The following is a 288,358-nucleotide window of genomic DNA, read 5'->3' on the forward strand; positions in this document are numbered from 1 at the left end:
ATAGAACGTTCCCTGTAGGTTAGAGGAACGTTCCCCTACCTTTGTACAAACGTTAGGGGAACGTTCTGTGTTTGCTGGGATTCTTTATTCTGGTTTAAAAACCGCAATAACCACCACGGAACGTTACTTTCTGGTTGCAAAAAAATGTGTGTTTGCTGAGTTGGCATGTTAGCCTATAAAACCGCAGGTGAGTTCACGTTTTTCTTTTCTTTCAGTTATGCGCTTTTTTTAGAGGTTACGCATGCATATTATTATTAATTTTATTCGTGAAAGTATCTTATGTTTGAGTGTAAAGTCGTCCACACTGCATTTCGATAAAAAACTCATGTAGCTTATTAGAAGTGTATCAAGTAGGCTACTGAAAATGCCAAGCCTTAATATCCAGTGCTTTTTGCATTCGTTAGCGGCACAAATAGCCTAGCCTTTACATTTTATTTATTCATTTAAAGTCCCCATGAACCGGAAGTTGCGATCGTTAATACTTCCGTATTTTTACGCATTTCCGAGTGAAATTGAATTTCTAATGAGACAAATAGTGGGCGTGTCTTTCATCTTTCTCTGCGATTTGATATATAAAAACAGCAGTTGCATTTTGAAATGGGCAGCAGACTGCAGCTGAAGGGGAGGAGTTAACGTATGCTCCGCCTGTCTAACACATGTCATTTACTATAGTCATGCCAGGACCGAAGTGATGTTCAGATTTGAACTAAAGATTATGAGGCCACACATTTAAAAAAAGTGATTAACCTCATTGATCATCTTACAATAAACCCTGCAATGTCATTATTTAATTTCACTGGAACTTTGAACTCCGCTGTGATACGTTGTAATTTGAATTAAGGCTGCTTATATTGGCAGCAAACAACTAGCATTTATTTTCGTTTGACAATTATGTTCATTTTACAATGGCTATATGTATCCGTAAAAAAAACTTGATCACTGCTTGTTCAGCATTTATCAATAAAAAGTCTACATTAATACAAAACATTCATATCTTAATAACGGAATACTAGCGTAGTCAGTCATTCGTATTTTTGTAAGCACTTACACATACATTTTCCTTCCATATGTGGTTGTCTAGTCAGTTATTTAACCTGGTGTGTGGCAGCTCAGCCACGACCAAACATGTAGTTTTAGTACCATCCACTACTGTCCTGCTGTGCCGAGTGTGGTCATTATGCTAAAGCTGTTCTTAGCACTTACAATATACAGGCTTATGCTCTTGATTCAACTGTGGAATAAGCGGGTGAAGTTTTCGATTTTAGATGCATTTTAGGCTCGGCCCCCTGATTTTCTATGGGCCCTACTACATTGTGATTCCTGGCTCCCCCACCTGTTTAAACAGCCTTTGCTAACGTTACACTTCATGCAAACATACCAAGTACTACCATGAAATTGCAACCAGGCTCTTATCAAAGACAGAATCAGCAAGGTATGCCCATTAGTGCAAAAACAAGATGTCCAACCAAACATGAAAGTTAACTTAACCAGAATTGCATCCCAGCTAATGAATCAAACCACAAAGACACAAGATTATTTTTAATAATTTTATTTGAGGACCATGCAATAGCCTTAAACGGCCCTTGACATTTTACAGGTATGGATCCCTCGTGGTTAACTCCACATAGTACAAAATAATTAACTTACTGAAAAAACACAACTAAAGGGAAAATGAAAAAAAATCCTGCACAGCAGACTCTGGGACTCTATATTGTGATGCGCGTACATTTTGAACCCTGCTTGGTAAAAATAAAGTTACACATATGATAATAAACAGAACGATTAAAGATTAAGAGAAACAATTGCAACTGCGTTTACTGTGGGAATGCAGGAGGGGGCATGGGAAAGGGCATAGACTGTGGCATCTGTTGGGGGTTAAAGGGGGGGAACTGTGGGGGGTGACTCATGCCATTCTGAACACCCCCTTGGTTGGCACCAAACTGTTGGTTCTGATAACCTTGGTTTCCATAGCCGCCAGGCTGACCGCCACCACTGAAGTTAGACTGTCCATTACTGCCGTAACCCCCGTTAAAATTTGCGCCGCTGTTGTAACTGCTAGACCCGTTTTGAGGCTTACTGTTAAACGTTTTCTTCTGTCCGTAAGAGTCATTGCGGCCGTCTTGGCTGTAGCTGTTGAAATCCCGTCTGCCGCCAGTGTGGCGATCACGACGGTCATCTCTAAACCCTCCACCTCGACCTCCCCTGGAACGACCTGCAAAAGAATATCAAAATTAACACACTGCTAGACCAAAGCAGGGAATGGAACAAATAGAAGACAAAACCAGAGAGAGTGTGAAATGAGAAAACTGCCTGCAGATTAAACCACAGTTCTTGTATCTCACCAATTGGATTTACCTCCTCTGTCTTCGGCCATCTGGATGAGTTTGGGGTTAATAGCTTGATTGGCCTCGCGGAGGACAGAGACGAGGTCCTGTGCCTGTTTCATGTTGTTTGGTGTAAAGAATGTGTAGGCCGTCCCAGTTTTCTGGCTGCGAGCCGTACGGCCAATGCGGTGAATGTAGTCCTCAGAATTGTTGGGGTAGTCATAGTTAATGACAAATTTGACATCTTCAACATCTGTTTAAAACAAACGGATGCGCCATGGCAGGAACAGAGGCGTGCGGAAAGGCACGCCGCCACAGCGGCCAGGAAAGACACATGTTAGCAAGGGAAGCAATGAATTGTGGGACATCTACTTACCACGCTGAGGAAAGGATTGTTAATATCAGGGTCATTTGAAAGGCAGGAGCTCCAAATGACAAAAAAAGTCCCGTTTAAAGTCTATTCTTGCTACAAATGTGTACGGAACTCCTCAACTTTCCTCAAAAGACAAACTGCTGCATCTTGCCAAGACTCAACTTGCTCTCAAAAACGAGGCAGATTAAAGGCTTAAATTTGATTCTACAGTAGAGGCAAGCTTTCCAACCAACCGGTGCTCACTTGAAAAAAATGATTCTCTTTGGCAGGACTCGACATGACTGAAGCCAGCGAGGAGGGAACGCATCAACCAGCCGGGTAATCGCATTCGGTGCGGAGGCATGAAGATTAAAGCAACTGCTCTCGTTGTGAAAAAAATGGAAAAATAACAAGCATGCCAAATTTTTGTTCCTGTTACTTCCTGTTAAGAATCCTCAGACAACAGTCCTACCAATGACGGACTTCTATAGCATCATAGACGTAAAAAAACTGGGCTGGGAAAATGTAAATACAACAGTTCAATCTGTTGTGCGAGAGCAGTTGCTAGCTGGACGCAGTGCGACCACCCAGCGGTGCCGCACTTCTCCGTTGTATGCCGTCACCCTGTGGGCCACTTGCACTACGCCCAAAACACAGAGCTCCAATCACCCCTGAATGCAATTTGATTGGCTGGCAGACAGGCAGAACTCCACAGAGGAGCTCCTTACCCCTCCGGTGAACCTGGATGTGTCATGCCAAGGTCCTGCCTCCAAGACTCCACCTTCAGGTGAGAGGGGCTCAGAAAGGCACAGCAGTTAAAGATAACAGCAATACTTAAAGTAAATGGTAATAGTAAAAGACAAGTTACCACTTATAAGATATAACTAGATAAAATTGTAAAAACAAACCTAGGCCTCTGGAGGCAACGTCTGTGGCGATGAGGATGGGGGCTTTGCCGAATTTAAACTCTAAAAAGGGAGACACTGTTAAATCAAGCAAATTAAAGTACATTTTTTAAGATTCTGGTGGTAAACGCATACCATTAAGGACCCAGTCCCTTTCCTGCTGGCTCTTGTCTCCATGTATACCCATTGCAGGCCACCTACAAAACAGGTAATGCTAATTAAATCCTTGCTGCAATTGAAACATGGTCTCAGACAGGGCGGAGCAGTTTCTTACCCATCCCTGCGCATTCTCCTGGTGAGATCGTCACACCTCCTTTTGGTCTCGACAAAAATTATAGTCTTGTTCTCCTTTTCACTCATGATTTCCTCCAAAAGGCGCAGCAGCCTGCAAAGATTAATCATAGCACAATTACACTAAATGTGTTGGAAGTCAACCACCAGTGGAAACCCATCTTGTAGAGCAGTATAACTAGTCAGGGAATGCATGAGACCGCGTTAACAATCAGTTTACAGCGATGGCCAAACAATAAACCAAAATCAGTGGAGAGCTTGAAAATAGTTAATTAAATATGAGATGCACCAAGATCTTAAACTAAACTCACTTGTCCTCTTTTTCTCCATCGTTGCAAACATCAACAATCTGTAGGATGTTGTGATTGGCGCTGAGCTGCAGGGCACCAACGTTGATCTGCACATACTCCTTAAGAAAGTCTTCGGCCAGCTGCCGCACCTCTTTTGGCCATGTGGCACTCCACATCAGAGTCTGTCGGTCTGGCTGCAGGGGAACAGGACGATAATAACTGAATCACGAGCAACGACATAAAAACAAAAAAAATAATATCTGATTTGACATACTCTAATTTGGTCCACAATTTTTCGAATCTGGGGTTCAAAACCCATGTCCAGCATCCTGTCAGCCTCATCTAGAACAAGATAGGTACATCTTCGCAGATTTGTCTTGCCAACCTCCAGGAAATCGATTAGGCGACCAGGCGTGGCAATGCAAATTTCAACACCTATGGAAAGTCGAAAGTGTTAGCACATGCACAATTGAAAGATCATTGGGATTTTTTTTAGTTAAGAGATGTAACGCTCCATACATACCCCTCTCCAGATCCCGGATTTGAGGTCCCTTTGGAGCTCCTCCATAGATGCAGGTGGATTTAAGACGAGAAGCTTTGCCGTAGTCTGCCGCCACCTGCTGGACCTGCTGTGCCAGTTCACGAGTGGGAGCCAACACCAAACACTACCAGAAGAGAGACGTCATTATCAGTTGTCTAACACGCAGTTACCGTTGTGCTCAAACGAAAGTGTTAACTTACAATCGGGCCATCTCCGTGTTCCAGGAATGGTTGGTGGTTTATATGCACAATAGCAGGGAGCAAATACTGCAAAAACAAAGCTCATTAAAACCCATTCAACCACAAGCATTGAGGAACAAATTTAAAATGCATCGTACCGAAAGTGTTTTCCCCGATCCAGTCTGTGCAATGCCAACCATGTCTTTCCCACTTAGTGCTACTGGCCAGCCCTGACCTTGGATGGGGGTTGGATCAGTCCAGTTCTGTTTGCGGATCACATCCATCACGTAGTCTGTTTAAAAATAAAAGCAAATCAGTAAAATTGCAAAAGTTAATTCACCATTTGGGAACCCAACGTCTCATCAACTTACTTGGGAAACTCGCTTCATGGAACTTCATAATGGGTTTGGGAACCTCTCTTCCCTTCACTGTGATTTCTTTGATTCTTCTGTAGTTGTCAACATCTTGCTAAAATACAAAAAACAAAACCTTAAAACTCTTTCAAATACAGGACAAAAAACCCAGAAAGTGTTAAAAATGCTTACAGGTGTCCGCCGAGAAACTTCATGGTGCTCTTGGTAAAAGTTCTTCTCAAATTTGGGAAGCTCGTCCAGGTTCCAGTGTTTCTTCCTGAGCCGGTCACCTGGATTCCCAAACTTCTTTCCTTGAGGAGGTCCATTTCGGCTGCCTCCAAAACGTGGGGGACCACTGTTGTATCTGGAAGAACAACATTTTAATTACATTACAAGATACAAGTTACTTCGCAGAACCAAAACGCAGTAACGAAAGTTGATAATTCGGCACGTGCACGCTAACCGATGTTAGACAAATAACGTTACCAAGATCGCCTTGGGAATACTAAATGCGTTCAGAAATATCACCCTTCTCGCACAAAATATACAAAGTCAAGGTTAGCAAAGGAAAATGTATGAATAATAGATGACTGTCGCTTTGGTTTCAGATAGCATCGTGCCATTTTTCTCTGCGCCACGTTTTAAAGCCGCTGCCATTTTATTGCTCAGAGGCAGAAGACAAAGAGGGAAAAACCGGCCGGCATTTTACAATACCAGAGACGCATGGCAAAATAACAACGTTCTTTAACAATAAACAAGAAAGAGATTAACAAAACAAAAACACACCACGCGCGTTACCGTTTTAATGTGCGTCTTAAATAATTAAACGCTAAAGACGTTCTTTTGAGCCGCCATTTTAGTATCCAAAAACGAGACTACCGCCTTATCTCTCGATTTACCATGAAAACACTAAACTATCTTCATCCATCCCAAAACAATTTGACCAAATAATGACTGAATGATAATTCGCATCAACAAAACGTCGAGTTTTGTCGGTAAACCTTAGAAATTCCCCTCGGATTAAACCGGAGAACGCACGCACATTTTACACGACGATAACTCAAAATACTCACCCTCTGTCGCGGCCACCGCGGTCTCTGTCTGAATATCCGGGCATATTTTAAGTAGAAAGTATAAAATTAAAATATAATAGTCGGCCGTTATTGAGTAGAGCTGCGGGATCGTGTTTGTAACCGCCGCACACAGCACGAGATCGCCGGACTTTATAGGAAGAGGAATGGACTTCCGGGAAGATCGCTGACGTCAATCGGATGCTGCGCATGCGTGCACGTGGGACTTCAGACCGAACTACTGAAAACAAAACTACTGCGATGAGACTTTGATAAATCTCATGTCGCGTGATATTACGTACATAAAACATAGATTTGGTGAACAGGAGCCTATTGGTAAAAAATGATTTCTGTGCATTTGGCCCAGTTGTGTCTACTATTAAACATTTATTTTAAAAAATGTGTTAAAATGGGTGTTCTGTGATAAACGTTTTTAAATAAATGTTTTACAGGTATGTAGTATATTTTATCAGGTACACTTTTAAAGTCACCGTGAAACGGAAGTTGCAATTGACTTTATTTTCCGTATTGTGACGTATATCCGAGTGAAACGACTTCTGAAATTAGAAAAACTGTAGTAGCTTTTATGCCCTTCCGTTTTCGATTGGTTTGTTGTAAGTTGGGCCTGGAGGGAAGTGCTAAAAATGCCTCTTTTACTGATGTCATGTGGGGAAGAGTTTTTTTTATTGAAATTATCAAGATTTACAAACAAACATGGCTGCATAACATCCGTTTCTTCAAAATACAGAAAAGACATACAAACAGGAATTATATATGCCCGTTGGGGAGAGGAGCTTAATGTTTTTGATTAAAGATTACAAGTGCAAATTGTTGTTTTAAAACTAAAGGTGTGCACGGATGAACCATTTAATAATCACTGTAACACTTTGTAAAACAACTTGAATTTTCCTTTTTGATTTCATGGTGACTTTAAATGTACTTTTTTATAAATACATTGTTGCCCCAACCACGTTTGTTGTATTCCATGTTGCCCTTAAAGAAAAAAGACAATTTATTTGGACTACTGCTTCCAACTGAAGAACAACTCTACATTATGTGTCCATTCTTCAAAAATACCTAGCATGGCTTAAAATCTTAAACATTTTAAGTTTGGTTCCAAAATGTGATAACTCAGCTTTTAAGTCATGATTTTTTATTGTGCATTCCAATGAATATAAACCAAACTGCAGTTGGTTTGAATTTATTTAAGCCACAATAACAAAGAAATACAGCTAACTAACACAATAAAAACATGATTGTATCTCTAACTATTTAGAAAAGTAACCCTAAAAATGGTAATGATACTCGGACTTGTATATCTATCGTTGTCAAATAGTCGGACACCTATACTTGCTAAAAGGGTGACAGTAACACCCTAGGCGCCTTTCAGAATAAAGCACAGTTTCTTTCTTATTTTAATAGGGGATCCTTCCCCCTTTGTTCCAAAACCATGCTTTTAACTACCCGCCTTGAATCACAATGGAACTGTGAAGCTTGGACACAATGTTCAGGAGATAATTCTCATCTCTTCAACCCAATAACTGCAACAACAGGTAAACAATTTAAAGTGATAGTTCACCTTTAATGTTATCTGCATGTCACGAAACCTGTATACGGCACATTCTTCCATGGAGCGCAAAATATATTTTGAAAAATGTCTTTTTTGTTTCTCACAGGTTTGGAAAGACACAAGGGTGAGTAGACGATTCAAGAACTTTCTTTCATTAAAGTAAATAAATATCAAACATAGTATATGCCCTTTTCACCACAATGGTGCAGTAATACAGAAGCAGGCGACCACTGTTATCCCATCAAAAAAGCAAGTTTAATCAGATCAAATTACACACAAAAATAAAACACTCTTACAAAAAATGATAGTGTGTTACATGTAGCAAATTGCACCGGTCAGCTGTGAAAGTTAGAAGTGTTGCCAGTAAATCATGCTATAAAGGAAAAAACGTCTTAAAATCTAACATGTCAACTGGCCGCCAGTCCACATGGAGGTCTATTGACCTATACAAGTAGAAAAATAATAATAATATTAAAAGAAGAGAAGACAAAGAGATTCTTACGTGTGCACCAGAGTTAAATGAAATATATAATCATTCAGTCCATAAAGAGTTTGGTAAATAGATTTCGCCTATTATATACAGCCATTATAGTGTGTGTGTGTGTGTGTGCAAAATGTATTTTTTCCTTTCAAATATTATTAAATTAAAGATAAGTGACAGTCAGTGATCCACATATATGACCAATATTCTATAACTATACAAAGCACCATCTCAAAATATTTTACTGATCCATCCATAAGCTTCTTTATTTTTTTTCTCTTTTTTTTAACTCAGTTTATAAAAAAGTAACAAAAGGTGTATAGCTCATATTCAGCGTATGCAAACTCTTAACAACAGTCCATGGTCATAGAGGATTGCTATAGACAGGCAGCATCTCAGAAACATTCAACAATATATATATAATATATATATATATTTAGAAAACTGCATTCGTTTATTGATGCAGTTCATTTTGAATAATCCTAAAGGAACAGTTCATGTTCCAAGCCGTGTATTTTTGAGGATTACAAAGAGCACATTAGACATGCTTCTGTTGTATTCTGCTAAGATTTACAGCTAATGCCAATTACTGTGTTTCTATAAATGTATTCTTCTTTAGTACAGCTGTCCACCTCGCGGTTCATTTGTAACGCTCACTGAAGGCCAGTGACAGTTTTGTATGGTAGAAAAAAGTTGTTACTACATTGGATTAATAATAAATTACAAAAATAACAAGTGATACAAACAACACTCTCCCTTGATTTCCACGAGGCGGGGTAAACAATTGCATGTCGTCTTCAATGGCAGGTCTTCTTGAAAACAGGCCAGAAAATTTATAAAATAAAATGGTAACATCGTAATGAGACGGTATGAAATGGAAGACATTTCACATCTCAATGCCATGGACATACTTTTGCATCGTACTTTTAAATTTTAAAGGGTTTTGTTGACATCTGAGACTTTTCAATTTGTAAAAATAGGACGACATCATAAAATGATTTTCTGCACAATGATTTCTTTTCTTAAAAAAATGATAATTGGACATTCAAAGCAAGCCAATGTCAACCTTTAGGGACTACACATCGGATCTGTGTTTTAGTTTGCTTCTCGGACAGTCTCTGCGACGATGTCAATATATTAGATCTGTTTACTTTTATTATTTTAACCTCATCCCCTTACGCCAAATAAAAATAAAGCTAGACTACCTACCTGCATAAGAATTTGGTGATTCGTTCACTTTTGAACAAACTCTGTTGTCTAATGTAGGGGAGCCCAAAACAGTGGGGGGCTTAAAATTGACCCTGATTGTAAGAAAATACATCTTGCAGATTCCTACAGTCGCTTAGCGCACCAGCATGCCGAGCATCAACACCCTGTACAACAAGAACGGTTTTGCGGGTACTACGAAAAGCTTCAAGTCCGAAACGGCAGAATTTGCAGTCCTTTGTTGACACCGGCGTCTTCCTTCCGTCTGGCATGAAGACAGTAGTGCTTCTACATCAGCTTATGCAGAAAAGCTGTCTGCGTCCTTCTCGCCTCTTTTAAAGTCAGTTGGTACAAATGCTACATGAAATACTGTTAATATCTTTTGTCTTAATGAAAAAAAATCAACTTATGAACTTAAACAAAAAACAGGAAGAGGGGGATCCGTAAAATAGTAAGGAAATTGTTAAAGAGTTACTAGCAGCTGAAAAGATAAGTCGTTTCTTCTCTTCTTTTCAAAGACTTTTTATAGCAGCATCAGGCCGAGAGTGCTACGCTATAATCCACCCTTCCTGAGGCCTTCCTGTTTGGACTTCCTCTTCCGCGGGGGGAAACGCGAGACCCGCGCTTCCGACGGCTGCTTGACAGGTGCACCCCGCCGGGAGAAAGCTTGCTTTGTGGGCATTACGGAGCAACTATCATTCCACAGCGAAGCCGCAGGTCTCCTCGATGGCCGTCAACAGCTTGTCATAGAGTTTGTCGTAGCTCTCGTATGGAGGAATGTCAACACGGTTGAAGCTAGGATGAAAAGAGAGATAAGACAAACAGCGGTTGTGAAATGCTGTCTCTAATGCAGAAAATGATTTTTTGGCGATCTTCGGATCACAAATCTACTAACAATTAAATAGTGCCACCAGCATTTAAAAACCTATGTTGGTGGTGAGGTACATCTTCATATTAAAGTGCTTACCAAGTGTGTGCTTTGGGCAAGTTGTTGGTGCTGGCATCAATCTGGTGGATGGTGAAGAGACGTGGCCCGGCCGCACCTGCAGTGCAGAATACATCAACACATTAAAATCTCCATCCTCAAATCGTCATATTTAAAATAACCTCAAGTCCAGTTTGAAAGCGTTACTACATAACATTTTTTTTGTGAATTCGAGCACCTGTAAAGCCATGGTTGTACACAAAATTAAAGTTATGCAAAGTGCTTCAGGAAGTGACATCACATACCCTGCAGGGCTTTGAATCCTTGCAGTGGCACCCTGGAGGAACCGGTGACGAACTGAAGCAGTCGGGCTCTCCGTTCCTCATCGTACGACTCCACCGCCCGCCAAAACCACTTCACGCTGTTGCTTTCAGGCGTGCAATGCTTCAGTCGCGTGTTGGACTTCCAGTCGTTAATGTCGATCTTACCGAGGCCACACACGATGAGCTGAGAGGAACATTGAGTTAGCAAAGCAAAGCACACCACACTATCATTCATTTGAGTTTTTTCCTCTTTGTATCCCATAGGAAACAGAAATACGGTAAAATGGCTCTGTTAAAGACAGCACACTGGCAATGACCAGGCCATCAAAATGTAAATGGAGAAACCAGTTTTAAGACCAATCAATCAAAACTGATTTCTCACTGAGATGCTTGACGCGTTTATACCTCCAGCTCTTTCTCATCAAACGCCTTGAGAAGGTGTTGAGGGATGACCTCATGAAATCCTTTCTGCAGGGCCAAAAACTGAGCTTCAATGCCCCTCAGGAATCGCCAGTTCACGTACAACCTACACAACGACAGAGAACACACTTGATGACGTTTGGAAGCAACACACGCGTGCACACACCTGAATGTAAGTGAAAGCATGAATCAGTTAGATTTTGATGGCATGCTCACCTGACATATTCCTTTTTGGTGTCCTGGGTAACCGGGATGCTCTTGCCGTTGGGTTTCAGCTCGTGCTGAATGATCTCTCCATAAGCATTGTGCTCCACACAAAACGTGTGATCCAACACCCCAGTGATGTCATTGTCTCTAAATACACACGTATACCAAAAAAATTATTAAAACATGCAAACAGTTTCAAACAACATTTGACTAATAGTTATATAATTATGAATATTTTATTTATAGAATTTCCATAATTATTTTAATATTATTTGTTATTTTATATATTCAATTATTTTAACATTATATTATATCTTATATATAATAACACATTTATAAACTGTATATGTTTAATAAAATGTATAGAATTAAATTGACACATATAGCAAAAATATTAAAAACTGCATATTTGATCCATGCAAACCATTTAATGTTTTTTTCTAATTATAATATAATTATGAAATTGTATTCCTATATTTATATTCATGCAATTTTGTATGAATATAAATACACATTAAAGCACGATTAGAAACATGCAAACTATTTCAAACAAAATATCTCACTATATAATTATACAGTATAAAAACGATACAAATAAAAATACATTATAATTATATATATAATTTATTATTTTGATAATTTATTTATTCATTATGATTTATAACAATATATGCTGTCTATATTAACATTATATATATATATATATATATATATATATATTATAATTGTTTTTTATAATGTTTATTTATTATTTGTAATTTTAATTTATATTGTTTTATATTTAATCTTTTCTTTTCTATTTATTTTCATATTCATATTAAATGAATAGAATACATTACAAATCTTAATCTAAAATATGAAGTTTGGTTCCAAAATGAATAAAAAAAAATGTAATCATGTTTTTACTGTGCCTTCCAATAAAATCAATCAAACTGCATTTTGCATGATTTTTGAAACTCTCCTCAATATATATAGAAATCTGATCTGAAATCTCTAAATATAAATTAATATTACTTGTCAACTAACCAGGAGTTGAGATATATTGTGTATATATATATATATATTGTATGTGTACATGACACAATTTTATATAACACTAGTCGTGACATGTATAGTATTTTATACAAGCAAAGACTATGTGACAGGAATATAAAGCACACTGACAGGATCCACACGAGGCTGTTATGGAGGTCCGGGTCCACTGATTCCATGTCATCAAGAGTGATGGGTTTCCCTAGCAACTGCTTGTAAAAGGGCAGAGTGAAGCCCCCATCGATGTAATGACCATGAAAAACAGCCATTCCCATAATCCGACCCACAAAGTGGAAATACGACAAGTGTTCCTGGAAAAGACAAAGATATTTTCAGTAAAACTTATGTAAAATTTGGCTCACGAGACTAAGCATGGCAGGGTCAAAACACGGCCATCGGTCGACTAACCGGATTGACGGCTGAGTCAGGGTTGATCTGTAGTGTGTAGATGTCATCTCTTGAATACTGGAACAGTCCATAGTACGGATTCAACATCTCGTGCGACAGCAAGTACAGCCACTCCCTAAAACACACACATCCTATCAATATAAAGTAATGGGGGGAACCATTTAAAAGGGTAACACTGGTTGTTGTGCAAGACAGGTCGAACAGCAGCAAACTTTTAATACTCTCTTTTACCACTAGATGGACACACAATCTTTAAAAGTAGACATGAAATGGCATTTGCAATCCAATTTACGGACACATTTTCAGTACATATTTTGAGACTTGAGATGAATCGATCACGTAAACGATTCTGGAAAGTTATAATGTAATGTGCATGGTGTAGAAGTCGTACCTCGCGACTCCTCCGTAGTCAAGACCTTCCTCTCCTCTGAACTTGACCATCAACCTCTTCCACAAGTCCTTCGGCCTCATCTTCATCACCTGCCGGTACGATTCCTGACGACACGGTTAAAATGGCAAATGGTCAAAAACAAGTCACTGAAAAGACCAAATCAGTGTGAAAACCATAAAAACTATAAAAACTGTGTTGAGGTTCTTTGTAATGTTTGATGTTGTTTCCTTTTCTTTGTTGATGTGTTTCTTACACGCTTTCATTTTAATCACAGCAATGAAAAAACTTTACTGACTGGTCTGTGCTATAGACCCCTTCAGAAAATGTAAGCAATTCATGTTCAACGCTGGTCCAGAATAACTTCCCATTTCAGTTTATTAAACACTACACAAACATTTGGATAAAATACGACCAACAGAAAATGTATAATCGGATGTTAAACAAAAATATTTTTTAAGATTAAGTTTTGTAAGAGTTAAAAATAAATTAATATGATACAGGAAGTGCTTCGGGACCACCGTTAACTTTTTAAAAAGAGGTCTATCTATATACAGTATGTGCGCATTTAGGTTGAAGGTTATTTTGCGAATACTCTAGCATAATGAACAGCCTCACAGATGATACACTACAAGCCACAGAAATGTACATTTCATGGGGTTAAGCGACCAGGCTCGTCCACCGGGAGAGAACGCAGCATGTCGGAATGCGGCATCCAGAAATGTCTATGTGCGTCCAGCTCAACGCCCACAAACACCCCAAAACAGATGACCAAACAGACCCACACACGCCAAAAATTGCTTCAAGTCGAGCGAAGGAAACTGGGGAGGCGTAATTGTTGTTTTAACCAACTCAGAAACATGAAGTATGTCACACAAACATTTCTTCTTTAAAGAAGGTGATCCCAGCACGCTTTTGCAGTTTATCTTTTGCATGCAGGAAATATCCAAACAGACTTCCAAATGTTTTTTTGTTAATTAATTATAATCATAATAAGTGAGATCTTTTAGGAATAAAAAGAATAAATAAGAGTAGTTTTCAGGTAGTTCATTTAATGCATTTCAGAAATAGTTCTTATGGATTTATGCGGTCTCAGTTTTGTGCTGTTTTCATTTAATCCCAGACTGACTCGTGGATTAGAGCTCTGTGTGGGCCAAACCGTCTGCTGGGGGACTCTTTCTTCATACAAAAATATTAATTATTGCTGTAAATGTTGAATGTTTTGAAATCTATTGTGATATTTATACTGGCACACATCTTAAAATGATAGTTCACCCAAAAATAATCATTTACTCTTGGCATTTTAAACCTGTATGACTTTCTTTGGCAGAACACAAAAGATGATATTTCGAAAAAAGTTGGTAAAGGAACATCGTCGGCACCCATTCACTTCTATTGTATGGCCACAAAACCAATGCAACTCAATGAGGGCCAGTTAACAACAATCTTCAAAATATCTCCTTTTGTGTTCTGCGGAAGAAAGAAAGTCAAACAGGTTAAATTAAGACAAGAGGGCGAGTAAATTAAATTCACATTTCTGGGTGAACTATCCCTTTAAAATACGTTTTTGGTAAATATCTAATGTGCCAAAAACCTTTTCACAGTACTGAATATGTAGGTAAATACCGTTCTGTGTAGTACAATAGACGCCTTTGCTGTTAGTAAACATTGTGATGTGTTTTGTGGGCGGAGCTTAGGTGGAGGCAGAAAGATCACGACTGCATTACTAATGCTATGTAGCACGTTTTGTTAGCTTGATTTTTGACAATGACTAGAAAAAAAAATCAGATTCAATTTGAACATGTAAGTCACTCCCTGTCCAGGACCGCGATTATTTTTGAAAAAGTTGACTTTAACGTCAGGAACCTGGCCGACCTGTACGCGCTATTCAATGGTTCCAGGGACGAACTGTTAGGATTACCTCCAGAAAGAGAAACCAAGCGTGTATTGCAAAGATAATCTGAGAGCGTATACATCTATAGATGCCTGCGACAGTTTCCTGACGACGAAGGTTAACCACTGAGCAAGAGGAAAGTATACCCTATGTGCTATTTCGGCATGCGTGAGATATTTTTAGACACAAATCACAATCCACATCAACAAAAGACAATCGTTTTTTCGTCTTAAATGTTAGTGAAACCTAATTTTTGATGATCGTTTCTGTTCAGTCCGCACATTTTATTGTGTTTAACTACAGCTGACGTTGGCAATGGCAGCAGATATGTGTTAAAATATAAAATTGGAGACTGTAGCTGAATCTGTGCTGGTTTGTATTGGCCGCCTCCAGTTTCCCTTTGATTTGCCTCCAGCTAATGTCGTGACGCAAGCGTGACACCGGCGCAAAAGCGATCGATACTATAAAATGTTAAATTAATGCAAATAAATAAAACCAAAAATAAAAAGATGCCTGTGCTTTGTGCTCATTTAGTGAAAAAAAACACACACTTTTTTATAATAAACTGTACTGCTTTGTGTATGTAGTTACACTGCATATTGGCGATGGTGTTTTCCTGAAAGTAAAAAGACGGTCTCACCTCAAAGATCTCCTCTCGTGAGACCTCGATACGGCAGTGTCCCGCCTGAGGCTGCTGCTGGGACAGCTCCTGTCTCAAGATCTTCAGTTTATGCACCAGGTCTCGTTTATACTTGGGCACCGTGAGACATTCGGGGTCCTCGGGGAGGTTGCTGGGAGACACGACTGACTGTGCCTGTTCCTTCAGCGGCCCAGGACGGCTGCGTAGAAAGAGAGTTTTGGCATATTTATTTATTTTATTAACCGTCTTTGCTAGACATTACATGTCAACGTCTAGTAAGAAAGAAAAAATTAACACAATTAGTTTAAAATGAACTAAAAAGCATCTAATTCAGATTGAGCACGATGTCCAGAAGCCATGTGTGTATACGTTTAGTGTGGGCGGCATTCCTGGCAGTCTGTGGTCTCTGCAGAGCCTCACCCAGATGTGCAAAACTAAGCACATCCTGCACAGGACTGACATGTGCCTGCGTCGCATGCGTGCATGCAATTACTTCATGAGTAATCTACACAAATATAAGTCAAGGTTAAAAAACCTCTAACATCTGTATCACGATTCATACTCCACGAGCAGACTCTCATTTATCCGTGTCACACGGACCCTTAGAGTCATTCTAACTTTACACGTGACTTGCATTCCTTAAATATTCCCTGTCTCCCTTTATTTTCTCTCGACACTCAGGAACTCACTTCATTTCGCCCGCATTTAGCACACTCTGCAGAATCTGAATCAATGCAAACTTGCTATTTTTTTACTAAACAAGCAACCAAGAAGGTTATTCTAGTTTACTAAAACTACAACTATTAAAATATTTCTGTTAATTTAAATGTAATAAATTGCAGACCTAAATATTACTTGGAAAAAGTCTGTATAAATGTCTTTGTTCTGATGAACACAAGATATTTAGAAGAATGCTGGTAACCAAACAGTTCTTGGCCACAATTGACCACCATAGATGGACGTCAAAAGTGCTCCAGAACTGTTTGCTGTCCTACATTATTCAAAATATTTTCTTTTGTGTTCAACAGAACAAACACATATAAAAAGCCATTTTCCTACTGTTGAACACAGAAGAAGATATTTTGAATAATGTAGGACAGCAAACCGTCCTGGAGCACTTTTGACGTCCATCTATGGTGGTCAAGAACTGTTTGGTTACCAGTAAAAAATAAATGAATAGAGATTTGGAGGGGGAGTCAATGAAAATGAAATATAAAGGAGAAATGTTGCATTAGCAATAAACCGAAAGTCGTTTTTTAGCAGTAAAATAAGTAACAGAAATAAGCAACTGAAACTAAATGAAAATGAAAACTAAAAAATAGAAATGATATAGCGATATAAAAAAGTAATAAATTCTTAAAATAAATTCTTATAAAAAGCACAAAACAACTAAAATTAACATGAAAAGTAAAAATATGAAAATAAAGTCTCTTTTATAACTAAGCAAAAATATTTATAACTAAGCAAAACACCCATGATACACTTTAAACAAACTATTGCTTTCACGAACATTGAGAAATCTAAGTGTACGTGCAAAAACCCTTAAAATCCTTGATCCGGAACGACAGGGAGGATCCATCGAAAGACAACAGTAACTCATGCATTCACACACGCACAACCGTACAAACACACACATGCATGCCAACCACACACCCGGCGTTCCAATCACGCACTTAAAACCGTTAACCGATTATGAGATCATAAAACCAAAAGAAAACAACACGGACTGTAGAGGATTTTTGCGGGATGACACAGGGGTGGGGTACCAGAGGTGAGGTGTTCGCAGTGATAAAAGGCAGATGTTCGGAGCGATATCCACATCTATCCCAATGCCTTTCTCCAAAGACTAGAGAGTCAGCAGGCACATTTAAATCGACTCTGACAGTCGGTTTGTTTGAGGGATGAGACTAAAAATTATCCGCCCTGACTGATGTCTGCTACTATTAAACGTAAATAAAAATCCATTACATAAAACGTATTGTGAAAGCGGTCTCCCTACCTTATCATGGCAAGTTTTTAATATTATTTACAAATTAAGCTGTTGGGTACGATATCACAGAAGATGCCAGTTCGACAACCTGCAATTTTACATTTCAAACAGAGATGGCGACATACAGAGATAAGTTACGAATTGCATGTGTAAAAAGCGACTGTTTTGTGCGCAACACAACCGAGTCGTATCTGAATTAAATGTTAATGCCCGTCTTCTACTACTGCAAAATATTGCAGTCAAAACATCCAAGCTGACATATGGTTAATGTCGTAGGCAAATTTTCAGTTTGCTTGTGTTTGTCCAAACATCCCATGCAGGTGGAACGAAATACTAGAGATCCCATCCACGCATGTCGTACCCTTCTGAACTTTCCTGTTACTGCAAGAAACACACGACGGCGCAAGACGGAATGCGGGACATGTGCTTTGATCTGTTAGAACAGGAAAAGGGAAACTCGATCTCTTCCCATTATTGCATTCCAACTGCTCACACCAGGAAGAAAAATAGACAAAACCCAAAGATTTTCCGATGCATTCGCTTTTTTTGATCCCGACTTACCTGCTCTGAGCTTCGACGACATTGCGGGAACCGTTCGGACTGGGGCTGTTGAAACAAACGCGAGACAAAACAATGAGATATAAAACGACCCAACAGCTTGCTTTAACAGGTTATGGGTTAAATTCACACAAGCCGACTTACTTAAGCACTAGGTGCAGGTTGGCAGACAGACGGGGGTCGGTGAACTGAGTGGTCCGGTTGTTGTGGTCCACAAAGTAGACGCGTCCGGTGGCCGTGTTTCTGATCTCCCAGCCTGGAGGCAATGGACCCAACTCCTCACAGTTCACGTTACTTAGATCCCTGAAAGCAAAGAGACAGATGAAGGGGAATTATCCTCTCTTCTTTAACTCACAATGAGCAGTTATTGTAGGCCAAGTCTCCATAGTTGGGTAAACGTCTATAGTGGTGAATGGGAGACTACCACAAATATATTTTTTGGCATTCACATTGCTCGGATAGCAAAACAAAAACTCAACGATAGTGTTTTCACGACTTTTAACAAAATGAAAAAAAATAGAGAGAGTCTGATAATGGTAGACCCCCGCGGTGTATGTAGATTAAAATAGCTCATTCTAAAGTAATAAAAACATAACGCTTTATACACCTCTGAAGATGTTTATATTATATTGCATTTCTATCAATAGATCCTCCACAGAATTACACACTGGACCTTTAAGAACATGTTATGATAACAAATGGATGGGACTACAGAACCAGGAATAAAGCTAAATATATATATAAAGAGAGAGAAAATTTGATGCTTTCAGGCTCCTGCCAAACAACATCAAACTAACAGACCAAAGAATGTGCAGAGCTGCACAAACTGCTTAATGTCAACGCTGAAAAAACAAGACAAATAACCAACAGCCCACCCTTATTTCTGCAATCACATTCAGCTTGCCGAAAAATGTACACTCGTGTAGTGGCTTCAAGTAGACGTCTTTTCTTCCCTAACCAGCTACAAATGCAAAATAAAATGCTTTTATACTGTTTGGCTTCCACTAACTGTGAAATCCCACTGAACTACAAATCATCCTCTACATGCACGTATACAAACAGTAAAATAATAAAATAATAAAAAGAAAGCAGTTTGTGCGTTTGAACAAAAGTCACTAAAGCGAAATGTCTAGCGTGACCGCCTCTCTCTTCTAGAGATGTTTTTAACACACACACACACACACATATATATGAAATGAAAGAAGATACCTGGGCACTCTGGGGTCATGCCACGTGCTGACACCCGTCTGCGTGTGCAGGAAATAGACTTGGCCCTGCTGCGTGGTCCGTTGCTCTGTGGAAACACCAGGGGGCGTCACTGGTCATTAACAGAATAATTGAAAAAATGACAAGAGGATTAAATTCAATCATAGTAAGTATGTCCGTCTGTTTTACTTTCACATTTACACTGTTCTTCTTTTACTTTCAGTTCGATTTACGCACGCTTGCCGAATTCCTGACTGGAAATCGTGAGCAGGTTTCTAAACAAGACTATAAATCACCAAAACAAAGCTAACCATTATGTGTGGAGACATACACTTGTGCGTTTTTATTCTTTTGATGTGATTTGTGTGTTTTATTTTTTTAACGTGATATCAGATCACATTTATCTCAAAGTGAAGTATTTTATTCTACTCAAGTACATGTACTTTGTGGAAATATTTTACATCGCTACACTAAAAAAGCATATCATACTTAATGTTCGACCATATTTCATTTATACATTTTCATTCCTTTTTTAAACATTGATACTTAAGTAGATTAAAAACTTATTTTTCAGTACAAATATTTGAGTACCAGGACAAAATCACTATATGTTTTGTATTCATAAAGATTAAAGGAAAAAACATGTACCAGAAATCAAAATGTAACAGAATAGTCACTATAATGAAAACAATTCAGAGGAACATTGAACAAAAAAACAAAACAATTCTTTAGTCAATTACAATAAAACTGTCAGAAGAAGTACTGTTACCTAAGACTAATTTGGCGGTTATGCAACTATGATCTAGTTTAATGATGAAGAAAATAGTTTTAAAGAATTGTATAAGATAAAAATGTGTCACAAACCAACCATGCAATCTGATAAATGAGCTTAAAATCAAAGCTCTTGAAAAAATAACTATTTATAAACCCAATTCCACACTTGTATCTCATGTCTACATATCCACTGTGATGTGCTGCCTCAACTGAAAAAGCACACACAGCTCTATTTAACCTGTGTCTATAACCTCTGACCTCTGACCTCTCAACGGGCTCTCTCTCTCTTTCTATCACACAGAAACCTACACAGCCAGAGAGACTGAGGGATTTCCAGGTCACTCGTCTGACCCTGCAGCTGGTGGTGACGGCACGTCTGCGATATTTCTGACCTCTCTTCTTTACTACAGAGCTCAAATCAAATCTGTTGCTCACAAATGTCTATTTTCCAGATCAGTGTGTGTGCATGTGTGAAACGTCAGTGTATTTTTGGCTTTGCAATCTGGCCCATATGTGTGGATAAGGTGTGCGTACGAACCGTATCCCTCTGGGAGGTCGGGCGGTGTGTGAAGGTGAGTTCTGCTCATGTAGTTTCTGTGTCTCTGTGATCGGACCTTCCTCTCTTGCACCCGCGGGTCATCCGTAGGTACAACCGCCGCCCCGTTGGGCGTCATGATGGGAGTGTTCTCATCAACCAGACAGCTGAGCGGCCGGCCGGGGCTGGAATACTCGGACGCAGGCCTGCGTGTGTGAAAGACAATGTTTCCCATTGGTCACATCTTGGTTCGCTTCAGTTTTCACGACAGTAGGTTTAGATTTAAATCCCTCTAATGTGCTCGAGCAAACACTCCCCTGACAGAAACTCATTGCTATTGTTTTGTTTTCGTTAAAGCATTACGCAATGATGTCATGCAATCTCTGCAGCCGACGCCGGTGGCAAAGCTTCAAGCATTACATCTTTACGCAATTTAACATCTCAGACAAGGCTGTGAAATGTCTGGCCAATTCCAGCTGCCTTGCTCAACTATAAACGCTGTTATTGGGACGCGGAAACATTTAAAAGCTGAATCGCGCTAACACTATCTGCATCATCTGTCCTCTGTGTCAACATTTACTTGCCTCTACACGGTTTTAATAATATCAGGAGTTACATTTCAAAAGCTTTATGGTCTCAGTGGCCGTGCCGTGGCACATGCAATATGCCCGGCGTCGGCTGGAGCGGCACAAAGTTCCTAATCGCTGAACTATGCAGACGTGGAAATGTGTTTTCTTGAGCGAGGAATCACGCTTCACCATACGGGACAGATGAACACGTGGGCTGTGGAGGAATTTTGACGAGACACCGCAGTGTGCACAATATATACCACACATGGAAATATTATACAAAAGAAACGTGAGCCCACCTGGTCGGTCTCTCCCATTGGGTACTGCGTGTGATATGATTCAGATACTGGATCCGGCCAGATGCAGTTCTCCTCTCCTCCCAGCTGCCGACGAAACACAAAGAGACATTCATGCAGAGGAACAAACAGACCGACAGACATGCATGCAGGGACAAACACAGGGGTCCTAAACTCTGGTTGTCAGTACCGAGTGCATACTTTAAATCAAGCATTGCTTTACATTTCATCACGGCACTGAAAAAAAACTTAATCTGTATTTTTGTTTGATAAATATGTGACCCAAACTGTGAAAAGCCCAGCTAAAGTGATGTACTGTATTCTACTTAAATTCAAAACCATTCCTTGAAAATATAACCATGATGTCATTAATATTGACATGTCAAATATTAGCTGATAAAATATTAGCTTATGATGCTCATTATCTCAGAATTTAATAACTTCAGCCTGGTTTTCCATGTCAGGGTCACATATCCGTACATCCTTAAAACAACATCACTTTATAAAAAGTTATTAAGATCCAGATCAAGACAAGGCTTAGCTTAAGTCGCGACTCTGCCTTAGTTAAATTAGAATAGTCGCTTTTATTAAATTGCTTAAAAGATAAAACATTACTTGTGTGCATTTGGAGATGACATATTTTAAGATGTCAGGTCAATTTATTAACAGTTAAGAAAACTCAAACTTGCATTTTAGTCTGGTACTAGTCTTAAGCCTGGTCTGTGAAACCGGGTATAACTGTAAATACGTTTGTTTAATTTGACTTGTTTGATTTGGAAAAAACGATATTGTATAATAAATGATCTTCTTATAAGAATTTGAAATTTGAACAGTTTATTTCCGAAATAAGATAAAACTTTTTCAGTTTTGTTTATTGTGCATTCAAATGAACATCAATCCATCTGCAGTTGGTTTGTTTTGATTTAAGCCATAATAACACAAAAAACATCCAGCTAACTAACACAATAAAAAACATGATTTTTAAAATCTCATAATTTGTACTTATTATTTTATAACTATTTTCTAAGCAAGATATACAGTATATCGCTGCTGTCCTTCTGAAACCTTGTATCTCCATATCTTATCGTTTAAAATTTTTGCCATAAATCATTATTACAAATAACCCTTTATGTTTGTAACTGGCAATAAAAAAGTGCCTGGCAACTCTGACAACACAGTATGCAATCATTTAACAAGTACACAGTTTTTTCCATTTCATTACACATCCAGGTTTTGGAAGGACAGCGCCAAAATATATCCGATGTTTGCATAAAGAATGTGAAGATTTATTTCACCCACCCATCTGGCAAGTCATTGTCAAACAGACGACTACAGTCTACGACTGGCCCTCCGCTGCCTATCCTATCTCTGGACTGAAGACTCACTGTGGACAAAAAATAAATCAATAAAACAAGTAAACATGTAATGCAAGCTACTTTGTTGTAGTAAAATAGCACCAAGTAAACCAGTCTGTATACATAGGGGTTGTTGTGAATGGCTGGGTGTGTAAATCCCGTCACAAACACACGTAGGGGTGTCCGGTCCTTGTTAGTCTACATTTATTTAATTCTATGTGAACAGAAAAATAATAGCACACATTTCTTGAACAAACTGTGTAGATGTTTAACACATCTCTTAATTTGCAAGATATGAAAAATGTACCATGTGCGATGACATCATCACACCTCACCAAGATCTCATAGTGATGGAGGCGCGATGAAGCTTTTTTACAGCTCTCATGTGCAAGGAGGTAAATTGCTGTGGACTGTAAAAGCGAAATGGATAAAGCGAGAAGAAGTTTTCTCCATGGCTCCCACGTGAGGAAGGTTTTTAGGTAAACGTGTGGGTTTAACCATCAATAATGAAAAGCTTTGAGGCTCCGGTGATGATGTGACTCACAGCACAGAGGAGTGAAGAGGACGGAGCGACTGAACGGGAGAGCTCACAGATGCAAGCAGCGACCGAAATGAATGCCACACCTGTTAATGGTGGGTGATCTGGGAACATATTTCTTACTTGCCACAAAACTGTATTTTGCACACGGCACCGCAAAGTCTCAATCTTGTGGTGAAAATTCTCTCTTCGTGGCTGAATGTGAGAATATACGCAGCGTCATGTCTCGTCTTAATAAAAAAATTCATTTCATGAACGAAATGGCCAAAAAACTATTTCCAATGAAGTAACGGTTCCTAGAAGAATTGCAATATCAGATGTTTTCGATCTTTGGCAGACCGTTTACATCACTCTGATTTGTATCTAAATGCAAAGATACTTCTTAATCCCCACATGAATTAGTTTCACCAAACCCAAAACTGGGGACTCACCAACTATCTGTCCCCTCACGGTGTCGCTGTCATTGGGCCCCAGCTTGTTCAGATCCAAACGCTGATCTGTAATTGAGCAAAAGAGGAGAAGAAAGAAAGCCAGAGGAAATGTGTCATTATTTCATATGCGAAACCACCGACCCTAGGTGACCAGTCATAGACTGCCCCGCTCTGCGAGCCATCATAGATTTAAAATACAGCCTGCATCACTCCACATTCACATCTGAGGTCACACACACTGCACTCTTGTATCTATGTGTGTGTTTGTGTGCGAGCGCACAGAGGCAGCTTTCTTCCTCCCAGACTGTAGATGTGCCGATAGGACTGAGGCTCTTCCAGAAACACGCTGAGGCTCTCGGTCATTGCCGGAAAGAGAGACAGGAATAACAAGTACCCTGCAGACATTAGAGGCCACTATCTGTTCTCACACACACACACACACACACACACACACGCAAGCCAGGATGCACAGCTAGACTAAACAGAACTGAGAGCGCGTTCAACCACCAAAAGTGGTCATAGTCAAATCCACAACGATGACACAGATGCACGGATATAGATATTTTGCCCAATATCGCGAATATAAAATAATAAGCCTATTTTTCAATGTAAACACCATTGGTAACCATATATACCAAATGTCAAATAAGAGTATTGTTTTAATAAAAAAGCAACAGGTGAAAATAACAGAAAATATGCCTTTTATGACAGATATACCATGCTTTATTTAAAAATACACCGCGATTAAAAAAATGGCAAAACAGTTACCAATACATCATGCATCTCTACTAAAGACAGCCTAATTGTTAGTGTCGAAATGAGAGAGAGCGAGACATAGAGAAGGATGGCAGAGAGACAGGAGGGGTGCAACCGGAAATGGTGAACTGAATCACTTCCAGCTGTGGGAGCGACTGCTGGTTTCCTGTGGACAGCGGTCAGGCTGGAGGCTTTCTAGGGAAAACCTGCGTTTAAAATCATCTCAAACACAAGAGAGGGGCTGGAACGCAGCCACAGAGACGTGACGGGACCCTGGTACCCTGAACACACTCGCTGGCGGAAACCATCGGCTCATGTGTAGCCCTCCGACACTGCTGTTGCTATAAAGGACGTTTTAAAATTCTCGGTTCTTGTCTGCGAGCTATAGACCGTCACTGAGCACAGATCATTCAGAGACAGACAATGATCTCCAGCCGCACCTTGCAGTCAGATACGATCACGTTTTAAAACATGGCAGTTGTGTGATTTATAAAGGTCGCCCACCCGACACAAAAGCGTTCATGCACACGAACGACCTTTCAAAAATAATTATATAGAAAAGAACGGAGCCCAGTGTGTCCTAAGTTCATCATGAAAACAGTTTCTAAGCCAGACACACACACACACTCACAGCCTGTGTCTTTCAGTCTGTTAATGGAGTTGGAGAGGAGTCGCACGCAGCCGAGAAATCCCGCCCCCTGCTTCTTATGGATCTTCTTATGGTTCCACACGCTGATGGTGATGGAGTCTGACTTCCCAATATACCTGCAGAAAGAAAACGAAATAGATACTATAAATCTACGAAATAAAAATACAATAAATACAAATTTGCTGCTTATTCAATGAGTACCATGTCAAAAAAAACAGTATATATAACAGTAAATATAAATTAATTATACATAAAAAAATAACAAATGTATTTCTGTTTAGTTGATCAGCACAAGTACCTAAATATAAAGATACATTTACTTCCAACTAAATGACTAAAATATTAAGGTCTTGTTTTTTAAAGGATCAAAATTGAATTTCTAGAACAAATCAAAACAAACAAACACGTCCGGGGTTTAATTCACTAGGAAAACTGCAAAAAATATTTTCTTATTTTTTGCCTCATTTACCTTCTTAAATATCTGATAATCAAACGATAATTAAGATATTAAATCTTGTATTCTAAAACAATTATCAAAATTAAATGAGTCTTTGCTTAAAACAAGAAAGATTGCATGATACAACTTGAATAAACGTGTTTACCTTATTCATACTTGGCACACATTTTTTGTTGTTTTAAGTATTAATTCCCTTAATTTATTTGATCTAAGTGATTTTGTAAATAAATGTATTTTGATTTTGTATTTTTGACCATATTGACTTTCAATTTCTGTACTGAAAATGAAGATAAAAACAACTAGAAAATCTTTTTTTTCTGTGAAAACAATTATTGTGTTTGTTTTATTTCTTTTTTTTAAAGCTGGATCACCTTAATGATAAAAATAATGGTTACGTATAGAATGAATGCGAACTGGATTCTTACTCATTTAGCAGTTTCACACAAAAAGGTTGGAGTTTGCTTTTTGTAAGACTAAAACGGCCAGTTCTTTATAAAACGAATCAAGATGCAGAAAGCTTCAAACCGCTGCACCGTCCCCTCAGCATCATATGCATTTCATCATGTTCTCCCCAAAATGCTCAGCTGGTTTGACTGAATATTTTGGCACAGTGTTAGACAAAACAAATTATTCTTTTAAAACCGAGGAACAGAAATGCCTCCAAAACTGGAAAACAAAAAGTGCAGGCTGACAAAAAACGTGCAACCTAAAGTATGAGACGCCTGTGAACCTGCCAATGGGAAAGAATTCCTGGGCAAAGTATCTTGTTTGGACTGAAAAAGAAATTGGAGGGTTGGAGGAGAAGGAGAACAATAAAAGGAACGAAAAGACAAAACTTCAATAAAACACAAGATGTCCTGACCAGAAGAGGTCCAACCAAACCCAAACAATCTAAAGTTCTCCTCTCCGATCTGGAGAGCGATTAGCAAAAGTCCAGAGTGCAACACTAAGCTATACATGAGGGAATCTTCACACATAGTTATTTATTAACAGGACCAGACACGATCGTGTAGAAAAACAGCAACAAGAAGTAACCCAACCTGACCAGGGAGAGAAAGAGAACAAGAGCCAAATCCTCTTCTGTGACCAGTTAACCATAGATAATGATGGTGTAGTCCATTTTAAGCTTTTGTGATGACTTCTCATAGCGCAAATGAATATCTTAACCCAACAACACATGAAAAGACACCAATCTGGTCACAATGTTTATAAAGTGTCCTATAAATAACTATTTAAAATCATCTCACAGGATTCGTTTTCCATTCAATTGGATATCAAACTATAACTTTAATTTTGAGGTTTTAACTTCAATGGTTCGCTTATAACCAAGATGTGTCATGTACAGCTGCTTTGTAACAATGAAAATTGTAAAAAGCGCTATATAAATAAAGTTGTCTTGACTTTGCTTGATAATAAAAAAGAAACCCTGTTTTAAGAGAGGACGGAGACACAGTATCAACAGTCCAATTCAACTTTGTATTTCGAAGAAGTATTTGTGTCGGTCACGTTTCCTATTATCTCTACGTTTTTTCCAAACCCGACAAGCAGGTTTGAGTTTCAGTAGTTTTGTTTATTTTGTGTATTGACTATAGGTTTTCTTTGCCACGTGAAGGCCCCTCAAGGGCCTCTTGGCATTTTGGGTTGTAATCCTCGCATACAAATGATCCAGAAAGTCTGTAATGTATGTGAAGCTGCTATGTGACATTGAACATTGTGAAAAGCGCACATTTATTATGTAATTACAATTTGAATGGGGAAAAGTGCAATGCTCGGTACCTTTGAGTTAATAAGCCAGGCAACAAATGATTAGGTTAAAACAAAGTATAAGACGTCAGGTTTAATAGTTTAGATGATGATTTATTGTAGTCTTTGCAAAACGTTTGAAATATCTTAAATCGGTCTTCTTATCTCTCTTCCTCCGTTCAAGTAGATAGGACTTGGTCTCGTGCCAGGAGGCGTTGCTAATATGACCGCTGTGGAAACTTTCCATAAAGGGACTTTGTAAGTCATGCATAATGTTATGCATTATAAATAAAATGATTATTCACAAAGGATAAAGGTACTTTGAACAAAGGTACTCTGAACATATATCACAGTAAACCCAGTAAATATTTTCCCCACCCGGTATTCCGGGTTACAGGCGGGCTATGGAAATGAAGACCTATTTTCCACAGACGTGGGACAGTATGCTGATTTTTGTTGTTCGTCGACCCTCCTCGCATCTCGCTCGCTCGCGTTTTCCTTCTGTTTTTCGGCCTGTGGGAAAAGTGGCAGGCCTGCGCACTGAGGGAAATTTTCTATTTTACTAGGCGCTGTGAAACGGGTGATAAACGCAGTTGCAGACAGAATCTCTTAAAAACATGTAAACAGATCTGGGAGTTTTTTACTCTATGAAAATCCTCTCTGTGATCTTTACAGATAGAGCAGGCGACTTCGGTGGTGGTGACCTTAATCCTCAAAGCCTGAAGGATGCTGGGAGATTTACTGATGGCCTGCGACGATCAGGAAATCTTACACCGCTTCCTGGAGAAAATCCTCTGCGGTTTCTCAAGAGTGCTTGAAATCAAATTAAGGACGTTTCAACGCCTTCCAAATACGCATGTTCACCTTGATGAATGCGTATAAAAGGAAATAAAATATGAAATAAAAGGGCACCTTGCGTGCAAAACTAATTGCGTTTCTTCATGACGATTCGCACAGAACAATGACACTTTGAAAGATCATCTAAATTGATGAGAAAGGAAGAGTACACAGCACAACTATATCTAGAGAAACAATACGATTGGCATCACTGCCCTGATAAACCATAAAAAAATGATCAGCCAAACTTAAAAATCTCTCCCGTTAAAATCTTCAACATGCAAGTTTGGAATAAACAATGTTGGTGAATCATCTGTTGATGTGGGCACTGATGTATTTGTTTTTTATAATTATTAAACGGCCTCAAATCTACAGTACATGGCCGTATCTCAGGGGTCAAACCTACACCTCAGAGACCTCTTTGTCTGCATCGTCACCTCCTGAATTTCTAAACACAAAAGTGCCGTTTCTCTTGATCTGGGATCAAGTGTAAACTAAATTGTGAGAATGTGCGGGACTGAGAAAGAAAAACATTAAACACAAACAGACGGAAATAAACACTCACAGGTCATAGTGCTGGTTCCATTTGGGGTCCAGAGTATTCCTCACTGTGTCTGTGGAGTGACACTGGCCCGAACCATCCACCACCACCTTAGCAAAGGGGTCTGGCAGCCCTGTTGTATGACACACAAATATAACATTAATATGATGCAAATTCAAACCCGTATATTTCGCCAATTGAGGGCATTTTTAAGAGTATCAAAGGTCCAGTGTGTCATCTCTTTTAGGCAAAGAAGCGAAAACGTGACGACATCTTAGTGCCGTGTCAGCCACCGTAGTGTTCGAAAGGGAGAACCTTATTTTGATTCTTACGTCAAAATTGACCCGTTTTAAAGTCTTTTTAATATGGAGGTTAATAAAAAGGGAACACATACACACTTTGCAGACGTTTTTATCCATTGGATTCGCATAGACGTTTACATCAGATTCACTGAGCTTCAAAATGAAAATGTCATACTCTTCACAAATTCCCCCTTAACTTGAATCTTTGTTCTCGAACCCCAGTCACACTGACCATCTCTCTCTCTTTGAGCTGACATCCGATCGGCCTTTCAGATGTAAGTTTGGAGAGCTTTCAAAGAGAGAAAAAACGTGCAGTGTAAACCAGCAGCTGGTTTGTCTGCTCGAGCTGACCCACATTTCTGGCGTCTCGTGAGGGAAGAGCACTTATCTCTCGCTGCACACTTTTAACAGATGAGCCCCGGCTAAAACACGCCACAGAAATAGAGCACGCTCTCAGATGCACGCTCTCTCTGTGTTAGTGAAAATCGGATACTTACGGAAGAAGTCTTTCTTCACCAGGTTTTTGGCGCACAGGACTGCGGAAAGAAGAGAGAAACAAGGATTGGTTATTGCTTGTGACACTTTCACCTCATGTTTTGTGGTTTAAATAAACACTTTGATTTTCATTGTATTACAAATAAACATTACAAATGGGGGATTTACATTTTTTTTACCAATAAACATTGCAAAATAGAAGATTAAGGCAACTTTCCTGGCATGGATTTTTGTTCAGAAAGTTTTGTTTACAGCTTTTTAAATCTCTTTATTTTTAGGATCTCAGCGTGGTTATATGGCAGGGAACCTTTAAATCCAGACTGAGGCTCTTATAGCGCACCCACTTCCAGATCAAGCTCACAATGTATTAAAGATGCAAAAGAAAAAGACTACACGTCACGCTGCTGGCCTACATTCAGCCTAATAACTCGGAGACGGTAAAAACCAAACAGTCAAACTTCAAACTGACCCGAGCTGTCACCTACACCAAGGGTGTTTATACAAAGCCGGAGAGCGCTCACGGTCAGAAATGACAAAGCTTGAGGTCAATAGTAATACTATGCAGAACGCAGAAAATACATGTAAATATATATTTCATAGCCACCGATATAATATATATTAATTATTGGGTTGTAAAGGAGTCCGACATATATAAATACACAATCTTAAATACAAGTTATGTAAAACAGCGATTAAAGAAGTAATTCAATGAATGCATAGCAAATTTTATAGGCCTATATAAATGACATATTTTTGAAAATATTAAAAAGTTGAATCAAAAAATGTAACCGCGGACTTGGAGTCACATTTTGGCCAATTAAATCACGCGGTCCCTTAATAAAAACTAAAAGAGTAATGAATTAAACCAGCGAGCACAGACAGACATTTCAGGGAGCGATGACAAAGGGAAGACAGCCCGAGGGAAAAAGCGAGGACGGGAATGAAGGACGACCAGAGAGCCGGCCGAGCACATCGGAGGTATTCAAAGAAAACCAAAACAGTTCAACTCAGCAGATGGAGGAAAGCCGAGACTATAAAGAACAACTGGAATGTGAGGAGGAGGTTAAAGGGCTGAGAAACCTTCACGTGCAGGTGAGTCTCAGACTTTACTTAGCAAACCCAAACACACACAGAAACACCTGCAGAGAGACTGCTATTGATTCTGTCTGCGGACCGCAGTGCGTCTGCGGCTGTTCTGCACCTCACACGCACACGCATGCATGGAAACATCTGTGCAATGTGGGAACTTTCCATTGACAGCAAATTTTATACTTTTTTTATAGTCTATCGCCTCTCACTTTTGCAGTTTTACAAAAGCATAATTTGCTGGTCACACATACCACACGCATGCACATGCAAACATGCACAAACCTCGCACACACGCACGCACACAATATTGTTGTACGATTTAAAAAACTATTTAAGCTAATTCATTAAACCCATGCATACAGGAAGGAGTTTAAAGAGTCACTGTGTCTAAAAAAATGGAAGAGCCTTGTAGGTGTAGGTGATGATAAAGACGGGATATCTCAGACGAGACTGGATCCCATTTCTCCGGAGACGACAGGCGAGAGGGAGGGATCGGATAAAAAGGAAACATGCTCGCTGCGCAGTCGAGGAAGAATTTCTCTCTGCAAACCTCCCTGGGAATGTTTCACGTTCCAGCGAAACCCACCTCATCATTCCACCATCTGGAATGTATCTTTCTCTCTCTCTCCCTGTACAGACATCTCTCTCACACACACACACACACCCTTCAACACCTCATCTACGCTCGGCTCCCTCCATGAATTATTGACAGGTGATAGTGTTAGCATCTCTGTATAAGAGAAGAACCGGTGAAGAGAAACTCAAATTTGAGGATAAACAATCCGCTTTGTGTAACGAAGAATGCCCAAACGCACTTTTGCTTTTCTGGAAAATACGTCTACTGAACAAAATCAGAATTGACGACGAATTCCACACGTGGACTGAAACGAGCAGACTCAAGTAAACCAAACACGATCAATCTCACGACTGACAAATTAACTGTAGGCTACCGCTGAACTAGATCATAAATAAAACACGACCCGCGGGGAAAAATCTATACGTCTGCGAGATGTACGGCGACCTTCCAGCGCGCATTGCAACTCATCTTCATTCCAATGTATGCGTTTCAGCTGATGGTATCAAAGCGTGGTTGTGAATCACTCGTAAAATACAATTCCGATACATCTGTCGGCAGATCAACAGCATGTGCCCATCCGCAGATGTGAACTCATGAATGAAGTGATTCACGGTCATTGACACACACGGGAACATCAATGTGTGAGCTCATATAAATAGACTCGACACTGTCAAACAATGTATTGGCCACAAACCTCGAACGCAGATGAAACCTGGATTACATTCTGCCCGGGGTTATTTCCCTTTCCATCACAATGATTAAAACAAGACTGCACTACTTTCTGCGACAAAACTTGTAGATCAGGTACTCGAAACCAAAAATTTCATTATGGACATTAAAGTGGGAGCAAAAATGATATTTGTTTTAGCAAGCACCAGTAATTTATAAAAAAAACTTAAAAGGTTAGTTTATACATGGAAAATCCCACAATGCTTGGTGTCACAATATCATGTTACAGTCCATGCTTTCCCACACTTCTTAAAACGATGATTCAAGCACTCATTGTATCTACTTCACTGACTAAGACAAAAAGCCATTTTCAGATTAATTTTCAACTTGGCAGGAGTCAGACTGCTCGGTTTGCTCTGTTCTTTTTCCGAGGGGCAAACCGGTAGCTAATTTAGGCAAAAGGGTCTGTGAGCGATGCGATGCCAGGAAAGGACGTGACACGGTCAGGACAAGCATCCGTCGCTCGGCACCCTCCACGCATCTTATCAGGCGGGGCGGAAGAGTCGGAGAGCGCTCGCAACTCATGTTTGTCAAAAACGGCCCATGCCAGGAACTGAATAAGATGACAAAGACACGACCCAGAGGTGATACACAGAGTTCGATAGAGTAAGAAGAAGAGAAAATAAAGGCGAGTAGAAAATAAATGTGCACCTTAGTCAGACATTGAGAAACAAAGCTGAAAGCTATTAAGATCTGCCAGTCAATCTCTAAGGGCTTTTGGGGAAAGTAACAAGTTTCTAAAGAGATTGGTTCCCACAGAAGACGAGCTCACAGCTCTACAGGATGCATGCATTATTATTTCCAACTTTCCCATAACAAGCCTGCATCTATTTACTGTGAAACACATGGAGTCGAGCCGTTTGATCGTACGTGTTAGAGAAACAGTTCACACACAAAACGATGAAGAAAACGTGTGCTCACACCTGCAGGGACAGAAAGATGTTGTTGATGCGAGGACTGCTCCGCGATGCCTTTTGTGAACCGGAAAAAGTGAGTGATTTGAGTTGGGGTGAAGAGGACATGTCTGGTTTACCGAAAGCAAATATTAACTACACCGAGTTTGACCTTCAACCATTATAAACACCTCCGTCACGTGTGAATCACACAGACTTTGACACAATGGTCATTGTTCTGTACCAAATCGAATCGTCTTTACAAAACAGAAAAAATTTGACCTATCTATCCTGTAAGAAAGAAAACCGGCAGATGAGATCTCTTTATTATCTCAATTATTTCAAATAGACGTTAATAAGAATAAATAGAGGGCAAATGCAAACGTTCGCTTTAGTCTCCTGCGTCTCAGACATTTCTCCTGAGAAATTAGATCTCAACAATACCACAAACTGAGCTAAGATTTGTCAAGTCTGCAATCAAAAGTCAATATTCCTGAAGATCTCAATATGAACTCAAACATTTCTCACCCAAATCCCGATTATTTTACCTCTACAATCTACATTCACTTTACACCTCCATATTCTTAATGTGCTTTAACAACGATCTCCTTTCTTTCCTAAGCAATTTTTAAGAGAAACATCTGAGACTAAGTTTAAACTTAAATCAAATACAACTGAGAACTATGAAATCGATGAGAGAGCAACTTCAGCGCAATAAAATTGTTTCTCTGTGTCCAAGTTGCCCCATTTTTTATTCAGGACGTCATTGTATGTAGATCTTTCAAGGCCTGTCAACACTGTTCTTGGGAATGTTACCTAAATGAGAAACAGAAAGAGCAATGATGTCATGAGGGACGTACCAAAGCTTTCGTGGAAAGCCACGGACCGCCAGACGTCAACATTTAAACAAAGAGGGACCGAATCTGCGGTACGGTCATAAAGGAATTGTTTGTAAATGTTCAGCATGTTCTTTCTTTGTTCTTCCGTATTTCCTCTCAGAAGGTTCCTCGAAGGTATCCAGACTTCTGACTGCAGTTGTGAGTGGATTCTTTAATGGGTTTACCGAGAGAAGTAATGTAAACCTCACGGCTACTTTACAGAACAAGCTGTACTACCAACAAATATCTTAACGTGACAGTTCAGCCAAAAATTTTAATTCTGTCATCATTTACTCCCCCTCAAGTTGTTCCAAATATTTATAAATGTCTTTGTTCTGATGAACACAGAGTAAGATACTTGGAAGAATGCTTGTAACCAAACAGTTCATGGCCACCATTGACTGATTTTAGCCGGTCCCAAAGCCTGGTCCTTTTAAAACAGGTCAGGTATGGAGACAAGCTCCACCAGCTTAAGTCCGGAAGACCAGTTAAAAGCAGCCAGACTACATGTCAACTGCAGTTTAAGGGATACTTCACCAAAAAAAGGAAAGCTCTGTCATTTACTCACCTTAGAGTTGTTCCAAATTTGTATGCATTTCTTTGTTCAGATAAACAGAGAAAGATATTTGGAAGAATGCTTATAACCAAACAGATTTTGCCCCCCATTGACTACCATAGTAAGAAAAAATACAATGGTAGTCAAAAGTGCCCCAAAACGGTTTGCTTTCCTATATTCTTCTAAATGTCTTGGGGGCCAAATCTGTTTGGTCATCAGAACAAAGAAATTTATACAGATTTGGAACAACTCGAATGTGAGTAAATGATGACAGAGTTTTCATTTGTGGGTGAAGTATCACCCAAAAGCCAGAAGAGTCTCATCTATGGAGCTTACAAATATGAATCAAAATGTATAGTGTTAATGAAAAAGGCAACCACCAATGTAGAGATGTCTTGTGGGAATGGAAACACAGAATTGTGGGAAAGTTAAATAAAATGGAGTAAGTGGTGAAATAATATTGAATCTGCTTCACGGTCCTTAACACTTGTAAGGAAGTGGTGGTGTGGGAGAACAGTCTTGCAAAAGCAAGTGTTTCTCAGATAATTAATGCTCTGGGAAACGACGGCATCCTTACATTTCCCCAAACTACACAGACCTTCGCTAACAATTTTATACCGAAACAAGCTTAACCAGGTAATTGCTTGCTAATGACAACATTTCAGTCATTACAATTGGGTGACATAGCCCTGTGATTAAATACCTTGGCTGGAACCACAAGGTTGTAGGTCTAATCCCCATACGAAGCCATTCACCAACTATTAGCATTCTACCCTTGAGCAAGGCACTTAACCTCAGGTTACTCCAGCGGGATTGTCTGAGTGAGTCGCTAATTGTAAGTCGCCCTGGATAAAAGCCTGATTCTAAGTGAATAGTAGCAGCAAAACTACAAAATGGCTTCAGCTGTAAAAACTAGAAACAGATTTTTAGAGGCTAGGGAAATGTGAACAAAAGACTAAAATTATTTAAAGGCCCCATGACATGGATTGATGGGTCTGGGTTGATGTGTTTCTAACTGAAACAAAGTTAAGACGGGACATGTATGAAGTGCCAACCTGATCTCAAAAGAAAATAAACAATTTTACAGTTGCGATTTTGAATGAATGTGTATTAAAACTGTGAATTAGAAATTAGATCTATTCTTATTAGATAAAATTCGAGAAAGCAGACCATACTTAAATGTACGACTGAGATTGTACAAATTCAAACTAATTATGAATTGCAACAAGATTGTGTTGAAAGAGTACCACCTCCCTTTATTTTGTACATTAATGCTACATGCTAATGCTAGCAATATTGTTACTTTGATTGGACAAAAGTTGCAAGATGAGTCATCAACCGGTCTGTCTCTTTTAGTTTAAAATGCATTTAACTGCTAAAATTTAGTTTGACCAACTTTTCATAAATAGATTAGCAGATTAGTCTTAAAGGAACAGTTCAACCCAAAAAAAGAAAATGTTGTGTTCACTTCCTCACCTTCGAGTTGTTCCAAATCTACAAAAGTGTCTTTGTTCGGATGAACACAAATAAATATATTTGGAAGATTGATTGTAACCAAACAGAAATCTTTGAAATCTTTGTTGAACACAGAATAAGATATTTTGAAGAATGTAGGAAAGCAAACAGTTCTGGGGCACTTTTGACTACCCATTGTAATTTTTCCTACTATGGTAGTCAAGAACTGTTTTGTCACAAGCATTCTTCCTAATATAGTTCTTTGTTTTCATTGGAACAAACTGAGGGTGAGTAAACAAAGACAGAATTTTAATTTTGGGTGAACTGTCCCTTTAAATCTAACACTAAAAGCAACAAAACCCAATTTTAGTGCAAATTCTTCAATTAATCTGTGGTGAAACAAAATGATGGAGAATATAGAAAAAAAGTTAGACTGTTGGCTTGCCTGGCTGAAAGTTATCACACTTATCGGTCTGAGTTCACCCATGACTTTCTGAATGTATAATCCAGTCACTCCAAACAGGCTGAGGCATCTCACTGGAATGCAGGCCTCTTTCCTCCCTGTCGCTCTCTCTCTTGCACTCTCTCTCACACTATAAGCCGACTGGCCAAGCCTTGCCTGTCTGCGGCCATGTTTTGACTCCAGCTAAAGAGCCGCACGCTCATGTTGGTAGCATTGTTCGTCCGTAAACAAAAGGCTTCCTTTCTCTCCGCCACTCCTTCCTACTTCACTTAAAACGGTGAGAGAAAGACGACGGGGTAATGAGAGTAGGGCGGAGGTTGATTCTGTGTTAGCCGAGAGGTAGGTGTAATCTTGAATTCGCTTCCTGACACCACACTCTCCGGTTTCCCCTCTTACGTGACTTCTGGTGAATAAGGAAAGGATTTAGGACTTTCTCACTCACTCGCTTGGTATCTCATTCATTAGGCCTGTTCTCGGCATCCTGTTTGGCCGAGCTCAAGTCTGAGTCAAGACGCAAGCTTATCTGGAACAAGGCCTGGCGCGCCAACATAGAACCCAACCATCGGCTGACCTGAGAGATTCTCTTACGTTCCAGTGAGATGAAGTGTTACAGGAGGTGCAAAGACATTATCAGCTTAAATTGCTTGCTTTAGAAGGTCAAAGGTCAGTGTCTTCATTCCTTTGGCCTGAGATGACTCACAAACTGTGGTCAGCATTAATCATAAATGCTTGAAAGAATATCTGTGATTTTTGTAATGGCCATCACTGGCTATCCCAGAGTTTCCATGTGGTTGCCATAAGACAATGAATCATGTGTTTTTTGGCCATTTATCACTGGGATAGGACTAGACCGTTACTAAAAGTCATAAAAAATCGTATGAGATTCACAAAACAACCATTTGATTTTATTGCAAATACATAAAGTTTAAGATGTAGTTCCCCTAGAATACAATAATACATCAAGAACAATATTTGCATGCATTTTATGATTTATGTAGACGGGAATTTGTAAAATGAACAATCTGAAAAAGCAAAAAATATCAATATAACCCACAATGTAATTGATTCAATACAATTCAGTAACCACCAAAACTACTTTAATCTTGACCAAAAAATCGGATAAAACAAAAGACCGTTGAGAAACATTAACTGTGTGCGTTTGCCTGCACAAAATAAAAGGATATCTATCAAAAATCTGCTTAAAAAGAAACCTGTTTTGACGTGTTTACAACCATAGTAATAAACCGGCTACGCAGAAAACCGTGTTTACATGGAGGTTTGAGACGTGCAGGGTTTCTTGCGTGCAGTGACGTCATTGTTGATGGTCCGCAGGACCTGCATATGCAAAAATAGTTCTTCTTTTTGACATTTCTACATTAACTGCATGAATCGAGAGTGGACTTTTAAGTGTTATTTTAATATTACTTCCGCTTGGGAGTGCTGTCAGACATGGGTACATAAACAAAACAGAGAGAAAACCGGTCAAGGCTTTTACATGCAGCGCGGAATCGGAGTAATTGGCAAAAAACGACCTCTGCCGAGCGCTTTTTGCTTAAGCCGTTTATGAACTTTCACTGATCATAGAAAACAGTTTTACGAGTTTACATGATTTGCATGTTATCATCTTAAGTATAATCGGACTAAGACTGTGCATGTTAACGCACTCACTGTCTCTGATCTCTGCCCTTAATCTCAACAAAAAACCTTTTTAACATTAACGGTGAAGGGAAAACCCCAGGAAAATGACATCACCAAACCACTTTGGGAGGAGTACACATCATGTCTGTGATTGCTTATGCTCTGGTTGACTGAAAGTTTAAGCGCAATTAAGGTTCGATTAACTTAAATTAATGAAGGTTCACTTCATCAAAGATATGTCATGTAATTACACCGGAAAGGATTTTATTAACGGGCGCATTAAATCCACCCATCCCTAAATATCTATTGACTGCCACTATGGAACAAAAAACTGCTTTGGAAAATTCACACTAGTGCAGGTTCCTGCTTTTTTAAATATATAACCCAAACGATACGATTTTATGAAAATGATCAGATCACCGAAATAAAGGAAAACGATCTCATATTGTCATCCTTATGCTGTGCTTTTTGTGAATATAGTAACTTCTGTACGTTCACAAAATGGCTCAAAACAATTTACAAAACAACTAGCGCTGTGTTCATTTCAATGTTATTTTGTTCTTTCATTAAATGACATCATTCTGTAAGAAGATACATATTCTGACATACAAAGTTACAAAACGTTGCTAAGCAACAAAACAACAACCGCCCCAAGGTGCTTTATGGTGAACAAACCACCAACCAGCATCAAGAATCCCAACTATCCATTACGAAACGAAAGTGTATCTCTCGAGCAACGTGGTTCCAACAAGCAGCTGGGAAACCCAAAGCTGTGGGCCATATAATCCAGATTTTTAACACTTCAAGAAAAAGGAAAACCCACTACAAGCAGGACGTTCTGCACTGGTTGAAGAAGGTCTGGTGCAGTGGGCTCAGACTAAACAATGCAGACCACAGGAAGTCTGGAAGACGGCCTAGGTGCACTTGGAGCTGCTGCAGGTAAACATTGGGATCGTTCCCGAGCGAGACCACCGCTGTGTGTGGCTCCTGCAGACGGACCCAAGTTTTCCTGAGAATGTGAAGTTGACGTCTGATCTGATCTGGCCAGCAAAAGTGAGACGTTTAGAAAGCTGAGAAGTTGCAGAGAAACCGTAAACAACCAGCGGACACAACAAAACTTTTAGTAATTTTAGTATAAGCTATTTAAAGTATGAACGCCTTATTTGTTAATGTACTGCTATCTTAAATCAGCATTAGAACAGCCTATTCTGCTTTCTAGATATGGGCATCAGCCATTAATAACACACACGGGTAAAGCTCAATGTGTCAAAGCTTTAAATGCAAGTTGCAACCATGACAAAGTAGAGAGGAAATTTTCCATTGACATGAGAATGCTACAATCAGCATCGCCATTCAGATTATATTCAAGATTGAGAGGGGAAAGCCAATCTGTTTGAGCGAATCAGGTCAATATAACAGGACATATCACTAATGTGCTCTTAAACAACGCAGTGGGTCCACAGAGGAGATGAGAAACAGATGCACAAACTGAGGTGAGCAAGTTACACGACCTCCACCCTGCTGTCAAACAAAGACAATTCGTTTAAGTGTGTTTATACCAGTTGGCATGATGCTTCATGATGTCACGCTTTACATTCTGTTGTAAAGTCTATTCTGGCTGCCATGGAGATGAGTAAAAAATACCAAAAAGAATTCAACCAAATTAAACTGAGACGAGAAAATAAGAATGAATAACTAGAACCATTTTGACAAAAGCTTAATCTGATATCACAAAATAATATAACTCTATATAACACTATTAGTACATTTCACAATGTGGTTGTTTTAGTTGGAAAGAAAAAGGTCATTTTAATCTTCAATACTGCATGTGCAATTTGGCATATTCACTCTTTTCTCAAATAGATTAGGAAAGATGCATTCAAGCTTTTGTATGCATGTTACAAAGTTGTCTTATAAACTGAAGCTGAATGACTATAAAATATAGTTTTTTATATACATTTTTTGTACATTATAATAAAACCCATATTTCCGGTTATGCTTCCTATCGTTTTCCTTCTTGCTAAATAATTTTGTCTGATAAATATCGACAAGGTTTAGTGTTTTTTTTTTGCTGGCTTTATCTAACCGGAGCGGGCATTAAAAGCATATACTGTACAAACACGACACTCGGATATTCCCTGACCACTACTGTATAAATATATGTATATTTTGGCAGGATATTTAAATATGGGTCCTATACCTAACCACAATACAGTTTACCAGAATCTTAACCATAAATACACGTTTACTACTAAATATATTCACATCTGGCCACCAAAAAACAAACCCTGAAATATTGTGCAAACTCTCCTCGAACCCGAGAATTAAGGGGCGCTAATGAGGAACGTCTAGCCGAATGTTTTCATTTGCTGCCAGACGTGGTACGCAAGTCATACTCAGACTTGTCTCAGCTGGCATCGGACCACAAGCCAGTTCCTTATCCAAGATCATGTTTCCCCGCCGTCCAACCTGGTCCATCAATGTTTGAAAAAACAGCAAACAGACCGCATCGGTGCTCTCAGACGTGAATAACAAACATAAACACCTCCATCCTCACACCTGGTCCAAAATATTGCACAGCACAGCGGCTGCGGACTTTTACTTAAAAGCTCTCCGTCTGCATTTCCACGCCGGCTGTAGCGCTTATCTGGCCCCTGCAGTTCAGATGCAGCGGTTTGTAAGCAGAACCATCTCTGCCTTCCAGCGGAGCAGCTGAACCAACAGGAAATCCAGTCTCAGTCTATTAATTGGTGGAACGATTTCAATCACTCGAAAGCTCACAGTCAGAGAAGAAAAACGTTTGCAAATGGCGTGCAATTACCGCACTTTCTTTTCGCCTGCTTTCGATTTGCCTTTCCCCCCTGCCCTTTAAACTCTCTGCTAGAATGCGATTCAGAAATTTGGCAGGGCTGATGGCAGCCATATGCAGCTAAACATGGTGTTTTTATCAGGCCCTCCGTCTGGAGACCCACACGGCTGGAATGACGTCCAAATTCTCGCGACATTCCATCACCTATTACATCACAAATTAGACAAGGACAATTTTCTCAAATAAACTTGTCTGGAAAATAATCACTTTCATCCAAACTCCCTTTATTTCAAAAATAAGGTTTTTATGATGTTATGATGTTTTTATTGTGCTAGTTGTGCTAGCTATTTCAGTTATTATGGCTTTAATCTAAAGAAAACAATCACAGTTTGACTGATATTAGTTGGAATGCACAATAAAAAACATGATTTTTGAAAAATCCTAAAAATGGAGTTCTCTCATTTTGGAAACAAACTCTTCAATTCAAGATCCACAGTCAATAAACAAAACTTTCCGTCAGATGACCAGGACCATATTTACAGTAAAGCATGCAAGAGTGGATAAAAGAATAAAGAAAAACAAAGGATAGAAACGTGGAGAGACGCCAAACCACATGCAAATTCCCACAGAAAGATTTTAGAAAATGACGGTGAAGCGAGTCACACTGTATGCCAGACACATCTGATGCAAAACTCTAGGGAATTTCACATGGAATCTTAAGCTTTGTCGATGTGATACCTCTTCATCCTTGTTTTCTTGCATAGTGTGTCTATATCTGTCTGCTCATAAAAATGGTTGTTCAAAATAGCCTCAAAAACTGTGGCCTGAAAATGTGCAGTGTAGTGTAGTATACAGATGAATTATAAAAAAAACGAGAAACTCGATTTTACATGCAGGATCATTATGTTCATGACAACAGAGCACATATCCTAAATTCTGCCAAGTTACTTTAGTCTAAATTTGGTCATTCCCATTATTCTAAACAGCATTGTGAAAACGGTCGGTGGCTTCTTTGCCAAATGACAGCTAGCTATGCAAATACAAGTTCAGTTCACAGGTAACCAAAAGAGAGGCCCTAGAAGCACGTAACAAGACGCCCAAGCTTACTTCTGAGGGTAGCAAAGCCAAGCTGGAATCAGCTTGTAAATCATCAACTCCATTCACAGGTTTTGGTATGAAACTGGACACATCCGAGAAGGCTTCTCTAAAGTGTAAGAAACAGGAGGATGGGGGACTTCTCTTGATTTCCACAGTGAGTTTGCATTCCACGGATGCCACTCAGCGCCTCAAGACTGTAAAGCCCTGCTCCCCCGTAAACGCACGAGATCCACAGTTCTTGCCTATTCACTCAATAATTAAGAGCCAGTGATATAAAGCTATTAACATAAAAAATAGACATTGAACAGTAGCCAGCTGCTATTAACATAAGACTACAGCCCTAATCGTCCACCCATCTGGACTTCATTCCATCAGACACAATGCAAGCCGGCTGCGCTCTAAGAGTGAAAAGAATTGGAATTTGCTGGAGAGCTGATGCTGTAGGTACATCAAACACGGATGCGGTCATCTCGCACTCTCTCATTCAAAACAGGTTCCACTCCTGTTTGTATAACTATATGAACGGAAACATTTCAAACTAAATAAATGTGACCCAAGAAGATTACAGTAATCTATCCGAAATAACAAGACCAAGATCAGAGATTTTAACATGAGGTAATCCATGTCATTGGTTATAGAGAAATGACCATCCTCTATGCAACTAGGTTAACCTTTATACAGTATAGCACTCCTGGGCAGCTACGAGACGACAGAAGATCAGTCATTGTAAAAGTTCTATCCTCATTCCAACCCACTGTTACAGTGAAAAAATAGCTCATTTAACCAGGGAGGGAAATGATCTCTTTCTACGAGCCAGAGACAGACATCCCAGAGTGCCACAGCCTAATCTTCCAGTCTCAGAGACAGCCACTTCCTCCCACATCAACACTGCTGGGTCACGATGAATGGACCACAACATCAAGATCCTTATGCATCCTAACACTGGACATCATGCACATGAGAAATCTGAACTTTGGTTTTTGTACAAAACTACCAAGATCATTAAATACATTCTAAAAATGAACAAACATCTCAGAATATTTTCAACAATGCACAACTGATATAACTGTGCACAGTACGGTCGCACTCCCCATCTTCCGCACGCGATTACGTTTTATCATCACCGCTAAATATAACTAGCAAGCGTTTTAAATCCAACGACCTGCTTTGAATCGGGCTCTCGAGTGTGATCACGCGATTTCCAACACATCCATTCGCATTTTTTTTAAATACACAACACAAAACAAGGTTTGCAAGTTACTTCAACTAAACCGGTTCCAAAACCAGGCGATTGTAAAGATCGCGCAGTCACGCCTCTGTTTAAAGTCGACATGCGGCGTTTATGTATCCTACAACTGTATTTCATTCTTTAAATGAGCTCATTTACAAAACTCCCAATTGAACTCAATGTAAACAATGAAAGCAACAAACAAGTTAATGTTGCGTTCGCGCTTGTATGTGGCTCCATTATGACGTTGCTAAAGAACGGAACATTGCTACAATGTTGCAACGCGCCGCCAGTTTCGTTCCACGCGTCATAATACAAAACCGGGAGCAAAACCGTAATCCCTTCAACCACGAATAAATAACCGTAAGGCGTTGTGTGAATACGTGAACCCACAATATGTAGATTTAAAGCCACAATGGCTTACCCTGGTTAGCCAGCCAGCCAGCTAGCCACAGTTTCGGACGAAACCGTGCGACGTTGCGCATTTCTTACCTGTTAAACGTAACTTAACGGGTCCGTTTCTTCTAACTCCTTGGTTAGACATGTCCTCTTCTCTTCTCCAGGCTGACGAATACAGAAAACGACGAGTCGAGCGCTATAAAGATGCTTTTTGTTTTCCCTTGACGCCAGTTTCACAGTGAACAGAAAATAATGGAGTCACGGTGCTGTGGCCCGGATGTGCACAGCCCTGCCATGTCTACATGCATACAAACACTGCTCGTGTTACTACCGTCTGCGAGAGTCTAAATCCAAGCACGATGTTCCCTCAGTAGACGTTAGAAAGACCGCCTGAAGTTCTCTGCGTGCCTCACACAGGAGAAAAGCTCGGTTGATGTTACCCTTCCAAGGAGACCTTGGCGGAAAGTTGTATGGCTACAGGCGACTGAATTGAGGAAATGTGGTTTGTAAGGTGTCATCTGCTGAGCTCCCAAACCGCCCCGACTGTGACATCATAGGCTTTATTATTGGACAAGCTTCATAAGAGCTTGCAATAGGATTACACGTGGGACGTTTTATTTGGCAACGTTATTCATTTTAAATTGTAATAAATGTATGCAATTTTTTTTCGTTCTCTTTTTATTTACAACAAATAAAATGGAAACAGTTCAGTATGTACAAATTAGAGCAGGAAGTCTTAAAGACGAACACACGAACAGGACAAGTGGTTTACAGAACAAGTGCACAAACATATGACAGATCAGATATTTAGAAGTTGAAAGTGCTTTGGTTTTCATTAATCTGGAACGCATAGCCGTCGCTTGTAGCTTCAGGGGCGACGCACTCATCCTCTTCCTCCTGAAAATCACAGATAAAACAGTGCAATTAATTATGCACATACAGCATTTTCATGTAGAACATTGATCAAATCCACAAGATTGTGTACACAATTTAACGTTCAACGCACCTCCCCAGAGAAGTACTTTTCTATAAGGTTAAGGGAAGCCTTGTAGACCATTTCATTTTCATGGGTCTGCAGAGCTTCAATTTTGTCCAGGCCGCCACATTCCTCAATCATCAAAGACAGCTTGTCGACTTCGCCGATCTTCTCGCCAGCCTAAAAATCAACCACAAGCAAAAAGTTAGACAAACTTGGCAGATTATCATAAACACGAGAATGTGTTCAAAGCCAGACTGAAAATCACTAATACCAAGAAGATATTGGTGATTGCGTCCAAGATGACCAGAATCGTTTTGCTGTCCTTGGTGCAGAGCAGATTCAACAAGGGCTCCAGAACATTGGCCTGAACAAGGTAAATCACTTGCTCAATTGTGCCTCCGCTGGTGTAGTTGGTCACTGCCCATACAGCCTCTTTCTGGGTCTTGTAATCGCCCTGCATAAGAGTAGGAGAGAGAATTAGTCAAATACACGATTAAGTGTGACAACTACAAACTAAGATGCCCTTTCACAAGGTTTACTTGAGGCAACATACCCGTCTGAGAACTTCAACCAAGTAAGGCACAATGCCAGCATTGATGACCTCCTGAATCTGATGGTCTCTGCCAGCAGTGATGTTGGACAGAGTCCAGGACGCCTCTTTCTGAATGTTGTTCTTCTGGTGGCGCAGCAGAGCAGGAAACATGGAGAGGGCACCGGCATTCAGCACAGCTTGAGTCTGTTCGTCTGTACCCGTTACAATGTTACCGATGGAACGTAGCGATGGAGTCTGTACGGAGAACAAACATGTTTTTTTTCTTGTAGCTCAACTGGTAGTGCACTAAACAAACAATGCCCATATCAGGTGTTCGATTCCCAGGGATTGCTCAAATAGCGAAAACATGGATCATATGATAAAATAACCAAATCTTACCACAACGGAGAGTTCCCCTAAACCAAGTAGCTGCACTAGTCGAGGGACCACACCGGTCTGCACCACCACATCAATTCTTTCATTGGGCCCGTCGGTCAGGTACGAGATGGCCCAGCAGGTGTCTGCCAGGACCTCCTTATCATCATGGTGCATAAGACGGAGAAGGGTCGGCAGAATCTGTCTTACTGCATCCAGGGGAGGTGCAGGGTTCTTATTACGACACAGGTTAGACAGGGTCCAGGTGACGTTCCTCAGGTAACCAGACTGCAGACAAAGAATGGACAAGGCCAAATTGTTAAAGCTGCGATGCCACCTACTGGTGAATCATGACCACTACAGGTAATACTGAAGTTAAATGGAAAGTGCACACAAAGACATATATATATATATATATATATATATTAGTTCAAACAACACTGGGCCCTATTGAACTTCATTGCATGTACGACATCAAAATAACTTCTTGATATACCGGTTTTGTACAAAAAAGGGTGACTAAATGAAAACTTTCATTTTTGGGAAGACTGAATTCATTGGTTCTGGTTTTGCTTCAGAACAGTCCCACAACAAACAAGAACAAATCTAGAACAGTTAGTTACTATCAGTTATTCTAACCAACTTACAGCAAACACGGAGAAGTCAGGAACAGCCAGTAGAGATAAAAGAGGAGCAATAGCACCATGCTTAATGACTTTGTCCCTGTATCCAGAGCCATCACCTAAAAACAAAACAGAATGTTCAAAAATCATAAGCAAGCTACATCACCGCATGTCATACAGACGCTTTTTTGGTCCATTCCTCATACCAGCAATATTTCCCAGGGCCCAGACTGCCTGCTCACTGATATGAGCGTGCGGGGATGAGATCAGGCTGATAAATGCTGGAACAGCTCCTCCATTGACCACAGCGCTGGTCTGGTCAGATGTTCCAGACGCAATGTTGGTTAGAGCCCAGGCTGCCTCGAACTGTATGGGCGGAGTGTCCACCAAACCCAAGAAGCCCACAAACTTCGGGATCAGACCGGCGCTGATGATACGGTCAATCGGTGGATGTCTCTCTCGTGACAGCAACTTCCTGTTTTTGAAACATTATGCATTTCATAAGGCTCACACACACACACACACACACACAAGAGTACTTATGTGGACGTGTGACACACGCATGTTTTACCTGGCAGCTTGGGTGGCTTGAAGCTGGGTGTCCAAACTGTTGCTGTTAACACCGCTTACAATTTCTTCCACCGTCCAATGCGGAGCCTGACCGGACAGAGGGCGTTTTCATGACCTCATTCATGGAAAAGTAACGAATAGTCGAATCGAATAATAAAATGCATGCGTTTCATACCTGACAATTCTGACCCTTCTCCTGCAGGGGAGAAGTCGCCTCATCCGGCAAACAGCTCACATTTCTCCTCTTCAGCATCTGATCGTCCTTCTTTGCTTTGCGAAGCTCCACGTTGACTTCGATCCTTCGACGCCTCAGTTCCTAAAAATGGCGTCGATACAAGCAGGCGTTTAAATGAAGCATCAACACCAACCGCGAGCTAAATTTATCAAACGGCCGACTTACAGTCGCATCTTTTCCTTTGTTTTTGAACTGGGTGAGACGAGCAGTGTTCTCGTTTGCAGAAGACATTTTAATATCGTTTGCTTTGTCACACTGTTGTGAAATGTATAACCTGAAATACAAAAAAAGCACATTTGTGAAAAGACCAACGTAAACAGGAAATACAGATCTATTTACTCACAAGACTAACATAATGCTAACATCACTAATACATATATTATTAATATTAATAATAATAAAACTGCGGAATATAGTAAACTAAATGAACGCAACTACTCACCGCTTCTAAGCAAAGCACATATGGCGAGTAAGAAGAAGGGAACGGACCTTTAAAATGCCGCCGAGAACAATCCCATTGGTCCGTTCGAGCAAAAGCATCTCGCCATTGGACCATTTTGAAAAATCACACCGCGTGACTGGCTAACGTGTTCTCGCGAGATTCCACCACGAAGCCGTTAAGCGTCCTCGGCGTTGCGCATTCCGATTGCTGTGTGATACTGAAGTACCGCGAGAGCTATCGGAAAGCAGCGCTCTCTCGAATCGTTCTCGCGGTACTACGGTATCATCGTTCTGCGCAGCTCTCCCTTTTGGAAGTTGGAAATGAACTTGAAATAAGCGCATTTTACACACGCAAAGTTTATTTACGATACTTATTATTTTAAGTTATGCACGTATATTTAAGGGTATTGGTTATAATTGTATAACCCCGGTTCACTAAACTATTATTTCAACCAGGGTGAAGTAAAACCCGTAACGGCTAATTTTCCAAAGAGCTTAACAACCGAAATGAAACGTAGTCGAAATGCACAATTGTTGTTATTTATGTTATTATTTTGTTGATCGTTCTGACAAATATCCTCTTTTATGACAGTTTTCCTAACTTATTTTTCCAAATGTTAATTATAATTTTTTATATTATTGATTATACAATCTTATTACAAATGTAAACCGTATTCTTGAACTTATTTGGTAGAAAGGAATGTCGCTTTGGGACTTTAAAGTGCAGGCTGTGAAACGTGCTCAAGGACGGAAGTCGAATCTTACAACACATGTCAGCATGCATCTAGTTCATATCAAAAACATTACTAGCAGCCGGGCAGATCAATCTTTGTATAAAACAAACGTGTTAAAACTTATTTAAAACTTTTCATAAGTTAATTTTCCAATTTATGGACACTCGAAAGTGTTCTTTAATTCCTAATTCATGGTTGTATTATGCCATGCAATAAAACAACAAACACACCCAAAATGTCTCATGTAGATAGTGGAAAGTGTTTTGTCTGAAAGTTGGAGTCACACACAGCTTACTTGTAAGACACAACTTCTGCAGTTGCTCAAGAAGAATTTAATTCAGTAATCTCAGAAGCCCCAACTACATAAAAATTAAAAAAATAAGATTTGAAGAGAAGGTTTTAGGTGCTGGTAGGCTTAAAACAAACAGTCCAAGGTGTACAAACAAATCTGAGAGCTAGATCACATACAGACTGTGTCCAAGTATGGTAATTCTATGAGAAAACTCATTCGATTTGAACAAAACATGGTTATTGCCATGCAAACCCTGTACCAAGACTGAAAAAGTGCACTTCAAAATATTACACAAAGTCGACCTTACAGAGAAAATGATCGTAGCTTATAGTTTATAACGACGTATTGGTACAATCATAAATATAAACATGGGAAACATATTATTCGTGGTTTATTGTGTGCTTTTTAACACAATTAGCCAGACAAAATGTTAATCATTTTCATAATCTCTATCCATAAGTACATCATTTTAAAAAGTAATCCAATCTGTCAGGCTTTATCGTACAAATGCCAAACACCCATTCAGGGTTCTACATTAAAGGTTTTAGCTTTCAAATGAAGAGAATATAGAGACATCTTAATGTAGAGGAGAGAATCCTGTCCCCTCCATTTATTTGTTTCATATACATCAATAGTCTTCAGTTGTAATACAAAAGAAAAGTTATACAAACATGATACCTTCTGACCATTTCATCAGTCCTTAGTGCCATCTTAAAGCAACATTCCTTATTTTAGGTATTTTTTCACCCCATTTCTTAAAAACCAGTTCCCAGATTGTACCCACATTCCCCTTTAGAAGTGTCGAATCGTATTACCAAGAAGATCAATGGGTGCACCCCTAACTCCTGTCGTCCTGATAAAGCCAACATGATTTGGGAGGGTTTAAAAACTCACAAAAAACATTTTTGAAAGCAATTATTCCAAAAAGAAAATAATGGAGGACATCCCAGTCAAGACCCAATGAACAGTCAAAAATGTAAACTGTCCATCCTTGATCCAAACCACAGCTCTTTCTGTCCATTATTCCATGAAATGCTGTAACTATGTGCAGATGCTGGCTGGCTGACTTTGGACAGAGTTCCGTCTTGAATTAAATGTTCAAAGTTTATTAGTACAGCATGTGGTTGTATTCTATGAGGCTGATGACTGAAGTTTGTTGTTATGAGACCTACAAAGTACAAAGAGAATGAAATTAAGAGCCCTTTGGGTTTATTGAACATTCGCACATAACACAAGTGAAAAAGAAATCAGTAGAAAAGGAACACAGGGAAATAGCCACAGGGGTTATAGGAATGGCAGCCATGTTTGCGTTGTGCAGCGGGAATGCCTTTTAGTCATTTAAACTGTAATGCCATAATGCCAGTTTGGATTTAGAAGAAAAAAAAATACACAAACAAACATGCAATTTTACTTTATTTGAAGCATGGTCCTTTATTTTCAACAACGAAATCCTAATAAAAGAATTAAAAACTTTGATAGTTGACAAAAGCTTTTTTTAAATACCTGTTCTTTAAGCGAACTGATACTGCACAGATTTTGCGCAAAATGCGTGCCGCAAAAGCTACGCCCGACAAATGTGTCAGTCCCCATCCTTAAAAACCTGGACCAGTTCACACAAACCGTTCATAAGCACACTGCTATAAAACTAAACATGCGGTCTTAAAAATGTCAACGCCAGCCAATCCAACAAAACCTTTTGTGACATGATATTTACTTTCACGTAAAAAGTATAAAAAGTATCACGTGACCAGCAAACAGATTTACACAGGAGCATGTGTGCAAGGTATCTTTATGTTCAGTGCTTCAACATGGCTGCCGTTCTCTGACCGTCAATCAATCAAGGCATCGCTGGAGTTTTGTTTTTTATTGACAGCTTTTTCCATTCTCCAAAACATCACTAATAATATTTAAATATACATCAGCTTCCACTGTTAATAAAACAACAAGTTCCATGATTCTATAATAAAGAATGACTCCGCCCCTTCAGCCATTATGACTTATGACATCACAATCTGCAAGAAAGGATAATGGGTTGTATGAATGACATGCACATATGCACAAACACAAATGGTTGTCATTACAACACAGCGGTTGATATGAAAAAATATGAATGTGACAGGATGATATCAGAGAGTGAGATCAGAGGTCAGTCGACAGCTATACAGACTCTGATTTTAACATAGATTGTGTGGATGTATAAATATTTTTAAAGCTGCAATCTGTAACTTGGATTTTGTAGATTTTTTAGCCCAAAAATATTTTTTATTCGGCAAGAACATAAAATTTAGATATTTAAAACTCTCCTTACCCTACCTCAATTCAAAACGGTTATCTTATAATGATAGTTTTAAGTAAAGCTGTCAATTTAGATTTAGCTAGAAATGTTTCATGTCATTTGACTGCAACACTGTGACCTGCAATGTTATGTTTTTAACAGAGGTGGCGACAGAAAAGCAAAATGTACGCATTGCAGCTTTAAAAACAACTAGGCATGAAAGAAAACGCACGTCACATGATTTACGCAGAACATACGTTACCTGCTTGCTTTAAAAGCTTTGAGTTTCTGTACAAAGAAGGACTCCAGAAACTCGGCACACTGGTAAAAGGGCGAGTCGCTGGAATTGTAGTAGCGGCAGTTGTCGAAGATTTTGGTCATGTCCGCTACGAACTCTGTGAGCTTGCTGTAAAAACGCTTCTGTATCCTCTCCTCCATCGTTGCCAGGTCTGTTAACAGAAAATAACAAGGATTTAAAACAAACGCAAAAAGAGCAGATTGTGAAATGTTAGGAAATAAGCGAAGAGGGAAAATGAGACGGATCACAGGAGAAAATTCCTACCCATTGGTTCCTTGATGATCCCATAATAATCCGGAGCGTCATTGGGATCTACTGGTTCCAGGAATGGCCACGCCATTTTATGGGCCTAACACACAGAAAAACATTTACACTATTTTTAACGTTTATACTTGAATCGACACATTTAAACTTCAGTTTAACATTAATATTGTTAAGAGTGAACGAAGAAAAACTGAGAAATGGCACTCACCTGTAAGGAACGCAGGATTCGCTTCAAACCCTCGTAGTCTTTATCTGTGAGCGGCGTCAGTACTGTCATGGCGTCCTCTGTAGACTGGCACTGCGGGCACACGTACTCGTCGATGTGTGTAGCTTCGCTCTGCAGGATGCCCACGCAGCGACCATGGTACCAGTTCTGACAGCGATCGCATCCAATGTAAAACCTGAAAACACATGCATCTCAATTATGTTTGAAAACCACAAAGCAATGCAGCTATTGGTATTAAAAGTGATACAAGTGATGGCTTACACCAACTTTAACCCGGTTTATTAAAATGTGTCTTACTGTGACTCGTCGTATGGAGTTCTGCAGATGCAGAAGAGCTCTTCCGTGCTGCCCTCCTGTGCACGTTTACAGTCTGCGCATATGTAGTCATCCATCTTCTTGGCTTCTTTCTCTGTGATACCCACACACTCCCCATGGTACCAGTTAGAGCAGAGGTCACAACCAATGTAGAATCTGCATCAATAAACACACATGAATATGTTGTCACTTGTCACAATTATCATGTCTTCAAACAAAGTTTGTTGCAAAACTGAAAATGCACTTTCAAAATACAAATCCAGCATTAAACTTGGTGTGCTTGCAAAAAAAGAAAATGTGAAGCTCATACTTGGATTCATCGTAGGGCGTTTTGCAGACGCAGTATAACTTGATGTCCCTCTTGCTATCCTTTGAGGTAGTGGAGATCATTTTCTTCCGTTTGGACTTGGACGCCGCATCCCTCTCCTCGTCCCGCTTGCGTTTGTGTGCTGATGAGGGGGAGGTGACAGTCGGCGTGTACGTAGAGAGGCCGGCGTGCGTGTGGGCAGAGGTTGCGGCGGCTGCAACCGCTTGTGCGGCCGCGGCCTGAGCTTTCTCTTTCTCCCTCCTCAGTTTGATGAGATCTCTCCTCAACTCCTCCTTAAACGACACAGAAAAATTGTAGCCCAACTAGAAGAGCAGTGCAAAGGTCGCAAACACAAAATTAAGTTAAAAGTTTTTTTGTGTTAAAAAGTGTTATTGACACATAATATTACTTTCGCTTACATTATATTTTGCTTTAGAATTAATTTCTAAACTTAGCATCTTTGCGCAAACTATTCCTTTAAAATATTTACTTTTAAATAATATTTACTTGCCGTTTTTTGCCACGCTTATGTTCAATACGTAAATTAACGTTTCCCTTATTTTAATACGGTTTATGAAACTGCAAATCAGCAAATTACATTTATCCACATTTTGCATTCTAAACAACGTTTATTACTTTCAAATGCCAATGTCATACAGCGTTCACTATGAAGCACACATGGCAGGAAACATTTATCACGAGCATCGGTGCATTTCTCCGTGGGTAAAGCTGCTTTCCTCTCACCTGCACCTGCACCTGGAGTTCTTTATCTAACAGAGCTCTCTTCTTTAGGATGTCGGCCTTCAGCTGCTCCTTGTGTTTGAAGAGCAGTGCTGAAAGCTTGCTGGCGTTTTGCTTGGTGCGCTTCTGCTCCACGGACTCCTCACGTTTCCTCTTTTTGGCCGCCTGCCTCTCGTCCTTATCGATTTTATCCAGGATGAACTTCATCACCTGGTTACAGACGATCATTCTGCACAGAGAGATCAAAGGAGGTGTTACGGATCTCCCAAGAGACAATATATGAAGATTAAGACCTGTCTATATATGCATGAACAATGTATTTGGCAGATGTTTCTATTTATTTATTTTATTTTGGCCCTCAGGAACCCAAGAGTAATTATTGTATTAATTGAATATTTAAAATGCATACACATAAATATATATGATTCATCGATAGAACTCAAAAGCTTGCCCAAAAAAACCCAATGAGATTTAAATGTTATCGACGCGCAGCCATATTAATTATTTTATAAATATTTTCTTTAAAAAGGCTTTTTTTTCCAAAAGCAAGCAATCACCCCAATGGTCTGACTTACAACCTTAGGGCAACTATTGCTTTTGTTTACTCTTATTGTGTACTATTATGCCTTTTTGATAAGTTAACTTTCCGCAGTTGGTACAGCAAATGTATTAGTAGTTTTATAGAAATTAAAGGATAGAAAATATTCTATTCTATAGACTTTTTTTGTCTATATTTACTGTAAAGCTGCTTTGACACAGTGCAATACTGCAAAAGTCTGAACGTTTACCTCTGGTTTTCCTCTCTTTCAGCAGGAGTCATGGTTTTCTTCTGTTTCAGCTGCTCAATGGCTACATTCTGCTTTTGAGCCACCTGAGACAACAACACATGAAAGAACCTTCATCAACATTGACTTTAAACTTCTTTCCAACCGCAAAGGTCTTTGATTGAATGGAGTGTAGTTTCTGGTTATGCAAGTCTAACAGTGGAACATCTTAAGTCATGTATTTGAGTCCAGACCTGTTTCTGCAGCAGGTCACTCTGATTAGAGTTCTGCTGGCAGTGCTCCCGCTTGGCCTCCTGCTGTTTCTTCTTCTGCTGCTGCTTCTCGCAGAGCTGCTGGATGCGCTGGAGCTGTTCCTGCACGCTGGCCGTCTGTATCGTCACCAGGTTCTGGATCTGGTGCGTCTGGACCTGGCCTGCGCCCTGCTGCTGGATCTGAATAGGCAGCTGCAGTTTGATCTGCTGTGGAATTCCAGCCACGGTCCCGACCTGCTGGACCTGAGCCTGAATCTGGGCCGCTACCTGACTTTGGATGTGAGAGATGACCTGCTGCTGAAGCCCAGGGACACTGAGGAGCTGCGCGGGGAGCTGGATCTGTGGTTGGACTTTGGTAACTGTGGTCTGAGTCACTTGAGCTAAGGGTAGGGCGGTGACCTGCGGCAGAGGGGCGGCAACCGTCACCTGCGGCAGAGGGGCGGCGACCGTCACCTGCGGCAGTGGGGCGGCGACAGTCACCTGCGGCATCTGCACGGCAGGTATCAGTGCGGGGGCTGGTACTGCGAGTTGGGGCGGGGTTTGTGGTTGAGGGCGGAGCTGTGCCGGGGAGCGGGGCTGCAGGGATGAGATCGGTTGGGGAATGGCGGTGGTCGGAGCGGTGGGGGCTATTTGTGATGGCATGATGGGAAGTGAGGTCGGAGGTGGGGGCTGTGGAGCAGGCTGAACTGCTAAACGGAGAAAAGGTAATAAAATCAATGCATTTCAACGGTATATTGAAACTGACAAATAAAAGTGCACAAGTCTCACCTGGTAGCGTTGGTGCTGCAGGGGTGGCGGGGCCAACCGGGGACGGGGTGACCATCGAGGTTGTCGTACAGGGTGTGGCGGGGGCGGACACCGCTACAGGAGCCATGGGTGTGAATAAGAAACGCTGGACTTGGCCATTGGGCATGGCCGCCTGCATTAGCTGTTGACCTGGACCTGGAATGACCGTCACGCCCTGTGGGATAACCTGCAGCTGACCTGTGGTTTGACCTTGTCCTTGAATCACAACGGTCAACCCTTGGCTCCCACCGTGCTGGGTGAAACACACAGGATATTCAGTACAGTCTTTAGCACTGTGCGGTAAACCATCAAAGGTAAGACCAGTACTAACCTGAGCCCCTTGGGTGAGCTGCGTGAGCTGAGCCAGGGTGAGTTTCACCTGACCCTGCTGTGGTCGGGGTGCAGACGGTGTTTGCGGGGTCTGCTGTTGGTTTGGTGTAGAGAGCCGGGGAGGAGTGCCTACTGCCAGACTCCCTGAAACTGTCTGCACGGTCTGTTGCCCCTGACCTGTGAGATACAAAGAGAAAATCATGTTGACACTACGAAAGAGCGGAAAACTTCAGCACAAGCAAAACTGTTATTTTAGGATCTGTAGGTCTGCTTGATACTGAAAAATGATATATGCAACTTCCTTAGGTGTTACATGTTACAATAATAGGATCATTCTTTAAATTTGTACATTTATTTTGTACAATACATTTAAATGATATTACACTATTAAACTATTTCAAAATTAAAAATAAATAATCAACATACATCTTTCATTTTCTTTCCAGATGCTTTAGTTTGAGGGAATTCCCTTTTCAGCATCAGTTAATCACAAATACGAATAGAACTGGGTGTGAAAAAAATATTTTAAGAATACCTTGTTGGACCATCAGCGGTGTGCGAATGATGGTCTTCCCAAGAGTGGTGGCCTGTTGCAGGGGAGAACGAGTCACTGTCATTCCCGGTCTGATAGGCGTCCCAGTTGTTATGACCTGAACATAAACAGTTATAGAACAGCCGTTATTGAGATTACAGGTACATGCTGATTTAAATACATACTTTCTAAAAGGGTCAGTGATAAGAGAACAATAATTCTTTACCAAGGCCTGGTTTACAGAACGGACTGTGACTTAGTTAAAGCTTTATACCTGCTGCGTGGTTGTCGTGTTGGGCCTGATGTTAATGGTGGTAGTACGAGGCTGGAATGAAGGGAAGGATTGAGCATTGCCCGCCGTGCTGGATGGAATGATGCCCACCACCTTCTGTTGAACCTGCACCAAACCTGTAGAGATGAATGACAACACTTAGATGGCTCCATTTCTGCTCCTATTTTATGAATACAAAACATATCTGAAATGCAGAATGTAAGAAGTTCGAATTTGTCAAAGGTAGAGGCATGGCTGAAGCCAAAACAAAAAAAACAAGTTGTGATAAAAGTGAATTAGGGCTGTCAAACGATGATAAATCATGTCCAGAATAAAAGTTTGTGTTTACATAATATTTGATGTATTCTGTGCATATTAATTTACTATTAAACACATGCACTTATTTATGAAAAATGTATCAACTTTCATATATAATTTCAATTATTGGTAATTATAAATAAACACTAATACTAATATTTCCTTAATATATAAACATGTGTGTGTATGTTTTTACATGTGTTTATAATTCAAAATTAATATGAACAGTACGCACACATATTATGTAAACACAAACCTTTATTCTGGATGCCATTGATAGTTTGACAGCCCTAAACTGAGTTGTAGCTTTTAAATACACCGGATTCAATTGAATCATTCCTTAACATCAAAGTCGTAGAAGTGATCTCAAATGTATTATATTGAGCTTTAAAACAGGGGTCTTCAACATTTTTTCAGGGCAAGGATCCCTTAGATGAGAGATACATGGAGCATGGACCCCCTTAATACTAAATACTTTAACAGCTATTTAAACCCGAATTGTCACAGCAATATTATGCATGATATTGTTTCACATTCATACTTTTCTGTGTATTCTTTTTAATGTTAATATAGATTATTTGATCCGATTTGCAGCCTCATATATTTTCATTTTAGTGTGAGATGGACAGTTAGTCCAGTTGGGGGCAAACGCAGACGCTCCAGTAGTTTCCAGTAGACCTGGTTTAAGAGTGCTGAGATCTCGCCATTCTGGAGAGCATAACTTGGGGATATTCTGCAAAGGCATGATGCCCCAAGAGCACAATAAGTGCGTTGGAAAAGAAAACATTGGTTTTCTGTACCCATGCTTTACATTTTGAACAAAAAATTGCCTGCGAGTAAACCGTAATTGGTGGATCCCTTGCAGTTCCACCGTTGAAGACCCATGCTTTAAAGTATTCACACTGACAGCGATGAAAGTTGGCTGGATGACGTTTCAAGTGATAACTAAATACAATATCACAGGTGGTCAATGATGACTGAAACATTCGAAGACCATTTCACTTTAAAAATCCTAAAACGGTTTTTAGGATGCGGTTTTCTGTGTGCAAGCAGACCTATCGTATAAGAATCGCATGCCGATAGTGTCGGAGGCCTGCTGTACCTCCTTGCGTGGTTGGCACGTTCACAGTGACTATCTTGCTGTTGGCTGGAACAGGCAGTTTAGCCGCGATGACACTGCCGCCCATGGACCCCGCAGCAGCCGTGATGTGGAACGTTTGCCCGGATGTGGTGGCGCTACTCGCCGCCACGGTCACAACCGAACTGGTGGAGACTGCAAGACACAGGTCTAGTCACCACCCTAACATACATATCAATCTGGAGATACAGCAGTGGTGCCCAGAAACATCCATGCTCACTATGGACACCCAGACGATGTATAAAGAGTTCGATTCAAGGTGGGTAACTTCTGAAAACCAGCAAAACGTCCTCAAAGTTGCACACTCCAAATAGCTGAAAAACATACTCTAGAGATGGGAATGCACGAGCAACGCAGTGCAAATGTGCAGTCTTGCATGTTCTTGCAGGCAATACAGAGGTTGCTGATCTTGATTTCTAATGTAAAACATTAAACTGGATTGTGTTAAATTATCTCAAGCATTTCATGAAATCATATTTTTATGATTTAAAGTTAAACTACTTGTTGCACTTTAAAGTGTGAACAAATGACCTGTGTCATAAAAATATCAAATGTAATATTTGACATTTTCTGTGTTTACTGCTTTAAAAACTTCTCTCTTAAGAGTTCTAGGTCTCCCTATAGAGCCCCCCTGCAATACCCACATACACTTGCAATGCATTCTGATATGCATTGTGACGCAAATTCAGAACACAACCATTGTGCAACATTGAGCTTACGTTCACATTACTGCATAAAGTATGTTTAAGACCAACAAAGTCTCGTAATATTTAGATTTTCGGTATCACAGTAGCCTCATTTCAGATCTAGATTTGGTTTGAAATCTGATCTAGTCCCATTGAACCTTCCTCAGGGTATAAGCTAGGCACCACTGACTTTAATATGTCAATGCAATCCATCACTATTTGAATCAACGTACGGCATTCAGACAACAAAACGACATCGAGCACAAAAAGCAGGCCACAAAACATCACCATAAAAGTCTACTCTTCAATCATGAACACTGAAATGCACAAAAAAACATCTGAAATAAACCTCACGTGACGTTAAAAACCATGCAGCCATTTAACCCATGTAAAAACAGACCTGCATTGCCTTGTTGTCCCTGCTTGACCCAGGAAGCGAAGGACTGCTGGAAGTTCTTGTTTTGCTGGAATGTCACCGGAGAGCCCAGCTTGGTGGCCATTACCACTTTTGGCACAGGCGTTACCTGACCACCAACGGCCCCCACCACCACCTTCTGAGGAGTGGATCCGGGTGTATTAGTTGTGCTGGTTGAGGTGGTTGTGTTGCTGGTGCCACCAGGTTTCTGCTGCTCCAACCGCTTCTAGAATATTGTTTTACATTACATAACAATATAATCATGGGGTGATGGGATGAGTTTAAAAATACATAAAAGCAATATTTTTGATTTTGCAACAAAAAATATCTATGAAAGTTTGGAAAAGGCCCAGTGGAAAGAACACCCATGCTTTCAATATTGCGCCCCGGGTGAGTAAAGGGGGCGCCCAGGGTGGGCACATGTCTATATCCCACCTGCTGGGCTGCCAATCTCTGCTGCCTAAGCTGAGCTTCCAATTGGGCCTTGATCTCTTCTGCTTTCTTCTGGACACTAACCTTAGTTGGGTCAGATGCTTGGGCTTTTTCCCTCTCAACCCTGTCAAAAAAACCTCAGTTGAATAAAGTAATGTGGGAAAAGAGAACATATTAAACCGGCAAACTCAATACAAAACAGTTTACCTTTCAGTAAAGGCTCTTATCTCCCAAAGTTCTAGATCTTCTTCAGCCACCCAGGTTTCAATTACAACTGGCCCTGTCTGCTTAGCTGGTTCAGGCTTTTTTGGTCTCAGCGCACTGGAACGTAGACCTTTCCTTTGTGGTGTTGGAGTTTCTGTTCATAGAATGATGGGACAGTTTTATCAAGCCTGGCTAGAGGGGAGCATATTATTTTGCTTTCAGTCAAAACTCTTTATTCCAGCATTACCTTTTGGAGTATCAGGCACTCCAAGAGGACAGATAATCTTCCTGATGCAATACTCTGAGCGGATGCCGTAAGGCCCAACATCTCGCCGTTTGATGATCTCAGTGGTGGTGATATCTGTGTCAGATGTTTCTGAAAAGTAAGTGTCAAAATGTTACTGAAGGTTCCAATGTCAACCCTCAAAACCTACAAATGTTAAAGCGAATGAGCCCAACCTGTCCGTGTTGTCCCTACGGCGGGCGAGGGCTTCACGCCCATATCATCCCATCTGAGGCATGCCCAGAGCAGTCGTAGCATCAGGCTCACTCCAGCCAAAGACCTTACAGTCTGGAGTCGATATCTATACGAGAAAACCTCCATTATTTAGCCTCCAGTGTTAATACAAGAATTTTCAAAAGACCAAGATGAGAAACGCAAATATACCAACCTCCATGTGATTCCAAACGTTGGTCGTGGAGATGGGTAGGGCCAGATGTCTAAAGCCGGCTTGGCATTGTAGTTAAAAATGGGAACTTCACGAATGCCACCGCGCCTCGCGAGTTTCTTCAGCTCGTCGTTGGGAAGCACGAAGATGCTTTTCTTGCTGCTCTTGGTCACAAATTTGCGGTACGAGGGGAGGGCCGTCCCGGACCGTGCTTTCTTGGTGCGGGAGAACTTTAACAGTTGTACTCTGTCCCTGGTGGAATATTCGTGACTCACAGTCATTGAGGTCATAGAGGACCCGCAAGGACCTGTCGTCGTACCCGTTCGAGTTTGTGTGACGACAGTCTTGCACTCTTTTGTTACCAGGGCTTCCTGGGCTGAGTTTGTAACCTTGGTGACGGTCATTGTGGTTTGAGCGGAGAGCGTTGAGACTGTGCTACTAGACTGCGTCTTACAATCTGATGACACAGATAAACCATTATTGGAAGGGAGGCTGGCACTCGAGGTCAACACCTTACAGGACTCTGTAGATACTGTGGTTGTAGTCGTGGTGACTTGAGTAACGACTGTTGTTATCTCACCAACGCTGTTGCTGTTTTCAGTGATGTCACTGCTTAAGCTGGATTCTTCTGCCGATTGGACGGGGGAAGAAACGAGAGGTTTAACTTCGTCAACTTGCATGGGCTCCATCTTTGAGTTACAACTAGGCACCTCAGGTCTTGAGTTTGGTTCTGAAGCTACCGAAGAAGTTTCAGGTACAGTGGAGCAAACAGAAGTGTTTACAGATCCCTGGCCGGTATTTTCCAACTTCAACATTTTCTGAGGTGGTAGATAGTCAGGTTCAGAGTTAGTAACCCCTTTCTCTCCGTCAGATTTCACCTGAGGATTCGAGCTATTCGTCCATTCTTTAAGACACTCTTGAGTAGCGTCACCATTTGTTAACGACTTCACCGGTTCCTTTGGTGATATTGCTTTGATTTCCTCGCCAAGGCTACTGGTTAGCTCCTTGGTGTTTACGTTTACAGTCAAATCCTCGCATGGCGAGTCTACAAGGCCATCTTTGCCATTGACTTGTAGGGGAATATTTTTTATTACGTTTAGGTTATTCTCATTGTTTTCAATGATAGTCCCAGTGCCTTCCGGTGCAGGAGACACACCTTCTAAAACCGTTTTATCTGTTTTAGCATTCAAGTTGACACTCGAATCAAGACTTTGGGAATTACCGTTGAGCTCCGACATTGCTACTCGACTGACAGATTTGGATTCTGGTTCTGGCGATTTCTGATGTTCTTTACTTACACCCGAGTCACTTAACCTGACATCCAGGTTATTATTCTGTCCCGAAGAGTTTGTTCCTGACTGTTCTTCTTCCTGGTTAAAATAAAGCTTTTTGACCACATGATCTTTTTCCTGTATAGTTAGGCCTGCCACCCCATCTGTCCTACTGGATTTTGTAGTTTCAGGGATGCTTTCTTCAATCTTTACCTTTTGTTCATCAGCAGCGGATGTTGACTCCTTGGTTTCTGATGTGGGTTTAGAAACAGCTGTCTTTTTGAGTTTCTCTAACCTCTGCTTCTCCTCCAGGGTGAACTGTTTGACACGCCTCTCCAAAAGGCCATCTAGTTTTGAGGCGTTGACTTTCTTTTTGTATGCCGTTCGTTGCAGGAAGCCCTCGCTGACATTGACAACATCATACCAGAAGGATTTCTGGGGATCACTTGGAACGCAATCCTTCGTTACTTCGCCTTCGAAAGACTCTCCTTTGACAAGCGAGTCGTTTGATGACGTATTTGTAACATCAGCTGCAAATGTAAAGAAATACATAAAGTTACAAAATGAGGGGTTTTTATTCACAAGTCCCACAATTGAACTTAAGCTACTGTCCTTTAAGCAGTGAAACTAAAATTTTTTTCATGCAAAAAATACCTTTATCATCATTATCAGCAGAGTCTGGAGCACTAGTGTCCATTTTTTCTACAGATCCATTTTTCTCATCATGATTCTCTTCCACTTCTTCATTCTTTTTTTCTTCCTCATTTATATTGTCCTTTTCAACAATGTTTTCAGTCTCCTTACTTTCAACTTTTTCATCTTTTAACACATCATCTTTCTCCACAGACGACTGTGCTTCTGAAAAATCCAGAGATGCGTTTTGGATGTTGACCTTTTCGGCCTCATTTTGAGACGAATTTCCATCCGTTTTAGCTGAAGTTTTTGGTGTTTCTGAGAGAGCAACCTGATTGTCAGTTCCCTTTTTAGCTGCTACAAAAAAAAAAAATGTTTATCAGGTAAACACTACCAAAAGAGCCTCTCACTATAATTTTGGTATGCAGTACAATAAACAACGTACCCTCGAGGGCTTTACGGTAGTTGACGTTGGTGTTTCCAGGAAGCTTCGAGAGGAAACGATGGACGTGCGTTTTACTCACCCAGCTCCAGCCACCATACCCGGTCACCCTGTACTCCTCACCCTTCTGCTTCCATACCTGCAGAAGATTAAAGAAAAGTTAAAATTTGTACTAAAATTTGCAATGGTTTCGATTTACAGAAATTATCAAAATATCTGCCTCAAAATTCTCTGGAACTGCAATTATATTAAATGTTTACCGTGAACAATGTGTTTCATGTGTCAACTGGAAGTACCTGGTGTTTGATGGGAAACGTGTACTTCACCCACGTGGCCTGCTGCATGGTCTCTTCATCCTCCAGTTTTTTTTCTCTCTTTTTCACCTTCTCCTTCTCTTCCCGTTCCACAGAGGTCATACGATGAAGCCTGCGGAATGATGCGGCAGGGAAAAAAAGATTACCAAAACTAGGACGTTAAGGTGACTCACAGTACATTTATGGAACGCTTCCAGCGAGGTCATCTGCCATTTTACACATGGTTGTTTTTCGCTAAGCAGCAACAATGTGCAGTATGATATTCATATCAAAGTTGCAAGTTGTGAACTTCTCTCTAAAATTGCAGGTTTACTTATTTTTACATGGGTTGAAGTCAAATGACAGATCGAATCTTTATAACTATTAGATTACTGTTGACAATTAATTTACCATTGAGAAAATATACAATAAATAGAGAGTAACACTTTAAAATATATAGGAAATTTCACATAAAAACAAAATTTCTGACCTCGTGTGACCCAGAGAATCCTTCCACATCGGGAGCATGACCACGGGTTTGATTGCACATTCAAGAATGGCCAACGCTAAAGCAAACTCTCTCGCCTTGCTGCACATCTGAACAGCTTTTATCCAGTTTGACCTACAGCCACAAAAAAAGTTAAGGTTACAACAAAAAATTAATTAGGTTTCATCAAAGTAACTTTAGCAAACCGCTCTGGAACCGCTTGTGAGACTTACCTGTGTGAGGCCCAATTCGGATGCAGGAATGGCGCAGGGACGTTGTTCTCGAGCTGGATGATGGTCAACCTCAGCGTGGAGACGATCAGTGCCTTTGAGCCGTAGAGCGAACCGTTCCACTTGAATTCACCAGCAGGAGTCATGCAGAATTTGTGGGAGAGATGTCTGCGTTTGTCGTGGTCCTCGCGGTGCTGGTGCTTGTTCAGCGCAAGCGTGTTAGTGCTGTACTGGTTGTGGTAGACGCGAAATTTTCCCTCGTGGCCCAGTTTGAAAAAGCTGCTGCTTAAGCCCTGCTTCGATGAATCTCTCTTAATCATGCCGAAGGACAGCGGTGAAGACTGAAACATTTTTGCACAGTTTACCGTCAGTATTCAAGGAGTAAAGGGGACAAAGATGAACAACATTTGGTTCACATAAAAATGTGGACAGGGCTGTTACTCAATTGGCTTAGACCAACAGTCTCACCTCTTTAAGTGCTTTGCTTCCATCCTGAGAGTTGCCGTCTTTGTCCTGCATGACCCGGCGTTGGCTTAGCTTGCTATCAGGGTTGCGGAGTCGCGTAACCATGCGTGAGGCTGCCGTCTTTACGCCATCTCCATTAGCTTTATTATCACCTAAAACAAGTAAAAATACAGTTACGGAATTCTTTTGAAACAGATTTTCAAAGCTCATTTTACAGGCGTGAAGGCTAGCGCACCTGCGTCTTCCTGGCTGTTTAAAGAAGACTGCGAAGACCGGTCCGCCAGATCGGGTTCTTCCGGGGCACGCAGGCATTCAGTGATGGAGAAATTACTGCTGCAGCTGTTGTCGTCTGCTGTGGATGGAGGTTCAGCCATCAATACAGAAGACCCTTCACCGTGACCATCAGACTCTGAGCTTTTACCTACAGGAAGTGACATTGAAAGGAAGTGATAACAATGCCATGGCGTATTCAAAATAACATGGCATTATTCTACTCGTTGTATGCAAGTAGTCAATCATGGCCCACATAAATTACAATGACACTGTCGTACATTATTATAGACTTGACATGAGGTGAATCAAATTCAAAACGTTAACATCTACGCATTCGACAGATGCTTTTGCGACTTCCCATATCATTTTATTGTATTGTGTGTTTGCTGGAAATCGTACCCATGACTTTTGGGCTGCTACTGCAATGCTCTAGCATGGGATCTACAGGGAAAAAACACAGACCTGCTCTATACTAGGAGTAAACACGAGATGCCAAGGACACCAAGATGGCTAAGATCCAGTTCTGTTGGCAGTAGTGTTAAACAAAGGCTACTGGGAAGTGTAAACTGCCACTTGTGCCAACAGGAGCTTTGTTTCATTAAAGTGAAAGATTTGTTCTTTCGCTAAGAAACAGAGCAGCTAACTGGTCGGGACAGCGTAAAAGTAGCACTTATGTGACTTGAACACAAAGTTAAAGCTTCATTCCTGAATCCTTTACCGTACCTGTCAACTCTTTTACCCCATCCGCTCCTTCCCTCTTCTCCTCCCCAGTGGAAGACAAACTCACAGCATTCCCTGTGGGATTCTGAGAGTCGGTTTTAGACGTTGCGACTGTCTCAGAAGCACCAGTCTTATTCTCTTCATCCGCCTGACCAGCCTGACCGGCTGTAGCTTTGAATGGACAAAGAAACACAACTTCTTCAAATGGGAAGAATAATAAACCTACACATCTGACGTACAGTATCACAAGTCACAATTAATTGCGTATTGTTTAAGAAGCTAATTGTGTTGATCACGACTGCATTAAATTCACTTTTGTGAACAGCCAAAATGTAATAAAATGTGAACTGAAACGGAGTGAATCAACAGTGGCAGTAAAAGGAATGTTGCATAAACAGCTGTGTAAAAGCATATAATATAGACAAAAAAAATGCTCTAGATTAAAAAATGGATTAGATGAAAAAAGCATTAAATTTGTAAGCGAGTACAAAAAACTATGCATTAAATATCATATTAATTGTTAAACTAGGATTTATAGACAGCCTGAAGCACTAAAGCTTTATTATGTTGGCATATTTTAAAAATATATATTTTCCGAACGATTTGAAACAATGAAACGAAACTCCTCTCACCATTTGCAGACGTCTGCTCATTCGTTGAGTTTCCATTACTAGATTCTTGTTTTGAACATGATCCGTTGGCAGGAATCATAGTGTCAATCCCTCCTGGTTCATCAGAGCCTGATTCTGCTTCCTGTCTGGCCTTCTGAGCCTCCTCAGCCGCCTGCCGTTTCACCTCCTCAAGCTCCGCCTCCTGCTTGGTCTTCAAGCGGTCCAGAATCACATCTGGAAAAACACACACAAAAATCGGAAAGTCTTGAAACACTATTAGCGCAAGTATGTCTGCATATCTGTAGACATTTTAAAATGACTATTAGAGACAAAGGAATTGTGACAAAAATCTCATGACTGTTCTTTTTACATCTAATAAGATGTGATGCATCTTGTGGTGGCACGTTTGAAAACGGTACATGAGGTGCGAGTCTGGACTATTATTTTATTAAATGCGGAATTGTTCCAGTTGATGGATGCTGCACTTCTTCCCATCGCTTTAAAAGATAAAAGATCAGAAAAACGATACCCTTGCATAGTATGAAAGTATGGTTTGTCTAAATCTGCATAATGTTTTCCACCTGCCTCATAACCAATCGAGCGCCTGTCCGAGCACATCCTAACAAGCACTAAAACAGACGATTTATTCAGTGCAATGTGACAGTAATAAGCCCGAGCAAATTCAACCCTGAAGACGGCATTCAATACAGATGTTTGACTACAACAACACATTTGGCAGCAGAAAACATCCACAACAGCTGTCCGAAACGGTCCTCGAAAAATCTTTTCTCTTCAAGCCTGAAATATGCATTGTAGGATTAAGATTGTAAATCACTGACATTCGGCAGCCTACACGTTTAAAAATACCTTGTCCAGAACGCACATTTTAAAACACCACATAAAAACCGTTTGCACAGAGGAAGGAAAACGCAGCACATGAAGAAAAAAAACTGCAACTTTTTACAACACAACTCCACGTCTAACTTCTTTCTTCAATGTTTATAGATTACAGTACATTAAAAATGGCTGTAAGTATTTGAATATTAAACTTAATTGCCCGCTTTCACAGTTCCTTAGTTGAATTAAGATATTTATGTCGCTTTTATAACAATACATTACTGGTGTGCATTTCGAAACAAAATTAAGATATTTCTTGGCAAGTTATATTCAGATAAAATGGGTCACACATTCATTTGAGTCTGTGACTAGCCTTAAGCCTTGTCTGTGAAACTGTTTAATGCCATGCCGGCTCCATGGCTATTTACATGGCAAGAAAAATTATTTCTATATTACATCAGGTTTTAAAAATTTAATTTGTCAAAAAACTTTAAAACTGTATTCGATGTGAGGCTATCGAAAAATCTCTGTATAAAAAAGTTGCCGTGACAGCAATGCCAAGGACTAAATGCGAATGAGCACACGTCACTCAAACGATCAGTTGCCGAAGAAACAGCATTGATTCAAACAACCTTCCAAGTCCATACGATTTTCTGTACGTGTAACATTAGGGATGAAAAATTAAAAGTTAATTCACATTCAGAATAAAAGTTGGGTGTTTACATAATACATGTCTGTGTACTGTGTATATTAATTTTGTGCAATATATATATATACTTTAATATATGCATGTATGTATTATAGATAATTAAGAAAACATAAAAACCAATAAACATTTAAATAATTTTGGTAAATATAAATAAATACATGTAAATATTTCTTAATATGCATGTATATGTTTGTGTTTATAAATACAAAATTAATATGCAGAGTACACAGACATATATATATATATATTGTAAACACAAACTTTGATTCTGGATGCGATTAATCGTTTGACAGCCCTAATCGTTCTTCATTAAAAAAATAAAACGTTAGTTTGTCAAGTGTCAAGAAAACGCATAATACACGCAATGTCATCAACCGTTCACACTTGTTTCATTCTGCACAACTGTATTTCAATGAAAATATGCTTCTGGATGAGTTTATTTTCTTACCATTGGCAATAGTGAGGTACGCCCTGCTATTCCCACGAGCCTTGTTGGTGAGCTCCTCCGTAATGTCCATGTGAGAATGGATCTCCTCTCTCATTTCCTCCAGAACAGAGCAGAGATCATTCTCCCAGTACTCCTTATCCAGAAGCTCCAACAACTCGCCCAGCTGGACTTTAGTGCTGTAGTACCACGTTTTCTTATTTTCATCATCACCGTCCTCCTCCCTGTAACAGATCAACAAAAGCACAGGTAACATACATCCAACACGACTGCAATCCCTATTTTTGAATATACATTAACCCACAAAAAAATCTGGCGAGTTCCTTGAATGTAAAATAAGATAATAAATGAAAGAATACAAAAGTTCTAAGATATGGAGTTTTAATTAAGATTTTTTTAAATAGTTTGGAGATACTCACACAACAATCCTCCGGTTCAGAAACCAGTATTTCCTCTGATGCCGGTCATAACCAATTGGCTCCTGTCGGATGTACGGACGGCTCTTCTGAAACTCCGTCAAACAGTCCGTGGCGCCCGGCACTTTGTGTGCCACACAGATCTCACACTGCCACTCGTCCTCGGGCACCTCCTCCAGAGGTGGCTTCACACACTCCAGGTGATACACAGCCGAGCAGGTCTCGCAGCACAGCAAATCGCCCAGTCTGTGGCACACCCGACAATGGTCGTCGTACTGAATGACCCCCTCGGACATCAGCTCCTCGCGTGCCAGGTTGGTGGTGAGGAATTGGTCGACTAGAAACTGCAAGACCTTGACTTTACTCTCCAGAGGGCTGAACGGGTAGTCTTCACCCTCCAGGTCCGGTAGGACGTGGTGATACTCCGGGTCACTCTCGCAGTACGCGCGCACTACCTCTGGCCAGGTCATGCCGTCAATGAAATAGAGCGTCGAGTTGACGCTGTCCTTAAGGTCTGCGGGTCCGAAGGTGGTGTTGGACGTGTCCTCTTCTCGTAAGATAGCTTTCAGCAGAGAGATATGCGTCTCTGCCATTAACGTGCACTGCTCTTGTGCTACCAGAGCGGCACAGAAGTCCTCGAACCGGAACGGAGAGAGGCGCAAGACTGTGCTAAAACTGCGCAGGACCTCATAAATAGCAGAGGCGTTAAGTAGCTGCTCGTTGGGAATGAGAAGATCTTCGGAGCAACTGGACAACTCCAAAAACGGGATCTCCTTTTGTTCCAGAATTGGAGACGGTGGCCGTCTTGGTCTTGGCCTTCTTCGACCTACTTGACAAAAGAAAGGGAATCAGTTTCGACTGGCCAAGTCAATATGACGAACCGCTTATAATACAGTTTAGTCAATTCAGTCAAATATTGAACTACATACAAGCAAAACACTGCATGTTGTTTCAATGAAAGAAGATTATAATTTTGCTATTTATTTCACGCGACATCAAATCTTTAACGCAAAGACCAGGCAACTGCATTCATGTCCATTTTTGAAACCAAACTTTTAAAACCCTTTAGAAGAATTTACCATGGTTTAACTCTGGAACCTTATTTGGGGGTTTCATTAGCAGTAAAATCAAAATAGTCACCACAACAACCACATTATAATGAAACATCACTGCAATATAATAAAACCATTATTAATTTCCCTAAAGGACATCCAGTGCGCGATTAATTCATCATCCAAAAACTAAATTATCATTTGAATCTCAATTATAACAACCTGACACTGGAAAACATTGGCTAGTCATTAAAAGGCCTATAACGTCACTGGTCGAAATGCAACTTCCTCCAGCATCAGGTGCAGCAGAACTGGCGCTGCATTTCAAAACAAGCGGCCGCGTGCTGGCCTGTCATCAGATTGAAACCCCAGTCAGAGAGGGACATGGTCATGCTAGTGAGCACAGATAGCGAGTAAACACTTGAACACAAGTTTACTCAAAAGTGCAACTCAATTATGAGGTTTGCATACTATTCGAATACGTTTTAATCGTATTGAGCTACTTTAATATACTATTAACGATAGCGAGGTGACGGGCTAACCGAACGTAACCACGTTTCGTGCGCTTTAGCTTCAGGACTAAAACTGAATCAACATATCTCACACAACTTCAATACTTCACTAAATTTCGCCTCATCGAAGTAAACAAATTATTCAAGAAGTCCGTGTGATGTGCTAACTGGCTAACGCTAGCAAATAAACAAACGGCACAGGAAGGTGATTTCTAACTTTTTATAAGTACACTGCGTACAAGTACACTTAAAAAACACACTACTGCGAAAAAGAAAAGACGAAGGCGACGTTAGTTCGCACTTTCAACCTCTATTCGCACTGCAATTTGATCAAAACAAACGAGGAGTTACGCTTAAAGCTAACTGCTAACCGCTAACCCCGAGGCCTCCGCCGACCGAGAAAAGCACCAGGATCCATTTTGAGTGTTTCGGTCAACAAAGAGAGCTCAGACACCGATCTCCCGTTTTCCGGCCCGCAGCTGCCGTCGCAGCACGCGGATCGGTGTCTCGTGCGTAAGTTACCCGCGGCGCTGCCGTGGCTGCTCTCCGTGCAGTAACTCGCATCATCTTCGCCCTCTTCCTCCAGCTCATCCAGGTAGTCCGACTCATCGTTGATGGCCGCCTCCTCCTCGTCTTCTTCATCATCATCGTCCGACAGGCGCTCCTCGACGAAGTCGTCCTCCTCGGACCTCAAACTGACCGCGTCCTCGTCGTCTTCGTCGCTCTCGTGGTCGTCGTAAACCACCCCGCTGCAGGCGCTCCGCCGTCCCCTGCCTCTGCCCAATCCTCTGCCTCTCCCCCTGCCCCTCGAACCCGCGGATCGCGCTTTCCTCCGGCCTCGCGACGAATGGTGATGGGTTCCTCGTTTGGGGCTGACAAAATCCTCATCCGAGGTCCCTCTATGCTTCGGCTTTAAACTCCGGCGGGGTCTCAGACCGCGCACCGGCCCCGATGAGGGCTCCTGCATCAGCAGGGTTTTGGGCGGCCTGCCTCGTCTCCCCCTCATTATGGATAAAAATCTATTCTCTTCAGTTTCGCGTTTTGCGCGCACCCTACGCGCATAAAACCCGGGATTTCGGGCACCACCGTTAAGTCGATCTCGTGGAGGCGTTGATGCACCAGTCCCGCGGAGCCCCGGTCTCGGTTCGCGTGGGAAAGCTCAAAACGTACGCCCGGCGCCCCGCTTTGGGTCGCTTGTAGCCGCCATGTTCCTTCCTCTCTCTCTCCGTCCACTGACAACAGACAGCAGGCCTAGTGCTGGAGTCACGTGACACGCGAGCGTTCGCTACTTTTCTACCACGATTTTTCTTTTATTTTGCAGTTTGTCGACGAACTGCTAGACTGCGCGTCGCTTTCTCTCTTTCATCGAGCCCGGGAAACGAGTTCCGTACGCGGGTTGATGCTTTAACGGCGATCCCGTGGCCGTGGGTATTGTTATCTGCCGCTGGCTCGTCTAAGTGCTCGGTTTCCCTCTACGTGTTCCCTGAGTCGGTTCGTCCAGATCAAGGGTTCATTGAAACGGGTTGATGTCAGTGTAACGCAGTGAAATAAATAAACAAACATTCAACAGCTGTTTGGTTTGTGTATTTAATACACAATAATGCGACACGCACAAGCAGGCTATTTGCAAGCCGTGCGAAAGATGATTTTATTGGCCACATGGGGATGTTAAAGGCGACTGGCGTTAGGTGTGTGATTCGCAGTTGCTAAAGTTAATTTGATCTAGATGTGAGAAGAAATTGGGAAACGTTTCGTTTTTACATCAGGAGTCTGAAAAAATATGGTTTTGTTCTGGTTGTTTTCTCGAGTCTGTTCAATATTTGGGATGCAACTAACAGGCTCGCATCATTTTTAAGATGCTTGCTTGCTTTGAAGCTCTGTCAGTAAAATAGGTCTGATTTGATCACGTTTTTAGTTTGCAGAGTTCATAAACGCATGCATTTTGCTATATTTGCTGGTTGCATCGTTTCATTGAATATGGATTTAGTCCATTTAACACGAAACAGCTTATGATACACACAGAAAACTAAATATAATTGTAACAATCCCCAGAGTTCTTTGTTTTTCTATCAAATAAACTCACGTTTGAGTTATACATTTACATATTTTAAACCAAGTCATTTAAAATAATCCCAGTGCTTTTGCACGTATAAAGATTTGTGACATGCCAAATTTAAAATCCAAATCAATTTTAATATACATTGGAGTTATTCAAACATTAAGAATGTAGTGTACACATAAATGCAGATTTAAAATTTTCAATTGGGCATAGCCTTAAAGATGTCATGTGGCGCAACCGTGATTCGTCTTAAACTTTAAAAATGAATGTTATTGACCCACATATTTATGAATATTGACTGCGTTTCCCCACTCAAGGGACCTGTACGTGTCCCTTTTCCTCCTATAGATGATATGACGAAGACTTACACTTGATTCAAAAGTGTCTGATAGCAAACCATCACTGACAGACAGGACTGTTCCCAAATTCCAGGGGGTCTTTCTTTAAAACCGCGCCTCTTGCACATTACAAAAATAAATAAAAAATGCAGTAATGTACCAATGAAAGATTTTGCTGAACTTGCAACACCCCTCCTGTAATAATCATATCCTGTAATTATCTCATAAAAAATTCTTAAATTGTCCTTCATTGTGTTTTTTTCAATTAAAGTCTGGTTGACCATATCCACAGTAGTGTGCCTTCTTATTTATATATACGATACTTCTATACTTGTATATAAATAACCATTAACATAACATATGAATTGTACAGGTCCGCTTATGTAAAAGTGAGGACACAGAAGATGCGTTTATCTCATTCAAGATAACCGCTGTGACGAAGTAGTCCTCCATCAAAGATCCAAACTACCACAACGATCTATTTAAAATCTAACAACCATTAAGACGCGTGTTGTATTTACAGGGAATCGAAAACAGCGCATTTCTGCATCGTTCTGGTGGAGTTATAGCGACCTCTGGCGGTCAGAGGTTATGTGGCACCTTTGCATTTATTTACTTCTATCCACGCGTTTTAACTGCAAACTGACGATCAATCCACTACGACAAGCGATCGTTTGTTTATTTCTATTCATTTCTTGCGTTTTGAAATGACGCAACGTGCACATTTACTTCGAGATATGCGTGTTATTCTAGTTTTTTAACGGATACTCGTCATAAGGTCTAATTTGACGTGAAACGCGGTGTCGGATATGTAGTCGTGGCCGAGTGGTTAAGGCGATGGACTAGAAATCCATTGGGGTCTCCCCGCGCAGGTTCGAATCCTGCCGACTACGGATTCGCTTTTTAGCGTTTCGATGCTTGTAGTGTTTGTCACTAAGCAGTGTTCCTATCGAGACATTTTGATAAACGTAGTCTAACCTTCAATACACACAACTTATATCTTATATACACCTAAACGCAGATATGACGTAGATTGCATTGGAAAATGCCTTGAATGCTGCCGAGTTGTAATTCCAGAGTCACTTAATGTATATAATTTGTTAAACATGTAAAAACAAATTATATACATTATCTATAGGCTACCTTTTATCGCGACATATTTCTATTTTAAGCCGGAAGATTTCAGTCGAGCAACGTCAAACGAAATTCCCTTCAGTTGTCGGCAGAGGGAGCCTCGCTGTTATTTTAACCCCATCAAAAAGAAATGCACATTTTGTGGCTTAATACTGTATTCTTTACACACGTATATTCACCTATACATATGTATACCGTTATTGTAAAGTTCATGAAATGTATGTGGTAGACAAATAACGATTTTACAGCTTCGATTTCTACTATAGTCACTGAAAAAATAAAAGGAAGGCCATGCGGGATAAATGAGCTCCAGAAAGATCAATGTTTGCATTTTGGATACATTTGCATAGGGTGCGGCCTGAAGATCTCGAAGCCAACAGAGTTAGCTTTGTCTGACCCGATGGCATCACATACGATTCAACGAGCCAGGAAACTGGCCGTACACGACCTTCGGTGACCCTAACACGTGTGTGCCTCAAAGATCTGATTTAATGAAAAGACGTATAGAAGTAGGAAGAACACCGGAACCACGAGACATTTTTCAAAATATCTTCTTTTGTGCGACACCGAAGAAAGAGTCGTAAAGGTTTTGATTGGGACGAGGGCGAACAATCGACAGAATTTCATTCGATTTCAGCTTCATTTGATTCGGTCACTCTGGAGCAAACAGTCACATCCCAGCAGTTCAATCAATACATAGAACGGCATGAATGCAATTCTGACAAGAGTCTATTCTGAGAATACAATTCCTACCAAGTCTGCATTCTTGGAAGCAGTATAGTAGCCTACAATGTTACACTACAATCGGTCTGTTTATATCCAGCATAATGACAGCAATCACATTAGTGGTCTTTGTAACATCGGGGTCATTCGCAGGCTAGCGCTCAAACGTCTTACAAATCGAATACTAGGTAAAGGTAACTGTCTTATTAACCAGTTATAAGGGACATGACGATGCCTTGTGGGTAGTGTGAAAGGGAGCGACATGACCCACGTTTCAACCACAGCAGGGGTAAAATGTGCAAGTATGCAATTATCCATCCACAATAAAATGACCTTTCGTTATGGTCAAGAGCTGCTGGAGTTTGCAGAACAGATCTTCAAAGCGCTTCATGAAAATGATAGCAGCACTGTGACGGCTGTGCACTGGAAAATGTCTGTGCTGATGGATACACAGCAGACTAATATCATTTGCATAATCACAAGGTTTTTGTGCGGAGCAATGACAAATTCAACAGATATCTCAACAGACTAAATGCAATGTTTGAATTATTCTCATTATCGTACCAAACGGTTTACAGACGCCCAAAGCTTCTCTTAAAATGTCATTCAGGTCACTCACTTGGCAACCACTAAAGGAATAGTTCACCGTCAAAAAGGATATTCTGTCATCATTTACTCACCGTAGCCATTTTTCACAAATCACCGTGTGGTTTTCTTTCTTCAGTCGAACACACAATAAGATATTTAGAAAAATGTTGGCAGCCAAAATCTGTTGGTCCCCATTGACTTCAAGTGTGTGGACACACAACCACAGAAGCCTTCAGGCAAGTCAACGGGACGGGTTTTGTAACCGAAACATCTTTGTAAACAATGACAGACTTTCACTATTCCTTTCATTTACGGTTACGGATTGTGTTCCATCGTGTGAATATGAGATCTACATCACAGTCGAATAATTTTGCATTTATCCAAAGCAATTTACAAATGAATTCAATTTTTATGGGTAATGTAAATAATACTTGCATTGACAGGTAGTGGTTGTAAGGACAAACTAAAACCGTACCAATTGGAAACACGAGAGACATTTTGTTTTATAATTTCATTTTTATTTATTCAAAAGAAACAAGGAAAAAAGCAACAAAAAAAGTTAAGAAAAAGGCAAGACATTTAAATAGAATGGACTGTGTTCAGGTGTGGTCGAGAGGGGCGGAAAGGTCAGGGGGACGCACATGGTTTCTCACTGCGGGTCAGACAAAGCCCAATGCTCGGGCTTACAGCAGCGAGCCAGAGACACCGTGACACCAGAGAAAAAGGCACTAATCCAGAGAACAAAAACAAGTCACAAACGAAAATTCGGGGCTCAATAATACAGAGAGAGAGGGGGACAAAATTGAAAAAAGGGCTAAAACAAACAACAGTGGACAGACGAAATGGATCAGAATCCGAAACAAAGAACGAAACGCATCACATCGGCAACGATGTGTCAACTCTCTGGTTCTCTCTTACTGGCTGAACTGGCCTCAGGTCAGTTTCGAAGCAGTGAAACATCAAATCTCATCATTTTGACAAATGCGAAACGGCGAAGCGCTCGTGAGATTTTCGACTCTGTACATGGACATGTGGTGGAAATCGTGCAACTGTTGGTCTACTTCTCCAATCTTGCTTTTTTCCATGAAGTCTTCAGAGAAATGTCGGCTACATTCACATCCTAACACGAAGAAAAGTGGCTGCAATAAATACATTGGCTTAAAACGGGGGGCTAGCCTCGTGGATTTCACATTGGAAAAAATGCTCGCATGATCGGCTGCGATGTCTCTTCAACGCGCGCACGGAAGCCTTCAGGCAACAAATTGTAAAAAAAATCCTTCCGGTCGTAAAACAAAATAAGAATTTCAAAATGGACTACATGATGCGTTAAATACTATGATGTCACGTCTGAGAAATCTCAGATATTTATAAAATGATACCGACGAGTTAGCACGTTCCAGAGCAACTCGCATTCATCCACCCTCCCCGAAAACATAATTTACATAATCTGGAAAAGAAGAAATGTGTTGAAAGGTAAAACAGACAAGACACATACAAATATATAATATATATATTCTTAAAAAAATGGATTCTCTCTATAGGCGATTTTTCTCCACAGCCCAGATGTACAATGCGTTTGCAATTTTTTCAACTTGCATTTTATACATTTTTTTTCACTTTTTTAAAACAGCTTCAGGATTTGCTATTATAAAGAGATTTAAACATGCAGCTGAAAACAGAAAAGGAAAGGAAAACAAAACAAAACCTAAATGCAGACAACAGAAGATAGAAGCAGCAGATGACTCTACAGACAGAAACGCTGTTGTTTTAATTTATGCTGTGTGTACTATACGCTAAGATCAGCCTCTCTTTCACCCTACCAGCTCAGTCTTGACTGCAAGCGTTCTTGAAGACATCAAAATTCTCAGGAATAATAGTTTCGCCCAGGCACCACGACAGAGGTGGATCCTCCAGCCTCTCCGCTACGTATGTTTTTTCATCTCACATGATTTCCGTCGTTCTTCTGCGTCATGTTGGATTTCACAGGGTGTTGAAGGGGAAATACAGGGTAGTCTGATTGTATGTGAATGTGAAGGGCCGTTAATTACAATTTATTCACTAATCGCTCGTTTCGCTTTCTTTACATGTTCCGGTTCACAGGCGTGACGTAGTTGCGTGGGAACATGCCCGTCTGGCCGTGACAAGCGCCCTTCCACCAGTTGGGGTCAGAGTTGTCCAGGACCTGAATGAAGTCTCCGCGTCTAAAGCCGAGCTCTCCCTCCTCCTGCGGGTCGAAGTCGAACAGGGCCTGCACGTATGTCGGGTGCTACACACACAAAGTAAATGCGAGTAAATAACAAGGCCACGTCAAGTTTTCATATATTTGTACTCTTATATAGATTTTCAGGGACATTTTTATGCACAATTATGTTGAATACGTTAAACCGATAAAACAAGCTCAGAATAATGTCTTCATTTAAACAGCGATGACAGTAAATGACAACTACACATCTGAACTCACAACTAGAAAAAATGATGATGTAAAAACGGTGCTTCAAAAGGTTCTTTACAGTGATGCCATAGGACATTTTTTCGCCTTTTGTGTAACAGAAGGTTCTTCAGATGTTAAAGGTGCTTTTGAATAACCTTTCTGAAGCACCTTTTTTAAGAGTGTTTTATAATTCAAAGCCCGGCAAACCACTACAGTTAAATTACAAGTAAATAATTTTCATCTTCATTTGTTTTTTGGGCTCAAGCCCTGGTTTTATTCAGTCCATGAGAGTGTTTTACTAAACATTATACAGAATGTCTCTTTGTAGCTCTGTAACCGAAAGCACCCATATAAAACGCCTGCGGCTTTAAAATTGGAACACAAGGTAGTCATTTGAACAAAGTAGATACAGACCTGAGGCACCTGCTCAATGTCTCGTAGGAAAATCTGTTGGTTTCGGGAAACTGAAGTGGTGCGGTGGTAGTCCACGAGCTCGTTGAGCGAGTTAAACTTCACAACCCAGAGGAAATACTTGCCGGCACCGTCACGCAGAACTTTAAAATGTTGTACGTCATTACCAAACCTTTAAAAAGAACAAAAACTCTTAACTCTGCATCTACGTGACCGACAAAACCGTTATAATCTCAAATATTATGAGACAGAAAGCGCACGTTTGACTTACTTGACAGAAAGGGAGAAGTCTCCGGGCGCGCTCTCGCTCTCTCTAATAAGAAACGCTCCATCGTGCCTCTGTTTGTTGAGTATCTCTTCTGCTCTGGCTCGTGGAATTCTCCCGAAGAACCACCTGAACACATATGAACACGGACAAACACAAATACAGATGGTTACGGTCGGCACAGCGAGCAGTCGACGGCGAAACGGTGACATTTATGCTGCTAAATGGAATGAGGAAAGCAGAAGGTAAGGAGGGACATGGAGCAGATGGGCATGTTCATAATTGATGAGCTCAAGATGACATTTTTCGTGATTGCACGAATGTGTGCATGAATTTGAAAAGCTGTGAGATCATTTGCATCACATTAATGCTGCGTGGAGCAGCTTAGGAAAATGAAATGTCAGTTTTCTGTATCACAAGCCAAAAGAGATCGACACACACGCTGAAGATCAGCGCAACCCAAACACAGCACAGAATATCATCACATATTTCATTCCTTCCATCCAGCATATTCAGTGCTGAACATACAGCCGTGAAAAACTGAAGAGACCATTCCAACTTTTCATTTAAGCAGCTTTTCTAGATGCATTTGGCCATCCCAGTGCAGTTTCTGTTGAATTACAAACCTCCAAACTTTCAAAAGTCCACGCACGACAACTGTGATAAAAACCAGTTTAGCACATAAAAAATAACTTTTACTCAATATATGTAGAAATATTACTGTTGTATTCCTTAAAAGTGAATATAAACTTGTTTTTCTTTGCAGTATTTGAGGTCTGAAAAAATACAGAGCATCTTTTCTGTTTCTCCAGTTTTCAATATTTTTATTTGGCAGAAATATTGTTAGCAGTTCACAGATACATACATGACCTGTACATGAACTGTTTGTTAATATCACTATTGTGATATTTATACTCGCCCAATCGAGCAAACAATATAACTAGTCACCTATGAAAATCAATTAAATCTGTTAGTGATTCGAAACGATTCACAAATTTCAGAAATATTTGTTTAAACGTTACTAAATATAATCAGAAGTCGACTGCAAGAGCGGATCAGCACCCGGACTCAAACAAAAGGGAAAAAGTGTTCAACTGCTTTTATATGAAAACATTCACTGCAGAAAACAAGTAACCGTTAGTTTTCTTTCCCCCTGAAAATCATGTACAAGCCTCCTTTACACTAGTTAAAGATGATATAACCTTCAAACTGGTTCTGGTTTATTTTTTATTCAACAAACAAATTATAGACGTTCTTCCCGAGAAACCCAGAAAAATGTTCTTAATAGCCACAAGTCTATCAGGTCTCAAGACAGAAAGCATTCAGACAGCAGTCTGATTCAAACAATTTGTTTCCTATAATTGACACAATCATAAATACTGTATCTACATCAACACATTTTTGCTGATAGCAGTAAGTTAATGATCATGACAGAAAGACAGTACTGTACTGTATTCTAACTGTATGCTCCACTGTGCGCGTGAGGTGTGGACTTTGTAAAAGTAGGGATTATCGGCAGATAAATGGTCATTTTAATTGATCGTGCACATAGAAACAATTGTATAGTATAATGCAATGTAAGTTGCTTTGGATAAAAGTGTAGATCAAATGCATACATGCAAATACATTCAGCCCTGTAGGACTAAACTGCAAGATAAACGAAATAAATGTTTAGGATGATTCTTTCTCAAGCTCACCCAGTGAGTGAGCGGCACATTCAATTTACTATACTGCAGCAGACTTAAGAACATGAAGACACTAATAATGGTTTTAATGTACGCGTTATGATGATTTTATCCTACGATGTCGCAATTTGTGACTGTCATTTAACAAACAGCACTAATGAGTCGCGTTTAATTACAATTATGTATTTGTTTTAATGTCTGACAGCAGAATGTTGTATTAAAATACAATTCAAAGATAATGTGTGACAGTTCTAAATGTAGAAGCCAAAGTACCAACGCAAGTCCGACTCTGAGCACGAACATGACGCGATAACTCAAATATGCTATATAGTACATCAAGAATCGATTCTGAATCGAACCGTGAGGGACCAAAAGATTCCACCCCTTATACATTTTTTTTCCTGAAGATGATTCTTGGCAAAAGTGTGAATTCTTATAGTGTTCACACCAAACGCGGTAAATCGCGCTATTCGCGTGTAGTTGGACGCTTGAACATTTTGAGTTTACTCGTGACATTCGCTTCGTTACAGACGCAAATTCGCATCATGGGAGGGGCTTCTGCCGCTCGCTCACGGCCCTACTAGAGCAAGCTCGTGATTGGTTAATGCGGCGTGAATTTTCACCAAAGTTCAGATTTTTGGCGCGAATCGCACCGCAAGTAGGTCATCGCGTCTTTGCATTTGACTCCCGCTTAACGCTTCATTAAACACACTATCACACATGCAACCTGGCAACCCATGATCATTATTTCAGTCGAGAAACTAAATTCATATTTTTATTTTCATACTTCCCGGTCCCGGGTACAAAGTGTAATTACAGTCTTGTATATGATATCCAACTGGTCTCATAAAGTCTACCACAGTATACAAAGCTACGATTTCTTATTTAGGGATAGAAAGAGTAGAAAAGACATCAGAACTGATCGGTCAGGTGTTGATGGAAGATATGCGTTTTCAGCCGATTCTTAAAGATGGCTACAGAATCTGCTGATCTTGAAGCAGCGGGCATATCGTTCCACAGATGTGGGACAGATCCAGAGAAGGTCACGAGAGAATCTTTCCCTTTTTGGGATGGCACCACAACATCTGGCGGGTACACAAGTCTGTATTAGCGAGTGAAGAAATAGGGTGCGGATATTGCACTAAAGACACATCTGAACGTTTATGACAACAGTATGGGTCGCATTACATGCACGAGTACATAAGAAGCCTGTCACTGCTGTTCTCTCACGCGACCACCGCAAGCTGTCAAAATAAACAAAGGAGATTTTCTCTTTTCTTTCACATTCAATATTAACTCTTTGTCAGAACGGATCAGAATCTGAAAAAAATAGATTTTTGTGCCGTGTGAACTCAAAAAGAGAAGTTCATGCACAAACAGCATGTGCCCGACACGATCACAAACTACAGGTCTACTTGATAGACTCGTCTCCCATAGGGTCGGTTACGTGACGTGAGGAAAAACCTCTCTGTTGTACCTGCCTAATCTTTCATGCTGGCTTTAATGTGGACGGCACAAGCCGCAGATACACAGACTCAAAGAACAAGTTATACCGGGAAGTGGCATTAAAGCACTCTAGGGTAAATTCCACTCAACCACCACCTGACTGCCGCGTACTGCTCGACAACTGTTTCTCTCCGGTCAAACACACGGAAAAACATTTATATTGTCTGTACTGATAAGAGACGGCCCCTCGCCTTTCCATAAACCTGAACGAGCTTGTGTATTTGTTCTTGTCCAACAGACTTGTCAACTAGTTAGTACAGAAACGCATGGAAAAAGCAAATGGAAAGTTAAACACGGTCATCATTTACTCACCTTCGAGCTGTTCCAAATGTGCATACATATCTTTGTTCAGATGAACACGGAGAAAGATTTTGGAAGAATGCTTGTAACCAAATCGTTTTTGGCCCCCATTGAAAAAATACTTTAGAAATTTCTTTTATTTATTTATTTATACAGATTTGAAACAACTCGAAGGAGTGTAAATGATGACAGAATTTTCATTTTGGGCTGAACTGTTCCTTTAAATACATTATCTGCTTTCAAATAGCTACACGAAGCATTATTTTTCTTTTGCTACCTTTATGACGTCGATTTAAGTCACATTTTCATATTTGGGAGATTATAGGGGCCTATGAAATCCGTGAAATTTTTTCCCAAATTCCTTTTTTTTTTCTTCTGGATTCCGTGTTTTTATTCTTTTACTGTACAATAGTAAAAATAATAATTATTTTAATAAAGTAATATATTTTTTTATAATTACTAATTGTTTTCCAGCACATAAACTTCTATTTAGTAAAGTAAATAATATATGCAGCGGTCGAATTATAAATAAAATTAAAGGGGGTTGGTGTGGTAAAATGTGGGTGTGTTATAACTATGACTTTTATTTTGACGGGTCACCACGAAAGGTGTCTAACAGTAGTTTTAATGCAGATGTAAGCTCGACGCGTGCATTAAACGTGCAGTAAACGCAATCTAACATATTTTAATACAGACATGCAAAGCGAGAAGATTTTTACAGCGCATCTGAATAATTTATGGCACAATTTGCATTTTGTTTGCTGTTCAGCTCTACTTTGTGGTTAAAAAGTATCGCGGAAATCATACGGCCCTAATGATACAGGTCATGCTGAAGCATCTCATACTTACGGATGTGCCTTCATCTCGATGTAGTTCTTAGGAATGAAACCATCTTTTCCATTGAGTTCTGCTTTATACCAGTTTTGATCACACTCTTCATTTAATACCTGCCAATAAAAGAGAAAAAAAGATTATTATAAGCTCACAATTCAATGATGCAGGACAGTAACTCCACATTGTAATGCGCTCACTACACCTGTCGGAAAATGAACAAAAAGCAGATTAAATCTCAATACATAAAAGGAAAATCAAACAGACGTTTAAAGTGATAGTTTCAAAAGCCGTTTTGGAGGCTGAACATCTGTGTGGTCACAGTGCATTGCGAGCGCATTCACCCACAGTAAAACCCACCTGTCAATTATTATTTTTACCATCAGTATGTCTGCGAAAATGCAAAAGTGTGGGTAGCAATGTGGTTGGATGATATCGGCCGACTCTGAATTATGCATTCACTTCAAAGGTCGAGAACCAGATACTACAAAACACTGAATACTGGACAACAGGATCAGGTCTTAGACAATCATCATCTGACGCATTTGATCAGTTCTCTCCATCGGCTCGATGAGCAACTTCCTTCTCAATAGCATTCAAATGAAGACAGCAAATATCTTCCAAACACCAGACTCAGAGCTGCGGGTCGAAGGAAACGGACCACGCAACATCCTTCCGCTGCAAAGACTGATGGGTACACAACCAATAAGTGAAAGTCAGGCTAATGGGAACGGTTGACGTCGCCAGACACAGATCACAAACTATTAACGAAAGTAAATGTGAAGACTGATCAGTTGGAAATGATCTTTCTCTTCCAGGAAGAGATTATCATTTTTGTCCAATAAATGCTTTCTAAAATTAGAATGCTCCCCCATAACACCGCCTGCCACGGTTTAAAGCCATTGGCTACATACCACCGCAACATCGTATCGTGTTGGAATGGGTGTCACGCTGCCATGTAAACAAAACCATGACGGTGGCTTCCATGTGTGGTTATACATTTAGGTTAACACCGTCGTCAATAACGTTCACCTAAAAATGTACTTGATTTGACACATTTCAACTACAACTAACCTAGCCTGCATGAGATACTGCACAAAAGCCCACAATCCTCCTCGACATTGTTTGGAATGAACGATTTCTTACTTTGACTCTTAACTGGAACTAAGTGGGCGCGCAGTCAGAAATGTAGGAGGAAACATCGAGCGGTTCACAGGACGGCTTCAGAGAACAAAACTGCTCCACAAAAGACAACACGAGACTCAAAACCAATATGAGAGAAAACTGCTTGGTTTTCTTTGCACATAGCCTGTCGTAAACGCTTTGCCAATGCAAGAGTACGTGCAAGTATCTTTCATGCCAATAAAACACCTCAAAACTGAAAAACACACACAGAGAGAGAGAGAGAGAGAGAGAGAGAGAGAGAGAGTATTGATTGTGTAGTTCTCTCCCTGTTGCATACTTAAAAGATAATAAGGTGCTAACAGCTCTCTATGCTTCTGTAAGAAGCTCTGCTGAGCCCAAAAAGACAGCGATGAGCTTGACACGTGGCTTTCAGCGGCTGGACTGAAAGCTTTAGTTGGCCATCATTTATTTAGACTTCAGGTTTGAGCGTTCCCACAAGCACACGCACAACAAATCCACTCAGCGTTTGCCCACATCTGCACAAAAGCTCAATACATATATATAAAATACAGGAAAATTGTAAATATTTATCATGGTTCATCACTGCATCTATGAACGTGAAAAGGATGAGTAGCATTCTACAATGCAACAACGCAAAAACTCATAAGGCTTCATTTGCTTTGATTTTTCATCTCGTGCATCCCGACAACATGACATGAACATTAACGCTAGCAAACTAGTAGGGATGTAACCATTCACTCGGATCTCACAATGCGATTCATTCACAACTTGTCTTTGCAAATGTCAAATAACAAAACTAAACTGCAATTTTAAAACCGATTCCAAATCAAACAAAAAACGAATAATATCAAAAGTCTCTTTAATATAAACAAACTAAGACTTTGTCAGTGCTGTTCGTAACTAACTATTTTAACAAATATCAGCATATCCACATTTACATCTGTGCGGTTGAAGTGAATCATGCCAAAACCATTCGGGGAAGCTGCAACGTTCTCATTCGTGTGCGAGAGGGAATCATTTGAGAAAGGAAGTGAACACAACCTGAAATAGGTTTCACCAGAACTATGAAAAAATGCGAAACTGCATTGCGTTGTTTCTCGTTTTCTGAGGCCGTGCATATATTAAACATGGCTCTTAATTTAACTGTAAAATATATTCTGCAGAATTCTGAGCACGGTTTCACAAGAACTTGATATTTCCATGCGAAAAGCAGATAGATGTTTATCTCGCTCCCTAATGTTTCTCAAAAACCACTTTACTGTGTAAACACACTACAGCAGTGCAAAATAAAGCAGACTGTGTTGTAGAAAGCAAATGGAAAGGATTTAAGATTAAACTAAATGAAAACAGTAGCATGTAGAAGAATCAGATATATGTGATTTCATCATTATAGCTTTTTTAAAGATCAAAGTTTAAAGGAAATGTTAGGTCACAGCATTATTCTGTTTCTTGTGGCATTTCATTGCGATATAGACGTTTCAGCAGCAACAACATTAACGTTATGTGGCACAAACTCAAACAGTTATTGATTCGTTGAGTAGTTTTAGTTTAACTTAATACAATAAAATATCAAAGTCAAAAGTCAAAGTCTCCTTTATTGTCAATTCTGCCACATGTACATATAGAGGACGGAAATGACGTTACTCTCAGAACCATGGTGCATTTGTGGATGGCGTTCAGCAAGGAGATGGTGCAGTCACAGGTCTGTGGTGGGGGCTTGTAGTCTGTGATGGTCTGAATCCCCTGCCACAGGCTCCGAGTGTCTATGCTGTTGCTTTCACGATGGGCCATACTCCTAGAGTACAGTCTCTTAGCCTCTCTGATGCCACGGGCTAGATTGGCCCTGGCTGTCTTCAGGTTCTCCTCATCTCATCTCCTGAAGGGAGCGTTGAACCTCGAGTCTTGAGGAGACTTTAGAACTCCACTGTCATCCATGGCTTCTGGTCGGCATGCAAAGTGATGGTCTTCGTGACCGATACATCCACAATTCACCTGTTGATGTAGGCAGTGGCAGTCTCTGTGCACTCTTGGAGGTCTGTGGTGTTATTGTGTGTGGCAGCCTGCTTAAACGTATTCCAGTCAGTGGTGTACCTCTGATGACCCTTCTGTCCACACTTGTATCTGTTTGTGAACTAGTTTAATTACTTTAACAAGCGGTCTGCATACAGGAATTAGCATGACAGTGATGTGGTATGACATGGAAACACTCAGATTCTCCATCTTTCATACAATACACAGTTCAACCCTAAAACATCTGATCAAAGAGAAAAAAAATGATTTGCTTTGTCTCATATGAAGGTCCATGTGTTGTGTCCTACAATTTTGATCCCACAAATACAACATCTATCCATTGTCACTCAACACAGATGCACTGCTGTCAACATAGATCTACTGCATCAGACCCCTCCTCTTCCAACTCTTCTTTTTGGTCTTTTAATCAGACGATGGTGATTTATTTTGCGAGGTCTCAAAGATAATCTCATCCACAGCTGTTATGGCCTTCTGCTATAGCCTACGGTCCACGCTAAACCCACAATGCATTGCAACCACCTAAACTTAGCCACAGACTTCATCATCTATTCACTTGACCAACGGCTTAGCAGCGCAAGAATAAAAAACGTTTACGGAGATAAAGACAAAGCTGTCTGATGCAGGGGCTGACTTTACATCACGGATCGCAAAGACCCTCTCTGGGTCTACGTCAAACTGAGAGCAGAGAGGATTGTCATGCATCACGACAGTAGATTATGTGAAAGTGTGGATTAATCAGGAGAACAGCAGACACGGCTCAATCCCGATGGTGTCCATCATCTGCCGTTCAGAAGAGTTAACGCAAGCAAAAATAAGACAAACATCATCACTTCAATTAGGCTTAAATAGTCAATATATTGACTTATCGCGCATTATATAAAATTGACATAGGTAGTTTTTGGTGATGCAATACATCGGCATTGTGTTTATATATGCCTTTGTTTACATATAAATGAATGACATTTTATCTGACCGTGCTGTCTCGTAAGCGCTACCCTGTGTTTGTGCGTCAAAAGCGGGGCACAGTCGCACAGGGGGTGGATAGCGGCAGGTGAAAAGACTCAATATAGTTATACTGTGTTTCATTAATGAATAAAGCCAGTTCGGAATAGTAATCGACTGGTGTCAAAGCCTCAATCCTCACACTCCGATATGAAAACAATGGAGCGCGTGAACAAGATGCTCTACTTTTAAATACGGAGGTAACGAAAACAGCAGGAATGACCGGAGATCGGGAGCTTAAGAGGATGAGCGGCAGGACTGTTGACGAGAGAGGACCGGGCCCAGATATGTGTTAAGTTTGTGTTTATGTTTTATGGCCGGCAGTCTACCGTGAGGTGGCTGCCGGTCTTTTACTTCCGTGTTATTGTTTGTTTATTTTGATTAAAGTTTGTGATACGGTCGGCGGTTCCCGCCTCCTTCCTTCCCTTTTATGGATCTTCATTACAATCGTGTTTAATCGTTGAACACCCCTCAAGTCGGAAAGACAACATTTAACGTAAAAGGTATTTAACAGCAAGTATAAAGCTTAAAAAAAGAGCAAACCAAGTCTCTTAAAATATTCTAGCTTAAAGATATGACCGAGATGGTTGCTAGGGTCTTGCGGTCAGTTACTTGGGGATTTCTTACTATGCCAGGTCAAAAGAGCACAGTCCCAGGTCTGTGTGATATTCCAGTTCCTTAGTTATAGCGCCAGTCGGTCTCAAAAACCAAGCAAACCATTGGTCGATAACACAGGACAGTCCTTCATAACCCTTGAGCTGTGTTATCAACACTTCGATCCGTGACTTCACAAAGGGTCAGCGAGTGCTACAACACCACTAATGTGAGACGCAACAAGCCTTCCTTTTATTACAGCCACCCATTCACAATGGTACCAGTGTGCACGCTTAGTGTCAGTCTCGGCTTATGACTGACTGCACGACAGCATCTTTGGAACTACCACACGCACAAAGGCTCAGCATGACAGTTCAATGTCACAATCAGTCAGTGAATAGAAAAAAGCAATTGACAAAACACCCATACACTATATGGACAAACGCATTGGGTACGCCGCCTAAATCACTCAAGTAGTCAAACATGTTTGTTAGCAGGGGCCGTCGCAATCATTTTGCTCACATTGGTTTTATTTCATAGCCTCATCATGTTTAAATGAACTGTTTAATTTTAAGGCATTAGAAAGCTCGATCTCATTCCTCTCAAGAGTCTTTTTCCCCGCGGTATATTAAGTCAGGTGTGATGTTACCGTGTGTAATTACCCTCACAGATGAAGAGGGCAACATCACGACGCTACCGCAAATTACCCCAATTACCAGGGTCTGATTACGGTTAAGTGCCGCCGTCACGCTTGGGTTTGCATGCGACGGCCTCGACGACCCGAGAGAAAACATTCACAGTTTTTGAAGCACGTGTCGAAAAGCATTGCTGAATGTAAAGCGGACAGCTGAAGTAGTCGATTGACAGGAATCATTTTCGCTCTGATTCACGGATCTCCCGCTGGGACGCCGATTGCAGATTAAATACAGCTAACTAGCATTTATCCACTGAGAAACTATGTCAACATATTTCAGGGGTTCATGAAGTCGTCTTAGTGTTCCCAGAAGAAAATGACAAGAAAGAAACGCACGCTTAAAGAAAAGGGCTTCACGATGTCAGAGAAGAACCATTTTTGGTTGCATAAAGAAGCTTAACCTCTGAACAACCTTACTAAAGGTGTAGATTATGAAAAAGTAAGAAAGAAACGTTTGAGGAAATTATTCTTTAGGGAAGCAAATACGGTTCTTCTACACTCTTAAAAAAAGGTGCTTCAAAAGGTTATTTGATGCCATAAAAAGTTTATTCAGATTATAAAATGTAAGAAAGAGATGATTATTTAAAAAACCTTTGACTGAATAGTTCTTTGTGGAAGCAAAAATGGTTCAAAGTTTACATTCAAAGAATCTGAATTCTGAATTCAAGGTCCGGAAGAATTATTATTACAAAGCTTTTTTATAAACATTTAAAACAACTTTAAATACATTTAACAAACAAATCAACACCATGTGAAGAGTTTATTTGGAAAAACAGATAAATCAGTTTACATTTTTTTCAATCATGTTATTATTGAGTTAGTACGGAGCCCGTCTGGTCACCCGTCGGAGTAAAAACCAAGACCCGCAAATCCGTGCTCTCGGATTAATAAACTGTACCCATGAGTTTCCATTCAGTGCTCTTAGTTTGTGAAATCTGTACCCTCAGAAATTCATAATCTGTGCCCACAGTTTTGCAAACTGTAGCCTACTCGTGGACTTGAAGCCTCTGTCATAAAAACACATTAAGCTCCTGCAGGAAGATTGACCAATATTGTGTACAGTTTTATTTTAGATTATATTATAAATTGCCTTAATGAATTGACTTTACACACACACGCGTGCGCGCATATAAAGCAGGCGTTCATTGCCTCGTTTCACTGGCATAAAGTTGGTTTGACATTAAATGTTCGATATTCATGAATTTAGGGACCATATCTAAAGTTATGTACACATTAAAATACATGTTAAAACTTCAATAGAATTTACAGGGAATTACTTGTAACCACAAGACTAACTGTACTGTGTTCATGTGTGTATGTCACTTATAATGCACACGTTTTATTGATATGTATTAAAATAAACTGTCAAATGCAAATATGTTTTTAACTACTGTGTGGGCTCATACACAAATATACCATTATTTAAAGCTCAATAACAATACATATAGGGATATGTGCATAATAGCTGACACATGAACATGGTACAGTAAGTTTAGTGGCTATAAGTCATTCCCTATAAATGCATTTGGAAAAAGGTATTTTAATGTTTATGTAACTTTAAATATGGTCCCTAAATTCACGAATATTGAACGTTTAATGTCAAACCAACTTCATGCCAGTAAAACGCAGCAATGAACGCATGCTTTATATACGGCATGCATGTGTGTGTAAACACATTAAGACAACTTATTATATAATCTAAAATAAGACGGTGTACAACATTTGTTAATGTTCCTGTAGGAGCTTGTACTGTTCTAATGACAGAAAGAGGCTTCGATTCCGTGTGTAGGCTACAGTTCGGATTGCGAAAGCGTGGGTACAGATTTCAAAAACTGAAGGGATGGTTTACAAAACCGAGAGCACGGATTGGAAACTCGTGGGTACGGTTTAAGAATCGGTGCGTACGGCTTTTTAAACTGAGGGAACGAATTACAAAACTGTTCACGCAGCACAAATGTACGTCTGGGCAACAAACTATGCAAATATTTACAGACAAACTACATGGCATCGACGTGAAGAAACCTTTGAATAGATAACTTCCAAAAATCATGTTTATTGTGTTTACTTGTGTTAGTTAGCTAATAATTACTTAATCAAAACAACCCAACAGCAGATTTGTAAAAAACATGATTTTCGAGTATTTTACAAACGTAGTTGTCTTCTTTTGCAAATTAACACTTTTGCAGCACTTTTTTAAGAGTGTAGATTCATGAACGTTTGGGTTACATTATTTTTATATAATGGTATATGTTCTCTGGAAATCAAAGCGCTACAGATAAAACTCAAGTTCCTCAAAATCAGAATAAAAAATGTATGTTATCAGTAAAGAGAAACACGGGTTTGGTTTCTTTAATCCCAATTACTTAAATCCACAACCTGTTTGGCTTTGTATGTTCACATGGTCCTTCAGCTCCTCATCAATTTAAAATCATGGATCGGTTAGTTACATAATCCAGAGCCCTGGATGGACGGTTTATAGACAGACATTTAGATCTCACATAGTCATCTTTAAATGTCTCAAAAATGGCATTGTCTACAGTAATATACATCCAGAGGTCGGTGAGGGGGAGACAGGCATTAGGTCCCAAGCAAAAATGATCAAGGTGATGCCTTAAAACCTGTTCTGCGCACCTTATGTTCACACAGCAGTTCATCCACACACTGACTGCGTTCACAACAGACGCGAATGATTTACATGTTAAGTCAATGCACAGATGCGATAGACATTCTGCCGCGCAAATTGAGCGTCTGAAAATATGCATTTAAACATGCCTCATCTCGCTGTGAGGGCACTGTTAATAAATGTTAGGAATGAGATCCTGTAGGCATTAATAATATGTAGGAATTGTTCACAGATTGTGATTCTCACAAACTTTGGCGGATATTCGCGCCGCATTAACCATTCAGGAGCTTGGTCTAGTAGTGACGTGATTATGACGTAGCGAGCGGAGGCAGTAATCGGAAACAACAATGGAGGACTGCGCCTCCGAAGGATCTGATGGACCCAGACACGGCGCAAAACGAGTCTATGCCGTTTTTCAGCCTTCCATAGCACATAAAGCGCAGCTACTCTCTCAACAAATTCCATGTTCGCCAGTTCGCAACGAGACTGAATTAAGTAAATTTCACGCGCAAGTAAGTAAACTCAAAATGCTCAAGCCTCCAAGTACGTGTGAATAACGCAATTAACAGGTGTTTTGTGTGAATGCTCTAAGAGTCACCATTACTGCTTAACAGTGATGTCTATCCAGAATGACTCACAGTACATGAGAGTAACTTTTTATATGTTTGGGTGAACTGTTCCTTTAAGAACTTAACATTGGCTCTTTAGAGACCCACTAAATAACTTTAACATAAGTGAAAATGTCACAAAAAAAATACAGGCAATCGGCCCATCAAACGGAAACTCATCATGAGAGTTTTAAGAACTTGATGACATCAGAAAGCTTCAGTTAGCACACAGCGCATGAATCTGCACCGTTGCTGCAAGCACTGACACACCACAGATCAGCCTGTGGCTTCTGCTGATGCACAGCTCATGCAGTTGTGTTGCAAGTGTTCAGAGGCCTTTTCATGGTTGAAGGCAAAAATCATCAATGACTGAGGAAAATCAAGCTACGCAATGATGATAAGCATGTTTTAAAATGTCACCAATATAACCAACACCCAATAGCACATGTACATACACAGGGCTGTGCAGTGCGACGTATATGTCGCACATGCTAAGAAAAAACGGTCTGTATGTTAATTCAATATGTTAAAAGCGTGACAATCATGGATTTGTCTGTATCTTACTATACCAGGACATGAACACATGAACTTCATTCACAGATTGTTCCAAGTTTATTTTACGAGTTTTTCACTGTTTAAGTGCATCTGCACGTCGACCCGCCAAAATAAAAGTCTGCATAATTTGAACCAGATGATAAAATACCTGTATAAACACTATAGCATACTTTAATAGTTATTATAGTAAGGTTCAAATATACAATAGTACACAAGAATTTGACTGCAGCTTACTGTAGTAAATACTATAGTACACAGTATTTTTATGGACAAATGTTTTTACTACTGTATGGTAAAGCACCAAGTTTATTTGATCCCCTTTGTGTCATTTCAAACCTGTATTACTTTATTTCTTCCGCATGACACAAAAGAAGATATTTTGAAGAAAGTTGGTAACCAAACAACATTGCCCCACATTGACTTCAACTGTATGAAAACGCAACCACTAAGGCATTTCAGAAAATCTTTTGTGTTCCACAGAGAAAATAAGATTTGCATTCAGGGTTGAATAAGGGTGTTATAAATAAATCTGACTTGCCAGTATCACGCAAGGGAAAATCCAGAAAAACAAAATAAATTCAAAATCATTTACTTTTAGATCTAAATGAAGTAAAGGAAAAGCAGACTGTATATTACAATACCACAGCAAAATAAACCGTGAGAATCACAATCTGTAAACAATTCCTACATATAAAAAAATGCCTACAGGATCTCATTCCTAACATTTATTAATAGTGCCCTCACAGCGAGATGAGGCATGTTTAAATGCTAATGTGACAGCGAATGTAGATAAAAACCTCCTAAAATGAGAAACGTTTATCCTAAATGCTTGAAGCGCACACTCCACCGCAACTTTGTGGAGACAGGAAGTCACAAGGGGTGGAAGCTGTACCCAGCAGGAAGTGAGAACAAAGTAGCGTTAAAGGTGGCTGCAAGTGCTCTGATGTCACCGGAGAGCTGTTGCACACGCCTGGTCCTCCTGCAGACTGATGCTGTTTCCCAGAATGCCTGTGTCAGGAAGTGATGGAGGAGGATGACGAGAGCAGAGGGTGCGTCTCTGATTGGCCAATTGTAAAAGTTCATAGGCATATTATAGATTCCACGAACAGTCAAGATATAAACACGGAGACATTTATAGTCCTCTCATACCATCTGAAACATTTTGAAGGTTAACACAAGTGGGACATGGATGCTTGGCAATATAGAGACGAGAAAATTCGCCTGGATAAACAAGTATTAAAGGAATTCTTGACTTTCATACATTTTCATGAAAAAATTAATGAAGGATTTTGATGAAAACATTCCAGGATAATTCTCCATATAGTGGACTTTAATAGACTCCAAACGGTTGAAGGTCAAAATTACAGTTTCAGTGCAACTTTAAAGGGCTTTAAATGATACGTCGAAGACGATGAAAAAGGGTCTTATACAATCTGTCATTTGGCATTTGTGTTTATATAGCATATACATTTGAATTCTTTTCAGAAAATGCCTGATTGTTTCGCTAGATAAGACCCTTATATTAATTGTCTGGTATCGTTAAAAGCTTTGAAGCTGCACTGAAACTGTAATTTTCACCTTCAACCGTTTGGAGTCCATTGAAGTCCACTATATGGAGAATAATCCTGGAATTCTTTCATCAGAAACCTTAATTTCTTTTCGACTAAAGAAAAAAATACATAAACATCTTGGAAGACAACAGGGTTGAGTAAATTATCATGAATATGTATGTTGAAAGTGAACACTTCCTTTAATAACAGAAATTGCACTAATGGAGAGCAGTGAAAGAGGATATCGGTTTATTATAAATTACTGTAAGATTGAACATATTTCAGACTCTCTGAAATGCATTTCTCTAAAATGACAGTGCAAAAAAACTAAAATACTTGAATTGGACATAAAAGTGATGGAGATGTAGTGGCAAGTGTACGATACATTCGACATCATAACCAAGGGTGCATTTATAGATGTCTCAGCTGATGTCTAAAGGCGACAAGTTCCTTCTCTTTTTTACATGCAGTGTGATGCAAAAACAGAAGTGTTTTTTTTAATTGGTAAGCTTTGGAAAAACGCAATTTTATAAAAAAAAAAGTTTGCTGATAATAACAGCCCAGCCGTCCAGATCTACACCATTAAAAATTCTGAAAGTTGCTTCTAGCAGCTTAAAGTAAAATGAACTCAGTCACGCAAAGAAGAGGGCGGTCCACAAGCGGCTAACAATTAGATTAAGTGAAAACGCAACAACAACACAAACAGACCGTTGCAATAAGAACATTGTTCTCGTGCATATTTGAATATCAGAATCAAACATTAACAAAGTGTGTCAGTGATCAAATGTTCAGAACTCGAGCAGGTGAAAACTGTGATATATATATATATATATATATATGCTATATAGGGATGATCTAAATGAAGATGTGCTCTGTAACCAGAAGACCCGGATGAAGCATTTATGGTCAATTCTGATTAGCGATGAAAGAACAACACAATAAGACTAATGAACATATCAGCAGCTTTATTACTTCAACTCATATTATGAAAAATAAATCATTCTTATGTGCTTATCACAAATTTTCAAAGCCAAATTTCACAGTGTAACCTCCAAAAGGCAAAACCAAGGACAAAAGTGTGCAGATTGCCATGCGTGGGTCGTCATCATTGATTTTGAAATATTTCAGTCGCTAACATTCTTCTAAATATCTTCCTTCGTGTTCAACAGAACAAAGAAATGTATACAGGTTTGGAACTACTTGAGGTTGAGTAACTAATGACAGAATATTCATTTTTGGGTGAAGTATCCTTTTACGAAAACTTCCATATATTCTATGACTCCACAAATCTTGTAAGCCTTATTAACTGATAAAAGAATTAAAAGATAAGCTGTTCTTGAAAAGCTAAGTTCAGCTTTAAGGCTCATAGACGGCTTTACGATTATATAATTTAGGAAAAAAAACTGATTTGTTGAAAGAAAATCCACCGGTTGCATGTGTAAGACAAAAAGGATTTTAAATCTGCCTCTGGAAAAAACGTTTGAACATTTTGAGTATCAAAGCAGCTGTCTGCAATGAAGCGACAAGCAAAGATCATGTACGACGCAAGATAACCATCCCTCTAGATATTTTTAGAGCCTTGCTATGAACATCCAAATGTGGTATGCAAATTTAAGTGTAAAAGGACATTAACACAAATACCACAAAAACACATGTTCACAGCTCTACCAAAACCATCTAGTTTATTCCACATTTGCTATAATTTGTTTTCCATCTTCCTCTTAAGTCAACTTAAGTCAAGCATCTACTATTTGAAAAAGACAAACTAAACCATCTAATATATACAAATTTGTCTTCAACTATCATGACCCACTTGAAAAAAGTCACAGATTTAAAGTTAGATCTGAGTAAGGGATGCTAGATTCATCCAGAGCCTTGCCATCAAAATCTCTACATTTGGCCTAGAACATGTTCAAGTCCGTATCGTACACAGAGTTCTTTTCGATTACAGCACACAGACAGACGGCCACATTAAACCTTCCAGACACCCTCATGTCATCCGTTCTGCCCTTCAACTGTCTTTTAGACATTGAGAACTGAACATTTGCTCGACCCAAAGCCACTAAAGCACTTCATAAATGCATCTCTGATGAATACTCAGAGAGTCCATCTATTTACTGGCTTTTCAACGAAAAGATTCAGAACCTCCATTAAGCCAATGAGGGCGACTTTCCACTTCCCCGTATTACATTTTAAGATGCCGTCTTCACATAGAAGAAGTGAGTAAAATTCAGCCATTTTTCGGATAACTGTGACAGCCGCTTTGTGCAAACTCTACAGTTTCTTTTCTAAGAGGCTGTTCTGTAAAAAGAAAACGTTGATATAAGTCGAGTCAGAACACTTGTCAGTCATGTGCCTGCTTACATCACACATGCTTATTTTACAAACTCTAAATTAAGTTTTGTCAGAAAGTTGCATTCTATTCTTAAAAGACCATCTTTCACACACACCTCTTATATTAGTTAAGTAATATTCTGACGTGCAAGGATTATAAATCACTCTGTGGCTCTTGATTCTGACAGTATATTCAGCTGAAGGACCAAAGAGCTGCTGTAAGTAAACATTTGTCACATTCATTGCACAAATACAAGGTAAAGTCAGAGCAGGTCAAAAGAGTCACAATCTTGAGTTGAAAAGCTTGTATTGATCGTGGAAAAAAATCAAGGTAAAAAGGTTTGGTTGTTTGCGTTGTCATCTATTATTATTAGCATCATTATAGATTGATTTATCATTAAATGGCCGATACTTGCCGATTAGAAGTTCTTTAGTTTCAGCCAACAAAGATGGCAAATATATTGTACAGAAATAATTTTTTTCATTATTGTAGGTGGAACTATGTGCTTGACGTCACTTTTGCATCTTTATTTCAATACTTTAGAAAGTTTAGTTGCTGCAAGATGCTCAGAAGGAACGCTGAAACATGCACTCAAGTTGTGCAAAATTTTATATATTTCAAATGTTTACACTTTACGATAAGCTTCTATTAGTTAAAATTGCTAAATGAATTAGCAAACGTTAGCTAACAATTTAGTTTTTCAGCATTTATTAATCCTTGTCAATGTTAGTTCATGTCAAAATTCATGTTACATTAACTAATGTTAACAGTGACAACATTTGATTTTAATATTGAATTAGTTAATTATGAAATTAACATGAATTATAGTTAATAAATGCTGTAGAAGAATTGTTCGTTCATGTTAGCTAATGCATTAACTTATTGTTAACAAATAGCACCTTATTGTAAAGTGTTATTGCATATAGCATTTATCTTCAATGTTGCATAGGACTAGGTGGAACTAAGACAAAGGCGAAAATATAGAAAAATTAAACAATGCAACATCAATGCACAACCTAATAAGAGAGAGAGAGAGAGAGAGAGAGAGAGAGAGAGAGAGAGAGAGATGCCTAAAACATGGCCAGCTGTGTACAGAAATGATGTGTTCAGGATGCTGTTGGCTTGTGCAGGTAATAGCCCCAAGCTTCAGATCTAGGACACGTAAAAAAAAACCTTTAAAACCACAGCACCACAGACATACAGCGTGTGTGAGGAACATTGTAGAAATCTACCAGGTTATTGCGCTAAAGGTTTGGCATCTATTTTGACATTCCTATTGGTGGTCTCCACAACGTGTCACTGCTCACGTAATTGCAACACCAGTTCTTGTTGAAAAGCAGTTACTTCACTGTTAATCGTCCATGTGAACGGCCCAGAGTCAAGTAGAAGGAAACAGATGAACAGAGGGAAGATGAAGAGACTAAATTCAGCTTGACTCAAGGCTAGGAGTAATGGAGCATGGGCCGGTTTAATCCTGTATACATGTCTCCACTGACTCAGCTAAAGGAAAAGATCTGTGTCGATGTGTCATAGGAGAAGAGAGACGGGAAAAAAGCCATTTTTGACAGACAGACAAAATAGTACTGCAAACGTTTGAAAGCAGCTTGTATAAAACATACAAATGTGGACTGCTGATGTCAATACAAATTGCATCAATCCCCTTACAGCAGAACTCTAAACAAACCATTTCCTCATACCATTTCCTGGATTGTTTTACATCATTGCACAACCAGAGGCAAATGTACACATTAGCGACCTCATAAGGAACAAATGACAGACATTAGCCTGCTATGCGTAAAGCATGCAATAGTTACACAGGGCCACGAGGGGTTAAACGCAGAGACCATACCCGAGAATCTGAAACTGAGGACGGAAACGAAACAAAAACATGACATCCCCTCGTGGGTACAGATGAGACACCTGATCATTTCGAATTATAGGGATAGTTCACCCAAAAATGTAACTTCTGTCTACATTTACTGACCCTTAAGTTGTAAACCTGTATTCAAGATTTCGTTAATCCATGAAGACGCGGCGCACACGTGGCTGCTGGCCGTCCCTCAACAGAGAACAATAAAGTGTCCATCCTGTTTGTTCCGGACACCAAGCCCTAAAGCAAAGCCTTTAACTGACTTTACACCATCAGCAACACTGAAACGGCCTTGCTGCATCAATATCAACGGGGAAAATGAAGAGTGAATTAAAAGGCCACTCCAAAGGCACCTGGCCTTTCAGTGGAAGTCAATGTTGATTATTTCATAAAACAATTTAGATATTACATCTACTGACGTGAGGGAAACAGAACGTACTGCAAAAAGCTTACATAGGGCGGGCCTTTGTTCAATCATTTTGGATGTGATTGGATAAATAATAGGAAGCATCACTTTTCTGGGCAACAAAGATTGATTGTGCCAGGAAAAAAGCATCAAAGATGCATAGATGGGAAAGATTGTGATTAAAATGTACATTTAGTCATTTAGCAGACGCGTTTATTCAAAGCGACTTACAAGAAAAACAAGTTTGTTTTCTTGTTTTCATAAAATGAAAACAAATGTACACCAAAGACAGCAAGAGACATTTGTTGAAAACCAAATAGGGTTTTAATTTCATGTCACCTAAGAAAGTCTATTCTGTCTATTCTCAAGCAAGACAGAACAAAAACTAAAGTAAAACGAAGATAAGAAAATGTTAAGAACACGAATAAATAACCCCATTAAAAATGCTCTTCCTCTTTTTCTAGTTATCGCTGCAGTGCCACCGAAAATGCAAATGTTGTCATCCTTTACTCACTAAAGTATTGTTCTTCTATGGTAGTCGATGATGTCCCGGAACTGAAAATGGCTAACATTGGCTCAAATATCTTTCTCTTTGTTCATCAGAACAAAATAATAGTGTGAAATGACATTAGGGTGAGTAAATGATGACAGAATTTATGTGAACTATCCCTTTAAACAAAACATGTAAACAACATGCTACCTCTACTATCACAAACCATAAGCTTGCTTTATAAACCAGAGGGGGCTAAACTGATACCCTAAATCAGTGTTAATGTTAAGGCATGATAACACTATCTGTCAGAACGAGGCTTAATACATTTTCTTAATCCACTTGCCAAATACAGCAGATAGAGTTTTTATCTCTGGACATCCATATTTCACAGTGTTGCCGGACTCTTTTTATCCCCTCACAAGCTTGAACGGGATAGATTTTTTAAACTGAACAGTACCCAAAATGAACACAAACTTGCTCATCAAACGCTGCAGGAAATGTATACGGTGAACTACTTATATTGTGAACTGTGTAGGGATGAGACAGACAAAGAACTGAAACCATGAAAACATGACTGTGGCCTGTTCACAACTGAAAATGTCAGCTCGAGACGGTTTAAGGTACAGAGACTGGGTCAGTCTAGACGTGAAGATCAGGAGGCTGACACACATCAGGTTCACCATCTGTTTATTCTTTGCATCATGGTCCACTAGTAAATGGCTGCAAATTAAAATCAAGAAACTTTTGTGTACAAAGAAAATGTTTCACCACCTAGACGGACTGGCAGCTGTTACGCCATTGGCTTCAGTAGATCCCTTATCACTTGATTATTCTGGTGCCTCTGGGTAATGTTTCATATTTTCCAAGTTCAATGCCAAATCGGCATTGCTTGCTAAGACAAGTACGACTTTTGCGTTTTTGACTCTCAAAACCCTTAACACCTGCCCATCCTACATAGTTTGTGAACGATATCTGAACTCGTGTGGTATGTGGAGGAGAAGCGTAATATGACTAAGCAAACGTAGTTCAATCAGGCAGATGATAAACCAAAAAAGATTTCCTAGCAGTCGCACAGCAACTAAACAGCACTCAGAGAACCTTAGCAACTGCATGGCAACACCCTGGCAAAGAATCACAGCAGCTTGGCAATGCAGCATTAATATTTTCATGTCAAAGCACCCCTGATACATTTGCCCGAAAAAATAACAATGTGCTTGCGAACCGGGGAAATTAAAAGATACACGTCTCTCTAGATCTTCTTTTAGCACACTTGCTGACTCTTGGTCCTTTTTCGCATACTACGAAGAGTCACTTCCCCATAAAACCAGACATGAATCGGAATGGAGAAAATAACAAATGTATGCTGGCGCCACATGTTTAACTAACATCCAACGTCGGAACTAGGGTTGGGTATCATTTGAATTTATCGATTCCAATTCCTATTCCGCTTATCGATTCCACAGTTGAAGAAAAACATCTAGATATCAACCTGTATGGTCATTTAGCCTGCTTTTTGAGTATAAATACACATAGCCACCATGTTTTGTCTAAATTATTACAATTTGTAATTTTTTTTACTGACATATTACAAGTTAACACACTCACATTTCTGAAAATATGAACACAGGAATTGATAAGAGAAATTTACGTTTTAATATCAAGAATTCCAATTCTTTTCAATTCCGATTCGGAATTGATTTCCGATTCCCAACCCTAGTCGGAACGCACGTCGCTAAGAATCTCCCCAAAACATGCATATTTCTATTTGACTGCAGGAATTGTGGGAAGTAGCCAGAATTCGACCCAATCAGAGAGCGTCCTAAATACTTGATGTCTGTGAAAAAGGAAGTCATATATTTTGCACTCTAATCCTTAGATGGATGCCGAGCTTTAGAAGCGCCGGGATAATTTATCAGTTCCAATGTGCAACGTTAGCTATCGTGAACTTACTAGCAAAGCTACAGCAAGTCACCGAAACCAATTTCTTTAACATTAGGAAGAGAAGCTAAATCTATAAGCATGTGTCTGCTGATCACACAGTGTTTTACATCCAATATTTCACAAAAACAAAAAACACTATAATCTAAAAACCAAGGGAAAATCCTATGACAGGTCAGACCAATGCTGTAATACTCTAGAATATAATCCATATAGTTTCAGAAACGTGGCTGGGAGGAGGTGAGCTGACCATACCATCACAAAGACCTAATCTCAGACCAAAGGAATGATGTAGTTGATGTGCTTATGACATGCCCCCCAAGGGAACGTAAAGGATCAGAAAGATTGCGTTTAAATCGCAAAACTCATTTCTCTATGTATCCTGATGGTTTTTTACATACAAGTTTGTCGCATTTTGTGAGATGGACAGCAACATACAGACCCATGAGGTCCTAACAGACGCTACGCTTGAGGTCAGCATTCAGATTCAACCGACCTGCTTGCGTAAAGTCATGGTGTGGAGCGCCTGTATTTATTTTTTCTTGAGGAAATAAGCCTTTTATTCAGGATAGACCAACAAATGATCGAAACCAACAACTTAGATCCTTATTATTTCCTTTATATTATCGAAATGCTTAGTTAAAGCGAAAGTTCACCCGAAAATGAAAATTCTGTCAACATTTACTAAGCACAAGGGAAGATATTTGGAAGAATGTCCGCAACCGAGCAGATCTCTTCCCCCATTTACAGCCATAGCAGGGAAAATAAATAAAGATTTGGAACAATCCGAGGGCGAGTAAAGGACAACACAGTTTTCATTTTTGGGTGAACTATCCCTTTGCTCGCGATCATTCGTAAGTCACGTTGAATAAAAGTGGGCAAATGTAATTCCCTGCTGTCTTCTTCTCTCACTTAATATAAATATGACTAAACACGAGTACACATTTGACAAAACCGATAAACAAACATCACAAACTTTCATATTTGTAACCAGTTCCCTACAAACAACCCCCTCCCATCTATTCCCACCCCACACGGAGGTCAAATGACACCCAAACGATGAAAGTAATCCATAACAAGCCAATTCGAGATTCAGCTCCAATACAACACAGAGGAGGTTAATGACCAACTACATAAAACTCAATATACTTATTACACAAACAAACGGCCTCATATAGATAAGCACAGTTCCTGTTAATGAGTGTGAACTTTGTTTCAACAAACCCTGACGTAAGTAAGGATGTTACCTTCAATATCTCCCCACGTTTAAAACTCAGCTCGTCATCTGCAGTTGCTTTGAAATCATACTTGGCGATGGCCTCCATGATACAGCCGGATAGATGCGATAAGACACCAAAAAGCTGTGGAATGTGCAGTTTATTTCCCTATTGCCGAGCAAAGGAGAAGACAATGAGATCAAGAGATGATGAGCACAGTTCCAACGATCTCCGGTTTCTCTCCACCTGTCTTCTCTCTCAGCCCCGCGTCTCTCTCCCGTCGCGATCCTCACATAAAGGTCACGGCGAGAAACCTGGAAAGTAATGAAAAGCCTCTTTTAAATCCCACGGGCGTGGACACTGTTGATGTGAGCGCGCAATTCGGGCTTATTCTTGATGCTTCAACGGGCCGCGCCCCACGAAACAACTTGCGTTAGACGCGAAGGCTCCCCATAAAGAGGAAGGAAACCCGTCCGTTTGACGTCTCGGGCGGCCAATCACGCGCCGCGGAAACCGCCGGCGGACCAATTAGGTCGCGGCGTCGATACGGATTCGACCAATCGGCGCCTTGGAAACGACGGCATCGCCCAATCAGGTTTAGAGCGTCCTGCCAACGAATGCGTTTCGTACGACGTCGTGTAGCGTTGGAACGTGCGCGAAATAATAAAAGTCGGCATTGGGCAAATATGAAGGATGGCGCAGGCTTCAATCTACACGTTGGCGTTGTCACGCAAATATATGGACATAGTTATCAATAACAATAAGCAGATTTCAACATGTTAACGGTACCCTTGTTACTGACTGAGAATATAAAAAGAGTATCAACCATTATAGATGTGCGTACATTATAAAGCGATACCGGAAATGGAGCATATATGTTTAACTTATATATATATATATATATATGCATTCATGATATCTGTGTCCGTGACATCACATTTTTACCATGTTGACATAATGCAACAGGCAACGTTTGACAATGCGATGGCCAGCGTGCGATCGCCTAGCTAAAACAATACGAATTTACCTAAATAACGATTGAATAATAGAGTTAAACAATATGTATTATAACAAATGAAATAAAAATAGCTATAACACGAAATAGCTGTAGGAGAAATTGTATATACGTGACGCACAGACGTGCAGCAACGAAGATAAAAGTCACTTTAACAGTCAAGCGATAACGTTCAGATTCACGTCGTTTGTGTTGCGACTTTCTAATAAACTAAATAAACAAAAACGACAGATCAAGTCTCGAGGGATCCAGTTTTTTTTCTTCATGGCATACCGAAACATAAAGCCATACGCGAGATCGCGCGTTCGTCATTTTCACTTTGTGGAAACGCGTCGATACGTACTCACAATGACGCTCATGTCGTGTGCATTAAATGTAGAGAATAAACTAGTGGAAATACATAAAGAACACGGGCCTTGTGGCCTGGCTTATGTTAACGTTAAAAACAACACCGACGCTGGCAGCCAGAGAAACTCTGCGGTCGCAGACTCACCCTTGTAAGCAACTGTAAAGGCCGATAGTCCCGGTTTTCTCGATAAACTTACAATCCACTGAAATTGGCCTTTTATCGTTGAGGTGTTTTCCTACCGCGACTTGAAATGGTGAAAGATTGCTTGTTTTTCTGTTTATTTCCGCTTCCTCTCTGATACAGCTTCCGCCTGCCCCTAGTGGACGAATTCGTTTTTGAGGTTTTCATCATTTTAAGTCGCATTATCATTAATGCACGAGACCATTAAGACCTATTTATCAAATTGTTATGAGGATTTGTGGAACACACACAAACAGTGAAATAAATAAATAGGAAAGAGACAATAAATAAGTCATACATACAACACACAGCAATACCAGACAAAATCACCACAACACAATTTTAAATGAAAAGGCTCACTTTTAGTCCTATTATGCAATGAAAAGCCCCACTTTACTATTTTTTTTAATGTTTTATTAATGTTTACAATTATTTTTTTTACCTTAAACAACACAAGGGTTTCCATACAACTACTGTATATGGCATTTCCTCATAATCGGACAAAAATGGATGATCTCATCCCTTAAAAAACGTACACACAAAGATGAACTTTCTACAGATTTACAGAAATGTATTTGACTATAAATCGATTTAATTTGTTTAATATTTAATAATATGAACCACATGAACCGCAATTTAAAATAATAACACTTTAATTCAAGGAACCTTTTTTTGTGTATCGTATTTTCTGATTTTCAAAATCACTAGGCAATAATTTAACAATAATGAATGAGTTTCAAGAGCATTTATGTGTTTTAATCCGCCCTCTGTTGGCACAATTTTCATAAAGTTAAGTTGAATAAAGCCTTGGACACTGCCACTGACCATCATATTAACATATTATATATAAGTGGATATTAAAGGTACTATAACAGAATCTTATTCTACTACATAAAATCACAAAAGTATATTTACCTGCTTAAAACTTAATGTTTGTAATAAGCCTAATTGAGTTCACTTTTAATGAGTTAGGAAAGCAAAGTCTATTGTACAGGCTGCAGCATAGCGCCCTCATCTGGCCAAGTATTACAGGTTATAATATATATATATATATATATATATATATATATATATATATATATATATATATATGCGACAGCATATGGATTAATCTCGTCTTTTCTGTTTTATAACGTATTAGAGCTTTGAATGTTGAATCAAATCACATAGCAAATCAAATGTATATTTACCACATGGTCAACAGAATGAGATTCTGACCACGACAGTGTAGTTTGTGCAATTTATCCAAATGAAATGAAATGGGAGTGGAATGCATTCAAATTGAATTAAAGTTCCAATGTAATGTAGAAGTAAATCAATAAATGCAATAATGCATTATATAATAATAACAACATAACTGGTCTTGACAGCAATACAAAAACTGACATCTATAGCAGGTTTCATCAAAGACATGTCATCACCTGACCTCAAAGTCAAACAACCCGAGGCAGTACTTGTGTGGTCTGCAATATCTATCCACATTCCCTCGGTGCAAATCCCAAATCCTCCAGTCTCAACAACATTTTACACATTCAGAGAAAGCTGAACCCATACGTCGGTTCTTTTTAAACAGAGAACAATTATTATATTACTTTCAGGCTTTCATCATTTTTTCCATCAGGTTGTTTATACACGTTTGCTTTACTGATTGCAATAGTCCAACAGGAATAAACTACAGTTTATATGGGGTCGGCTATCGAAACTCCATCCAGGTTTTGGTCAGATTCGCAAACACGTGTTCTCTCATGAGATTGGCAGGAAGACTTCAAAATGTCATCTGATCGAATATGATTAAGTGCTTGTGTTCATTCAATGTCAACAGTGTCGGACCTCAAGTGCCCAAATGAAGCGCGTCACGTCAGCAGCAGTGCGCATCCAGCTGACAGCAACATCACATCAGGCGCACATCTCCAACTCATTCAGCATGGAGAGCATCTCGGCGGCTTTCTCCACACCTCCTGCGCATTGGACACGAGTGAGAGTGTCAGCATCACCGAGCAGCTGCTGATTTTGATCGGAAGGGATCCGATGTGCTCGAGCGCTCCGGCGCGCAATACGCGTCTTTTACCCGCAACAAACATGGTTAAGGAGCGCGTATGGAGAGTTCGCCACTTGTGGCTTGCGTGTCAGCGGAGCTATTAAGGACAAAGGAAACTGGTTCTTAAAGCCCAGATTTACATTAACCAAGGTAGGTCGTTTGTATCCTGCTCACATTTGTAGAATATTAGAGGGCAAGTAGTTTATCGAAGTATCACGATCTGAGACTGTACATCGCTGTTACACTTTATCAGCACTTTTATACTCACTACATCACTGTCAAATTCATTCTTTTATCACAATTAAATTGTCTAATGTTTTTGTTTATTATTTGAGTTTATTGTTTATTGTTGCTCTTATTGTGTTGCCTGTGTTGTCCTTTGTATATGTTTTTAAAATGGTCCGTGGTTGTTATCTGAGACCAGTTTTACTGCAGCATTGTTGTTCTTTTGTTGCACAAATTGCTTCTGTTGTTTTCCCCTAAGTCGCTTTGGATAAAAGCGTCTGCTAAATGACTTAATGAAAATATTCCCTTCGTCTTGCTCAAGAGGAATGGACAAAATAGTAATTTCATCAAACCAAAGGACAGAAGGCAATTAAGATCTTTTTAAAATGTAATGTGTTGAAATGTAAGCGCTATGAGTCCATCTATTTCTACCAGAGTACAATTCATACAGCCGAGTGTCTCGTGGACCGGTATGAAAGTGTAAGTCTGTTTTCTCTTTTCACAGAAATGCATTTCTTTTATATCAAAGGCGTCCTTTGATCTTTAAGGGTAGAATCCTCAAAATGACGTTTTAATGACTTTTTTTGGATGAAATTGTTGTGATTAGATGAGAACAGAGTCAACGCTCTATTACACCGTGACTTAGTGTGAAATGTTCATTTGAACATGCCATGTTGACGTAGCCTGTTGTTAATTCCCATTTGTGTTCAATTCCAGTTAATCCAACAAAGCTCAGAATGGATTTCAACATCACCTTCACGGATAATTCCAGTGACGGGTCTAACTCATCTCAAAGTGTTAAAGCAGGTACATTTACTGTGAAAATACTATTCAAACCAGCGCACAAGTGATTTTTAAAGGTCAGGTGGGAAAAGCACTGAAAAATAATTGCGAGTTTCCCTTTACATAATTTAGCTAATTTGATATATTTATGTTTTTATCTGCATGTGTCAGCTCATCCCTCACAGGCCTAATGTATAATTCTCAGACGGCTTAGTCGAATTGTAATCATACGAGTTTAATCATATGAACAAATGCTGTAGGTTAAAAGCCATATTAAAACATCTGCTTGGAAATGACACAGTAAAATGTTTCTTTTGTTTTACCCACAGAAACCGGTGAGCAGTACCACAACATCCTCATGCCCAGCATTTATGGGGCCATCTGCTTCGTTGGCATTATAGGCAACTGCATTGTCATCTACACCATTGTGAAAAAGACAAAGTTCCGGGCTCAACAGACAGTGCCCGACATCTTCATCTTCAGCCTGTCCATCGCAGACCTTCTGTTTCTTCTGGGCATGCCGTTCCTCATCCACCAGCTCTTGGGAAACGGTTCGTGGTGTTTTGGTCCAACCATGTGCACCGTCATCACAGCGTTGGACTCCAACAGCCAAATCGTGAGCACATACATCCTGACCGTCATGACCCTGGATCGCTACCTGGCGACGGTTCATCCCATTCGCTTCAACCACATACGCACCCCGTGCGTGGCTGTGGGTGCCGTCGGCCTCGTGTGGATTCTCTCTCTGCTTTCCATCACGCCCGTTTGGATGTACGCCGGTCTAATGCCCTTGCGGGACGGCTCTGTGGGGTGCGCTCTGCTTCTCCCCAATCCGGCCATGGACACCTACTGGTTCACTCTGTACCAGTTCGTGCTGGCCTTCGCCTTGCCATTGGTGATCATTTGCGTGGTGTTTTTCAAGATCCTCCAAAACATGTCGGCCACGGTGGCCCCGCTCCCCCAGCATAGCCTGCGCGTGCGCACCAGGAAGGTTACGCGGATGGCTGTGGCCATATGCCTGGCGTTCTTCATTTGTTGGGCGCCCCATTACATCTTGCAGCTTGCACATCTGAGCGTGCACCGGCCCAGTTTCGCCTTTCTCTACGCGTATAACGTGGCCATCAGTATGGGGTACGCCAACAGCTGTATCAACCCGCTTCTTTACATCATGCTTAGCGAGACTTTCAAGAGACAATTCATCGTAGCCATCCGGCCGGCGCACAAAGACTTCCGGGCCGATGCCGGGACGGCCGACGGGAGCGTCAGCCTGCGTTTGGCCCCTGACGCAGGGCAACAGTCTCAGTCCTCCAGGGAGCTGCTGCCGGTAACCGTGGCTGTGCATTGAGCTAAGGTGAAACAGCGGGGTTTGGGCACTGAGCGGAATTGTGTTAAGATGGTTATAATGTGCATCCGTAGAAAAGTGCGTTGTGGATTTAAATAGATCTGGTATTGATATTCTAACATCAATGATTGTTAGAATAAATGCAGTTAGGAAGCCCCGCCCCTAATTCCGCTAAAACTGGCATGAAAGCAGATCATTCTAAACGTACAAATGAGATCGTACGAGGTGAATAAGCCACATGCTAAAACAGTAAGAAATGTCCATGAGATAGCGTTGGATGATGCAGATTTCTGTTGTTCTGTTCAGTGAAAGTGATGTGATGTATACAGGGACACAGTGGATCGCTGCAAAATAAACACAAATTATATATTTTAGTGTTGTGAAAAAGAAAGTTTGGAGGCAAAATTATTTCCGCCACTCAGACGCAGACCTGAGGCATATGAATATTTAAAGTTTGATTTATTTTCTTCCTCTTTCGAGCTTCAAATGAGCCTGTGCTTGTAGAATTTTATTTTGTAATGTTTATGCAAACACAAATGATTTCGATTCTATTTTTAAAGGGGATAGTTCGACCAAAAAACTCAATTCTGTCATCATTTACTCACGCTTTTAACCAAACAGTTCTTGGACATCATGGACTACCATAGTTTACGTTATAGATTTCTTGTTCTGTTCAACACAAAATAAGAAATATTAAAAGAATGTAGGACAGCAAACAGTTCTGAGGCACTTTTGACTACCATTGTCATTTTTCCTACATGGGAGTCAATGGGGGCCAAGGACCGTTTGGTTATACGCATTCGTCCGAATTATTATTATTCTGTGTAAAACCAAACAAATACATTTATACAGGGACTAAATCATTCTTGACCAATCCCTTTAATGTGATTTTTGTCAGGTCACTGACTGCCTCACAGCCCTGGATTTTGTCGTAAATGTTATTGTATGTGATATATTTATAATACACCATCGAGTGTTTGTAATAGTGCCAATATAATCTTTTCCTCATTAAAAATGTAAGTTTTATTTAATAGTAATGTCTTTTCGAAACGGATGATCATTTAATAGAAAAAAAGAGCAGCCAATAATGGGAACTGCCAAGAAAACATTTTAGCAAATTCTAGGTGATCTAGGCAAAAGTGATACATTGAAGACACGGTTCACTGAAGTTTTATTATTATTTATGAGATTTCTTTAGTTCCCTTACAATGCTAGTGTATGCGTGTGATATTACATATATAATATTCACATTCTTTTGGTCATCTTATAGTATGATATCTATGAAAATGTCTGTATATTTAAATGCGTATATTTGTTTAATGTTGTTTACTGTGAATGCATACTAAGAAGAAGACTGTCCTTCCGGGAGTGTTTTTAGAGAGCATCTTTATAATCCCCTCGTGATTTCACCGCAAGCTTCCTTCTCTGTTGCTCTGTGCATTTCACACGGACCCTTTTTTATGCAGATCTGTGTCCTAAAGGTGTTTAATGTATAATAAAGAATCATGGATACATTTTTGTATGCTTGTAAATGATTTCCTCCTCATTATGCGACACCCACCGCAGATCATGAACTTGAAGGAAATAATGACGGAACATATGTGAACTGCATTGGGAGTAGATGGTAATGAATGTGGATGCTATGTAGTTGTTATCACAGGAAGCTGCACATGACTTGCGTTACAGATGTTTCTAGGAAACTCCTGTAGAGTTTGCTACACGCTCGCTCTAAAAGCGCGAGGTTATGGTCTGTATTAATGCATTAAGAGGTTTTGTATTATATTAATGCAGACGTGCACGTGAATAGACGATGCAATTACGCTAAGTGCCTGAAACAAGGTTTGAGATACGAGCAGAAGGTTATGAATAAGCATTGATATCCTTCATATTCTCAAAGGTGAAATTTATTGTGTCTAAACCAAGCGATATTCCCATATCAAGGAAAATTGCAGATTGTTGGTAGCTCATAGAATAAAACAAAAACGATCATTTTCCCCAAACACATACAGTACCTCAACAGTGTTTTATATTTTTTCTTTATTTGTTCACAGAGGAGGCCAAAGTTCCCTTAAAGTGCTGTTTGCTGTGGAGGACAGAGGTTACAGGAGCACTACAGAGAAGTTTCAACCACATAAAACACTACAGATGACTTCCATCTATGCTGTCCTCATGAGTCCAGTGACCTGTGATGCTGTCTGATGTGCCAGAACCATCCACACCCACAGAGCGTACATTTTCTACTGCTGGGTTCTATCAGTCCGGGGCACTCTTTTTGTCTATTGAAAGAGCAGACTGCTGAGTGATTTAAAGATGATATGAAGCTGTGAGCCTCAAAAACTGACTAAAAACTGTTCATTTCCCACTCAAATCTGTTTAGACTTTGTTAAAACCATTAAAGGTCCCATGAATCGCATTTTTCAACCTTTAGTTAGTGTGAAATGTTGCTGTTGAAGCATAAATAAGACTTGTAAAATCATAATGCTCAAATTGCAGTGCCAAGCGAGATATTGAACAGAATTCGCTTTTCAAGGACTACAGAGAACGCCTGGAAACGGACTACAGATCTCTACTTCCCGGGTAAATGATGTCACTATTCCGGCTAAGTGAATACGCCATGAAAGGGGCGGGGCCTTCCTTAGAGAAGAGGAAGAGCCGCTGGAGTAGTGTTTGGTTATAAGAGATTGTAAACATTTGACTGAGCTTTGGCGCTAAACTACTTTTACTTTCATCACAGCCTTACAGCTGGTAATAAGAATTCAGCCGCATGCATTTGCATATCCAACAGTCAAATAACAGCTTCCATGACTGTAACATCGGCTGTGAAAGCTGTTCTGTGTAATATATTGTGTGTGTGTGCGCATACCTCTTAAACACTTCTATGAAACGTCCTTTGAAGTCTTGCTTGCATATGTCTCCTGGTCAATCTGCTGGTTTTATCCAACTCGCGTCCAATATAAAAAGGCAAAACTAAGGCTTCTGTTATTAGTGTAAATTAATATTACCGGTCTGACGTCATTCGTTCCGGTGTCATTTCGTTCGCCATAGTAGGAATAAATTGCTTTCTCTAACAAAGATTGATGTTTGCACATGCACTAGCAGACCTCAGTTACACTTTGCATGGTTTAAACTGATAAAGTGAAGCCGACGCCATTGTTACTATTTATTGCTAAAAACCAAACTTTATATAGCCCAGAAGAAATACAAGAAATATAGAAGGGGACAGCGGTGAACAATAGACTTGAAATAGGTGAAATATAAGCGTTTTTCTTAATTTGAAATATGAACATCAATTTTTTAACACCCGAAAATAATCAAAGCCTCAAAAACAGCGAAAGAACACACTTTTTGGAACCAAAGAAATAAAAGTTGGTATCGAAAAAGGTATCGTTTAGGAATCTGTATCGAAGTCAAGGTATCGGTATCGGAATCGTTTTGAAAGTTTCGGACGGAGGCGATAAAACACATCCTGCCCTGCCGCGACCCGGACGCCTTCAGAGATGATAGGTTCTCAAGTTCAAACCCCGTTCTGTCTCGACACAACGTAAGCATTAATCTTCGCTGAGGAGCACATCACACTTGTTCCTTACTCTAACACACGTTTCAATTATATGTTTGAAATTACTAAAAGCCTCTTGAAAGTCTTCATTGCAACGATTCCTGTCATCTGTATTTTCAACTATTATTAGCGATGTCTGAATTCTAAGAAACTTCATCCTGCGTGATTTTGAAAACAATGTGGCCTTGTGTCAATCTGAATGCTCGTGAGCAGTTCTTAAGGTGCAACCAACATTTATCATAATAGCCGCTCGGTGATAGTAAAAGCAGCGCCTGTATTGATTGATGTACAACGATTGTTAACAATGGATTCTAGTGATGGCAGCTGTGACATAAAGAAAAAGGCCACATCACCTTGTGCTAGATTTGAAATTGATGTTCTCATACAAAAACTTCTCTGAATTTGTGAATGTCACTTAACTTTCTGTTCAGCAAAGAGGCACGATAAACAAATTAAAGGGGACCTTGGGAATTTTAATCAGTCATTAAAATTCAGTCTAACCTTCTAGTCCTTTCAAACCTGTATGGCTTTCTTTCTTCGGCAGAACACAAAAGAAGAGATTTGGAAGAATGTTGTCACCCATTGACTTGCATTGGTTTTGTGTCCATGCTCCAAACAATAGAAGTGAATGGGTACCGCCGTTCACTTCTTTTAAATAACTTCTTTTGCATAGAGGTTTGAATTGAGAAGAGGGCTTTAATGATTCCATGCTCCTAACAATTCTGTTATAATTGTATTTTTGCTATTGCCATTGGTTAGCCAAGTAGAGGAACATTATGATGATTTCTTCGTCATATAATAAATATAACAGCGTTAGAACAGCAAAAACTACAACAAAGTACAAGTTGACTCATTGCTCTCTGTGCCCAGGAACGTCTTGAGAAGTTTAACCGTGCCGTACTGCCCTTTCCAGCTGTTAGGGAGAGAAGGTTTTGCTTACCACCACATGACCGATAACGCACAACAATGTTCTTGCCTTTGACAGAAATAAACTCAAAACGATGCTTGTACTTCCAGCAACAGAACACATACGTTTCTCTCTCCATGCTGAGTTTGTTTTCGCTGGTGATACCAAAGATTGTCTTATGATGAGAGATGTATGGGTCTGTAATACTTTAATTGGAGCGTAAAGGCTAACATGGATCACGAGAGGGACCTCAGCCAATCATATAACAGCGTCTAGTCTCCTTGCCTGCGTTCCGTCCAATCCGTCGAAGACTCGGCATTGGCAGTTATGAGTTTTCAGCTCAAGATGATATGATTTTAATGGAGTGGTTTTTCGCGCAGGCACTCACAGATTTCAATTCGATGATGTCACGGCATATTTTTTATTCCTTACTTATTTAAAGGTCCGGTTTATGAAATCTAGTGGCATCTAGTGGTGAGGTTGAAAATTGAAACCAACGGCTCACGCCTACCCTCCCCTTTGAAGCACTATATGTTGGCTGACACAGGACTGATATCTCGTCACGTTTTTGCTTCTTTGCCGAAGGAGAGTATGTAATTCGCTCTCTAGTGCAGTTTGTCTGTTTATCGCTAATGTAGAAACAACATGGCAAATTAGGTGTCAGGGTGTATGTATAGAAATAGTTCATTGGGAAAAGTCTTTATGCACCTCTGACAACATAGTTATGTATAATATATTGCATTTCTTTCAATAGATCCTCCAAAAAAGTACACACTCGACCTTTAATTTCAGTTTTTTAATCATTTTTAAATCAACCGTACTTCAAATGACCATTTGCATACTGCGTTTGCTATATAAACACAAACACATCTTGCATAATGACAAACATTGACCCCATTAAGAGTGCACAGCTCTTACTATCAGCGTCGTGGATGAACAATGACGGTCCTCAACAACTCTCACCACACTGCACGGCAGGAGTCACATCTCTGGGGATTTCATGTGACGCCTCTGTTAGAAATTGTTTTTTTCTGGAGAGCTCGGGTGCCAGTGCACCTGCTTCTCTTCTGTTTCTGGCTTAACACAATTCCTGGGAGAAGAACACAGTTTCATATCCCACATGATTGCCCCACTGCAAGCAATTTTCTGCCAAGTGGATAGAAAATGTATATAAGTACATTTCCACCGAAACAACAAACAAAACAATAGCTTGCTGCGCTGTGCTGTGCTGAGGGAAACATACGTTTTAGACGTAATCCATGTTTTTTCGTAGCCTTACACAAAAGCCACCGTTCCAAGCAGATGATCAGATCTCAATACCTTGCGAAAGATAAGATGGCTTCAAAAATTGGGGAGATGAGTGACGGACGGGGACAGCAGAAACCATGGAGACAGCAGAAGTGAAGAACACTTTCAGAAACTATTTAATTTGTTTCGGGAATAGGCGCTGAAGAAAAAAACTTTCACCCTTGTTGTAGTTTGTACCAGGAACTTTTTAAAAATGTTGTTTCACAGTCCTGCAAACTCAACAGGTTCACTAAATGATGAAATCCAGTCCGGTTTCAACCAGACTTTTGGTTACATTGGTAATATTTCACCACAATGCTACTTTTGCAGTATAGCCTATGACACTTGCTGAAGCCATACAGCCGTTCTTAAATACTGCAGGGTTTACGAACAGGTTTAAAGCAGATGTTGTATTTTCCTCACAGTTTAACATCCCTTTTAACTGCAAAACACAACAGCTGGATGCTCCGACCTTCTAAATGTTCCACAAGGTTGGCATTCATCGCCTGCATCGTTTTGCATAATTCATCTCTTTTAATACACGTTTTTTTCTCCACAGGGAGATTGAAATGATTTTATAAAATTTTCTTTACGTTCCCTGTATGCAGGAGCATAACAATATTTTGAAAAATGGGTGGAAACATTGATGGAAGGGATCTTGGAAATGATAAAATTGCGGCGGATACGATTTATGCATGGAAAAGTACGTGAGAGCGGATCATGGGAAATATTTAGTTCACAGAGATTTTCACCAATACTTTATTCTGCTAAAACGACTCACGTGGGAGCCCACAGGGGCTAGTGAATACTTCAAAGGACCACATGACTTTGAACGTCTAAGACTGTGATATCTATTCAGGCTTTGTTCGGTTTAACAGGTTGGCTTCTTCAGAGAAATCAATAGCTGTTCTACACTCGATCACGAGGCAATGTAACATAATCGAGATCAATCGAGTTTTAGGTCATCGTGAATGAGTCATAGGAGATCTTGAAATGTTCTCATTTCATACACTGATGTCACCGGGGCAAAAGGGTAGTACACTTAGTACCATTAGAATCGGAATCGGTTATGTGCAAAATATGAGGTAAAATAATGCCCATTCACATCAAGGATGATAATTAGAACTGTAGAGTAACTATTAAGTTTCACAATTCATCCTACATTAAAGAGAATAGACCACACGGCACAACTATAACCAGATGAACAATCATCAGAGCAATTTTTCCAGATGTTGACTAAACATTGATCAACCACAGAATCAAATCAAAGTCCAATTCTTCTTTTAAAGAAGATTGATCTTAGTTAGTATTCTTGGTGTGAACATGTCTTAAGAGTTTTTGTTATGTCAAATTAAGTTTTGTGCTTCATCTCCATCTGTGTTTGGGTTTTGAAAATGAATTTTTATTGGCGCATTTCACCATCTTTATAAGACCATCGGGCAATTTACCAGACAGCTTTTTCCTACTTGAAAGGTCAAATCCACCGAAACTCTTTGGCAAGACTGCATTTCAGTCATTTCAGAACTAATTTGTCTTTTAGACAGGTTATTTAGACATCTGTCTGTGAGTCAGAGTCCTCTGGTTCCACGTGTGCGTTGTTGATGCAGCCAACAAGGACAGAAACATGTGTGGCCTTTCAGAGACCAATTTAAAAATTCAGTTTTTCTTCTTAACTATGTGTTTGGGTAAAATGATCATTTTTGTTTCATTCTGTGAACTATTAACAATATTTCTCCCAAATCTCAAGTAAAAATATTGTTTCTATTTGCAGAAAATGAAAACTGGAGAGAAACAGGTAAAGAAAAAACAATAACCTCAAATACTGCTATGAAAACAAGTTCATATTCATTTGCATATTCGTTCTGTTTTGAAAGTGTAATATTTCCCTTTTTTAAATCACTTTTTCACACCTATACCTTTTTGCCCTTGAGCGATGGACTGTTTGTCCGACTAGCTTGTGTTAAGCCATTTGATTTACTTTTAACACAATTCTTTGTCTGACAAACCGCCTCATTGAACAGAGAGAACAGATTGTACATTAGAGAGATTTATCACACGCACCATATTCTTATAGATCCAGATTCATATAATGACTCACTGCAGTATTCTTTGGGTGTGTTTGTCCTCACCGGCGGTCCTGTGCATTGTTTACTATGTCTCCTGTGACATTCGTCCGGTCCGTCCTGGACTTTCTCCTGCACCTGTCAATCACCGGTGATTCTTAGCTTGTTAGCAGAAGTCCTGATATAATAATATAAATCATCATGATGTTAGATGGTTGAGTATTATTGCACATACTATTTTGCATTTGTCCCAAGCGACCGAGAGCCAGCATGCTTCAGATTATTGAGAGTGCTAGGCTATATCCCCATGTTAATGGGTAAAAAAGCAATTAAAAGTTTCCTTCGATATCATACCCAATGATTTCACAATTTTGATATGCATATAAGCAAAACTCATTGAGAACGCTTTCCTTATCCCTGTCATTACTTTCAGTTTGTGTCTCTGTTTTTAAAAGCATTCCTCTTCCCACGAAGAGATGGAAACTAAACTGTATGTTGCTTATTTACCGTAAATAGTTTTCAACAATGGGGCTTAACAACCGCACAGGGATTATAATAAAACTCTATGCATTTATTCTCTTTTGATAAAAAATGTGGCGATGTCTGTCTTCTAGATTCCTTTTTGATGAAAAAATGGTTTAAAAGCAAATGACTCAAATATAAATGGGCTTTGCTGAATGTTTTAACCCTCCAAGCGGAGGAAAACAGAGGCATTGATGAAAGATTATATGTATTGTTCTCTCCTAATGTCATTGGGTCGCTTTGATTTAAAAAACGAAATATCACGGTTTCAAAACAGCATCTCCCTCATAATCCAAAGGAATAGTAACACTAAATGCAAATTTGGACTAAGAAACTTACATTTAACAGTTAAGCAAATGTGCATATGAGTAACATCTAACACGTCATACTGAAATGAGCATGTTTTTATTCTTTCAATGAATAATTAAGGTTTGGTGCAAAAATAAAATTAACGTCTCTTGTATTTATTCATAAATCAAATAAATGAATGAAAAGTCTAGTATTTTTTTACACGGCTGACACATGAAGGTGATCCCATTTATTTCCTTTAACAACAGCTCAAGTAAGACCTCAGTTCAAATGTATATATGTAAAGATGAGAGTGAAGATATTTCAAACATATAGAATCATTCGCTTGTAGTTGGGTACGGCAAACCTATTGTTGACCTAAACAATCATATACACATCTTGATCAAAATGAACCTGTTTGTTCTAACGGTCTTAATATGCTATTAACAAAACAACCAGTCCAGCAAAAAACAACTTGGGAACACAACATGAATATTTAAAAGGAACGCGTCTCTATCTAATGACTTACTGAGCCGCTGATGAAATTTGGCTGTCAAGAAAATAATTGCAGGAACAGAGCTTCCGTCTATCAGGCGTGCATGATTCATTTTAAGATGGATCTTGTATATGTACGTGTTCTCAATGGCTCACGACAAGATTAGAAGCTATTGTGTTCAGTACTGCACGTAACACTAACAAAGATATTACAGGAATTACTGAATACTGGCTGTCTCCAGGGATATCTGGTCAGAGACGGAATAATTTATGTTAACTGAAATTCCCTTGTGGCATCTGAACCTATTCAATTGACTGCCAAGGTCCTTACCCATTAGATTAGATTAGAATAGATTAGATTCAACTTTATTGTCATTACACATATACAAGTACATTGTAACGAAATGTAGTTTAGGTCTAACCAGAAGTGCAATTAGCAAGTGCAGCATATACAGCTAGAATAAATACAGAATACAATATTAGGAAAATATTATACAGTTGGCATGGACTATGAAAATACTTTACAGGATTTACATCATAAGGATTAGATTTGTAGTATAGGCCTACAGAAATGTAAGGGTGTAATGATGCTGTAGGTATTGTGGTTGCTAGGACATGGGTTTTGGTTAAGGTGGTTGCTTACGGGCACAAAGAACATTTACATTCTGTTGCTCTTTTAAAATAAGACTACAGACTTTTTATCATCTGTGCAATTCCACACAGAATGGGCAAACACACGATTTGAGGTATTACTCGTCTAAAGCACAAACAGTGAGCAATGCGTTAGATGCCAAGGTTTACCATAAATATGACATATGTATTAATAACGGTGATGCTTGACTTATAGACGGTTAATTTGACGCATGCATCCCTTGCCGGAAGTGAACATCCGATCTGTTAATCGGTCTGGCAATTGGCTAATAAGATAACTATTTATATTTTATTTCGATTCATAGTTATGTATGTCATAACTGTATCAAACAAACATTAATTTTATTTTGTGTAAAATGTGTAACCTTGTGGCATTTAAGTTTAGCCAAGTCTCGGTTCTTCCAACCCAAAATAATACTGGCTAGACATAGGGTACTATTAACTAAATAAAGTAATTTACTTGTAATTTCTTTATATATAAATAACCTCTAGGGGCTCTATCCTTTACAGACACGTGCCGGAAGTTACGTTTGGGCCACCAAGATGCACATGCGCAGTAACGTTTGTTTATGTCGTTTTTTTTAAACCCTGCAGGTTGAAACAACAAAATCAGGTCCATAAATACTATCTACAATCGAAAAGATTTATAAATAAGACATAAAAGTCGTGTGCAGACGAGAACAGCGTGCGGCCGCTCTGTTGGGTCATAATCCATTAGTTCACCAGGGAGGTAAGGACTCTTGAGTCCAGCAGGAAAGTAGCTCTACATTACACGGGAGGTCTTGGAAAATAATACTCTGAAGCGACTACCAGAGGCGAGAGACTGACAGAACTGATGGGCTGATGGGATCACTCAGAAATAAATCTTAATGCCCCGAGTAAAAACTGCCTCCTGTAGACAGATCACACTGCATCTGGTCGGTCTAAGATGGTTGTGTTTACACTCACTTTATGACAAATGTCGCGCTTTATTAATGCATCAGATCCATTTCTGCTAAAGAATATAAATGAATGGTTTCGAGGACTACAGCTGAGCCTCGAGACGAAAAACAAGCAACCAAAAACTCATCAAAAACTAATTATGAAGCATCTCTCTCAGTGGAGGACGGGGGCTGTTCTGCCATCTCGAATCAGTGGCGGCACTTTTTACAAGACGTTTCCAGCATTGCTCCGTTTGGGGCTTGAAGAAACGGTTGACACGCACCCCAAAAATTTTATTTTAAACCATCGGTTCTGGTTGAAATCAGTCATAATTGTTTCCTGTAATGAATGCAAGTACAAGATTATACAGGTACAATAAGACTGCTGCGCAAACAGATCGTGCAAAACATCTCGTATCCACAATCGGCTATCAAAGAGTCAGAGGAGGAATTAAATGGGTCACGTTGGTGTTTAACTGTCAGTTTAACATCATAATGTTAATCCTGTAGGGTTTAATGACTCATGCGGTAAAGAAAAGGTAGCTTGAAGGAAGCCTGAATGAAGGTGCATAAGCCAAATGACAAATTTCATTTCGAAGATCTCACCGTTCACTTTACCTCGAAGAATTCAAGTAATCAGATTAAGTACGTTATTAAAATAGTAAAAAGAAAGTTTCAAGAAGACGACAACTTTTCTCATAAATGGTTTAGATATAAAGTTGACCAGATGTAAAAGATGTATTTAGCTCTAGCTGCTCAATGCGTGTATTGAGACAATAATGATAACCGAAGCTTGAATCACACTCTCGTCACATTTTATTTGTAAAGGCAAACTGCTACCGGGTTAGCTGCTTATATATGCAAAGCGTAGGCCAATTCAATCTGATGTAATACATTTGTAATGTGAGCCAACGCTGAAATATGATTGATTTTACGTCGCTGCAGCGTTACTGCGCTAAATGATTTTGTGATTTATTTCAGGCTTTGTTGATAGTTCACCCCAAAATTTAATAATTTGTTCCAAACGCCATGACTTCTCATTGTGGTCGTATTTATTCAGAAGACTAAGTCACTTTCTATTTTGGCAACATCCAAATTCTAGATTTCTTCAAAATGTAGTTTACTTAAAGGGGTCATATGGCGCGAATATGTGTTTTTGTGTTACTTTGGTGTGTTGTAAGTTGCCCATGCGTGTATTAGATGCATAAAATTGCCAAAATTCAAGTCTTGGAACAAAAGATGCACTTTATCTAAAAGCAAATGCTCACCTGGACCTGCCTGAAATGATTTGACTACCGTCCAAATGAACCTGATGTAACCTTTCCGTCACACGCTTGCAGTATTCGATCAATCACTACGCACTGGTTAACTGGCCAATCATACCACACCTCGCTTTTCAGAGCGATGACGTTTTAGAGAAAACTTAAACGTCACATGTTTGGCAAAGGAGGATACAAAGATGCACGGTATGTGGAAAATACAGCGTTTTTTAACCTTAAAGGCAGTGTAGGCAATCCTGACCTTTGGATGATGATCCGCCAGAGGGAGGGATCGTATGATTGCACTGCTAGCAGGCAAACGTTAGCATTTTCCAAATGATTTAAATCGTGCACACACATTGTATTACATCTAAAATAAATTATAATATTCGTCTTAGCCGTGTCAAATGACCCCTTTAATAACAAGCTGACAGACGTTCACAATGCTGTTTCACTTTAAAACTTCCTAAAAACTTGTAAAACTTTAAATTGGCACTTTCCTAGTTCCGTGTCATTCGTCAGTGTGTTATTTCAAAAGTACAAATGCTGCACTTTTCGCCAAAAAAAGCCAGCTTTAATGTTGGCTTGACATAGAGAGGACTGAAAAGACTTTAAAAGCTTCCAGTCTGAAGGTTACACAGTACAGACAGACACGATTTTTTACACAACCCAAAGTGCATGTTGTATATTTGGGTTTGGGATCCAAAGTAAATTTCGTCATTTCAAGAAATGATTAATTAAGAGACGATTAAGAAATGATTGAGGTGCTATTTCATGTGTTTTTAGAGCGAATCAAACCACCCATGCAACTCATTAGAAAGTGTTTAGACAACTTGTGGTTTAATTTCCTGTACAAAAAATACAACAGCGTACAATGTGTTATATAAGCACAAACTGTTCAAAAGTGCATGTTAACCCTCCCTCAGTCTTTTGCTATCGGGGAATCTCAGCGTATGTTGAATTATGCAGAATTTAGCCAATTTATATCAAGAGTTCAATGAATGTGCACTATTAGCAGTTTGCAGACAACATCCCTAAGGAGCAAAATATATATTTAAAAAATCCTCCTCTGGATATTATTGAGTAGTATTTAGCTTTCCAATAGCTCAGCAGTCAGATCATGGCAATAGCAACGCCAAGGTCATGGGTTCGATCCCAGTGGATCGCATATACTCAGAAACGAATGTTAAGCATAATGCAATGTAAGTTGCTTTGGATAGAAGCCTCTGCCAAATGCATAAATGTAAATCTCAGGTCGGTAGCGCAGTATAATCCGGTGCACTAGTTTTCTATATTATCATATTGAGATTTGATATGTGATCCTATCACTAGGAGACAGTGGTTAGAAAAGCATATCCGGATTACAAACGAATGAATTATTCCACGGATTAATGCTGTAAGGGAGTTGGGTAAGATTACACAACTCTTGTTCGACAACTCACGTGGCTGACTTCAAATACAGCAAAACAACTGTGTCCAAATGTCGAAACCGTTAAATGCTGTCAGTCTTTACATTGCATGGATGACCTTATGTCACTCCTGAGGTTTCATTTTGTTCAACAGACAGACATTTACAAATTCTGATTAAAAGAAAATTTGCCTTATCCGTTTTTTCCACAGCTGTATTGCACATGCAATAAATATCAGACATAGGCTAAATATCAGATATTCAACACATCTTCTTTGGCACTATCCACATGCATCATAACTGGAAAGTCTGTTAAGACTTAAGATAAGAAACTTGCATGTTCAGTGTTCCTCACATCAGTATGTTGCTAAGGTGTTCCTATTGGATTGAATGCCATGCTGTTCAGTTTCTATGGCAATGGTGGTTTGTCGGGTTGTTGTTAAGTGGTCACGTAAACTGGCACACGGCAAAAGAGCTTGGTGCTTTAAACACCCTTCATTAAGTATAAGAACTGCACATTTTGAGGCATCATTCATGACGGCAGCAAGAATCTGATTCATAACATGAATGCACAAGGATAAGAATATATAAGCAGTCACCAGCAAAACTAGCCATTGATCGTCAATTTAAAACCAATCGAAAGCAATAGGATGCCACATGCTACAGATCAAATGAAGAGTCAACAACGGGTTTCTGTGCGACAGAGAAGTGTGCGGCAAACTCATTTACAGCATCATGTATGAATGGAAAGTGCACACTAAAAAACAACACCACATTTTCAGACGATTGATTCCTCAGATATTTTATTTGCTTTGTTTGATATTGCTGCGCATCTTCATGCTTCGTGGGATTTCCACTTTCTCTTCCATTTTAGCTAAATGTACACGTTGAAGGAAAAGTTCACCCCATAATGAGAATTTCGTTAAGTTTACTCACTATTGTTTGAAAAACGTGTGACTTTCTCTGTGGTACACAAAAGGAGATGTTGAGCTCAATGTTAGTGACAGCTTTAGTTGCCATTCATAGTATAAAAACATTTTTGAAGGTTCTGCTCTTGTCTTTCAAAAAAGAGGCAGACATTTACATTTATGGATTTGGCAAAACACTCATTCAAAACGACTTACATTCAATTTAAGTTACATACAGCCGCAGAAAATTTTCAAAGACCATTCCAAATTACGTTCAGTTTTGGGGAATTTACTACTTATAGTTATGTGTTTAGGTAAAATAATACATTTTGTTTCATTCTGTGAACTACTTACAATATTTCTCCCAAATTGTCTTCCAAAATATCGTTTCTATTTGCATTTATTTGCTGAAAATGAAAACTGGAGAAACAAAAAAAAGGTCAATACAACAGAAATGATGCTCTGTATTTTCAGACGTCAAATACTGCAAAGAAGTTCATATTCACTTTTTAAGCAATATAACACTAATATTTAGTATGTATTTAGGGAAAATCAAAAAATTTGATATATATATATATATATGATAACCTTAATTTGTATCACAGTTTTATGTGTCTTGTCAGGTTGTGACACATTGCTGTTGGATGACTTTGTCACTCCACAGTTTGATTTTGTAGATATTCAACAGACACTGGACTGAATTTTTTCCGTGGCTGTATTTTATGTGTGGGATTAACAGGATCGAACAAATGACATTTGCAGATTAAGCTAGAGGAGTACAGCTCCTAGTTTTGCAATAAACGGCAACAGAATTAAAATTTTTACATCAACATGACCATCTAACACTCAAAAATGTGTACAGTGCATGCACCTGTGTCCAGTTTTGCATAGTCCATTGCTGCCTAAACAAACGCAACCAAATGTGCACATGGTATTAAATGTTTAGCGCTTTTAAACCATCTCATTGTGGATATTGCAGCGAGTGACTTGCATAAGTGAATCCCTGTGTTATGTATCAATCTGTCTCAATGCCAAATTCATCGATTATATGCGTGGCGAGGTGTGCGCATGTATATTCATGTGAAAACAGGCACTGTCATCCCCATTACATTGCAAAAAGGCACTTGCATAAATATACACAATCATTTCACTAAATAGATAAAATGTACTTCATTTCGGAGTCGACTGACCTGTTTCTAGACAGATCCTTCTAATTATTGTTAATAAGGTAAACATCCTGATGATGTAACTGAAGATTTCAAACCATCCAAACAGGATTTTTGATTTTCACACTGGACTTAACCGTTGGTTAACATTCGTATTAAACCTTGGGGTCGGCAACATTTCATTGTTATCATTTTAAAAACCCTGAACTGTGCTGCAACAAACAACCAATCAAATGCTGGCTCATTGCTTACATCATGAAATCTTGCTGATATTAAAACAGTGTGCATCTGGAGTGATATATTTGTCTATTTAAAGTTATCAACCTCATGAGAGAACGTTGACTTGGGTTTAGCAAAGTTAGTGTGAAATCTCAAACCCGTTCAGGACGGTCAAACATTACAGTATAAAACAACATTGTTCCCACGGGCAACACAAGGAGGTCCTCTATGATACACAAAAGCATGGATGTTGACAGACCGCACGTATACAAAAAGCACAATCCACAGTGAAAGCCATAAATCAGAAGCAGGATTCAGGTACAGGTCTCGGTCTGCCGAGCGATGTGCTGCTGTATCTGATTCCGTGATGTGTTGCATAGTTGGATTTCTCTACCGCAGGCCCTTTGTGAAGCGGCACCATTGGACCGTTTCTTTGGAGAGACAATGTCCTTTTCAAAGTCATGTCGAGCCTGCTCTGAATATTAGATGAGCTGTGGGCGCGTTTAATATCGGCTGTGCTCCCCGAAACCTGGGTTTCTCTGGGTTTGCTGGAGCTTTTGTGGGTATAATTGGTTCTTCTCACTTCAATCGGCTTCCCGTTTAGAGCCCCATTGGACAGAGACATTTTGGCTGAGCTTTTATTAGGAAGCGTTTTTCCGTAAGCCACCTCCTTACACTTCCCATTGTGCAACTGATCAGCCGCATGCGTCAAGCCTGAAACGCCGCCATCTTTACACCTGCTGTCCACGCCCTTCCCAGCAGCCACCTGTGCCTGAGTCCTATTAGCCGCTTGGCCTCGGATCCTTTTCAATGTGGAGTCTCTGGAATGAGATGCGCTGTTGGAACCATTAGCGCTCGAGCTGGTCCCATTGGGAAGGCCGGTAAGGGAACCCTGAAGCGACTTGCCAACCTGAGTGCTGTCATGCTCCAGCCTGGATAATTTTGAGCTGCTCTTGGCCGATGAGCCACCGGCTCTCGAACTGCAATTAGAAGTGATGCTGTTAAAGTCTGACGCCGGCCTGCTCTGGCCTTCAGGCAATCGAGGTGAATCTGGACCTTGGTAGCTAATTCGCTCTACGCCTCCACTGCTACCGCTGGGGGAACTGAGAGCGTCGTCATCACGCGGCGGAGCTTTGACCTGCGAAGGATTAGCTACGATGCCAACTATTGGCTCCTTGGTACAACGAGGGCGTCGACCAGACTCGAGGTACTCCACCAGCTCGTCGGTTCCTGTTTGTGGTGGGGCGGTCGATGGTTTTCGACGGTCCTTGGAGCCGAACGACCAGCGAAGCGGAAGGACTCTGCTCGTCTTTGATTTGGAGTTGTTACGCATACTCATGCTCTGGCCACGAGTGGTCCTTAGAAATGGCGCTGAGTCATTTCCATCTAAAGCAGAAAATGAGTAATATGTCAGAGATATGTAGATTTATGTAGGTTTAATACATATTCTACTTCAGTCGAAATGTGGCAACTTTCATGCCAAGTGAATAAAATTGCTCTTCTGTTCTTTTGGAAATACATACATTCCTATTCAAAACGGATCTTAATGGAGTTCATTTTTGTGTGTAAGCGTCGTAATTGTAAAGGACATCACATGACCAATAAAAGGAGAAAATGTGAACGGCCTAATGAACAGCGATATTGACGGATTTTTGAGGTATTCAGCTTACCTAACTACGTCTGTGTTTTTAATGTTCAAATGTCAGTGAGAAGAAGAAAAATAGAGAACTTGACGTCCAAAAGTTCACTGAAAATCACTTCACATTTCATTTAATAAAGGAGTTTTTGAAATGGATGATTTGAGTAAATAATGATCAAAAGGACAGCCAATAAGAGCCCAACACAGATGAGAAGGACTTCAATACTGTTTAAAAAGCATCTCAGGGTGAGACCTGAAGATAAAATGCTAAATGCATAAAATAGCGTTGAATTGTTTTTTAAGTCACATTATTGTTTTAATGAGTTTATTATTTTTAGAAGTTAGAAAAAACAGTGTAAGACACATATTTGTTATCGTGAGGTTCAGTTGCAAAAAGACCAGAGTTCACTTACCAGTGCTGTCTTTAGGAGGCTCGCGGATGACAGGAACGTGTGGGGTTTGAGGTTCAGGGGCTGAAGATGAGTTGGTCAGTTTGTTAGGTGGTGTGGAGATCAGATTCTCTGCAGTCAGCCTGACGAGCCAGTGATCTGATGTCGAGGAGGAGGTGGAGCCTGTGTTTTAATAAAATAACTTGTGTTAACATCTAATCGTCATAATTCTTCTAACGATAAACCGACATGCTTGTTAAACCCACAGAGATACAAAAAATGAGGATTACCAAATACAATAAAATACTAAATACCCATCATAAAATTCATTATTATGCAGAATAACAGAAAAGAATGATCTCTGAGACCAAATGTAAATATTGAAATAGTCTGTCTGCAAAATGACTCGTTTAAAAAAAGCTAAACATGTACAAAAATACAAGCACCAGAATAAAATCCCCCCCCTGCAGTTGAAGTTTATCAGCTTTCCTTTCCCCCGTAGTGTTTTCACAAAGCCAGCGGTCCCACGGAGAGCAGAATTCAGCATCAAGTTAGTGAAAACAAAGCCCACCTGTCAACATTTGAATGCTTTATTTTAACGTTTTGTTTTGACTGCTTTAAGGAATTCTTCCTTGTGCTTTAGCGCTGCTTATTTCTTTCTTAAATATACATGGAAGGGACAAATCACCCAAAAATAAAGATTCTGTCATCATTTACATACCCTCAGGTTATGGCAAACCTGTATATATTTTTTTTTTCTGCTGAACACAAAGGAACATATTTGGAAGAAACCAAACAGATCTCATCCCCCATTAATTGCCATAGTAGGATAAATAAATACTATGGGAGTCAATGGGGGATGAGATCTGTTTGGTTACTGACATTCTTCCAAATATCTTCCTTTGTGTTCTGCAAAACAAAACTAAATCACAGGTTTGAAATGATCTGAGGGTGAATGAATGAAGACAGACTTCTTATTTTCGGATAAAAGCGTCTTCCAGATGCATCAATGTAAATGTTTCCCCCAAATATTGTAATACTACTGTATTGTGATAGTGAACCCATGCACTGGAATCGGATTGTGAGCCGAGTGTACTGCAAACATGTGAGAACTTCTTATGTTCACAATCACAATGTTTGCTAAGAAGAGAAATGCATGTTAAACTGACTGCTGCTCTCTCTCTCTCTCTTAAACACACGCGCGCACAACCAGTCACCGGCTGTACCTTGATCCCAAATCTCTGACACGGTAAGGCTAAGATTCATCGCAAAGAAAACCGACCGCCGGTGAGCATGTCACACTAAGTGGCTCCTTAAATTGGTCTCAGACAGCTAAATTGTGCCAACAAAGTCAAGTGTGCAGCCAGCTTAACACTGCAGTCAAAACAGTGCATCTCTTTGCTTGACATTAAATGAAAAATGGTGAGAAGTTACAATACGTTCTCCCATACAGCAATACTGAGACAAAAATAGCTTCTCGTATATTACTCGGCGTAAGCTGCAAAGTTGACGCCTTAATGTGATACATTGAAGTAGATTGATCATACCACACCCTTGTCTGTCTAAGCACCATAGCATTACTTTGCAACATATATATTTGTGATAACGTCTATGCATTAACGCTCCGGGGCACTATTGAGGAATGAAATTATGTACCTCTGATCGAATCAAAATGAAAAACACTGAAGGTCGGTGGCAATATTCCACGGATTTCATAACCGTGCACTTCGGTTGCCATTTCTGAACTTTTGCTTGAAGCTATTCACAACAGTTCAGAGTTACCTCGACTCTTTAAAACTATTTCTGCTCGGGAATGTTGCTGCAGATAACGCTTTCTATTCCCTCAAACCTTCTGAAGGACAAACTCAAGTCTTTTTGCATTGCACATCACCGATGTTACACTAATGGTAAAATACAGGGCATACCATAAAACATTCAAAGGGTCTTTGTTAATAATTATAGCTAACATTCCCATATATACCTTCTGAAAATGTGTCAATATCTGCGATTATAGACTATTCGGCATATCAAACCTATTTTAATTTTCTTACGCACACGCACTTCGTAACCAAAGCTGTCGCTGCATCTCTCATTGTTTGCTTGATGCTTTTAAGCGTGCTGTCGCATTTTAATTACCTTCAATTTGGTTAGACGTAATTGTGCCGGCACAGTAGATCTGATAACTTTCATTTCACAAAAAAAAAAACCGCAAGAAAGCAGGCGGTCACACAGCATGTGGTGCAGCAAGAAAAAAACAAATGTGTGGCAGGTGACCTGGTAATCACCGGCTTGTCCTTCCTGGAAGTGTTTTGTTCCGGTTGCGAATGTGCAGCGTCGCGCTGAATACATATTGCATTTTAGCATTTCTGCTCAGATGTGGTTCACATAGAGCAGTTGAAAAGAGTCACCAGCTTTTCAAAAGGCCCCTTGAAGGCCGCCAGCAGTTGGCGTCTCTACAGCTCTCAATCGGGATTGTAGTGGTAAACATTGATGCAACAGAAATTCTGTGTGGAACGCCTGACACCCAGGAGGCCGAGATGTTTGCAGTTAAAAGGGAGATTTGACATCTAAGGATTATGTTTGCTTAATCTTAATGACTAAAATAGTGCCAGATGTATTACATAAGTTTCTCAGCCACAACATATAAACTTAAAGTGATAGTTCACCCAAAAATGAAAATTCGGTTATCATTTAACCTGTATGACTTTTTTTCTTCAGCAGAACACAAAAGAAGTTATTTCGAAAGATGTTGTTAACTGGACCCCATTTACTTTGGTAAATGCAAAAACCATTTGCATTGGTTTTGTGTCCATACAATAGAAGTAAATGGGGTCCAGTGCTGTTCGGTTTCTTGTGAATGAAACATGAGTGTACACATGCATTTCGTCACTGTTCTTTTAAAACCTCAATGTCCAAATCTTCCAAAATGTTTTGTCAGGAAATAGCAATAAACACTTTACTTTTCAAATAAAGAAATACTTGTCGAAGTTGACAAGCACTTTTTGTTGGTGAAATATTTGGAAGAACTATAGTGTGACCAATTATAAGGATTTATTATAAGGATTTATGGGAAAAAAAGGACAGAAGGACAGCAGCGATTTGCATTTTCTGAAGAAGGAAATCAGTGTTTTCAATAATATGAATGAGACTCGATGTAATAAACGGCTTCTGCGTCTCTCGAGTGTAAAAGCCCCCATGAATGATCCAATGAATGTAATGAAAAACAACAGAATAGTAATTCATGTTGCATTGTGAATTATAAATTGTAAAAGTAAAAGAAATACAAAATCATGAACAAACGCACATGAACTAAACAGCTCATTTGAGAACTAATAATACAAAATGTAAGATGATGTGACTTGTCTTACACGTCTTCTGTAAAATGAAGTTTTCTGTGGAGTGTACAGACGTGTCAGGAACTCTTCCGGAAGGCTTAACTCCACACATCAGTGCTTCTCGATCACTCACCTCGCGGGGAGCAGCTAGCGGACCAGGTAGGAATGGCGTCACGTCTCTGGTAGAAGAGGATGTAGGCGGCGCGGGTGCACACTTCCCCCTCGGGCACCGGATCAACGCTGCTGTCATCGTAAGAGTACCAGCGCCCGTCCACTGAATTCCTGCAGTAAGCTGCTCGAGAGATCAAATACACACCATTTATATGGCATGTCTTTTGCATATAAAGCACTCGTTGTAGCATTCTTGCTAGGACTTAAAAAGTGTAAGATTATTTCAACTTGACATGATCCAATAGATACTGTACAATACTAACATGGGCAGATTGGTCGGCGTTCTAATGAGGCTTGAATATAGTTTTATTAATGCGGCATGAGCTGTCTACTGTTGCATGTCTAACCCTTTTTCACCTGCCTTTATTTCTTTATTGAAACTTTATTTCAGGTTCAGCAGCTGGCTAACACCTAAAGTGAAACATGCTTTCTGCTCGAAATAATTGTTGCAATGGTTTGACAAGTGGTCTCTATTATTATCTTGCTGAAACCTGAAGAGGAGTCACATACCTGGAAAACTTTCAGGTACTTTTCCCTATTTGCTATTTCGTGACTCTGACAAGTCCTCCCTGAGAATCACACTGCATACAATCGCTCGACTGTGGGCGTGGCATCACTCTGAATAAATTTCTCTCAAGCAGTGCTTTGGATGTACACTCGACATTTTGAAACAAAAAGATTAGCATTATTCTTTTAGTTAAAGGAGTAGGAAGCAGAGGGGAATGGACTTCATACATGCCCTAAAAATCACTTTATGACTCACTGGATGAAAGTAAAAATGTCTTGAAAAAGCTTATGAAGACAGTGTTTTTTAACTTGCTGCTGCCGATACATCCACGACACGCTGCTGTGTGAATGAAAGGAATGCTGCTGCTGCACATACAGTATGACATATATGAATAACCCCCGTATAGGGTAAATGATCATCTTGTAGCAGATCAATACAGGTGGAGCTGGGGAAGGAGGAGGGTTTTTGAAGTGCACTGCTACAAACACTAGCTAAGATTTAAACGTTGAGCTCATCAGCTACGCCGTGTGGTAAAGTTATTATGTCAGATTGGGTTAGACTATAGGACTGAGCTAGAACTTTCTCTGCCATCAAAACCTTATTTTTTGGATGCAGCAAAAGCGCGAACAAAAATGGCCGGAAACACTCTTACAAACTTCACTCGCTGTTGCCCACTCTTTAGAAAATTACCCACTTCAAGCTTTCCTGTGGCTCATTGGTTACAGCATGGCGCTAGCAACACCAATGTCATGGATTCGATCCCAAGGGATTGCACATAGTCATAAATGGATAGCACAAAGCAATGCAAGTCGCTTTGGATAAAAGCATCTGCCAAATGCATAAATGTAAATGTCTATGCAAAGCTAAAAATGTCCACTTTTGGATTATTCACTCTTCCTCCCAATGACAGTATATTAAAATAATTTGGCTAAACTTCATCTTTACTTGCAATTGAAACTTTTGGATAAAAATACATTAATGTAAATGTAATTAGACACAGCATCTAAATTTCATCTCACAATCGAATTTTATACACGCAAGCTATCCGTTTCTCCACCGCGCACACATACCCGTGTAGTGGCCTCCGTGCATGCCTCCGTGATGGTTACACACCGCATACAGGTCGTACAAGACGTCTGCCGCTCGTCTGCTGCTCTCGGACTGTTGTTTGGAGCCAGATGGCAGCCGGGCGCCCGTACTCCTTTTGACCACATGCCGGCCCATATCGAGAGCGGTGAGGGGGAAGTGGACCTGCGTGGAGAGCTTGTTGCGCTTCTCTCCCACCTGCCGGAAGCGTTTGAGGTGGAGGATGAGGATGTCGGGGAGTGTCCAGAGACTCATCTGCACCATGCCCTGCTGGAGCTGCTTACAATGAGGGCACTTCCACGCGTCGTCCGGGGCCAACTGAGTAAACATGAGTCATGTCAGGTCATGTCATACAAAGATTCTCATCTCCTAAAACAGTACAACACACTAAAACACTGTATTTTTCATATCTAACTAAACGACACACATCAGTGTTGTGTTTTTATAGTGTGTTTCTTACCTGTTCTTCTTTGGTGTACAGCTCGAAACACTCGTCCAAGGTGCAGCTGTGTTGCTGAACGTGATGTTGCTGTTGAGCTCGAACGCTTTCCGAATCTTTTACCACCTCCTCCTGGATATTACCAAACAGGCTACAGAGACAGATGACCTTGGGTCATTGCTTTGTTGGCTTAAGAATGAAGTGCAGACAGACTACACAGTCTCTTTTCTCATGTTTGTATAGGAAGTTAATAATGTTACCAGTCTTTGATTCGGTGCTCCCACTCAACAATGAGCTTCACGTGTGGAGGTCCACCTGAGCCACACAGCTTCAAAGCTCTGAGACGACAGAAAAATAACAGAAATATTCTCACATACATGAACATATGAGCATATCATTCATTACTGACCTCAATAAAAACATGGAACAGAAAGTTCATGATGAAGATGAATGTTTTATTGTCTATGAGAAAATCATGCAGTCTGGAGTGAAATATGGAAATGCATCCTCATCTACAATAGCAAAGATAGCAAATAGGAATCACATGTCAATCATGTCTGTTTTTTAGCATAAGAAAGTAAAACGTTGTGGTTGAGTGACATCATATATTTAAAAACGGATTTTCCCTCGGGTTTAGACTTAAGCCACAAGACCGAGAGATCCCACAAATGAATCCCAAGCAGGACAGTATTAAATATTATTATACAATTATACAACAATTATTCATCATTGTCATTTTAAAAAGAAGTGTCATCTTGAGTTTCGTTAGACATACACCTATATTGCAACCATAAAACAAAATTACATTTTTTGACCACACAGCCCTTTTGCTTTTTCCATTACAACCAGATTTGAAATGTCTTATTTGCTTTCTGAATTTTTAAAGCATCTAAAAATTATGAGTTAATTATCCAGTAAACCGTACAGCCAGTTTATTATGTTAACAAAAGTATTATTTCTTGGATAAAGAACAAGAAACAAACCAAAAACTGCCAAATTTCCTATAGTTCATTTACCAAAGACCCATTATTGGGAGCATGATGAATAGACTGGCTGAATTTACACAACGGCGAGGGAGTGGATGAAGACTCGACTTTGGCATTACCTGTAATACTGCAGGTGTATGAGATTGTGAAGCGTCCATTAATAATTAAAAAGCCTCATGTTGACCAGCCAAGCCAAATGACATGATTTCATTATGAGGGTTGATGAAGAAATGACTTTATTTCCCCATGTGTGCTTTAATATAAGAATGAACATCATGATGGCTGTGAAATTTTTATGAGGGTGTTAAACATAAAAAAAAAATTCAATGTGCACAACATGACAAATTCACCGTTAGCATTATATTCTCTCATATAGCCTGGATTCAAGCCGTAGCTCTTGTGAAATGTTTCACTGAATTTGTGCTTTATTTGGAACATGAAGCGTAATACAATAATAATGGATTAAAGTTATATTTCCTTCCAAACCTAAGGCAATGGCTTCCAAACCTTCATCCCAAGTGAATTGTTGTTATTGATTCCTCTTGGAAAGATGAAGATATCACAAACACACACACACATATGCACACAGTATTACCTGTCCACCGCGGGGTGGAGAAGTGGCCTTCCGTCTTGAGGATTTAGGTAGCTGTGAGAAGTAGATCCTCCAACAACACGGATCCTGAACAGCACCTTGAAATTCTGATGAAAAGAGACGTTAGCAGGAAAAGAGCAATAAACATTAAGGAATTCCTTTTGATTTTATCTTTGTCTCCGAGATGGAGGTTTTCAAACAACATGATGCGAGGGACCCCCAAATGTGATGGATCTTTCGTGAGGACCCTCTTCCTAAAATACATATACTTTGTGAAGAGACATTTAAAATGTGTTTGATAAATTCTTAGTGTGATATAGCAAAGATACATAACATATTAAACATTTTTTCAATGAAAAATGTATTTGTAGCGGTTTTCATTACATCTTCTTCACTACATCAAACCACAGTGTGTGAAAAAGGAAACTGTAGTAAGAAAAACTCACTATGAAGAACAAAAATATAAACAACTCTGGAAAGTATGCATAGAGAAAAAAACAAGCGATAAACACTATATTGATTTTGTGACAAAAATGTTTTGGGTCATCTCTCTTAAATAGCGGATGAAAAGGCAACATTATAAAGCCGTGGATCTCAACTGTATTTTTAAACCAAGCGATATGAAATATCTGGTCCAGTTTCACAGACACGGCTTAGCTCAAGCCAGGACTACGCCTTAGTTAAATTAAGATATTTATATCGCTGTTATAAAAATGCCCTAGAAGAATACATTACTCGTGTGCATCTCGAGACAAAACAATGGCACTGATATGTTTTAAGATATTTCTGGGTAAGTTATGTTGAGTTAAGACAGGTCACACGTTCATTTTAGTTTGGGAGTAGCCTTAAAGTCACCATGAACTCAAAGAGGAAAATTCTTGCAGTGATTATTATAAATGGTTTATCCATGCACCACGTTATCAAAAAACATTAAGCTCCTCTCCCTCTCGAAACAACAACTCTTCACCACATGACATCATCAACAAAAAGAGGTAGGACTATACCGACTGTCCAACAACAAACCAATCAAAAAAAGAAAGGGAAGCCCGGCCTGCATTTTTTAGGCTGTGTCCTATTTAAAGATATTTAAGATCATCTTGGGTCTCTGACAGACCCGCAGGGGTCCACAAACCTGACATTAATGATGCTAAATGTAGAGAGAACTTTAAACCGACTGGTGTTTTATTAAACACCCAGCAGGTGGCAGCTCATAACTACAAAAACCCAACAAGAAGAAAACGTTCCATAAAAGTTTCAACGGCTTTTTTGAGATCTGATAATGTCATCAGGCCCCTACAAACATTCGTGAAAATCATCTTGATTTGTGACTCTTGTGTTTTTTTATCGTGATATCCAGTTTGCATAAAGTTTTAAGTGGGCTTGGCAAAGGATCCCCACACTGCATATAGTATCAAGTGACCAGCTGCTGAGAGCAGCAGCCAGCAAATCTCTTCTGAGGATCAGATTGCCCCCTCGGCGGACAAAAAAGTCGAAAACAGAGAAATCTGAGAAATGGAGATGATGTTTAGATCCATCAGATTCAAATATGTCTGCTATAAAATGCATAATCTTATATATGTATGAACTATGCGTGAGGTTACATACATAATCAAAAACACACATACTGATAAAAACATGGATTTTGATCAAAGCATCTGCCATGAAGTATCTGCACACAATGTTAATAAGTCTGTGATAATCGCATAAACAATTAATGTAAAAGAATATTTGTTTTGTACTTATAATCCAAGACAATGACAATTCAGGTCCATTTCATCTAATCTGATTTTATCTCTGTATAAGCAAACATCTTTCTATCTGTTCAAAATGTGTAAAGTAGCTTTAAAGTAAACTTGCGCATGCCATTTAAAAGCAAGAGTGCTGTCAATGTATTCATGTATGTGTTTACATGAGTTTATGATGATGCATTACCTGTGCTTGTGATCCATTGATCATGAGATAATAGACTTTACTGAGGATGCTCTGCTGTAGCTGCTCCCATGACACCGATCGGTCCTCTCTCATCAGAAACGGTGGACCAAACCTGCGGACACACAGATATAATATATAGTGTGTCTAAAGCCTAAAGAGCCTAAGGAAATATGCTCATATCACAGTAGTAAAATATACACGGTATACATGCATGTATAACATTGTTAATATAACAGAACACCTTTCAACTCCAGAATACAATAAATAATAACAATAAAAATTCAACTGTACAACTTTACTGAATGTCACTAATGAAATAAACAAGGAAACAAAACACTAAAGATTTTATATAGATAGCAAAGTTAAAATTCAAAACATTTCTTATATATAAGGCATATTAGGGTGTCAGTATATAGACGGTTTTATCAGACGCTTTGTTTATCAGTTTATATGTTACATGTTATAAATATTCGTTTTTTTGTTTTTATTCATTGTAATAAAGTAATCTACTCTACACAGACTATTTTGTTATCGATTGTCTACTGGAAGTTAAGTTACTTCTATAAATGTATTGAGAATAACGTGATATTATAAACCATGATGATTACATGTTAATTCGACACATCATAAACCGTTCAACATAACATTAAGGATGAAACTGACATCAAGCATCAACGATTCACCTTAAAAAACGTTTCGATAGATATTGTGATAACAACTTTATTGTGAATTCTCCAGGCCACATTAATAAAGTCGTATAAACAGTTCAACATCCCTTGAAACACACACGGCCCTGCTGTGGGGGGGTAGTGATCACATTTCCACACAAATCCTGTCTATAGGACTCATAAAGAATGAACAAAAGAGACGAAACAAACAAAAGAAAGCAGAATGTGACAATTGCGTAGCTGAAATCAAGTACTTCATGACAGAAGGACTATGAGAGCAAATACAGATTCTGAGCTAAGATCTGAAAATCCAGCACTTTGATGTGTGTCTGTCTGACGCAATGACCGAATATTCACCAAATTAAAAACATACGAAGAATGTGTCTGTCTTTCTGACGATACTTGATTTTTGTTCACTACAAAGATTTGACATACTAGACTAGAGAAACATTATGGTTCAGATTCCCATACAGAACGCTAAACCTGTCAGATAAAGGTGACCTTGGACGTCTAAAATTTGGTGACGGTACTTTAACTTTAGCATCGATACCCTCAGGAAGAACAAACCGGACAGAAATGCTCTTCGGGAAAATAGGAAACATCTCTACTCACTTTTAGAAAATGTTCAAGCATCTATGATCTTTGGCAAAGCTGATCCTTTGGCGTAGAAATCTGCATAGTGCAGGTGTCAACACAATAATCTTTTTTCTACAATCTTTCCTGTAACAGTATCTTTAACATGCTCTAGTGGGAATTTATCTACTGTAAGTTGCTTTAGCAAAAAATAGTATTATGCGACAATTTTAACCCTGATTTATTGTGTGGGGTTATACTGACCTGACATTTTTGATGTAACATGATAAACGACTCGATTTTATTGTTGCTTGCTTTTTGGGCCGAGTATCAAAACAACCTTGTAGCCCATCATTTCCAAAGCGAAATGTACGTCGCTTTGGGTAAAAGCGTCTGCTAAATGCATAAATGTATCAGCAGTAAGGTGTCCGCTCATGTTGAAGGAGGTGAGAGAGCAGGCCGGCATTGGAAAGACTAAAGAAAGACCGATGTCTTATTTATTACATTAAAGTAAAGGGTCTGTGAAATTTAAGTATGAAGGGAGGATAAAAGTCAGTTAATATTTGAAGACTTCCCAGCCGAAGCGCTTTAGGACACATGGTACTATGGTGAAGGCTTTTAAGTTGGAAGTTTGTCTAAAAATCACTTGATTCAGAAATCGCTTTCCTACCTTATAGCCTATTTGAAATCGAATATCAGCTTTATAACTTTCTGATTTGTACATTTCATTGCTGAGTTTTTAAGCAACTCATCTCACTAGAAGCTGATTTTCAAAGATTTTCTACACATTTTTCAATAAACAAATAAATAAAAACTCATGCCGAGCTCTTGTTTTAGAAGGCGTGAGAGAATTTCAAAACATTCATTAATTTGAATGTATTTATATTATCATCATATAACTGTATTTGCTGAGTATTTTCAAGACTCAAGGTTTATAAATACAACCAGGATACCGTCCAGAAGATGTCAAAGTTGTTTGGGAACAATCTGACCCCGAACATAACAGGAGAGTTTACCACGCAAATTTTTCACATTGCACAATAACACTCATGATGGGCTGGAATTATGTTCTAAAAACCTCAGTTGTTAAGTCCTTCTAATGGACGGCTACGTCTGTGAAAGGTGACTCATGGTCTATATTTAGAAATGGCCAATTAAAGATCTCAGGAACACAACTGCACGAGCAAAAACTACTTAGGGAACGTCACTTTTGTCAGTCCTTGGAGAAAAAGAGAAAAGACTGACGAACACATCACTGTCATTATAATGACATCTACACCCTCTATAAGAGAACCATATGTTCCAAGTTTCTCAGTTTCATTCAAGTATGAAGAGAAACACATCATAGGAGACATATCGATTTCAGGAGCCCTTAGAGAATATTGATCTCACTGTAACCATCACTGTCAAAGTCTGAGTGATGGACCGTGATGGTTGTGATGAATGTCAAAAGATCACTGGGCAGCTGAGTAAAAGTAAATAAGGTGATATTAACCCACACCAGCTTTACCTGGAACATTTTGATCTCATCAACACATGATTGTTATACCTGGCAGCTTGCTGTCCCGCTCCGGCTGTGTTACACACCAGCAGCAGGATCTTTGCCATCCCATCGGCCTGGTTTAGGAACTCTGACGACAGCGCTCCGGACGCAGCCAGTCTCTGACTCTCCGGCCCAGAGATAAACGGGGAGGACGGAAGACTGTGGTGGAACCCTGCAGACACAAGGAGAGGTCACCTTGAAACTGTGATCTGTGGTTAGATTTGTCGTCAAAATAATGTCAAACTTTATTGTGCTGCAACACAAGGAGAAACACAGAGAGAGAGAGAGAGAGAGAGAGAGAGAGAGAGAGAGAGAGAGAGAGAGAGGAAAGGAGCACAGCAGATGACAGACTGAACACAGTAGGAAGGCTTTGACACCAGCTCTCACAAACACACACTAAATAGATGTCAAATGTTGTTTTCCTCCAAATAAATTATGGCAGCAGGCATGTAGATGCATTAAAATAGCCCACCCAAATATAAATATATATATAAAACCTTAAAGAGTACATAACATGAGATCATGAAAATTACATTTTATGTAGTGGTGCCGCGTTTGAAATGAAGGATCCTGCAAAGTTTAGAGTATTGTAAAATTATTGGCTTGGAAAAAAGGGAGTCGACTCTGTATCACGCAAACGAGTCGTCCCCAGTGCGAATCGCGAACTGCCGCGGATTGCCGCGGAAAAATTCACGAATCGTGAACTGCCGCGGATTTACGTCACTTCATATAGTCCACGCCTACGTTTTGCAAGGACTGTCCGCAAGAAATTCACTCCTCTCTCCCAAAAACTGTCGCTTGCGAGCCTTGTCCGCGGTAGACCAATCAAAGCAGACTAGACCATCCGACCAATCACATCAGACTAGCGGAAAGGAGGGGATTAAAAAAAGGATGAATCGCGGAGCGAATTATTTGAGAGTCAATCAAGAAGTTATTGGTAGAATAACTGCCTATTATTAGGAAATAATGGTGTCTTCTATGTACATAAACTTGTTGTTGGACACTCCATAAACCAAAGTAGGACCTTCAAAAATCCCTTGTTATGTACTCTTTAAACTTTCGATTGCATGTGCATGTTACCATTCGGCCTGCTTACAGCTTAAAGCTAATAAGCATATGAGTCAAGCTAGCATAGCGACACTCAGTCACAGGCATCAATCAATTCAACATCTCGACAACCGGACTGTTCATTAGTGTATACTGATGAGAAACGCGCAACTCGCTTCACGTCCCGATGTCATCTTCAATCCTGATGAAGCCTCATTCAATGACTCACCATTAACCGGTGACATCATAACATGTGATTTACGGGTAATCGTCTTGACTGTGATGATCAGCGATGTGCTCGTGATGCAAACACATTCAACCGAAAGGTCATGTTTCTATGATGCACAGATGGGGGGATGCTCGTCGTGTATCTAATCAAGGAGGCTTTATGGCTCGGCATCAGAGCAGATAGGTAGTCCAGAATTCCATCTGGAGGTCTTTCATATCCGGTTTCAAAATGAAGACCGGTGAAGTGAGTGTGTGATGTCTTTTATCGTTTTATGAGCTCTGCGGACTGTGTGTGTGTTATTACTACGGAGATATTTAATTAAACACCTCTGCTCTCCGCAGATGTCCTCTGGACACACAAACCCGAAGCCAAGAGAAAAATCCACTAAGACCGAGCAGAACCTGGATTCACACATGCATTCAATTCAAGTGAAATACTTGCAGCCAGTGCTTTAGCATTTTAGTTTGTGGGCACATTAACATGCTGTCCAAAGTCCATATAAAGCTTTGGGACACTTTCGCGACACATTTGTGATGCATGTCCACAACTAGACCTTTCTTTACCCTGCTAGGCCCCTGTAAATTTCATTCACTAAAAAACCTCTTGGGACCGGTTGAAAGTAAGCGCGAAAAAGGCTCAGTAAAGTTCTGAGAAAAGCTGTAGCATCTTTTGTAACGCAATAAACCAAATGACATTCATGTTCTTATTGCTAAAAGAGTCCAAAAATGCTACAATATTTACTAATTTCCTACTTGAATATCCAGAAAGGTCTGAATTATGTTTGATTCCCACATGTACCTGAGATACGTGCAGACCCTCCCCTGATGTAGTGGGGTGGAGCTTGGAAGGCATAGATGATGTCACTTTCCGCTATACTGGTCAGATCATCATCATCAAAGAATGAACGCCGGAAGCCCGTTGTGTAGATCTCGGTCAACATGACCTAGCGGGAGAGTAGCATCATGCGGTATTCATTGAGGATTTATTTTCCCCATAGATAAATAAGCCCACATAAATGAATGAATAAGTGTAGCCTGCTCACGGAGCGGACAAACTAAACATTCTTTGTCTGACATGCTATGTTTTCTATACCTTCTATAAATGTATAGCAGGTGTCTTAATGTGCACTATATAAAGACGTGTCTTCCCTGAAATAAATGAGTTCAAAATCTCGATGCCTCTCTGTGTCTTGATTTTGTGCTCCCAGAACTGCAGAAAAATCTTCTGACAACATCCAACCTATTTATGATTTCATTTTAATGGTGATCCAAAACACAGAAAGAAACTTCGTGTTCGAAAGGAACCTTGCAAAGGTACCTTGGCTTGAAATACCATGTCAAAAATGATGGTACGGGTATATGGAAATCATTTAGGCCATAGTTAGAAGGTTCGACATGTCGTAAAATATTAAATTGATTATAGTAGCATTAAAACCATGCAATACATTTAACTTTGTAAAACAAATTTGGTTTGTATCAAGCAGGTAATTTACCTGATCAGGAGAGATGCTGCCCTCGTCCGCCACCATCCTGCGCAAACATGCCAAAGTTCCGAGGAGCGGCACAGCGAGCCCCACTCGCAAATACCTCTGGCCTTTATTACTGAACACCAAAGTCACACACACCGGCCTGCAGACATGGAAAAAATCCTTCTGTCATCTAAAAGCAGCTCCCTGATAAAGAGCGTCTTAAAATCTTAAAACATCTAGCATTATAAGGCTTCAAAACATACGTATGGTGGCGATTACTTTTCACATACGTCAAATGTATCACTAATACAGTTTTAAATATGAAGGTATGCTCCATTTTCAGACAACGATAATCACTCACATCATGCGTTTTGAACAAATAAAAATATATATACTGTAAATATGGCCCTACAAGTTACAGTAGGATGGGCAGGGGTATGGCTAACACTGAAATCTGATTGGTTGTTCCACTCCTTAGACGTTAATACATAATCCAACACATTTAAAAACTATACACAATATGACCTAAAGGCTGAACACTACAGACACTGAAAGAGAAGGTGGGGTCCCAAAGGATGCTAAAAAACTCCTGGAAAAGAGCGGATCAATAAACGTGTGGAAAGAACCGACTTCTGGGCAATCCCATGAAAATGTCGACCTTACCGTGTAAAAAACATATTTGACCATGGTAACAGCACAGATATTAACATTTTGTGGTTCTAATCCCCATGTGAGATCTCTCTTCAAATTGTTAAAGCATTTGTTTTGTTTTTAGTGCATGATTGTTCATAGTCATTTTCAGGATTTCAGGACATCCATAACGCTACATATTCCTCATAAATGGACACATGACATTTTTAATAAAGTAACTATTTTATGTTCTATAAGGAGGCATACCTTCTCCATTCATTGGGTAATATTGCTTCAGGATTGTGCATTTTATTTCACAGAAATCTTTAAATCGTCTCCCAAAAATCGCATCCTTTTTTGTCACATCCATAACGCTTGTTTATTTCCCTTTTTAAAGTAGAAAATGAGTTCAAACACTGACATTTTTTTTATGTTTAGACTCTATCAACAAGGTTTTAGTAAAATATGAAAAAGATGGTTCAATATATTCGTAACCAATTCATTCTAAGTATGAACTTGACCAATATAACACATTTTCTACACTGTCAAATTAAACCTTAAACACGTAAGATGAATAAATGAATGCCTCACTGTACATCTGTGGCTCATAGTTTTGTGTTTGTCTGACTGAATAAATGGAAGCAAAAAGACAGTTCTTCATCTTTAAAAACTGCACTAAAAAATAAATAAATGCAAAAAAAAAATTCATTTCTGCATCATTCTGTGTCTTGTTCATTGGCTAGTTGCAGTCATACTCACCTCGTCTGTCGTAAAGGAATGGGCAGAGAAATACAGAGAAACGGATCGAATGTGTTGCTCTGCTTAAGACAATGAGGACATGTGAGCGATGACCTAAAAAAAAAGAGTAATCAAATGATTAGTCACATAAATATAACAAATCATACAATCCACACAAACTCAATGAAGCTATTAGGCATTGTTTGAGCCTAAAGGAAACAGATGGAACCGGGAAATTATGTCACAGGAAGCACAGGACTCTCTGATGCTCACTTGCAGTTTTTTGCATAATTCTTGTCACTCATTAACTGAATGCATGACCTCAAACCTACTCGCTCGATTTACAGACACACATTGGTTTCAAATATAAATGATGAACATAAACGCAATTGTTTTAAATGACCCACATATACACACAAACGCAGAAGTCTCTTTTTTATGATTTGAAAACTGTCCAACATCACATCAGATGTGAACCTCTCCCTATTGGCACCTGCCAGGTGTGTGAGGCGGAGAGATAAATAACTAGAGGTGGATATAGAGAGTGTTAAGGGAAGCCCTGTTCATCTTTAGCCAGCTGACAAGAGTAATGCGAAGACTTTACTGCTGTCGCTTTCATAAATCTGAGCTTTACGGCTGCAGCTCGCCCACGAGTGCCTTATCCTCGAGGAAACACATATCAGCTGCCCTTGTTGTCTGAATACGAACATCTCTGATCTACGTCTGTGTGGGGTACAGGAAAGATGGCACATCATAATGCAATACCATAATACAAAATCAACATGGCCTCAAACGCAATACAAAATGGTGGTAAGACACCACGGTTAAATAAAGATGTTTCATTTAAACAAAACATTTAATCAATTCATATGAAAAGTTAGAACATTCATATATTGTGAAACGTTTGATAAAAACAATTTCAAACAATATCAAAAAACCTTTCTAATAATTTCGAGTAAAGACAAATCTAATAGGACCATCCATCCTGTTGTCAGGTCCCTGTGGCCCTACTTCTGATGCAGCAAAAAACGCAATAATAAACTTTAGAGACAACCATTTTAAAAACTAAACTAAAAGATGATCAAACAATAAAATTGATTTACGCATGAAAAAAAATCATTTGGGTTTAGGACCTTGACACACCCAGCAGGGGGCGTGCTCATTCTGACAATGTCTGCACCTGTGGCCATTCAGCACAATACTCTTTAAATTGTCATTTTGGTTTATACATTTTCATCCCATGTAACATAAACCTACTTAAAATCCACATACTGCCGATAAAATACATAGTCTACACTATTCAAAACACAGCCTAAGTTTCTGTTTACCTTCCTGATCATGTGACCCTGAAAAGACATGAAGCTATAAAACCGAATGAGACTGATAAGCTGCCCACCACAAACATTACTTCCTGTTAAGGAGTTTCCATTTGTACAAGGATCTCTTTTGTACAAGTAAGAATTTCAATGTGTTCAAACTCACAAATACACACTGCAAAGATAAATCTGAAAGACCTTGTGTCACTCGCTGTCTAAACCTTGTACGGTCTGCACCGTCCAAAAAACAGAAAGAAGAGGTTAAATATTTGGAAGACGCTGACGTGAATCACGCTCACGCCCTGATCTACATGGACACAAAGGCCGTCTGGGTGAGAGGCGAGTCATTAAAATTCCAAACGGGACCTGTGAGAAAGTGCAAGGAATCTGAGGCTCTACTCTTAAGCTGCGAAGCATTTTTAACTAGTTTATTCATAACACACGCCGCGGGACAGAAGGTGTCACCTTGTGCATTTAATATCTCAGATTCTTTTTGTTGAATGGTTAGCACAGCTCATCGAAAAAAGAATGACAATGAGCCTTTGTCTCAAGAGTCGGAAACTACGTCATCGCAGGGTAAAGCCACTTCCCCTACAGATATTGTGTCATTTAAAGCTACTTTTTTGTGACTTTATTGCATATTAAACATGAAAGTTAATACAGTGATCTGTATTCAAATAAATTAATTTAGTAAATAAGATTTCATAAACTGCTAAGGTAAGGTTTTGTTGTTTGTTGAAATTAAATGCGATTCTTTGTTCATTCATAATAGGCTACCAAATGTAAATAGATAAAACTTAAATTGCGAAAATTTAACAAATGTAGAACTATAAAATGAACCAAGGTTAAATACAAAGTATAACATTGCGCTGTAATGTTAATAAATAAGACCTTTTTATAAAATAAACACCTTTTCCGATCTTTCAATGGGTCACTTTCAATACTGCCCATAAGATTCCAATGTTCCTAAATAATATTAATTGTCTTCTGTTTATTTTAATGTATTTTTATTTCATTTTAACTAACACAGAGCAGACATAATAAGACACGCAATACATAACGCATGGCAATGATTCAATGCACCCGCAAGTAAAACGTCTGATTTTTTCTGATAATGTCAGACGAAAGAAGAGACACCAGAAGATTTTTTTGTCATTTTCTGAAACAGACAGTAGGCTCATGTGACGTCTTTCCAACACAACGCGCTCCATTTACTGTAACGTTAGTTTATTTTATCGATATAATGCAAGACCAAACCAGACAGACATAAAGAATAAAATGAGACAGAGACGTCATCGCTGGATTTATTATACGCAGTCCAGTAGTTAAAATCGGCCTCACGTTGTTGTCCCGTAAAATGTTTTATATTAAGACAAAAACAGCAGTACTAGAGCCCCCACTTAGCTGTGGGGTGTTTTTAAATGAAGACTTTAAACAGGTGGAAATAAGGTATTAAGCTTGTTTACATTATTTATACCAAGACATTTTATCCAGACACTTGGATACTGCTGTAACCGGAACATCATTTACCCTGCGTCGAACAATGCGGAAGTCAAAAACCTGGAAGCGTGAAAAACGCCTACCCCATCATTCCACGACTGGAAAAACCAGCTACACCAGCTCTGTTTTGAAACATGCTGGCTGGTTACTTTATTCAAAACCAGCTTTTGAAACAGAAATCAGCTCAGGTTTAAAGACCTTTTTCTTTTGGGATCCCACCAACATGAAATATAAAAATGAACACATATATCATTTTAATTCTAAATATTATATAATATTCATATATTCAATATATAAATGCACGAACAGCCCTAATTTCTTATGTTTTGCTGTACGGGTGCGCACTTTACACAACTCGAATTTGTTACACAATTTTCTCATGATATACATTGATGAAACGACATTCTGCTATTGATGGAAAAGTACAAGAGAAAACATTTGGCCTCATCCAACGGGAGCGGTTGTTTTTATTATCGTTCTCAAGAACAAGACACTGAGTCACATTTAATCCGAGTTTTGGTTAACGTTGTCGTGTCCATGCAGATGCTGAATATATGTTTGCGTGTAGAGGCTTGCCGTTTGATTGGACCAGGTGTTTGTGCGAACTTTTTCTGTCAGCAGTTGTGTGACAGTCCTTTCCGACACATGTCGCAGGTCCATCGTAAAACAAACACAAAATGGACAAATTAGTCAGCCGACAGATGGAGGAAAAGGGAGAGTTATGAAGAAATGTGATTATGTCTGAAACTTGGGGGGGGAACTGAGCAAACAGCTCGAGACAGGATGAGCGATGCAGACTGCTAACATGTACCTCAGCGGAGAACAACAAGAAAGCGGCCAAAAAGGTTCCTTCACTACACCAAGAAAAGCGAGAGAGTCTGAAAGTTTCGCTCATTTATAAAATTGTACTTTCATTTAGAAACGAATTGCATTGAAATGTTACAAAAATAAAGAGAAGTGAAAAACAGATATATTCCTGTAGCTAAATTAGTAGAAGGGGTGTCACAGTATCAGATTTTCACCATTCGCGACAGTGGCCAAAATAGTTCATGATAACATTATTGCAATATCAATTGAAATAACAAAAATATAAGTTTAGATTCACTTTAGTTTTGTTCAATAAACAGAACTCAAAATTTAAGTTTAGGGAGGCAAAGAAAGACTTAATAGCTACTGTGGCTGGCCACCTTCAACCAGATACTGAAAATATTCTCGATCCTTTAATAATCAGGTGTGTAGCATTAACACAACATCTACAATCAAAGTTCTTCATATCACGGTTACTGGGAATACAGGCTTATTGTGACACCCGACAAAAGAAATGCAGACAATGAACTGTAAGTCGCTTTGAATAAAACTTTCTGCCAAACAGGTAAATGTAAATAAAAGGGATGTTACGTCCACATGACATCACCAAACGGAATTGCAAATATACTTGCGTAGTAACAAAAAAACTTTCTTAAGACCCCCCCCTTCTTTTATATTCTAATAAAACTGAAATATTACTTATCGGACCAAAGACACGCAAAAAATATATTTCGGATTATAACCTGCAAATTGAAGGATGTACTGTTACTCCAAAAAATACAGTAAAAGATCTAGGCGTTATATTTGACAACAACCTTTCATTTGGAAATCACAAATTTCCAACATTTTGTGATTTGTGACAAACACAGCTTACTTCCACCCTAGAAATGTTGCCAAATGACGAAATATTCTGTGTGTTGCTGACGCGGAGAAGCTTATTCATGCATTTATGACCTCAAGACTTGACTACTGTAATGCGCTACTTAGTGGTTGTCCTGCATCATCAATAAACAAACTACAGTTCGTTCAGAACGCAGCTGCCAGAGTTTTAACCAGGTCCAGAAAATACCATCACATAACCACAATGTTATCAACCCTTCACTGGCTTACCTACCTAACAAAGCGTCTATCACACTACAACCCATCACGCTCTCTAAGATCTCAAAACTCATGACTTTTGACAACACCTAGAATAACTAAATCCACCAAAGGGGGGTCGAGCTTTCTCATACGTAGCACCTAAACTCTATAGCCTTCCTGATACTATTCCAGGGTCAGTCACACTCTCCCAATTTAAATCTAGATTATCTTTTCAGACGAGCATTAATTTAACGCAAAATATGCTAAATAAGAAAATAAAAATTTATGAACAGTTTAGCCTTTCTCTGCCTTCCTCCTCCGCCTAGTGATGCCCATCCCGAGATGGGGCAGATTATAGCAGGCCCAGATGAACGTCATATGCCCATCCCTAACTGGAGATTACGCCAGCTCCATCTGATAATCCTGTGCCATCCTCCTGCGGGAGCCTGCGGACTGACTGACCATCCCAGCTCCAGTTTCAGGCAATTCCATCCCCAACCAAGAACAGAGTGACCATCTGACCATCCCAGCTCAGGCAATTCCATCCCAAACCAAGACCAAAGACGGACTACTTGTCACATTAATGCTAAATTAACAATACTTAGTATTTAATTCTAAACTTACATCCCATGACAGCAGTTTGAAGTTATAGTTGCGCTCAGTTACATTATGCCATTGCTTTTTTCCCTGCTTAAAACATTCCTCTGTTGTCTGATATTGATAACAAAATATGACATGTTTCAACAGATGAAATTTCCTTAAACACAAACTCTGCCTGTTGTTCATAAACATTTACTCAAATACTAGTGCAGCAGCTGGACCTGGCCCTCCCGACTGAGACTGGTTTCTCCCAAGGTTTGTTTCTACATTTATTTATCATTAGAGTTTGGGTTCCTAGCCACAGGGCCGTGTTGGCTTGCTCACTGAGAGACTGCTTTTATTAGATATTATTTATTAGAATGATCTTGCTTGTTCTATAAACACCAAGCGCTGTGTTTGTACCTTTTCTGTTAGTTTCTGTTTTTCTCCAACAATGCACATTGTGAAAAGCGCAATATCAATAAAATGGAATTGAATTGAGTACATAGTGTATCCAAACATATCACAGTCTAAAGGGGGGTGACATGAATAGACATGAATGACACGAACTCGCAGGCAACGCGAAAGATGCGAATTGGGCGGTGCTATCTCCTCTTCCGCACAAGTTGAAAATATTTGTCTGCTCGCGACACTAACGTGAAAATAACGAACTTGTCCTGTGAATAATAAAGAGCGAGGAACACGATTGTTTGCGTGTGGTGTGAACTCAGCATAAGTCATCTACATGGTAACTGACTGGAGGTATTTTTCCACAAAACTTAGGGACTTCAAACACGGCTCCCTTGTGAACGGAAAAACCATCTGGCCTGACTGAAGTTGGTTGATGATGATGCACGGCTTGGATCTTCTGTCCAAGAACAGCTTGGTGCAGTCGGACATGTGCTCTTCCCGAATCTGCCGCCGCCACAAATTCAATTATAATATTCTTTACCCTGGACGGTTAGCGGGTAGACAGTGGGAGCCGACAGGGCTTTATCTCAGGAGTTAACGTTAATATGATTCATCACATCTCATAGCAGATGCTAAAGTGGAGGGGGTCGGAAATGGGAAGCTGGTGCAAGGATGCTTTTTGGCTCCTGTTTCACTTTGATAATTCCGCCAAAGGACGAGCACAGACCAGCGTTCATTATAACTAGTCTCAATTAAATTCTTGGTGGGTGTCATGTGTTAATGTAGCGTGTGTGTTTGCAGCGCACTCACTTGTATTGGGCCTGAAAATGCTCCTGTACGAAGCTGTGTCGAACACCAGGCTGCGTCTGAGATTGCTTCAGAGCATCAGAGGCAAGCGCGTCATCCTCAAGATCCTGAAATAAAAAGCAAAACAAGCGGTTTACAACAGATATGTTTCTCATGAAACCGTTTGGTCTGATTCGTTTTAAAGCCGTATAATGCCATCAATTTTGAAGAACCAATAAGAATCCAGAAAACACAGGAAGTCCTTCAATATTGTTTCAAAGGCATCTCATGGTGAACTGCTATAAAATGTTTAGAGAATGCCTAAACTGTTGTTTTGATGACTTTTGCATAGTTCATTGGATAAAGAAGAAATCGACGGGCCATGTTTCCTTGCCTCTCTATGGGTTGTGAGACTATCGACCCCACACAGCAAAGCAAAACAATGCATTCTTAATCATAAGAGTTCTGTTTAAAACTGATTCACTCTCTGGCAATAGTGAACAACTTTAAAAAACAACAGGAGGATAAGAGCCACAGGGAGGATTGATATGGACTTTCCAAGGTCAAAAAACAAGATAGAATGTCTGTTAAAGCACATAAAAAAAGTTTAATGAGTGAACACCAGAGATAGAGAGATAAAGGAAAATACAGAGCAGTTAGGAGGTATGGGAAAAGATCACAAACACATGCGCGGATTCATAACCTCTCTCTGGGGGTCGGGGCAGGTATACAAACTATGACCAGCTGAGATAGTTTCACTCTGTTTCATCATAACATGAAAGCGAAGTGAAGGCCACGGGGATATAAACAAATGATCTGTGTATCCCGTATCAAGTATTTTAGAGTGTGATTCACCATTATAACCAATATTTTGGAGGTTTGCACGGTACATTTGAACTTTGATACACTATTGATAAAGCAGTTAACGTTCTGATCAAGCAGAACATTTCTTTATAGTTTAGCTAAAATAGAAGGTCTATTAAATCACTTCAAAGCTGTAAAGTATCCACAAGAAGGTCAAGTGAAATGATGGTGTGTGTACGGTTTCATGCTTATTCTCCATTGCTCATAGATAACACGAGCAGATAAAATGAGGCTTATCAAACATGCACTTCGGTTCAGCCTGTGGGTTCTTGTCAAAGACGTCTGGCAAGGCAAACATTTTTTGAGAAAGACACTCGACTCCCAGCTGACAGCTGAGTCACATCCCGCCTCGTCCTGAAAAACTGAAAGCTTTGGAATTCAGCGTTGAAAAGTTGTTGTGCAAGACAGAAACTAAAGCCACAACAAAGCTCTTGTGAGAAAGGTTTTCACCACTGTATAAATGAAACCTTACTCTTACATTGCACAACCGAGTTCACAAAATACAGAACGTCCATACACCTTATTTCTCTGACCATCCAGAACATGTTTTTCTTGACATCGCTCCTGTTTCTAATCCCTCTTCTTCTCTCATTCATGTATTCTTCATGCATCAGTGTACTTAATTCTCCTTAGCTAACAATTAGAGCCAATCTGATGCTGAATGGCTCTCCGGTGCACAAAGAGAGACAAATCTTCCGGGCTCTTTCTTTAAAGCTCATTGTGTCGCTGACGTAATTATGGGGACTTGGAAACAGAACAGCATTAGCACACTGAAAAGTACTGACATGTTTTAGAAACATGAATGTACTGCATCCTAATTCCCCTACTTATTCTATGCCCTAAAAGTAGTCCTGTTTATGGGTTTTGGGAAGGAGAACGTAAAGGGACATAAACGGAAGTGACCTATGACCATTAATAACCGTTCCATACCTCAAAATATCGATTCTCACATGTACTATATAGTTAATTTATTTTATTGATGTATCTATTTAGAGAAGCATCCCTTATTAAACGTATTACTTAAGTCACAAAAATACATATTCCGTCTATTTGTTCACCCACAATATGTATATTTTCTGTGGAACACAAAAGAAGATATTTTGAGAAATGTCTCAATGGTTTTGTGTCCGTACAAAGGAAGTCAATAAAGTCCAGTGTTGTTTGGTTACCAACATTATACTACTTAGAAAGTTCAGTAGTTCACTTCAAAATAAGCCCCCATTGACTTTCCATAGTAGGAATAAAATGGGGGGCTTACTTTGAAGTGAACTACTCCTTTAATACTATTGAGAACAAACAGTTTGCAAACTGGGACACAGAGATCGTCTCTTCTCAGCAAACAAAAACATCGGATTTAAAGCCGTTGACTAAGAAATGTAACTAAGTTCCATCTCTTTTCTCCAGTGGAAATAAGGTACAGATGATACCGTCTCTGTTAGAGAGCCTTACTGCGGCCCACCAGCGCTTTACTTTGAAGAACAGCACTGTTGTACGGTCGGTTACATTCCATTGTTATCTGTGTATGGCAAAAGGAGGAAAGGACTGCATGCCATTATTTAACAAGTTAGCTTATCACTTCACTAAATTCTTCTGCCTGCCCAGCGTGGTTAATAAGTGTCAGGGGCTGGCAAGCTTTATCTTCTGAGACCCTCGTTGGGAATGTGTCTCTTGATTAACCAAGAACCATACTGGCTCTGCTAACTACCGCTGAAAAAAAGAGAATATATTTTAGAAAAAGGACGTATTAAGCATTTGAAAGACGGAGTCGGTGTTCAATGTTTCTGTAGCTTAAAAATGCAAAGGTCATGGCTTTGATCCCACACATAGTATAGATTGACTGCACTGCAAGTCACCTTGTATAAAAGTTTCATGTGCATACATGTAAATGCCCTTGATTCAGGATCAATGCACAGCATGAATAAAACACCTTGTGGATAAGTCAACTGGTATAAGGAAGAGTTTGACGGTTTAAAACACAGCCAAATGAACCTGGTGGTGTCATATTGGACAGCGAGTTGAAAAACATCCTTGCGCCCTGATCAGGAGGAAGGGTCACTTCACCTGACCTTTCATAACATCACCATTGATTTTGAGGATTTAGATGAATGAGTCTGTTGTGGTTGTTTTGTTAAACCCAACTGGTTAAAGGTCAAATTAGGGTATGTAATCCATCTCAGCAACACTCCCCTGCACTATTCAATCATTTGTCCTCTTCAGGAAACAGTACACCCAAAAACAAAAATGTTTAAATGTTTGCTCTCTCTCGGGTACAATATCCATGACAGCTCATCGCTGATGTAAAACCAGACAGGCCGCATTTGAATGCAACACGAGAGCTGCTTTAGTTTTGTTTTTCAAACAAAGCTGACAAAATCGTAAGAATATGAGGATGAGTAAATAATGAGAGAATATTTTAGAGGCGAGAAAAATATCTTTTTATCATTAGAATAGTGTTGGTGGTGCAGTACATACACTACTTGAAGGTAAAAATATTCATTTTTAATTTAGCAAATAGGTGAAGCGAGGACGTTATTTGTTCCAATAACCAAGACTTTTTATCCTCAAGAAGGGTAAGTCCAAAGATTGTCATTTGGTGCTCGATGCTCTTCAATTTCACATGTTCAACATATAAAGAAAAAATTGATTTGAAACAGGCCATCGGTAATGGGATAAAAATCACACAGCTGTACTTTATGGAGGGACCATTTGAGTGCATCTCTTACAGTGGCCAAAAGTGCAGCTCAGATGAGCAAAAGGAGGCTGAAACACAGAAATGGCCACACTAACACGGAAGATTGATGAATAATGGACCTCCCATTCCTTAGAAGCACTAAATATATCCCCACTTTTAAAAGATAGAGGAAAAATCTAACACTGGAGCACAGGAAACAACATCTGAACAATCATTCATAAAGTCAAGTTATTCTTTTTCGCATTCCTGTCTTTTATTTTTTTGGTGGAATGTGATCTTTACGTGTTCTAAGAGATAGTTTAAATCTATATGCATGGCGTTTCTGTTTGCGATACGTATTACGGTTGTTTTCTTTGGAATCCCAAAAGGAATAATAATGACTAGAGTAAATCTATGTGTGTGCCAGCGTTTTGGTTTTGTTTACATTTCTTTCTAATGGCAATTGAGCATTAACCGTGTAAATATACTTTGATGAATGAGGACAGTGTTTATCTCTCAGAATAAGTCAGTCCACCAAAGAGAGAGCGTTAAACGATGAGTCGGGAAACGTGGATGTTTACTATGCTAATGTCAGTCTTCAATCAGCATAAGCAAGGTCCTCTGTTGGGCAGTCAGTGTTTACACTGGTTCAGGAGTGTTTACACACCAGTCAGAAGTCTTTCATAGATCTCCAATCACAGGATCTAAACATTTCTAAACCTCTGTTGTAAGTTCAGTCATGCAAAGATTCCTGTAAAGAAAAAATACAAGTAGTTCTGGTTTTAAAGGCAGGATCGTGTGGCACGCATGTAAAGAGCGAGAATACAGGACCCGATTTATTTCTCATCCCATTTGTGCAACTTTCAAATGTTACACAGGAATGTAGGCAAACTATGGGAACGCAGAATGTGAGACGACTGCACGTAAACCTAAAAATATTACACAGCGCTCTGACCTCCCTTACACAGCTAGTCTGCTGTCCAACCGGTTTGACACGTCTGATGCAATGCAGATTTTAAGCAAGCAAGGAAGGAAACGCAAAAGGATGTGAAGCATCTATAAATACAAAAGTCCAATAAAGAAGTGCACAAAAATGATGTCTGATTCTCTCTCTGGAGGTGGGCAACGTTTCACTATTCCAACCACTCTCTGCTCATACGCTGAGCTGGTTTCTATGGAGATGCCAGTGGGCAAATACACAAAGAGACACAGCGAGAGAGGGCGAGAGACTCAGATAAAAAGAGAGAGGGAAAAGAAAAGCCGGTCCTCAGCAGAGAAGAGGTTTTGGCAGACTTTCAGAACTAGATGCAGAGAAGCATTTATTTCCTTTCACCTCTCCCTGTCGATGTCTGCAAGTATGTGAAATGAATGATAATGACAAGCTCTTCAGAAATCCTCTCTACCTCCACAAGGCACCTGTAACGGACTGGAAAGCAAAATAACTTGCGGGACGGCGATATCGTCATGCTACTTCTTCCCCCTGGATGGTTTCAGAGGTTCTCTGATGCCGGAAACTCAACAACAATTCCTTTGTCATTCCTTGCAGATGTTTGACAGCAGGTGGTTTCCCCTACGCCAAAAGTCCTCCAGCAGCTTCCTGTTCTGACTCATCTCCATCACTGATGAAGACTACAATGACAAAACCGTGGAAAACATCAGCGGGTGGCACGAGCTACTCTATTGAATGGAATGCACAAAGGCATGGCATGAAAAACCTCCATGCTTCGGTTTTCAGAAGAGTAATTTGTGCACTTTTTAATCCGTAGTCTGATGTATGTCTGATTGTTTACCGTCAAACATATGTTTATCTACTTCTCACTGCATATATCATGTCCACTAAACCGGGCAATTACTATTACTGGACATCGACGACACGGCCCACACTTGGGATACGCATATATGTAAATGTAGGCCGATAACTGATATATATTGGCCGATATACCGTATCTAAATATAAATATAAAATTCCCTAAGACTGAAACAAAAGGCAAAAAGTGGACAACTGCTTTTACTTAAAAACATTCACTCCAAAGCCTCCTTTACAATAGTTAATGATTCTTTAACCTTCAAACTTTTCCGGTAGAATTTTTATTCAACAAACAAATTATAGACGTTCTTCCCGAGCAACCCAGAATTTTTTCTTAATAGCCACAAGTCTATCAGGTCTCAAGACAGAAAGCATTCAGACAGCAGTCTGATTCAAACAATTTGTTTCCTATAATTGACACAATCATAAATACTGTATCTACATCAACACATTTTTGCTGATAGCAGTAAGTTAATGATCATGACAGAAAGACAGTACTGTACTGTATTCTAACTGTGAGCAGCGTGCGGCTGAAGAAGTTAAACCGGAGGAAATGATTTATCGTTTATAATATACCGGCCTAATGTTTTACAATAAAAGTGACCATTTATCGATACCGATATGGCCGATAATGTATTGTTCATCCCTAGTCCACACGTTCCGTCCTGATGACATCACAATAAATCATTTGATACCATGTTATGAGAGGTAGCAGTGGAGTTGCTCGCTTCTCTCGCTATCTCCCCTTCTGTCCGTATGTCCAAAACAAGCCCTTCTTTCATCCGCTTGTTCACAAAAGCTTCCTTTCATCCTGCTGAGAGATGGCTTCACACCAGCTCCGTTTCCAGAGCAATACCCAGTAAACACAGCAAAGAGAATGCCAAAAATCAGCGGCCCGGGGGTCAAAGTGTGTGCGAGAGAGAGAACGCACAGCTGAGGGATCGAACGGTTTGTTTACAAGCGTGCGTTTGATGTCCTCTACCATAACTTGTATTATGTATGTGTTCAAGAGTAAGTCGGAAATCTGTGTCTTTAGACTCTTTAGTATGGAGACCTTTTTCTGCTGTGGTCACGCTCACTCTTGGATGTGCACTGACTCAGAAATAAGGCCTGTGGAGGTACACAAAGTTCCTGTGACCTCCGGCTGACTCCTGATGCAATGAAACGGAAAACTCTGGTTGGGTGGCCAGATTTAGGATGAAATGAGAACCTATGTTGAGGCCTAGACCCCAAATATTGTTAAGTTACCCCAAAATACATTTAGACACATAAAGGGCGCAGTGTGTTATTTTTTAGAGGATCTATTGACAGAAATGCAATGTAATATACATAACTAGGTCTTCAGAAGTGTATAAAGACCTTACATAATGAAGCGTTAATCACCTTAGAATGAGCTATTTCTGTCTACATACACCGTGGGGGTCCCCTAACATGGAATTCGTCATGTTGTTTCTATACAGTAGGCCTAAACGGCCAAACTGCTCTACAGACAATACGTTAAATATGTAAATACGTTATCTCCTTCAGCAAAGAAGCGAAAACGTGATGACATCGTTTTCCTGTGTCAGCCACCGTAGTGCTTCGAAAGGGAGGGGGATGGATGGAGTAAGTAGTTGGTTGTCATTCGCAACCTCACCATTCTAGATGTCGCTAAATTTCATTCACTGGACCTTAAATGTAAATTGTATTAGATATCAAAATATACTTTTTCACTTTTAGCAAACAAAGAAGCTTTTCACATGTTTTCCTAATGCAATACCATTACTTATTACAAACTTATTTTAATATAAATATGGTTTATCACTTTTTAGAGACCACTACACATTGAAAGCTCAATTCAAACAGCCCTATTTCGAATGCTAACCTTGTAATGCCTTTTAGACTCATATCTCATGTTCTTATGCTGAAATAACAAAAGCCTTGATCCCTGCCCCTGCACGGGACCGTATCTCAAAAGGAAAAATAACACTGGCCTTTTAATAATGAATTGAGTTATGTCAAAAAGGGCAGCAACAGAGAGAAGATGAAAGTGCTTTTCAGAGATAATAAGCCTGACTGTAGCCATAGGCATAGCTAGAGGAACTGAACCAGCTCTGAGACTACGGCACACGACACAAACACAAACACACACCTGCACACAAACACACCATCATTTACAGTCACTACGCTGCTGCGATAACACTGATGTCCGATAAATAACTCCACAGAAAATCAAACCGGGATCTCTGTTCATTTCTAAGCAGTTGCTCAAATTCATGTCACGAACGAATGATTAATTCGCCAACAAAACCGTCATCATCGAATCACATCTGATAACCATTCAAGTGCTGTTGAGTTCAAACTGAGGAACCAGCGTGGTGCCAAGACCCCGACAGCAGGAAACCGATGGGGTATTCTGCTCTAAAAGCCATCAAAGATAGTAAAACCTTGCTTGTGGGCTATCGCTTTATAAACGAGTGTAACAGAACCTTCCAGAATTAGATTTAGTCACAGTCATTTGCAAACAAGCCTTCCTCTTACGGAAACAATTCAGGAGCTCTGAAGTCGTCATCTGATACACACAGAAGATCTAGGGACAATGACTTTATACTTCACGTCCCTAAACAAGATATTGAACCAAATGTGATTGGTTGCTTTGCATTTAAATCAGATGCCCTTTTGGGTACCTGGATCGATTTTGCAGGCCAATAAAAGCTGCTGCGGAGTCCAATAGGACGTAAAGATGTATTATAAATTGCATCTGCCCAAATATATTTACATGATATTTAAAAAACATGCATTTCCATTATTGTCCAAAAATAAAACATGCCAAAACTATAATGCTTTTTGTAAAGATGTAAATGAATAATGAATTTTCATTGTATTTAAACCCAAGCCTTTAAAAGTCCTGCGTCAACTTTCAACACATGCACAAATACTTCGCTTTGACAGTTACGTTCCGATCTGCTTGACATGACTGTGATTCTAGAAAAATGTTCAGTTTCTTAACTAGCAAATGTGTGTGCATCCTCCAGCTGTTTGAAATAGTCCAACAGAGAATCCCAAATCAGGCAGTGGCTTTATTAAAACTCAATATCAGAAAAACAAGCCTCCGGCAAGAAAACTAGTAGACATACTGCACAGTAATGATGTTTGAAAGTCTTCTTGCCCCAATTACAGATAAAATGGGTGCTAGTCTTGTCGTTTATCACCCTCATTTTACATTATACGTACGAGATCCCTCTAACCTCGCAAACAGATGTTTGCATTCCCTCTATCACAAGAGGTTTCCCTTGCTGCTATTCTGGTGTGGTTCAATATGAGGTAAAAAATGGCTGGATAGCTACAAACTGTTATGGCTGCTCATATTAATTTCAACACCTCTCCCCAAGGGTTTTGCCCTGTGAAGGTCACAGACGTTGATATTCATCTGCGTAATACCAAGGTCATATGCAAGAGGGATCTTGTTTGGGCAGGTAGATAAGACCTTGACCTTGCAAAGTCATTTGTGATGGCAAAGGTGACACTATTTGGTCATATGGGGGTTCATGTAGCCACTGGAAGTGTACCTCATACAAACAGAATGTAAATGCTGTTCTGCAAAATAATTATATTCCTCACATTGCAATACTTCAAGTAAAGATTGGTGGCATAAAAATATAACAATGAGAAAAATGACATTTTGAGGCAAGTTTGAGTCAGACTATATGTGGTATTGCATCACTACAGAAGCTGTGATTTGGTTATATTTTCAAGACTTCAAGCCTTAGGCAGGTATAGCACAGGTTCTAAGAAACATTCTTACCTTTCCGCTGGATTTACTTTTGCTATCGACCCCCGGGAAGGTGGAAGACGAGTTGAAGTCCTCATGGAGGCGGTCTAGGAGCCAGAGTAAGAATTCCAGAGCATCATGCTGGGAATTTCCCCGGAACTGAGCTCCATATTTAGATACAGTGCCCTGGAGACAAGAACAACATAATGATCATACAGGTGATTTGTTTCTAGAAAGGTATGAATAATAATAGTTACAGAAATTAAAGAAACTTTAAAGTTTAAACGACATGATATGTGATAATGTTACCACCTTCTTTGATAAAACATTTCTGCATGACATATGCCATTGTTTGCCAATGCTTTTACAACTCAATCATACCCAAACAATAAACATCCTGCATTGCATCTCTATATAGTCACAGAGATATGGCACTGTCACACAAATGATATTTTATACAATATTAAACAGTCAAATCAATGTTTGACCTGAGTGTGTTTGCAAAAATTATTGGAAATAAAAAAATTCCCCCATTCACTTGTATGTGTGAAATAAGAGTCTTGACCTCCAAGAGATGGCCGTGCCATTGACCCATCATAGCAATCGACCAAACAGCTTAATGTAGCCTCTATGTATGTTGTAAATGTTTTTTTGCGCTTGCATTTTAGATTTGCGTAACATTGCGTAACATATTGTCACTCATACGTGGCACAATAATGTAGACAAATCTGCTTTCTTTTCTCGCGAATGCCACATCACATACACGTAAGGTTAAATATCAAGCATATGGAGATTCCTATCACACCAGAATGTCAATTGAGGCGGTCCAATCGAGGCGTATTACTTATAACTGACAGCAGCCTTATATGCTTTTGTTTTATTTACACCAAATTACAAAACGGATTGGGGAACCGCTATTGGGTGTAAAACCTTACATATCTTATAGAGAATGTGACGCTGACGGCAAGCCTATGTTGTAATGGAGGATTCATACGCCACTGCTATTATTGCTTTGATATATACCGTTACTTGTTCGATATATGGAGAAATCAAAAGGGGGTTTTCCTGAACGACTTGTCGTGTTTTTTAACACAGCAAGACCGACCTACCATAGTTATATTTCCTAATCAAACAAAAATAAAAACACTACATTGAACGCACTAGCTGCTGTCCTCCCAAGATGGCGTAACATTCAACACGGCGTGACGTAGCTTCACATTCTCTGTATGTCCGTTTAGGCGAGTAATGCTGCATTCAGATTGTGAGTGACGTTTTCGCTGCAAGTCGCCAGTGGGGGTTCCCACTAGTGGTTGCCTGAGTGACGACATCCACTGAACACCTTAGCTCTACCATCTTCCTATTGGCTGTCACTTGTGAAAGTTGCGATTCGAAGGCACATTGAGTAGTCCCCCCCTCTAATATCATAATATCAAAGACTCCTATTAGTTCGACACAATATGGTTGTCATTCTCAGTAATAATAACCAAACTCTGTATGGACGTAACTGTATAGCATTCTGAAGCAGCATTGATGCGTATGGTTCTGTGCGGCCTATGTGTTCATTCTTGTATGCAGTCAATTCTTTTTACTTATATTTTTTGTAAGAGTCATTAAATAATATCGTAAGTTTAGTTTGACTCAAAGCAGTTTGTTAAACAGTGATATGCAGTGAAGAGCAGCTGTAATTTCAATTGCTTTCTGCTAGACAGTGAATGATGTTCACTCCCTGCTGGTCATGACACCAGCTGTGTACATGAATAACCGAAGATTTCTCTTCAAACATCTGTGATGACTAAAATAGCGCTTATGAAAAACATTGCCAGATACCAGAAGCTCAACTAGCAACCCTTATACTTTATTTTCATGTCTTTACATTACAAAGTTGTTTTGCAACCTCAAGGCAGTTATTGAAAATGTATATTACTGATATTGTCATTGATCTTCAATATAATATAATAAAGTGAATAAGATGTGGACATTAACCACACACATCTATGTTACAAGCCTTTATGCAGTAAAGAACTTGTTTACCTAAAAAATAATATTCTGTTTCCTTCCCCTCATGTTTTTCCAAACCCATATGCTGTGATTTTTTTCCAATAAAGTTAGTGTTTTGCAGCTGAAAGTGATGAACCAGTTCCAATATGCAAGATGGAGAATGAGATTTGAGAGTTTCAGAGGTGGGCATATTATCTAGAATTCAATTTGATCCTCACGCAAACTTCGCTTCAGAATACCTGGAATATAGAGCATGTATTATTTACTACTTTTATAAAGTTACGTTATTTCTCCTTTATGCAGATTGACATATGTGAACACACTATTCCCTTTTTGTGTTCTATGGGAAAAAACAGGCATGTAATGTCATGAGGCAAATGTTAATCTTTGGGTGTATAGTTCCTATAATAACCGAACATTATCACATTGTTTATCACGATTAAAGCGCTCTCTGTTTGCTTTGGGAGTTGCCACTCCATGTAAACTTTCAATTTAGGTTTAGTCTCTGTTTGGTTTACAGTACTACTATACCTAGCATGTTTTTACAGTACGGTTCTATACAGTCAGTATATTTTATGGGGTAGTCATGACCAGTCAGCTGAATCACATTGGCTTTTAGGGGTCTGGATAATTCAGAGTCAAAGTGGTGCCATAGTTCACTCATTCTAACTTACATAACTAAAGTCTCAAAGGTTGAAGTACAAATCAAGTCTCACCTTACTTAAAGTTAAAAGTAGCCGTGTGAGCTGTTTCAAATAATAAATCTGCAATACTGATTAGAAAATACAAATATAAAAGCTATTAACCATGTGAACCCAATCTCATAGCTGGGAGAAACTTTCTAATAATATTATGAGTTAGCAAAAACGGAGATAATCTTAACATAAGTCATATAGTGAGAAAGTGGGTCATGTGGTCACAGTTTAAACGCGTCTTCAAAAGAATGAAACTCTAGTTTTTATAATAGTATTCACCACTCAATCTTCACTCGCCTGGTGCTTCACCCTGAAAGGAGAATTCAGAAGAACTGCAGTGTGAATACTACAGTTATCATAACGAAAACCTCTCTTATTTAAAAGTCCCGGCAGAAAAACTTCTATACTCCTCGCAGGAAGTTAAGAGAGGTCAAAGACGATGGTCGTGATAGGTAGGATTACAATTATTTGTTATTTGTACAATGAGCTTTAGGTGGGTAGTTCACGTAGGTCTATTGCGGTAGTATACTGTAGATTGTTTCAAAGCTAACAGATTTTGTTTCCAAATATTGACACTTTACATTACTGAGACTGTCAGATTCATATCAAGCATTAACTCTGTCACACACTTGGATTAGTCTGACATCAGTAAGGAACTGTAGCGTGACCTTATAATCTGTGAAATAGCAGTCCATCATCCATCGACCACATACCATCACTATCAGCAAATGTTTACCTCATTGACCCGTCAAGTTCATCCAAAAGTCAAACTGGTGAGAGTGAGAGAGGGGTGTTTGGTTGAACCATGTTTTTAACAATAGAGTAGTTTCTGTTCTGAAGGTTAAGGTTACTGTGATGACCAAACGAAAACCACATCTGAATGGAAACTGTTTCTAGTTGTTGCACACGAGATCTAATAAACAGTCAGAACTGAACACACCTTAGTCAGCTGTCCCTCATTCATCACTTGTAATGCTTTCACTGCAGTCCTTTTTGGTGTAATAACAAATGGGTTGCACTTTACTAAAGCAAATGAAGTTAAACACGGTGGGAGGTTGAAATTATAGGCTAGAGCTTTTGATTGTTTATAGACGGCTCCCCGTAACCGTGCTTAGACACTCATTAACTCTCGCCGACGTCTGAGAGTTTATTTATGTTGTCTCTAGATACAAACTCCCCAGACTGGATACTCCGCTCTCTGTCAACACAGGAAAAAGCAAATCAAGGCTCATACAGGCTAATCTAAATGTATGGCATGCGAGAGATTAGATTAGGATGATTTTGTTTTCTTAAAAAGAGAGTCAGGAGAGGAGGTTGGTATTGTGATGTGTGAAGAAGGAAAACGTAGTTAAGTCACAAAGACGATTCAGAATTACCCTAAAATAAACAGGGCTTAAAGTTACTTTCTTGGGAAGTAAGTACTAATCAAAGCTTTACAGTATTACTCGGGGGTAAAAGTAATTCTCCATCCATCACAACAGGAGACTCGGACTGGAGTAAGAGTGACAGACTCCAGGGCAATCATTTCAGAATTTCAATATTGAAAAGTGGGCTGTGAATAGAACTGTGCCTCCGTTCCCATCACAGTGAGGTCTACCTTAAGCCTGTGCCACATCTTTTGTCATGCTTTACTGAACCCCATTGTGTGTTTTCTTCCACCTGCAATTATGTATGTTTTTCGTAGCTTGAGATCAATGTCTTTCCCATCACGGAGTTTAAAATGATATGTAATAATGAATTTTTAGGCAGGTTCATCAAAAACATTTTACTGGTACTGGCAGATATAAATGGTTTCATGATTCTCTTGAACTGTTATCATTTGCTTGCTTTCATGTAGTTGTAAACCAGTACTCCCTCTCTTCTTTTGTGGAACATAAAAGTTTGCAGAATCTCTCAGCAGCTTCTTTATGTACAATGAAAGCATGTATTGACCTAGGTTTGTCCAGTTTGTAAGGATAAAAGAAAAGTACATGTATGTTCGTGGCACGCACACACACACAAATGTATAGACCGTTTAAACAATTTGTCTTATAATTGTCTTGCTTGAAAGAAGGCATCACTCTGGGAAATAAAGTTGTTACTTTAGTAGCAGTAGAAAACCAGTGTTGTTATGTTTCAGATTGGCCTTTGTAGTCAGTATTGCGATGTCATAAAAGCGCATTTTCTTTATTTACTTTATGTTCAGTTTACTACTTGATTATTATATCTGCGAAACCTTTCTCATCCCGAGGGACGAAGGGATGTTTTCTCACAGACACGAAATTCATATAAATGATAAATATATTTTTACCGTATATCTAAAAAAAGATAAGGCAGCAAAATGTTTTATATTATTACTGTATGTTGGCTGTTGAAATTCTGAGCAGTCTTGAAAAATGTTACATTTTCAAGTTTTTCAATTGATCTTTCTAGACTCTTAGGTACACCAGGGAACTATTTTCTAGAGAACATGTTTTGGCTCTCTGTTAATGTTCTTTACAGATTAAAAAAAGTTCATGATGTTACATCCGAGATTCTTCAAATCGGCATTTTGGATTCTAGGTTCTTTATGGTACCACATACTCTATATGGTTTAAGAACGAGAAGAGAAAGCCGTTTACTGAACCCAAAACTTTTTCTATAATGGCATCAGATCATAAAACATGCTATGTGAATTCTCTATATGATTTGATTCTCTTTATGCTTGAAGGATGTTTTCAGATTATAAGAGATATTTTAATCTGAGCCAGTCCATTGGTTCCTGGGTTCTTTACGGCCTAGGGGCTTCATAAAGATCTAGAAAGCTGTTGTGAAACTCAAAACTCGCTAATTCTATGCTATGGCATTAGGTTGTTGCATGCTGTATAGGATTCCTCTATATAATTTGTCATCATGGATAATGGATATCATTATATTGGTTCTTTAAAGCCCCGAATGGTGGATGCTTTTCTAAAGAACTGTCAACTTTGTGCAAACGTTTACCTCATTTTACCCCAGCGGGATGCCTGTAAATGAATTAAAGCCTCAGTTAAGTTACAAATGAGAAATGTTAGGATGAGCGGAGTCTACCTTAAACTCAGCCGAGAGTTGTGGCGTATACTGAAGCGTCCAAAGCGCTCTGACCAAAGACGCGAGTTGTTCGGTGACTTCACTGTCATACTGGACGTTCTCGCCCCGTACAAACGAGTTCACTCCCCTCTGACCCGCATCCAGTTTATATCGCTCCAAGCCCAGATATTCGGCCAGCAGGTCCGTGTTGCTCAAGCACTGCACGACGGCGTTCATAAAGCAGGTGTTCCCGTGGTTCTTCAAACCCAACACACCGGGCGTTTGACACCCGTAAAGCGAAACGAGTCGCTCTTTGGCTGAAGTGCGACAGGGAAGCGAGTAACTTTTCCTCAGGTAGCAAATGTCCTCTTTCCTCGCGTGTGCGGAGTTTCCGCTGCAAGGTGCGCTCACCCCAAACCCACCGTCATCATCTTCAACGCCCGACCGTCCGTTTGTTTGCGCGCCGCCGGTCCGGCTCCCGAAACTTCTCAGTATCCTATTTACCAAACTTTCGACGGATTTAAACGATTTCCTCCGAAACAACTTCACTGGGGAATTATCCTTACGTTTGGCGGAAGTCTCCGAAACCTCTTTCACTTTCTTGTCGCGTTTATCCATCGTCTTGTTGTCGCGCGCTAGACCTCTGAAAACGTTTCGTACGGCGATATCCTCACCTGTCAAACGGCGCGAATGCCGCGTCGATATGCGGCATTGTAGATCGCAGCGGTCTCACGCGCATTTCGGCTTGCGGTTTCCGTTTCGTCCGCTGCTGACGGGTGATTGACAGGTCTTCCGTTTAGCGACGAGACGCGCGCGAGCTGGTGAATGATTGACAGCTCTCGTAGAGCGGTCAGCGCGAGCGCTTCTCCAACTTCGCAGCGGCGGGAAACTGAATGATTGGCAGGTGTTACGCAGAGCGGTCAGTACGGCAACCCCTGTGACGTCAGTGGGCGAGCGTTTCATCGTTATGTCTTCGTGCTATCTTTAGAACGATTGTCTATTTATACATTTTTAGGGGAAAATACAAATAAAGGACGATTCATGACTGCCAGTGCGAATTTCCTACAGTGATGATAGCACCAAGGTGATTTGTTTGTTGTGTACACGTTGTTTGTTGTCGTACTCGTGTAAACATTAGAACAGCGCCGTATCACTTTTGTTATAATAAGGTCAGGTTGTCAATATTTTCCGAAAGCTTTTTCGCTGATGTTGACCACGTTGAAGAGACCCCTGGTGTTTAAATGGCAAAAGCGCCACACAGGTCGTAAAAAGTAGATTTATTAAGTTACATGGCTTGCCATATAAATATTACGTAAGGTATACATTTAAATTAAACGTATTTCACTGGGTTTTTTGCTTATCGGTACCGTGAACAAATAATATGTTTGCATAAATAAATGCATAAAAATCCTTGTGGTGCAAAAATCTATACTGTCCTACAAGGTCTATATGTTTTGACTAAATGAAAGATTATCTACAGAATTATAAGAAATGTATTTTGTGCAGTTGAGTAATGTTCTGCAATCTCAAGAAACCTCAGACCTCCTTTTCCTAAATTCATGTTCTTGACTGCTCCCTCTGTCATGCATAAGCCGTGGGAAATGTCATATTGGGCAATTCAACTGTGCTGATATAGTGGGATTATAACACCTAGTCCTACTAAACGAATTTGATATAAACATCAAATCCTAAATTATTTACATTTTCATTTAGCACTTTTATGTGACTTGAGAAGTTTGACATTAGACACAGAAACACATAGAGGTGACTATGTAAAATATTAAAAGATGGACAACATTAAAGGTGTTATTTATGTGTTTATTTTAGGGCTGGGAAAGTTGGCATTCATTAATTAACGGCAACAATTATTTTATCGTGCTTTAACGCAGCTTTTTTGCGCAAGTGTTACTTTATTTCGAAAATCCGTTGCTCATTGTCTCTGAAATGTACGGACAAACCATGGGTCACAGAAGGGGTGGGTTGCTGATCGGTACTGGCTGGGTTATGGCGTCACCACGCGTCTCCACCGATGTGTGCATTTGGGGTTGGCTAAGACTGCTGAAGTGTGCACATAAACCAGGAACACCAGAATGGAAAGATACAGAACTCTTACACGGACATTTAATTAAGTCTCTTCCAGACGGCGAGGTTGATAGAACAAACCACTCCATTTCGTCTCCCCTCCTTCCGCCATGCGCTTAATCTATCAGTACCCTCTACCCACAAAAGGTGCATTCAGATTATAAACGACTTTGTCGCTGCATGTCGCCAGGGGTGGCGGTTCAGGTCGCTAGTGGTAAATTGCTAACAGCAAGGGCCAGTTTCTCCTCCATCTTTACGTCACTAGACGCGAACTCGTGGCAGGCAGTGCGAATAATGCGAATTGGGCAGCCAGATTGCCAACGCGAGTCAATCCTAAAATTGAAGGATTCGCAGTCGTCACTCGTGTGAATATAATGAACCATTCCCTTGAGCTAAGCTGCGGTCAGACTTGACTTTGAGCATGCCAAGATCGTTCGGAGGGTGGTATGAAAATGGGCAGGCGTGATTCTTCAATTTTTCACATTCACAGAGTTCACGCTGTGACGTTTTGATCTTCTATTGGTCTCACGCACTCACGTGACGCGAATTCGCTACTTTGCTACTTTGGCACAATATCGATGGACGGGCTCGCATTTCCGGTCTGTCGCATTCGCATGCGTATGGATGTAAGTCAATGGAGGGAAAAGTCAAGTGTGACTGCGGCATAATAAGTAGTGTGAAACGCGATTGGTCGCGTTTGGTGTGAACCCAGCATGAGAGGCTAATTTAATGCTACTGATGATAAAGCTGAAGGAAATCCATAGCCTACAGAATACAGAATTTTCCCAGGCTAATGTACAAAACTGCAGCGATAACGAATTGTGTTGCGCATGTCGTATGTAGGGTGAGGCTAAAATCATGTTTAAACATAGGCATCTAGAAAGCAGTGCTGGACTGGTAATCTGGCATACCGAGCAAAAAAAAAGGTGGGCCGACGCACTTGGGGGCCGATATAATATAATATAATATATTTTATAAAGCAGGGACAGCGGCCCATTGGTTCATTTTCCATACTGATACTGGGCTGGCCCAATCATCTCTTAACAGACTCCACCCCCCCCCCCCCCCCAGTTTCTCGTGTCAGATGCAGTCAGTGTCTTATAGAGTGTTCACACCAAACGCAGTAAATCGCGCTATTAGCGTCTAGTTGGACGCTTGAACATTTTGCTTTTACTCGCTTCATTCGCGTCATGGAGGCGGCATCACTTCTGTCAGGCGGCGCCCGTCTAATTGCGAAATGGCGGACATGGATTTAGTTGAGAGGATATCTGCGCATTATGTGCTACGGAAGGCTGAAGAACGACGTAGACTCGTTCGGCGCCATGTCTGGGTCCATCAAATCCTTCAGAGGCGCAGTCCTTCATTGTTGTTTTGGATTCCTGCCTCCGCTCGCTATGTCATAATCACGTCCCTACTAGAGCAAGCTCCTGGTTCGTAAACGCCGCGCGAATTTTCGCCAAAGTTCGGATTTTTCAACTCACGCGAACTATGGAAAGCCAAATAATCCAAAAGTTGGAAGAGACAGCGGGTATTACAGAGCTCGCGCCGCTCTGACATGTCATCTGCGCGGTTCAATCGCCCAGCCAGCCGACTCCTTGTCACGTTATTTAAACAGCGCAAACCGTACACTCAAATGTACAATAAAGAAACCCCTCATTCCTTAAAAACATTTACATTTTTTTACATTTACACAAGTCTATCAGTTTTTCCCTACAGAGACAAAGGAAATCAGGATGAAATGCATACATTTTTTTATTATTATCTTTAATAGTGTACAAGTAAACGGTAGTGTTTTGCATCGATACTTTGAAGAACTGCACATATGTATAGACTCTATACTATAGAGGCTACGGAAAGACGCGTACAAAGCTGAAACTTCAATGACTTCCAATATCGTAGTCTTGAGGAGCACGCCAACCTCCTGGAAATTATATAGGATAGTTTACATGTTCAGGTAATTTATTTTATTATTTTAGTACCTTTTGCACCTAGCCATTTTACCTCAACTATTTATGTTAATAATAGCAGAGGTTTATGGGTAAAATGTAAATGAGTGGCGCCAAATGAACATTGTTTTTGTTTTAATTGGTCAGTGCAGCGGATTGGTTGGTGCCACGCTGCCCTTCGGTTGGCGATAGGAAATTGAATCGTGCAGATGACATGTCAGCGCGGCGCGAGCTCTGTAATACCCCGCTGTCTCATCCCACTATTGGATTGTTTGGCTTCCCTTACTAACGCTCAATTTGCGCGAATCACACCACAAGTAGGTATAGGTCTATCACCAGGGAGTCAGTCAAGAGAGAGTAAGTACACTGGTCCACTTGCACTGGTACACTGGTCCATGGCACTTAGTTCTCAGCTTTGTAGGTTTTTGGGGGAATGGAACAGTAGATATGCATATCTACAGGGACCGCAAGGATGGTGTACTGGTTGGTTGTGTCCGACCCATTGTGGTGGGCCGGTCTGAGTAAAAATGCCAGGGCCCTTTTTTTGTCCTAGTCCAGCCCTGCTAGAAAGTCAGCGCGCAAACTAGTAAACTGAGTTCTCTTTCACGTCTTTCTTACTCTGACACAGACAAATAAAATAAAAATCATTATTACTTGTTTTTCTATATCAAACTAGACAAAATGTTTATGTACGAGCAGTGGCAGATAGCTTTGGTTTTATATTTAATTTGATTCAATGTTGAAGTTGAGATTCACAAGAAATATTTTAAGTTAAAATTGTTAATGCTACTATGTGAAGGAAATACTGTTGTAAAAAAGCACATTACTTGTTTAAAGTTTTTGCAAACCAACACTTTTTGCACTTTTGTTAAGTGCTTTTAAAATAAAATTGCACAATACACTATAAATTAATTATTGAAGTTTACACGTACCCATGCGATTCATCATGATTAATCACAGAAAAGTATTGCTATTAATGCCCAGCACTAGTTTATTTACTTACTTTAAAATAACAGAGTTTCTAACTTAATTTAACATATCATATCATGATGATAATATGATTATATTCTGTAGCAAGCTTTGAAACACATCTTTAAACCCAGATCTGAAAACTTTACCACAATGGAGAGGCTCAGAGATGATATAATTTTGTATGCCAACGAGTTAACATTTTAAGACTTCCGGTTCCATCATCCCAAAGCCTATGTGTTTTTGGTAAATCGCCTTTAATAAGGTCAGTGGCTAAAAAACATTATTTAAACCATATTTCCCATTTTAATATATGACATAAAACACACCAGTTATAACCCTCTTATGATTTTTCTAACCGTTATTGTGTCTTTAAAACAGCGGTTGCTAACAAGTTGCTAAAAGCTACTACTTCCTTTGGCAGGGATGTTTGACGTCATCGTGTATACAAATCTCACAAATGTTTAAAATCATTGTTGAGGATTCATTCACGGAGTATTTACTTACCAGGGAACACGTTTTTAATAAAGTTTGACAAAGTTGACGGAGGCTTGGTGGACGTGAATATCGGGTGAGCATAGTGTAGTCTGTGTATAGCCTCATGTTAACTTTTTACTTCTGGCGATTGTATTTTGGCTTCAAAAGTAACAAATGTTGTGTTACTCTGTAAAGATTATCCCGATAGACAAAACGTGTAATCATCATGAACATTTGTAAACCACAGATCTTACTTTTGCGATCTACAAAAGTCTTTGCGGTAAATGCATAAGCATTGTGCTACTTCCGGGTTAGCTTACACAACATACATCATCTCCTATCAATAAACCCAAAATACTTGGGAGTAGGGGCATAACAAATAACCTGGAATCATGTTTGTGGAAAAAATATCCAAAGAAGGTCAACAGCTTGAAAAAGATTGAAAATTATGACGTATAGGCCTATAGCCTAATAGACCGAACGACAACATAATGTTGTATACACATCATGTCATAGGCCCAAACCTTCCAAAAACATGCTTTTCCTTTCTTGTTCGGACACATGCTGCTTGCATTCTAATGTATCCTTTTGCACAAATGAAGCAGTAAAATAGGTCGGTGTGGGTTTTGTTATCAACATGGATTATCTAATATTGGTGGATCCCTCCCATGATGCCATATGTCTTCAGCTGGCCCCTAAGTCACCCCACACCTTCGATGGTTTATCATCACCTCCCGTGGACAAGAGAACCAGACGCTCAGTCGGAGGCGAGAATCTGAATCAATACGATGCTTGATTGTTATCGCCTTACCGCCACACTGAGCAAAAGGACAGAATTTTGTCAGAAAACCAGACCACCTACGGTTTCCCATTTCTGCTGCATTTAAAGTGCACGAGCGCTGAGGCACTTTTAAACCAATTCTGTCCTCTTTACATTTTAATGAGCAGAGTTGTCTATCAGTGTAATGGCCAAAGTGTTTATTTTTAGATTTCAGGTGTTTTTTTAATACAGGGACCTGATATGAAAATGAAGTGAATGTAGCACACACTTTATTTAGGCTTGTAACGGGCGGCGGTGTTTGTGTCTGAAAGAATGCGTAATTGTCTCCAGGCAGCTGTCTGCTTTCCAATAGCATCTCTTTAAAAAAGATAAATAGTGTTATTTTTAGCACCGGAAGAACATTGCTTTCCTTTTCTAGATGCATCTGTATCACACAGCTTTATGATTAAAGATGTATAACAGTTCTTATAAGATAGCCACTTGGCGGCATAACCTGGATGCAGGTGGACAGGACGCATTGCATTGATGTGTAATAAAATCGAGGACATGAAAATGAGAAGATCAGTTGTTAGTCGAGGATTACATACAGTAGTATATTAAAGTGTGGTTTGCCTGAGCACAGTGATGGTTTTCTAGATCGAGCCACTGTGCTGCCATTAGTCTGGACTTTAAGAGGAACTAGTGAAGCAGAAACACTGGGGTACATAATAGACATGATGATGAGTTCTGTTTTAAAACAATCATTATCTCCAGACAGCCAGGATAACCTGCTGTTAATGGACCTCTTTTGTTTATCTCTTTATTAAGAAGCAGCGCACACCAAATAGTCTTAGCCTGGGTGGTATCGGGGCTTTATATTCGACTAGAAGTGTGGTTCTTTTCATTTATGTGGAGAAATGCAATAGAAATGCTGCTATGGAGAAATGGGACAAGTTAAGAAAACATTTTCCATGCCGTGCTATATATTACGAGTTAATACCCTGAAAATGATATTTTCTTACAGCAGATTTGAGTTTATCCACATCTGCGTATCTTGCTTTGCTTTATTATGTTGTTGTCTCTTGCGTTCTTCACCGTGAATGTTATATACTGCCGGTAGGCTATTACATTTCTGTATTTAAGCCGTGCATTTTTCAGACAGAAAAGATTCAGAAACATCTACTCTCTTCTCAAAAGAACAATTATAAATCATACTGCATGTCGTGTGATTTTTGTCGATCATGTAGTTAATACGGTAGGCTTTTGAATGCCCAGCAATCTCTGAAGAAGTCACAGGAATCATGTTTGGAAACAGTAGTTATTTCATTCAGTGACGCTTTTGGATCAGAAATAGCTCATGGAAGATTTAACTTCATCTTTATTAACCCAAATATGGCAATAAGGGGCGTGTTGTTATGGTTTAGCTTGGAGCGCCCTCTTCTGGTGGTTCAAGACAGCCCATCAAATTCAGGGATTTTACAACATATTTTGTTGCCATCTTGGAGATTGCTCCTTTAAACACAATTGTTGTCAACTGTATAGTTAAATTAATAAAAAAATAGATATCACACTAACTACTGAATTAACTGTTTTTTGCATTATGTTAGATAGAAAGGACAAGATCCCGGATACAGGCGGCTGAAATGAGCTTCCTCCGCAGGGTGGCTGGGCGATCCCTTAGAGATAGGGTGAGAAGCTCGGTCACCCGGGAGGAGCTCGGAGTAGAGCCGCTGCTCCTCCACATCGAGAGGGGTCAGCTGAGGTGGCTTGGGCATCTGTTACGGATGCCTACTGGACGCCTTCCCCGGAAGGTGTTCCGGGCCCGTCCGACCGGGAGGAGACCCCGGGGAAGACCTAGGACATGCTGGTGGGACTATGTCTCCCGGCTGGCCTGGGAACGCCTCGGTGTCCCCCCGGAAGAGCTAGAAGAAGTGTCTAGGGTGAGGGATGTCTGGGCATCTCTGCTTAGACTGCTGCCCCCGCGACCCGGCCCCGGATAAGCGGTAGAAAATGGATGGATGGAGAAGGGAAAAGTTGGGATAAGTATGCATTGAAGAAAGTGTAACTTGTGTTGAATCATAAGTAATATTCACTACTGAGGAGTAACTAAAAATACTATTATTAATAAAATAGTTTATGTAGTGTGTTTTGGGTCTTATTCACTGGCATTCTGTTAGTTCCCATGGTTCACATGTAGTTTTTCAGCAGAGAAGCATGCAATGCAGAATGAAATCTGAATTAACTTTTTAGCCCCTCTGTGTTTCATTACGCTCCATCTCTGCAGTGAAGTGAATAAGAAATTTATAACATAAAAATTATTCATTTGACTGAAAGAACACGGTCTCTGAACTAATCTTGGTTGGTAAATCTCACAGTATGAATTTCATGTTTTTATTTATGACATGAACTGAAGGCCCGCAATGAAGATTTCACACTTTCACATTCAAAATGTGTTTCTTGTGCCATTACTAAGTTTGAATCATAAATATGCTTCTAGGTAGACTGCAATAAAAATAAGCAGTTCTTGAAAATAAGTTATTGTTCTTTGAAATAGTTCACATTGAAAAAATCGTAATATGCGTTTGAAAGTGTATAGATGAGTCTAATAGACAGTTATGCATAATGTGGCACTTTAGGGGTCATACCGAGTCACATCCAGTGTGGACCACCCACCTCAAAGCACAAAACCCATTCAAGACAACATACAGTTTGAGAGAAGACCCCCACTAAGCTTATGTGATATATGACCATAAATGAGCCATAAAGCCGTTTCAAACAAAGCGACACTTTACTATCCAGATAAAAGACGGTTCTTCAGAGGCACGGCGTAGGAATCAGTGTAACTGTTTCATATAAAGAATGACTTTCAGCTGAGAGAGAACGTTACTTTTGCAAGATTCACATATGTGTGGGAGAGGGCATGACACGCCAGACACTTAGACTGCATCAAACACATCTCTATTCAGCATCGAGTTGCCATTACTGGAATATATCGACCCCAATAAATCATGTGGAAATATTTGTTCATCTCTGTGTAATGTTGATGGCATTTACAAAAGGGTTGAAATAAAAGTGCGAATCAGAATCGATACGAATATGAAATATGTTGGCTATTACACAGATGCCACAAAAATGATAGATTATAATGTAAAACTGAGTTTTGAAATTAGGGTGCAAACTGCATACATAGATTTGGCCAAAAGGGGGCAGTATCCTGAAAGAAATGAGGATGTTGGACTAGTAAATAACTTTTCCTATCGATTTTGTATCCTTGGTCAGTCTGATGATAGTGGATTGCAGTTGTGTTGATAATGGGTTTGTAAGTCAGTACAAAAAACAAATGGTGTTCATTATGTTGTGTATCAGACAATTTTGTCCCTGTCAAATGTTATAAACATTCTTTTTACATGTTTAATGTTTGCCTCATGTGTTCTTCCCCAGTCTCTAGAAACAAAAATGCTATTAATAAAATGTTATTTTTATCATTTAGGTTCACAACAAAGTTTTATAAAGAAATCTTATTTCTATAGAATGCAAGCATATCATTTTCCCGCAAAGAGCTTTAACATTTCCCCCCGAAGAGTTTTTATTTGATCATACGTGTTGGTTACTGACCACTGTTTCATGTCTCCATGTGACCCCTGATGCGAAAACAACATGCGGCTCTGTTGCTATTTCACGCTCAGATAATCAAAGTTGGCTAATCTGACCCATTCCAGATCTGTTTGCAAACACGTTTATTTAAGCCGAGCCAAAAGATAAAAAGAATATTAAATTAGACTTCCCAGTTGGCCTCTTTCCATGTGACGCTCTATTGTAAAAAGCCAAATGCAAGCTGGGCCTAATCAGCTGGACGTCAGTGTTACTAAATGCTCGGATACACTTGATCTGTTAAGTGGATAACCACAGGTAATTATTGAAAAAGCTTCTAGTTTATATAGCACGAGAACATGATGTTTAAAAAAAACTCTTTTTGAATGAAATTATAATGTGGAAGGGCTTAAAATCATCTGTTGATTTTTCTTTCAAGTGCAAGTTTCTTCAAGCGTCACAAATCTTCAAAGACACATAAGCGTTGAACGTGACCCTATTTATACGTGATGCAAATGAACCGCCCTATTGTTCATTATTGCACCATTAGGTCATTGTAATATTGATTTTAAACGTTGCACAGATGTTCACCGTTGGCCCACAGAATCCCAGGGAAGAGATATCGCTTTCATTTGTGCCATGTTTGGCCGGGTTGCGTGGCCAGAAACGTATCCGTAGAGATTTATCTGTTATGGGTTATAACTATCGTAATGTCGTGTGGTTTAGAGATCAGAAATGCAATAGGCTGTAATTTTCACCTTTATCCGTTTGTATATTGATTATTTTGATTTACTTCAAAATATGTTAGAGAAATGAAATGTTTGTTAACAGTAATTATAATAATATGCATTTTGTGTTTTAAGAACGTTCGTCCTATTTGACCGATCGTAAGAGTCAACCGTTTTGAACATGTACTGTGTTGTGATTATTATAAGAGAGGTCACAGACGAAAGAGTAGAAAGAAGAAAAATGTAGGAAATGTAATTACTCACAGAGCACAATTCACACAGTGCGGTGAGGTCAGGGTAATTTGGCTAAAAGAAGTTGACAGTGATACGACCCAGACTACTGCGGGTATCGTTTAACACATTTCTTCATCCTCTACCCTTCAGAATACTTTACAAGAAGAGGGTTTCTAAAGAGCAAGAGCCTGCAGAGATGAGCTTGAACTTGGAAATGAGGGACAGTTCACCCAAAAATGAAAGTTCTGTCATCGTTTACTCATCGTCATGTTGTTTCAAATCTGTGTAATAAATGCTGTTCTGTTGAACACGAAGAAAGATATTTGGAAGCAACCTACAATTTTGGGGCACCACTGAGAAGGACAAATTCAAATGGGAGTCAAATGTGCCCCAGAACTGTTTGCTAAACAGTTCAACCAAAATGAATTTTGTGTTCAACAAAACAAAGAAATATAAAAAATATTCTTAGAAAGTCATTCTTCCAAATATCTTTCCTGGTGTTAAACAGAACAAAGAAATGTATACAGGTTTAGAACAACTTAAGGGCGAGCAATTCATTTTTTTGGGGGCAAACTGTCCCTTTAAGAGTGTGCAGAATTGTGCTTTGTTGCTCTTCAGGATGTTTTGAACACATAATTCGTGGTGCATTTGAAGACCAGATCTGCCAAATAGAGTTTAGAGTGATGTTTTCACAATTTAAAATACACAGTTTGAAGTTTTATCAAATGTGTTAGAGAAACAGGTAGACAAATCCTTACTTTAAAGACTTCAGTGACCATATTTTTTTATTTTTGGTGAATAAACAGGTGTAAGGGATATAGTAGATTCGGACATTACCAGCCCGCCGTATCTGTTCAATTCTAACTGAGATTTAGCAACGTTTTTGTGTACCTGTTTACAATTTCTGTTGGTTGGTGAGGTAAGACCTAATAAAGTGTCTCCAGACTTGGTCTGCTTTGTAAATCGACTGTGAGAAGATGAAAACTGATCGATCCACATTTTCCACCAGCGCACCAAAAGCGAAAGTGATGGCGCGAATCTCTGGTCAACATGCGTTGTGTGTCACACCGAGTGAAATGAAAGCAGATTTTTTTGGCAGCAGGGAAGTGTGTGGTGGACAACGTTCCAATGTTTGGAGCTCTTGGCCTCTGCTTTTGAACGCACGGCGTTAACCTGTGGCTTGGAAGGTTTTTCATTGGAGTAGGTAAAGAAAGAGTAGCAAACTTAAATGAGATCAATGTGGGTGTATTCAAGTTTTGATCGTTACATGGTACCTTAATGTTTTTTTGTAAAGCAGTGTCGTCGTGTTGAGTAGAAACTTCTGCAAAGCATCAGTGCGTTCACTGGAGCATTTCATATGCATGTTCAGGGTGCGGATGGAACAGCTTCATCATACTCGTGACCTCAAAAAGCCACTTCTACTATGTCAATAGGGTCCTAAAGTACATCAGACAGAGCTTGAAGTCGTGGGTCCTTCTGAGGCATCACATGGAGGATTTTTCAGGTTTCAGTTCCAATTATAGACTGAAGAGATGTTATCTGATGCGGGTCTGGCAGTTCTCTTTCACACTCGTTCGCATTTGAAGCAGTCTTCAAGTAGGTTGTGGTTGTCCTTGTGACAAGAGACGATTGTAAATAGTTTGCAAGGTGTTGGGAGGCTAATCGCAGTTCACACAAATTTTGCAGGTGGTTTTGGGATGTACCTGGTTATTACATTTCTATACTGCTTTTCACGATTTAACATTCTTCCTGATAAAGGCATAATGCAAATAAAAGCCGTTTTTATTATGGAAATTGTGATCATATCCTATCCGAAAAAAGCACAATACTCAGTTACATAACATAGACTTTGAACAGCGTTGAACTATAATGGACTGCTGCCGTAATGGTGGTGTAAGTGCTCTCGCTCACCTCCGGATGATGCATAAGGGCGGCTCTACACCGCATTTAAATAACTCTGAGAAATAATGAGAACTAAGAACAAAGAGTTCAGTTAAAAAAGGGCAGAAAAAGGTGTCGGGGGAATGAAATAGCAATGCGTGAAAATAATTTAATGTGTCGACTCCTGGCGAGTGCAAATCCAGACTGCGATCGAGGCCGCGCTCATGTATATTCCATCCTGTACATCATAAGTCATGTTCAGTCACCTCTCGCTTTTCCTCAAGGGTGTCGAGCACCTGGGTGATCCGGTGCTGTTATTTTTACACCCGTGAGGTTGTTCAGAAGAGCTATTCAGTGGGCGCACCCGTCAGGGATGCTTTGCTCTCACCTGTGCCCGCGGGACATTTACACTCCATCTGTCAATGGGTGGATGCACGAGCGGAGAGCAGGACAGTTAACACCGGGAGAATAAGTCATTAGTAAGTCTAAGTCATTTTTACTGAATGTGACTTGAAGTACATTCATTATAAAGACATTCCCACTGGAGCTACTCTTTAGATAAGTTATTTGCTCAAGGGCACAATGGTGATGGTTTATGGCGGATGAGATCAAACGATTAATGAAACACAAAAGATTTGACGTTCTGTGATAAAAGCTTCAAAAACTAGAAAAGTCCTAAAGAGGTAATGTATATCCTTTAACATTTGTACTTTCGTTTTAAAGGAGCAATGTGGAGATTAACCAATCACTGTACTATACAAATGCATGAATGTAAATGTACAGCATATTGTATCGCATTTCGGTCAAAAGATCCTCCAAAAAATTACACACTGGACTTTTAAGCAGAAAATAATAGATTTGAAACAACATGAGGTTAAACATATTGTCTTCTTGTAACATAATCTTCCCATATTTTGTGTTTTTTTACACAGTATGTTATCATTTTAAAAGTACAGTGTTTGTTACCGTTTCGTGGAATTTGGACATCCAAGGTTTTGGAAGGACAGCGGCGATATAAACATGATGTTTATACTTGGTTTGACATAACCATACGTTTTTGAACAATTCACATTGTATAGATTATTATGAAATCGGCATCTAATAAAATGATGTTTTTCTGTGATATCAGGTTTGGTTGATCATTATAAGTAATAAATCACCATGTGCTGATGACACATTTACAATAGTTGGCTTATTTAGCTTTTCCTCTGCTTTCATCTTCAGCATAGGTTCTGTTAATAATGGTCATGTCACACAGCGTACCCACAATTCACAAACTTGCCGAAACACATTGTGCCGTGTGATGACCTTCTGTGGTGTAGTGTTCATTTCTGTTTAATTCATGCCTGTGATGTGCAAGGTTTCAATTAAGCAAATTTGCTGGGCTCCTGAATAACCAGAGAACACAGTGTTCTGACACCCATTAAAGTAGCCTAACGCAATGGATTAAGGACTGAAAAGTCTGAAATATAACTGGATGATTAAGGTCCATAAATGTGAGAAATAAATATATGAATTGAGTAGGAAACGGAGCATGTACTTGAATATTCACAAATGTATAAAGATGGCTGTGGCTTGGAGAGTCGCAGTAGGTGGTGTGGAACGGACCTTTTTCACATTTCCACTGAGCAGAGGAAGTCGTCATAGTTGGATGAATGAGAGACTACCACAAATATATGTTTTGCATTCTCATTTGCTCAGAAGGCAAAAGAAAAACCAAACAAAGTGTTTCACTACTTAAACAAAATCAAATAAATTGAAAGAGTCTGATATAAAATGAACCGTGACTTCCATAGACTGTGTATTAGAAACACCCTGGCATTAGCATGGCGTGATCCTTCTTCTTCTTCTTCGTCGTCCAGTTTTATGGCCGATCACTCCTTTGGAGAATTACAGGTACCTGCTATATATCTTCGGTGATGAATCGGTATTGTGCTGTTGTTGTTGTTTTATTTGGAGACGTTTACCCCCTCAACCAAGAGGATCAAAGCCCGTGTTTCAAATGGCGCTGCGTCTCCAGCTCCTCCATCTTCCACACTAGGCTCCCCAACCTCCAGGATGAAATGTAACAACCCATTCTCCAAGCACTATATCCTATCCTCTAATCCTGTATTTCTTAAAAAGGTTAACAGACCCCTACATTTACGATAATCACTCAATCCCTTACCTAAAATGGCCATACCACTGTGTCTCGTGATCCTGTCTGTCTCTCGCCTGTTTTTTGTAATGTACCTTGTTTCCTTCGTGTTCCTATTTTGTTCCAACCCCTGTTTGTTGCCATGGACTTTAATCATAGACTACACCCATCTCATGTGTTGCCATAGCTATTCATTGATTCACTGCCACTTCACCTGTTTCTTGTTATCTTGTGTTTATATAGTGCCTGTGTTTCTTTTGTCGGTTGTCGAATGAAGTTATATGGTTGTTTAGTCATGGTTTCTGTTGCTCGTCTTCATGTTATGGATTATTGATCACATTTGGATTTATTAAAGACTTTAGCTGCACTTAGATCCTTCTCCCAGTTTCATGTTTCGGGTTACAGAATAACCGACCTCAGCTATGGATCTAGCACTAAGCTTGGTGTGTCTAAGCCAAGGCCATGGAACAACTGAGGATTATATAAGGGACTTTGTGGAATTGAGCAATCTGATCGGTTTTGATGAGTTAGTGAGTTAGTTGAAAGACATTTTTCGTTTTGGACTTAACATAAACAATTTCTCAGTTGATGCCACATGTCCCACACTGGTCTCTGGAGCACTATTTAGACTTTGCTTTGCGGTTGAGTTGCTCCACATTCACAGTGGGAGTCATGGAGGAAGAACACAGCATTCCTCCAGAGTCGGTCCAGCCCCATAATGGCGGCCAAGCCAGAGTCTCCAGCCCCATAATGGCGGCCAAGCCAGAGTCTCCAGCCCCATAATGGCGGCCAAGCCAGAATCTCCAGCCCCATAATGGCGGCCAAGCCAGAGTCTCCAGCCCCATAATGGCGGCCAAGCCAGAGTCTCCAGCCCCATAATGGCGGCCAAGCCAGAGTCTCCAGCCGTCATGGCGGCCAAGCCAGAGTCTCCAGCCGTCACGGCGGCCAAGCCAGAGTCTCCAGCCGTCACGGCGGCCAAGCCAGAGTCTCCAGCCGTCACGGCGGCCAAGCCAGAGTCTCCAGCCGTCATGGCGGCCAAGCCAGAGTCTCCAGCCGTCATGGCGGCCAAGCCATAGTGTCCAGCCCCATAATGGCGGCCAAGCCAGAGTCTCCAGCCGTCATGGCGGCCAAGCCAGAGTCTCCAGCCGTCATGGCGGCCAAGCCAGAGTCTCCAGCCTTCATGAAGGCCAAGCCAGAGACCTGGGACCTGTTCCCCTTCACGGGCTTGGCCCATGCACCATGGACCATGCCAGGACCCTAGTTCTGCTCCATTTCATGGGCCTTGGCTGCCAACCCTCCCCTGCTTCCGCCTACTCTCCACTGCGCTTATTTCTCATGGAAACTCCGGTAACGTGAACCGGACAGAAGATCCCCGAATGCGACCGTGGGTCTCAAATTCTGACAGGTACGGTCATATATAATTCTACACCACACAACTATATACACATAAACTATACGCAAAGCCTTGTCATCATGTCCGGGAGATACGTCCAAAAATTGGAGTAAAATCACACGCTTCACTTATCACGTGTGAGTGCGTCACATGAAATACAGACGTGGGGAGGTAATATCTAAATCACACGGGGTCCCCAGATAATACTAATCCCGGGCAAATAGGGCTTCAATTATATTTATCATAATGAACATAACGAAGACAGAAAGAACAACCGATGAAACGGTGTACCCATCTGTAACACAACAAGTGCGCTACGGATTTTACGTTATCAATTGAAATATTAAAATTTCTTACCTCTTCTGTTCAGAATAAATAAATTCTATTACATTTTTTCTTGGTTTTCACAACTGATGAAGACCCAAGATGTCAGCGCAGTGCTGCTTGGCGTTTAAGAGTAAAAGTACTTAATGGTGCCATAAATAATACTAAAAGTTTCCAATAATTTTTTTTGTGTAAAATGCCACACCCCTGTTACCCGCAGCAGCCGGATCCTCCTCGTTCTTTTCACGAATGTGACGAAATGATGCATAGACGAAAGATACCAAATAAGGATTTCCGGAAAATGCCGACCCCACAAGGATAATTACAAACCATTATTAAAAGCTTTCCGTGGTGAATCCAGCAAGGGCAGTGAGACAGTTTTAAACACCGTTCTTTAATGTACTGGCTCAATAATTGGTTTTAGTTCATATTTGCTCAAAAGAACTTACAGACTGCCACTTTAATTTCATTAGGTATTGCTATATATAGTTATTGTTTCTCTTTCGGCCACACTCGTTGTGTTGTGAAAATCTAGAAATATGATCAAATCTGACAGACACTTAATACAAATAAAAAAGGAACAATCGGCTGACCATGACTTATTTCTGCTCAATACATATTGTATGCGTCATACACAATTCTGGCCCTGTGAGTTAAATGAACTATTAAATGACAGAGATGATGATAACATTACTGAAAACTGGCTTCCTGTAAGGACGCAGATGTATTTCTGGGTGGCCCTGTGTGATAGAAGGTTGACGTTTGTGTGTCTGCGTGTATGCCGGAGTGTCTTGCGGTAAGACCTCGCTTTCCTGTGTTGACGGAGGCCTTTATTGCAGGACTGTTGGACCCAAACATTTTCTTTGGCCCCTGATTTCAGATTCACCACAATCGAGCTCTCATTGCCAACCTTTGTGTTTCCTCAGCTGGGGGATAACCTCTATTAACTTCCTTCTGTTCTAAATTCTCCCTCTCTCTCTGTTCATCTCCCTGGATCGCTCCACAAAATGCATATTTCTGTCCTAACCTCTCCCACCAAATGGAATTTTTTCCTGCTGTAAAAATATCTTGTCCTCGTGTCGTCCATAAGCGTGTCAGAGCCACATTGGGTTAAAAGCTATAGCTTCTTACAGGAAAATTTGTTCATCACAACCAAACAAGCCAACCAGTGAAATAAAATAATGTGAATTGTGTCAGAAGTCCGTATTATATAATTTTTTCATAAGTTTTATAAGAGTTTTTAAAATGTTTTTTTGTAATATAAGTAGAATAAACAGTAGAGGCCCAGTGGTCTTATATAGATGCTTTTAACGGGCGCACGCGCATGGCCCAAAGTTAACTTTCGGTCTGTGTTTGGTTATAATATAACTATTTATTTTATATTATGATATTATACATATATACATATATATATATTCTTTGAATTTAATCAAATTAAAATGATTGATTTTGAAAAAGTTATTGATTCTTTGCGTAGGTTTACTGGAAGTTATGTTTGGTCCACATTTTCTTTAAGTATATTTACATTTACTTTTATAAATCACGATATCCACCTCATTTATTTGTAAAGAAAATACGTTTGTTTTAAAACAGCTTTTGTGTTAACACAGTTTATGCTTCCATGTTAGCAAAACAAAACCATAAAGTGGCTTCATAAAATGTAGGTCTGATATCAGAATTTAATGTCCATATTGTGTGTGTGTTAAAGTTCATCAAGTGGCTGTCACATATTGCTCGAATTTGCCACAAGGTGATGCTACAACGGGTACATTTACATTTGTGCTTTTCTCCCAGGACTCCTGTATGGCATAGATTCTAAATTCCTCTCTTATGAGTCCTTAAGCTTGCCTAAATCTATAGTTAATGTGGAGTTTTGATTTTTTCATCTTTGATCGTGGAAAATTTTAAATCATCAGATTTTCTTGGTTTTTCCAAACTCTGGCTTTAGTATGATTCATATGGAATTTGGCGAGCAAGTGGACAACTTTTTGGTCCTCGCTGGTGCTATAGTTATAAAACCTCATCATTCAGAAACCGTCTGATGAAAGAGGTTGAAACAGCACCTACAACATTTAAATAGATCTGTTCTTTCACACTTTCTCCGTGTTTGCTTAGACCGCAGAGACTGTCGCTTGAGGCAATAATTTATTATCGTTATAAAGAACTGTTCTTTTCTGAGAAAGGGTTGATATAAATCACGATGCTGTGAGTCCGAAATCTGCGCAGCGTCTGTCTTTATATCAAAGTTTATAGAAAGGGTCGAGGTCACAAACACTTAGCCCCTCATGTACTGCTGAAGTGCACATCTGTAGCGCAGCTTACAGCTGCACATGTCTCTCAACCTTCTCCTTCTGCCCTTCTCCATATTTGGAAATCTGCAGGTGTTAGCTTGACTGTTTTATGTAGTTGGGATATTTTGGAAACAGAGTTTTGAATTTCCCATGACTTCTTCAAACAGAAGATGGCGTGACTTTTGACAATCGCCTTTACAGTACATAAAAGTATGTAAGTCCATTCTGCTCACTGGGATGAAACCTGTGTAAACGTGCATACAATGAATATTTGACCTGTACTTATTCGATTTTTGTATATTTCCGCAGTTCACAAGCTACATTTGGTGGTTTAAACATACACGTTCTCATATATTCTTGATCGTGATCTTCAACTCTGAACAAGGTTCAACGTTTTTAACTTTTGAACCGTAGGAGTGGGATACATTTACATTTGGCAATAGGGAAAATAAAACCGAGCATGGGAGAGTGACATCAGAATGAGATCTTGTTGCCTGGGGGCCGGCTTTAAAGCCGTATGAGTGACAAGCCGTGTGAGTCATGTGGAGGAAAATTAGGGTGAAATGATGAATGAAATGAGGATTTAATGGAACAGCATGAGCTGTCAGTGTAAAATAAGTCATTTGGGCTTCATTACACATTTTGGATATTGATTCTTTATCTCTTTTAGAATTTAAAAAAATGACCTTAAAGGTCCTATGTGTCATAACTATGTCTTTCAGAGGTGTGTAAAGACCTCACATAAGGAAGCGTTGGTGTTTTTTAACCTTAGAATGAGCTATTTCTGTCTACATACACCGCGGGTCCCCTTACATGGAATTCGCCATCTTGTTTCTACAGTAGCCCTAAACGGACAAACTGCTCAACAGAACGTGTTTAATATTTGGGTTATCTCCTCCTGCAAAGAAGAAAAAGCGTGACTAAATCTTATTTCTGTGTCAGCCACCATAGTGCCTAAAAGGGAGGGGTGGAGTGAGCTGTTGGGTGCTATTCGCAAGCTAGATGCCACTAAATGTCATGCTGTTTAATTTGTAAGGTAAATTGAGTATTTATAAATGTAAAGTATTTTCCGCACTTACTCATCTTCATGTCATTTTAAACCTGTATGACTTTCTTTCTCCTGTGGAACACAAAAGAAGACATTTTGAAGAATGTTGGTAACCAGACAACATTGATTCCCATTGGTTTAACCATTTGAGGTTGAATTAATGATGACAGAATTTGTATATTTGGGTGAACTATCCCTTAAATCCATACAGTATAATATATGCTAACTGCTAAAACGTTGTATGTTAAAGTGTTCAAACATGTATTCGTAAGCTATAAAACTGCATGGTCATCACAAACGTTCATCTGAAGTTACAAAAATATGAATATGAGGATTAGAGTCTAATTTTCGAAATGTTCAATATTAGCTCTTGATTCCTAATTAATTTGGCAATGTTTGCGAATTGAACCATATTGTAAGCGTTACCATATTTCTTTCCCATGACAACTTCAAGTGAGGGCGTTCGTGACAGGCCGTTCTGTACCGACAGTATTCCCCTGCTCCATCCGTTCTGTTTACTTCAAAGAAAACGGTGTAATTTGCGGGTCCGATGTGAGGTGTTTGTCCATTAAGCCCTCAGTGACTGATGGATGAAGTGTTTACAGTAGAGTGAGCCGATCCTGGACGCATTTCCCCATCGCACACTCACATCCAACTTTCCTTAACATCACGTTTAGCGTTTTAGCACCTCACCGTCTTCCTTCGTTCTCTAACACTTTCACTCGCTTGCCCTTAGATCCTCACGCCAACGACAACCCTCCCATTTAGCCTTGCTCTTTTTCCTCTCCCTATCTCTCTCACTTCCTGTTACATGAAACTCATACCTCACGGTCAACTTAGACACCTCAGTAATCATGCGAAGGGTGACAAACAAACCTTTGAAGTGTTTTTTTAAGGGATACCATCACCTGGCATTAAGAGTCTCGTATGTAAGCTCTGAGCTATTTGTTCTGGTGCTGGCGTGGTTATGGGTCTCTTGGGTGGCCCCCATGGGCCCCCGAGATTCCGGAGAGGGAGTAAACCAGCAGGATTAGGTCCAGGTCCAGCCAGAAGTGGAACTAATGGGTCCATGTGTGCACAGACACTTCAGAAGACCAGATGCTGAGAGGAAAGGGGTCTAGGGCTTTTCACGCCATTGTCCCTCAATAATGAGAGGAAGTGAAAGGGGGTAAAGTAGGCCATATCTCTCACACATGCGATCTTAGTCATCTAATAATACTCCAGTGTTTGATATCATCCGGCGTCACATCGTTTTCACGAGCTCGCTCTTTTTAAAAACAACTGAGACACCCAGAGTGGAAATCTTGTTTTAATCTTGTTTTATTGTACTATAAATACTTGACTCTTTTGCATTGAACCCATTTTATAAGTTGATGTCATGTAAAAGCATTGATAGCGCCTAAATCAATATCTGTAATGTAATAGTCCAGCACTTTGCGTTTTTATTTGGAACAATATTTCAGTCTCCCCTGTTTGCTGTCATTGCTTGTGCAGACCCATTAGAAAGGGATTTAACACCTGTTTTTCAGACAGTCGTGTTTGGGTGATATATTTGATGTCCTATGTAACATAGTGTCTTTAGTATTAATGATTTCACATGATGTGATTTATTTCTTTTCGGTCTTGATCTATTAGTGTCCACATATAAAAGAATTTGCTCGGCTTGAAAAAGCTTTAATTTTGTTTGTAGATATTGGAAACAGTTTCTTGGAAGTACACTGTAAACTGTTCTGTGAAGTAACCTCAAGAATGTGTTTTATTTGGTACATCTAATTGGACTGTTTTCATTCAAGTCAAAAAGATTATTTAATATATGATTGAATCTGACAACATCAGGTTACACCGACCAAAACAACACCAAGGGGGCAGGAAAATATTCTGTTTTTGAACAAACTTTTCGAACATTTTCAGTTGAATCCTATAGAGTTTCCGTTTGCACATGCGATACAGTAGATTCTAGAGATGCCCCATTTGAATTACATAAGCACATATACAGATCATATAGATATTATCTTTGAATTACATTGGGGCATAGACGTGATCCTGTAGATACTTTCTTTGAATTACATTATAGCACATATATAATATACTGTCGATTAAATACTAAATACACACTTTGAATTACATTGATGCATATTGGTGCATAGATAGTGTATAGACCCCATTCACTTTAAAATACATAACCACATAGATATTGATTCTTTACACTCTTAAAATGGATTGTTGTCCCAATTAATAACACAAAGATTACATTAACACATGATGTGTTGTCCTTAACTGAACACCATTTTTTTTGTTTTTAACACAACTGTTTTAGAGCGTATGGTAGATGCTGCACTCTGAATGATATAGGCACTTAGATACAGTATGGATCCTATAGATATTCCTTTGAATTACATTAGTACATAATTAAATCAAAGATCGCATGCACTGTATAGATCCTATAGTTTGAATTTCATTAGTTAATAGATACTGTTTTGATCCTATAGAGATTCCCTTTGAAATACATTGGCACATAGATAAAGTATAGATCCTATAGATTTTCCTATGAATCACATTAGTACATAGACTATATAGGTCCCTTTGACAAAAATTACAGAATAGATATACAGTAGATCCTTTGAATCACATGTGCACATTTACAGAATACATATATATATATATATATATATACATACATACATACAGACAGACAGACAGACAGACAGACAGACAGACAGATAGATCCTATAGATATTCTCTTTTAACAATTCTTTTTGTTTATAACTGATTTGTTTAATTATAAACACAACATACGTTTATTAACATGATTGATAGCGATAGCGTTACATATCCTGTGGATGAATCAGTTCTTGGGCAGGATGGTGGTTTAAGAGTTGGGGGTTTCTTGGCTGAGTTTGTCTTTTAGTTGGATTAATCTCCTTCACCTTTTTTCCATCTCTGACACATAACGTTTTCTGACAAAACTGTGTATTTTTCTTTGTCTGAGCCAACAGATTTAACATCTCTAATCTAACAACCGTTGGCTCATCTTGAGTGTGAAGTGGCAGACGTGCTGCATCTTCCTTGAGGTTACGCTGAATTTATGACATATTACACAATATTAGTGATTAATATTAGTCCTTGATTATATAACACCGGGACTGTTTTACAGAGAACGTAATGGAAAAGGACGGAAAATGGTAAAGGTTAGGGAACATTTGACAACAATCGAAATGGTTACAAAACAACTGTTTGTCTATGTCTTGTAAGCACATTTTTGTGAAGTAGTTTGAAGAAGGATCCAATGTTTCCAATGGATTAGAGGAAATCCTCTTTCAGAGTGTGATGCTTCTTTAAGAATTGTATTTGTAACGTCATCTAATAGTTCAGATGTGTTTTGGTTCTGGCATTGTTGCTCATTTTGATATTAGTCAACATTTGTGAACCTTTCAGCTCACAATCCAATATTGACTTCAAATCCTGAATATTTGAGAGCTGTATGCAGAACTGAGACACAAAACGTTAGCACCTGCACTTTAAATTGGACAGAGATCAATGACTGACTGAACAAGTTAGGACTTCATAGGCAAATCTGTTTTTAAAGCAAAGTGTAGTAGCTAACATTTAAGGGTGTTTGCAGATAATCTAAAAATTGTTTTCCTGCTCGTGTTTGCAAACTAGTGTTAAATGAATCCCTGGTGATTATCATAACAGCTGGACAGACCCAGAACTGGCAGAGAAACCGAGTGTGAAATGCTTGAAGGGCGTCTGACACATTTCAAGCGGGTGACACATGATTATGTTGTGAGAAACCGTTTTCGTGCACTTTGGCGCTAACTGTGGTTTTGCCAAGTAGAGCGTGTTCCTGGATCAGCATCCTTGTTGGCTCTGAAACAAATGATAGATATAGACGCTGATCCAAATGGCAGCCTCGGCTCCTGCCGCAAGGACTGTTGGGTAACGGTGGAGTCTGAGCCAGCCTCTGCCAAAGAACGTGAGCCTTAGAGATACTTTAACACCCGATCTGTCTGAAGTGGGAGAAATGTTTGGTTCTACCTGAGGCTGTTGTGATTCTCTCTCCCTCTCTCTCTCTCTCTCTCTCTCTCTCTCTCTCTCTCTCTCTCTCTCTCTCTCTCTCTCTCTCTCTCTCTCTCTCTCTCTCTCTCTCTCTCTCTCCTTCTCTCTCTCTCTCTGCCTGATTCGCTCTTTTTCATGTCAGATGAGTTCAAAATGTATGAGTGTGATAGTATCTCGAAAACTTGAGTAGAAATGTTTGTAAGTCACATACATTGTGGAGAAAAATGTTGAGAATAACATGTTTTTGTAGTGATTACTTTTGCTCATGTGAAAAATAAACGAAGAAGATTTAACTGATGTTTTTATTTATGCCGTTATTTTCTTTTAGAAACAAACAATAACAATAAAAAACCTTCCTATGTCAAGTCCCTGTTTTTAAGACAGGTCCATGTGTACATGTCATCACATTTGGATGCTCCTGGCTTGCATGCAAAGTCAATTGTGTTTAAAAACTGTCTTGAGTTTAAAAATGTATAAAAAAAATGTTAGTGATACAAACGTGTGCGTGCATGCTGTATGTTAGAGACAGATGTGTGAGTTGTGTGGTGCTGTCACACACACAGATGACTGTCGGGCCAGAGCGGAGGTGAAGGTTTTTTCTAGTCTTTTATTCAAACTTGTGTTTATAAGAGCCTGTCCACCGTAACACTGACTGAGACACACTGAGATCACCTGAGACCTATTACCTCTCTCTCTCTCTCTCTCTCTCTCTCTCTCTGTCTATGCAAGCTGTTATTGTAGCTGCAGAAAATAGTTATAAATAAAGTACATAAAATAGTAATATATTTTTTTGCTTTTAAAAATGAGCAAGTTTTATAGTTTTTAATAGTATAGCATTTAAGTACTGAAACATAAAAGTCATCAGGGGCGGACTGGCCATCTGGCGTACGGGGCATTTTCCCCGTGGACCGCTATCGTTTGGGGCCGGTAACGGAAGCTTTTGGTGAATTATAAATGCGAGTGTATGCAACACGAACGCCAAAAACACTTTCCCCGCATGACCACCTGTCGACAGAATTAACAAAATGAACCATGTGCATCACCCCCTTGGGGTTGTTGCTGTGTTATTCGTAGTTGCTAGGTGATGTCCACCTTTCCTATAGCTCAATTTGTAAAGTATTGCGTTGGTACCTTAAAGGTTGTGGGTTTGAGTCCCAGGGAACATACATACTGATAATAATGTACAACTCCTGAAAATTCAAAGACCACTCTAGTTTTGCCTTTTGTCAGCATTTCTGGATGTATTATTTCAATTCTAGTCCAATGTCTGTTGAAATTCAACAAAAACAAACCTCAGGAATAATATAAAGTCACCCAAGAGCCATCTGCAATACTGATTGGTGGGTTCCCGGACAAGGATTAGCTTTAGCCAGGACTATGCCTTAGTTAAATTATGATATTTAAGTCCATTTAAAAAGCTTTACTTCACAGAGACATTACTGGTGTGCATCTACAGACAACACATCATCACACTGATAGAAATTTAAGATTTGGCATTGTAAGTTGCTTTCGATTAAAACGTTTAAGTTAGACTGGGACTAGTCTTAAGCCCCGTCTGGGAAACCAATGCGAGAATGCAAAGTTGTGAGGAAATCAAGCTTATTCCATCATATATACATTTTTTAACTGATCCTACTTAACATAAATAAACTTAACATTGCCATCCTTTACTTTTAATATTTTGACCAGTTTGTCTCTTCACAATTTCCTGCTAATAAACACAAATAAAATGGGAGAAACTTTGTCACTAGTTCACAAAATGAAACTAGAACGATCATTTTACTTAAACGCATATATAAATAGTAACTTCAGAAAAAAATGAAAATAATTTCGGAGCGGTCTCTACATTTTTTTTGCGGCTGTATGCCTGGAATGCACTGTAAGTCACTTCGGATAAAAACATCTGCCAAAGGCATAAAAATGTAAAAGAATGTTGAATTTCGAAAACCCAATGCCAAGTTGGTTCAGTTTAGCAGCTGGCACCGAACATCTCATTATTGCACGCAACTGACGGCACCTGATTCCAATTCAGCCAGAGGTCTCTTGTGCTGATTTAGTATTTGTAAGTCTACATCTCAGACCTGTTGAGAAAACAGCGCAGGGTTTGATGCGATGGCCAACAGCAGGTGAAAGGCGCATGATGCAATGTGGCTCGCCGTCAAAGTTCTCCCAAAGCAAATTCACCAGCAACAAGCCAACCTTCATCTAGAGTTACATTCTCTCAGCCATCCAGAAGCTTTGGCAGAGGTGAAGAAAGCAAAGCTCGAAGGAGAGAGAGAGCGAGGCCGAAAGAATGATGTCGGAATGCCGAAGTAAAGTCCTTTGGCAGAACTGGGTCTTGTTTGCACAGTAAACCTCACAGACTTGTGTACCGCCGTGAAGGGAAATGCCCACATTGTTGGGTCAGGAGACCCTGGTTACGGTGGAGCGAGGGGCCCCCAGCAGGCAAGTTGGGAGAAACAAAGGGATGAAGGTCAGCTAATATAGCAGTTAATTCCACCGCGCTGTCCCCATGACTCCCAGCTGGGGTTTATTTGAAGATCCCAGACGACAAAGTCACTGCGTACTTTGTTCAACTGCAGAGTGCGCCGGGCCTGTGCCAATACTCGGGAATATTAATGTATTCTGATGAAATGGGGGTCAACAGGGATTGCTTGCGGAGGATGGAAAATTCCACGCTCACACCGTACCGTTGTATTTCTGTCCACGCTTTTGTGGAGTTCCCTTTCTCTTTGTGTTCCCATTGGGCTGTTAATCCAACAGTACTTGACAGCGGATTTCTGTTTCGTAGGGAACGTTCTTGAAATATTCCGATTTGATGCACTTAAATTTCTTATAAATCAACGCTTGGTTCGTTTCTTTGATGGGGTCTGAGCGGCGCTTCAGTAACGTGTGCTTTGGTTAGTTAACTTTATTCAGTGCTTGTTTGAAGCTAACTTGATGGTGTTATGGATTGGACGAATTCATCCTGATACCAAAGGCCCACTAAAGATAAAGTTTAAAGAATTGTTCTGAATTGTAAAACAGCAGCACACCACAACTAAGGTAGTGGCCAGAAATTATGCCAGACTTTGGAAAAGTGACATCTTCTATAGAAAAATGATAAATGACTAAATAAATCTATGGAGGCAGTTTATTTAGAGTATGGCTAGAACATAATACCACACAAGAAGATCAAGAAATATTAATAAGAAATAAACCTGTGGTCAATGTATGCGTTAACTTCTAGATTTTAGAATAGAAGCCTGCCCAAAACACAGTTTTAATGGGAATTGCATTGGTTTTAATGGACACTATAATGGTGCCTACTGGTTATTGATAGATTCTATTGGTGGGGTGTTCTCTGGCAGATGGAAGGCAATGGAACACCATAAAATCCTATTGGAATAATGGCCAAAGTTATACAAAAAGACATTTTGTAAGGGTTTTAATGGAATAAGCTATTGGGTTGTAAGGGCAAACCATTCATATTTCTGTGATGGTTTCTATTAGGTTTCTGTTTTTTTTCAGCAGAGATTTGAATGAATTTTGTCCGCAAATTCATTGTAACCGTTACAAGCATATTTTATATAAATATACCTTTGTTTCTTCTTCAGAACCCAAAAGAAGATATTTTGAAGATCTGCCCCCACTGACTTCCATTGCACGAACACAAAACATGAGGGTGAATAAATGATGTCCGAATATAATTTTTAGGTGAACTGTCCCTTTACTGTTATTGCGCTGAATGTTACTAGCATCCACCGGCGAAACAAGAGCATCGCTCTCGCACCTGCTTTTGCCCTTTCTTGAAACCGTGTGAATGAAAATGAAGAGTGCTCGAGCATTAGCGAATTGTCTTTTTGGTTGTTTGCTTTCAGCCCGCCCGAGTATAGCTGCCATCCCAGAGAATGGGTGACACATATAACATCCCGGGTCCTGAGGGCCCGAGTGCCTTAATCCTGTATGGAAATGTTAATGAGATAAAAGAAACCCAACCTCACATTCTTGTGTGCGCTGAGGAATCCCAGCCACTCTCATGCACATGAGAGGCGGCTTTGTGCCTCTGTCTCGTAAGCCAGAAATTAGCGCTGAAAGAGAGAGGGAAATGGAGAGAATAGAAATAAGCAAAAAAGCACAGAGAGAAATGCCAAGGGCCTAGGTGTCAAACACTCGGGCTCCTGTTTTGTGTGTAGGTGTGTGTGAGTGTGTGTGACTGGGTGAAGCGCTTGATATTGAGCACCTCTTTGAATCCGGCTCTGATTTGGACTCCATTAAAGCGCCTGGGCATTTGTTTCTCATGGAGCGATTCTCAAGGGCCCCCGGGCCGTTCTGTGAAAATCATGTGGGAGAATTGGAGGGGTGGGATGTGTGTCGGGTTGGTGGAGACGGGGAACTGGGAAGTGCGCATGATGAATGCCTATCGGCTTTGTTTCCAAACTGGCGACAAGAAGACGTTGAACCCTGATGCTCACGGGACAAGACATCAGCCTCGGGACTGTTTAGTTAAGAAGTGTGTGGGATTTAATGAGGTTTTATGGTTGGATATCGAGAGAGCAGCTTGGTTTATGTGGTGCTAATGTATGTAGAGCTGTCACGATTAAGAACATTTGGCTGACGATTTGTTGTCTAAAATAATTCTAAGTTTTACGGCTTTGACCATAAAAATAGTCTTGATAAAAATGTTGACACTTTATGTGTGCTTAATTCATTAAACAATTGACACAAATTGTTGTCATTACTCAATTTATTCCCGTGTAAACATCTTTTAATATTAAATTCATTGATTACATTAATAAAATATAGAAATGTGAATTCTGTAAATAAATAAAACAATCACTATAAACTGACCGTAATATAAATGTTTGAGATGAGAACAATTCGTTTCTAGGTTTCAGACTTTATTGTGTATTTGTATGTCAAATTCATTTAGCTCTACACATTTTAACTTAAAATCCTCAAACAAGAAAAACCGGGCACTGACAATATATTCATATGTTCAATATTTTATTTTATTTTTCCAAACGACATATTTTTATGTGTAAAGCTGCTTTACAACAATGCAAAACTGTTCAAAGTGGTATGGAAATATATACGTAAAATTTACTTGTATCAATGCAAATATAAAAAGCAAAGGTTACATTTTCTTTCTGCCATGTATACTCTTTGTCAAGTCCCATAATGCATTGTGATGAGTTGGGTGAAAAAGCTATCCGTTTTGATTGTTAAAGCGAATCTTAGTATCTAACATTCCTTCAACTATCATCCTTCGTGTTCAACCAAACAAAGACATTTAAGCAGGTTTGGAACAACTTGAGGTTGAGTTATTCGTGACCGAATTTTTATCCTTGGGATGAATTATCCCCTTAAAGACCATTTGGATGTGTATCCTTATTTTTTAAAGTATTTATTAAAAATATTAAATGCATAAATGTCTCTAATTGCAATAGTATATCAACCAATATCTGAAAGGTGTGTACAGTATATGTGCTTTTTCATGAGGGGATATCTGTACTGTATGATGCACATGGGTTTGCATGAGATATTTGTTTTGACCCAGATGAGTCTAACTCAGTTGAATTGCTGCCAGATGGTTCACTTATGATGCTTCTTGCTTCATTTTAGTGAGGATGCGGGCTCAGGAGGTTGGCAGTAGTTGGCACATTACACATCATAACATGAAACCTATGCAGGTAAAAACCTTTGAAATGTTTCTGAGAATCAAACAAGACTGTGTGATGTCTCAGAAGTTTGTTGAGGGTTAACATGGGAGGCCCCGGCACTGAAAGGAATCCAAATTGACCAAAAAGAAGGAGGGTCTTCACAAAAGATCATTCGGGATCCTGCGGACCAAATTATGCAGCGTAGCGCCGTGGACCGTATATGATCTGGATTTGACCTTTCCAGCCCCACGCACACTCGCAGACATTCCGGAAACTGTTGTTTTAGGAGGTGCCTGATGGCTGTTAACAGTGACACAATAGTGGGAGTGTGTCTGAGACAAACGTTTTCAGAACAGGAACAGGAGTTTTAAAATCATTACATATTATTACACATAAGGCTTTCCATGGGGTCATGTGGTTAAAATGCCACTGGCTGCACTACAGCTTTTTATTTAGAGGTGATGCTCAATGCTTTATACTTTAACACAGATTTCTGTCACAGATTTCTGTTTGTCTTAAACACTTTTTAACATTTTTCTTACATTTATTTAATGCACTCAGTCGTTGATGTTTCATAGAGAAGCAGTTGCTTATTTTTAAGTATCACATTTCTGATATTGACCTAAAATTGTTCAGAAGATATACAAATAGAAATTGTTAAATACACGAAGAATATGGTGGTGTAAAATGAATGTAGATTGGAAGGACACAATGAAATGTGTGTCATTTTGATGTGTAATGTTCGAGTTCATATTGAAAACTTTAATAATATTGACTTTTAATAATAAAACTAATACTAGATAATAATAATGAAACTGATCATTTTGCTTTTAAACCCGCTAAATGCCACATTCTGCCCGCTCTGAAATATCTAGTATTGCTGAATGTAAATGTAGGAGCCTGATAAAAAAACGCTTATTTAAAGTCTTCCATCTTTTAAAAGGTGAGAAGAGCCAAAGTAAATGATGATGTAGCATAGCTTGTATGCTGGTTTGTCGAAAAAACAGAACTGTAATTTATAAGCATGTGACATTTATTGTTCACACTAACTCTTTGCTTTGGGTTCAACGGGCCCGCCACCTGACGCAGTTCAGTATTTAACTTGGCTCATTATTCTGACCGGTCTCCTTACTTTTCCATCCATAATGAATATCCATCCATCTATACAGTTTTATGCAGTAACTGTTCATGTACACTGTCTTTTAAAGGTTTAGGGTCACTTACTCAATCTTTATTCATATTTTCTTTCACATTTGAAAACATAGTAAATCTCGAAAACTATGGATTAACACAAATGTAACTTCGAGAACCATGTTGGGACAAAAGAAATATCCAAAGTGTAGTCACCCTATGTCTAGAATTTGTACAAATGTTCTCCTGTCATTTTATCAAGATGCTTAAACAGGATTTCACATCTATCGTAATGAACCTTTTACTTTTTCTTTATTATTTAGCCCAAGTGATCCATTTAAAAAAAACTGTTTTGTTAGAAAATAAATCGTTTTGTATACGAAGGATTATAATATAACAGGGGACAAACAGTTCTCGTGTGTACAGTTTACGGTTTATTGTTTATTGCATTTAGTTTCCTTTTTCCGATTAACATTGCGCTGTGGCTACATTTAAAAATACTTTATATGTACAATATTTGGGACCAAAGATAAAACACGTCATGTGAGTTCATGTGTCATTAAATACGTTCATTTATGAGATCATAATATATTAGTACGAATTACGGGACAATACAGAGCATTTGCAAAGAATACAGTAAAACATCATATACATGAGAATAATATCAATGTCTTCATTAAAAATCTGTTCAACAGAGTCATTTTCCAAACGGCAGGAAAACTGGTCAGAGTCTAGGTGTGAGGTCAGAGAGTCTCCAGGAGACCAGACCGTAGGTGAGTTTTTTTGTAGCCACAGTCTGAGTTTCATAGCCGGACAGTGACTGCATGTTAATGTTGTGTGTGTGTGTGTGCGCGTGTGTGGGTCACATGTAAGTATGTGTATATATATATATATATATATATATATATATATATATACATAGTTCAACCCTCTCTCTACACTATTAACTCAATGTAAACAAAGAAAACCTAAACATCTTTTCCTTTCCAGAATATCAAGTTCATGGCATACAAATGGTTAATTGCATGAGAATATAATCTACTAAATATTGTACAAAAAGGAAGAAAAAACTATACAACTATACAAATAACAGTAGAGCATATCACCGCAGTAAAGTACCAGAACATACGAAGGTACCGCGTGAGTGATAACACAACGTTGTTTGTTTAACTACATAATAAGAGCCATTTCACTGTATCTCGTTCAGTTTTGGATGTAGGATTAACGATAAATATAGCTGTGAATACGATTCCACGAAAATACTGGAAGTGAATGAATCATGCAGAGGAAAAGGCGAGGCTCTGAACGCTGTTATAGGACTGAACGAAGCCATCCTGCATCATTCTACCACTGATCTTTAGTCTGACCACACTTTTTTAAGTCGTCTCGGATTTAAAACTCCATTGTTTCCCCCTCATTTACTTATTCCCAATGTTTCCATTTTATTCAGTGCGGGATATTTCAGAGTTAGTCTCCATAATATTTTGCTTGTCGTCATTGTGTGGTCGAAAAATATTTTTCTTTTTTACATAATAGAATCACTAAGTGGTTAAAAATAACATTTTATTTATATAACTAAACTCTAGACTAGCCCACGGTTAGTATAAACGGCCAAAAGTAGCAGCTCAGCTTTTGGCGCCAAAGAAACACGATGATGTCATGCCATTTGAAACGATCAAAATACTTGAATAGAAACATTGAGGTATTGTCGAAAGATTGGAGAGAGTGTAAAAGTTAAACGTATTTAATTTTGGCTTGTGTTTGCTTGACAGATTGGCATCAATTTTTCCATCATATCAAATGTTGTCATCTCATGAAACTATAGTCTTTGTACAGCGGGGTCCAAAGGTCACAAAACGAATTTGAGCTTTACTTAAAAACTACTCTCACCTTCTTTTTAGATTTCTTTGTTTTTGCATTAATAAGAAAATGTATAATGTATGTATATATTTATCATTTTACATTTAAGGTACACATTATTAATTTTATAGTACATGCATTTCCTGGGAATGGAACCCATGATCTTGGCACTGTTTGCTGTTTGCTCTAGAGCTACAGCAACTCATTCAACGTGTTATGCTGATAATAAAATTGTGTTAAATAAGAAACACAGAAGCATTTCCTCTAGCGATCACTTTTGGACCCCACTACATGTAAGGTGAGCTTCGAAAAATTCATGCCAATGACTCTGAAGGAGCGCTTTCACACAGATCAACTGACTCAGTAGCTTGTTTCATCCTTTGAGAAAGACAGAAATCATAGAGACACCATCACACATAAACCACTTTACATACATGTAGACTTAATAGTAGGTGCAAATTCTGCAAACTTGAAGGTATGAAAAAATAAAATCTGGATGGGAAATAAAACGACAAACAACGGAAGGCAAAACTGCACAACGGGTTGTCCTTCGGCGCAGTTCACATCAAACAACCATCCGACATGTAGGTGCCTGGGTCAATATTTTATCTTCTCCTGTTTTTAATCTCGCGTTTCTCCATTAGCACTTTCCCCTCTTGTCGCGCTGCTGGAATTTCCGGAGCCGACGGGCCCACAGGTCTTTCCAGGGGATGAGAAGGCTGCCCTTGTCCGCCACCACGCCGCTCTGACTGCGGGAGTCGTCGTCAATATCGGAGCCCATGAGCAGGTACTTCCTGCCCGGTTTGATTTTCGGGCACTTGCACGCCACGTCTTTAGCGCGAACCCACAGGAGCTGGTCTCCTCTGCGGATGCGCTGTCCGCCCTGCTTATACACGGAGATGATGTTGATGGTGAACTTCCACCATTCACCTGCCTTGTCTCCCTTCAGCACGTGAACCTGGACCGCTTGGGAGAGATAGAGAGAAGTTAATATTTCAAATATTTCGTCTAGACATCATTGTGAAAAACATTATCTGCAGGCTCCTGCATCTCCTGAGAAAAAACTAAACAAAATCTCAAATGTTTTTGAAGAGATCTCAACAATGTCACAAACTTAGCTCAGAAGTCAATATTATTGGAGATCTCAATATGAACGAATATTAAAATAAATTGCCCCCAAACAGATTATTTTGCCCATACAGTCAACATTCATTTTACACCTGCATACGCTATGTATTTTTACAATTGTCTCACTGGTTTCTAAGTTTCAGTTTTGGGAGAAACATCTGAGTTGACTTGAAGTAGTTGAAACTGAGAACTGCATCAAAAGTTTTCCTGGGAGTGTTAAATCAGGTATTACAGATTAAATCCTTATTGGCTGGTTTGCTTTCTGTTGGCATTTCAATGACATTACCGTGCCACGCTGTAATATTTAACCACAATGGACGTTGCCATAAAAACACTTTCCTTCCCTCTCCTCGTATTGATAAAAGGAAAAGATGGAGACCTGCCCGTTCCGCTCTCTCTATAATCGTTTGTGTTTAAAACGTAAGCTTTCACTTGCTGATGGACAAATCCCTTAAAGTTCTGAGCAACACCCACAGGAAATAAAATATAGACATGTCAAACGTTTATCCTAGATGAATGACATTAAAAGGAGAATAAATCAAACTTGCTCAAGTCTCCTATTAATCTCACATGCGTCTGATGTAGACTTTCAAAGTTTATGTTTCAGTGTGAAAGAGTGATGATAGATTTCGGTTTCAAAAGTCTGTGGCCTACATTGTTTTTTGTCCGTAAATAATTAGAAAGAATAGACTAAATACATATATTTACAGTATATAAATAGTATACTGTATTATCAGTTCAAGAATTTATAAAAAGGTGAAAAAATGTGCCATATACAAATGACCTATGGTTTAGTTTAACCACGGTTTTTGTTATCAATGAGTAGTTATACCGGGGGTCCTCCAGGGGGTTCTAAGGGGTCTCCAGAAAAGAAAGCAATAATTTTAACTGTTTCAACCATAAGTGTTTTTATTTATTTCTATAAGACACGGCAGACAAAAAGTATTTGCTTTTATAACATGTCTTCTTTAACAATAATACTATAAATGACAACGTTCACAATAAATAGTTTATTTTAGTTGGTTTGTTATTCCTATCCTCTGTTTGTCCTCATGTAATTGCTTATCTTTAGCAGCCGTTTTCTCTAAATGAGTTTTTTAAAACAGTCTGAGCCAAAACTGTCAACACCAGCGCCTGCAGGTTAATAAGATGTTTCTTTTTAATTTAAACAATCTGTGTTCACTTGAAATTTACCAAATAAAATGTTTTGCATTGCAAGTCTTTTGATATGCAAATGAGCATATATATCATTGAATATTTGCCTCCATATATTTAAAAAGCAGAAATCCAGATTCTGAAAACAGGTACACCTGTAATCTTTATTTAATTTTAACCACATATTGGTGTTACAGATTTTTACAAAACAGATTTCAGATATCTTTTATTTAAAATGATCAAAATACTATGAACACATATCATTGGTATGGTAGATGTGTAAATCAGCTAAAAATAATTTTTTTAGAAAACTGCAGCTAAAGATTAGAGGACAAATATAGGATAGGAGTAACAAACCAACTAAAATAAACGATTTATTGTGAACGTTGTCATTTTATAGTATTGTTAAAGTTATAAAAGCAAAATCTGAAATCAACCAGCTTGCACAAAAATGACTTTTTTGCCTGCCGCGACTCGACCCCTGGGTTATACAAATGGTAATCGGATAATAATTTTAGCAAGTGTTTCAGCATTTTTGTAATTGGAGTTTGCCTAGTGACCTGCAAATCGCACCAAATCCTAAAAATCCTTTCGTGTTTTCATTATAATATCCATATTTGTGGTCGCAGACTTTTGGAAGCCATTACACGTAGTTCAGCAGGTATTTGCAACTATTACAACAAAGCGAAAGCATCCTACATAAACATCCAGAACGTGTGGTAACCGGTAACGCAAACAGCTGGCAAAGATCTCCCATTTTTAAACATAATCAGACGTGTAGATTGCCAGCTAATCTCTACTTGACCTGAAGTGCTTTCACACGGAGAGACTTGCGAGACGCCTAGAGGCAAAAAAACCTCCGGTGGGCATTCTGCGAGAATCGGCCCCGTCTGTAACGCCCAAAAACACTCACAGAGTGTAACCCATAACCCGGCGACACATGTTTGAAGAAATATGCCATTACAGCATTGTGTAAAAATGACACAGGAAGTGCTCTTTCTCTCCTAGTTCCCTTTCTTTACCCCCTTGAATGTGAGCACTTTAGAGAGGGGGGCACAGATCGCCCCCGATCGCTGAATGGAATGTCCCAATTGAGCGGCGGGGGGGATGCTGTGAGCAAATTGCACCCAATTTGAGAGAAGAAAAGAAAAGTGTTGGTGCGAGTTGAACGTACTCCCACAGTCTCGGCATTCATCGCCTCTGTTTCTCTGGGTCGGAGCCCGATTCTCCGGGAGATAAAAAGAAGGGTGTGCGGAGGGTGACGCTGGCGGGCGAGGGGGGTGCGCTGTTTATCATCCTGGCCACAGAGAAAGTGCCAGAAGTGTCGCGGATGTGTTTCGACCTCATGAGCTGGCCGAGGCCGGCTCCCGATGGACGCTCCAAGAGCAGCGTGAGAATCCTGCCCCGGGTCTCGCTCTTGACTCGCTCTCATCTCTTGCGGCGGAGACGGCAGCAAGCCTAAAGCGGGTCCAAAATGTGTGTGATAGGCGTATACCCCTTACCCAAGTATTAAACCACCCGACAATACACTCAAGACATACTTGGTTTCTCTCTTTTCAAAATAATTTATGCATTACCCGTCGACAAAAGTTTACTTTACGCCCATAAAGTGTGGTTGTATTTGGAGTATTTTTAAAATTGCGAAACTGTATGTCAAATCTTTCTCTGCACATGTTTGATGCTTTTTCCAGAATCGCTGGCACAGATGACTTTCAATCCTGCCAAGCTGGCAGATTTTCAGTTTGACTGCAGAACAGAGCCTCAGATATGCCATGCGGGTGGCAAACGATTTCCAGATTTAACCAGGTAGTAGAAAGGATTCCCAGTGTTTTTCTACTGCATCTGGAAGATTCTGTATGTGCCTGTTAGTGGGTCTCTGAGATTGAAAACAACTCAGTTTCTGCCCATGTTGCATTTAGATAAAATCGATGTATGATAATTCATATTCATTTCTATTATAGTGTACCATTGAATATTATTTAAGTAATGTTTTAATACAAAATTATATTTTTGTTATCTAACGCACTGATATACACGCAGTTTTAACTTCGGTTAAGTACTCAAAAACACTTTTTGGAGGTAACTGTATCAACATTATACTTGGTTTGTGCTTTGATTCTTTTAAAGTTTGCCTCAACCATCCAAATACATTATGGGCTGCTATACAATTGAAAGCTGTATAATAACGCCCAAGAATTAAAAGATAATCTTAAATACAAGTGTCTTGCTGGGCAGTTTAATCCCAGTTAAACCCTCCTTTGCATGTGGCGACACGGCACAATCCGGCGTCACAATCCATCTCCAAACCCCACTCGACGGTCCGAATAGGAAGAGGCAATCTTTTGGGTGCTTTCGCGACAATTTGGAGATACATAAAAGGTCCGGATAGGTGAAAAGGTGATGTGGTGTGGGATTCCTCTGTCTGTGATAGAGAAACGAATTTAAAAAGAGGAAGACGCCCAAAGATTTGCCAGATGTCCCGCTGGTTTTCTGTGTCCACACCCAGTGTGCTGGATCGCGACCCACACGCTGTACACAAGCCGGGCTCTAATCTAATTAGTGCGCCTGATTAGCACACTGAAGCCTGTGCTTGCCCCCCGCTGGGACGCCCTACTCCCAGACGCTTACCCAGGCGCTGACTGCTGCCTCCGCCGTGTGTGTGTGTGGCACTGCTCCATACACACACGCTGACGCGCACACAATGCTCTTTGATTTATTGTCATTCACCCCCCGACCAAGAGAAGGAGAATGTGACCCTTTGGTACTTCTGTCTCCGTAGCGACCGAGTACAAAAGCGGATCGACGGGGAGTATTTCTTTCTCTCTTGTCTCACTGTCTTGTCTGTCTGTCTGTCTGTCTGTCTCTCTCTCATCTGCCAGGAGTTAGAAGATTTAGATGCAGTCTTAACTTTTACAGAATACTACAAAACTCATACCCTAGAGATACCGCAGATCACATACACTATGCACAGGTCAAACATTTAGACACACTTGAATGAACAGATGGTTTTCGTGACCTTAAAAACCTTTTGATCTGAAGAGTTATGGTAAAACGGTTCAATTGAAATGAATGTGGAAAAAATTGTATATATTAATATGTACATGGGTGTATAGGGTTCTGTGCAAAAGTCTTGGGCACGTTTGTTTTTTCACCTCAAGAAAATGGGTTTAAGTCTCACAGACCAGGAATTAATAAGGACTACTCAGTATTCATTTTCATATTTCAACGATTCCAATCTACCTTTTTATATAACTGATTTTAAGAAGCCATGACCAGTCTTGAAGGAAAAAATGAGATGACTAACGTCTAAGTCTAGTCTAAGCAGTTTTCGCAACCTGCCCCTGGTCTCACCATCATTGAATCTGTCTATTATTACATGACTTAAGTGGAAAAAACTGAGACAAACTAAATCCAGAAGAACTGTGGCAATGTCGCCAAGATGCTAGAAGAAACTTACCTGGAAAGCGACCAGAAAGTTGATGTGTATATAGGACAAATTCTGCTTTAAACGCAAAGGGTGGTCACACCAAATATTCATTTCATTTAGTTAATAGAAGTTAATGAAATAAATAAAATAAAATTGATTCTTGACATTATTTTTGAACACATCCCATTTTAAAGAATTTTCTAAAGAGTAGTTTCTTCTAGCGTCTTGGAGACGTTGCTACAGTTCTGTTTCATAGTATATATACTATGTATATATATATATGTATACATATTGTAAAGTATACATATAAATAATGGATACGTGTGTGTGTGTCTCAATACAAGTTGCAGAGGTTGACATTTCTCAGGAAAAGCTTTTGAGAATCCTTAATGATTTATTGCCTCTTACAATACAGCCGTGGAGACAATTAAGAGACCATTTCAAAGCCAAAATTCAACAGACACTGGACGGAAATAGAAACAATACATCTAGAAATGCTGATTAATATATAGCCATTTCTATGGCTATATATCTGAATCTAGTTGCAGGTCAGGCTGTCTAAAATAGCGTTTGCTGGTTGTTTAAACTGAGAGAGACCCCATGATTTTCCATCGTCGGCACAACCCATCGGGGTCAGATGAATGTGGACACCCTATTTCCCCTTCCACACCTCCACCACCCATTGACGTTTATACTGCAGTCAGGAGACCAGAGGCTTAGTCAGTGTTACCTGTTCTATATAACATCAACATGATAAACGACTTCCCGATGCGGACCGACCAAGAGCGAGAACATTTGTGGCCGAGAGTGAAACGAATCAAATGAAACTTAATATCTTGGCCTGAAAACGGCGATAGCAGCTACAGTTGACCATTAATATCTCGCTCTTTCCTTCACTCTCTCTTTTCCGTCATCCCTTCATTAATCTTTAAGGATGCTGATACAGCCCGTGGCAATTATCTCTATTAATACGATCTAATATTTCTTTGGAAGGTACTCGGATGCGTTTTGGTAACCCGGGTGATAAGGAAGACGGAAAGATTGCGATCTAATGAATAAGTAATGAGCAATACAGAGATGTTATTATAGATACGGTGCAACGGATTAATGTGGAACGTGCACTTTACGTGGCCCGTGTGGCTGAGAACTGCAGTTTGAGATATAGATTACCACTGGATAAGCATAGTTTTCATTTCGCGTGCAATATTTTCCTCTCGCCTTAACCGCACACTCACATTTCAGTGTATGTAAAATGCTGCAGGCAGACTTTTAGGCCTACCGTAAAAATCTGAAGGCTGCGAGAATGTGGTTAACATACCCTACGAGGCCAAAAAAATAACTCATAAATGAATTCATTTTGCTCCCACACCCGCTCCCGAATGATCTTGAAGTAAAATTATAAAAATGTAAAAGTCAATATTAACTTTTCACATCTTAAAAAATGTGTATAGTTCTGCTGCAGGTCTCCCCCTCTCTCTATCGCTCCCTCTCTCTTATTTTCTCCAGCTTGGCAGCGCTCTTGGACACCGAAAAATGTCAGATCTCCCTCCAGACCTGAGGCCAGTCAGGAATGAGTTTATGATGTCACAGTGTGAAATCAAACATCTCCACTTTTTCTCCACTTTGCAAACCGCAGGACCGTGAGCAGTCGAAAACAGATCTTTTCTTCCTCTTGTTTGCATGCGGGAGTCTTAATATTGTTGCCTTTTATAAGACGTGTTCTTTTAGATGTGAACTGAATTCACGTTTTTCTAAAGCATTCAAGGTTTACATGTTTTCTGTGTGCTGTTTCCACAATCTTTACATTTTTTAGCACCAAGTACTACAGCATATTCTCTATAGCGAAGTGTTTGCAAGATTGTTCCATCTGTTTCAGTTTTTTTATTTAAAATAATCAACCAATAACTCTCTATGTCTGTGCCGTCCTTGCTTGCTCCAGCTCTGCCTCCTAGTTGCATGGCCTTGTAAACTTACGGTAATGTTTAACGTGCTGACACAATGTTTATATGACGAGTTTGGTTCCAAAACTCAGTTTTTAAAAACAGTTTTTATAGTCCAGTCCAGTTAATATCTATCGAACTGCAGTTGGTTTGTTTTCATTTAAGCCATAATAACTCAAAAGAATACCACTACCTAACACAATAAAACACGATAAAAACATATTTATTTATTAACACATTATTGCATATTAACATATACATTTTATTTTAAATGGAGTTCTCATTTTGGAACCAAACTCTTCATATGCTCTCCTAGTTGTAAGTTGCTTTTTATAAAAGCCTCTGCCAAATGAATAAACGGAAATGCAAATATATATAAAAGTCTATAAATAATTCAAATGTTTGTTACATATTTTTATTCTAGGGTTCTAGGGTGTTATGTTGGTTGTAGTGTTGAGCAAATAGTCATATTATTAATAAACAGTGGAATATTATATAGTTGGAAAAGTTATTTTTGAGAAAAGAATATTAATGCAAAATGGAGTTAGAAAATAGAATTACATTTTATATATATTGGAATCTGTGGAATATTATAGAACTGCAAAATGGAGCAAAATATATCACAGAATTGTGAAAATATACAGAATTAGAGACTTGAATATTATTGAGTCAGAAAATAGAGAGGAATCTTATAAATCTATAATCGAGGTGATGTTATAGAATTGATAAAAAGCAGAAGATTATACAGCTGTAAAATAGAGCAGAATATTTTTGAATTACAAAGTGTGGAATATAGTACATAGAGAGCTTTAAGTCATCTTTTAGAATAAACTAAATGCAGAATATAGAAATAAACTACATTTAGTGCATGGAAAATGTTTATATTTTTTTCTTTGCCATCTAACGTGCCCGTCACTTGTGTAAGATCTATTTCAGGGCGTTTTAGGAATGTTCCTCCGGCTATCTGGTTTACCACTTATAACCTTAAAACGTATAACCGCATTCTTCCACTTCAATAGGCCCCTTTATTGTATTAACTATATTAGTTTTTAAACTGCTGAAATCTATGAAATGTCTGCTTTCAACAGGAACCAGCTGCCTCTTTTGTCTTCTAGATGCTGCGAGGCAGTTTGAGTGTGTCCATCTGGAGAAACCTGCTGAGTTCACACGCTTTGATGCTAAAACATAAACCTTTAGCCTCTGAATAAGCTGTCAGTGCTATGAGAGACTCATAGAAAAGGTGCGTCGCTCATCATTAGTAAGAGGACATCAGGTGTTCTTAAATAAAAGAGACCCACTTACCGAAATCTTTTTTGCAGTATTTTTTCATGGTGACCTTCATTTTGCCCTTGGAGGTCTTGCAGTGCGAGTCACAGTCTAAGAATGAAAACAGGCAGAAAAGTCGTGAACCAGAAGCGAGTTTGAAGGAATCAAAATGAGTCTTGCAGCTGTGTGTGCATGTGGATTTTGGTGCACGCAGTGTTTCTTTAACAGATTCCAAATCAGTTTTCGAAATTCCCAACTGTAGAAAAATATAAGAGGAAAATTGGCCATGTTTGTACATCTTTCGGACTTGGTTTTAAACATTGGCTGTCGTGCGCACGTACAGCGCCCCTAAAACGCTGCATGCTTTAGAAACGCTGCACGCTTAAATCCTTCTGAATGTTATTGTGACACACACATGTATATGTTTCCATACGTTTTATTTTCAAGAACAACAGCACAAGTGTGCTTTTTAAGAAAAACTTAAGTGAACTTTGTTGGAATTTCTATCTACCTGTGGTTACTTCCCCAGGACACCTGTGACTAAAATCACTTTGGGATCAGTGTTATGAAAAGGTCTTTTATCATTTGTTTACCACTTTTATTTCCTATCTAATGCAGCAGCACTTTTAAGTTTGAAAAAACGTTTAGAGTCACATTAGTCTTTAATAACTTAATCTTTCTTAACTTCTTAACACAGTTGTTTTCTCACCACAATTATCAACCCCCTCCCATCGGCTTTGTCAGGGCACAGGGTTTAAAGGTCATTTAAACTTCTTTCAGACACAGAACACAGCCATCACAATGCCTGCAAGAGGGACCAACAATGCCTGCAAGAGGGAATCCTCATTTAAACACAGCTCTCCCCGTATAACCCGCAGGTCACCATCCAGCCATATGATTTATAGCTGTAGCGCTTGGATCCATCCGACACCGCAGCCGAGACCGCAGAATGAGCTTGAGGGCCTCAGCGATGGAGTCCCACGAGCCGCCTTCTGGACGGAAACCAGCGCTTGAGCGTTCAAACGGCTCGGTGGTACTCAGAGTCTCGAGTCGTGGCTACTTCACGTCGCAAGATTTTTGGAGACGCGGAGAGATGGGAGCGAGAAGACCTTTAAGCTTTGCCTGAATATGGACAAACTTCATTATTTCCCTCGGCCCTCTGTCCAATCCACCCTTTTCATGTCCCTTTATATTCCGTCTGAATGAGGTTACCCGGACAACGGCAAAGCAGGAAAGAACCACCAAACCGAATAAAAAAAAAGTTTTGAAGGGGAGAGTGGGGGGTGGCCTGCCAGATTTTTGGGGGGTGGGGGACAGAATTAGGATGTGAAGGATCGTGGGGGGGGGTGGTAGCAGGGAGCAGGAGAGCGCAATGTGGGTGCCGTCCTAAAGTAAATGATTCTGACGAGTGCGTATCAGCCACGCCTGATTTCCATGTAAATGCGGGAATGAAGGACGGGCCGGCTTTTGTGGGACGGGCTCATCCGCCTCATCCTGCCTCTCTTTGATAAGACTGGGCGGCCATTAGGGTTTCGGCACAAAGCCTAACTATGCCCTGTTACACCCATGTCCCCCAATAATGGATGTCCCCTGTGGAGGGACAAATGTCTACTTAATACAGTCTCTCATGCACAACTGTGCCATTTCCTGGTGGATTGCACAAAACCCACTCAGGGACTTTTAAACTGCGGCCTACTGCAGGAAGCTCGTACATTATTTTTATTTGTTTACAATTTAATTTTTTAGATTAAAATCTGAGTGTCACGTTTCAATGTGTCTAGGTTTGTGCGCCAGCAACTGCGCGGTTAATGTGAGCTGCACCGTTCGTGTGCCGATATTATCTCGGTATCTAAACGTTTTCGCAAATAAATAATATTATCAGTTCAATTTATCATTCATTTAAAGGGATACTTCATCCATTGTTCCAAATCTGTATAAATGTCTTTGCTCTGATGGACACAGAGAAAGATATTTAGAAGAATGCTTCTACCAAAGATATCTTGCCCTCATTGACTAAGGAAACATTACTTAATATTTTTTTTGTTCTGATGAACACAAAAGAAGCTATTTTGAAGAATGTAGGACAGCAAGCAGTTCTGAACCAAATATCTTTCTCTGTGTATATCAGAACAACATTTTTGGGTGAAGTATCACTTTAAGTTTATCTTGTTTCCTATGGCCGTACGGTTGCTTATTTATAAAAAATTGTATCTAATGTGTCAAATGTCCGTGATAACGCGTTTATTACGATTTTTATTATCGCGGTTATTGCCGCTACCGGTATATTGTGGCAACCCTACTGCCAACAACATAAATTCATCTCCAATTGGTTTTTATTGACAAATAAAATGCAATCGGTTCAGAAAATGGCTGTCCAAAAAGACGAGACACAAAGCAGGTCAGATTCAAAGCTGCTTCCCCCATTTGAGCACCATGACTTCGTGTCATGTCCACTAACCAGTGGAAAGTTTACTTTGTGAATTGTGAAACATCTCAGAGCTGATAAAAGCCAGAAACTCGGCCTTCCGTGTCCCGCCGGCGATCTGGCAGCCTGAGTAATTAAGTATGAATGAACGTACAAGGCCGTGTTCTCTCTCACAATACGACGCAGCGAGACTGTGACGGAACAGCAAACGCATTTAAATGAAGCATGTAATCAGATTAAAGTCTGACTGAGACAAAACATATATGGAAGGGCAGAGTTTTTTGACTTGTGAATAACACATAAGAAAACCACATGCAGTACGTCATTGTAATATACAGTTGGTGGATTTTTTTCCAGACTCACCTATAGGTTCTTCTGGACTGGTGTAGGTGGCCGTAGGTACTGCGACAGGTATTTCTGTAACAAACAATTGAGATGAAATCATCAAAATGTTTTCTGCGGATTCTAGTTCACCCATTTAAAGTGCCTCCACACTATGAGAGATTTTATTTCTTTTCTATAAAAGAGAACACATTATTAGTATTAATGACAGTAATGACAGAGACGAGAGATCTAGTTTTAATACGTTTCCTGTCTAAAGCCCAACGTCCTTTTTTAAGCGCTCTACCGTTCTAACATATACACCGATGGGAGATTCGAGCGTATAAAAAAGCGCAGTTGGCAAAACGTCTGATATCGCAAAAATTTAATATCGACCCATTAAAACGAAAGCACCTATATTTCGCGAAATATATGAGAAATTGAATATTTTCCACTTAGTCGCCGGGGCTCTCCAGGTTTAACAGTACATTTGTTACCGACCCCGAGAAATGAGAGGAAACCTGCTTCCTTGGGGTTCACGGCTTTCGTTGGTCTACAAGAATCCTCGCCAAGCCAATCTAAATAGCTTCGTGACTCGTATTGTCAAGGGGCCAGATAAATCTTTATTGACGATGTCATCAGTTACTACATAATAGAAGTGCTTAACGTTAATAGGCGCGGGTTGCATTGGGCTCCCGGCGAGCGCCTTATCGAGAAATGTCAGCTGTTGTGTGGGCCTGTCGTTTATCGCCACAGAAACCGTCTGCTGCCTTGTTGACACTGCCAATAAACATATCACCCATCATGCCGCTGAGATTTACGAGTTGAAAGGCCGTCAGCGGGTTCGGGGCAGAACGGGTCGTGTGAGCCAGGGCTTCATGGTCTGTTTGGCTCAGTGGAGGGCAATCAACGACATGTCCATCCAAGGAAATAATGGACCAGGGGACCGATACGGAAATGAAATGGTCCGGGGCCATGAAGTCATGAATACTAATAGGCGTTTATGCAGAATTTCTTTGGAGTAGTATTTGTGATTTCTATGTGGGTGGTAATGGGAACTAATAACTAATGCTGCAACGAGCCCAAGAGTCATTTTTCAATTACTCTTGTAATGAAGCACTATCGAAAATACCTTTTTAATAACCCCTTTCTTTCATGTTGTTGTATATTCAAATGTCAACTTAATTCATCATGAGGCTGAGGTGTAAATATTTTAGAACCTATATCACAACATTTTTTTACTTTCATAGTTATTTTTCACAATTGTTGATGTGAATACAGTTGATGTCTTTTAGAGTAAATAAACTGCTTAATAAAACCCTTGAATGCACTGTGAGTTGCTACCGTATGCATACAAATTTACATTTGCTTTCATGTAATTTAATGAAAAGAAATATGAACAAAATATTTTATGAACAGAACCAATTGCATGAAAGGTTCGATAAAAACTTGAGTAGTATTTTGAGAATTTCTCACAATAATCTGAGAATGTTAAAGCTGTTTATTTGCTTTAGGAAAGTGTTGATTTTTTTATATTCGTCTGTTCCAATAAATTCCTTAAAACAACATCTTTTTGAGAAACACTGCACAAGATTCATATTACTTTTCAGAGAATTTATCTCGTTCTGACTTAAGTATAAACATACTTGCTAATCACATTTTAAATGTTTTAAAAAAGGGCTTTTATATTATAATGAACAAGTAAAATACTGAAAGAAAAGCTCATTGAAATATCATTATGAATTCATTTTCTGCAGTGTTTATATTTTATTAAGAGAGACATTTGATGCCTAAAACTCAACTTTTCCTTATTTTAAAATCCCTCGGCTTCATGTTTTGTTTTCGGTTATTCAATTTGAAAACTCCAGATTTTCAGTATGATCTCAGACCTTTGGACCTTGCTGTATTTCTGTCATTTGAGAAATATTTCTAAGTATCTTGATCACACTTTTACAGCCATCATGCTGTTTCAATCGTCCAAGCAGTTCATAAATATCTTAAATGGCACAAACATTCTTCAAATACAAATAACGAATGAAAACAGATGAAAAAACAGCTCTTACTGATGCAGGGGGCGATGGGCGAACGGCTCTGCTGGTAGCCTTTAGCGCAGCGGTTGCAGGTGATGCCAGTCACGCCATCTTTGCACGGGCACTGCCCGGTTGTCTGGTTACAGGTTTTACCAGCTGCACCGACCGGATGGCAATCACAGGCTGGAGAGAAGAAAACAAAACCGCTGGCTGGTGATGCATTACTGAACTTGTTTGTAAAATTCCCACATTTTCCACTTTGTGAAATACTGTAATGGTCATAAAAGTTAATATGTTAAAACATAATTTCAAAGAATTCAAGTAATTAAGTGCCATATGGTGGATTTTCAAAGCACTTTGTGTCTAGATCTACAGTTTCATACATATGGATCACTGATGTCGAGTCTCAGCTAAAATCAAAGCTTAATGAAAGTCTTTAGTAGTCTGTACACCAGGAAGAAAATTGTATTGGTTGGTCTTTCATAGATCAGAAGATTCTCATTTGCGTTTCATACAGTATAAGTATCATATTAGAATAGTTTAGGATTAAAGAAAATGTGATAAATGTGATAGTCCACCCGAAAATGAAAATTCAGGTTTGAAATGACAAAAGTTTTTTTGGGGGTGAACTATCCCTTTAAAATCCATGAAGAAATTAAGATTCGGTGTAACATGCATGTAGATTGTTGAGGTCAAATAATCTGATGAAAATGAATTTTAATTGCAGACGTGACAAATCTGATCTCAGTTTGTGACGATGTCTTCTGAAAAATTGTCTTTGAATTTCTGGCTCTTTTTTTCAGGAGAAATATCTGAGACCCGGGAGACTCAAGACCCACACCTGTGTGTGTGCGGGCCTGGATTCCGTCCAGAGTAACGTCTGCATCCGTGCGTCAATCCGGTGGTCCCCCACTGCGTGAAGTCAACAGGTACCTGACGTGTGTGTGTTAATAATTTTCACGATCGGACAGCGTTGTCATTTTGCTTCTGAGCGCTCGCTGTGATCAAGTTTCCAGCGCAAAGTCTCTTGGCAAAGACGAGCCCCAGAAAATAAAGCCTGAATTATGTTCCCATTAATGACGAAACGTAAAGCACTTCAAAGGTGATCTGGCTAAGCTGTTAGTCGGGACGATCACACATTTAATGTGAGCATTTCTTCGTGCACGCGTTCTGCCAAACATTTACCATAAAGCTGCTTGTTTGAAGTCTCAACTCTTCCCTTCAGGCCTCTAGTCGTTTTTATGTAGTCGGGGATTCGTTTGGAATTGACTTGAAGCGGCCCAGCCGTAACAACAACTCCGAGCTCTTGGAACTTGAGTTGATGAATATTAGAAACCACTTCTTGAATTAGTAACAAAGGCAATTGTTCGTCTCTGATTTATGTCCGCTTGGGAATTGTTGTTAAACAGTGCCAAGAAGCAATGGTTCTGAAATGATGAGACATTTCGTCATACATCATTTCACTCTGTTAATGGTTCTCCGTGCCACACAAATAGAGCGCCTCGCTTGAAGTGCACAAATTAAATAACCTGCTCGCACTCACAGCATGTGTCAGTAGCATTTGTGTTAACATTTCTTGCCAAGCTTATTCAAAACTTTAATAACAAAAACTAAAGAACACACATATACAGTTTTTTAACTGTTTAACATGTGTGCATGTGTCCATTAAAGTCATCATGTCTATAGAAAAAACTGGTTACATCGACATCATGTTTTGCATCTTCAAAACACGATTTGCAGTGTTTCAGAAGTGCATCAGATCCGATTGGCTTTACATCCGATGATGTCCTAGCTGATGATAACAAGTGTGTTGCAGTGGGACGCTTTGAATTTCAATGCCCACTTAACATTTGTTATAAAGCAGCCGTTATAGCTCTGCGCTTCAGCCACCCACCAACCAGCCCACCTCCTGCTGAATTACGACATCACTCGTACGCCTTCACAGCCGACCCTGCAGCTCCGCAGTCTATAATCGAAACCAGAGCTGCTAACAATTCAGCGCTAGTAAGAGGAGATGCCGGGGAGCACCGTACAACGTGTCGCAGATTCCAAGGCTCTCGTTGGCTGTTGAAAAGTTTGAACGCAAAGGTTGGATGGAGAGAAACCAAGAGATGGCGAGGCGGTGGTGGGCGACATGGTGTTTACTCTGTGCTCGATGAGGGATGAAGTTGTTAATCTGGGAAACAAAGCATGCGGCATTTCGAGCCTCCACTGACAATGAATCCGATTTTGGACCTGATTATATTTGTCTTGGTAATTCTTGTAACTCGTTATTTACAAGCAATATTCCCTTTCCTATCCAAATGACCCCTATAGAATTTTTGTAAGCGCTGAACTTTGCTGGCACGAGGTCGGGTTTCCTGTCCAAAACAAACACAATGAGATGGTTGGCTGACTCGAGCAATAAATACGGGGGTGCGTTATACACAACGTCACAACGCAAGAGCTTTGTCACCTGAGCGGAGTGGAGCAATCAGCTTGGGTTCACCTTTCGATTTCTTAAGCCAAAACTTGAGAATTGTAACTGGAATCTCTCAACGTTTCCCGGACTTTACCCACCATATATGTTAAGGTCATTACAAGGGGCCGAGCGGGGGTGATACTTATGTAAAGCTAGCTCGCCCGTATCCCTCCCATTTGGCATACGAGCATCACGCTTATAGCCTGAGTAAATGTTTTGGCTGGCAGGGACGAGTTGTTGAAAACCATTTGTAACCTCTACTGAATCAGATGCATTCCTTTTGTGATAATACACAGCAATGTCAAGAAAACAAGGGTAGTGTTTGCCATCCATCACGCCTGCGTTTTGGATACAGACAGGCCGTGAAAACTGAGCTAACCCTGCGATTGGCTAACCGGCCTCTCGCCTCTCGTATCAATTATGTTGAGGTTTGTTAAAACCTTTAGTCCGAGAATGAGAATGTTGTCTTGGCGTATAAGAAAGAAATATCCAATTTAACAGAACCTTATGTGAAAGATTGACCTATGGCTGAGGGTCAATGGGGGATGGCGTTATGAAATCCATCCAAGAACTATTCCAAGTGTATACTGTACATATTACATGTAGTATTTTTATTATTTCGTTTTTCTGTATCTTCCCAACAGTTCACCCAAAAATGAAGATTCTGTCTTTACACACCCTCAAGTTGGTCCAAATTTGTATACATTTTCGTTGTTCTAATGAATACATAGAAAGACATTTGGAGGAATGCTTGTAACCAAATGGTTCTTGGCCACCATTGACTACAATAGTAGGGGAAATTTCTATGTTCTGTTGAACAAAAGACGACATTTTGAAGAATGTATGAAAGCAAACCGTTCTTCTGCACCTTTGACTTCCATTGTAATTTTCCCCACTATGGTAGTCAATGGAGAGGCTCTGAGATTTTGTATTTTTGTATGCAAAACCCGGAAGCGAGTTAGCGTTTTAGGACTTCCGGATCCAAGTCTTTGGTTTTTTTTTATGGGTTTTTGGTGAATCGCCCGAAATAAGGTCCATGGTAAACAAAACCTCTAAATATGTTCATGTTTTATTCTATGACATAAAACACACCAATTATAACCACCTTATGATTTTAAAGCCTTATTGTGTCTTAAAAATGGCGTTTGCTTACAAGTTGCTACTTCCTTTGGCAGGGACATATAAATCGTGCATATAAAGCTCACAAATAATGCAACATGGGCACAACTCAAGGGAGAGTAAATGATGACAGAATTTATATTTTTGGGTGAACTGTCCCTTTAACTGGTGTGCTAGCAACAGCTAGGTCATGGGTTCGATTCCCAAGGGACGCCAAATGTGTAATTTTTTGTACACTTCTTTTAGACAAAACGTTAGGTACTCTCTCAAGTGTAAGTCTCTTTAAATTATATGTAATCATGTATATACAGTATGTAACAAAATGATCTTGTTGATAACATTCACTATGACATCATTTTGTGACTGTTGAACTGTGTGTACGATCGCAAGGTATCAAAAGTCTCCTATGATCTTAACATTTATTTTTCTTTCACGAATGAGTGAATAATGGGCTTGTTTCATTATTATTGTTAATGTCTTATGTTCCGACCTAGTTCTTGCTTGGCCAGATCTGTATGCAATCCCTGTCTTGTTATAATCTCTTTCAGATCAAACCCATTAGAGTTCTGCAAGTTAACTAAACAAATTGTAATATAAGAGAGCCTAGCTCATATTCAATGGCGACATAATGTTTATCTATTTCTTTTACTGCTTACCTTTACAGGCTCGTCTGTGTGAGATGGCTTTGGTCATGTCTCTGTAGTAACCCTCCTTGCAGTAGTGGCAGTGACGTCCCGCAGTATTGTGTCTGCAGTTGAGACAAACCCCTCCACTCCTGCGACCCGATAGCTTGTACAACTCCATGTTGAAGCGGCAGCGACGGGCGTGTAAGTTACAGTGACAGGCTGGGGGAGAGATCGACAACGAGAAGACAAAAGGAGAGAGAGAGGTTTAGCGCCAGCTGTTGAATTCTCACCATGCTTATATTCCCAGTGCGCCTCTATTATTTTTACATTTGTGAGCTTTAATTCACCAAAAATAAGAACCAGTGAGACAAGTGAAAGATTGATGTAAACCTGGTGGTATCGGTAAGAGACACATGTGACATAAATATTCACATTCGCAGTGGATCGTATTTTTCGCGAACTATCTAACAATTGCTTTATTGCCGTTTTATTCTTTATGGTGTAGGGAATCTGAATCTGAAGTGATTTAGGTGGGTGTTTCTGTCCCCCGGCGATCGTAGAAGCCTCTCACACAGTGGAAGAGAGGGAGGCGAGACCTTCGACTAGCGTCTGGAGAGCGCTTTATTATTCTAATGACATCACTGCATCTCTGGGCCTCTGGCCATTACAATATTTCATTAAGAGACAATGGCCTCATAAAAGCCCTCGCCTCAGAGCTTATGCACACACACCTGCTCATGACTTGGACCTCTAACCTTAAAGCTTCTATTTCAAGTGCAATACAATTTATGGTGTCATTGATTAGGCCATAATTCACAACTTTTCCTATCGATTCATTCATGTACAGTATATGCATTTGTTCATTTGTCCATATATCCTTCTATTGATATTAAATATATATTTAGGATGCATGCACTTATTGAAAACGCTTTTCATAGAAATGATTGTCATGTTCAGGAAACGGACGTTGTCGACTTTTCAAATTGAATTATTTTCCTTTTGACATTTTTTAAACATTCATTTCACAATATAACATTTTTTAAACAATAACTCTCTCAGCACATGAAGATGGGATAAGTTTAGGTATTTTAACTCACTTCCCCTTTAGATGTCAGTTCCTAACAGTGTTTAATGTTAAGCCTTCACGTGTTCTCTGAAATTTGGTAATTCCCAATTCTGATGTCATGATCCCGAGCTGGTTGTGTTTACTTTTTTATAACTAAATGTTTTTGTTATTCTTATTTTTTAGATATTTGGATTTAGTAATGAAATTGCATGCCTGGACTGTGCCAGTCATGCAATTACAAAAATAGTACAAACTATAACTGGACTGTTCTAGGTTATTTTGTAATACCAATGTTGGTACCAATCCCAACTCAGGTATTAAAATTACTTGAAAATAACGTCTGGAACAGATCTCTTGGTCGGACATCGATCAGATCGATCAAATCCCACGTGCAATAATATGCTTCCCGTGAGATTGGCGATGAGGGCTGAAGTACGTTATGTATAACGTACAAACAAGCTTTCAAGCGTTTTCGCAGCATGGAATGGCATGAAACTAAATGTTCCCTTAAGTTTAACATCTAAATTCAAACAGTAAATACCCTTTTGTCGCTCTTTGATGTGATGTGAGCGTACTGCGCATTGGGGTGGCACAACATAAACACCAGCTTGGATTCAACTTCTATGCATGATAGCTTTGCAATGTTTATAGAATGATATACAGATGAACCAAAGTCTCGCGGTGAGTTTCTAAACAAGACCAGGAACTGTCAATCACACACAGAGGAAATAAACCGCCGTCAAGTCTTCAAACACCTCCAGCACTCAGCACGTGGATAACATATCTATTTCTCTCTCTCTCGCCCTCAACACTATTTTTCATGCTTTTCTCGTGCATCTTTTATACGAACAAAATATTTACTTGCATGGGATTGTGCAAAGGTTGTGAGTTTGATAAAAAAATTGCATCTGCCATATACACAAATGTAGTTCTAAAAAGCTACTTAGTTTAACAAGCTTTTTTTTCACTTAAAATAACTTTTAATTTTAAAACAGAAAGTATTTTAGCTATTCGGATATCATCACTGAGATTGCCAGTAAAAACAGAATGTCATCATTTATTCGTTCAACTCTTTATAGGGCCGACACTATGCTGTACTGAAAGCCGCTCAGCTGACCGTAGCCCCATTGTTCACAACAGAAACCAGCTCCAGCTCATACTGAAGCCTTGGGGGGTGAGAAAATGGATGATCCCCAGAGATCTGAAATGCGGAGCGAGAGGTGTAAAGACAGAGCGATGTGTCAGGCTAAATGAGATGGTAAGAATGTGCTTAAACGAACCAAATCCTGCCATTAGTGCTGCCATTGAGGGTTTCCATATGGTGCATGTGCATGACCAGAGCGAATCCGTCAAAAAAAACATTCAAAAGCTAAATCTGAGCTGACCGAAATTATTATTGATTTGATCAATTTAAGATACTAGTTGTTTAACAAGTTAATGTTCAGCATATTTTAATTCTAACATTTATAAGTCACTAGTTGTTTGTGGATGTCCAAGCACATTACACTTTCCTTTAAATCTTAACTTTAAATTGTAACTTTTTCTATTAACTTCAGTATTTATTTGTCACTTATGAATTGCGTTCTAGATGCCGTGCAATACTGCATAGAGATAAATAGCATAAATAAATAGCTGAAACTCTAATGGAGACGTAAGTGAGATTTCAGGGTATTTTTCTTGAACATTTTCTGATACTTAAGCACAGCAAAATGTATCCATTTGTTCCCTATTTTAATCATTGATGTCTAGAAATAACTTAGACACTAAATAGGTTTTAATAGGCAATAATAGTGTGAAAATCCTTTTCTAGTTTGTAAAGGTACTGTGCAAAACAAAGATGCTTAATTGTTCCTTTAATGTCAATTATCTGAACCGCAGTGCTGTTCTTAAAACGCCTTTAAAGCAGACAGGACTCGTTTTTTTTTTCTTTCCTCTCCCGCATGGCCATCTGGAAAAGCTGCCTTTCAACGTACTGCGTTGTGATGCAATGACGGGGAAGAATTAAGGGGGCGTCGCCATCATAGGCGCTGCTCTGTAATCGCTTGCCAGCACCAATTAACAAAGCAATTGGACCTCCCTGCTTTTCTGTTTGTCTAACTGCTTGTGAACGCCACAGTTGCCTAGAGAAAGCGAGATACAACGTCTCAACAAACATGATCCCATCCAAATAAAACCACAGTGAAAGACAGGCTTTTAAGAGCAAAAGTTGTTATTAAGTAAATATGGATTATTATTGGGTTATTGGATTACAAAGTGGATTATTAACCAATGAACCACTTTTTTTTATAGTCATGTCGAATGTTTGCTCGAGAAGGTAGTAGTAATGAGTTTGATATTGTTCATTAAGGTTATTTTACCTGTTTGGGTCTATTTTAATTAACACGCAGAACATTTAAAGTCCTTCACAGATGGCCGCCGCAGATTGAAAATCAGTTCTTTTTCGTAGGTCACAAGCCTCTTCAGGCGCTGAGAATCTTGGGACAGCTTAAACATATAAACACCATCATGAAACGGTTCAGTTGTATAATTGTCTATCGTACAGGTTTTTGTTTCTTGCTGTAGAGTCGCGCCAATGATAACATGACATGTAATGGATAATCACGCATAATAGCGAGTATATCTCAAACAATCGAGAGTCCTGGAACGGTCCCAGTTTATCCCGTAGGAACATGGTGAGTACTGTAATGGTGTAAGACTCTACGCACGGGAAGCAGCCCAACTTGTTTCTCATGGCCTATGTGCTTTTGTGCCACACTTTATTGACCCCTCGTAGACTCTTGTGCTTTGTTTTAAATGGCACTTTTGAATGACTTTTATCCAAAGTTACGATCTATACAGTTTAATTGTATTCGGTTTATTGCATTCATGGTATCGAACCCAAAACGTTCGTGTCTATTATGAAATTAGCAATAGGAACGTACTGTAATTCTGACTTTTACTCTTGACTCCTTGGGCGGGCGTCATCGGAAAACACAGGCCCATAAAAATTTCCAATTAAATCACTGGTTGACATATTAGTCGCTCTTATATTTCAGGGCTTCTGAGCGGTTGCCGAAAATAAACAAAATGGCAAGGATGTCGGTATGTTCTATCAAAGCGAGTGTGTTTCCTTCTGGAACCCGATCATAGCAATTCTGCCTCGGGCGAAAACCATCTCGGCCCGATGACTTATTGCATCAATGTATCGTCCCTCAGCTTGTTAGTCCTTTGATTTATCTGTGAGCTTTTCATGTTCTCCTGTTTGTTTTTATAAATGCTGAGTAATTGCTCATTAACTCACGTCACTTTCTTTCTGTGTACCACCAATGCGGCACGTGAGCCGCTCTTAAGAAGCCTTGTGATGGTGATCTCAGGAACCAAGACCTGCCAAAGTGGCTGTAACGCAGTAATCTGGACTTTACCTCAAAAACTGAACCGGGATTCGGGTAATTCTCTTTTTCAGAAGCTTTTCCAAATTCAAATGAAAACAGCCCGTCATATTAAAAGATCTAACATCAGGGAATATGGAAATTATAGACATACATTCGCTGGATCACTTTTCAGGAATTAACATTATAATCACAGTTTTTTCCATGTACACTACAGTCAGTATCTGGAATTACAGTTTTATTTAAAGGATGTAGGAAAAACCATGCAGTTGAGCTTTTATTCATGCTACATTCAAAAGTAAGATATTTAATGCCTAAAATCCATACGTTTACACGATTTATTTACGCTTCAGCATTACGAAACATATTTGTTATGTGCGGTATCGTGTTCCTAAAAATTGTATGGACATCTGGGTGTCCCAAATCACATAAACATGGCGACAACTGACCTTTAAAAATACCACAATGTAGTCCGAGCGACGTGGTTTTAAATAATTGGTGGTGCTGTGTTTTTTATTTTCAAAAATATTACATTTATACATTGTTGTATATGTTATTATTAGGGCTATCAAACGATTAACTGCATCCAGAATAAAAGTGTATGTTTGCATAAAACATATGTCTGTTTACTGTGCGTATACATTTTATAATTATAAACACATACACATGCGTGCATATATTTACGAAAAATAATTGAGAAAATATTTTATTTATTATATATCATTTTAATTATTTGTTAATATAAATAAATGCATCAAAATGTTTTTAAAAATTGTACAGTGTGTACGTTTTTGTGTTTATAAATACAGCACTAGTATGCACAGTACACAGACATACAATGTAAGACACAAGCTTGTATTCAGGATTTGATTAATCGCGATTAATCGTTTGATTTAAAAATATTATATTTAATATATTATAAAACTTAAAAATATATTTATATACCTATATACAATACTTATATGCAGTGAGTATTATATGCAATGTAGCGTAGTGTTTATTTAAATGTTTTACTTATTTATAGGGATATAAGAGGAGCACAAGAGATGAAGACATTTGTTGCAGCCGTGGACACCAGACGCTGAGGAGTTTGGCATGTCTGGATGGGATTCCCTGTGGAACATAAATCAGTTTGAAAGAGAGGAGCCACAATTTGAGCATTTCCCATCCTTTCTGCATTCCTGCTGTTTTCAGGCCCGTGTAAATCTTCCCCGCGTCAGAACACGCTACAGATGTGGCCCATCAGCCCATCGCCGAAAAAAGTCCACGGTCCGAATCCCCAAATGATCAGTAAATAGGAATCTCCCTCGGTTTACGCGGTGTTGTTGCAAGTTACAGAGAGATTGTGCTTTTCCACTGCAGGTGTCGTCACTGTGATACACCCTCTGGTCATTGACGAAGCGTCAGTGGAATGCGGCTACGCCGTGAAGGAAAACTTTCATGATGAGCGTGACAACTTGCGCCTCGGTGGCCACGCTGAATTAGAGCGTGGTGCTGCTTTGGGTCAAAGTGTAAGGCATCATTTGTATCCTTTGTGGAGAGGGCAATCCCATAATGCCTTGCCATTAAATAATGTGAACACGTGAGAGTACTTGTCATTTAAAATACAGTCGATAATACTCCCCCTCATGTCATTCAAGCACCTTTATGAGTTTCTTTCTTCTGCAGAACACAAAAGAAGATATCTGAAGAACGGAGGTGCCCGAATAACACTGTTGGCTTCCATTGTATGGCAACAAAACCACAAAGACATTTCTCAAACTATCTTCCCTAAAAGTTCTGAACAACATGAGTGAATAAATGATGACAGTATTATATTTGGGTGAACTATCCCTTTAAGTTGATTCTTCCCACGTGTGAGGCACCCTTTGTACGACACATATAGTTGCTATGTAGAGAATTTCAAACCAGTTCCATGAGGTTTTACTTCAGTGTGAGTGCTGTCAAAAAAGACAGCTGCCTATATAGGCAGCGAGGCAGCCCGCTATGTTTTGGAACACAGCCAACCTCACATGAGCCGTTTACAATCTTAATCTGTGTTCATTTGGATCTACATTATAGGAATAGGCCGTTTTAAACATGGAAGTTTCCTGCGATTAGGAGCTAGGGTGGAAAAAACAACAAAAGCTTTAGGACGTGTAACTAAAAACCGTTCACGTATTTAAAAAAAGCCAATGGCTTTAAGTCAGGATTGATAGCCGAGCTGTTACTAATTAAAACTGTGCCCGAGGAACACAACACAGCAGCCTGCTGTCAGTCAATTACAGAACCGCGGAGGAAAATGAGATAAAATCACAGTCTGACTGGAGGTGTGTTTGCAGAAATCTGTAGATGCCGAACCCCGACCGCTCTGCCACGCTCTCTACCTCACAGCGGACGAGAGGCTTAGAGGCAGAGCTGTAAATTACAAACTCCAGGTGACCATACATCCTAACCGTGGTTTGGATCTTAACGCAAGCCTGTCGTACAACAGCACAATCCCCTCCTGTCAAATCCTGAGCCTTTGAGTTGAATAACTAAAGCGCACCGCCGTGTCCAGTAAGGTTTTAGAGTTGCCACAGACAATATATTTCATTATCCAACAAATGTACTGAATAGGAAAGGAAATATGTTTTGGTATTGTACACAATGCTAGGGTGTTGCGGGTGGTCACGTTCATTTAATAATGAAATACTTTTGTATCTAGGTGGCTTCCAGCAGCAGGGTGGGAAAGGAAGTGGGAGAGAACTTCCTGCTTTGAGCCACAAGTGGGTTTGCGTGAAGCTGATTACAAGACAAGCACACACGATGCTTTTGACCTGTTTGTCCGGTAACCTTGGCAACACCGACATGCAATATGTCATCGCTGTGTGACCAACTTCCTGCTTTTACATCGATGCACTGCAAGGCTCACGTTGACGAGTACAAAATATCTGATCTGAAAAACGACGATGCACCTCTATGCACCACAACATATTACTCGTGAAAAATTCCCATAGAGTATTTGGGCCGTGTGAGCTTGTGTGTCGTACGATAAAGCCAAAGCCATTCCAAAGTCTGACCGGTATATTTGTCCAGACAGCGACATCAGTTTCCACAGGATAGCTCGGTTGACATATGCTGTCCGCCCTACACACACTGAGAATAGAGTAAATTCTGTGACCAACCCGACAGAGCACAACCGCCGGGATCACTCAACGCAGCTGCTCCGCAGAGTAAAGACTCTGAAAAGAAGCTCTGTTTCCTGTGAACATTGCTTTTTTTATATACCATAAATATTCACTTGATAGCTGCATGTTTCTCTCATGCCAGTTCTTTTGTAATTCTTATCTAAAGATATATATATATGAAAATATAGAATAATTAATTGTTAATACATTATGATATATTGAATAATACTTAAGGAATACATATATTTGAAGGGTTTGGTCGCAAAATGAGATAACTTCGTTTTTTAATTTGTCAAAAATCATGTTTTTTATTGTGCATTTCAATTCATATCAATCAAACTGCAGTTGGTTTGTTTTGATTCAAGCCATAATAATAAAGAACTACAGCTAACTAACACAATGATAAGATAATAAAAAACATGATTTCATGAAAAGTGATCTCATTTTGGAACCAAACTCTCCATTTGTTCATAAATGGAAAAATACTGTATGAGCTCTTGATTAAAATATAAAGTCACGTATTTATTAATATATTGCATTATGTTTTCCAGTATATTCTCTTTTTTTGTAAAGGAAGAAGTTGAGTATCATCGGTGTTAATGTGAACTGCAAAGCAAACAAGCAATAAAACAGCAGGGGGTTACCTTTATTTGCTTAAGCAACACACTAAACGTTTAACTCATAAAGTTAACAGATCGAGTTAAAGTCAATTATTTTCTTTAGACTAGCACTGACCAAATCAGAACGGACCAGAGGACCTGTTCAAACCAAGTGCAATAGCAAAAGATATTAAAATGTAAAGGTTTATTTTTTTGGTTAAACAAATTATGAGAAGAAAAGGTGAGTCCGTACCACACCTATAACAACAATAATACAGAGAACGAACGCGTCGGGATCACTCTCAGAGTGTGTGTTCCAGCTAATGATCCAAAAAACATCGGCCGCCAATCAAATCCACTTAAATGAAAAGTTTGCAGTGCTCGAGCATTAAATAAAACATATAAACACATAAAACACATCTTCTGGTGTTGACGCTAATATTATCATTCTTGGCTTGAAGTTTATATCATTTTTAAATGATAAAGCTGGTGTCTTGTGTCTACTTTTTGGTGTCTTGTGTAATTTTCAAATTCTCAAAAAGTCCCTTTGAATTGATAACTTATGTTTAAAATCTATCAATCATTCGGTCGTACTAATAAATATACTTCTAAGTATGCATTTTTTCTGTATTTCAGATGTTGAACAAAGCTTTCCTCGACCGCATGTGACCATACAGTGATGTATTGACAACATCTTCCAGCCAGACCCTGACCCCCTGAAGGTACAGTAGTCCTTACAGTATGGACTCATTTAATCCAAAGTGTTTTTGTCGTGTTGGTTCCCTGAGACTCAAATCCATGGCTTTTAACAGATACGAGCAGAATGCCTTTAGTTTGGTTTAATATGTAGATTAGCTCTTACGGCCTGAAAATTCCTCTGCTGTCAGACAGCATGTAAACGCTGACAGTGTACAGGCCACCCAGCGGGAGAGCATGAATCATCTGTTAGCAGCCAATGACAGAAGATCTTCATCCATCATTAACTCCCTATTGGCAGTCACCGCGCAGATGTAGTCACAATTGGACTCTTTTCCTTGCGTTCATCGCAATTGCTCCCTTTGATGTCCACGCGGCCACAGTAGACGGACGCTTTTGACGGTGTAGGGATGATAAATGCACGGGATGTCAGCAAGGGTATCCCCGTAGGGATTGACGGGAAAGGAATTTCGGGAAATTGGCTAGAATAATAAAAAAAGGCTAATGTTGGAGGAATACGTGTACAACTTTGCATGTGTGTGTGTGTTTCGAAACCTGGTTCGGTTACGTGGCACAAAAGGCTTTCTGGCCGAATGTCCATTGTGTTAAGTGAAGTCACAAAACATGAATTTTGTTTGTGTGTGCCAGTGTGAATGTGAATCAGAGAGCAAAAAAGTGTGTCTGTGCACTCTAGCATTCATTATTCCATCTTCGCTTTCTGTAGCTCAGGGTGGTCCAACTAACAGCCAGAACGCTATCACAAATTGAGGGCCATAAAGGTGAAACACACTTTAAAGCACACACAAGCCGAAATGACCCCTCACTTTAACACACAAACCCGAACGCCATGTTTACTCCACAGCTGCTGTTGTGGTTGCCCACTGAAAGAATGTTAGTACAGTCACCATCAAACATGCTCTGTCATCTTTAACACACACACAATGACATAACCCTTATTGCTTTAGGTCATGACCTTAAATGACACTTGTACAAAAAAGTGTTACCATGTTTGGGGATGCCATGGTGACACTATGGGTTTTTGGACATGCACCGTGATATCACCACTGTATTCTTTAAGGTATTTTGGTTTACTGTAAGAATGTTGTCGTACGCCGTTGTATTTACGTTTTTCAAATTCTTTCTTTAAATGATTGATATTGTCTTTCATTGAAAGGCTGGTTTAGAGAACGTCCAGTAATCCAGTAAAATGCGTTCATTTCATTTTGTTTTGTAGTTCTGGTGACTTTACTAGTTATAGAATGGAAATGTTAAAAAACAGTTTGGTTTGTTTTAATAAAGAATGCATATGTCGTGTCTGTGCATGTCAAATGGCATTGCTGTTTGATAATACAATGGTACCACCATTAGGGTTGCCAAGTCCACGGTTTCCACACATAATTTAAACTATCTTTAAAACCATTGCTGCAGGTGGTTGTTTATTCTGCGGTTTGTTCATCAGCGTTGATTATTAAGTTAAAATTGTTATTAATAAAAACAGGCTGTGTTTATTATAAATATTATAGAGGTAACTCTAAAAAAATATGAATATAAATTAATATGAATATAGATATTTAAATTAAACTGATATATTATAAGCCAATAGCAAGAAGTTAACTCCGGCCGTGCGTCTGATGAAACCGTCATACATTAATTTGCGCGAAGAGAATGCTTAACGGACACTGTAAAAATGTATTTTATAGGTATAGGAGTGACATATTTTTGAGTTTAGAGTTTTGTTAGTTTGGCTGTGGTCATTGGGTTAGTTTTGGTCTAGTTTGGATTGGCCATTGGGCTGGTTTTGTTACGAAGATCTGACAACCCGACCGCCACACTTATTCATCTAATGCGTTTCGACAGACGATCCTGTTTTCTCTAGACATGCGTATTTCAAAAGTGATGTCATCAGAAGACCTTAAACCTGCCGGAAAGATTTGGCATGGATCGGAACCCCTGAGACAAAACGCAGGCACTGAGATCCAAAAACAGACCCAAACAGTACACAAAAGACTGACGGGGATTTAAAACATCAATGTTAGTGAGGAAACAAATACAGGCCAAAACAAGCAGACCCTTCCACCCGAATGTGGACCACCTCTCCAAACCAGCCTCTAAAACCAGGATATCTCATGTTTTCTCTCAACTCCTGTGAAACCCAACAAAGCCTTTTGGCTCATAAGTCGTGTGTGTTTTGAATTATGAGCTCAACAAAACAAAATCCCTGAAACATGGAGCTTTGTGCACAGTGGACCCCCAATACAGTGGGGGTTTGAAATCCCAAAATACATCTCGTTTGTGTTTTCTTTATTCTTGTTCTGCTGTTTTTTTCTTATTTTTCTTAACCCCCCACCCTCAGCTTACCACAAGAGCACAAGCCTTCGATCCGACTATATACAGTCTCTTAATTGTGAAACAATGCTTGTGGTTTATGCTTGTTTTTGGGAAAAAAAATTATATTGTTACAGGGCAAAACAGTGGAAACAAATAAATATACACTGTATAAGAATTCAATTTAAAACCTTGGAAAAGTGCACTAAGAACACTTTTACTTCTGATGTACTTCAGGTGTCCTATTTTCACACATTAATCTGGTACTTTCTATAGAAGAAAATGTATATTTCATAGTGTTTCAAAATAGCACAGTTGAGTCTTTTTAAGAAGTTCTAATGATGTACTAAAAGCAATTTTTTTTGTGTGTTAAGTACAAAATTACTGTGTGAAAATGGAGCTTTTTAAAGTGTATTATAGTGCATTGTTTTCACCTGAAAAACATAAGTTCAAAAGCTGCCGTAAAGTTTTAAGTTTAATCAAACTGGCATTGGAGTTTAAATTATATTATATGATTTCGTATAACTTATACAATTAAGTAGACATTGGTAACGATATTTTGATGGAAAAATGTGTTGACATGACGTTTTTGAGCCCTTCACTTTTAACAATATACATTTTGTCTCAAATTGTGTTTTTTATTATTGATGATCACATTATAAATATAAATAAACACAATATAGAAACTATATATACACTGACTGAAGGAGGGACACTGGTTTAAAAAACACCTTCGAAACGCTTTAGAAACTATGTAAAAGTACGTCTCGAATCCACTACAACACCATAGTTTAGCGTTGTTTCAATTTTGCATGAACAAACTCATCTAATTTAGTTCTGAAATCCTAACATTCGCATTTTCTGTCCTTATGCAAAGGTCCCAATCATCTTGTAAGCTGAATCATTTGCCGTGAGTCACTGTGTCGGTCGACCGCAGGTCCCGCAGGGATATTCCGAGGTGTGTGAGTTTCCATGCAGTCGGTGTCAGAAGCAGCTCTGTACTGACCAGCAGCCCACCTGCTTCCGATTAACAGCTCCAAATCCTCTGTTCTCTCGCTTTCTCTCACTGTTAAACAGCCCTTCGGCTCTGTTTATTTTCCTTTTTGTGACTCCATTCGTTATCAGTTTATTAAATGTTCAAAGATTACAACGAGGCAGTTTTCAATTCCTTCGATCTCATTTCCCGTTTACGAACGAATGATTGTTGATGTTATAGAGGAACATTGGTCACACTGTGTCCTAACAGGATTTCAGCATCTGTCCGTCAACACCGAACGCCAAACTGCTATACGATGTGACACGATGGCCAATCAGAAATTGTTTGATGTTGCATGGATTTTACAGCCGCAGGGTTGTGGCCAGGACCAATCAGATTTGAAGTGGGCGGGACTATTCATGGCGACGGCTCTAAATACTGCGCTTGCTGGTAAGATCAAAAACCTTGATTACCATGTATGAAATATAACACTAAACAAACTATTCTATATAATACTATAGCGCATTTACTTAAGTTTGTTAAAGCTGCAATCTGTGACTTTTTCGGTTAAAAATAAACAAAAATCAGTTTAGCAAGTAATCAAATCTATTGGGAAATATTGGTTGTTTTTCACAACAACAATTCCCAAGAATTGTAACATGTAATTTAGTTTTAAACATAATGAGAGAACGGCAAGAGTTATGTACTGTAGCTTTAAAAACACATTTTTTATGTGTGGACTGGAGGTTTTTTATTTTGTAATCATCTTTACTTATTGTATTTAAGAAATTTGCTAAATATGCAACACAAATTTGAATTTCCATTACCATTCTGTTTAGCCATATCTCCGCTATCACATTCACACACACTTAAACACACACCCACAATGAACTGAATACCTAGCAGCCGATCATTGTTTTCTGCGTAGGGACTGCAAGGCCTTTATGACATCACCCTTTACACAATTCTTTCAGCAGACTCATGGTCCAGCAACATCGCTCAGAAAGCCACAGATGGTGCGCAGACCTCGAACAGCTCTTCATGATAGCCCAAGAATCTGCTCTCGGTTCCTATTCCTCTGCTCACATCGCAGCGAGCCAAAAACACTAGGACCCAGAGGAGCACAGCGGAACAATGTATGGGGAGCCATCGTATCTCATCTGAAGACAATGCCAGCGGTCTGCTTTGTGTCAAGAACTGCGATGGATGTCTAGGCCATTCCCCCGGTGAACGTTAATTGTCTTCTGCCCACATGTAACAGCGTTAACTGGCTTATATAAACATTTAGTAAACAGCAACGTTTTGCTAAAGAAAACAGCAATCTGTAACGTAAATTTCCGTGGATAAGCGCAACCAGAGATGAATGAAAGCGATGCCTGCTAGACGTTTACGCATGAATCTGGAGCGCAGCAATAGGCATGCGTCTTTTTATATGCTTTGAACTATGTGTTGGATGGGGGGATAGAGCTAATTTGGTATTGATTTAATCGCGGCAGATTGAAAACCCATGTTTGCTGTCCGTATCTGCGTACAATAAAAAACTGACTTAAGAGTTTCCAAATGATTTTCCAAATTATGTCCAAAGCTTAAAACAACGATTCATTTTGTTACAGTTTAAGAGTTTTAACCTCACAAATGTGACTTTTGATTTATAAATATGAACTATGTGCAGGTAAATTGTCAAATTTACAAATATAAATCTGTGTTAAGTTTACTGCACAGATATCTTTTGGCGTAAAATTTCTAAAGAATTTCTTAATGTGAAGATTCACGTTAAACTGATTTCTTATATCATTATTTATATATAAAATATAAAGTTTACATTCAGATCCATAGGCAGCTTCAAAATCTCTGTATTAAAGGGATAGTACACCCAAAAATGAACATTATGTCATGAATTACCCAAGTTTTTCAGAATCTGTAAAAAATGTCTTTGTTCTGTTGAACACAAAGAAAGATATTTGGATTAATGTCAGCAACTGTGGTTTCTGGGACATCATTGACTGCCATAGTAGAAGAACATATTGCATATATTTGTTCTGTTGAACACAAAATGAAATATATTTAAGAATTTGGGAAAACAAACAGTTCTGGGGCACATTTTTGGAAGTTGCTAACATCTTTCTGAATATCTTTCTTTGTGTTAAACAGAACAAAGAACTACTTGAGGGTGAGTAAATCATGAGAGAATTTTCATTTTGGGTGGATTATCCCTTTAAGAGATAAAAGGTGCATGAAAACAACCACAACGGAAAAAACAACAAATCTTAGTGCTTTCTGTGTAATGATACATGTTGAGAGCATATCTGTCCAAGAATAATTGCAAAACATGTCAACTATTAAAATGTATTTTGTTTACAAATATTTTTATTTTAACCCCTTGAGATTAACGTTAAAGAAAATTCTGGCACTCTCATTACAGAAAGCTTCACGTGTGGCCTTGAAACTAAAAGAAAGCAATTTTATTGCATTTTTCCCCTTTTTCTTCTTAACCACTCAACCGCAATTTCTTTTTTATACTTTTTCTTACTGTTTCTGTATGTAGTTAAAGAGCACAATAACATTACCTATTTAATAAGCGCAGGTGCAACTTTCAAATGACATTTCAATCCTTTAAATCGTAAGAGAAAATTACAGGGCTGAAATAGACAGCAGACAACTGCATTACAATTGCCCTTAAAACTAAAGGTTAAAATGGTTATTAAAGAAAGAAAAGAGTGGGCTACATCTTGAAGTTCATCACGCCGGTGCAGATGGTACAGGCTGGTATTAATGTTAATACTGTAAAATAAACACAGAGCACCTGCTGGCATCACTAAACCTTCCCAGACTTTTAGTTTTTATTCTATTTCTATTCAAGTCATTTAAAGTATTCACAAACAGCCTGAAAAAAAGCATAAGACATTTCATCGTTCGTCTACCTGACCCAAGAAAAAGATGTAGATAACATTCCCATCGTCCTGCAAACGCTACACCTCATTTTCCACAAATACCTGCCCTGTCCTGCTTCATTCCTCAAAACAGAACCAAAAAAATGTATCCGCGCAGAAAATCCTAGTTTTAATTATGAGGCACTCGATCAAAGCCGGTAGATTTGTACCACATGTTACAATCTCTTTGAAAGCGTTTGAGACAAAGCTGACCAGACTTTTTATATTGCGATACAGATGATCTCAGTTACGGCTTCGACGTTAAGCCTCGCTATTCACTTCTGCATTGTTGCGTGCAAAAGCTCGGAGAGAATTCAGTTTCTGTCCGTCATCTTTCCTATCATGATGGTGCCCTCATTCAACATTCATGGGAACATGCAAATTTATAACCACAAGCATCCTCGTGCAAATTCACCTGTCGCCTATTGTTTGCTTGTGGGTAACCCCTGTTTGTCAAGCATGTGATGACTCTTTTAATATATTTCTGTACGTTTTTAACCTTGACATGTAGTTATAAGCTCAGCGAGACAACTTTAAAGATTTGGTTTTAGAAGCCTAGAAGCATAGATAAACCATCTGTAGAGACACATTTTTTATGATTTGAAAGTCCACCCGAGTAATTTGACCGTGGATATCATATTCATGATTATTTTCTTCCATAATAACAGAAACTAACTTTTATCTATATCAGCTCATTCTCAACTTGCCAGAAATGTCAACAAAGCTGATGTAATCTTTGTTTTAATCTGATACAGACACCTGCCCTGCAATAACACGACAAGCGCTTTAGCAAAATCGGCCTCAAGAATGCTTCCTTCCCACAGAATGAATGTTGAAGCCACTTCCAATCTCTGTACCCTCAACTGCACGGCACCCACCCAATACGCTAAATAACTACATCTGGAGCTTACTATATACTGTACAGATGTCCACAAATCCCAATCTGCTGTCTATAATGCAACAGAAGGTTTAAATAAATACATATTTTCATTACAACTACTTTGTGTTTTGATCAAATTCGCAGATTTGTGGTGAACGTTGTAAAAATAAAGATGGGAAGGATATATATATAGACATGAAGACATTTGGATATTTTGCATGATGAAATGCATCTACAAAAGCATGTGTAAATAACTATTTGTCTCCCAATTACAAAATAAGATATATACTGTACACCTTTGTTTGAAAAACAAAAATACTTAACTAAACAGCTATATGAAATTAAAATATATGAACGTTGTTGTTTTTAGTTCTCATAAAAACACAGTTTGTGATGTTTAAATTGCCTGTTTTTCTTATGTACAGTGTTTCAGATTTAAAGGTTTACAACATTATATTTATTTGTTGAAAGAAAATGAGATATTACTTAAAGTGATCGAATCTGCATGAAAGTAGACTGAGAATTACGTGGTGTTGTTATGCATTCGTGTGTCGTACTTTTGTAAATAAATGTATTCATTCAAAATAAACATGTAAGAACATAATAAAGGTTGGCAAAATAGCCCCCAAAAAACGAAGATATGCAAGCAAAAAAGAAAAACGCTCAAATCATTTGATGTTTATGTATCACGAAACGATGATTCGTATTTTTTCACGTCTCTCCTGAACTGTTCAGGCGTTCTAAATATCGATGAATAATCCAGTCGTGGTTTTTAAAACGTACACCAAAGGACGTAAGACGTAACTTACCGACGCATTCGTTCGCCTCTCTGGCAGTCGCTCGTTGCCACGGCCGGTCGTAGTGGAAAGGTTTGCACCTGTCGCACTCCGGTCCCGCCGTGTTGTGCTTGCACTCACACACCAGGTTATCCTCCCGGTCCTTCACGCACTTCGACGCGTGCCCGTTACACTTGCACCGGCCGCCGACCTGCAGGTCTGACACCGCGTAAAAATACGAGTCCCTGGCGAGCTCCGAGTCGTCCTCGTTTTCGTCCCCGAACGTGTGCAGTCGGTTGAACGCCACCTTGATGTCGGTGGCCGTGACCCAGTCTTGCAGGACGGGTGAGTTGTCAAAGTCGTGCGCCGAGGGTCTCCCATCCAAGGTGCTGAACGCAATGAGCCCACCTGTCAGCGGTTGCATATCTGTATGCGAATCCGTGCAAATCGCTTCCTGCTCGTTCTGCTTCGTTATTGCCGCTTTGCTCGGCTTGTTGTACATTTTCTTGCACTGGGTCGAGTAGAACTGGAAAGGCACCCACGTTTTCCCATAATCCATAGACTTGTAAATTGCCATGGATTCGGGTCGAGGCGAGCAGAACTGCAGGCTCACGTAAGTCACCTCAAACTTCTTGCCGAGGGACAGCGTCAGCGTCACATTTTGTGGATATTGCACGTAGTTCTCCGACTGCCAGCACGTGAGGTTGTGAGGGTTGTTGAGGTCCGTCAGATAAGCGGGTGGATGAGTCTTCTTGGGGTCCGAGGCGTCGCAAATGTTGCAGTCTCTGGATCTCTCCTCGCCCTTCTCGGTCACCACGCAGTACCTGGACGCGGGAGTGCCGCAGGTGCTGGAGACGCGCACGTCCTTGCCGAACGCGGAGTTCACGAAGTCGGGGATGCAACGTCGGGGGTTGCCGTTCTCGTCGTAACACGGGTCCGGTGGGGAGGACTGAGCCGCGAACATGCTCATCCCGTATACACCGCGGGCACCAGCCGCCATCCCGGTAATGGACACCATGGACACCCATGTTACCAAAATCCCTATCATTGCGTGCGCGAGTTCTTCAGTGTTCCTGGTGCTGCAATGAAGAAGATCAAGAGTAAGGGCGAGAAACAGATGTTTTACTTGCATTGAAAATAGTTGCAGTTTAAAATGCATGCAAAGAAATTGCTGTTCCAAAAAAAACTAATTGTAACAAAATGGACATAACACATTGTATGAAGCTTGTGCGTAAAACTACGCGTCTTATTATTTCATGAGCTAAAGAAAACCCACAGAGTGCACTGTACCTTCAGAGAACCTGCTTAACTCGGGCAGAGACGTTTGGCAAACCCCTCTTAGAAAGAAAATTGCAGGGTACTCTCCTATTCTTTTCTCTCTCGCGCGCCCGGGTATGTTGTAATCTATTTCTCACTTTCAATTCTAGCACGACCGCTATGAAACAGAAAACCTGCTATTAGTTTCCAGCTCTCGCTTTCTTTCTCTGCCTAACTCATTCACACCTCTGACTCTCTGTGACTGAGTGTCGCAGCTCAGCCCTTTCCCTTTCTGCTGCTCGCCCTGCGTTGAGTTGAATGGGAAGGGGGTTCAGTCATTTACCATTCTCTGTGCGCCTGCATAAGTAAAGGGCTTTATTGCCCTGTGTACAAACACAATGGGGTTCTTATGCACGATCTGGATTTATTGTAAAAAGAAACAGCAGACACTGCAGTACAATAGATGTAAAAATGGAGATGATGGATAGATAGATAGATAGATAGATAGATAGATAGATAGATAGATAGATAGATAGATAGATAGATAGATAGATAGATAGATAGATAGATAGATAGATAGATAGATAGATAGATAGATAGATAGATAGATAGATAGATAGATAGATAGATAGATAGATAGATAGATAGATAGATAGATAGATAGATAGATAGATAGATAGATAGATAGATAGATAGATAGATAGATAGATAGATAGATATTATAGTGTATCATAGACGTCCATTAAAGACCAATATCAGTTTGTATTGCGCAAAGCCCTCTGTTGGCCACCCACTGTGGCCCGTACACACTTGTTGAGTCACAGTTGCTTTCATTAAAGAAACAGTGACGCCTTGTGGTAGATTGGAGTAAAACGCAGCTTTATTTTTGATGGCCTGTCGACTACATGGCGTACGAGTGAGAACTGAATAAGTCAAATGATTTAAAATACAGCAATAGATAATAATAATAATTGAAATGTTCTTATAATTTACCAAACCGTCGTCTAACAGCTGATTCATCAAAAGTCAACGTCCATAACTTTTCTATAATCTATAACTACATTTATGTCAATGAAAATGTCCGCTTTCCATCATCAATATGGTACAGGTCTGAAACCTGTTCTTGTTCGGCTGATGGAAGTAAACGTCACATAAGGCGGATTGTAACTCGTATTAAGACTTGTATAAGACTGGTGATGTATCAAGTCAAAATATATTCTTTTCAGAAGGCTGCAGGAGGCCGTTTGAAGACACAATCCAACAGGAAGCGGTTTTTTTCATTGTGAATAAAATGACACCATTTTACATTAGATTATCATCTGTGTGTTTTTGTTGTCATGGTGTGGTGAGAGGAAGTACAGGTCCAGTGAAACCGCAATGATGTAGTCACACGTCACCTTTACAAAGACACATGGGTATGTTTGCACATCTTAAAGCCATCATATTGGAGCTGATCTCTTTTGATAGTTGTGGTAGCGGGTGTATGTCGTATGTCCTCACCCTGTCTGTCAGTTTTACTCGTCACTGTCCTTGGTACTGAAGTTATGGGATAACTGGGATGATACACACTTGTGGCCCACCGTCACAGGGCTCGAGGTTCACTTCTTTTTCTAGGTTATATTTTTTATACTTTATTATGTTTTTTGTAAAGACATTTTCCCCATTTTTATTGTTTCTTGTTCTGCTTTTTCACGTTTTACCTTTTGTGTAGATAATGCCCACCCCTGAAAAAAAATTCGAACTGGGTTTAAGGCTTTATGAACTTTTTCTTAAAATTTTTATCAATAAAAATAAGTGGCTCTTTGACAGGGTCTTTGGTTCCATCAAGAATGTCTAACATCCTTCCAACATCCACATGATATTGTCCATGTTATTCTTATAAGTAATATAGCACAGTACTTCAAATATTTTATTTAAATGAAGTTTTTCTTAAAATGATTATTTTGAGATTCAACCTAATTGGCTTAGTTTCTGAGTTTTTCCAAAACAGTTCATGTCTTTCTTACCATCATTAAAATTGTGCATAAAGGGACACCCAAAAATAATAATGCTGTCTACCATTGAAACCTTTCCTACTACGGTAGTCAAAAGTCCCAGAGAACTGTTTGCTTTCCAACATTCTTCAAAATGTCTTCTTTTGTGATCAACAGAACAAAGAAATTTACAAGCTACTATGGCAGTCAATAGTGTCCGAGAACTGTTCGATTACAAGCATTCTTCCAAATATCTTTCTCTGTGTTCATCAGAACAATGTCATTTATACAGATAAGGAACAACGCGAGGATGAGTAAATGATGACAGAATTTTGTATTTTTGAATTAAGGTCATAGTTTGGAATGTACCACCTTGAAGTCCGTAATTTTTGTAGGCCTATTTAAAAATGATAAAAGTACATCACATCCCACTCGTCTGGTTATAAATACTACAGATGTTCCACATTGCTTGAAAAATGTTATAAGTGACGTATGCGCAGTGGATACTTACTGACCGATGAGTCACACATAGGTGTAATGTACCAATACAGAACTCAAACAGGTTAGTTTACGATTACCGAAATCAGGAAGTGCATGCAAGTGTGTATCATGTCCTCTTTTTATTGAAATAGGTTACTGTAACAGATTAACTTCTGATAGTATCTCTCACGGCTCTGCCCACACTACGTAGAAGTGAATGACTTACCGCAAAGAAGCCTTTGTATGCTAAACGGTGTCTATCGATGTAATTGCATAATGTGTGCACATCAATATTGTTTAAGATAAAGGTGGATGGTCACAGAAGGTAGAAGCGCAGATGGTCATGGTCATTGGTCTGTTTAAGATCAAGCCATCATTACATAAAACCACAAGTACTTGGTGGGCTTTCTGACTGCAAAGTTTTGCTGCGGTGTGAAAAGGAAATAAATAGTTTCCTCACTTGCAAAGAGAGCCGGCATTGTGCAAATATAGCCACGTTCTGAAGAACTACATCTTGTGCAACTCACACTGGTAAAAAGGATGAAGATGCTTAAATTTAGACAACAGACATTTTTATTTTGGCTAGGGCTGTCACGATTATGAAATGTAATAATTGTCTATAAAATAATTGCGATTATGGTAATGATTTGTCTGTTTTAAGGCTTTGACAATATAACTAATGACAATTAATTTATTCAATGAAGAAAATATATGCTTAAAATTGTGAAAATGTTGATAATAACGTATATAATTTCCTGTCGAAGGACCTTAACTGAGCACACTTGAGTCTTGAGCACTAAAACTAGATATGAGGGTCTTGCAAAACAAATCAACAAAAAAACACAAAGCTAATACAACTCAAATGATGGAGAAATGTCATTTGAATGTAACAGTGAGCCCAGATCAAAGACGTCGGATGTAAAATGCAGCAGATGCCGCAGATCACCCTTGTTCTCAAGGGATTCACAATATTTGAGTCTATCTGAAAAAATTGCGATGAGACAATTATTTAATAATTGTGACGGCCTTAAAAAATACAAAAAGTACAGATTAGGTCTTACAAACAAAACAGTCAATCTTACACGTGCAGCTGACACAGGATACCTGATCAAACCCACAAAAGATCACAGAAGCCATCTAAAAAAAGAACTAGACATGACAATATACCCAACGTACCGCCATATTAATAAACCCACGTCACACCAACATTTCCCATCCGTTAACCTTCTTTATATGTCACATCTTCCTGTAAAGCCTTACAAAGTGAACTTTTTCCACACGTGTAGTTGGTCATGTAGCGTGCGAGTGAGTTGCTCTTGTGATATCAGTATGTTTTGCCAGCGTACATTTGTACCTTATTTTTACTTAACCGAGGGACAGAAACATCACAGCTTTTTAAGGTGGTTGATATAAATATGCAGCACATTTATTTTTTGACATCCTGGTTGTGAAAAGTAATATGGTGGCTTTGTTGTTAGTTGTTGTAGAATGGCCTCAGCAATGCAGTCATATACAGTACAGTGAAAAGTGGGCGTGGTGTGGGCGGGGCTACACAAGCAAACTTCATCTATACCTTTGACTTAGTTTACATAGAACGAATTTACACCAGATGCATCTGCATTAGACAAGGTAAGAAAGGTTTTTTAATCTGATGCATTATACTGTATATTATTGAGAGTTAATGTCCACCAAGTATTATTGCACTTATGCATTTTGTTGTCCTTGTTGTTCCAATTGCTTCCATTGTTTACCTCATTTGTTAGTCGCTTTGGGTAAATGTGTCAGCTAAATGACTAAAGGTAAATGTATGAACAGTAGCAGCAATTTATGATAAAATATGTATCTTTTTTATAGTATATATTTACAGTATATACACACGGAATCATGTTTGGATGCCCAAAGAACTAGTCAAAAGTTTATTTAAAAGTTTTCTTAGCTTTTTATAGTCTAAAGAATCTTTTTCAACTTCATAAAGAAAGGTTCATAAATGGTTCTTCTGTGGCATCCTGAAGCACCTTCATTTTATACAAGTGTATATTGGCAAGGTTTTGCAGGTGAACAGGATAAACAAAATAACGGCAGTGTGAAGCACAAGCCTTTTTCCACAGAACTTCCCCAGATAATGTCTTTCCCCCTAAATGTTAGGTTTACAGTCAATTGTTTTGGGTAATGCAAAAATATGCAAATTATAATTGCAGCTATGTCTCTCTCTTTGGTGCAGTCATTCGTTCTAAACAAACATACAGTATAGGCTTCATGAAACAGAGCTGGGAGAGCATGCTTTGCTGTTGCCTGCTCTTGTGATAAACCTGGTGAATGCTAATTCCACAGACTCTGTGTAAACCAATTATTTTGTACATTTAAGCATTTAGCAGACTATTTTATCTAAAGGAACTTACAAAGGAATTAGGAAACAATAAAGCGATTTGTAATATAAAGGAGGCAATAATACAATAAGTGCAATACCAATACTTTTCACAAAGCCAAAACAATACATGTTGAGATAGAGAGAGTGAGTTATAGAGAGAGAGAGAGAGACTGTTTTTTTTAAGAGAAGTGTCAACCTTTCTCTTTCAAGTATTCATGGAAAATATGTGTTTTAACTTGTTATTTGGATGTGGTGAGAGATGTGGTTGACTGGACAGCATTTGGATGATTGTTCCACCATTTTGTAGCAATGTGTTGGGTATGAAACCATTGGGAGAGGGAATTTAAATTTATTAATAAGGAAGTCAGAATTGTTGATATATGTAATATGTAAAAAAGTTAAAAAAAATAGATTTGTTCTGCCCTCAAAATGTAATTTCTGATTCAAGCAAGGTTCTTTGAACACTCTAAAAAATGTTGGGTTATTTCAACCCATCAATGGGTCAGAAATGGACAAATCCAACCGTTGGGTTAAATTAACCTAGGAAATATTTATATTTGGTTCAACAATGGGTTAAAACAACCCAGCCAATTCAGTTGAAATAACCCAGCATGGGTTAATTTGGTTGTTAACTGGATTGTCAATTTTTGACCCAATGCTGGGTTTAAATAACCTTACATTCTCTGGTGTAGAAATGGTTCTTGAAAGAAAATTTGAGTTAACTGTTCTTTGAGGAAATAAAAATGGTGCTACAGACGGTTTTAAAGCATAGTCAAGTCAAGTCAGCTTTATTTATATAGCGCTTTTGACAATTTTCATTGTTACAAAGCACCTGTACAAGAAAACATTGACTATAAGCAAAACATATAAGGTTATGCAAGTCAAAACACAGGTCAAATATCAGACACACTATACATTCCTATATGCAGAGTTAATTAAATAAGACTATCAAATTCTAGCAGCCCCCCCCCGGCCAGGCAAACAGTGCAAAACAATATGCAAACGGTGGCGAGGAACCCAAAACTCCATTGGAGGACAAAAAAAACCTCAGAGGGAAACCAGGCCTAACCAGGGGATTCCAGTTCCCCTCTGGTAAAAACTGCAGCCTCTGCACAAGCTCGACAGTGCTTGCACAACAAGATAAAATAAAAATAAGTAGATTTAAGATGATCATTAATAATTTTGTAGAGTCACCATGTCCTTTGTCCAGCTCTATCATCACAGCATTTGTCAGCTCTAGTAACCTTGGAACAATGAGACAAGACTGGCTGAGAGTAGAGTACTGTTCTGCACTCTTTGATGCAACAAATGCATCAGTTGTTATTGGAAGTGTTCCTGGTTCCGGTTGATCTAACTAATTCAGCCTAAACCCTCAGAGGATTTATATTATGATAGTGTAGTGTGTGCAAGATTAAAAGATGTGTCTTTAATCTAGATTTAAACTGACAGAGTGTGTCTGCCTCCTGGACATTGCAGGGAAGACTGTTCCAAAGTTTAGGCGCTTGATAGGAAAAGGATCTGCCGCCTGCACTTTATTTTGAAATTCTAGGTATTACCAACTGACCGGACGCCTGAGAGCGAAATTGCACGTGGAGGACTGTAATTTGAGTGAAGTTCACTCAAGTATTGAGAAGCTAAACCATGCCGGGCTTTATAGGCAATCAGCAAGATTTTTAAGTTAATGCGATGCTTTATAGGTAACCAGTGCAAGGTTGACAGAACCGGGCTAATATGCTCAAACTTTTTTGTACGTTTAAGAACTCGAGCTGCCACATTTTGGACCAGTTGGAGTTTTTGTAATAGGCCTGCAAGGGCAACCACCTAATAGTGCATTACAGTTATGCAGTATTCTTGGTTGTTATGTAGGGCGGTTTTCGGTCCAATAAGTAACACTTCAGTTTTGTCTGAGTTCAGTAATAAGAAATTGTTACTCATCCACTTTTTTATATGGACTATGCATTCCACTATTCGATGGAATTGCTGTGTTTCATGAGGCTTCGAGGATATATAAAGTTGCGTATCATCAGCATAACAGTGAAAGCTAACTCCATGTTGCTTTATTATATCTCTTAGAGGTAAAATGTACAATGCGAAGAGCATAGGCCATAAGACTGAGCCCTGTGGTATTTGCGAGATACCTTATTGTTTATTGCTACATATTGAAAACGGTCGCATAAATTAGATTTAAGCCATTTCAAAGCCATTTCTTTAATACCAACATAATTTTATAGTCTATGTAGGAGTGTGCTGTGGTCAATGGTGTTGAATGCAGCACTAAGATCTAGCAGCACCAATAAGCAGATCATTTGATACTCTGATCAAAGCAGTCTCTGTACTGTGATGTGCTCTAAATCCAAACTGGAAATCTTCATTGATGCCATTCCTTTGGAGGAAGGAACATAATTGAGTTGAGACTACTTTTTCCAGAACTTTAGATATGAAATTTAGATTCGAAAAAGGTCTGTAGTTAACTAGTTCTCCAGGGTCCAGATGGTTTTTTTTGACAAGGGGCCTTATAACAGCCACCTTATATGCTTTAGGCACATGTCCTAGTGTCAGAGATGAGTTAATAATGCTAAGAAGAGGATCTATAATTTCTGGGAGCATCTCTTTCAGTAGATTTGTAGGTATAGGGTCTAGCATGCATGTAGTTGATTTAGATGATCGAATGATTTTAGATAGTTCATCGTGATCTATGGTAGATAATAATAGCAATTTCTCCTTAGGGGCGCTGTAGTTAGGCGTTTGTTCAGCGGGTTTCACTTCTGGTTATAATGTTTTCTCTAATATCTTGGATTTTATTTGTAAAATAGTTCATAAATTCATCACTGCTATGCTGGTATACAGAATCAGAAGTCGCTGACGATATATTTTTTGGTTAATTTAGCCACTGTGTTAAATAAAAACCTAGGGTTGTGCTGGTTTTCAGTGATGAAAAGTAGGCGGATCTAGACGTTTTTAGGACTTTCCTGTATTTTCGAATACTATCCTTCCATGCTGTACGAAATACCTCTAATTTAGTTTTCTTAAAGTTGTGCTTCATTTTCCATGCCGCTTTCTTTAGAGCCTGAGTTTGTTCATTATACCACGGTGTCGGGCTGTCATTTTTAATCTTCTTTAAGCGCAGAGGAGCACCTGTGTCTAGCGTTTCCGAGAAGGTGGCGTTAAAATTTTCAATGGTAAAGAACCTTTTGTAGTCGAAGTTATTGTTCTACCATATTTGTAACTAGGAGCTTTATTTGGAGCCATAGGCCAGTGAAGCAAGCATGATACCAGATAATGATCCAACATGTCTTCGCTCTGCTGAAGGATTTTTACGTCGTCCCATAAACAAAGTTAAAGCATTAACACGTTTGTGGACTACCCTACACATTCGCAAACAATATAGTGCTTTTAGATTATTTCTGATAACAAGCAAAGGAAACTGTCATGGTTCTGTCCTCTTTTTTTTCTTGGTTTTTTGGTCTAGTGGCAGAAGTGCCGTGTTTTGTGTGGAGAGAAACATATTATTGTCAATCAGGACATAATACGCATTCTCTCCAGTCTCGTCTTTTGGCCCCACCCCTCTCGTTCCTAGTATTGCTTTCCACTTGTGTCTTTTTATCCAAACCTGCCCAGTGTTATCTCCTTTGTTAGTCTACCTATTTAATGCCCTCATGTCTATTGTGCTCTTGTGCTCATTCTTTGTTTCAAGGTCCCTGTTATAGTTTCCTTGACTGTCGTGCATTTATCCTGTTGTAAATATTTATTACCTTGTATGTTATGCCTTGTAGCCTTGCGTGTCGTCCTAGTTTTGTTCTGTCTTTGGATTACCCTGTCGAGTGTGTTCCTGTGGATTTAATTAATTTTGTTCCCGTTGGTTTTGTATAAGTCTAGTTCCTTTTTGATCCCCCACGTGGGATGTGTTTTGTTTGCTTGTTAGTGTTTATTTACTGCCACCCCATTGTGGGTCTTTTGTTTAGTGTCAGTTATTAAAGTCTTGTTCATTCATCCTCGCTGCCTGCACTTGGGTTCTCCCCCCCCCCCCCCCCCCCCCATTACATCCGTGACAGAAACTGAGTTAAACCTTTCTCCACTAAACTTGTCTCCGATATTTTGAATTTAGACTGCGATACTAACCTCAAGCTCAACTGCTATGTCATTGTCCAATCGGGTTTCTATAAATGCGGTTAAATGTAGTTTCTTTTAACTCTTCAAAAAGAGGCAAACCCAACCGTAAGGTTCTAAATTGCTGAGTTGAAAGCAAAAACTGAAAGTAAATGGCTTTTCCTCGTGGAAGGTCTGCATTCGGTAAATATTTGCTAAAAAATATTTCGAATACACATTTCATGTCCAGTTTTTTCTAATGTTGCATGTAGCCACGTGATAAGCGTGATAATGTACAAGCAGCGGGCAATAATCGAGAAATAAGTGTGATTCAAGACCCTCCGCCTCACATCAGGTCCTGATCACACTGCCGAGCCTTATTTCTACGATAACAACCGGCTGTCTGTACATTATCCCTTACTAAACCCATTGTTGAGTCAACGCTGCCTTTTTAAAGTGCATTTTAGACGCCATGTCTCATGATGTATTTGGTTTCATTAAAACTGAGATGGATGTGTAGAAAAATGTCTACAAAAGTTCCCAAAATTCAGAATGCGTCCTTCTGGATTATTTGTTCTACGGTATCTTCATACATTTTTGTGATGCCATATAGTCTGATTATTACTTAGAATTTTACCTCTTCTGTACAGTGTTTCTATTCTGTTTATGTCGAACGCTGTTTCAAGCAAAGGGTGGTGCTTAATGTCAACATAAAATGTGTAAAGCTGTCATGTTCTTTTGTAAGACATGTTAGCATCAGGTCATCAAATGCAACATGTGATAATCAATGTAATGTGTTTCTAAACTTTTTTCTTTACATAGTTGTTAGACCTGCAAAGGATTCACGCTTTGAAGTTGGATGTGCACTTTGGTAAGACTTAACACATTGTAGACTAAAAATACACAGCTTGATTTAGCCACACATAGTGAGTGCAGGAAACGGCTGGGTCATGTCTGTGCTCTCTTTATGAGCATGTGCGTGGCAAGCTTTTGTGCATCTCGGCAGTAGTTCCTCCTTTTATTGTAGGCAGGCGGTTCACATATGCAAAAACAGACGATTTGACAAAGTAGAGACTTCCTTGTGAAGCACAGACGTTTGTTCTCGCTTAAGGACTAGGAACAGATTATGAGAACGTTTTTATTCATAGAGGGTAAGTGTGTATAATGCATAATGTATGTTCATGCCTTATAGATGAAATATAATCGTACACGTAATCAAAATCGACTTATTCTTTTGGTAGTCATGTGCTTCCATCTATCAACTCAGTGTATGGGAGTCTTGCTATTGAAATGATGTTTTATAATTCATGGTTACCTCATTTAACGTATGTTTCTTTATGGAGCGAGAATGTTTTACGTTTGTACACATGATTTATGAGAAATATGAAACTTTCTAAGCATTGCAGTTGCTGGGGTTCTCACCCTTTTCAATACAGTTTCCTGTGAACAGAACTGAAGGGCTTTTCTGCATCCGTTTTTGCTTTCCGTTTATGGATGTATCAAATTAACATGCTAGAAACACAAGAAAAGACATGGTCGAGTTCATTGCTAAATCAGGTTTGGCTGTTCGTGTGGTGAACGTTTTATTTTTGTCCCCGCAGAGATGAAGGAGCTTTCTTACTGACTCTCGCACGTCATGAATGAACTGTAAACACCGCCATGGATGAAACATGTACAGTACTAGTTTTTATATGCTTACCTACTTTATTGTATTTCTAGCGTTTATTTGCCTCCTGTAATATACCGTATACTATAAAAGTGTATGCCGGAGTGTCTTATGTAACTAATATTTTGCACAGTAGTCCCAAAAAGACACACTTGAAAGTTTATTAATGATTTGTATTATTTGTAAATTTGTTATACCTTTATATAGCAAACCAAGTTACACTTTGATGTACACTTTGATAGTATCTATTGACAAATAGTTTGTACATTTCAGGTATGGCTTAAAGGCCTAGTACACCCAAAAAACTAAAAGTATTTAGAAAAAAAGGATGTCCTTACACAGCTTTTTGAGTTTCTTTCTTCCACAGAACACACAAAAATATATTTTGAGGAATGTTGCTAACCATATAGCATTGGCCCTGATTGAGTTCCATTGTATCGACACAAAACCACATTTCTCGGAATATCTTTTTTTGTATTCCACAAAAAAACGAGTCATATACTTGTTTTAAACAACATGAGGGTGAATAAATGTTTTTAAAACATTAAAAAATGAGAATTTTCAGGTAAACTATCCTTTTAGGTTTCCAAAAGGGACCATATATATTTTGGGGCTGCTACCTTTCAGTCTACTAGTATGTGTTCTGGCTAAATGATCATTAAAGTTGTAATACTTTTATGTTAAATGTTGATTGAATTGGTTGTTCAAACTGTGTTGTTGCAGTCGGTGGCGTTTCTTCAGTTGTGGAGTCTAGTCTCTATCACAATGTCCATTCGATCCTCAGAGAACTGGACTGTCAGCCTCAGGCCGGATCAGCCAGCAATAAAGGTATCACCGTACACCTCATATACATTCAAATATAATATAATATATTTGATATTCAAAGTAACACTGTCAACACATAAAAATGCTGGTTGTTTCAATGGTTGGGTATAATAAGGAAACGACCCAACCTAGCATTTTCACAGCGGCAGAAAACATTTTGAGACCATTTCAAATAGCATTTTTAGATGTATTGTGGCCATCTCAGTCCAGTGTCTGTTGAATTTTACCAAAATCAAACCTCAGAAGTGAAATAAAGTCATCCAACAGCTATGTGGAAGACTGACAGCATGACAAGACACATGCAAACTGTGATAGAAACCCAGGTTATCACATAAGAAAAATCATTTTTGCACTTTTCCTAAACACATGAAAGTGAATATATGTATTTGAGGTCTTATTTTCACCTATTTCTCCGGTACAGTTTGTATTTTCTGCAAATAAATGCAAATAGAAGTAATATTTTTGTTTGCAATTTGGGAGAAATATTGTTAGTAGTTCAACATTCATTTTACCTAAACACATACCAATAAACAGTCAATTCAGAAAAAGCGAGAATGGTCTTTGCAATGGTCTCTTGATTGTTTACGCTGCTGTAGATTATATTTATCTCCGCTAGCTCTTATTTTTGGATGATCTGTTCTTTTCATTCTCCACATGCATAAATGATCTCATTTTGTGCAGGCTCTCGAAACACACATATGTAAGTGATGTCATTTATTTTGTGTAGGTATGCTGAGATGGACGCTCCATAACAGAGTGGAGAGATGTCCATCTGTTAGTGTGCCCCTAGTGAAGGTTTTGATCAAAGAGCTGGAAAAGGTTGGTTGCTCAAAGTCATAGATATTGTGACCCTTGGGTCTTGCGCATAAAAGCCAACGTGCGATCAATACGATGAATGATAAACGTTCATCGATATGCCGTTTTGAGAAGTAGTTGTGCGGAAAACTTGGCTTTACATCGACCGGTTCCTTCAGAGGTGACATTTTTATTTCTCCTCTTAGTCGTTTCTGGGCAGCACATGCACACAGACGTCCCAATAAAATCTGAATGGCAGTGAGTTTCGATGTGAGACAGGAACCGTTTAATATTCCTCGTTCTTCATTGTGTTCCAGGCAGAGAGGATTGATTCCAAGATTCGCATCATTCCTTTACTTCACACGCTGATCTACATAATCCTACAGGTCAGATTTCTGACTTCACGTTTTCCGCACAATCTGTGATTGCTCTGTTGATTTTGTAACTTTTTCCAGTCGGCGATACGGAATTCATTTGTACAATAAGCGGGTTCCCGGCACACTTGTTGTTTTAGGAAGCGATTCCTCGTATCTTTACTGGAAATCAAAATGATTGGAACGTTTGTCGGCTGTGTGAGTATGTTGCTCATTTGGTTGTCCTCTTGTTTGCAGTCTGCTTTTATTCCAGAAGACATCTATCACAGGATTCATGTGTGCCTGAAAAGTTTAGTTACGTTACCTTTGCCCTACTGTGCAATTGCTCTGCACTATGCGAGGCAGATAAAAATGGAACAGACAACACCAGGTAATGTTACAGAAATATCTAAACAATCAAAGCAATATCATTATTTCCAGGAGCTGTATAGTGTGACATAATGCTTAAAGGGGTAGTTCACCCAAAAATTAAGATTCAGTCATTATTTATTTGCCCCCATGTCATTCAAATGCAAGGGGAGGATGCTGAGAATTATGGGTAATGGGCATTGGAAGTGGTGTTGTATGGATATTCTAAGATGTGTTTCACGGTTTTTCAGGACTGATGTACCAGAGGAGGGTCATTTCTGAACACAACCTACGTAATGACCTCTATCAACTACATGAGAAGTATAAAGACATTTATTTATGTCTTCTCTTTTTTTGTTTGTGTCCCCAGTCCCCACCTCCAGTCCTTCATTTATTAGTCTTTTTCTTTCTTTATTTTTGGAAATTGACAGACTTTTTCGTTCATTTCCCGAACTGTGAACAAATATTTCAGTTCCGCCCATATTTATCAGTGAGTCAAACTATCTGACTCATCTGTGGTTTTGTGGCTTTGTTTGCTTCTCGATAAACTTCTTGAAAATGTTGCTTTTTTATATAAAACCACGACTCCCGTTGACATCATACCAATGTCATATCTAAAGGTCCAGGTTCAAGCATCTGTGCATAATGAATCGTTTTTAGTCTTAAGTCTTTCCAGTTTAGAGAATACATTTGCAGCTGTTTCTGACGTTCTGTCTTTGGATCTCTGATATTTTCCTCTTGATTATTTTCAGGGTGTTTGTATTTGTGGACCCTGCCATCTTTCCACCGTCTCTGGTGAACGCCCTGAAAGCTGATGTGGAGGGTTCGGACCAAGGTGGAGATGCAATGGTTTACAAACGCAAGGTTGTGTTACACACATTGACGGCTGGAATAGGAAAGCAGTGCAACGTGAACTCGCTCGCACAAGCTCTGGAGGTTTGTGTGCCTTTAAACCTCTACTATTTCTAATCTAAAAACTTATACTTTGAAAAAAGTGAAAATGGTCTTTGTTTTGTTCTGTTCAGCATTTGGGTGAAGACGTGGAGCTGCATTTCCAAGATGTCGTCGCCATCGTTGAGCAGAGAGTAGAAGACGGGGCTGCTGAAGACAATCGGTACAAAACAAGATTACAGGAGATCTACCGGGATATTCTGAAAGCTGCGAAAGGTAGACACATCCTCACTACTCTTAAGCAGTAAAACATCAAACACATAACATGTTTTTCCACGTCACCTTTAGATCCGTCACATCCAGCGTCACAAGCCGAAACTCACCTGCCGAATCCTGAGGTCAGCTTTCATGTCTGGAACAAAGAGGATGACATATGTGAGCCAAAATCGTATTTACTGTAGTAAGCATTCGTGTTCCAGATGTTTATAAATTATTCATTCGTGCACATTTTTTTCTGTCGACCAGGGAATGAGCTGGTTAATTTTGCACTAATGGTTTCCTCGGAACGAAACTCCACCTATCTGGATAGGGACGACTTGAGGCGCGATTCAGTGGTGTCGACAGTATCCACGGACAGCGGCATTGAAGGAGATATGCCGATCAGTGAGATTTCTTCTCTAATGCTGGAGTCTCATGGAGGGGCAGAAGAACACAGCAGCTCTTTCTGCCGGAGGCCGTGTGTGAGGTGGCCTAAAGCCGGGACCAGACTGACACTTATGATGGAGGCCATTAAAGGAAATGGAGGATACAGTCTTACTAAAGAGGAGAGGAACCTCACAGCTCGTATCGTCGTAATGGGGGATGACAGAACACTGGGGCGGCTGGCCAAGACCCTTCACACTATACGGTAAGATGTCGTCGTAGTTTTAATCACATTGTGGTTGGTAACAAATTTTCAAAGTGTCTTATTCATATGAAGTCATTTATATTAGGATTGTACGTCAGATTTTTTTAATGCCTTGGTCATCGTGGCCAACAAAATTCATGTTAGCGAAATTATTACGCTGTTAACAATATTAAATAACGCGAATACTACGGACATAATCAATCGAATTAAACTTTGTTTTTGTTTCTTTTGTGTATTCTCTCAAAAGTGAGTTTGTAACCATTGTGGCTCTTAGTTTAAAGTCGACATGAAACAGAAGTAACGATTGTCTTTTTTCCGTATCGTGACGTATACCCAAATTAATCGACTTCTGAAATGAGAAAATAATGTCGGGTTTATTTTGAATCCACCGAGAACTGATTGGATTGTTAAAAGGTGAAAGATTTGAACGCCAGTTGCAATCTGTCAATCATTGAAGTCCCGCCCTCGCACCATTCCTGGTGACCAGTGGTGAAGAAAGGTCGTTTCGAGGAGGTTAACGTTTGTGTATATATTATATTATGTGTATTGTAAACACTTATCACGGCTATTATTAAGGTGACGCGCTTAATTTATTAGTTTCAGTACAATCTGCTTTTGCTTCAGTAGCATTACGTGTAGGGGAGGGGCTTCATTCTTTTTTTCTAATAACCGTACATTTCGCACAATTTACATCGTACGAATTCATACAAATAAGACAACTTTTAAGAAACCTTGCTTTGTCTGGACGTCATGTCATTTGTCTATTTTGTTCATTACAGCAACAAATAACACATTATAAGAAATGCTTGTAAATCGATTGTTTTTATGATTGTTTATGGGCAGGAAAAGGGAAGCACGACATCTTCTATTGACAAAGAGAGTGAACCAGGAAATATATTATATTCCAGTTACTAACCAGCCGCCTTCTCATGCCCAGGTAGAATCCAGCTTTTTTTCTGTAAGATATAATCTTGAATGATTTTTTTTTAGATTTGTTTCCGTCACATGAGGGTCACGTGATTTTTCTTGATGTTTTAAGATAAAACAGCGTTAGGTATGACACAAACAGACTATAACCTTTGAACTGAAAAAAGCTGAAAAATACTGAAATCTAAAATATCGCTTTGGTGAACATAGCTTACCTTAAATGAAAACATTTATGTAAAGTGGTTTGTCATGCATCATTTTAGGTTTTACTTCTTGATCTGTATTATTATCTTATCATTGTGTTTGTTTTTGAGCAAACGGAGCATCACTTCTAATTTGCTGTATTCAGTGCTATACATTAAGAATAAATGCGTTTCATTTAATTCAGTAATAACAATGACATCTCAATAAAGTCTCTCTATAATGTGTGTCTTTTTTAGGAATTTCTGTCAGGGAGTGAGGATATGCTGACACTAGCAGGGTACTTGGGAAGTGTAGATCCCTGGTTTGACTGCAACATCAATGGTTTAGGAGCCATGATTCCCAAACTCGCCCAAATGGTAATTATGAGTTCCCTGAAGAGTTTATAATCATGAATCTAGATTTGTCTCTGCATTTCTACTTTACTTAGATTATAAACTGTTTTGCGTTTCATCTTTTGCTGGTGGTTTGTCCGTCAAGTTAAGTTTTTGATTCTGTGGTGATGACAAAGGACACAGTTTACACAATTAAATGTTGTGATTGTAGCAGTCAAGCCAGGGAGAATCTTCGGACCCAAACTCATTTCTGTTAGACATCATCTCTTACTACACACGTGTGAGTCAGCAGCCGGTGCATCTCCCCATCTACTGTGTCAAGGTTCGATTGAATCATTCACTTTCTCTCTACATAATCATTCATGTAAATTATAAGCCACTGTTTTGCTGTGTGTTGTGTTAGAGAAATGTTTCATCAAAATAAAACTGTTTGCATAGTTTTCTCCTCATGTTGGTCAATGAAGGTGAAAGAGGAAGTAAAATCATGGACATGACTCATGTGTCATAAGTGATATCATGTGATAGTTTTTCAGTGAACTGTCCCTTTATGGGTGTAAAAAAGCTTTTTCCATTGTGAGTATTTTCCATGATAATGAATGCAGCTGAATGCTGATATTTGTCACGTCTAGATGGTTTTCTCCAACCTCACCACCTCAGTGGAGGAAGTTTTTTTGTCTCAGCTCCAAGTAGACTTTCCAGAAATCAAACGTATCAAAGCCACGTTCAAAGACACGATTAAAGGTGTGTGTGATTTTGAGTTAAGAGTGTTTGTTAAATGCTCTTTACTGATCATTTTCAAATAACTTCTCCCCTGTAGGTTCAGTGCGGTACAAAAAGCATAGCTCACAAGAACTGTATGGTGCAGAAGTGTCGATTAACTATAGGAAGGTGAGCATTCTCTCAATATTATTTGCTATTGTATTCAATCTCCTTTTAACAGTTAAAGGTACAGTGTGTTGTTTTTTGGAGGATCTATTGACCGAAATGCAATGTAATATACATATGTCTTCAGAGTTGTATAAAGACCTCACATAATAAAGCGGTATGTTATTTTTACCTTAGATTGAGCTATTTCTTTCTACATACACCGCGGGTCCCCTTACATGGACTTCGCCATTTTGTTTCTACAGTAGCCCTAAATGGACAAACTGCTCTACAGAACACGTTTCGTAAATATGATATCTATGTGACGACATCTTAGTCCTGTGTCAGCCGCCATGGTGCTTCTAAAGGGTCGCAATTTCCAACCTCACCGCTAGATGCCGCTCAATTTCATACACTGGCCCTTTAACTGTTTTGCAAATATTGTGATTGTTTTATTATGCGCTTTTTGAGTCATGACGTAAGGAATGACGTTTCCGGGGCCAAAACTCCACTAGTTTCAAGTGAGATGACTTTTTAAACAGCTGTTATGAACACTTTTTATTCGTATTACACATTAACATGAAACGTCAACATCAAAATATACTGATATCTGGACATCTGGGATTTCTTTATGGTTTGGAAAGTGGTTATTTTTGGTAGTTTTACAGCAAACCATCTGTGCATATCAGCATTTTTTGTTGTTTGCCTATAGCATCTGACATTGCGTTTGGACCTGAAAACGGTATACGAAATTCCACATACGTGATGTCTGGATTAAAGGGATAGTAAACCCAAAAATCTGTCATGATTTACTCACCCTCAAGTTGTTCCAAACCTGTTAGATTTATTTGTTCGGTTGAACAAAAAGGATAGATATTTGCAAGAATGTTAGCAACTGACAGTTCCGGGAAATCATTGACTAGTAGTCACATTCTTCCAAATATCCTTTTTTGTGTTCAACCGAACAAAGCAATTTATACATATAAAACATTTCAAATTACTTTTAAAACGATGCATTTCAGTAGGACAAGCTAACAATAAATGCACCGTGCAATTTGATTATGATTTATTGATTTTGTATCCCCTAGGCCTCAATAAGTGACAGAGAACAGGGGAGTAGAATGACTTTAACCACATGTGGAATGTTGGTTACGGTCATACCTTCCTGCAGAGCAAAAAGTAAGTCACATATTTAAATCAGCTTTGTTTTGGTTTTGTTATGTTTATGTACAGTTCCGTGAATAATGAATTCTTAATAATCATAAGGTTAAAAAGGAATGCTTGTTGCTTTTTGGGGGTGAAAACAAGTGTACTTGTTTTCCGTTCATGTATTTGGATGCTTAAGTCATTGTTAAATGTGTGGATCATATTGAATATGAAACCGAAAGGCATACTAGAGCACAAGATGATCTGAGAAACAGTAGCATTACTTACTTTGAACTAACAAGGGTTAAAGTGATTTTTGGGTAGATGTATGACATCATTTTCTGTATACAGCTCACACATGAACTATGTTCTACCTTTGAAAATCAGAACCAGTGTTCATATACTTTGACCTGATTATTATTTCAAATCCAACGAACGTTTTGTTTAAAGCTTTGCTTTCCTAAACAATATGCTTTCTTTCTTGAAAAGAAATGCTACGCGTTCAAATATTTTCTGCGGCCTCACTGTGTCCTCTCACTAACAACTATCTGATAATACACATTTCAGATGTCTGATGATACATATTTCAGATAAGGAAAAGAAAGCTATGTGGGTGTTCTTGTTTATAATGCGCTACTGTTTTTAACAGGTTCTCATAGTGTCAACCTAAGTTTTCAAGACGTGAACCCCACAAGGACAAGTGCAGTAAGTGGATCGATAAGATACCTCTATTAAAAAGTGATTTGCCGTGCAAAAACAATGCTCGTCTAATATTTTAGTTAAAATACTGTTGTGAACGATTATTTTTATTTAGGCTGTGATCCGAGCTGTGAGCGTGAATATCAGAGTTCTGGAGAACAAGACATTCTCCTTATGTTTGGATAAAGATCCTCGTAGAACCTTCAAAGATGTCCAGAGGTAAACAAACGGAATGTGTAAACACACATGACACACCTCAGTGCTTTTTTGTATTTCTATCATGGACTTTTTATTAAAAGCAAAGCAAAGGATCGCTTTTTTATTGCTCAGGCCTACTGTAGGATTTTGAACAAACGTATGAATGAAACAAACATGATTCATACCTCTAAATGATCTTTTGAAGAAGTAAAAAACCATATACACACACTGAAGGAGGAACCAGGCAATATGTTGGGCAGAGTTAGAGGAAGGCCCTTACCAACCCTGTAGCAACATCACCAAAACATTCACAACGCTCGTGCTGCGACGAAGCGGGTTTTGCAAATCCAGCATCATGCACGTTTCCTTCAGAAGATTCGCCGATGCATGCATTTTCCAAAGCACTGATTTCTTTTGTCTTTTTGCCCACAGCATTGAGGTTTCTCCATGCTTGGACCCTGGATACTGTCCTCAGCCCAGTACGAAATCCAAGTACGGTTCAGGAGAAGGAAGCCTACCGTTGATCAAATATTTGAACAGGACCCTCACGCTGCCAATCAACACCTTCTGTGGGACGAACCAATGACGACACAAAAACACTTGTGACATTTACACTGAGATACCTCTTGAAGGCCTTTTATTGTTTTTGTATATCTTGTGGTTTCGTAAACGCAGTTTCCTGTTAACGTGTACATATACCGAATGTGTGTGAAGGAATTACTGTGAGCTGTGAATTGTTTCATTTTGTGCACATGCACGATCCAAAATCTTATGTTCACACTACTTTCGTACCTTTTTGACAAATGTATATGTTGTAGAAATCGTATGATTCATAAAAATGTAATATAACACTTTGGACGAAGATTTTTATTTGACACTTGCAGTTGATTAAAGGGGTTTGTTATCTATTATGAACTGTCATTGCTTTATTATTCGTATGACAGTTCAAAATGTAACTAAAAGGTTGTTAACATTAGTTGATCCACAATGGACTTAAATGAATTAACAATAACATTTGTATGTACAAACCTACCATTATAATTGTTTAGGTTAATGAATGCTGTGATAATATATTGTTCACAGGAAAAAAATCAAGTGTTTGACGCAGTAATACTGATGTGATGAGGTCAAAGATGTACTTTGTGTGATATATTGTTGCTTTGGACTAAAAGAGAGTTTGTTAAATGCTTAAATGTAAAGTTAACGTTAATACTGGGCAGGGCAGACCGTTCTGCGTGAAGTATCGCGAGAGAGATTTTAGGACAGCCAAAAGAAACCGCTGATTCTGCTCTCCCGTTAATGTGATGTCACGCACCGGTCAGTCTGCGCAGCGGCGCGTGAGTCTACGCTTGCAGCCATATAAAACGCAGCTTCGGCGTGTGACCGCAAGAGGTCACTGAAAGGTTGTGAATCAGACGCTTCACAAAGTTTACACGTCGGCCATTAGCTGTAAGCGAAAAGAAAGTAAGCTTGTAAACTTCACCTGGATACGTTATGGATATGGATCGAGGATAAAGCTCGGAGACGATCACCTGTCAAGCAAACCATGTGTTTCTGGATTCAAGACGTTTCAGGTAAACAGGTCATTTAAATGGATGTCAGGTGCACGAATCCGGTTCACACGTCGCGTCGCGTACTTTGTGGTTTTGAAGTCTGTCAACTTTCATTTAATGCCGATCGCATGATTTCAATTGATGTTTTTATGTAGCTGCTACACGTGCAAAGCGTCTCGTTTTATATATTGCATTCTGTCTCTTTATTTGACATAAAAACAACTGATTTCTTATACTTTAGATGTTAAATGTGTTCTTAATATGTCACGTTTCTGTTTCACGATGACATATAATGCACATATTGCTTTAAAATGCAGTTCACTTGGCTTAAGGAAACACAACTTTGTTCCATATGGTGCTTTGTAACTTGGCAATCCACATGTATGTTGAGTCACACTACTGCATGTAGGCTGTACATTGTACATCAAAATCAGATAAATACTTCTGCAGCATAGTTTAAAACACTTTCCAATAAAAAAAAGATAAAGTGGTTTTCACAATTTTGCATAGTTGCAAAGCGAAAGCTTTAAATTGATATATTATGACAGTAGAGAAATAAAGAAAACAATATGATACAAAACAGAACAAATATAAAATATTTAAGACAAGCGCACCGTTGTGTTTCTATGGTACCATGAAAATACCATAATGAAAAAACGAAAATAAAAATGTACGCCTTGAATTCTCTGTAAAGTGCTTCGACCGGTGAAGTTGACCTCATGTTTCTCTAAATCCACAGGATTTTAACTCCACCTCACAGCCATGTTGAAAAAAGGAGCAATGCAGAAGAACAAGCAGTGGAATGTGAAGGGGGCCATGCGTCTGGCGGCCGCGTTTCACTTTCTCCATTCCTGCGGCTCTGGATGTCTACTTCCCTTCCTCACCCTCTACTTCCGACATCTGGGACTCACCCCGACCATGACCGGACTCATCATGGCGTCCAAACACCTGCTCGCCCTGGTGTGGCGGCCCATCTCCAATGTCCTCACCAGGCGATACGACAAGAAGCGGACGGTCCTTGTGGGATCTTTAGTCAGTTCAGCATTGGTGGTTTTAATTCTGTTGCTCTTCCCATCTGCGGGACTCAAAGGAGAAAGTGGGCGATGTAATGCGAGTCAGCCAAGTGCCAGCCCTACACAAGATGGAGTTCAATTCACTACGCTGCAAATTTCACCCCAGTTCAATGCGACGGCTTATTCAGCAGACCGTACAGCTGATATGACCGAACGGCCTGATGAAGATAACACTGAATATACTCCAACGCTTGTAAGATCCAACACCACAAGTTCAGTGAGAGGAGTTAGATCTCTGAAGAAGTCTTCGCACCAGCATGAAGAAAATCCACAAGCTGAGTTTCTGGGAAGCCTTAAAGTTATGGATGTACAACATCAGATGTTTTTTCTGATTCTCATCGTGATGGGATTCTGGGAGTTCGCAGCCGTTCCGTTAGAATGGACCGCCGATGATGGACTTTATGAATATTTGGATTTTGTTGACGCTACTGACCATCACAGTGGCGTTAAGTTTTGGAAACATCTTGGGGCGGCTGTTGGCAGTGCTGGTGTTGGTATTCTTGTAACTAGTTTATATTGTCTCACTGGTACTATGGCAGAGTTTTTTTCATACACTGTGCTCATGTTTCTTACTGTACCTGCAGCTGCCCTTCTGCCACTTTATCTGCGCAAGCGTGAGCGCCCCACTAGAGGTGGCTTTAAAGCCCTACAACTGGTTCATGGAAACTCTCAAGCGCTACTTTGCGCTGTCACTGTCGTCCTCACTGGCATGACAAGCTCGGCCGTGTCAGACTTCCTCCTGTGGCAAATGCAGGACCATGATGCCACGGAGTTCCACATGGGCGTCTCTTTGGCCCTCGCAAGCGTTACTCAGCTCGGCTTTACACCACTAGCTGGGCATCTCGCAAGGTTTCTGAAGTACCACGGGTGGTTACTAGTTCTGGCTGTCTTGAGTCTTTCCCTGCAGTGTCTTTATTATTCTTTCCTGTGGGCCCCGTGGGCGGTAATCCCCGCTCAGATACTTGCCGGCTTTGGCACCGGCGCACTGTGGTGGTCTGTAGCATCTCAATGTGAAGACGTTGCAACTCCTGGCACAGAAAAGACAGTGTTAAGGCTGTTTGAGGCCATGTCACTGGAGCTGGGGGCAGGGCTTGGCAGTCTGACATCGGGGTTTGTTGTGCAAAAGTTCGGGGTCAAAGTTCTGTTTCAAGGTACAGCTGTAATTCTGGCTTTGTGGAGCGTGGTTCTCACTCTGCTGAAGTGGAAGATTCCACGGCAGCGCAGGATCAATTACTCACGACTGCTGGCCGACATGAGCGAGATGAGCGAATCCGAGTCGGAGCAGGAGAAAGATTGGCTCGAGACGGCTTTGGAAGGTCCAAGACAGAATAGCAAATGGACGATAGACAAACCTTAAACAACAGAGGTGTGTTTGGCTTAGTGCCTCAGGAGTACGTTGGATGTTTACAGAGAGCGGATTAAAATTTGAGAAATAAGAGAAATGACATCAAGGCTCCACCGTGTTTTAATGTAATGTTGTTGAGGCTGCTCCAGGGGGCGTGTTATTGTTCTCTTCTAATATCAATCAGAGATGGAGTTATATTCATTCGATTTAATATGTGCCTGCCTACAGGAATAGTGACTGGATTACTGTTATCCAAACTAAATGACATCATACCTGACCAAATCTCTATCTGGGATCATGTTATGTTGTGAGAAGCAATTATCACTTCAATACAAGCGTACTTGCAATCCAACAATCTGGATGATTATTTGTGTGTGAAGTCTCGTTTCACAAGACAGCTGTAATCTGGTGTGTTTCACATCTCATGTTCTCGTTGTCAAAAAAACCCACAGATCACATGAGCAAATAGTGGCTACTTTTTCTAATATCTTCAAGTGTAGAGATAAACCACTCCTGTGTAACACTATCACAAGCTTTGTGATCCCAAATTTAACCTCAGTTGCCATCGAGGTTTTTGTATTATTATTGTATTGCATTAGAACAATTCTTTTTAAATTAACAAAATCATATTACACAAAGAAGCGGAAGGCATTGGAAACAGGATCATTGCTTTATTAGACGTTATGTTTAAGTTTTTTCAGTTTGTGACTGACAATTTATTTTCTTAAAAGATGTCAATGATTTAGGAAATACATGTGTATTATTTAAAAAAAATGATTTGAAAAGGTTTGATGTGTTAAAATCAAAGAATCGAAGGATTTTTCAAGTCATGGGTTTAGATATTCTTCCACTGAAGTTTTGCCATCAGAAATGCATTATTTATGGAATGGTTTTTTTTAATAAATACTTTTTGAGAGTCTATTTCTGGTGCTTTTGCTTCTTTTGTATCGATGTATTTTGATCTGCAAGTTTCCTAACGAAGAATCTTTGTAACTTTATGAATGTACTGTATATTGAAATCGAATTGTGAAGTTTTTGTCACCTTTCTCTTCGCTCACAAGGTGGCGCTTTCAGGTAGGTGGAGATTATTTGTCTCGAGCGTCACATGAACGTTTGACACGCAGCAGCAGGTGCAGACGCAGACGCAGACGCAGGCGCATCACTGTAGGGATGGAGTTAAAACCCCGTCGCGTCAGTCAAACAGAGGATTGATTCACGAACGTTTGATTTCGTATAAACTTGAAGTGTGTTGTGAGCTTTAGAGGATGGAGAGAAGTGGAAGCACAGGCACAGCTAAACAGTACGGATCCCTGGAACAGACGGAGCCCTGCGGGCACGCGCTCAAACCAGGTAATAATCTAACGCAATATTAAGACGCAACTCATCCACATATGCATGTGCACGTTTGGCAATGCGTGTGTGTTTTAACATTTGGTGCTTAGAAACGCGACGGACGCATTGAGTAAGAAACTTTATCTTTAACGCAGAAATTGAAGTTGCGTGGCGCTGTGATGTGTAGTTTAAAAAACAAAATGCACATTATGTAAAGAGTTCCTTTGAAATCATTCCGCGTAACGAGCATGTGTGATCTCGAGGGACACAGTTATTGTTTAAACATATTATTTGATGTGACATAATGAATATTAGGCTACATGTCTATTAGTTTGCATATGTGCGCATTCTAATGTAAATATGCGCAGATCAGAGACACGCGTTAATATGTTAATATAGTATGTTTGTGCCTCGGGATCAATATTGGCTCATTTTCTTTTCCATAAATTATTTATCACACCAACGATATACAATCATGCTCTTATTTTGTTTATTCATAGACCACAGTTTAGCCATCATGTTTTTAGTTCAACTTTGGTAGAGCAAATATTATCAATCAATAATTAGTTTTTAGTACTTACTTAAATAATAAGAAAACGCATTGCAAGGGACATTATCTACTCGCCCTTTAGTTGTTCCAAATCTGTAAAAATGTATTTGATCGAATGATATTTGGTAGAATGCTTGTGACCAAAAAGTTCTTGGCCTCCAATGACTCCCATAGTAGGATAAATTAATTACAATGGTATTAAAAATGCCCCAGAACAGTTTGCTTTCCTACATTCTTCAAAATATCTTCTTTTGTGTTCAACAGAGCAAAGATGTTTACACACATTTTCAAGAGCGACTTAAAATGTCTGGGTGAATAGTTTCTTTAAGTGAATCCCTACAACACATAAAATGTGCATTGGACAGTAAGTTCATGGTATTCGAAGTAAACTATCGTCACTTTATCGTTTCACTACACTTTTATAGTGAAACCATGCTTACTTTACTTACTTAAACTGAATCTTCTACTTTCCAGTTTGGTTAAAGCAAAGCACAACATGTTTATTCATGGTGTGTTCAGTTTATTTAGAATGAACAGAAGACGGTGAGACTTTAGGATTAACTGCGACCCATCCCAGTCCATCCAGATTCAACACACTTTAGTTGTTCATCTAATCTACTGTACCAAAGAACGACTATAATGTGTAATGAACATGGGTTTAAATGACATGGAGTTCATATATGAATGTCTGGATATGATTAGTTTAGCAGTATTATTAGAAGTCTTTGGCATCATCGCCATCACACATTCTGGCCAGTGTTACTTTCTCATTCTCACATGAAGCGTGAGATCCTGACATGCCACCCGGGTCGAGACAATGAAATTTGATAAAAGGACGTGGCATGAGTTTCAACAGAGTTTTGTGATTCTCTTTGTTTCTGTACTTCATAACGAAACGCCAATGTCTCTTTGCCACAAAAACAGTAATAAAAACCAATGATGTACTCGCTATAGAAAAAATGCCGTAAGCTGAGGAAAAACTGAGTTATAGCTTCAATCCTGGACAAACTAAAATATTTGAGAAAGCACACAAAAGGATCTTAAAAGGAAACTTTGATGGTGTTTTTTAATGTCGGAATAAACTCGGAAGTTACTAGTTTTCGTTGTTCGTCACAGGTGGGGAAACTATAATGCATGATGATGCTATGAACAACTGGTCTGTCATTTTATCTTTATATATCGAACGATTCGGTGAAACACTAAAACAGGATCATGCCATTAAAATCGTCATAGAAACATTCAGGTTCATTAACCGGAATAATTTGCTTCCCCACATATTCCGCAGCAAACTGCCGTGCGATCGGTTAAATCCGAGCGTTGAGCTCGAGGGAGGTCATGAGCTTTTCATACAACGTGAGCGAGCAAATTATAACAGTCTTAGTGATTCGGCTCTCTCTGTGTGACATACCGGAGCATCTCAACAAACAGAATAAGAGAAGTCAGAGGAGAGTCACATCAGAGTTTATTAAACCTTTCAGTTTAATCTGCAGTTATCAGCTGTCAATATGGATATTTCTCTCAAACATGTGCATTGATTCGCTTCAGAAGACCTTTGTTAGACCACAGAGACGCGTCGAGCAGTTTTTCGATCGATGGATGCACTTCTTGGAGCTTCAAAAAGTCAACACCCATTCACTCCCATTCTACCGCTTGGAAGTAAAATGATACGTGGTATTACAACTCCGACTGCATTATTCTTCAAGAAAGAAAACGTATTACGTTAGAATGCCTTGAGGGTGAATAAATCATGGGGACATTTTTATTTGGTAGTGAAGTATCCCTTTAAATTATAAAGTTTGCTGATTGGTTAAAACGAATCCTCTCTCATGAGGATTAAACATGACCGTTAGCAAGTTTGGGAAGTAAACTGTAACTCAGAAAAGTGTTTCTATTTGTTGGCATGAATCTTCATGCCGTGTCAACGTCATTCGTGCCACTTTTTGAATTATTTTTCTTTTGAGATAGCTGTTAGATTTATCTGTCAGACCTGCAGTGTTGTTTTAACACAGGTATCTGAGGATTCATGTCACTGATACGGAGCTTCTTTGTGGCGAGCAGACACACAGGAGAATTCAACTGTCAGGAAACATTCGGGCGGACAGCGATGACTCACACATCACACACACACACACACAGAGACTCATATACCACACGTACTTAACTTTGTGTGAGTGCACTGGCCAGATCACATCAGGGCGTCCCATAATCCTCGTCTAGATTAATTGCCCCCATTCAGCATCCTGTTTTGTTTTTCCCTGGATGCTGTTTGTTTATACAACTGTTCTCACCGACTGTCAGGCAATTAAAAGCCAATATCTGTTTATCTCATGGAGGTGAGTCATCGCTTATAGGGTTTCTGAGGGCAGAGAGGAAAAAAGCATTCAAGTGGAGAGCTTGATACATAGGGAATATACCTTATACAGTGCTTTACTGTTTTAATGGCTTGTCAATGATTTTCAATTAAAGTCACCATGAAATCAAAATGTGCAATTCTTATTTTTTATGGAATGTAGTGTTTTTTGTAGTGATCCGACAGGTGGATGACATCACATTACGGCGATAGAGATTTAAAAGCATATGGAGCAGTCGGCTCTCTCGCGGTAATGTCGGTTCTTAAAGCGCCTTGTGAAGTCAAACACACCTATTCACATGCGTCTCCATTTTGTAGCAATGCCCAAACTTCCAATGATCCGATCAACTCCCGACGTCCCCAAGATAATTTGCATCGATACAACAATTAAAACGTTAAACAAGAGCAACAGTCCATACATGTTTACATAATCTGTATACTTTTGTTTCTATACAGTATATATTAAAAAAGCGCTTCTTTGCTCGTAATCATACGGAAACCACTTTTAGTGCTATATATTACCATGGTTTAGTGCTTCAGTGGCTCTTTGGGATGATTGAGGGGCTATATTGCAGCCATACGCTGCAATATAGCACTAAAAGTGGTTCCCCTTAGATTACGAGCAAACAACCACTTTTAGTGCTATTTAGCAAAACATTTTGTGGCTTTAAAGTGACAGTTCACCCAAAAATGAATATTCTGTAATCATTTCATCGTCCGCTTTGCGTTCTGCAGAAGAAAGTAAGTCACACTGGGGGCATACAGGTTTCACAGGCAGGGGCACAAGTACAGAATAGTCTGTTTTCTTAACTAAGTTCTTACGTAATGTCACTGTAGCTTGTTTGTGACCAAATGAATCTTAACAAGAACCCGTACAGCATGACTATTTAAGGGCCAACCCCATTGTTTTGAAATCCAGTATGTGTGAAAAACTGCACAGGATGTTGCCATAGAGACAGAACTTAGTTTATGAGGCATTGCAGCTGTTGAACACACCGTAGGAAAAGTCAAATGAGTCATCGGAGGATATGCGTTCGCTTTTAAGTGGGAAAAAGATACATGGCCTTTTCTGCTGTTTGATACTAGAATGTAGTCTTGAGGATGCAAATAAAATACGATCACTATTACGTGTGGGCTCGCATATACACTCTTCAAAATCATTTACTCGTTTAGGCATAAGATGTGGTATAAGAAGGGGTTTCGCCCAACTTGGACAATATAATTTTATCTGTAAATCGTATTATCGAAATGTTCTTGCTTACTTAACAACGTTTCTTGGAGATTACAGAAACTCACAACGAATATTCATGAACGACTGTGAGGCAGATTCTGTGGATTTATCTTTATGCATCAACAGTAAGGAATTAGATGAAGGCTGTTTGTCAACAAATACTACTTTTATCCACTAAAACTAGACAGAAGCTAAATGTATTTTAGCTCATTAAGTACGGTGTCAACTTCTTTGATGTATGTTGCTGATGTGCAATATGTCTTTGGCACACGTATGGGCCTCTAATAAAGAGATCTTTCATAATTTATTCACCCTCAAAACAGCCATTTCAAGCCTATGACTTTCTTTCTGCAGAACACGGATATTTTGAATAATGTACGACATTTACCTCCATTGACTTCTATCCTATGGTGAAAAAACACCGAAACATTTCTCAAAATACGAAAAAAACACAGAAAAGCAAAATCGCCTTGTAAACATTTGATTAAAAACTAATGAGCACTAAAACTGGACATGGATGCTATTTGTGATCAAACGCAGACGGGGGTCTGTCAGCGGGTAGGTCGCAGAACATTTCTCACCCACCCTCAGATTTATACGAAGTTCAAGAATAATCACACAAGCCCAATTAACAGAGCTATGACTACAGAGGACACACGAGCATCACAAATCTAGCTGCTTGTGACTGGTCAACACCAGGGTGCTTGTTAGTTGTATCCAGATAAGATAAATTCTGCTTCTCTTGTGCGTTGATGTTTTTATTTTTGTCTGGGTGGACAACAAACTGGATAATGATATAATGTATAAAAAAGCAAATCTCGCAGAGTCCATGATGCAAACTAACAAATCATTTAATTTCACTGTATGACATTGCATTTGCATGCTAAAGCGTGTACGTTATGTTAAAATATGTATATGTTTAATTTTAAGTCCTGTGCATTGTGGTTTTGTGCCACTTCAAAATGATTACATAGCATTTCGTTGTATATTATATCATATGGTTATATACGTCAGAAATAAACCTTAAAACTTGTCACAGCTGAAGAAGATGTGGTGTCCATGGCCGATTCCACCATCACAGTGGAGGACATTGAAGGGGAGCTGTTTAAAATCGAGAGGATAAAGGATGCGCTGGTCCGGAAGGAGTCCGAGCTCAGATATATGTGAGTCAAGTTTTATTCTGATATCTAATTCAACACCAGCGCCACAAAGTCAGATCAATGAGACCTTGGAATGAAAATGAAACGTTTATAATTCCTCATGTTCTTTTATTATTTCCTCTATTATTTGTCAGGATGGACGACATCCAGTTGTGTAAGGAGATCACAAGACTCAAAAAGGAACTGCAGAAACTGGTTTCAATCCCAGGTACGCTTTCAACAGGACAGTGTATAAAAGTAAGATGTTGTTCGGCCGCGGATGAAATAAAGAAACTATTCCAAATTTTCCTTCAATTGTTGTGGTCATTCCAGCCCAGTGTCTGTTGACTTTCAATAAGACAAACCTCAGGTGTGACAAAGTCATTCAACAGCGACGTGAAAAACTGTTGTATTGCTTAAAAGCGAATATAAACTTGTTTTCTTTGTATTTGAGGTCCTAAAAATACAGAGGATCTTGATATTTTGACCCGTTTCTCCAGTTTTCATTTTCTGCCAATAAATGCAAATAGAAACTATATTCTTTTTGGAAAATTGGGAGAAATAATGTTAATAGTTCACACAATGAAACAAAAAATATAATTTGACCTAATCAAATACCTATATAGCAGATCCAGAAAAACTTCTCTTCTCAGCTGTATGTTATTTTGCTCTTCCTGAATTCCTCAAATCTACAAGCTGACTTTTACTTTTGTCATCAAGAAAAAGCCAATCCGTTCATATTGATCAACTGTTTGTGCGTCAATAGCATCAGTCATCAGTCACCATTTTTCATGTTAGCCTTTCTTCACATATGGTTGTGAAATAACTCACTATAGGTCTCCTGTTTCCAAGGAGATGTGAGAGCGAAGCGTACACCGAGTTTTCTTTACTGCTGAGATTTCCAAGCGCGGTTCAAGCTTGTGCACATAAAAAAGTGTTTTTTCCCAAAACTTTAGATGATATCAGTCACAAATCTCTGCTGGTGATATTCAAAAACCTCTATTTCCATTCGGATCATTTATGAATCTGAAATATTTTATTAAGTGCTTCGATGACTTTATATATTTAAGATTGTAATCTACAATCTAAGAAATTACACTGCTAAACTCTGAAAGAGATCATAATCCCATTACATAAATCTCCGGGTTTTTGTCATTTGTCAAATGGCATCTCACTACTAGTGGTGGTGAGAAACACATGCAGTGATGTTTGATGTTTTACAATTCTGAGCGGTTTAAATGAAAACTTCCTTTTATAACCATTTATGTCGTTGTCACAGACAAAGACAAGTGCAATGAGGACCGTCAGCGTGAGGAAGACCTGCTTCAGCAGATCCAGAAGCTGGTGGAGACGCGAGACTTTCTGGTGGATGACCTGGAGTTCGAGAGACTGAGGTCAGTCCTGCTGAGGCGCCCGAGCTTCTGTTCGGCCTTCAGAGACAGAAACATCAACGGCAACCTTTTGATCGGCGGTCCTCATGCGTGACTGTCAGAGCCAAGAATGTGTTTCTGTGCCACTTACGGCTGTACACTCATCTGTGAAGACACTGCAATCCAATTACCATCCACTTCAAGCCAATAATCCACCCTTCAACATGGCCGTCTCTCGCACGCACACACATTCTGAGAAATAAGCAAATGAATCGCATGCAAGAACGACAAAAATGAAAAGAGAGAGAGTTGATTTTTTCAGATGTGCGGCGGGCTTATTGCCATCTGCCAGGACCTCACGGCTTTGAAGTGCGCGTGTGAGTAATAGTGAGTGACGCACGCATGTGAACCCAATGGGATTGAAGTCCTCGCGCTTTATTCATGAGATAAATCAGCTTCTATCGCTCACATGACAAGTGGCCATTACACGGACGGGTTGTAGAGAGAGATCGACAGCCGAAATCCGACAGACGTCAAAGAGTCTCAGTTTACACGTTTTGTGATGTGAAAACAATGTGCGGAGAGAATAATTGATTGTTTGGTGTTTGAATGTGAAAAGATGGGGTGAAAGCTCAGTGCTTTTTAAGTGTTTGTGTCGGCTTTGTTGTGGCAAGCCGCCAGTAGAATGGTAATGGAGAAACACTTAAAGATTTCTGTGATAGAAATCATGATAGGGATAGAAAATGTCCTTCGTGGAAAAGGAACGTTCCCATCATGTTGAAAAAAACATGCATGTATGTGTGTGTTTTAGATCAATGCCATGTGATTCCTGTTATTATGTATCCACACAGAGAGAGAGAGGAAGATAAAGAGATGGCAGATTTCCTGCAGGCCAAATTTCCCAACAGGTGCAGCATGAAGCGTAAGTGTGTGTGTGTGTGTGTGTGTGTGCGTGCGTGCGTGTGTGTTTGCACTCGTGAACTCAACACCAAGCTTTTAAACCTTTATATTTAATGAACATAATAATGCTTTCTTTGAACGTGTCTGTTATTGTTGTATTCGCTGCTTGAAAATGTAATTTCTGGATAAGAATTCTGCTTGGTGTTGTCAGATCTGCCGGTGTAATTTTGTTCTCTGCGTGTTAATAAGTCTTAATTCGTTTTCTTTCTGGAATAAATTGTCAAGTATATGAATGTCAAAAGGCAGTGATTTAAAAATAATGCCATCGAAGGCGTTTTTTTTTATTGCATTTTAGTCAACTTCAGATAGTGAACTTCAATGGAGTTCACCCGAAAATGAAAATTCTTAATTGATTCACCCTAATGTCATAACAAACCTGTATGAATTTCTTCGTCCTGCAGAACACAGAAGTAGATATTTTGAAGAACGTGGGTATACTGTAAAAAAACACTGCAATTTTAGAGAATTTATTTATTTTTCCTGTATAATGTCCCTAAAACTGTAATTTACCGCTTTTTATTGATTTCTTTTTGAAATACGGTCAACAAAATGTCAAATTACGGTAAAATACTGAAACTTTTATGGAAATACATGAAATATAACAATGTTTTTTTTTTTCAAATCAATTTTTGTGTTTTATGTTTTTATCTTCTTTTGATATACGGTCAAAAAACGGCAATCTACAAAAAAGACAGCAAATTTACAAGGAAAACTGGAAAAACTTAATTTTACAGGGAAAAACTGTTGTGGTGTATTTCAGGCGCCCCAGCTGCTGGAAAATTTCAATTTTTTGCAGGATTTTTTTACAGTCAACCCCCATTGACTTGCATTGTATGAACACAAAAAATGTCTCGAAATATCTTCTTCAGCGTTTCACGGAAGATAAGAGTCACGTACAGGTTTTAAACCACAATATGAAAACATAATGACAAAATTCATATTTTGGGGGTAAATTTTTCTTCTCAAATTTTCTATTCCAAAGCAACTGTCAACTAAAGACTCCTTAAATTGGATTTCAACGAGTATTTTGATAAGAATGCACGTCTATTGCTTGACAGTTTTCAGAGAAGCCAGAGAACATGATTCAGAGGTCACAGCATCTCTCTCTTCTCTCTCTCTCTCTCCGTCAGGTCACACTAAGGACAAGAGAATGACGTCCAGAGCTCAGCAAACCTCATCTCCCTTCATGACCAAGACGGGAGTCACACTGCTGAAAGAATGCTGCGGTTTCACCTGCTCCATCATGTAGATTAACAGTAGCCAGCGGGAACATCACAGTGTTGAGCGGCATGTAAACAAGCCCTTATTCCGGTGATACATCACAATATTTCCATGCACGTTTTTCGCGTTGAGTATTTTAACAGACTGCAGTGCATGACTGACAAGGGAATGTGCAAATTATGCAAAATAATAGCTAATGAAAGAATCAATCCAAATAAAGTTTTATCAGTGACACTCGGTGTCCATTTCAACAATTGAGAATGAAGAAGGCTTAAAGCATCACTAACCTTAAGCTAAACTCCTTCGAGATGTTGTTAAGTTGTAGCTCATGCTTTTATAATATTCTGTTATAATATTTCATCAGCTGTGTCGAATCACACGTTGTTAATGCAAAGTATCAAATGCAGACTCACTTTTGACAACGTGTGTATGCACATAAGAGAGAGAGAGCGAGAGAGATGGGAGGTAAAGCGAGAGAGAAAGTCATATTTCAGGACACTAAGTACATTCAACTGTGTTTAAAAGAGAATATACAAACAATTTAATTTATGCATTTAAAGATGCGAATGTAAACAAGCTCATCTGAATCCCCTGTCATGTTTGCCAAAAACATTTGTTGAGTTTACTTTAGATCTTCAAGTTATCTTCTGCCGTGGTGCGCTGCTCGGTTTATTTTGACAAAACATGAATGTAGATTGAAAACACAAACACTATTTATAGAAGTTTATTTTATAATAGGCCTATATCTTTCATCACTGTAATGTGTAGTTGGTTCTAGTATAACGTACAGATTATATATTTGTGATGCCTTATTTTTGAGATTATCAGTGTTTATTTCAAACAAGAAAATATATATTTTATCTTAAGCAGATTTATGAAATATCTAAACTGTTGTGAGAAAAGCGTATTAATAAATACAAAATATGCACACATGTGCTTCAATATACTGGACATGTATTATGTGATTTGATTGTGAAGAATTATATCTGTGCGAATGCTTCTGCTATGATTAGATTTTCATGCATCTAAATGATATTTTTCCACCAACTCATGTAATAAACTCTTTGTTTCACTGTATTTCAGTGCACATAATACACCAGATTCTCTAGGTTTATAATAATAACAATGTTTATATCTAAATGCGACTACAATATTTTGACATTTTTATACCCTTATAGCATTTTATATTGCATAGACACTAGACCTTGTCTGGAGGCTATCTCTAGATTATTCCAGCAGAACTGAATGTTGGTCATAAATGAGTATTTAGTACTTATATGATTGCATGCTGTTTTAACACCGCCAAAGTTATCGGGTTCGTATACTTCGGCCTTTATAAATAACTTAATTTACTTTAAGTGAAGGCTTCATTGCCCAACATTATAACCTTGCCCTGTTTAAATGAATAAACCTGTATTGTCCGAAATCTTATTATTTTATGCAAGAAGGAATATAAATGACTGACAATATGGTGAATTTTTCAATGACCGGAGACTCCATTGTATAATACAATCAGGATTCTTCTTACATGGTCGATTTTTCTTCATCAAGCTCTACAGATCATTCAACGACGTCTGTGACATTTCTGTTTATTGGCTGAACACTGTCCACAGCATCAGGAAAGAACAGATCCTTTCAGACCAGTGCAAATCTGAGCACTCCTGTTTTTATTATCTATTTGTATTTACTTACTTATTGTGGCACTAACTCCCCTGAAATGAATACAATTACATAATGTATTTTTATTGGCTTATAGGCTTGTTAATAATTGTGGTGTTATGAGACCAAAATTGAGATCCTCCATTTTTTATTCTATATTATTATCAACCTGTTCCTCTGTTGACAGCATTACAGACATCACAGATGCACGCGCAGGCGCGCACACGAAGGGCTATGACTCATGAGTGACTCATTCCTGGGCATGTTAATTACAGAAGTGTGGTCTTCTGAATTTTTGCTTAATTAATGGAAACGATGATTTCTCAGTCACGTGCCAAAAACATCTCCGTTTAGCTTTCATTGTGATGCGAGAATAATTGAAATGGTTACAGTGACAGGAAAAGGCAGAGCATCCTTTGAACATTTACAACTGCGAAATAAAAAATGTATTATTCATTATAAAAATCATCAGAATTTAAATCATTCTGACATACTGCTGTCTGTGAATTGTGAAAGAACAGGTTTTGATAACATGGCTTGGCTTTGTGAAGTTCAATTGACTATTGAGAGACATGCAGTTACGCCACCAAGTGGCCACCAAGAGTTATTCAGCCGATTATGATTACGCTTTAATAATAGGTTAAAATAATACACTAACACATATACTGTAAATAGTTATACATGTGTATTGTAGTTGCCAAGGTCTTAAAAACCCAATAAATATTAAAGGAGACAGGCAGAAAATATTTTTATGTGCTAAATAACCAAAGAGTCATTGTTGACCAACAGTGACAAGAGAAAACATGTGCATTTACATATTTTACTGTTATAATCTTGGTAGGGTCTTTTTATATTCTATGATCTTTTTAATGTCATATAAATATACTGTATGTCATGGTTGATCGATGTGTTCTCCAGAGATCAACGTCCTTGATGTGTCCTCAGCTGGGAAGAAGATGCACGTTATTACATCTACAAAGAGGCCTACCTAGCTTCCATGACAACCTACAACTTATTTTGATGAAGAATATCATCTTTATAAAGAGCCATATTGCTTTATTATTTATCGGTTCTGTAATATGCACCCCCCACACTATAGCATAACTCTTTATTGTTCTTGTCTTCAATTTATAAGCTCTCGGTGGTAAACGAGAACACACCTTTGCAGCTCATCGACCTGTTTTTGTTATGCACTCTTAAAGCAAATGATGTGGGGAGTTTTACGTTGTTACAAAAAAAACCCCATTCATTTCTCCCTTACTGCATTTTCCTTAAATGTGCAATTACAAGTACAGCACATTGCAAGAAATGCATTGCGCTTGACTTGACAAATCAAAACGTTTTATACGCATTATTTGATTGGACTATATTTACACTTTAAAATTAATATGCACGTGTGCGCACCCGAGCCACGTTTTCCCAGCGCTGCGGTCACTTTAAGAGGTGACGTCAGGGGTTGAGTTTGTTTGAGCGTTGCGTCCGATCAACCCAAAGCAGAAACACCGATCGCAACAGCTCGGAGAAAACATGGAGTTTTTCCTCGGAAACCCCTTTTCTACACCCGTAGGTCAACTCATAGGTGAGCATGACATTGTACGCGGTTATAACGCCGTACACGTACGCTACAGCGAGCATTAATCCGGCACGGATGTATTTATGTTTAAGCGTATACGGCGGTATTACACAGTCAAATCGATTTTAATAGATAATGTTGATCTATTTATCCCTGATTCGATTGCAAGACATCTTGAAGACATACATCGTTTAAATTGAGGACGACGTTAAAGAGACGATTAGGTTCGGACTGATACCTCGCTCGTCCAATCAAATGTCAGGGGCGGGCTCAAGTCTCCCTCCCTATCATTCTGATTTGCTCATTTACGTGTCAATAAAGCAATAGACGCAAATAGTAATAGTAATAGTAATAGTGACACATTTTTGCTGCACTTCTTTACACCAGATACTTTTTTATTTAAATCAACAGAGAAAAATATATTTTGGGGCTACTTTTATTTATTTGTTCTCACCACAAAAACTTAAATGATATTTGCAATAATACAAATGGTTACGCTTTTACTATAGTAAAACAATAGGTAAATGAGTCAAGGATTGAATAGTGTCAATGCAATATAAAATAATCCTAGATCACCCCTCCGTTGTACTTTTGATGAACAGACATATCCGATTAAACCTTAAAGTTCTCCATTATTCTTCACAGCATGACAGAGAGCAACTCTTTGCAATGTTCTGCGCATGCCAGACTGGCCTTTTTTCTTTTGAGGAATAGTTTAAACGAATAAATACTCTCATGTGTCATTTACACACCCAAAGGTCACTCCTGGATGTATCACCACCAAACATATATATATGTGAGTTACTAAAGTGAGTTTTAAACGTGTAAAAACGAGAGGTCGAGACGTTGCATGAGGATAAACTATTCCATTAACTGTAATAGTCAAACTACAGAATAACGCCGGAAGTGTTTTAAAGACGGCATCCACCTTTTTAAACAGTCGAAAAGCCTGTTTTCCCTGCCCACATGCTGAACTTTAAGTGCGGATAACTAAGGTTATGCAGCTCACGTATACAGATCAGTGATGTAAACCAAACATGGTGTTTTAAACGCCTATTTAAATCTATTGTATCTGAATTAGTTCAGATTAAATGAAGTGTGTATTGCGTATTGCAATAAGACGTTACTATAAGTGAAGTGCTTTTGTGTTTGATCTTATGTGTGCATTGCTTTGCAAATTAAATAGTACGATTTTAAAATGATGAGGAACATTACTGGTTAGCTTGCAGCGGATTTTAAAGCTAAATAAAAAACGGTATTTTTTAACTAGTTTGTAGTCAATTAATAAGAACGCTCGGTGTTTTGTCCCGATCTGATTCTTGGTCTCATTCTCAGAACATGCCACCAGTTCATCGCTCCCATCAGAAGACTGGGGTCTCAATATGGACATCTGTGACATTGTGAATGAAACAGATGATGGGTATGTGTGATGAAAGATACGCATTTATGTGGTCAGGACACTCGTAAAATGCTCATGATACGTGAGCTTTTGCGGCTCGATTTGAACTCTTGTATCGTTTTTAGAGCCAAGGATGCAGTGAGAGCGATAAAGAAGAGAATTTTGGGAAATAGGAATTTTAAAGAAGTTATGCTGACTCTGAGTGTAAGTTCGTGTCGTTTTGGACACCTAAGCCTCACTTAACAATGTCACATTAAAAAAATGCATTTATTGTTACATCACCTTACATTCTTACATTGGCCCTGTTGTTTTGTTGCAGTTGTTGGAGGCCTGCGTTAAAAACTGTGGGCACAAATTTCACACCTACGTGTCTACTAAAGACTTTGTGGAGAACGTTTTGGTCCAGACCATCATGCCTAAAAATAACCCCCCGTTGATTCTCCAGGAAAGAGTGCTCACTATGATACAGGTATGATAATACATCTGTTGTCACGTCAGCTGATGTTGAGAAGAAACGTCTTACACGTCGCTCATGTTTTACATTCCTGTGCGCTGCAGTGTGTTTTTAAACAAATTGCAGGGTGTGGTTCTGCTCTTACTCTCTGTCTCTGTCATGTGTTCTCTTCAGGCGTGGTCCGATGCCTTCCGCAGTTCTCCTGATTTGACGGGTGTAGTGACCGTGTATGAAGATCTCAGGAGAAAAGGCGTGCAGTTTCCAATAAACCCATCCAATGGCTGTTCCCCTATTCAAACTCCTAACAGGGTACAGCAAATCCACATGCTTACGAACCAAATCTTGTTTTCGGAGCCAATAAAAAATATAAGCATTACGAGTCAGCATTAAAAATACTTGAAATCATAGATTCCCTTACGAATATAAATCACGCCTTTGTTGTCTATATAGCTTCAGGTTATTTATATTCATGACTTTGTCCAACAGACTATTGAAACCATGTATTCTGAGAGACGGCCTGTCTCCGCGTCACAACCACGGAGTACAGAAACAAAGCTTGAAGTGTCACCACAACAGGTAACACACACACGGCTGGTGCTGTAGTGATGCAATTTGGTATTTTAGGATATCACAAACCGAAAGTATTGATTTGACAAACCAGTTTTGGAATAAACAGACTAAACAAAATGAACCAGTCTTTAGTCCAGGAAATGAAGATGTCATTGTGCAGGTGTCCTGGATCAGAATTGGCTTAAGCCAGGACAAGGCCTTGGGTAAATTAGAACATTTAAAGGGACAGTTCACCCAAATATTCTGTCATCATTTATTCACCCACAAGTTTTTTTCTTTCTTTTGAACACACAATAAATTGAATACACAATAAATCTTTTGAACAATGTAGGAAAGGAAACCGTTCTGGGCCACATTTGACTATGCTGTCATTTTTCCTACAATGGTAGTCAATGGTGTCCAAGCTCTGTTTGGTTACAAGCATTCTTCCAAATATATTTCTCTGTGTTTATCGGAACGAATACATGTATACGAGTTGGAAAAACTCGAGGGTGAGTAAATGATGACAGAATTTTTGGGTGAAAAGTCTCTTTAAGTCGTTTTTACATGCAAAAAAACGCATGTGCATTTTGAGACAAAACAATGGGACTGATGTGTATTAAGATATGTCAGTGCGAGTTGTTTTCAGTTAGACAGCTCTAACATTTACTTTACTTTAGTCTAGGACTAGTCTCAAGCCTTGTACAGTACGATACAATTGCATATTTGCTTAAGATTTGTAACTTTAAAAAGTGACAAAAACGTTTTTAATAAAGTATTTAAAGGATGAATAAAACCGGATGGGTAAGAGAAAGAGGTCAACATATACATATGCACACAGGATGAACCTTATGAAGTTATGTGCTTTGAAAGGATAGTTAACCCCAAAACTTAAATTCTGTGTAATGTACTCATCCTTGAAAACGATTAGTTTTGTTTATTTGATGAAACAGCTGAAGACAGACCTGGAGATGGTGCGTAATAATCTATCAGTGATGTCGGGGATGATGTCTCGAATGGGAAGTGTTCGCCAGTCGGACATGGAACAATTACAGGTGCGTTCAACGTAAGATGTGCTGAAATACCTTTATGCCATGAATTCAATTTTGATAAATTATTATTATTTTATAAAATACGTTTCCATTTATTTCACTTTGGATGATTACTGATTGTCCTTTTATTCTCCACATTTTGTCATATTATTTTCGAAGCTTGCTACTTGCGGAAAGCAGGTGGTGAAACCTTTCAAATGAAGCTTCTTAGAGTGGTGCAGAGATGACGTATTTATGACGTAGGCCAAGCTGGACGTTAGCGCCTTGCTGGTTTCCTCGACCGCAAGCCAATGGATTTTTCCATAGACTTTTGTCTATCAAGATAATATTTTCAAATTAACCCAATATTTTCAGAAGTAAAAAGATTATGCGAGGCTATAAACCTCAGAAAAATAACAGTTGTAGTCAAAGTGCCCCAGGACTGTTTCCTTTCTTACATTCTTCAAAATATCTTCTTTTGGGTTCAACAGAACAAAGAAAAACAAAGTAATTCTTCCCATTATGGTAGTCAATGGGGTCCATGAACTGTTTGTTTGCAAGCATTCTTCAAAATATCTTTCTCCAAATAATTTTATATTAAGGTGAGTAAATGAGGGGCGAAATATCCCTTTAATTCCAACCAAAGGATGTAGTTGCTTTTAGCAACTTGTCAGCAACCACTTTTTTAAGGAAACAAAGCTTTAAATAAAAACACAAATGAGTTATAACTGGCGTGTTTTATGTCATATATTAAAACTTACTATGGAACTGGAAGTGCTAAAACTCTCTTCTGGGGTTTGCAAACAAAAATACGTCATCTGCACCACTTTATTTACAAATAAATTTGGCTTCTCATCAAATGTAAAATAGTATAATATGCAGGCTTAAATCTGCTTAAATTAACTATGTTTTTTTTGTAGTATACGTGTATTATTTGTATTCTTTGTTTTTGAAAGAATGATCATCATTTGTATCACCACAGTTTTACTTAAAAAATGTATGTTAAACATTGTTAGTGAGACAATAAGAAATGTTCTCATGGACTGGTGTTGATCAAGTCATGATTTTATCCTTCAATTTAAACATACATTTTCATGATTATTTCCTAACCCCTGTTGTCATCAAAGATGTTTGTGTATTTTTTTCTTTAGTCGAAAAGAAATGAAGGTTTTTGATGAAAACACTCCAGGATTATTCTGCATATAGTGGACTTCAATGGACTCCAAACGGTTGAAGGTCAAAATTACAGTTTCGGTGCAGCTTTAAACGATACCAGACGATGAATAAGTGTTTTATCTGCCTTTTTTAAGAAAATAAAAATGTATATGCTTTATAAACACAAATGCTCGCCTTGCTCTGTTCTGCAAACCGCGCTCACGACTTCACGTAATTCATCCAAATTTAAAATCGTCCAACATTGTTGTTTTACCTTTCAACTCCCTTTTTTTGTAAATGGCGTTTGACTTAGTAATTGCATGTTCACCTTGTAAACACTGACTCTGTACTTCCGTCTACGTCAAGCGTGACCTTTTCCACGTAATTACGTATTATGTGAAGTCGTGAGTACGCTTTGCAGAACAGAGCGAGGCGAGCATTTGTGTTTATTTACATTTAGTCATTTGCAGATGCTTTTATCCAAAGCGATTTACAAAGAGTTCAGCGAGGATAAGCGATATGCGCACACAGGAGCAAGAATACAATAGGTCCTAATACACCGCTACTAGTTTCAACATAAGCTAGACCACTACCTGTTGAGAGAAAGATAGAGGGTTAGTGTACATAATTATTTAATTTTTATAAAGCACATACGTATTTATTTTTTTTAGAAAATGACAGATCGTTTCCCTAGATAAGACCCTTCATCATCTGGTATAGTTTAAAGCCTTTTGAAGCTGCACTGAAACTGTAACTTTGACCTTCAACCGTTTGGAGTCCATTGAAGTCCACTATATGGAGAATAATCCTGGAATGTTTTCATCCCAAACCTTAATTTCTTTACGACTAAAGAAAAAAATACACAAACATCTTCGATGACAACAGGGGTGAGGAAATTACCATGAACATGCATGTTGAAAGTGAACACTTCCTTTAAGGACTGTGGCGTTAAACCTTTGTTTTGGTTTCTCTGCTCTTCTGGCCAGTAGCAGTTGTATGTGACAAGTAAGAATATGCAAGGCCGAATACTGGAGCTCATACCCAGCATTACAGATGAGAAACTTATAGGACAATTACTGATTGTCAATGATAATATGAACACAACCTTTGCACAATATCACAGGTAAGAAAAGTCTCATTAAATATTGTTATAACTGTATAAAATATTTGAGTTCAAAATGAAGTTTAGATGCTTGACCTGTAGCTGTTTTGTGATAATGAGTTGAAATAGATTAATTGGAAAACACACACACACTGACGTTTACTCTTCTATCTCTGTCTTATTGGAGTATGTTTTTACATGATGATATATCGACTCATTTGTTATTCCATCTTTATTTTAGTTTTGAAAGAAATCTCAAACAACAGAGCAATGTACCGTCGGTAAGCTAAACATATTAGATGCTAAATGTACAATAATGAATGATGATAAGAAATAATAATGTTCTTTCACTGTATTAATCCATATGTATATATATATTTACCTCAGACCACAACGAAGGCAAATGTCATTGATTTAGGTGCCGTTCCTAACCAACTGATAGCAGGAAATACATCTCAAAGTGTCGTCAGCCAATCAACAGTCAACATGCTGTCCAATCAGATGGCCGGATTGAGTAAGTTCAGTTTTTGCTGACGTTTACGAACTATTCTTGACATTTACTTCAGTCTTCATACTTATTATAGGAGCCATTTATATTATGAATGGTTCTTTTTTTGTGGACATCTGAGTTCCAAGATGATGAAATGAATCTCTGCCTCATTAATTCCTCTACATTGTGGCGCCCCCTAGTGGTGCAAACTAAATACAAATATTAAATTGATTTACATGTAGCTTTTTTAAATACAATTTCAAATGTTTTATAAATGTTAATCATTTCTTATAAATGTTAAAATGTATTATAATTATTATTTGCATCTTCGAACAAGTCCTTTTTTACCAAAGGTAGTATGATGCATGGTTTAAACAGTTTGGGGTCAACATATCGTAATGCTTTATAATTTTCTATAGGCACAAAAAAATCAGAAGACTTTATCCAAAATAAAAGCGTCTCATTACAAAGAAGGTAAGAGTCCATTTGTTATTGTGAACTTAAATGATCTTTTCAATAGAATAAAATATAAAAGTTTGAGTTTCCATGATTGTAAAGTGGTTGTAGGGATGTTTCGTGCAGTTGCTGGACTGTGAGGAGGTATCTGTGGAGTTACCACGGAGTAATCCAAAGTCAAAATCGCACCACATTCAATATAATATTATCCCTCTTTTGATTTTGTGTGATTTATTTGACAGTCCGGAAAACCTTGTAGCACATGATGGTCTGGCTGGCAATCCCAGAAAGCAACAGGACACCGGCACGGTAAGCATCTCTGAATTATTAACTCTTAAGGAAAGGATATTAAGTTTGAACAGATGCTTCTATTTGTACTTTGACGGAGCAATGTTCTTTGTGTAACAGCGATTAGGTTGTGTTTACCTGACACTGGATGCCATCAAATGTGTGTCCGTCATTTTAAAAGGTTGTCTGTCTATGTTAAGGATGACAGTGTAGACTCCACCACCATCGGCAGCTCGCCTCCGTTTCAGTGGATGATTAAAAAGGGAATGGTGGGTCTGATTGGCCGATGAAGCCATCAGTCTGCAGCGTGACATGAGTTTGTGTCGTTTCCGATCTGTGGTCATGATAAAGAAACATCCTATCCTTAATCCTTAATCCTCAAATCTGAGATCTTGAATAGACATTGGTTGCTGTACAGATAAGATGGGATGCTTCTTTTTTTTTCATTTTATTTTGTGTCCTGCATGTTTCGAAGAGCTGCGGTATCTTTGTTTGCTGAATGGTTTTTCTGGCTCTTCGGTGTTTCATTTATTCCATATTTCAGGCCTGCGTCACGACCGATTCATTTTCAGTTTTGCCTTTTTTCCATTTCCATCCTAAGTGTCCACCAGACCTGAACCATACTCATTATTCTTTTTACAAAACAAAAAGGCAAAAAAGCATGAAACGCATTTTGCAACACATCTCATTAACAAGATTGCTAGTTGTTTTACTTTTTTCCTCTGCTGTCAGATCCCTGTCGATCAGATTGACATGATGGACGACATCGAGCAGTGGCTTAATGTGGATGTAAGTAACCTCTAGTACACATGTGCTATAAGAACAGAACCGCATCGGACAACTAATGTCTGTCCTGTCAAGATCAAGAAAGATCATTTATTATCAGATTATTATTTGATTTATTCATACTTGCAGTTAAGAGTCAATTGTTCATTGGTGTCTTTTTCAAAGCATTTAATATCATTTTTTTGTACTGCTCATGTGATACAGGTGGATGAATCAGAGGGGGTCACCAGTGAAGGTAACCTTCTGTCTTCAGATATTTAGAGGTGTCACCCGGTGACGGCAGAAGAATAGCTTAATCCTTACTTTTGAAATGAAAATCAAACCTTAAACTCTTTTTAAAAACCTTATGTATTTTAGGTAATACACAAATCTAAATCAGTTCTGCAGCTATTTTTCTGATGTTTTCTCAAATCAAAACCTTATCAATAAACGATATATTAGCTTAATGTATAATGGATTAATGGCTGTTTTAGAATGCAGTTACTTTATAAAGGTATCTCCTGAACAAAAATAAGTTACTTAACCTTTACAGATTTGATAGAGATTCATTCAAGTCTCTCTCTCTCTCTCTCCTAGAGTTCGATCAATTCTTAGCAGCAAGAGCGAAAGCAGCGGAAAGTCTTCCTTCGGTAAAGGAGTCACTTCATAACCCAGACTCATCACAGCTGTAGTTGCTTTAAGTAAATTTGTCCCGGGTCAATATAAACAACATTCATTTTAGTTACAGCACTGTTTACACCTCTGTTGCGGCAATAACCTGTTTTCAATATTGCGTTTTGCACACAAATGTTTAGTTATATTCCTTTTAGGTTTATAATTTAATGTTTTTAGTAGTTAACCATGCAATCATTGTAATTTGTTAATCTTTTGGAGAATGGTTCCTTGTAAAGCATGATAAATGCTTTTTTATTTAATATTGGTAAGGTTAAATCATTGATGTATATACACTGTATGTATATAGGCTATAACGTTTTATTAGGCTACTTTTAAAGAGGTGGATTTTACAGTTAGGAAAGTGTAAAATGTAAGTCGTTTTATTTTCTTAAAATAAATGCGGTTTAATTCTGCGGACCTGCACTACTTGAACGTTTTAATTCTTACATTCTTGTAAAGTTGGGGGTTGTTTTACAGTATATTCATTAAAATTGAGAAAGTAATTTGAACATGTTCGAGTGTTGATGCGTTTGCATATGTACAACATTTGCATTAATGTTATATTACAAATTTAAATAACCAACAGTTACTGACGTATAATGCTACTCATAATATAAAAAAGGTGCAAATACTACTTTCAGAGAAAAACATCAACTGCATCTTGTACACCCAATGTCCACATTCACACCTTGACAGAAGACTTGCTTATTTGCATGTGCTGCCCTTCAGTGTAATATCACATTAGTGCAAGATTTATCTTGTGCTTTATTGCTGAAAACAAAAGTTACTGCATTGCAATTGCAACACAAATAAAACACACATACTGTTTAGGCATTCTGCACTACTTGGTTTAATTCTTAAATTCTTGTAAAGTTAGGGGATGTTACAGTATATTCATTCAAATTAAGAAAGTACAAACTCACATTCATTTTATTACAAATTTAAATAATGAGTTCCAGACACTACTCATGATAATATAAAAGTGACAAAAAGATCACATTACAGTCATCCAAGTATGCAAATACCACTTTCAAAGAACTTGTACATCATCTAGATCATCTACATTCACACCTTGACAGAAAACTTGCTTATTAGCATGTGCTGCCCTTCACAGATTAATCTTGTGCTTATTGCTGAAAACATAAGACAAAAGGACCTGCATTACAATAGCAACAAATAAAAAAACACACACTATTTTGGCAAACTGTTACAGCATCATAACTTAAGATAAAATACTTTAATGTATTTCAATCTAGTCTTTTCGTTTAATTTTAGTTAAAAAATGACATCATTATCCATCCTGGATGATATCAGATAGCTGAGAAACAGCTCACAAAACAGACCTTCAAACAGAATCCATGAGAATACAAAAAAGACATACCCGATAGTTGCATAGCATAGTTTGAACATTACAAAAATAATCGCTTAATACATTTACCTGTGTGGGTGTTTCCGTCAACTATATTGCTTTTCAAGTAACGGCCACAGTTTCCAAACGAAACTTAAGTAGATCAAATCTAATATTTAATAAATTAATCTGATAATATACGTTGAAGAACATTTAAAACAGTGCAGTATAAATATACATCATATCAAAAGGCACGTTTACATTCAACTAAAGTGCAACCGTAGTACAGCAATAACATTCAGCCATTTCAATTTTCATACACCGGCCTCAAAACTAATACATTCCTTATCAGACTTGAATAAAAAAAGGTACCTCCAACTATTCGTACACTGTAAACCAATGTAAGACAGCGATAAACTTGTAATGTCACTTAAAGTCTTGTTGCAATGTGCCACTTCCCTAAATGTGGATAAATACTCCATTGCAATGTGTCTTAGGGATTTTTCTTCTCATTAGGTTTCCCCCAAAATATAACTGGGGAAGTATATACACAGACAGCTATAACTACCTCTTGTTCTTCTTTAATAGAAAAGAACATCCAGATATAACCCTGTCATTTAAAATAGATACTACCAAGTTTTAAAATAACATGGATGTTTAGCTTCTGCATAACATGATAACTTAAGAGTACATTCATGTTACACAGTGTGTGTCAGTGTTCCCTGGGAATTAAACCCACTCACTGGTGTTGCAAGCACCATACTTTCCAGTTACATGAGCATAATTTCAAGTGTAAAGTAATGCCCTGAGGGTCAAGAATCCTGAGGAACAGCACCGTTAAATATTAATCAGGGTGCCTCACTCCATCTTTAACAGTAAAGGTCGATCTTTGCACACAGTACAACATTTACTTTTTTTTTTCGTATTGGCGCTTGTTTGTTCTCGGTCTCTGAATGGTCAATACGGCTCTCAAAATGCTTGATACTTATGCGAAAAATGCAGAAAATCAAACCCAGTCCGAATTATAATATAATATAATGGACGAAACTATCAGAGGCAGTGTGTGTATCGGACCGATTGTGATTTTTTGCTTATATTCTGGAAGATAGAAAGCATGTGTGTGTAAACTGCAACAGCGCATGAAAAAATATGAACAAGATGAAAATTTCTCATTATGTAGGTCAAACTAATAGTTTACAGTAACTTAACGCAAGCAGGGTTTTATCATCTAACGTATAATTTTGCTTGATTTACCTAGATTTAAAACCCTTTCAAAAGCAGACCGCACAAATCTATCAGCTGGTGTATATACCACAATGCTTGTGCTCAATACTGGTTCAGATCATGTGGCTGGTAACCTTGGAGATCGCAGGCAGCAGGAGCTGCTTCTTCATCATGAAAGGAAAGTGGAGGTGACATGGTCAAAGTGGTAAGACATCACTCCCACAGTGTCAGAAGAGTTCAGTGTGCTTACAGTTTATCATCGGAGCCTGTGGCCGTGTGACAGTGCTACAGACATGTAGTCCAAATGCGCTTTGGGCGGCCAGAGTTCAAGTCCCGACTCTAGGTCCATTTCCGGCCTCACCCCTTCGCTCTCCCACATTGCTTCCTTTCCTCCCTACGACTGCACTGTATAAAATAAAGGCAAAAAGTAAAAAATAGAGTTATTGTAGGTTCACGTCTGGCTGTGGAACAGGTATATGATGGCTGGGGTAGAAAATTCATCATAAGGTCATCTATTTGAGAAAGGAGGTAAAGAGAACGACAACATAATGTGTCATATGTTCGGTGTCCTTGTGTGCCTTATGTCCATTTTTTATACTGTAGATAAAATTGCCACACTGTATGTCCTGTTTAAGCTGTATATATTGCCCAATTTGCATTAGTGTTCCAACTATCATTGTTTCTTACCATGAACTAAACTCCATTGTCAAATCCGAAATTTTCAAACCATGGACGGACAGAGCTCTGTGATGTTTCCTCCACAGAGAGCTTTATTCCTGGTAAATTATAGCAAATGAAAATTCGTTTAATTCAGTTTTTTCATGGTCTTTATAAAGAATGACATGCAAGAATGGCAACAACACTTTTCCATTTTGAACAACAGTATAATGTCAAGTTTATTTGTTAGCATTATCAAACTCTACCCAGAATCTGTAAAAGTATTTTTACAAATGGTTAAAAAGTATGGCGCCATTTTAGTCTTAATTATTCACACATAAAACACGCTTTGCGGAGCCACTTTTACATGCCTAAAACCTCATTCACGTGCACAAATTACATTATATATATACATTCACAGAAAACAATTAATGTACGTAAAATAAAATGCGAACGCGAAATACAATTCACAGACGTACACCTGTGCGCAAATATTTCTTAAGTTTAAAATGTACAAGTTTATCATGGAATGTGAATGAACAAATCATCACTCGCCTTGGATTTGTTTGTGTATTTTGAGACTCATGGCCTATCAGATTCAACTTTACCATTCGAGCAATCATAATCGTGGAGAGGACAGAACTCAATGAGCACTATTGTTGTTAGCACTAAAGACTCGTTTTGTACAGCTTCGGTCCGCTTCTCTCCGAGATGTGATGCGGTGTTAAAACATAATTCAGGCACACGATAAATCTGTTTTTATTTACTTATTTTGTAGAAAGAATTATGAAATAGTGAGTGAACATGACCACTTAACTACACAACCAGCAGTCACTTCCATTGAACTGCTGAAATCCGTCTGGGTAACAAACTGTGCCTCTTTATAGATGAGATGTGTTCATGTTTGTATGCCCATACAATGAATGTTTTAAGTTAACAAGGGAAAACAAGGACAATGAATGACTAGTTCTTAGAAACATTGTTTTGCGTGGGCGCATATCATTCATGCGTCAATGTGGTTGGAACTGAAGGTGCTGCTACACTACCTGCGATCACTGAACCGAGTAGATAGTAGAAATGCGGTCCAGCTCCTTGTGAGATCAAACCCCACACAGATTTGAGGCTAATGTATAGTCAGATAGTTGCTAGATTTGTAGTTGGCTCCTTTTGGAGCCGTAAGATCTCCTGTCAAACAAATGATTGGCTGAAAGAGGTGTCAAATAAATATCTGATATATCATCGGTTAAAAACGGAAACAAGCCTCCGCGACGTGGAGGTGGAGTCCACGTACTGGCTACGTCACATCATAACGTTAACATACCGAAACGTCCGACATCATTTAATCCGGAATGGACAAAAGAGCACGAATTCATATCAAAAGGCAGTAGAGATGCTTTCCATGGATTTTGCACACGATGTCGCTGTGAAGTGGACGTTAGTAGTAAAGGGAAAGCCGCCATTGACCGACATGCCAGCACTGAAAAACAAAGGTAACCGACCAGCTGCAGGTACGTCTTCCCTTAGGTCTTATTTTCGAGAGGCAACATCACCTCAGGATGAGAAAATCTGCGCTGCAGAGCTTTGTAAAGTCTATCATACAGTCAAGCCAGTCATACAGGAGTGTCTTGAATAAATACAAATACTGTGAACAAACACTTTTTTGCCTCTTCTGTTACACATAGGTCTACATCAAGATATGTTCTTGATCAAATTGTCCGGCAATGAATAGAGTAGGCTATTTCAGAATCACTGTATCATGATCCCATAGATATGATAGACAAAATTGTATTATATTTGCGAGTACACCAGATGTAGTTATTCTTGCCTCACTAAATGCCGCAAATTGTCCTCCTTTTTGGTGTTATGGAAATGGCCACCCTACTTCAAATGTTAAAGAATCATCGGTTATCGGCCAAAATTTACATATCTGTGCATTCCTAATTTTAAGCATTTTCAATGATTTTCAGAAATCTTACCAGAGTTATCAGGTCCATGGCGAAAGCATCTCCAAATCCTTTGCAGAAACCTCCTCACACACGCAAGTGCATTATCTGCAATAAGAATGATCATAAAACAGTTCATGGTGACTTCTGAATACTAAACATCTGAAAAGATGCATCAATCTAGCTCGATTACTTTTTCCAGTGATTACCACGGTAGTGCTTGGCGGAATACAAGTTCATACAGAATACCGTTGTGCATTTATGTTATGATTTTTTTTATATTCCGCATTACCGGTGTATGTAGCTCAAACAACCTCCAGAACGTGGCAACACTATTTCATGGCGACACTATTTCATTGGGGTCCCTTTGCACTGTGACCGGCCATTCACATGCGTCTTAATATGCCGCGACACTATGTATCAGAATTTTTCTATATAAAAATGCGCTTAACTGAAGCCTTTGGATGTTCGCATGCGAACACTAAATATTATGTATGCAACTTACCTTTGCATGCTATTCAGTTGTAAAAGAAGTGTAATCTTTGCAGTTATTATAGGGCAGGGGTCTGCAACCAGTGGCCCTCGAGGCGCATGTGGCTCTTCTGCCCCCTGCAGTCTTTCTAAGGCCCTTTTTATGCCTGCTACTAAGACGCGTTTTGGTCGATCGGATCACAAGTGGATGAAAGAGCGTACCCAATTTAGACCTGCTGCTGTAATCCGTCTATTTTGTCCACTTTTGTATACGATTATATACTTTAAGACTAAAGAACAACAATTGTATAACTTAATACCTAAATTCTACAGTATTTATAAAATAAACTGAGTGTACAACAATTTTATGGGTCATACCAAAAATCAGGATGGTTAGAAAGAATAGCTGGTGTGTGCCATACAGCTTTTATCTGCGAGCTATATATTCAGTCAGGTGTGTGAGGTCAATTTCTACCACAATGCCCATAGTGAAAATAGTCTGAACTTTCATCTCCTATAAAACATATGACATAAATTTATATAAATCTACTATACTATTTAATACATTGAAACCGATTTGGGGAAAGAGAACAAAAGAATTGAAGTTTAAACTTGAGGCGGACTTGGACTTGATGGTCTTGACACTTGACTTGCATGCAAAAAACTGAGACATTTATAATAAAAACTTTTATAATACTAGTGTGGAAATATTCTACAACATTCATTCACAATGACAGTAAAAAGGGCATTTGAAGACAATCAACTGCAGTATTGTGGTCTAAAAAAAATACCGCCATACATCGGAAACAAACATAAACCACCCATTAATACACAGCACGCCGCCGGTTAGCAAATACCGCGGTTTCGGCTGCCGCTTTCTTAGCCATCGCCGTACCGTCGCCATTACAGGACCTCGCAATCCTCAAGAGTACACATTCAAAGTATTTCAATGTAGTTTGATATCATGAAATCGGCCCAATAAATGTAAGCTACTATTTATAACGGCAGGTGTCTTGATAAAAGTTACATCAGCAACGATGGATGAGAAAACGGTTATCGTGCGCAGCCGTAAACAGAAGCGCAGTTTGACGGCGATGCCAATTTAATAACTCACCTCTCCGATTGGTTTCCATATCTCCCTTTAGCGATTTCGATCTGCGTAGTAAGTTACACGTTGGTACGTTTACGATCGTACGTATGTTCGTATAACGTGCGCTCCTCCGTGTGTTTGAAGCACCCTTGTGCGTCACGCAAAACAGAAACAAAACCACGGCCGGAAGTGGTGCAAAACCTCGCAGCATTTAATACCAATATACTACATTAGCTTACGCAAACACCTACCCCGATCCTAAACATGAACTTACAGCGATAAACAAACAACTGTGTACAGCGCGAAGTGCGCATGCCCAGTGGACGTAGCCGTACCCCTTCTAGTCAAAAGCAAGGGACAAGCTACACTAATCTTATTTTTAATTCAAAGGTGAGCAGGTGAGATGCTTACCTTTTATACACATTCCCCTCCTGGGTCCTCGTACAGCGAAAAGGAACTGCACGATATCAACTTATTTCTGTGTTTTATAAAGTGAAATGAAACAAGAATCGACGTAATGAATCCTCGTCGATCGGCATATTTGCTATTTTTTGTGTTTTGAACAGTAACAGGTTAAAAATGAATGAAACCGATGTGTTTGGTATGTACTGCTGCGCTCCGTCACTGTGCGGTTTTGATGGCTGTCGTTCCCGTGCTTTAGCGTCGGTCGTCTTCTTCTCTGGAACGGAACGACGAGGGTGCAGTGCGCCACCATCCTTCCGGAGGAGGAACAGCGACTCTTGATCACATGATTAAAGTCGCCGGCTGTCTTCTGCATCAACGCGGTTGTTCAGGTAGCGCAAACTTTTTTTGACTTATATATTGTTTTAAAATGCCAGTGAACTCTTCTAGTTCCTCCAATTATTAAATGTAAAATATTTGTATACAAAACTGCAAATACATTTAACGTAAAATACATTTTTTATGTAATCTGTAACATCTCTTTATGGAGCAAATATACCATAAAATGTCTAAAGGGTTTCCTTCAAATTGTATCGGTTAACGTGCATCAAATCACATCTTTCACTCCGTTTATGTTGGTCAATTACTTTGCAAATTGTCGGAACCGAGTAGCTATTTACCATAATCGGATAGGCCCTATGCCAAACACCGTCTATAAGCAAGAAAGCAGTTTAAAACACCACTGAATTAAATCAATGTCTTACCTCTAGTGTAGGTTTCCATACCTGTGTGTTCCACTGTACTGTGAGTGTGAGCGAATTCACGTCAGCGTCCCATTGAGAAAACAGTAATGACGCCCACTGCTAATTTGCATATTGTTATGGATCTTCCTGTCTGCTCGTGAGTCATAATAAGTACGGTGCACCCCTCCCCTCTTTCCTCCGGCGTGTCAACACAACACACGCGTAGACAGTGCTGCCAAGACATTGTTTAGATAAATGTTTAAGTCAAGTCAATTTTATATAAATGGTGCTTTTTGCAATTTTCTTGTTACAAAGCAGCTGTACAAGAAACATATTTACTATAAGGAATAAGGTTATACAAGTGAAAACAAAAAAGCTGAAAGACAGACACACACACCGATTCAAACACACCCACATACATAACACTCAATATGCACACTACTAACACACATGGAGACGCGTGTACAGTGGTTATCACTGAGAATCACACATTTAAGAAAAAGGTGGGGGAAACACAGGTCACATAAACATGCTATACATATGCAATATTAATTAAGTAAAACTTTAAAGTTATAATTGTGACGCAATATATTATGTATTATGATTCATAACAATTAGAGTGAAACATTTCAAGCCTTTATTTCTTGAAATGTTGATGATTATGGCTTACAAATGATGAAAACACCAAAATCTGTGTCTCAGACAATTAGAATATTACATAAAATAAAGATTTTAAACAAAAAATGTCAGGCTTCTGAAAAGTATGTTCATTTCTATGCAATCAATACTTGCTGGGCCTCCTTTTGCATGAATTGCTGCATCAATGCAGCGTGGCATGAAGGTGGTCAGTCTGTGGCACTGCTGTAATGGAAGACCAAGTTGCTTTGATAGCGACCTTCAGGTCATCTGCATTGTTGGGTCTGGCGTCTCTCATCTTCCTCTTGACAATACCCCATATCTCTATGGGGTTTAGGTCAGGCGAGTTTGCTGGCCAATCAAGCACATTAACAACATGGTCATTGAACCGGCTTTTGGTACCTTTGGCAGTGTGGGCAGGTGCCAAGTCCTGCTGGAAAATGAAATCAGCATCTCCATCAAATTTGTCAGCAGAAGATTCCTGGTAGATGGATGCGATGACTGTGGACTTCAGAAAGCAGTAAAGAGCTTCCAGACATTTCATGAAGACCCTAATAAATTAAACCAATTTGTTGAAAGCGCTCATCCGCCTAGTCCTTTAAGGTCTCTCCATTTATTTGAAATGTTAAGGCGGGCCGGGTAGCGATGATTTGGTTGCACAGAGAGAGCGCATGTCAAGAAACGACTTCTTCTCTTTGGTAATTTAAGGTCACACAACGTGGTCAGCCATAGGCAGAGCCGATCCAAGGCATAAGCCGAACTAAGCGGCTGCTTAGGGTCCCCGTGGCCATGGGTCCCCCAAGACTATAAACAAAAAGAAATAAATTTCATTTATTGACGTTTTTTTTATAATATTTCAACGGATATGGGTAATGATACAAAATACACAGCTAGAGTATGACTAATTGACGTAAATAAAGTTGATAGAAGAATTTCTAGAAACACAATAATGTCACAAAAAGGGACATAACGTATCCTTCTGGTGCAGAGAAAAGAAAAGGAAGAAAACCAAGGAAGAGAAAAAACAGCAAGATAGTAAGTTGAGAAAATGAATATAAACTAAATAGGCTTGGCCTAGTGGGTTATATTGCAAGCTAAATAATTAAGCAAGCAAGAAAGTATGTTTAATTAAACATCCTCAAATAGCTTTGCATTCTTAATATATTATACAAATACATATTACTTATCTGGTTTTAAAAATATCTTTCTTGGATTATATTTCTGGCCTACAAGACCACTCCTGCTCCTGGCCTACAAGACCACCACCATGTCCGCACCATTGTATCTCCACTCGCTGATGCAGACCTTTGTTCCTTCCAGATCACTGCGGTCTGCAAAGGAACAACGACTAGTGGTACCATCCCAAAAAGGAAAGAAGTTACTCTCCCGTACCTTCTCTGGATCTGTTCCACATTGGTGGAATGATCTACCAGCTGCTACAAGATCAGCAGACTCTGTTGCCATCTTTAAAAAAACACCTAAAAACGCATCTCTTCCGTCAACACGTCGCTGATTGATTTATCCTAATTCCTTTCCCTTTCCTTCTTATTCAAAAAAAAACTTACTAACCTCACTATTCTTAGCTTTGTATACTGTGCTAGGCTTTAATGGACTCGTTTTGATGCCCTTATGTATTTTGTTGCCTATGTTGTTATAATTGCTTCCAATGTTTCCTGATCTGTAAGTCGCTTTGGATAAATGCGTCTGCTAAATGACTAAATGTAAATATTTCTGTGATAGAAATAAGTTTTTGTTTCATAAACTTCGTACTGATAATAAAAAAGCTTTGGTTCTGATAACAGTTTAAAATGACTTACATTAGCCTACCTTTGCAATTTTTTGCTATTATATTCCAGTATCATTATGCCTCAATGATGTTTTAGGTGTAAAGATGGTGATGCCAACGCCACCTGCCCCAAGTACTGGTGCTACAGCTGATGATGATATACCATTTGAGTTTAAAACAATCTTAGATCGATTTGTTTATATGGATAAATTATGCTATTTGTAAGATATTTGTTTGTTTTTGACATACAGCATCACCTTCTATACGTTCTAACATGGCTAACTTCTTTTATATTATTATATTTTCATAATTATTATTTTCATCTCAAAAATGACTCTGCCAAAAGAAAAGCCATGAAACAAAAATTCTAAGGAGGAAAGTGGAATATTGAGGTGGTATGTAAAGTTGAGTTAGTTGATTTGAACCTTGTCCATGTTGTCCATTTAAATTCATTTTTTATATAAAAAATACTGTTTATTTTAAGTAATTGTATTTGTAGTTGATTGAATTGCACTGGTTTATTTAGCTCATATTCAGTACACCACATTTAGTATGCCAATTGCTACTACAACACTTTGAATGTTAAAATGCAAATCCTGTGGATTTGCTACTGTTACAACTTAATCTGTAGTAGAGTAAAACATTGGCATGATGTTAGCAACACAGCTAGTACAAATAAAATTGATATTGGGTGATTTAGATTTATAGTGTGCGAATAATCAAGGATTGATTATTAGTCATATTGGTGGCACAGAGGAGCCCCCAAATAAAATTCTGCTTCGGGCCCCCTGAAGGCTTCAGCCGGCCCTGCCAACAACTGTTTGGTTACAAACATTCTTTCAAATATCGTTATCTGTATTTATCAGAACTAAGAAATGTGAACTCGAGGGTGAGTAAATGATGACATAGCTTTATTTTTGGGTGAACTGTCCCATTAAGTTGTTTTTACACACCCAAAAAAACGTATGTGCCTAATACGAAACAAAGGCGCTGATGTGTTTTAAGATATGTCACGGCAAGTTGTTTCAGTTTGACAGCTCTAACATTCACTTTAGACTAGACCTGTACAGGAAACATTCCCTATACAACGTAAATCTATTCTAAAGTATATCTGTCTGTTAAGATAAAATTGCATGTATTTTTCAACATGACATTGGTCTAAAGATTTGTAACTTTAGAGACGTTTAATGACATTTTTTTTTCACTTTTTAAAGGATGAATTAAACTGGATAGGGAAGGGAAAGAGTCCAGTATATACATACTCGATATGTTCATAGGCTTGGACTTATCTGTTGGCACACTCTTATGTGTTTTATTGCACTCATTTTACAAACGTAAATATAAAGCACACATTATTATTGACTGTTCTGTACTGTCACTGTAACAAACGCAGTAAATCCAAATAATTTTAAAGTAACACCACTAACTGAATTACTCTCCTTTGCCTTGTTAACCCGATTCAAGCCTTGCATGCACGCATGCCCTCTCCATGAATGCACCATTGACCTGAACCAATTAAAATAACTTTTTTGAGTTGTCTCCGCAAATATAGGGACTATTTATTCTTGACTGTGTAATATTTTACTATTGTACATTAACTGTTTGTGTTAGGGCTGTCAAATGATCAATAGTCAGAATAAAAGTTGGCATTTACACAATACATGTCTGTGTACTGTAAATACTTATACAAATTAATGTGTTTATATATTTTCTTAAATATGTGCATGTATGTGAATGTGTTTTTAAATACAAAATTATTATGAACAGTACAAAAACAAATATTAAGTAAACACAAACTTTTATTTTAGATTCGAGTAACCGTTTGACAGCCCTAAACTTTTTGTCAAATGTATTTTCACTGATTCCTTATCAATGAACACGGATACAATAGGCAAATTACATTTTGGGTTTAGTCAATAAAAAAATCTTTGTTTGCAAAATGCTGAGCTTGACAAAAAAAATATGCAAGTTACTTTGTTGGAAGAACATTTAGCAAATTGGTTGTCTTACAGTGCGTTCTTAGTTACATCAAGAAAATTCACAACAGGAAAACAAACTTGTCAGCTTCTTGTTTATTACCATTTTAATCTTTTTTCCAGAATAACTGATAATACAAAATAGTCAGTATTCAAGGCCTACGGAGTATTTTATATATATATATATATATATTGTATAAATGCTAAGTCTTACAAAACATAGAAAATAAAGTTCTTACATTAAATATATTACTTTGAATAATATACAACACAAAATCTCATAAATATCAGCACAGAAGACAAAATCAGAAGGCACAGTTAGTTGCTTGTAAATGATTTTAGCCATTTACAGTACATTCAAAGCAGTACATTATCAGTATGTGTGCTTCCTGGGAATTTAACCTAAGATCCTGGTGTGGCAATCATCCGTTAATCTTGCAAAAACAGAACAAAAATAGGATAAAAAAAAAGAAGTCTTCAGAATTTGTTTCTAGAAAATGGCCCTAGTGCTCAAACACTAGTTAAACAGACAATAAACATATTGTTAATCTAATCTTCAGTATTACAAAAAGTTCTGAGGCAGGTGTGTTGAAGCTCGACTCCACGACTGCCCACCCCTGTTCTATTTTTTCCTGCCTTTTGAAAAGTATTAAAGTGTACCTTGACAAAATAGAAGAGGGGTACTCAGAGCCTTGTGGTTAGTGCTGTGACATGTGGCTTTTTTTCTTCTAAAAACGTATATTCTGTAAGGGGGAACCGTTACCCTATATACTGTTGCAGTGCATAAACCCTGACGATAAATTATAAATACATAGTTCAGAAACATGGTTCTAACTTGTATACCATGCATCTTTCTTCAATTATATTCACAATTCTAATCACATTGCAAAGAACAGTGTCACTACTAGGGCTGCACGATTTGAGGAAAATGTCACATTGCGATTATTGAGGTAAAAATTGCAATGTGCGATAAACTGGGTATAATGAGTCAACTTGGTTACTATCAAACACAGATAACTGAAAATGCTGAAATTGGTATTTCTTAACTGAGTTCAAACTAGCAACAAGTGTTGGTCTTGTAGGCCAGGAGCATAGCTTTGAACTTTATGCGGGCAGCAACAGGGAGCCAGTGTAACCTGATGAAGAGCGGAGTTACATGCGCTCTCTTCGGGACATTGAAGACCACTCTAGTCCGCCGCATTCTGAATCATCTGGAGAGGTTTGATTGTGCAAGCAGGAAGTCCAGCCAGAAGCGCATTGCAATAATCCAGTTTGGACAGGACAAGAGCCTGGACTAGGACTTGAGTAGAGTGCTCCGATAGGAAAGGTCTAGTTTCCCTAATGTTGTAGAGGATGAATCTACAGGACCGGGTGGTGCTGGCAACATGACTTGTGAGGTTAAGGCGATCATCGATTACCACCCCCAGGTTTCTGGCTGTGCTGGACGGTGTAATCGTTGATGAGCCTAGTTGAATGGCAAGGTTGTGGTGAATCTTTGGATTGGCTGGGATCACAAGCAGTTCCGTTTTTGCAAGGTTTAGCTGCAGGTGATGATCCTTCATCCA

The 288,358-nt window shown here is 39.2% G+C and overlaps 12 protein-coding genes and 1 long non-coding RNA gene across 30 annotated transcripts; 5 read left to right on the top strand and 8 right to left on the bottom strand.

Moving 5' to 3' along the window:
- Positions 1–1,524: 1,524 nt before the first annotated feature.
- ddx5 (DEAD (Asp-Glu-Ala-Asp) box helicase 5) lies at positions 1,525–6,523 on the bottom strand. 2 transcript variants are annotated; one of them, XM_079456988.1, is made up of 13 exons: positions 6,309–6,513; positions 5,428–5,599; positions 5,254–5,350; positions 5,041–5,174; positions 4,904–4,969; positions 4,686–4,827; positions 4,437–4,597; positions 4,184–4,356; positions 3,856–3,966; positions 3,717–3,778; positions 3,585–3,644; positions 2,343–2,577; positions 1,525–2,212 (listed from the first exon to the last, which is right to left on the bottom strand). In XM_079456988.1, the coding sequence occupies exons 1-13, from the start codon at positions 6,350–6,352 to the stop codon at positions 2,179–2,181; spliced, it is 1,491 nt and encodes a 496-aa protein (XP_079313114.1). In that variant the 5' UTR covers positions 6,353–6,513; the 3' UTR covers positions 1,525–2,178. The 2 variants fall into 2 exon arrangements, with proteins under 2 accessions (XP_079313114.1, XP_079313113.1); XM_079456987.1 differs by having other exon boundaries at positions 1,542–2,212; positions 2,356–2,577; positions 6,309–6,523.
- Positions 6,524–10,075: 3,552 nt separating this feature from the next.
- smurf2 (SMAD specific E3 ubiquitin protein ligase 2) lies at positions 10,076–44,129 on the bottom strand. Its single transcript, XM_079455962.1, has 20 exons — positions 43,737–44,129; positions 29,834–29,872; positions 29,059–29,167; positions 25,439–25,572; positions 24,052–24,117; positions 23,027–23,111; positions 21,731–21,814; positions 20,866–21,068; positions 19,557–19,641; positions 18,492–18,650; positions 18,351–18,395; positions 15,800–15,998; positions 13,269–13,372; positions 12,878–12,992; positions 12,602–12,780; positions 11,447–11,584; positions 11,216–11,336; positions 10,793–10,994; positions 10,530–10,605; positions 10,076–10,357 (listed from the first exon to the last, which is right to left on the bottom strand). Exons 1-20 carry the CDS (start codon positions 43,786–43,788, stop codon positions 10,258–10,260), a joined length of 2,295 nt encoding a protein of 764 aa, XP_079312088.1. The 5' UTR covers positions 43,789–44,129; the 3' UTR covers positions 10,076–10,257.
- Positions 44,130–44,134: 5 nt separating this feature from the next.
- Positions 44,135–47,490, bottom strand: kpna2 (karyopherin alpha 2 (RAG cohort 1, importin alpha 1)). Of its 2 annotated transcripts, none has more exons than XM_079455963.1 (11): positions 47,400–47,490; positions 47,123–47,231; positions 46,898–47,038; positions 46,724–46,809; positions 46,359–46,627; positions 46,177–46,271; positions 45,554–45,817; positions 45,176–45,409; positions 44,894–45,076; positions 44,650–44,799; positions 44,135–44,540 (listed from the first exon to the last, which is right to left on the bottom strand). In XM_079455963.1, exons 2-11 carry the CDS (start codon positions 47,186–47,188, stop codon positions 44,451–44,453), a joined length of 1,578 nt encoding a protein of 525 aa, XP_079312089.1. In that variant the 5' UTR covers positions 47,189–47,231; positions 47,400–47,490; the 3' UTR covers positions 44,135–44,450. The 2 variants fall into 2 exon arrangements, with proteins under 2 accessions (XP_079312089.1, XP_079312090.1); XM_079455964.1 differs by having other exon boundaries at positions 47,447–47,489.
- A 935-nt stretch (positions 47,491–48,425) lies between these two features.
- Positions 48,426–70,706, bottom strand: bptf (bromodomain PHD finger transcription factor). Of its 12 annotated transcripts, none has more exons than XM_079455671.1 (32): positions 69,585–70,706; positions 67,502–68,324; positions 67,086–67,306; positions 65,113–65,325; positions 64,484–64,651; positions 63,723–63,908; positions 63,491–63,639; positions 63,026–63,363; positions 62,796–62,927; positions 62,309–62,438; positions 62,016–62,151; positions 61,592–61,927; positions 59,670–61,467; positions 59,458–59,582; positions 59,246–59,374; positions 59,002–59,152; positions 58,879–58,918; positions 58,348–58,588; positions 57,226–57,396; positions 55,809–55,942; positions 55,538–55,652; positions 55,004–55,179; positions 54,655–54,925; positions 53,869–54,575; positions 53,639–53,721; positions 52,854–53,079; positions 52,113–52,402; positions 51,785–51,958; positions 51,470–51,662; positions 51,262–51,346; positions 50,962–51,148; positions 48,426–49,592 (listed from the first exon to the last, which is right to left on the bottom strand). In XM_079455671.1, the coding sequence occupies exons 1-32, from the start codon at positions 70,066–70,068 to the stop codon at positions 49,556–49,558; spliced, it is 8,649 nt and encodes a 2,882-aa protein (XP_079311797.1). In that variant the 5' UTR covers positions 70,069–70,706; the 3' UTR covers positions 48,426–49,555. The 12 variants fall into 12 exon arrangements, with proteins under 12 accessions (XP_079311797.1, XP_079311793.1, XP_079311792.1 ...); XM_079455667.1 differs by having other exon boundaries at positions 58,348–58,585; positions 58,798–58,918; XM_079455666.1 differs by having other exon boundaries at positions 53,869–54,572; positions 58,798–58,918.
- Positions 70,707–74,430: 3,724 nt separating this feature from the next.
- Positions 74,431–102,077, bottom strand: grb2b (growth factor receptor-bound protein 2b). Of its 2 annotated transcripts, XM_079456328.1 has the most exons (7): positions 101,904–102,077; positions 100,642–100,709; positions 100,426–100,563; positions 81,352–81,449; positions 77,018–77,140; positions 76,750–76,918; positions 74,431–76,170 (listed from the first exon to the last, which is right to left on the bottom strand). In XM_079456328.1, exons 3-7 carry the CDS (start codon positions 100,501–100,503, stop codon positions 75,985–75,987), a joined length of 654 nt encoding a protein of 217 aa, XP_079312454.1. In that variant the 5' UTR covers positions 100,504–100,563; positions 100,642–100,709; positions 101,904–102,077; the 3' UTR covers positions 74,431–75,984. The 2 variants fall into 2 exon arrangements, with proteins under 2 accessions (XP_079312454.1, XP_079312453.1); XM_079456327.1 differs by having other exon boundaries at positions 100,426–100,709; positions 101,904–102,070.
- A 3,251-nt stretch (positions 102,078–105,328) lies between these two features.
- mchr1b (melanin-concentrating hormone receptor 1b) lies at positions 105,329–106,330 on the top strand (the record flags this gene model as incomplete). Its single annotated transcript, XM_079457794.1, has 1 exon — positions 105,329–106,330. Exon 1 carries the CDS (start codon positions 105,344–105,346, stop codon positions 106,328–106,330), a length of 987 nt encoding a protein of 328 aa, XP_079313920.1. The 5' UTR covers positions 105,329–105,343.
- A 13,213-nt stretch (positions 106,331–119,543) lies between these two features.
- Positions 119,544–162,111, bottom strand: usp43b (ubiquitin specific peptidase 43b). The gene is made up of 15 exons (XM_079457013.1): positions 161,263–162,111; positions 155,555–155,707; positions 146,453–146,556; positions 139,971–140,063; positions 138,606–138,741; positions 137,912–138,056; positions 135,844–136,009; positions 133,054–133,165; positions 131,125–131,228; positions 129,804–129,881; positions 129,565–129,694; positions 129,089–129,422; positions 127,473–127,631; positions 124,029–124,187; positions 119,544–123,362 (listed from the first exon to the last, which is right to left on the bottom strand). Exons 1-15 carry the CDS (start codon positions 161,857–161,859, stop codon positions 122,278–122,280), a joined length of 3,555 nt encoding a protein of 1,184 aa, XP_079313139.1. The 5' UTR covers positions 161,860–162,111; the 3' UTR covers positions 119,544–122,277.
- A 31,313-nt stretch (positions 162,112–193,424) lies between these two features.
- On the bottom strand, positions 193,425–229,978 carry ntn1b (netrin 1b). The gene is made up of 7 exons (XM_079457014.1): positions 229,748–229,978; positions 228,491–229,536; positions 211,723–211,911; positions 207,520–207,669; positions 205,499–205,552; positions 202,747–202,821; positions 193,425–194,760 (listed from the first exon to the last, which is right to left on the bottom strand). The coding sequence occupies exons 2-7, from the start codon at positions 229,503–229,505 to the stop codon at positions 194,435–194,437; spliced, it is 1,809 nt and encodes a 602-aa protein (XP_079313140.1). The 5' UTR covers positions 229,506–229,536; positions 229,748–229,978; the 3' UTR covers positions 193,425–194,434.
- A 3,780-nt stretch (positions 229,979–233,758) lies between these two features.
- pik3r6b (phosphoinositide-3-kinase, regulatory subunit 6b) lies at positions 233,759–249,710 on the top strand. Of its 3 annotated transcripts, none has more exons than XM_079457619.1 (21): positions 233,759–233,796; positions 239,444–239,492; positions 240,223–240,293; positions 241,011–241,115; positions 241,840–241,931; positions 242,225–242,293; positions 242,519–242,651; positions 242,881–242,950; positions 243,382–243,565; positions 243,655–243,796; positions 243,869–243,955; positions 244,046–244,427; positions 245,271–245,364; positions 245,795–245,914; positions 246,102–246,212; positions 246,520–246,631; positions 246,708–246,778; positions 247,843–247,933; positions 248,550–248,605; positions 248,715–248,818; positions 249,230–249,710. In XM_079457619.1, the coding sequence occupies exons 3-21, from the start codon at positions 240,281–240,283 to the stop codon at positions 249,381–249,383; spliced, it is 2,190 nt and encodes a 729-aa protein (XP_079313745.1). In that variant the 5' UTR covers positions 233,759–233,796; positions 239,444–239,492; positions 240,223–240,280; the 3' UTR covers positions 249,384–249,710. The 3 variants fall into 3 exon arrangements, with proteins under 3 accessions (XP_079313745.1, XP_079313746.1, XP_079313744.1); XM_079457620.1 differs by having other exon boundaries at positions 233,770–233,796; positions 242,422–242,651; XM_079457618.1 differs by lacking the exons at positions 233,759–233,796; positions 239,444–239,492 and adding an exon at positions 239,645–239,772.
- A 475-nt stretch (positions 249,711–250,185) lies between these two features.
- On the top strand, positions 250,186–253,689 carry mfsd6l (major facilitator superfamily domain containing 6-like). Its single transcript, XM_079457621.1, has 2 exons — positions 250,186–250,371; positions 251,090–253,689. Exon 2 carries the CDS (start codon positions 251,113–251,115, stop codon positions 252,778–252,780), a length of 1,668 nt encoding a protein of 555 aa, XP_079313747.1. The 5' UTR covers positions 250,186–250,371; positions 251,090–251,112; the 3' UTR covers positions 252,781–253,689.
- A 182-nt stretch (positions 253,690–253,871) lies between these two features.
- LOC306894807 (bMERB domain-containing protein 1) lies at positions 253,872–264,343 on the top strand. The gene is made up of 6 exons (XM_079457622.1): positions 253,872–254,118; positions 259,271–259,394; positions 259,526–259,599; positions 260,650–260,764; positions 261,592–261,662; positions 262,831–264,343. Exons 1-6 carry the CDS (start codon positions 254,034–254,036, stop codon positions 262,947–262,949), a joined length of 588 nt encoding a protein of 195 aa, XP_079313748.1. The 5' UTR covers positions 253,872–254,033; the 3' UTR covers positions 262,950–264,343.
- A 1,635-nt stretch (positions 264,344–265,978) lies between these two features.
- Positions 265,979–275,350, top strand: tom1 (target of myb1 membrane trafficking protein). 2 transcript variants are annotated; one of them, XM_079456786.1, is made up of 16 exons: positions 266,014–266,159; positions 267,489–267,573; positions 267,678–267,756; positions 267,872–268,021; positions 268,181–268,315; positions 268,493–268,582; positions 269,509–269,610; positions 271,731–271,864; positions 272,085–272,124; positions 272,231–272,357; positions 272,753–272,807; positions 273,032–273,098; positions 273,278–273,346; positions 273,810–273,866; positions 274,068–274,098; positions 274,440–275,030. In XM_079456786.1, exons 1-16 carry the CDS (start codon positions 266,108–266,110, stop codon positions 274,532–274,534), a joined length of 1,368 nt encoding a protein of 455 aa, XP_079312912.1. In that variant the 5' UTR covers positions 266,014–266,107; the 3' UTR covers positions 274,535–275,030. The 2 variants fall into 2 exon arrangements, with proteins under 2 accessions (XP_079312913.1, XP_079312912.1); XM_079456787.1 differs by lacking the exon at positions 273,278–273,346 and having other exon boundaries at positions 265,979–266,159; positions 274,440–275,350.
- On the bottom strand, positions 275,347–281,931 carry LOC306894324. Its single transcript, XR_013786681.1, has 4 exons — positions 281,662–281,931; positions 279,723–279,797; positions 277,777–277,865; positions 275,347–277,494 (listed from the first exon to the last, which is right to left on the bottom strand). It is a non-coding gene; the product is annotated as an uncharacterized lncRNA (long non-coding RNA).
- Positions 281,932–288,358: the final 6,427 nt, after the last annotated feature.

Source organism: Barbatula barbatula (assembly GCF_947034865.1).
Source record: "Barbatula barbatula genome assembly, chromosome: 5".
NCBI classification, from domain to species: Eukaryota; Metazoa; Chordata; class Actinopteri; order Cypriniformes; family Nemacheilidae; genus Barbatula; species Barbatula barbatula.

Coding starts and splice junctions, on each gene's coding strand:
- ddx5 (XM_079456987.1), bottom strand. CDS start 6,352: ATGCCCGGATATTCAGACAGAGACCGCGGTGGCCGCGACAGAGG. Junction 4,970..5,040: donor GATCGGGGAAAACACTTTCG/GTACGATGCATT, acceptor TTGTTTTTGCAG/TATTTGCTCCCTGCTATTGT. Junction 3,779..3,855: donor AGGAGAATGCGCAGGGATGG/GTAAGAAACTGC, acceptor CCTGTTTTGTAG/GTGGCCTGCAATGGGTATAC.
- smurf2 (XM_079455962.1), bottom strand. CDS start 43,788: ATGTCTAACCAAGGAGTTAGAAGAAACGGACCCGTTAAGTTACGTTTA. Junction 15,999..18,350: donor GTCGTCGAAGCTCAGAGCAG/GTAAGTCGGGAT, acceptor CTTTCTACGCAG/CCGTCCTGGGCCGCTGAAGG. Junction 13,373..15,799: donor CACGAGAGGAGATCTTTGAG/GTGAGACCGTCT, acceptor CCGTGTCGTCAG/GAATCGTACCGGCAGGTGAT.
- kpna2 (XM_079455963.1), bottom strand. CDS start 47,188: ATGTCTTCTGCAAACGAGAACACTGCTCGTCTCACCCAGTTCAAAAAC. Junction 45,818..46,176: donor CTGACTTCTCCGTGTTTGCT/GTAAGTTGGTTA, acceptor CTTTGTCTGCAG/TCTGGTTACCTGAGGAACGT. Junction 45,410..45,553: donor TAGGGGAACTCTCCGTTGTG/GTAAGATTTGGT, acceptor TTCTCCGTACAG/ACTCCATCGCTACGTTCCAT.
- bptf (XM_079455662.1), bottom strand. CDS start 70,068: ATGAGGGGGAGACGAGGCAGGCCGCCCAAAACCCTGCTGATGCAGGAG. Junction 65,326..67,085: donor GTACCTCACTATTGCCAATG/GTAAGAAAATAA, acceptor GTGTTTTTCCAG/ATGTGATTCTGGACCGCTTG. Junction 64,652..65,112: donor TGAGCAGACGTCTGCAAATG/GTGAGAGGAGTT, acceptor GTCCATTCAAAG/CTACAGCCGGTCAGGCTGGT.
- grb2b (XM_079456328.1), bottom strand. CDS start 100,503: ATGGAGGCCATCGCCAAGTATGATTTCAAAGCAACTGCAGATGACGAG. Junction 81,450..100,425: donor AACGTGGGGAGATATTGAAG/GTAACATCCTTA, acceptor TTTTATTGGCAG/GTATTAAATGAAGAGTGTGA. Junction 76,919..77,017: donor GACTTCTCCCTTTCTGTCAA/GTAAGTCAAACG, acceptor TTCTTTTTAAAG/GTTTGGTAATGACGTACAAC.
- usp43b (XM_079457013.1), bottom strand. CDS start 161,859: ATGGATAAACGCGACAAGAAAGTGAAAGAGGTTTCGGAGACTTCCGCC. Junction 129,695..129,803: donor GAGCACCGAATCAAAGACTG/GTAACATTATTA, acceptor CTGTCTCTGTAG/CCTGTTTGGTAATATCCAGG. Junction 123,363..124,028: donor GCCTCCTAAAGACAGCACTG/GTAAGTGAACTC, acceptor TTTCTGCTTTAG/ATGGAAATGACTCAGCGCCA.
- ntn1b (XM_079457014.1), bottom strand. CDS start 229,505: ATGATAGGGATTTTGGTAACATGGGTGTCCATGGTGTCCATTACCGGG. Junction 202,822..205,498: donor CAGTCCAGAAGAACCTATAG/GTGAGTCTGGAA, acceptor TTTCATTCTTAG/ACTGTGACTCGCACTGCAAG. Junction 194,761..202,746: donor ATACTGCAAAAAAGATTTCG/GTAAGTGGGTCT, acceptor ATCTCTCCCAAG/CGGTCCAGGTTCACGTGCTG.
- pik3r6b (XM_079457619.1), top strand. Junction 248,606..248,714: donor ACCCCACAAGGACAAGTGCA/GTAAGTGGATCG, acceptor ATTTTTATTTAG/GCTGTGATCCGAGCTGTGAG. Junction 248,819..249,229: donor ACCTTCAAAGATGTCCAGAG/GTAAACAAACGG, acceptor TTTTGCCCACAG/CATTGAGGTTTCTCCATGCT.
- mfsd6l (XM_079457621.1), top strand. CDS start 251,113: ATGTTGAAAAAAGGAGCAATGCAGAAGAACAAGCAGTGGAATGTGAAG.
- LOC306894807 (XM_079457622.1), top strand. CDS start 254,034: ATGGAGAGAAGTGGAAGCACAGGCACAGCTAAACAGTACGGATCCCTG. Junction 259,600..260,649: donor GAAACTGGTTTCAATCCCAG/GTACGCTTTCAA, acceptor TCGTTGTCACAG/ACAAAGACAAGTGCAATGAG. Junction 260,765..261,591: donor CTGGAGTTCGAGAGACTGAG/GTCAGTCCTGCT, acceptor GTATCCACACAG/AGAGAGAGAGGAAGATAAAG.
- tom1 (XM_079456786.1), top strand. CDS start 266,108: ATGGAGTTTTTCCTCGGAAACCCCTTTTCTACACCCGTAGGTCAACTC. Junction 267,574..267,677: donor GTGAATGAAACAGATGATGG/GTATGTGTGATG, acceptor TATCGTTTTTAG/AGCCAAGGATGCAGTGAGAG. Junction 274,099..274,439: donor AGAGGGGGTCACCAGTGAAG/GTAACCTTCTGT, acceptor TCTCTCTCCTAG/AGTTCGATCAATTCTTAGCA.